The 230,229-nt window shown below is 59.7% G+C and overlaps 10 protein-coding genes, 2 non-coding genes and 1 gene segment (V, D, J or C); 8 read left to right on the top strand and 5 right to left on the bottom strand.

The window, feature by feature from the left end:
* The first annotated feature begins 7,826 nt into the window (after positions 1–7,826).
* UBE2L3 (ubiquitin conjugating enzyme E2 L3) lies at positions 7,827–34,820 on the top strand. Its single transcript, XM_018044397.1, has 4 exons — positions 7,827–7,925; positions 18,376–18,471; positions 29,585–29,771; positions 32,570–34,820. Exons 1-4 carry the CDS (start codon positions 7,899–7,901, stop codon positions 32,722–32,724), a joined length of 465 nt encoding a protein of 154 aa, XP_017899886.1. The 5' UTR covers positions 7,827–7,898; the 3' UTR covers positions 32,725–34,820.
* A 2,137-nt stretch (positions 34,821–36,957) lies between these two features.
* Positions 36,958–39,119, bottom strand: YDJC (YdjC homolog (bacterial)). The gene is made up of 5 exons (XM_018044396.1): positions 38,609–39,119; positions 38,360–38,519; positions 38,066–38,165; positions 37,808–37,985; positions 36,958–37,612 (listed from the first exon to the last, which is right to left on the bottom strand). Exons 1-5 carry the CDS (start codon positions 38,770–38,772, stop codon positions 37,243–37,245), a joined length of 972 nt encoding a protein of 323 aa, XP_017899885.1. The 5' UTR covers positions 38,773–39,119; the 3' UTR covers positions 36,958–37,242.
* A 1,992-nt stretch (positions 39,120–41,111) lies between these two features.
* Positions 41,112–45,359, top strand: CCDC116 (coiled-coil domain containing 116; the record flags this gene model as incomplete). Its single annotated transcript, XM_018044394.1, has 4 exons — positions 41,112–41,595; positions 42,243–42,800; positions 42,921–43,511; positions 44,667–45,359. Coding segments are annotated over exons 1-4 (1,914 nt in total), but the record flags the coding sequence as incomplete, so codon positions are not given.
* Positions 45,360–48,365: 3,006 nt separating this feature from the next.
* On the top strand, positions 48,366–50,317 carry SDF2L1 (stromal cell derived factor 2 like 1). Its single transcript, XM_018044393.1, has 3 exons — positions 48,366–48,628; positions 48,914–49,110; positions 49,910–50,317. Exons 1-3 carry the CDS (start codon positions 48,442–48,444, stop codon positions 50,189–50,191), a joined length of 666 nt encoding a protein of 221 aa, XP_017899882.1. The 5' UTR covers positions 48,366–48,441; the 3' UTR covers positions 50,192–50,317.
* A 3,350-nt stretch (positions 50,318–53,667) lies between these two features.
* MIR301B (microRNA 301b) lies at positions 53,668–53,764 on the top strand. The gene has a single exon (NR_129690.1). It is a non-coding gene; the product is annotated as a microRNA 301b (primary transcript).
* A 224-nt stretch (positions 53,765–53,988) lies between these two features.
* MIR130B (microRNA 130b) lies at positions 53,989–54,070 on the top strand. Its single transcript, NR_129578.1, has one exon. It is a non-coding gene; the product is annotated as a microRNA 130b (primary transcript).
* A 1,730-nt stretch (positions 54,071–55,800) lies between these two features.
* On the top strand, positions 55,801–56,850 carry LOC108634507. The gene is made up of 2 exons (XM_018044371.1): positions 55,801–56,223; positions 56,428–56,850. Exon 2 carries the CDS (start codon positions 56,455–56,457, stop codon positions 56,848–56,850), a length of 396 nt encoding a protein of 131 aa, XP_017899860.1. The 5' UTR covers positions 55,801–56,223; positions 56,428–56,454.
* Positions 56,851–62,258: 5,408 nt separating this feature from the next.
* PPIL2 (peptidylprolyl isomerase like 2) lies at positions 62,259–81,476 on the top strand. Of its 3 annotated transcripts, none has more exons than XR_001917642.1 (21): positions 62,259–62,391; positions 66,121–66,170; positions 67,390–67,435; positions 68,866–68,928; positions 69,707–69,758; positions 70,562–70,613; positions 72,949–73,040; positions 73,557–73,646; positions 74,284–74,359; positions 74,945–75,105; positions 75,950–76,025; positions 76,318–76,424; positions 76,575–76,664; positions 76,856–76,889; positions 77,396–77,513; positions 78,839–78,895; positions 79,261–79,333; positions 79,430–79,492; positions 79,599–79,713; positions 79,937–80,056; positions 80,490–81,476. XR_001917642.1 is itself a non-coding variant. In XM_018044384.1 (21 exons), exons 1-20 carry the CDS (start codon positions 62,360–62,362, stop codon positions 80,031–80,033), a joined length of 1,569 nt encoding a protein of 522 aa, XP_017899873.1. In that variant the 5' UTR covers positions 62,259–62,359; the 3' UTR covers positions 80,034–80,056; positions 80,548–81,476. The 3 variants fall into 3 exon arrangements, 2 of the variants coding, with proteins under 2 accessions (XP_017899873.1, XP_017899872.1); XM_018044384.1 differs by having other exon boundaries at positions 79,599–79,738; positions 80,548–81,476; XM_018044383.1 differs by having other exon boundaries at positions 79,599–79,738.
* On the bottom strand, positions 81,150–94,094 carry YPEL1 (yippee like 1). Of its 8 annotated transcripts, none has more exons than XM_018044385.1 (8): positions 94,001–94,094; positions 89,122–89,203; positions 86,338–88,108; positions 85,941–86,161; positions 85,091–85,340; positions 84,328–84,371; positions 83,949–84,057; positions 81,150–83,424 (listed from the first exon to the last, which is right to left on the bottom strand). In XM_018044385.1, the coding sequence occupies exons 3-8, from the start codon at positions 86,350–86,352 to the stop codon at positions 83,335–83,337; spliced, it is 729 nt and encodes a 242-aa protein (XP_017899874.1). In that variant the 5' UTR covers positions 86,353–88,108; positions 89,122–89,203; positions 94,001–94,094; the 3' UTR covers positions 81,150–83,334. The 8 variants fall into 8 exon arrangements, with proteins under 8 accessions (XP_017899874.1, XP_017899876.1, XP_017899877.1 ...); XM_018044387.1 differs by lacking the exon at positions 94,001–94,094 and having other exon boundaries at positions 86,338–86,408; positions 86,526–88,108; positions 89,122–89,848; XM_018044388.1 differs by lacking the exon at positions 94,001–94,094 and having other exon boundaries at positions 86,338–86,670; positions 86,867–88,108; positions 89,122–89,848.
* Positions 94,095–106,572: 12,478 nt separating this feature from the next.
* On the bottom strand, positions 106,573–160,146 carry MAPK1 (mitogen-activated protein kinase 1). Of its 2 annotated transcripts, XM_018044368.1 has the most exons (9): positions 159,803–160,146; positions 127,766–127,948; positions 125,968–126,157; positions 120,892–121,008; positions 116,937–117,051; positions 116,546–116,677; positions 111,997–112,106; positions 110,910–111,035; positions 106,573–109,679 (listed from the first exon to the last, which is right to left on the bottom strand). In XM_018044368.1, exons 1-8 carry the CDS (start codon positions 159,919–159,921, stop codon positions 110,919–110,921), a joined length of 1,083 nt encoding a protein of 360 aa, XP_017899857.1. In that variant the 5' UTR covers positions 159,922–160,146; the 3' UTR covers positions 106,573–109,679; positions 110,910–110,918.
* Positions 160,147–172,228: 12,082 nt separating this feature from the next.
* PPM1F (protein phosphatase, Mg2+/Mn2+ dependent 1F) lies at positions 172,229–191,332 on the bottom strand. 5 transcript variants are annotated; one of them, XM_018044379.1, is made up of 8 exons: positions 191,281–191,332; positions 186,646–186,896; positions 182,236–182,375; positions 179,538–179,740; positions 178,953–179,141; positions 177,377–177,520; positions 175,840–175,933; positions 172,229–175,291 (listed from the first exon to the last, which is right to left on the bottom strand). In XM_018044379.1, the coding sequence occupies exons 2-8, from the start codon at positions 186,840–186,842 to the stop codon at positions 175,002–175,004; spliced, it is 1,257 nt and encodes a 418-aa protein (XP_017899868.1). In that variant the 5' UTR covers positions 186,843–186,896; positions 191,281–191,332; the 3' UTR covers positions 172,229–175,001. The 5 variants fall into 5 exon arrangements, with proteins under 5 accessions (XP_017899868.1, XP_017899865.1, XP_017899866.1 ...); XM_018044376.1 differs by having other exon boundaries at positions 186,646–187,808; positions 191,281–191,331; XM_018044377.1 differs by lacking the exon at positions 191,281–191,332 and adding an exon at positions 187,892–188,635 and having other exon boundaries at positions 186,646–187,789.
* A 2,318-nt stretch (positions 191,333–193,650) lies between these two features.
* Positions 193,651–207,437, bottom strand: TOP3B (topoisomerase (DNA) III beta). Of its 2 annotated transcripts, XM_018044400.1 has the most exons (19): positions 207,379–207,421; positions 205,314–205,458; positions 204,612–204,766; positions 203,611–203,742; positions 202,763–202,869; positions 201,917–201,991; positions 200,814–201,010; positions 200,527–200,683; positions 199,848–199,961; positions 198,525–198,615; positions 198,123–198,277; positions 197,921–198,026; positions 197,408–197,554; positions 197,163–197,336; positions 196,167–196,295; positions 195,493–195,642; positions 195,123–195,223; positions 194,516–194,717; positions 193,651–194,200 (listed from the first exon to the last, which is right to left on the bottom strand). In XM_018044400.1, the coding sequence occupies exons 3-19, from the start codon at positions 204,679–204,681 to the stop codon at positions 193,722–193,724; spliced, it is 2,586 nt and encodes an 861-aa protein (XP_017899889.1). In that variant the 5' UTR covers positions 204,682–204,766; positions 205,314–205,458; positions 207,379–207,421; the 3' UTR covers positions 193,651–193,721. The 2 variants fall into 2 exon arrangements, with proteins under 2 accessions (XP_017899889.1, XP_017899891.1); XM_018044402.1 differs by lacking the exon at positions 205,314–205,458 and having other exon boundaries at positions 207,379–207,437.
* Positions 207,438–210,381: 2,944 nt separating this feature from the next.
* Positions 210,382–222,003, top strand: LOC102185492. The segment is given in 3 exon segments: positions 217,510–217,722; positions 221,418–221,533; positions 221,671–222,003. Coding segments are annotated over 3 exon segments (633 nt in total).
* The last annotated feature ends 8,226 nt before the right edge of the window (positions 222,004–230,229 follow it).

Genomic DNA, 230,229 nt, shown 5'->3' with positions numbered 1-230,229 from the left:
GGTTTAGCATGCGTGCACACACACGCGGACACGCACACACACACGCGGGCGCACACACATGGGGACTGGAAATCAAAACAAGATGAACTTGAGGGTGTGCCCTGGGCTCACCTAGGGGAGGGTGTGTCTGGGTCCTGCAGCCCCGCTGCTCCTCCCCTTCCAAGGACCCCTCCCAAGACTTGCTTGCATTATCTGTTTAAACCCCCTAAAGCCCATTTTACAGAGAAGCCTCGAGCCCGTGGCCTGGGCATGGTGGCAGCCGAGACAGGGCAGAAGGGTTCCTTTAAGGACCAGAGCCCCGAACTGTGATTTCCTGGTTCATTTTCACAACCACCCTGGAGACCGCTCTGTGAGAGGGGGACCTCCCGACAGTCACAAGGCCCAGAAGTAAGTCAAAGTGAAAGTGTTAGTCACTTACTTGTGTCTGACTCTTTGTGACCCCATGGAGTGCAGCCTGGCAGGCTTCTCTGTCCATGGGATTCTCCAGGCAAGAATACTAGAGTGGGTAGCCTTTCCCTTTTCCAGGGGATCTTCCCAACCCAGGAATCGAACTCAGGCCTCCTGCATTGCAGGTGGGTTCTTTACTGTGTGAGCCATCAGGGAAGCCCAGAGAAGTAACTGAGTGGGGATTCAAACCTGCAAAATTCTGCCTCCAGTTTCCATGGGCACTCTGATGCCATCTGACTGACCTCAAGGTTGCAGCTAGGAGGACCCCTTCCCAGGACTCCTCCCCAGGCTTCCTCTCCGGGAGCCTCACGTCTCACATCCACAGAAGGAGAGAGGCAAGTGGAACCCGGAGGCGGTGGAGGGGCAGGGGAGGAGGGGAAGAATGCAGCTACCGTGAGGGCTGGGCCTGCCCTTGGGCCTGGCTCAGGAGTGCCCAGCTTTTCCAAAAAGAAAATCCAAAGGCCCTTGTGGGCCCTGCTGCTCCCCACACCGCCGCTCTGGAGGCAGCATGGCCGGAGAACTCTCCTGGCTCTCCGTGGGGCAGTGCATCAGATGCTTAGGGCTGTGGGCCTTTGGAGTCCAATGTCCCTTCAGCTTTTTGACCTGCTCCCGTGTTCTTGCTGCCCCGCTGTGTGACCTCCCAGAGCTCCTTGACCTCTCTGAGCACTCATTCCCTCTGTAAGGTTTCAAGGAAGTGTGACTACACAGTGCCCAGAGCAAGCTCCCTGCCAGCTCACCCATTTCAGTGCTAGATCAGGAAACAGGCCTGAGAGGCAGGTAATTGGCTGAGGCTGGCAGGGTGCCAGGGTGGAGCCAGCCCAGGGGCCTTCTGAGCTTCCTGGGGCTCACCCAGATGCCTCGTGGCAGGTGGGCAGATGCCTCAGAGACCTGGATGTCCATCCAGGCTCTGCCACTTCTTGCCTGAGGGACCATGGCTGGTTCTCTTCCAGGGTGTATTGCAGCATCGGTCTCGCAGGGTTGGGACCCTGTCAGCCCAGGACCCTGGGCTGGGTGTGTAGTAGGCGCACCGAGGTCTGTGTACACTCCAGTCTCCCCATCCAGGGCTTGGCCCGGACTTTCATAGGCTTCCCGGAGTCTGAAGAGGTGGCCTGGCTCAAAGGCCTCCAGGCTGCAGCGTGTTGGGGACGACACAGAAATGACACGTGCTGCACTCAGCGCTGATGCTTGCCACACATTACTTTCTGTTTCTGCTTCTTGTCTGTCTTTTTGGCCACCCCATGCAGCTCATGGAATCTTAGTTTCCCCACCAGGGATTGAACCTGTGCCCTTGGCAGTGAGAGCTCCAAGTCCTAACCACTGGTCCACCAGGGTTATTTAAACCAGGCATTTGATATATGAGCGGTCTCAGTCCCATTGGATTCAGAGTTCTGCTCAAGGCAGTAGGCTGGTTAGTGGGCCCCACACCACCCCTGGTTTTGTCCACTCACTACTAACCTTATCTAATCCTTTGGCCTCTGCTGAGCGGTTCCTCCTCCAGGAAGCCCTCCCTGACTCTCCAGGCTGGGCTTGGGCAACCCGGGACCCTGCAGCTCTGATCATACCACCCAGCGCCTCTCCTTCTGGAGCAGGTACGTGTCTGGTACACGTGTTCCTGCCCAGAGTGGGCTAAGAGGAGGAGTAAGTGAAAGTCCCTCCACAGAAAGGAGGGACAGGGACCCGGGGCCAGGCAGGCAGGGGACAAAGGGCATGGCCTCCCCGGGCCACCTGGCCTGCCTGTATCCTCCATTCAGGTACCACCTGGCAGCAAGGGCGAGGACCCCAGGCTCCAGGCTGCCTGCTGGGGCCCTGGGCAGGGGCCTCAGGCTGGGCCAGGGGTGAGGCTCCGGCCAGTAGAGAGGCGCTGGTGGGATCCTAACCTGTGGAACCCACACGCACGCACAGGCACGCACACGCATACACATGCAGGCACAGACACACGGAGACACACGCACACACGCAGCATACACATATACACATGCGCACAGGCACACGCGTACACACACACGTGCACACATGCACACACAGGTGCACACACACACCCTGCACACACAGGCACACACATATACGCATGCACACAGGCACACGCGCACACTCGCACACGTGCACACATACAATGCAGGCACAGACACGGAGACACACGCACACACGCAGCATACACATATACACATGCGCACAGGCACACGCGTACACACACACGTGCACACATGCACACATGCACACACACCCATGCACACACGCAGGCACACACATATACGCATGCGCACAGGCACACGCGTACACACACACGTGCACACATACACATGCAGGCACAGACACACACGGAGACACACGCACACACGCAGGCACACGCGTACAATCACATGCACACGTACACATGCAGGCACACACACACCCTGCACACACATGCACACACACACAGGCACACACGCACACACATGCACACGCAGGCGCACACATGCACTTGGCTGCTTCTAGCCCGGCCACCTGTGTGGCTGTAAGCTCAGGAACTCTACTTACATCTGGCTCTTCCCTGCCCTTGCCCCGGCGCCACGTGGCTCCTGGGGGACGCAGCTGGACCTGTGGCCCCACCCGTTTGCATCCAGTCTTTAATGTCGTGACCCCATGACTGACCCCGCTGCTCCTCAGGGTGTGGCACCGGGCAGCACCTGGGGCCTTTACAGCTCAGGCCGTGCTGCTTGGAGCACAGCTGTCTAGCCACGAGCCCCCCACAGGACCCTCAAATTGAACTTCCCCTCCCCCCACCAGCCTCCCTTCCGTGATCAACCTTCCTGTGTTGCTCCTGGTGCAGGAAGACAGACAGGCGGCCCTCTCACTCACACAGGCTTTCCCCAGGTAAGTGCGCAGACAACCTTGGCCCCATCTTGCAGGTGGGCAAACTGAGGCTCAGAGAAGCCTCCACCCTTTTTGCTGCCCTCATGTTTTCCGTTCTCTTTTCTCCTGGTGTGTGCTTGTTTTTTGTTTTCTGGGCTGTGCTGTGAGGCTTATGGAATCTTAGTCCCCTGACCAGCGATCAAGCCCAGGCTGTCAGCAGTGAAAGCCTGGAATCTCAACCACCGGACCTCCAGGGAATTCCTGATACTCTAGTTTCTCATCCTGGGTTCCTGTGAACGCTAATGTACCGTGGGAGATGCCCCTGGGCAGTGGCGAGTATCAAGAACACAGGCAATTTTGGCTCCAGGGGTCCTCTGTGAGAGGAGAGGTGGATGAGGGGGATGGGGGAGGTGAGACACCAGGATGGTCCTGGTGGTCGTGGAGCCACAGGGATCATGTCTTCATGGGACCCCTAGGCACAGCTCTGCTAGACAGAGGCTGAGGCCCCCGAGGCTCAGCGGAAGCAGCTGGCTCACCTGGGTACGTGGGCAGCTGGGGCAAAGCCAGTCAGCTCAGGGCTTTGGGAGGGGCTCCGCAGCCTGGCCGATCTGTCACAGCCCCTAGGAGGGTGGTCAACAGTCAGGGGAGGAGGGCAGGCTGCTGCCAAGGAGCAGGACCCCAGCTCGAGCCCCTGGGAGCCCCACGGCACCATCCCGTCACTGCCCGTGCTGGTGCCACCCGAGGGCCATCAGAGGAACATGGTGGAGTGGCTGAGCAAGCGGGGGCCTCATCCATCTCCCGCTATTAAAGGTGTGCAGTGATTGTCCAGCGAGCTGCAGACACCCCTGCGGACTCTGAACTCAGGAGCCTGACTGCTTTCCTTGGGTCTCAGCTTTCTTGCCTAAAACACGAAAGGGACGGATCATATAGGCAATTTTCAAAGGTGGCTCCCTCGTGCCTCTGGGGTCCTGGCAAATACTGTAGGGTGGGAAGGACGTGCCGGAGCTGACCACTCACTCACGTCATTTGTCAGGCTGTAAAGGAGGACTTCCCCCTGTGGCTCAATCGGTAAAGAATCTGCCTGCAGTGAAGGAGATCAGGGTTCGATCCCTGGGTTGGGAAGATCCTCTGGAGAAGGGAATGGCAACCTACTCCAGTCTTCTTGCCTGGAGAATCCCATGGATAGAGGGGCCTGGTGGGCTGCAGTTCATGGGGTCGCAGAGCCGGACACGACTCTGCCTAACGCAGCACGAAGAGGACGTTGGTTTACAGGTGTTTTTAAGGAGGCAGACTGGGGGTTCCCTCACGGTCCAGTGGTTGGGACTCTGGTGTGCTTCCGCCGCAGGGGGCACAGGTTCAGTCCCGGGTCAGGGGAACTAACATCCCACAAGCTCGTGGTGTGGCCAAAGGAAGACAAGAAGGCGCGCTGCTGGTAAGACTGAGAACCTCGGGGTTAGAGAGCCTTCTGTCTGTCGGCGGCCCCACTGCCCCAGCGCCCCCTGGTTCCCCGATCCGGAGAGGGGTCCTGTGGCCCTTGTGTCTGGCTCCGCCCCACACCTGCAGCCCCGTGCTCCGTGTCTGTGACCACTGGGCTGGGTGGCCATGGGGCCTGGGGCTGCTTCTGCTCATCTGCCCTCTGCCCGCCATGCCCTGAGCCGCTTGGGGCACTCGACCTTCCTGAGGGTCCCGCGCTGCCTCCTGAGAGCCCATCGGGGGCTTTAGGCTTCCAGTCCCTGTGGCTGCAGTCGCCCCAGCTTCCCAGCCCGCTTCTCTTACTTGTGGGTCGTCATTCCAAAGTCTTCTCAGCATCTGAGACAGAGCCCAGGGCCGAGTCCGGGCCCGGGGAACGCGTGGCTGGAGAAGATGAGGCCCGCCAGCTGGGGAGGCGGGCGTCCTGCCGCAGTTCACGGTCTAGGGTCAGCATGTGTCGCTCAGTCATGCTAAGTCACATGCGACTCTTCTCAGCCCCCTGGACTGGGGCAGACAGAGGCGTTCAACACAGATGTGGCAAAGGAACATGGTAGCGAGCTCCCAGTGTGCCCTTGGGCCGGGAGCCAGAGGTGCGGTGCTGACCGGGAGAGGAGCCCATCCCAGCCGGGCAGGAGAGCCCAGGCTGCCCAGAGCGGGGACCCTGACTCCAGATGGAAGGACCTGCCGCGCCCTCAGCCCCTTCCCTCGGGGCTTCCTGCTGCAGGTCACGGGACTGCACGCGGCACCACCCCATCCTGAGGGTGTGTACCTTCTCCAGGTCAACTCCCGGGCCCACCGGTCCACCCCCTCAGCGGGCAGGGGCAGCGGGTGCCAGCCTCCAGCTCTCTGGCTGCAGCCCCCTGGCCACCCTGGGCTGGACTCTGTCTCGGCGGTCCTGGCCCTGCTGCCCCCGCCCCCTTGTGCCCCCCGAGGGGGACCGGCCCATCCCCACCAGCACGGGACGGGCCTCGTTCCTGAATCCTCACCACAGTCGGGAGGCTGGCGCTGTCCTCTCCGGAGGGGGAAACTGCCCGGGTCCCATGAGGCCCCAGGCGACCCGAGCCTGGCGCTGCCAGAGGCAGCCCGCGGGCTCTGACCGCCTGGGCATCACTGGGATACCCAAGCCGCTGTCTCCTGAGGACCCTGCGGCCATCAGCAGCAGCGTCTTGACTTTTAGCTCTCACTGTTGCCAGGACAGACCCACCCTCCGTCTTCGGCATCTGCATCCCTCTCTGCTCTGGGCCCCTCCCAGACACCATCTTCCTGTGCAGCCGGAAGCCCGAGGAGGCCTGGTCCAGCCCCCCCATGGACACCTGGCAGAACCTGCGGTCCAGACATTCGGCACTCGCCCTCATCAAGTGTTGGCTGAGCACCCTGCCTGGTCCAGGCAGAGGATGGGGGCAGGCGCTGAGTTAGTCTCCTTATTCACTAAGCACAGAGATCCTGCAGTGGCGTTTGCGAAGGCAGGATGGTGGATGGATGGAAGGAAGGAAGGGGGGATGGAGGGAGGGGGGAGGGAGGGAAAGGGGGGCCCTTTGGCTTGACCGTGTTTCCCAGACCTTGTCCACCCCTCGCAGTCCGGCAGCAGACTTGGACGGGACCCCTTTGGTGACTAGGGGGCTGATGACAGCGTGACTGACCGCTTGAGCCTCAGTTTCTCCCTCGGTCAGTGGGGCTGCAAGAGTTGCGACTTCAGTGGGTGTTTGCGGGTGTCAAAGGCAGGCTCGCGTGTGGACACCGGCGGGAGCCCGCCCACTGCAGGCGGTCAGGCTCGACAAGCAGGGGGGCACGGCTTGTGCTGCAGGCTGACTGGCACTTGCCCGGCGGATAAGACGGCGTTGGGCCAGGGAAGGAGCGAGGCAGCGTGGGCAGAGACCGGGCCCAGACCGCAGGCACCTCCCGGTCCCCTGTCTGAGCCTGCACGCCTCACCAAACCCCCCAACGCCCCTGTCAATTTCCTGGCTGCCTCCCCAGGGTGTGGTGAGGAAGGAGAGGAGGAAGGGGTCGCTCTTCTTAAGAAGCGTTTCTGCGTTTGACTGCCCGGGTCTTAGTCGCAGCCCACCACGGCATCTGCCGTCTTCCTTCCGGCATACGACCTCTTAGTCTCTGCACACGAGATCTCGGTTCTCCAACCAGGATCCAACCCATCCAACCTGCAGTGGAGCGCAGAGGCTTACCCACTGGACCACAGGGAAGTCCCACGCTGGCGAATGTGCAGGACCGCCCACCGTGCGCCAGCCCTGGGGGAGGCAAAGGCTCTGCTTTCTCCTTTCTCCCTTCTCCCTCCCGGTGTGAAGCCGGGGCTCTCAGGACCTGTCCACCTCCAGGGCCCTTTTCCTCTGCTCATGAGACACCCACTGCTCTTAGCGTGGAGAAGAGCGCCTTCCCAGGCCTCCGTGATCTGCGGCGCACCCTGGGCTTGGCCTGCACTGCCGCCGGGGGTCCCAACGGCCATCACCTTGGCCTGGATGACTCCCCTCCTTCCCCATCCCTACCACATCCTCCGTCCTCCAGCCAGAAAACTCTCTTTACACCCAGGCATCTGATCTGACCCTGGGGTCACCCTTCCGACCTCAGGGCCGCTCCTTTCCACCCTTCGGGGCCCTGCGTTGCTTGGAGGGGCGGGGTGGGGCTGGCACCCAGCCTGGGACAGAGTCGGGCTCGGCTCCTCGCTGGCCGCACTACCTTGGGGGTAAACGCTTGGCCTCCACTTCTGTCTGTTTCCTAAGAGTGTTACTTAACGTTGTTTGCTCAGCGAGGATCCTGCCCCACCCGCCCCCGTGGGAAGCAGGTCCTGCACACCCCCTTCCCCATCGCATAGGCGCTGATTGGTGTCTGAAAGAATCCCGGTCCTCCTGCACACCTCCCGCGGCCAGGCCCGCCGGGCACCCACTGTGTGCCACGGCCTGATTCCGCCGCGTCTCCTAGCGCCGCCGCCCCCGGCACCCGCGGAGCGGGTGAGGGGCGGGGCGGGCTGGGTCCCCGCGCGCGCCCGTGCGTCCCTGCGCGCGCCCGCGCCGTGCCCGCGCACAGCGGGCGCCGCGGCCGCGCGCGCGCCGCCGCCGCCCCTCCCCCGCTCCAGGAAGTGCGGGGGCTCCGGCGCCGGCCGCCGCGATGCATTCTGGGCCAGCAGCAGCACCAGAGCCAAGATGGCGGCCAGCAGGAGGCTGATGAAGGTAAAGGCCATTCTCCGGCGCCGGCGGCGGGCGGCCGGGCGAGCGGCGGCGGCGGCCGGGCCTCCCGCGGCCGCCCGGGCCCCCCGGGGCGCCGCCCGCCGCCCCCCGCCCCGCGTGGGGCCGCCGCCCCGGGCCGCGGGCCGAGGGGGCGAACGGGGCCGCTAGGCCTCGGCCCCGGGCAGGGAGCGCCAGGCCGCGCCGCCCCGCCCGGCTCCGCCGGCTCTCCCTCCGCGCGGCGGCCCAGGGCGGAGGCGGCGGCCCAGGGCGGAGGCGGCGGCCCCCGGGGCGCCCGGGCGGCGGGCCCGGGGGCCGCTCCGCCCTGGGCCGCGGCGCGCCGGGCGCGGGCCGGGCGGCGAAAGTTAGGCCGGGGCGGCGCGGCCGCCCGGCGGGCCTGGCTCCGCGGCCGGGTCTCCCCGCGCCCCCGGCCCGCGCCCCCCGCGCCCCCGGCCCTGCTGGAGCCGGGCGCGCCGTCTTGGGGGCGGGGATGGCGGTGGGAGACGGACCCGGGCAAAGTTTACAGAAACGACCCGCGACTCTGTCTCGCCGGCCGCCCGGGTGCGGAACCACCGGCCGTGCCCCGCCGGGCGGGCCTAGGCCTCTGTGGAGCGCGCCTGCCGGCCGTTTCCCCCCGCCCTCCCTGGAGCCCGAGCTCGCCTCGGGGAGCCCCGCCGGCGGAGGTGCTGCCTCCACCGGGCCGGAAACGAGCAGGGCCCGGGGGCCGGCTTCCTGAGCGACCGTGGAGAGCTGGGGCTCCTCCCGGGCAGAGCCGTGCTGCGGAGAGCCAGACGCGCGGAGCTTGGCTGTCCCAGCACCCCGCCCCGGGCCCTGGCTCCTCGGGAGCGTTTCCTTCCTGTTGTCCACTAAGGGCTCGAGACGACGTTGAACTTGCCAAGACTCGATTGGAAGCGGGCTTAAAAGGACGGTCAGCGGATCCAGCCTTGTTTTCCCTTCTGTTGTCCGCGACCCAGCCGTCCACACAGTCTTCCGGATGGGAGGAGCGATACTGGGTTATTTCCCTGCACTACTCCCCCCAAAGGCTAGTGCTCCCTGACGCCTTTCGGATGTTAATTTTCTGGAAAGGCGTCTTGACGTTGGTGCCTGCACCTCTGCTCTTACTGGGATGACTTTGAATCACGGCCTCACTTCTCACGATGCCCCACTGAGTTCTCACCTTCTCTGACTTGCCCTCTGGGCCACCGAAGTTCTTTTTCTTCTTAAAGCACATAGTTAATCCTTTCACTCCAACCCCTTCCAATCCTGACCCCTGTGATTTTATTGTCCTGGGAAGTTAATCCTGGCTTCCCCCTATGCCAGGCCCTGAGGCTTCTGGAAAAGCAGTCCCTTCGGCCACACCTCCTGCTTCTTGATTCCCCACCACTCTTTTTTTTTTTTAAATCGGAGTATCCTCTTGCCAATGCAAGAGGCTCAGGTTCGATCCCTGGGTTGGGAAGATCCCCTGGAGGGTGAAATGGTGACCCACTCCAGTACTCTTGCCTGGAAAGTTCCGTGGACAGAGGAGCCTGGTAGGCGCCAGTCCATGGGGTCACAGAGAGTCGGACGTGACTGACACACGCGGGTGATGAACAGTGTTGTGACAGTTTCGGGTGGGCTCCCTGATGCATACGTGTGTGTCTTTCCTTCCCCAGCCTCGCTCCCGTGCAGGCTGCCGGGCCACGTGGCGCAGAGTCCCCTGTGCGCCGCAGTAGGACCCTGGTTTCCCGCCGCTCTTGCACCTCTTCACCGTGGCTGCCTGTCTGCTTAGCTTTGGCTTTGCGCTGCTCCCTGCTTCACTTGTGGCTCAGAGGGTAAAGCGTCTGCCTCCAGCGCAGGAGACCCGGGTTCCATCCCTGGGTCGGGAAGATCCCCTGGAGAAGGAAATGGCACCCCACTCCAGTACTCTTGCCTGGAGAATCCCATGGACGGAGGAGCCTGGTAGGCTGCACAGCCCAAGGGGTCGCAAAGAGTCGGACACGACTGAGCGACTTCACCGTCTGCGTCACTTTCACGCTTGTGTGTAGCCCTCCCGTCATTCCCAGTCTTTAGGAGAGAATGGGATGCAGGGAGCCTCTGGCTTGCTCTCGTGTCCTAGCTGGGGAAGGAGTGAACTGTGATCTGCCCAGTCTGACTCCGCAGTCCCCGGCCCTTAGGCGTCCTCTCCCTGAGAAAGGCAGCCTTCCCCTTGCCTGGCCTCCCTTCCAGGGAAGTCCTGGGTTCAACCCTGAGGCCTCACCGCCGTCCCCTCTCAGAAGGAGTAGTTTCCTCCTCTGTGTGACCGCAGCACTTTCTGTGGATTTCTCTCTGAGTGCTTGTCACAGGCAGAGTTGTGTTAGACTTGCCTTTCCTGCTGAGTTCTGAGTTCCTCAAGGGCAGGGATCTTGACCTAATTCATCCTGGTATCCCTTAGTCTAGGCTAGCTGACCCAGTTTGGGGCTCCCAGGGGTCTGAGAGGGGAGTTAGACGGTTTTCCAGTAATTTTTGCATTGTAAGAGCTTAGGAAAGAGGAAATACGTAACGTTTCCACAGTCCTTACTGAACACTAGATCATTTATGGACGTTTTCCCTTATTTTTTAAGTAACTGGTAAAGTTAGCCTGTCATCGTCGTCATTTTAATAGTGAGGTAGTTGTGAAGCTTAACTGGCTGTCCAGAGAGAGAAGCTGCGTCTCCCTGGCTCCGAATCCCAGGTTCCATGCCCCTCCCCACAGTCTCCCTTCTTACTCTAAGGAGTGCAGAGAAGCACGCTGGGTTCTTGACTAGTGGCTGGAGATGCTTTCAGTTCAGTAGCAGGTGCTCCTTACGAGATGCTAATCAGTGTTTCAGCCTGGTTGAAAAAAAAAAAAAGTACCGAATCAGGTCGATCAATACACAGCTTGGATAATAAAAGGGATTTCCGGTGGTGAAAAGTAAACAGGTGTTGAATAGTCAAATGGATTATGCTTTAAGAGCCTCCCGTTTCCTCAGAGACCGTTTTCTGAGACGCTTGGAGTCAGAGGTTTCTTTGTCACAGCGGACTGTCTGCAAACAGTGTAAAACGCATCATTAAAAGTAGAGTGAAAAAATAGAAATAAAAGTAGAGCACCTTGCGTATGTCAGGCCGAGAAGTTGTTTTAGGCAAAGCGAGCATGATCAAGTCTTTAGTTTAGAAAGCAATTGCCGAAAGGATTGGCCCTTTTTTCAGGACCCTTTTTAGGAATTACACTGTCAATAAAACATTAAACACATTTTAATCTGCAAGCGGCTGATTCCGTATTGATGGCAGCTGCCAGATTGTAACCACTGCTTCAGTCAGGAGGGGAAATGGCTACAAAAGTGAAACCTGGAGGTGTGGCTGAGGGGAGCTGGTGGCAGTCTGCCTTTTCAGCCTCTCAAGCGCAGCACACGTCTCCCCCACGGGCCCTCCAGCTGGGTGTCTTCCCAGAAGGGCTTTTCCCAGTGGGGGAAATGTGTAGATTTGAAAGAGGGGCGGCCCCGCTAGTAACTGTTGTGATGAGGGGTTCCACCCGTAACCACGTGGGAGCGGGTGGCGGTCGCTGACAGTGCGGGCCCTGGAACAGTGCTGAGCAGTGAACTTGGGCGCTCTTCCCCGAGCTTGCTGCGTTCGGGGTGGGGGGAGTGTGCGAGGGGCGTTTTCTCGGAGGTGCCATGCCAGTCTTGTGTTCTGAACCCCTGGGTTGCAGGACTCGAGGGAAGAGCGGCGTTTTCTGCCCTGGATTTGTGCCTGGCAGTGAGTCGGGGCGGTTGCAGCCGGCCTTCATGATCCTTGCTGTGGACGGTCCTCCACTGAGGGGCCGGGCCGGGCCCGCCGGGAGAGAGGGTGCGCATCACCGCGGCCCTGGGGCCTTTTCCTGGGGGGCACACGAGAACAAAGACACCTGTCTCGAGGCGCGCGTACCTCTAGGGTGCTAAATTACGAGGCTTGGTTTCCGTTCCATTATGCCAGGCCGCTGGGGAGTGTGCTCACTCTTAGATCACTGAGTGGTCAAGAGGTACTCCTCTCGTCTTTGACACAACAGTAACTTGGGAATTAAGGCTTGGAGAACCCCGACGCCATCCTCCCGGGCCTGGACTCTGTCTGTCGTCCCCCATCCTGTTCCTCCCCCCGCCTTGAGCGAGTGGTCTCCATGCAGTGGCTTGTGGACCACCTCCTGCCTGCTCTGCTCTGCACCCTGCGCCCTGGTCTGCCCATCCTTAGTTAATGGGCCGCTTGTCTGCCCCGGCGCCGAGGGAGGACCTGAGGCCCCCACCTTGCCCCTTCCCCCGCGAGGAGCCCCTTGCCAGCTGCTGCTGAAGCGGGGCTTTGTGTCCCCTCCCCGCCGGGCTTCTCCGCGGCCTGCCGCTGTGCCCTGCGTGCGAGCAGCCCCGGCCGTGGCGGACGCCTGCTCGGGGTCGCTCAGTGGGTCCTTTGTGTTCCTCCCCCGCCGCCTTGGTCCCACGCCATCCGTGAGTGGTGACACACGGGGAGACGCACTCACGCCGCTCCCCGGAGCTGCACCCGGTCCTGGCTTGTTCCCTCCAGGCTGGGCTCGGCAGCCCATCGTCCCTGCTGCCCGTCTTGGACTCCCCAGGGCCCGTGAGCTCATGGCCAGCGCAGCTGGTCTCTGCGCCGGCGTGACTCCTGGTCCTCAGAGGCTGAGCTCCGCAGGGTGGGGGGGGTCCCCTCTAGGCTGTGCCCTCTGGAGCTGGAGGAGGGGGATGGCCCAGCCTAGAGCAGAGATCCCGGATGCCCGCCTGCTGAGGGTTGGGGAGCAGGGCGGGACCCCTCTGGCGGCAGGAGGCTCGAGCTTGCTCTGGCCCTGGCTCCGAGCAGGGCGCTGGCCGCTGGCCGGGTGGCCGCTGGCGGTTAGGAGCGTCTGTCCTTCAGAGCAAACGGAGAAGCCCGGGCTCATGCCGCTGGCCTTGCACGGCCTCCTCCCTAGGCGTGAGGGACGACTGCGCAGGGCACTGACCTGGGTGACCCTTGGCCGGAGCCCCCCGCCCCCTGCCTCCGCTGGCTGGGCTACCTGTGGAGCCAGCTCCTGTCACAGCCCTGCGAGGGTGGGCCTCAGGGAGGGTGGGCAGAGATGCCGCGCCTTTCAGCCGAGGGCCTGCCAGCCCCGGTGCCGCGCCCAGAAGTGGGCGCTTGTTGGCGAGCGCTTCGTCTGCTCGTGTGTCCTGCCTGGCCTGGTCCTCCTAGGGCTCTGGTGAGCCCCGCCCTCGTCCCCGAGAGGGGAGCTGTGGGGCTCGTTCAGGGCCGAGCTGCTGAGCGGAGGCCACTGCAGGGCGGTCCCGAGTTTGGTTCTGGAGCGTGTCCTGGGCCGCCGCGTCTCAGCTCGGAGAGCCCAGGCAAGTTGCTGGACCCCTCTGGGCACTGGCAACATCACCTGTGTGAAGATGCAGTGAGTTGCCGAACAGCGAGGTCTCAGAGGTGCGCCCGGCACGTTCCCACGTGGGTGTCAGCGCGGGCACGAAGACCGTGGCCTGGGGGGGCGGTGTGTGGAGGGGGGTGCTGCCCCTGGGGCCGTGGGTCGGGGCCCAGAAGACAGGCCGACCCCCTTCCCGCACACCCGCCCTCCCGTCTCTCGGAGTCACCTGTCCATTAGGGCTGGGTTAGTGAGAGGTTTCCTGAGACAGTCGTGCGATCGTCTCTGTTTGAAGATGTTTCCTGTTTGCAGCGGGCTTACGCAGCTCTCAGTTCAGAACGGGCCTCTCGGACTCACCTGCGTGTTCTCTCTTCCTGCCCTGAGTGTGAGGGTCAGTGAGGCCGCTGAGCTGGGCGGGCGGTCCTGGCAAGGACCCTGAGCTTCTGGTCTCCTCCCCAGCCCTGGCCACCATCTCCAGCCTCCAGAGCTGCAGGGCCCCAGCAGGTGGGAGGCCAAGGCCTGGCCAGCACCCACGGGCCGGTGCCCACGGGCGGAGCCAGTCGAGCCCCCCTGCCCTGCGGGTTTCCCGCTGCCCGTGCTGTGGGCTCCTGAGGACGGGTGGGACAGAGGGGAGGCTCTGTCTGAGTTGGGGGCGGTAGGGCGTGTGTTGAACCGCTCTCGGCCTGTGTCTGGTTGGAGTCTTCCGTGCTCCATCGTCTTGCCAGACCTTGTTGCTGCTTCTCACCCCTGGCAAGGGACTGAGACGCTATGGGACGGCCCTGCCCAGTGGGTGCGTGCAGCCGGAGCTGGCACTCGCGCGGGCAGCCCGGGCGCATGGGGACACCCACACTCTCTTGGGCTGGCGTCCAACGGCCCCTGAGCCCATCCTGAGACAGCTGGTAGGTGTCTGCACACCCCACCCGGCCGTGGCAGTTGTGGGGAAGCTCCGCACAGGAGAACGCCCTCCAGGTGGCCCACCGTGCGCTTCACAGCCCGTCCCGTGCTGGGGTGCCAGGCCTGCCGCCGCACAGGTGAGACAGACGTGAGTCCTGGGGCCGCCTGAGCCTCCCCAGCGCCCCCGCGCCATCCCGTCTGCTCCCTGCGCAGCGCGTGGTGGTCCAGCGCTCCGTCTGCCTCCGGCTCGTCCGTGTCCTGCCTGAGCTCCAGGGTGCTGATTTCTCCAGAAGGTTGGCGGAACCAGCTCCCAGAGTCCGGACCAGTGCTGAGTGTGATGTTTGTGGCGGTAACTGAGTGTGCCGTAGCTGGCACGGTGCCATCCGCTCACCGGGGGGTGGTCCTGCCCCCTCGGCGAGCAGTTCCTGAAATCAGAGGCTCGCGTTCTGGGGCTCTGAGGCCCTTGCGCTGGCTTCCCAGTGTGCTGGGTTACGTTAGGGTCTCGGTGGGGTGTCATTGCCTCCGGTCGCGTGTGAGCTGGGAAGGTGCCTTTCTGTCAGAGTCGGTCCCCCCGACACCATCCGGCAGAGCTGGGGAGCTCTCCCGGATAATGGCCGTCCCGCGCGTTGCTGGCTGGTGTGGACAGGCCTGCTGCGCCTTTCCCTCGAACGTCAGGCTCTGCCTGCCAGTTTCCTTCGGCCTGGACAGCAGGGGCCTCGGAATGGTGCAGGCACAGCCGTCCCTCGACGGGCGCCCTGCCGCACAGGGACGGCTCAGGCTCAGGCCCCGTGTGTCCCTGCTTTTGTTGTCTTGGAACTCGAGTCTCTTGTGAGTCCTGGAAGGTGCCTTTCCAGGGCTGCCAGCCCCCCGCGATCCTGACGGGGCAGGGGGACCCCCGTCACCCTCACCCACAGCTCTGTGATGGGCCATCCACAGGCCGGCGACTGGCGCAGACTCTCATCCCGGCCTTGTCCTGCGTGAGGTCTGTCTGTGGCTCGGCCCCCCCAGCCGCCTGCCCCCCTGCCTCCACAGGGTCGAGAGGCTCCAGACGCTGCTCTTCTCGGGGGGCAGGGGTGGGTGGATGTGAGCCCCCCCCCCGCGCAGAGGTGCGCATCCTGCCTGGCGTCCCGCCTTCTCTGCCCTCGTTGGGGTGCCCGGGAGGGGAGTGCGACGTGCTGTGGGCAGGGCCCCCTTCCTGTGTCATCTTTGGAACTGGATCGGGTCACTTGGGAAAGCTCCGCGTGACAACCGTAAACACTTGCATTTCTCATTTAAGGCCCCTGGCCTCTGGCTGAAGGCTCACCAGAACTCTCGACACCAACATGCATCGCGTCCGTGTTCTGTTACACGGAACAGCGTGTGTGTGCTGGTGTCTGGACACGCTTGGAACTTGCGAGGCATGGGGGCACGGTTGAGAGGGGAGTGGCACAGCCCCCACAGGGCCCTGCCGTCTCCAGACACGACGGGGCAGGCGCTGCTCGGACAGCGTGTGGAAGCGGCCGCCCGCCGAGTCACGGCGCTGTCCGTGTACAGCGGTATTGGGGGGTGGCTGGGGGCCGGCGTGCACCCTCCACGGCAGGCTCAGGGCCGGGCGTGCTGCGTGCTGCCCGCCGGGCGAGGCCTCTGCTCAGGGAGCTCGCTTCCAGCGCTGGAAGGGCCTGTGGTGGTCTGGGCCTTGGGCCCTTCCCTGTGGGAAGCCGGGGTGGTCCCCAGGCAGGGCGTCCCGTGTGAGGACGATCAGGGAGGCGGTGAGCCGTGTGCCTGGCCGGGCAGGTCGCACACCTCTCGGGGTGGGGGGGGCTGGGGCAGAGGCGGTCAGCACAGAGACTCCGCCGGGCAGCGGTCCCCTCGGGGCCCCGTGGGGCGCAGCGCTCTGCCCTCCTGCCGGGGAAGCCCCTGCCCCTGGGCTGGCGTCCCCAGCTCCTCCGGGGGCCTCTCAGCAGCTGGCCGTGGCCGCTCCGCTCCCAGCAGGGCCGAGGCAGAGCTTGGTGGGCGCGGCCGTCAGCCCCATGCCCCTGCGCTCTGCTCGCCCCCGGCTCCCCTTCGCGGGGCCCTGCTCCTGCGCCGTGGGCGGCCCCGGCTGGGAGCTGCGTTGGTCTCCTGCCTGTCACTCACTCCCCGTCCCCTGCCCTCAGTTACGGGGCGCGACCGCTCTGGCGGGGATGCAGGCCTTGAGGCAACCCCGTCTCTCCTCTGGCGCCTTGCGCTGGCCTTGGCCGGTCCTGGGTGGAGCTGTGACTGGCCTTCCGGGACAGACACTTCTCGTCTGCACTGCGGTTTTGTGCAACTCGGGGCTTTTTGCGAGCGCGGCAGCGCGAGCGTGTCTGTGGGTCTCAGCAGCGGGGGCCGGGCCTCTGGTGGGCAGGGCGCGGCCGCCACCCTGTTGAGAAAGCCCCGGGCTGGCTGCGTTCCCTGGGGGTGACGAGGCAGGCCGGGCCTGCTGGCTGGTCCTTCTCCTTATCTCTCACTTCTGCCTGGTGCCCACTTCTCGTTGGTTAGAATGATGCAAAGGCGCGTGCCTCCGTCTTTGCTGAGCCTGACGTGACAGCGAGGTGACTGGGGTTCACCCGGAGGCGCGCTCCGCTTTCCCGAGGCCGGCCCTGTGGGCACGGCCTGTTGTCTCCTCCTGGGCCAGGGCGGGGGGTGCCCGTCCCGCGCCCGTGTCTCTCGCTGCCAGCGCTGGGCGCCTGCGGCCTGCCTGTCCTGCTCCTCGCGCAGGGGGCTTGTTCACGGCCGTGCGGCAGTGGAGTCCCACGCTCGCCTGCTTGTGTTTATCTCCCGCACCTCACGTGATCAGCGTGTGGATTTCTGAAGCCGTGAAGCACACGTGCAGATCATTTAAAAATGTATCGAGTCCATCCTCCGTTGCCGTTTCTCTCCGTTGCCTTCTGGTTTTTTGGCCACGTGGCTAGTGGGATCTTCGCTCTCTGAGCAGGGATCAAACCTAGGCCCTTGGCGGTGAAAGTGCAGCGTCTCAACAACTCAGCAGCCAGGGAAGTCCCTCGTTTGGTTAAAAATTTTTGTTCAGCTTGCTAGGATGCAGCCTTAAGGGACGTGGCGTCTCCTGTCCCTCGGTGAGGCTCTAACTCAAGTGTCTTGAGCAGGAGCAGAAGCTGAGCGCACAGAAAGGGCTCCCCGGCCCTGCTCCCCCTCGGGTCATGAGTCTGGAGCTTCGTGTGGAGAGCGGGGTGCTGGGGAGAGTCCCTTCCCCACTGAGGCTGCCCAGGCCCTGGGCCCCAGGGAGCCTTTCCTGTGAATCGAGGACCAGCTGGCCGGTCATGTGGTCCCTCGCGGTCCCCGCTGCAGCCTCTGTGTGTTCACATGACACGCCGTCTTGCTCATCCTGACCGCACCGGGCACCCCTCCTGCCCCCCGCCACCGGCCGAGACCCTTGACACTGGCTTCTTCCCCCGTCTCGCCACGGACCCCCAGGGCACCCTGTGCCCCAGCCGTTCAGTGGGCATGTGGATGCTGAGGAGCGGTGCTGGCTCGGAGGGGCTTGCAGGGCCATGGGCCCCACGGAGGAGGCAGGCCTGGCTGCAGGCTCCCAGAGAAGGCTGCTCTGTGGTGGACGTGAGCCGGGTCGGGGCTGGCGGGATGCGGGTGGGCGGTGGCCGCCTCGGGCAGTAACGCCTGTCGGTTGCCCTAGCCATCGAGGAGTGGCGGGGGCCGTCAGGCCAGCGCCCCAGGGAGAACCAGGTGCCAGCTGGCTCTCAGCCAGAGACGGGACAGGACCCTGCGGTTGCCAGGACAGGGCGTGTCTGCAGGACCACAGCCCCTCCCTGCCTTTGCAGGCTCGGGGAGCTGCCCGCGCCGTGCCTGGGCCCTGGCGCCCCAGCTGCGTGCCCTGTGCAGAGAAGCCGCAGCCTCGCTGAGGGTGGCAGCGCCCCGGGCTCGTCGGCGCCTCGTCCCGCCCCCTCACCTGAGCACGTGGGCAGCGCAGCCTGGGTCTGTGCCTGCCCTGTCCCCCGCCGCTCGGGGGCAGTCCCCAGGGAGGGGGTGCCCCCCGGGCTGGGCTTCACCGAGGTGGGGCGTCTTGGGCTGGGGCGTGGATCGGGGCTGCCAATCCGGGGTGTCTCCCAGCCCAGGGTGGTCCAGGCGGGCTCTGCAACGCCTCAAGGTGGCGTTGGCGCTCGGTCTGGTCTGAGGAAGTCAGGAGGGGCTAACCTGCAGTGCCTTCCCCCGTTTGACACCCCTCTGTGCTTTGTCAACCAACAGGAGCTTGAAGAAATCCGCAAGTGCGGGATGAAGAACTTCCGTAACATCCAGGTCGACGAGGCTAATCTGCTGACGTGGCAAGGGCTCATTGTCCCCGTGAGTACTGGCGCCTCCCCTCCAGCAGCCCCGGGCGGCGTGGGCGCAGGGCCGGCGGGCGCCTCCCAGGCCCGGAAAGGCCGTGTGTCCAGACCACACACCCAGTCCGGCGACAGCCTCCTCTCCGGCCCGACGGGTCCATCCTGTCCTCTCTGCTCCCGCCCGGCTCTGGGCCTCTGTGCGCCCGTATCCCCGCTTGCTCCCCGGCCGCCCCCACCCTGCGCCTCCTGCTGCCTCAGCCCCTGCCTTGCATCCCTCCTGGGGTCCCTGTGCCCCGCCCCGGCTCTGCCCGGCGTCCAGCTCCTTGTCGCCTAGCCGTCTCTGCACACTCGTAGTCTCTGCACCGTGGCGTCCTGCGGCCTTCTTGCCCTCGGGGTTCTGCAACCCTTCCTAACGCCCCCTGCAGAGGCGCGTCCCGCGAGGACTCAAGCGGGGACCCTGGCTGCCCGCAGCGCCCGCCGGAGGGATCCGGCCGCAGCCCCGAGGCCCTCAGTCCCATCCAGCCTCTCCCTTCCTCTCAGGCTGTTTTGTCTCTTGGGGGCCCTGCTTCTGTTCCGCAGTAGCTCGGCAGTGAAGTACCCGCCTGGCAGTGCAGGAGACGCGGGTGCGATCCCTGGGTCGGGAAGATCCCCTGGGGAAGGGAATGCCAACCCACTCCAGTATTCTTGCCTGGGAAATTCCACGGACAGAGGAGCCTGGCGGGCTGCAGTCCATGGGGTCACGAGAGCCGGACACGGCTGAGCCACTGAGCAGGCATGTGCCGGCCCTGCCTCTTCCAGCCTCGGGTCCTGGGCTCTTGCTGGACGTGGGGGTCGAGTCTCGGCCTCTGTTCAGCCTCCATGCTGGAGACGGCCTTGCTGGGACGTGGTGTGCCTTCTGTGTCCCTAGTGGGCTCTGACCTGGGACCCTCGGACCAGTGCCCCTGGCCTTCCTGTTCTTCCTGCCCCCACCCCCACCTCCTGCGCCTGAAATCTCTCCTTGCGGGCAGAGGGGCCGCTCTGCCAGAGCTGAGCAGGGAGCTTGCTGCCCAGCGACGACGCCCCCTTGACCCTGGCTGCAGGCTGTGCCTCTCTCCAGGTGCCTGGAGCCCCCACGGCACTCGGGGTGCGCGCGTGTCTCTGCGGCCATCTGCAAGCCGAGGAGAGGGAGGCCGGGCGGCGCCAGCCTCGGCCAGCCTGCCTGCCCCCAGCCCCGCCCGCCCCGGGGCCCCGTCGGGCACCAGGTATAAGGTGGCCGCCGCCGCCCGGCTTGTGGGCTTTGTCTTCTGCTGATAGGGTCAGGCAACGGCTAAGGTGTGGGCCTTGTAAAAAGTGCCGGCGGTGGACGGGGAGGATTTGAGTGGCCAGGGTGGGCCTTCTATCCTAGGAGCTCAGCGGCAGCTCCGAGCGTCAGTGGTGGTCCGGCAGGCGTCTCCGGGGCCGTGCTGGCAGAGCCGGGGGGTGGGGATTGACCCCTCGTTGAGTGCCGGGTGGGGTGGCTGATGGGATCCCAGTGGTCTGGCCTTCCCCCCGGAGCAGCTGCACCCAGAGACCGAGGCACGGCCGGCCTCTGCCTTGCTGCTCACCCTGCCTTGCTGCTCACCCTGGGCTCCTCTGTCCATGGGTGTCCCGGGCTAGGATACTGGAGCGGGTCGCCGTTGCCTTCTCCAGGAATCTTCCCAAGCCAAGGGTGGAACCCTCGTCTGCTGCCTTGGCAGGCAAGCTCCTGACCGCCGAGCCAGCAGGGCAGCTGTGGGGCGGGAGCTTAGTCGCTCTGCGGCAGGTGGGTTTCCCTGCACCAGGGACGGAGCCCACGTCTCCTGCACTGGCGGGCAGGATCTTAACCACTAGACCACCAGGGAAGTGCTTAAAGTTTCTCTTTTAAAAAATTAGTAAATTTTGCTTCATCAGTTTTTTTATTGTGGTAAAATTTATGTAGCATGGTTTGTCAGCTTAGCCTTTTTGTAACTGTGCAATTCAGTGACCTTAGTTACAGTCAGGCTGTTGCACAGCCATCATCGCTGTGTTTCCAGAACGCACACTGAAATAAACTCTGCAGCCGTGAGCTGGTAGCGCTGTGCTCCTCACCCCCAGCCCTGGTGCTCTCCAGCGTGCTTTCTGTGTCTGTGAGTTTGATAGTTGACATGGATGAGTTGCGTAAACTTTGCTGCTTTTTTCTCTGGCTGATCTCACTTGGCAGAATGTTTTGAAGACTCACCTGCTCTGTGCAAGAACATCTCTCTCCGGATGAATGAGCTGCTGCCGCGCACGCCGAGCCTCGTGTGCATCTGTCCACCCGCTGGTGGCAGGGGGCCTGTCTGCCTCTTTGTCCTTTGTGGTGATGCTGCTCTGAGCGTCAGTGTGCAGGTGTCTGCTTGAGTCCTGGTCTTCAGTGCTTTGGGGAAATATGTGGAGTGGCTGGATCACGTGGTGGCTCTGGGTTTAACTCTTTGAGGAGCTGCCACACGATTTCCACAGTGGCTGCACGATCTCGCAGCCCCACCACCAGCAGGGTTTCCACTGCTTCCCCGTCCTCTCCTTACCCAGTTATCCCCCCGTAGACACAGCTCAGCTCAGCCGCTCAGGTGTGCCCGACTCTGCGACCCCATGAATCCCAGCACACCAGGCCTCCCTGTCCATCACCAACTCCTGGAGTTCACTCAGACTCAAGTCCGCCGAGTCAGTGATGCCATCCAGCCATCTCATCCTCGGTTGTCCCCTTCTGCCCCCAATCCCTCCCAGCATCAGAGTCTTCCAATGAGTCAGCTCTTCACATGAGGTGGCCAAAGTACTGGAGCTTCAGCTTTAGCATCATTCCTTGCAAAGAAATCCCAGGGCTGATCTCCTTTAGAATGGACTGGTTGGATCTCCTTGCAGTCCAAGGGACTCTCAAGAGTCTTCTCCAACACCACAGTTCAAAAGCATCAATTCTTCAGCGCTCAGCCTTCTTCACAGTCCAACTCTCACATCCATACATGACCACAGGAAAAACCATAGCCTTGACTAGACGGACCTTTGTTGGCAAAGTAACGTCTCTGCTTTTGAATATGTTGTCTAGGTTGGTCATAACTTGTCTTCCAAGGCGTAAGCGTCTTTTAATTTCATGGCTGCAATCACCATCTGCAGTGATTTTGGAGCCCCCCAAAATAAAGTCTGACACTGTTTCCACTGTTTCCCCATCTATTTCCCATGAAGTGATGGGACCAGATGCCATGATCTTCGTTTTCTGAATGTTGAGCTTTAAGCCAACCTTTTCACTCTCCTCTTTCACTTTCATCAAGAGGCTCTTTAGTTCCTCTTCACTTTCTGCCATAAGGGTGGTGTCATCTGCATATCTGAGGTTATTGATATTTCTCCCGGCGATCTTGATTCCAGCTTGCGTTTCTTCCAGTCCAGCGTTTCTCATGATGTACTCTGCATATAAGTTAAATAAGCAGGGTGACAATATACAGCCTTGACATACTCTTTTTCCTATTTGGACCCAGTCTGTTGTTCCATGTCCAGTTCTAACTGTTGCTTCCTGACCTGCATATAGGTTTCTCAAGAGGCAGGACAGGTGATCTGGTATTCCCATCTCTTTCAGAGTTTTCCACAGTTTATTGTGATCCACACAGTCAAAGGCTTTGGCACAGTCAATAAAGCAGAAGTAGATGTTTTTCTGGAACTCTCCTGCCTTTTCCATGATCCAGTGGATGTTGGCAATTTGATCTCTGGTTCCTCTGCCTTTTCTAAAACCAGCTTGAACACCTGGAAGTTCACGGTTCACGTATTGCTGAAGCCTGGCTAGGAGAATTTTGAGCATCACTTTGCTAGCAGGTGAGATGAGTGCAATCGTGCGGTAGTTTGAGCATTTTTTGGCATTGCCATTCTTTGGGACTGGAATGAAAACTGACCTTTTCCCCCCCTTATACGCAGTGAGCCCCCTCCCTTGTCCACAGTTATCTGCCCCCCCCCATTTTTTTTTATCTTATACCACCATTCTAGTAGAAGTCAGCTAGCATCTCAGGGATGGAGAAGGCGATGGCACCCCCCTCCAGCGCTCTTGCCTGGCGAACCCCATGGACGGGGGAGCCTGGGAGCCTGCAGACCGTGGGGTCGCTAGGAGTCAGACAGGACTGAGCGCCTTCACTTTCGCTTTTCACCTTCTTGCATTGGAGAAGGCAATGGCACCCCGCTCCAGCGCTCTTGCCTGGAGAATCCCAGGGACGGGGCGCCTGGTGGGCTGCCGTCTCAGAGTCGGACACGACTGAAGCAACTCGGAGGCAGCAGCAGTGTCTCAGGGCAGTTCTGTTGCGACCATTCTAGACATCAGCTAGCACCCCGCAGCCACACCCGAGGACCGTGCATCGGCACACCACGGTCACCTGAAGGGCACCGTATGCGTGTGTCCCGCTCAGGTTCACGTCCTGTGCACATGCACAGCGTGCCGGCCGTGGGAGCGTCGCACAGAGCAGTCTAACTGCCCCGGCCCTTCTCCTGCACCCCCGGCTCCAGACTGCCGCTGGCGCCCTGCTCTGAGCCGTCCCCCTCGTCCGCCCGCCCTGCTCTGAGCCGTCCCCCTCGTCCGCCCGCCCTGCTCTGAGCCGTCCCCCTCGTCCGCCTGCCCTGCTCTGAGCCGTTCCCCTCGTCCGCCCGCCCTGCTCTGAGCCGTCACCCTCGTCCGCCCACTGTGACCAGTTGGACTCGCACAGCAGCTCCTCAGGTTGTCGTCTCTCACTGAGTGATGTGCGATTGAGATTTCTGCGTGTATTTGGATAGTTCGTTTCTTTTTAGTACCAAATAATATTCCGTTGTCTGAATGCACACAGTTTATTTATCCATTCACCCCTGAAGGACATTCTGATTGCTTCCAGAGTTTGGCAGTTCTGAATAAAGCTGCTACACGTGTTGAGTTGGGTCCTTTGTCTCTTTGTCTTCCAGTTGTAGGAGTTCTTTATGTTAAACCCTCATCAGACTTACAGTTTGCAGACACCTCCTACCGTGCAGTTGGTCGTCTTCTCTGCCTCTCGAGCATGCCCTTCGGTGCACAAAGCGTCTGACGTTCGTGGAGGCCGCGTCTTCTGTCTTTTCTTCCGCTGCCTGTGTCATAGTCAAGGGACCGTTGCCAAGCCCAGGGTCACGCAGGGTTGACTTTCGTTCTCTTCTGAGAACTCTTACAGTCTTAACTCTCAAACTTAGGTCATTGATCGTTTTTGTTTTTAAGTGCTGTAGGGATAAAGGTCCAACTTCATCCTTTCTGTGTGTGGACATCTAGTTTCTTTTAGGACTATTTGTCAAAAAGACTGCTCTTTCCCACTGAATGATCTTGGCATCCTTGTCAAAAATTAATAGGCCTAGATCACTAACAAGGACCTACTATACAGTAGAGGGAGCCAGTCAGTCCTGTGTGATGACCTATATGGGGAAGGAATCGTGGGAAAAGCTGGTATACGTGTCCGTGCAGCTGACTCGCTTCACTGTGCAGCAGAAACTGCCGCAGCGTTGTAGAGGAGCTGAGCCCAGCAGCAGCAGGAGAGTGATGGTGCGCGCTCACGAGGCTCGCTTCTGGGCTCGGCTCTGTCGGTCGGACCGTCTGTCCCCAGGCCAGGACGACACGGTTTCGGTTACTGTAGCTTTGTAGTGAGGTTTTGAAATCCAGAGGTGTGAGTTCTCCAGTGTTATCTTTCTGAGGATGGTTCTGGTGGGTGAAGGCTCCTGAGCGCCGGAGCAGGACCCTGTGGCGCCTTGCCAACAGGGCCCCCTCCGTGGCTGCGCTCGTCTTCCCTGAAGCCCCAGCTGTGCGTGTCTGAGGCACGCGGCCTGAGTTGCTTTTCAGATCCTAAAACCCCCAGTGGAAGGAATGAGCTACTCGGTGGCCGTGAGCAGGCAGCCTGCAGGCCTGCTGGCGCCTAAGGGTCGGGCCTTCACCCTTGGGACCGCACCGTCACCTCACGTTCACCAGCAGAGGACCCTGCCCGAGCCGGTCGCATGCCTGGGCCCCCTGGGCTTGCCAGCGCGCTCCTGCGCCGTGGGCCGGTGCTGCCCCGACGGCCTGCGTGGCTCCTGTGTGACCCTGCTGTGACCCCGTCAGCAGACTGCCGGCACGCGGACCAGGTTTGGTTCAGTAACGCACCTCGAGGTCCTGTTTGAGTTTCAGGAAGGGCTCTTCCAATTGGGGACAAAAAAGGGAATTGAGGTTTCGCGAGGGATCGTATTGGATTTTCAGGTTGCTTTGCTGCCCTTATCTGTTGTCGTAGATGGCAGTGTGCCATCACCTGTAGTGAGTCTCGTGGTCTGTGAACCCAGGACGTCTTTCCGGTTAATTAGGATTTCTTTCCTTTCGGCAGGGCTCTGTCATCTCCAGTGTACAAGCTTCACACCTCTGTGTGTTTCAGCTCAGGATGTAAGAACGAAACCATAGGCTGGGCCACACAAAACCCCAGAATTCAGATGCCTCACAGCTCCAGAGGCCAGAGGTCCCGGGGAAGGGCTGCGAGGTGTGGTGTCCTCACGTTTCCTTGTCTCAGCGCTTGGCGGGAGAGCAAGGGTGTGCGCGCGCGCGCGCTCTCTTTTTTTTCCCTTTTGACCACGTCGCCTGCAGGACCAGGGATTGAACCCACGCCCTCAGCAGTGAAAGCACTGGGTCCCAACCTCTGGACCTCCAGGGAAGCCCCAGGAGCTCTCTCCGTTTAGGACATGGATGTTGTCAGCCCAGGACTCCACTCCGTGACGCGGTTGAACCTTAGTCACCTCTTCACTCTGGGCACACTGTGGGTGAGGGCGTCTGCGGGGCCGGGGGCACCAGCATTGAGTCGCAGCCTCCTTGCTCGAGCATGCCTTGGTGTCTTCGTCTTCCCAGTGGCAGCCATGAATGGGATTGTCTGCTGTTTCCTTTTAGGGTTCCCCGTCGATCGCTGTTCGTGGGCAGAAATGCGTGTTGCTTTTGTTTCTGACGGTCTGTGTGAGCCATCTCCAGCGTTTTCTGTGTGTACGGCCAGGCCGGGTCCGGACCAAGGCAGCTCCGTTTCTCCCTCTCCAGTGGGGATGCTCTGTTCCCTTTTCTCACCTGAGTGCCCTGGCCAGAGCTGCCGAATACTGGACTGTGGCGGTCTCCAACCTTTTTGGCGCCGGGGTTGGTGGAAGACAGGTTTTCGTGGGTGGGGGTGGTTCGGGGACAGTTGAAGCACGTCACGTTTATTAGGGTCTGATCTGAGGGGACGCAGGCGTTGGCAAGTGGCCGAGTCTTCTCCGTGGAGGCAGCGTACGCAGCCATCAACGGGGCAGTCTGCGTTCTTGCTTTGCACAGAGTCTGACTCCCAGCTTTGCACAGAGTCTGACTCCCAGCTGGTATTCTGTGCTCACACTGCACCTCCGTTCAGGAGAGTCCTGTTTCAAGTACACAGTGGTCACTGGGCTGGTGGCCACCGTATTGGACGGAACGTGTGTGGACCAGTCAGGACGCGGCCCTAGTTCACGGTGGGGGAGCCATGTGGACGGAAGCAAAGCGGGGCTGGTGGCGGCATGGGGACGCCGCCCGCGACTGGGCCGCCCGCCGCCCGCCGCGCAGCTCTCCTGGGCTGGCGTCCGCCCTGTGGCTGGCGGGGGGCCGGCGTCTCGGCCGGTCGTGCTTCCGCAGGGAGCCCTGCCCGCCCCTGCGCTGCCTGTACCTGGCCCGGGCGTGCTGTGTGTGGGCTGGCGGGCCTCTGGCTCTGCAGCCTGTGCGGGCGGGCTGTCTGTGCAGCGTGGTCTGGTTCTCTTGTTCACGAGATGCCAGCAGCCACGTCTGTCCGTGGGACGACCTCGGGCGCTTCCCAGGCTCTCCAGGAGCGACAGCCCTGCCCTCCGCGGGAGCCCTGCTCCTGAGTCAGCCTGCTTCGTCTCCTGCGGTTTCACTGAGAGGCAGAGGCCACGCGTCTTGCCCGTTTACCGTGTGCGGGTCAGTGGCCTGCGGTGCGCCTCCTCGGCCGCAGGGCAGATCGGGCTTCGCTGCCTCAGGAGCGTCCCGCTGGCGCCGCCCGTGCCCAGTCCTGCTGCTGTGCGCCCCTGCTTCCTCTGCCGCGCGGGCGCTCGTGCCTGGCTCCTCCCTGCTGGGGCCTGCGTCCAGGCCCACCGCGCGTGCCGCGTGGCGCTGCTGCGACGGCTGTGCCAGTGGCCGCTCGTCCGTCGCCCGCCCGAGAGGCACTTGCTTGTCGCCGCTGTCCGGCCGCCGCGGGTGAGGTCATGGTGAGCGCGCGCGGGGTTTCCTGGGGGTGCGTGCTTCGTTTCTCCAGGCTGCTGGCCTGGGGTGGGGCTGCAGGGCCCTGTGCTGGCGGTGTCTGCTGCTTTGATGGGTGCAGGCTGCTTTCACAGGGGCCGTTCCGTCGACACCCCCACAGCTGCATGTAAGCGTTGCGTTCTCTCCACCTGCTGACTACGGCTTGCTGTTGTCTGTCTCGTTCACAGCCCTCCTAGTAGGTGTGAAGTGGTGTCTCGTTGTGGGTTTTGGTTTGGTTTTGTGTATTTTCTGGCCTTGCCACACAGAACGTGGGCTCCCAGCTCCCCGAGCAGGGGTCGCGCCGCCTGCGTTGGGAGCCCAGTGGCAGCGCCGGGCCCGGGAGGCCCTTTTGCTGTGGTTTCTGTGGGCTTTTTCCTGAGGGAACGAGGAGCCTCTCTCCCTGCGGCTGTTGGCCGCCTCTGCGTCCGTTTTGGCGCGTTATCTGTGTGCCGCACCCACTTTAACCTGGGCTCCTATGCGCCTGCAGTCTCGTTCCTGAGAGCCTTGTGGTCAGCCTCTCTCCCTGGGAACGAGCAGCCGTGTCGTTCCCGTGTGCTGACGGCGCTCCGGCCTCCTCCTGCGAGCCGCCGTGGGGCCCCCGGGCGCCCGCCCGCTTCGCCCCCGCACGCTGTGGCTGGCGGCTGGCGCTCTTTTCTCTTCTGTGGAACAGACTCCAGCCTGGTTCTGGAGTCCTTGTGTTCCAGGTACGTTAAACCAGTGTTTGACGGAGGACATTCTTGGCCACGCTCAAAAGAATAGCGTGAACACTGGTGTTGAGAAATGGGTAGGTTAGCCGTCCCATTAGCAAATGCGAGGCTGGTTCTGGGGACGCCTTGGGTCCCTGCGCTCAGGTATCACCCAGACTAACAGAGAACGCGTCTCCTGCCTTGAGAACACGCTGGTGATCTTGACCCCGACCTCACGGCTTCCCAGAGCAGTGCTGCTCCCGGAGGAGCAGTGCCTGCCGGCCAGCAGTGGCAGCAGGGCGCCACGGCAGGGTGAGGGGTGATGCCAGCGGAATAGCGTGCGCGTGCAGGGAGTCTGAGCCCGCCCTCCCCACGCTCTCTCCCAAAGACATGCGTTTCCCTGCGTTAGTAGCTCTGGAGGCTGGGTCCTAGAGAGCAAGTGTGACCCTCCGTTTGAGCGTGCACAGGCTTGCCGTCCCTCGACCACGAGCGTGCTGACTGGTGTGCGTCCAGACGGTGGAGTGATTGTTGCTGTTCACTCGCTGAGTCGTGTCCGACTCTGCAACTCCACGGACTGCAGCACGCCAGGCTTCTCTCCTCTGCTGTCTCCCGGTTTGCTCAAATCCACGTCCGTTGAGCCAGTGATGCCATCCAACCATCTCATCCTCTCGTCCCCTTCTCCTCTTGCCTTCAATCTTTTCCAGCATCAGGGTCTTTTCAAATGAGTCAGCTCTTCGCATCAGATGGCCACAGCATTGGAGTTTCAGCTTAAGCATCAGTCCTTCCAATGAATATTCAGGGTTGATTTCCTTCAGGATGGACTGGTTGGATCTCCTTGCAGTCCAAGGTACTCTCAAGAGTCTCCTTCTGAGTATCTCTTGAGTTCCTATTATTGCATTCCAATCCCCTATGATGAAAAGGACATCTTCTTTTGGTGTTGGTTCTAAAAGGTCTTGTAGGTCTTGATAGAACTGTTTAATTTCCGTTTCTTCCGCCTCAGGGGTTGGGGCATAGACTTGGATTACTGTGATAACGAATGGTGTGCCTTAGAAACAAACCAAGATCATTCTGCCGTTTTTGAGATTGCACCCAAGTACTGTGTTTCGGACTGATGTTGACTAGGAGGGCTATTCCATTTTTTCTATGGGATTCTTACCCACAGTAGTAGTGGATATAATGGTCATCTGAATTAAATTCACCCATCCCATCCACTTGAGTTCACTGACTCCTGAGATGTTAACATCCAGTCTCGCCATCTCCTGCCTTGCCCCATCCGGCTCACCTTGGTTCACGGACGTGACGTCCCAAGTTCTTACGCGGTATTTGCTCTTGACGGCATCAGAGTTCACCTTCACCTCCAGACACGTCCGCAGCTGAGTGCCGGTCCGCTTTGGCCCCTGCACCTCCTTCTTTCTGGAGCCGTTAGTCACTCACTGGCCTCCGCAGGAGCATATTGGGCACCTTCCAACCTGGGGGCACGTCTCCCAGTGCCTCATCTTCTTGGCTTTTCACACTGTCCGTGGTGTCTTCCAGACGGGAACACTGGAGCAGGGTGCTATCCCCTCCTCCTTTCGTGGGCCACCTTTTGTCAGAGCTCTTCCCTGTGACCCTTCTGTCCCCCGTGGCCCTGCGCGGCATGGCTTAGCGTCACTGAGTTACTCGAGCCGTTTCGCCGCGACAGGGCTGTGATCCATGAAGGGAAGGGGAATGGAATAAAACTGAGCACCAAAAAGAAGTGCTCTGGCAAGCCGTGGAAGAACCTTAAACGCGCATTACTGAAAGGAGCCAGTCTGAAAAGGCTCCATGCCGTGTGGTTCCAGGCAGAGGGCCCAAGGCTGCCTACAGCACCCAGCGCCGCGACAGGCCGTCCGCAGGGTGTGGGCTGTGGGCGAGGATGTCAGCCACTCACTCGTAACGTGGGCTGTTGGTACTTGGGGAGGCCGTGTGTGGGGGGGGAAGAATTCTGTATCTTCCTCTCAGTTTTGTGGTAAAGCTACAGCTACTGAAAAAAATTAAGGCTATTTTTTAAAAAATGTAGAGAGGCCAGGGTGTCCATCTCAGGCACCCTGCTCTAAGAATACTAATTATCATTTCCCTGGTGGTGATGAAGCCTCAGTTGATGTAACCTCTTGAATCAAATGAAGTGTTTCCGAGGTGAAACCCTTGGAGCCGTCCTGTCTCGGCGGCTGGCTCACGCTGGTCTCCTTCCTCTGCAGGACAACCCCCCCTATGATAAGGGGGCCTTCAGGATCGAAATCAACTTCCCAGCAGAGTACCCCTTCAAACCGCCGAAGATCACGTTCAAAACGAAGATCTACCACCCCAACATCGACGAGAAGGGGCAGGTCTGCCTGCCCGTGATCAGTGCCGAGAACTGGAAGCCAGCAACCAAGACCGACCAAGGTAAGGCGTCCGCCCCTGGGCCGCCGGGCCCGCTGACGCCGGGGGCTTGGAGCCCGGAGAGGCCTGCAGCGCCGACCCCGCGCCCCGGAGGCTGCTGCTTCCCGCCACACCCCCCCACCCCCCCCCCCGGGCGTGACCTGCCTCCACTCAGCGCCAGCCTGCGGGTCAGGGTCACACGTGGGCTCAGGCTGGGAGGCGGAAGGGAGGGTGCGGGGTCGGGGGTGGGGGGGGCTCGTGGCCTGAGGAGAGGGCGTAGCCGGAGGTGCAAGGCAGGCCGCAGGACACCGGGGCTCGAGGGGCGTGGTGGGAGGGCCTGGCCTGGCTTGAGGTGTGTGCCCACGTGGAAGCGCGCGCTGGCCTCTGCAGGCCCGAGCTCTGTGCGCCTCGGGGCCAGTGGCCACACAAGCCCGAGTTTCTGGGAAGGCACTTGTTCGGGATTGTGGCCACCCCCCTTTTGTCCCTTGCGACTGACTGCTCTCTGTTTGGGTCCGTGTTTGGCTTCCTTCTGTCTCGTCGGTCGGCGCTGGGTCTGCACTGCTGCGTGCGGGCTTCCTCCAGTGCAGCGGCCTCTCCTCTGCGGAGCTCGGCCCTGGAGCGTGCGCCCCGCAGCTGAGGCGCGCGGGCTTCGTGGCCCCGTGGCCCGTGGGGTCTTCTTGGGCCAGCGATCGCGCCTGTGCCCCCTGCATGGGTGGGCCAGGCTCCCCGCCCGCTGGGGCGCGGGGGGCCGGGCTCCCGCCCGCTGGGGCGCGGGGGTCCCTGGTGTTTGTTTTTCATTCTGTACTTTTGTTTTACAGTCCTCACCTCGTAATTTTGGTGGCTCTTAAAAGTGACTGCCTGAGCCACTTACGCGGTCTCAGATTAGAGAGGGTGGATGAGTCTGGAAGTTGGCAGGCTGCAGGCGCGTGCATTTTTTCTGGTGACTGATCATTTTCCAGTGGGACCATTGGAAGATGGGCTTAGAAGGCTTTCCCAGAGCAGAACTCGCTGGACGAGGTCCCCGCGAAAGGCACCCACCAGGCGCCCACAGCTGAGCGGCAGGGCAGAGCCAAAGGAGGCGTCCCCAGGGGACTCGGCACCCGGTCTGCGCATGCTGACCTCTGTACAGACGAGGTCCGTGTCCTCGTGGGAGGACGGGCCTGGCTTTTCCTGCACAGACTCAGCTCTTTGCGGACTCCGGCAGCTGCGTTTGCTCAGGCGGCCGGACCACAGAGAGCTTGCGGTCTCCTTCCTCACCTGGCACCCAGGGCCAGTGCCCTGCTGTGCGCCCCGCCCGGGACAGGCCGCTCTGGTCGGCCGTGGCAGCCAGGGGCCTGTTTGTAGAGGAGGTCTTGCTGCTCTCGTCCAGGTTGTGGGTGCTTATTTCAGACAGTCGGGTAACTGAAGAGACGTTGCATTCTTTTCTACTTGTTGCCTTAGGGTGTGAAGGAAACGCCGCCGTCTTCCACGGGGCGCTGCTCTCCGCGCTGCGGCAGGCAGGAGCGCCGCTCTGCGGTGGGAGGCAGGGCTCCTCCCCGGACGGTCCCGGCGTGGCGTCGCCCTCGTCCTCGCCACCTCTGCAGTGTGCCCCCACGTCTCTGTGCCTGTGACCGCCCTGTCACACAGTGTCTCTGAACCTCGTGGCTCAAGGCGACTGCACTTTATCACTCCCACGCTGTGGGCTGTCTGGGCTCAGCTGGCCACTCGCAGTCACTGTACCGCAGCGGTCCCAGCAGTCCTGTAGCAGATAGCTGATGGCTGCAGGCGATGAGACACGGCGCAGGGAGGGCGCCTGGAAAGGAGGTCCATTGTGGGGGGTGCTGGGGGGCCAGGACGGGACCACTGAGAGGGCTGTGCTTGTGGGCACGACGGAGGCCTTCGCGAGGAAGACGGTGGTCTGCGTGGCTTTGTGAATATGCTGAAGGCAACTACGGTGTCCAGTTTTTAGAGAGTTCAGTTTTTGGCATGGTGAAAGTAAAGAAGCATTAGAAATAGAGCAAAAATGGGAGAAAAACCCAGAAACAAGGCAGGCCTGAGTCATACAGAAAGGTGGCAGGAGCTGGCAGCAGTGGCTCCAGATAAAGGGGTAAAAGAGCAGGCTTCCTCCGCAGAGAGTCTGGCTCTGGCACGCGCCTGCAGCAGAGTGCGGGCTGCGCTGGGTGGTGAGGGAGACTGATCCCGTCGGGCTCGAGGCCGGCGTCGCCCTGGCCTCCGGGTGAACGCGTCGCAGCACCCAGCAGGACGGCGGGGACAGGAGAGTCAGGTTTCCGCTTCAGCGTGTGGTTCCCCTGGGCCCCCGGTGAGGTCCCGTCAGGTATTGCCGAGCGTTGTGGGGGCCACCCTGAGCCATGCGGGGCCTCCGCCTCTGGAGTGGACAGCCAGTGCTGCTGGGGGCCGAAGCCTCCCGGCAGTCAGAGGGCCCTTTCTCAGCCGCTCAGGAGCTCCTAGGGCTCTTCCGGGGGGGGGGGCGTACCATTCACAAGGGCAGGCCTGCCATGCATCCTGAACCAAGCGCAGTGCCGGGCACACTGCCCTGGAGCGGCTTCCCCGTGTGAGAGCGGGTAGTAGGGGTGGCTGGGACTGGGCTCCCCAGGATGTCCGCCAGGAAGGCTTCCTGGAGGAGGAGAGGAGGAAGCGGTGTCCCGCTGGGCAGCGCGCTCAGCCCTGCCGTGGTGCTGGCCGCTCTCCTCGAGCAGTCTCTCCTCAGCGCGGGGGAGCGCTGGGTTAAGTGCTGGTAGCTGAGCGCTTCTGCTGGGCCTGGGAGGCGCTCTGGCGCCGAGTGGGAGCCTCTAACCTGCGGTGCCCTGTCCTTCTCTTGGCAGTCATCCAGTCCCTCATAGCACTGGTGAATGACCCCCAGCCGGAGCACCCGCTCCGCGCTGACCTAGCTGAAGAATACTCTAAGGACCGTAAAAAATTCTGTAAGAATGCTGAAGAATTTACAAAGAAATATGGGGAAAAGCGACCTGTGGACTAAAATCTGCCGCGATGGATTCCAGCGAGTGTGAGCAGAGGCCCCGAGCAGTGCATTGAGACACCCCGCAAAGCAGGACTCTGTGGAAAATTGACGCGTGCCACCGCCTGGTGTCTGCTTGTGGCAGTTACTAACTTTCTACAGTTTTCTTAATCAGAAGTGGTCTAGGTAACCTGTAAAGAAAGGATTAAAAATTTAAGATGTTCTAGTTCTGCTTTCTTTGTTTTAAAAATCACCGCTCCAACCCACTTTTAAAAAATGGTCTTTCTTTTCCTGTCCAAATTTATCCAAAATCAATTTACATTTAGGCCATAAGGTTTTAAAAAAAGGCGGGGGGCGGGGGGGGGAGGCTCTGGTTCCTCTCTGCCCTTGCAGCTGCCACTTCTTGCATTTCGTCTGATTCTCACTCCCCCGCTCTCCCAGGCCCGCCCGGCCCCGCCCCGCCGGGAGGGGCGGCCCCGCCCCCAGGCCCCTCTGCTCCGCCCTCGGCCGGCCTGGTGTGCGAGTTAGTGCAGACTCCTGACTGATTTATAGCCGCCTTTTGAGAACACCGAGAAACGAGCAAACCTCCACTCCAGCCCCCAACCAAAAGAAAAAAAAAAACCAACAATCCCGTGGAAAGGGGAGCTCCAGCTCTTCTGTAAAACCCTGGCTCACGTTACCCCCGTGACGCCGGCCGGCCGGGATGAACCTCCAGCCGCCGGCCTGCGGAGGGCAGCCCCCCGGCCCCGGGCCCGTTGGCCGGAGGACAGCGCGCCTGTGGGAGGAAGTGCTCGCCAGGGAGGCGCTCCTCTCCGAATCCCTTCCGGAAGACGTCGGGTCTCCCCGCGGACAAGTGCTGGCGTGTCCACGCGCAGGTCTGCGCTGGCCTGTCGCCGACGAGTCCGCCGACGTGACTTGGAGCTCCTCCTCCGCCTTGTGACTGCAGCCGCCCTTCCTCAGCTCGCCTGACCCTCCGCCGAAGCCAGTGTCCCGCACCAGCCCGGGGCCGCCGCACCCCCCACCCAGGAACAGGACGGCCCCCCTGCATCGGACTCTCCACCTTCTTGGAGTCAGGCTCCACGTGAAGCTCGCTCAGTAATCTCCTTGACGTGTTTTATATTGTTTTGACCGCCTTCTTTTGTAGAAATAAAAATTGACCTTAGAATGTGTCGTCAGATGGACTCGTAAGGATCTGAATGCTGATGTCTTTTCAAGCAGGCGGGACTGCCCCTGAAGTAGTAGAGTCCTGCTCACTGACACCCAGAGGAGGCCCGGGATCCGAGCTCGGGGGTCCCCCCTCCACTCCTGCCGCCCAGGCCTGCCTCTCCCGGCACTCCGCGGGCGAGACCCGGTGGAGACGATGACTTAACCTTGGCTTTCTGTCTTAATTCTGGCTTTGTGGGTTGAGGTCTTCGGGGCTCGCGGCCCGTGAAGCAGCTCGGCTTTACCCAGCGGAGGGGGGGCGGTGGTGGGGGCGGCCCGTGGCCTGACCGCAGCTTCGGTACCCCAGGTACGCGCAGACAGGCCTGGGGCCGGTGCGCCCCTGCGGCACGGCCACGCCCATCTCATTAGCAGAAAGGCGATGAGGGACTTGATTTCACTCACGTGCAGATTTGTTAATAAAATGCCAAATTCTGTCAGAAGCGCTCCAGGTCAGCCGCGGTTTGTTCTCCTCGCCGCTCTGAGCCCAGAATTATTGCCATTCCTGGAAACTCGCCCACCGCTTCGTGCTTCCCAGTGCAGCTCTGCCGCCTGCCTCCCCTGCCCCCGTGTCTGCTCGCCAGCCTCCGGGAGGACGCCCGCCGTGCTCCACGCGGTGGCCCCTCCCCTCGGGGGTTCACACTCTGCTTCGCCCCGCCCCTCCGAGAGTGGGTTGGCGGCCCGCCTGGCCTGGATCCACTGGCGGGCGCGCGCTGAGCCCTCAGGCAGACGTGGAGCAGCTCACCAGCAGCCTTGCTCCTCCGGACCCGACGGCTGGTCTCCCGAGCAGGGGAGAGCTGCCAGGCCCGCCTCCGAGCGAGAGCCCTGGCCTCCCGCCTTTCCCCACGGCGGGCACGAGCCGCCCGAGCCGCTGCGATCTGCTCTGCTGCCCTGAATAAAAGTGCTCTGGGACATGGTCTGCTCGTGTGGGTTTGTCTCCTCCTTCCTGGGGGTGGGGCTGCACGGGCCTCCAGGAGAGGGTTGCAGACAGGTTCTGGCCAGGCCCCGGGCAGCAGAAGGGACAGCCGGGACATCAGGGGAGGGGACACTGACCTCTGGATGTGCGTCACCTCAGCCACACCTAACAGAGAAGCAGACCCCGGCCCTGAGTAGGGTGTCTCCTGAAAGGAGGCTGGGGAGCTGGTGAGGGTGTGCACAGGGAGGGGCCAGGCCAGTTGCTTGAATTCCAGCCCCAACCTACCCCCCAGGCCGGGACTGTGGCCCTCAGGCTGGCTCAGCAGCAGGCCCGCTGGGGCCCTGACAGAGCTCTCCACTCGGGCCCCTGCTTGGGGGTCTCACACCAGCTGAGACCCAGACAGCTTGGCTTGCAGGTGGCAGTGGGAACATCCTGGGGCGTCGTTTCAGCAGGTGAGGCGGCTGGTGCCTTCCCTTATCAGTGGGGACCCCTGACTCGGGGCCGCCCCTGGGCCCCGTCGCCCTGCTTTCACAGAGGGGACTGGCCAGGGGCCCCCACCACCAGCCACAGCCCCTCCCCAAAGCCTGAGACCCCGTCCACTCCCTGCCCTCAGCGGCCCCGTCTCTGGTCTCCCTCACTTGCTATACGCTCCACCCGCGTCCGCTCGGCCTGGCGTCTGGCCCCTCTTGCTCCCTGGGCTCCTCCGCCCAGGACCCTGAACTTGGGCGCGGGGGGGGGGGGTCCCGTCCGCACGGGCCCGAGTCCTGCTCCGGCTGTCCTCCCCAGCAGCATGTCTGTGCGGCACCCCGCAGGGCACCCCTGGACGTTAGTGCTCCCGCCACCTCCCCACTCGCTTCCCTCCTCCCCCACCCCACCAGGAGCGGAGCTGAGTGAAGCCGGCGGGCCCTGTGTGCGAAACGCCACCTTCCTGGGTGCTGGTCCGCGGGCGCTGTGGGTCACGCCATATGGAGGCTTTGCCCTCACGCTCAGCTGTGTGTCCCCTCCCACAGCAGCCCGGGCCCCACACCTGTCCCCGTGGGTAGAGACCGTGGGCTTCTTGCAGACTGTGTCCCAGCTGCCCCGTGCCTGGTGGACCATGGGTAACGGCGAACCCCTCGTCTGGGCCATCCTGAGCACAGCAGGTTGGACACAAGCAATGCCCCCTGTGGGATCTGGGACCAGCCTTCCACCTCCTCATCCTTGTCGCTGAGGGCCTCTGCTCCTCCTGCTCCGGCTCCCTGGTGACGGAAGCCTCTCCCGCAGACCTTCTGGCTCCCCTGTCACCCACACTCTCCTGGGCCAAGGGCCACATGGCCAGTTCTTCTCACAGCGGCAGACCCCCCCCCCCCGCCCCCCCGCCCAGGGAGCACACACAGACACCACCCCCCCGCCCAGGGAGCAGACGCAGAACCGCCCCCCCCAGGGAGCAGACGCAGAAACCCCCTCCAGGGGAGCACACACAGACCCCCGTGGGCGGGGCAGGATGAGAGGGAGGAAAGGGCCCACAGCTGGAGCAGTCAAGGTCCAAGGAAGGGTGGGGAGGAGCCTGGAACCAGAAAGAGGGGCTGAAGCCACCAGTCGGGATGGGCCCCACCCTCACGCGGTCAGTTCGTGCAGCGGGCTCTTCTGGCCCCAGTGGCCGCCTGACCCAGACTAAGACCCAGCGCCTGCGAGTGAGTGGGCAGGCAGGCTCACAGCTGTGGCCCCGTTCTCGGGGTCTGCAGAACGGGGACACCAGTGCTGTGACATAACACTCCGTGAGATAAGGAGGACGACGCAGGGCACCGCCCTCGACCCAGGCCCCGGAGCCCCACCCACAGGGCATCCACCAGGCAGGAGGGATCCCAGGTGCACAGAAGACCGTCCCTCCTGGGCACACGTAAAACACTCCTGCAGGCTTGCGGGACCTTCTCCGGCCCACCCCCTGGGGCGGCAGAGGACTGCTGACTTAGGCTTCCCCCAGAACTGTAGCCTGCGAGAGAGCCTTCTAGCCCCCACTACCTCCCCCCAAAGAAAAGGATGAAGAGAGCCAAGGCACGGGCAGAGCCAAGGTGGGCCACACTGCTGACCGCTCCTGGCAAAGTGACCTCAGGGGCCGAGTGGCGTGCTCGTGTGTGTGGGAAGGCTCCTGGGCCTGGTTCACAGGAAACGTGCCACTTTATTAACACAGCCCCCTCTGCTCCTAGGGCCCACACAAGGATGATGGCAGTGGTGTGATGGCCCCCACGCCTGGCAGGGCCCAGGCTCAGAGGTCACGGCTGCCCCCTACAGCCAGAGCGCTTGCTTGCAGAAGCTTGGCCGCCACCCCGAGCCATGAGGACCTGGGCCCAGAGGTGACAGCGTCCAGGCCCAGAAACGCGGGCTCTGGGGCTGGGTTTCCTTCCTGCGCGCCAAGGACGTTAGCGCTCAGCTGTCTGCCAGGGTCACGGTGGGGAGGGCTCCAGAAGGGTTTCCCGAGCGGCTTTGCTGGGGGCCCCTTCTCTGGGCCTCTTTCGGTCTAGGTCTTCCAGGGTGCAGAGCTGCACGCCATCCCGGGCAAGCTGAGCCCGCAGTGCGGGCGCCGTGAGGACACGCAGCTCATGCAGGCGATCCGAAGAGCAGGAGAAGGCGTCGGGGCCCTCCCCGCAGCCCCCAAGTGGAGGCACACTCGGGTAGCCGGGGTGTGCCATCAGCTCGGCCGTCACTGCCTGGCCAGTGGGCGTGCCTTCCAGGGCCCGAGTCAGTGCCTCCAGCACTCTGTGCGTGGACATGTTCCGGCCGCAGGTGCTCAAGCCCACGAAGACGTCGGTCCACCTGTGGGCGCCAGGGCAGCAGCAGCAGGACCAGAAGGCCTCGGTGGGAGGGCTAGGCCAGGGACCCCTGGCAACTGGGGCGGGCCAACGCGGGAGGAGGCCTGACCCCCGTTGAGGTTAAGAAATGGGGAGGCGGGCACAGCCAGCCAGACGCACAGGGGTGGAGGGGGTTTCGCCAGGGGGCTGGGGGCCTTACCGAAGGCCATGGTGGACAAAGGGACCGATGGCGGCGCGGGCGTCTTGCTCCACGGCGCCGGCAAAGGCGCGCGCTGGGGCCTCCAGCCACGCGCAGCCGTCCACCCCGCGCTCCAGTGGCAGCCTAGTGAAGCGCACTCCGCAGGCCTGCAGGGCTTCCGCGAACACCCGGCACACGCCTGCGGGCGGGCCGGGCGAAGTCAGGGCGAGGCACGTGCCGCACACTCCCATCCCCGCGTGGGAGCCCAGTCCCGCGCACCTGGGAGCACGTGCACGTGCTGGTGGCCGTCCACGTGAGTAGGGTCCCTGCCCAGTAACTCCCGGAAGCGGCTCAGCTGGGCCTCCAGCTCTTCTCGCACCTGGAGGGCAAAGGTGATAGTTACCTAGTACACGTTCGGGAGCAGCTCCCCAGGGGGCCCCGTCCCGGCGCTCCGCTGCGATCATCCCTGTGTCTGAACCAGGGAGCCATCCGGCGCCCCAGTCCACCCCGTAATGGTCCAGGGCACCCTCGCGGCGCAGCCCTGAGCGTCTTCCTGCAGCCGCACCTGCGCACCTGGGCCAAGATCACTTCTCCAGCCGCCACCGCCCGCCGGAATCCCATCTTGCCGAGGAAGAAGCCCTCGGAGCCGATCAGCGAAGAGGCGCCGTGCCGGGCCGGGCCCACGGGGCGGCCCTCGGACAGGTTGGCGTGGAGGCCCGTGGGGATCTGGTGCCTGCGGGCGGAGCGCGAGCGGGGAGCATCGGCGGCGCGGACGGCGGTCCCCGAGCCCGCCCCGGACCGTGCAGGAAGGCCGCCACTCACCTGCGGGCCAGTTCAGCCGCGCTCTCGGCGGCCGAACCGTTGACCAGCAGGGACACGCTGGTCACAGCCCCGGCCAGGAAGGCTTCCACGATACCCTCGTCGCGCCGCGGGCAGTAGCCAAAGTCGTCTGCCGTGACCACCATCCGCACGCGAAGCCGGGCCATGGTGCCTCCATCCGCTGAATGCGCGGGGCCCGAGCGCGCGGGCGGACGGTCCAGGCCCCGCCCCAGACGTCGCCTGAGGCCCCGCCCCGACGCACGCGCCCGCGCTCGGCCTTTGTTCTCGCCGCCTGCCGGCGCCCGAGGTCCCTGCAAGCCGGGTGCCCCGCCCCACCCCGAGCGCGAGACTTGCAGTGACTGCAAAAATGTTTCATATGTAAAACGGAAAAATCAAACCTGGGGAGGAAAACAAACAACCCTCTTACCCTCCCCCAAGGTCACCACCGTTCACTTTCTGGGTAGTGTCTCCTGGTATTTTTTTTCCCTCTAAGAAATACACCCAAGCTTTCTGCTCTTCCACCCCAAAGTTTTTTGGTTTGTTGTTTTGAGGAGACAATGATCACATTAGTGGCATTCCATCCTCGTAGTGTTTCTTTCCTTTTTTTTTTTTTTATACTATGAACTTTTTCATGTCTTTATTAGCTAACTGTATATCTTTTACAAATTGCTTGTCTTTTGCTGACTTTTTGAAACGAGGCTTTTTCTTGATTTGTAAAAGCTCCGAACAAAGAGAAAGCCTGTATACCAATGGTTTTATTTGAGAAAGCATCCGTCCCAGCTTCCATCTCTTGAGCCTTGTGCCAGGCCACAACTTTACATTTTCATGACCTCCTTTTTTCCTCTGTGATCCAGAAACACTTTCCTTACCAATGACTTTACAGTCACCATGGCTGACAGCCAGCGTTTTCATGTGGCCAGACTGGGAGGTGCAGTACCTGAGTCCAGCCTTTGAGGTGGGGGACGTCATTCCTGCGTTAGGGTGAGGGCACTGCGGCTCAGAGAGGGCTACTGTGTTGGCCTGTGTGACTCTGCCGGCGTCAGTGGAGCTGGGACTGCCCTCCCGAGCGCCAGCCTGCCTCTGGTCGGCTCTGGTCCCTGCACCCTGCTTGCCCTCGGGGCGGAAAGGGCAGAGCTGAGCTGGAGAATAACAGTTAACAACCCACCTCCGTGGGGGCGCAGTAAGAACTGGCGGCCTTTAAGAGTCCTTCACCAGGGCCTCGGCATAAGGACGATGGTACTCAGTTTTGTTCAGTCGCTCAGTTGTGTCCGATATCTTGTGACCCCGTGGACTGCAGCATGCCAGGCTTTCCTGTCCTTTACCATCTCCCAGAGTTTGCTCAAATTCATGTCCATTGAGTCAGTGATGCTTATTTAACCATCTCATCCTCTGCGCCGCTTTCTTTTGCCCTCAACTATCAGGCTGTTTTTCAGTGAGTCAGCTTTTCCCACCAGGTGGCCAAAGGGTTTCAGCTTCAGCACCAGTTCTTCCAGCAAATATTCAAGCTTGATTTCCTTTTCGGATGAACTGGTTTGATCTCCTTGCAGTCCAAGGGACTCTCAGGAATCTTCTCCGTCACCACAATTTGAAAGCATCAGTTCTTCGGTGTTCAGCCTTCTTATGGTGCATTTCTCACATCTGTGCATGACTACTGGAAAACCATAGCTTTGACTAGACAGACCTTTGTCAACAAAGTGTTCCATAGTGATGACTAAACTGTGGGACTTCAGCCATCCTTCTCCACTGGGAAGCTGGTCCTGGAAAGTCTAGAGGCCCTGAGGGTACTCGATTTGAAGGATGAAATTCACATTTATTGAGCACCTACTGATATTAGAAAGATCATAGATTAGGGGTGAGAACCACAGTTCCTAACTCCAGGGAGCACGATCTGATAATCCATTCACCACATGGTGTCTGTCTGGACTGCATTAGGAAGCGCCTTGGGGCCGACAGGTAGGAGAGAGAGAGGCGGTCAAGCTTCACCTCAAGGTCCAGGTTTTATAAGAGTGCCAGTGTTGTAGGGAGATTAACTTCATCTGCAAACCGTGTGAAAAGTCACTCAGCTCCACTTACGGAGACGGAGCAGGCGACTAGAGGGGTTCAGTTGCCCCGGCCAGGAAACCCCGGAGCTGGGAGTTGATGCTAGTCTGTGATTTGAGAGGCGGGATTCCTTCCAGTCCGCCAGGGACAGAGGCTGGGATGTCCACACTGGGCGAATGGAAGACAGTCCGCGAGCAGGAGCCCAGGACAACTCAGGGACCAGAGAGGAGCCGAGGAAGGTGCTTGTATCATCTTGGGGGCAGGCGGTGGCTTGGTCTCAGGCTCCCCGCTCCAGGCGGGACGAAGTCCATAAGCTACCAGCCCGGCCTCCAGCGCAGACTAGGAATGTGGGCGGGCCAAGGCCGGGGCGTGAGGGAGGGGCCCGGCGGGCCCCGCCCCAACCATTGTGCCGCGGGAGCCGGCGAGCGAGCGGCGTGGCGCAGGCCAATCCGGACGCGGGATGCAAATGAGCAGGCCCCCTGGCGGCCCCGAGCTGCTCGGACGCCCTGCGGAGGGCTCGGACCGCAGCGGAGCGCGAGCCCAGGGGTCACCGGCTTGGTGAGTGGGTCGCCGGGGGCCCGGGTCGGACGCCGGGGCCAGGAGGACAGAGGGCGGGCGCAACCGGGCCCAGAGATGACTCTGGACACGGACGGAGCTGAGACGCCCAGGGGCTCCGAGCAGACGACCGGCCGGACCTGTGAAGGACGCGGGGTGCGGAAAGCCGGGGACCAGCGGTCCACGGACGGACGGGGACGCCAACCCATGGAGGGCGGGGGGCACGCTCACGCCATGTCCCCGCCCGGCGCAGAGAGGAATCTGCGGTTCCACCGCGCAACGGAAGAGAGAGGAGGAGGGCAGCGGGCCCGGCCATCCGCACCATGGCCAGCTGCCGCCACCATTCGGGCTACCTGGCGGACGATGAGGCCGGCCACCCTACCTACGTGGCCCGGGTAAGTGGGGAACCCACCTTGTCCTCCAGCAGCCCATAGCCCCCCGTTTCTCATCCCCCACGGATGTCCTCTCTGGGCCGCGTAGTGACCTGTTGTCTTCAGCACTCCGTCGCCGCCCTGCTGGGCCCTGCTCACCTGTCAGGCTCTGTCCTCCTGCCCGGCCCCAACCCCCAGGGGCCTGGGAGGACCCCAGAGAGAGAGCAGAGTCTCCTGGGGACCTCTGGCTGGAGATGCAGCCGCTGCTATGGGGCGCATAGGGCTCAGGACCACACGTGGTCTGAGGAGACCGGCAGTGGGGCAGGGCCGAGGGGTTCTGTGGTTGCCCAGTCATGCCCTGGGTGAGGGCGCAAGCGGGCTTTCAGACTGCCCAGCCACGTCTTGTGTGTGTGAAGCGTACCTGTCATGGAAGCTTCAGGGCCACCCTGAACAGATCCCCATTCTGCAAGAGAGGCACCTCAAGAGAGGGCATCGTGCCTGGAGCTGGCAGAGCCGGGGTCCAGAGCCTGGGCTGCCGGGCTCCAAAACCCCGTTCATTTTACGGCCCAGTCCCCACCCAGCTGCTGGTGCCCTAGGAGGACCCCCCAGGAACACCTTCCCCCCCACCCCATGGGGCATCCTTGCCCACCCTGACATGCGTGTCTGCTCAGGTGCAGCCACCTAAGAAGTCACTGTTCTCAGAAATGGGCCACGCCTCCAAGCCGGGCTACAGGCCACACCCGCCTTCCTCGCATGACCCCTCTGGCAGTTCAGGCCGCTGCAGAAACCCCAAGGGCCCTCGACCCTTTAAGAGCTTCCTGGATTTCCTTGTCGAGGGTCAGGTGCTGGAAAGCCTGCAGACGGTGGTGGAGGAGGCAACGGAGCGCATGGCCACCGTGAAGACCGAGGCGGGGGTGCCGCTGGTGGAAGTGCAGGACCCCGTGGAGGTGCCGCGGGGCCGGCGCCGGGCACGGGCCCGGCCCAGCCTCAGCACCCTGCGCCGGCACCGCGCCCGGCCCGGCCTCTGCGTGGGGCGCCCCAACAATTACCCCTCACGCTCCAGCTCCATGTCCGACTCCCGCAGCAGCTGCACAGCTGCCAACTGGCCAGGATGCCACAGCCGGGACAGCGACCTGGGCTCCCGGGGCCTGGGCCGACTGCCACCCGTGTCGGACCAACTCCTGTTGGAGAAGAGCCTCAGACGGCTGCTGCAGCTGGAGAGCCGCGGGGTGAGGTCGGGGGCTGCGGACCCGGTGGGGGACTGCGGGGCTGACCCCCGCCGGGAGCCCAGCACCAGGCCTGGCTTGGCTGCCCGCGGACGTCTCTGAGGGGCCCCCTTCTCTCATCAGAGAGGCCTGGGGCAGCCCTCCTCCCACGGGGACTCGCTGCTGTGGGACTCGCTGGACAGCCAGACCAGCAGCCAGTGGACCGTACAGCAGCCCCTGTCGTGGTTCTCAGGCCCGCTGGGCTCGAGCTGGGACACGCACGAATCCTCAGAGCTGGGGCCCACGGAGCGCGAGCTGGGCTTCCTCAGGCGGCAGCTGAACAAGGAGATGAGATCCCTGCTGAGCCAGCCGGCGTCGTTTGAGCTGCCTGGCTACTCTGCGCTCCGCGAGCCCCATCGGACGCTGGACTTCCTGGCCGAGCACCACCTCTTCCCCGCCCTGCAGAACGTGGTCAACCGGGCCGTGGAGAAGCTCAGCGGCGCCCGCCGCCGCGACGGCGGCCCGCTCTTCCCGTCGGAATGGGAGACAGCCCGGGAGTCCGACTCCAAGGTGGCCACGCCCGCGGACGGGGAGGAGCTCTACGCGTCACCGCCCACCACGGCCTCCAGCCCCCGGACCGAGCAAAGGAGCAGCAAGCCCAAGGGTCGCGGCGAGGCCAAGGAAGCCGGCTCTCCGGTGTCTGGCCCTCAAGTGGCCACCAGGCTCCGGCTGGAGGTGACAGCCACGGAAGAGCCCAAGGTTTCTCCATCCCTCCCCGAGCATGGGGGGCTGGACCGGGACGCCAGAGTACAGACACCTTCCGTTCCCGCCTCGGAGCCCCTGAGCTCCGGCCAGCGGGCCCAGCCCTGGCGGAGCCCGCACCTCACCCCGCCCGCGCCCTGGGAGGTGGCGGAGGCGCCCTTCCGACGGACCCGCGGCGCCCCCCGGGCCTTGGTTCCGCTGGCCTCTCCCCGCCCCTCGTCCTCAAACCCCTTCTCCTTGCTCTCACCCCACACCTGTGCGCTCAGGGGCCCCTCTCCATCTCGGGCCCTGCCGGAGGGGGAGGTGACCTCCTCAAGACTGGGGCCCGGGGTTTTAGGGCCGGGTCTGCCGTGGAAGGGGTCCTATCGCCACCGCTCCTAGCCACCACTACTGTTACTGGCAGGGGGACCAGGACCCAGGTTTCTTGCCAGGCCCTTGTGGGCACCACCTGAGCCGGGGGGTGGGGGGGCGGCTATGAGCCAACAAGTGCACCCGGAGTCCAGGCCTAGCCACTGCCACATGTTGTCAAAGATGAATAAAGGCTGTTTTTCATTCTGGGTATTTTTTTTTTAACGTTTGTACGTGAGTCTCAGAGGCCCTCCCAGAATGGGGAGGGTCCTGTCCTCTGCAGACAGTGGCCTGAGTCCAGAGTAGGGCCCTGTGTCTGAGGTCTACCCTCTGTGGTCCTGCCATCCAGGGTGGGACTCTCCAAGGGAGTCTGCCCGCTGAGAGGGCGTTCCTGGGGCTAAGTGTGGAGAGAGGATGTGGGTGGCCTCACCCTGGTGGCTCCCCTGCGTTGCCCCCACCATGCTTTCTCCCCATCAGGGTTCAGGCATGCCTCCCTCCTCTGAACCCCGGTGTGGGTAAGGGTCGTGCAGACCCCCGTTTGACTACATGGGGACTGAGGTCACTGGCCCTGGGCCTGCCTGACTGGGGTGGGCAAGCACATGGGACCCCAGCCCAGCTCTCCAGTGGGCCAGTGGAGCCAACCTGGGGAGGCCACACTCAGCCTGGAGCAGGCATTGTGCCGTGTGGGTGCCGTGGAGGACGCTCTGGGTGGGAGGGAAGCCAGAGGGCAGGGAGGGATGTGTGACCTGTCTCCCTCGCCCTCCCCCGACTCCTGCGCAGAGCCCCGGCTACAAGTTCAGCAAGAAGAAGCCGCTGCCCTCCATCCTGTCCAGGTCCAGCAGTGTGTCCCAGCTCTCAGACCCCTGGCACGAGGAGCTCGTTGACTACCTGAAGGATCAGGCTGTGTCCCTGCTCATCCACAAGTACAGCTTCGAGAGGAATCTCACCAACCAGCTGGGCTTCATCTCCTTCCCGGTCACCGAGGTGCTCATGGACCTCTTCCTGGGCTTCAAGAAAGTGAAGGGCTCACGCATCCGCCTGTCCTCCACGGTCGACTGGCACCGCCTGCTGCGCCGGCTGGAGGAGGCCGAGTCCAGCCAGCACTCGTCCCGGCTGGCGTTCCGGCCCCCCGACCGACCCACCTCCCAGCTCAGCACCCCTCGGCGAGGCATGGGGACCCCCGCCACACCCTCCGAGGTCTCCGCCAGGGGCCACAGGATCCGGGACAAGCCCATGGGGCCCTCCTGCCTCGACGTGAGGCCCCAGGGCTCCCGGCCACATCCCCCACAGGAGCACTCCAGGCCCCCGGAGGCCAAGTGGTTCCTGTCCCCCACCAAGGCCGGCGTGGCCTCCCATCCATCCGAGCAGACAGTGGACATGGAGGACCAGCAGAACACTGAGGAGGATGAAGAGGAGGAGGAGGAAGACGAGGAGAAGGAGGAGGAAGACGAGGAGGAGGAGGAAGACGAGGAGGAGGAGGAGGAAGACGAGGAGGAGGAGGAAGATGAGCAGGAGGAGGACGAGGAGGAAGACGTCTTTGGAGATGAGGACCAGCCCCAGAGCTCCCAGGAGCCTCCAGGGGAGGCCGCAATCAGCTCCCCCGTGGCAGGTTCTGGGGCAGGCCCCAGTGACCTCCCGTGAGGCCCCATGCGGCCTCACCAAGCACTCCGTGGCCCACTCCTCCTGCCCCCACTGGCCACTGCTGTTGCCCCCGCCCTGCCCGAGCAGAGGTCAGAATGGCTGGTACCCACGAGGAGCTCTGCTGAGCCTCTCGTGGGAGCCAACAGGAAAAATAAAGCTTGTGTTGACGCAGCACGGTTTTCCTGTCGGAGATCTCAGATGTCCTTCCGCACATCCGCGCCCCACCACCCAGACCCTCCCCCGGTGAGCTGAGCCCTGTGACCTCCTAGGCTCTGCTCCTGGCTCTTCTCCGCTCCAGTCTGAATCTTCCTGGCTCTTCAAGCCTCAAAAGTGAAAGTCGCTCAGTCCTGTCCAACTCTTTGTGGCCCCATGAACTATACAGTCCGTGGAGTGCTCCAGGCCAGAATACTGGAGTTGGCACCTATTGCTTTCTCCAGGGAGTCTTCCCAACCCAGGGATTGAACCCAGGTCTCCCGCATTGCGTGCAGATTCTTAACCAGCTGAGCCACCGGGGAAGCCTCTTAGGACTGATTGTCTCCACCCCTGCACAGCCCCTGGGATTATTGCTTCCCCTTCCATAGAGGGGTGGCTCTGCCGGGACACATCTGCCCTCTGCTGGTCGGTCGGGCTGTGGACTGGCTGCCCCTTCCCTAGCGGCCCTGGGCAGGACAGGACAGCTCTCTCTCTCTCGAAGGGTCTGTGGACTCGGCTGGTGCCGTGGTTGGAGGGTCTCATGTCCAAGGCCCTCCCAGAGCTCCTGGCCATCCTGTGTCCGCAGCTCAGCGCCCTCCTCCCCTCTGCCTTCCTAGGGCAGCCCTCTGCCTTCCTAGGGCAGCCCTCTGCCTTCCTAGGGCAGCCTGCTTGCTCCTGTTCGGGCGTCCTCACTCTCCCCTGCCCCTGAAGCTCCAGGGACTCAGTGAGAGGCACGCTGGCTTCCCTGACTCCATCCCTGGGGTCTCTACTGCTCTCGGATCAGCAGACAGCTCTTTATTCCAAGCAGCAGTTCTGGAGTCCATGTGCTTTTTTAGGGGGGCCGTGGGGTTTTAGCTCCCTGACCAGGGATCAAGCCCACACCACCTGCAGAAGCAGCAAGAGTCGTAACCACTGGACTGCCAGGGATGGCCTCCACTGGCCTTGGGACACTGTCTTCACCTTGAAGGGAGATTATTTGCTGTGTAATGGGAAGCCATTGGCAGCTTTCAGCAGGCACCTCGTGTGACTTGATTTATGCTTTTTAAGAAAAACCACTTTCCTGGGTGGAGAATGTCTTGGGAGAGGCCTGAGTAGCAGGGAAATCTCAGCGGTGTGATAGATGTCTGGAGGGGACATGGGGTACCTTGCTTTCGGGTGCTGACGGGGACTCAGGAGACATGCCTTCCAAGCTGTTCAGAGTCAGAGCCATCGAGATGCGCTGGGGTAGATGGGAGGGGTGTGCTGAAGAGAGGAATCGAAGATGAATCCCCGATTTGGGGCTTAAAGAGCTTGTGAATTTGCGAAAAGGGTGCCATCACTCAAAATCAGAAGCCTAGGAGCAAAGCAGTGGGAAGGAGGCTGCAAGTTCTGGTCTGGCCCGCTTGAGATGTTCCTTGCTGTGTCTGGATTGCACTCTAGCCCCTCTGCCTGGTTTGGAGGCCCCTCCAAGGCAGGATCTACTAAATCCAGGACAGACAGCATTTTAGACACTGAGTGTTGAAAAGATCAGGACACCTTGTCCTACATGGAATTCCAAATAAAGACAATGTTAAGCCTGAAAACTGGGACTTCCTGGTGGCCCAGTGGTTAGGACTCCACACTTCCACGGCAGGAGGCTCCGGTTTGATCCCTGGTCAGGGAACTAACAGCCCACAAGCTGATCAGCACCGAGTCAGTGGGAATATGAAAACCGAAAACTAATCCATTGCTGTAATTTAAATGACTCTATCCTGGATTTTCTGAATGCTAAATTCTGGATGATTTAATCAAACATGAACTTTTTTTTTTTTTTTTTCCTCCCTACTTTGCTGGTGCCCCAAGTGCCGAGCAGTCAGCCGATTCCTGGGCTGGGCTGAACTGAAGGGCCTGGAGTGAAGTCAAGTTTAGAATATTCCACGAATGAATAAATAAACAGCGGTGTAAGTTTCCCGCCTTACAGGACTGAGCAGACAGCTCTCTGAGAAGGCAGTGAGTCCCCAGCCTGGGACACACAGTCACCCGGGCTTGGTTTGCAGCCACTTCCCGAGGCAGCTCAGGGTCTTCTGATGACTGCTAGCCTCTACACCACAGCTCCCTGCTGCCCTCTGCTGCCCAGTGGCCTAGTGACCATGAGATTCTGCCCTGGAAGAGCCCAGGGAATTCAGAATCCCCAGGGTCCAGGGACACTGATGTGACGCAGTGTCAGGGGGCAGTGTTCGAGCGACTGGAGGATTAGGTCCAGGGACTGAAGGAGCATGTGACTGCGTAATCCGAGATGTGTCCACTCGTGACCACATAATCAGGTAGTCGAGCAACGTCAAGACCCTGCAGCTGTGGACCCGGGGTCTGAGGGGAACACCATCACTGAGGGCCAGGGGATCTGGGATCAAGGTGATAGGGTGAACCGGAGCCCGGCGGGCGTTAGAGCGGCGCCCTAGCCGGCAGCCGCCGGGCATCCAGCACTCCCGCGGCTTGGAGCCGCCCGGGCCTCCCCTGGATCCTCATTGGTCAGCCCTCGGAGGCGTGGACCAATCAAAACTTTCTTCGTGTCGCCAGGGCCCTCCCAGCCGCCGCTCGCCGAGGCTGGGGGCGGGTCTCTCCGGCGCGGACCCAATGGCAGCAGAGGCGGAGCGCCGTGCAGGCCGGCGATTGGCTGCTGCGGCGGGCCCTGTCGGAGTCCGGATTGGCCGGCGGCGGAGACGGAAGCGAGCGCTGGCCGAGTTGCCGGAGCCCTGCCGGGGCGATGTGGAGCTCGGGCCGCGGTCGAGCTGCGGGCCCGGCGCTGCTGGGGCTACTGCTGGCCCTCTCGCTGTCGGGGGGCCGTGCCGCCAAGACCGACGCGGGGCTCGTGACCTGCGGGTCGGTGCTGAAGCTGTTCAACACGCAGCACCGGGTGCGGCTGCACTCGCACGACATCAAATACGGATCCGGTGCGCGGGCCGGGGCCGCCCGACGGCGGGCTGGGCGCTGGGTCCCCGCGGGCCAGGGGGCTGGGGGTCCTCAGGGCCGGAGGCCGGCGGTTTCGAGGGCGCGGTCGGGACGCCGTTCAGAGCGGTGGACCTCGGAGTGCGACCAGAGGCGGGCGGGGGGCGGGGAGCGGCTTGCGGAGCCGTTGGGTCCCAGGGTCGAGGCCGTCGGGAAAGCGGAGGTTGTCCGGGGCGGCGGTCGGCGTTGCCACGTTGACGGCCACCCTGGGGATGGGGTGTCGTCCCCAGGCAGCGGCCAGCAGTCGGTGACCGGCGTGGAGGCGTCCGACGACGCCAACAGCTACTGGCGAATCCGCGGCGACACGGAGGGAGGGTGTCCGCGCGGGTCCCCGGTGCGCTGCGGGCAGGCGGTGCGGCTGACGCACGTGCTTACCGGCAAGAACCTGCACACGCACCACTTCCCGTCGCCGCTGACCAACAACCAGGTGAGCCCCCCTGGCTTGTGAGCCGCGGGGCCTGGGCACCTGCTCAGAGCCCCAGTTTTCCTCTCTGAAATGGGAGCGTCGAGTTAGAAGCGTTTGCCCGGCGCCCGCTCTGGGGACAGAGAGATGACCCCCACCGGCGCCTACCCCCTGGAGCCTTCAGCTCCGCGGGGACACAGCTGGAAGAGCCGTCTGGCTGGAGAGCTCCACTCCTGGGCGGGAGCTGGACCCAGGAGGGGTATCCACACGGCAGTTGCGGTGGAGAATGGGAAACTCCGCAGCGAGGAGGAACTCAGGCCGGCCCTGGAAGGATGAGGAGGAATCCAGGGAGGAGATGGGCGTCTTCCCAGGCCTGGACAAGAGCCTGCGTGTGTGCGAGTTCATTGGAACTGGGAGGGCGGTGGGGCTGGAACAGAGGGTGGTTGGGGGCTTATCCAAAGAAAAGGATGAGATAATAGAACCTTGACTGTTAGCCTGAGTGGCAGACATGATGCTGAGTGAAGGTCAGAGGGTTTAAGACAGAAGGAACTGGAGGAGGAGGGAGTGGGGGAGGTCTTGACTCCTTGGGGGCCAGTGGTCGCCACCCAGGCAGGTGAGATGGGGTGTGCACGTGTTTGAAGAGCCCGTGTTGGGGGGACTCAGGGCTGGGGGCGTGGTCCCAGTTGGCAGCTGCGGAAGCTGAGTCTCAGGGGGAGGTATAGGGAAGTGAGTGCCGCTGCCTGGCAGGGGCCCGCAGGGGCCCACAGGGGCCTCAGGGCTCCCTCTGTCACGACTGCTGTCCTCACCCCCTCTGCCCCCACAGGAGGTGAGCGCCTTTGGGGAGGACGGCGAGGGGGACGACCTGGACCTGTGGACCGTGCGCTGCTCAGGGCTGCACTGGGAGCGAGAGGCCGCCGTGCGCTTCCAGCACGTGGGCACCTCCGTGTTCCTGTCGGTCACTGGCGAGCAGTACGGGAGCCCAATCCGGGGACAGCATGAGGTGCATGGCATGGCCAGTGCCAGCGCCCACAATAAGTGGAAGGCCATGGAAGGCGTCTTCATCAAGCCCAGCCCGGAGGCCCCTGGGGGCCACGATGAGCTCTGAGCGCTGTGGACCGGGGGGCGGAGGGCTGCGGGGGGCGTTGTCTGCAGACGACTCTCCGGGGAGACTTTGGCTTTGTAGGGGTTCTCAAGTGCCTTTATGATTAAAGAATGTTGGTCTGTGGTCGCACTTTGCTGTGAGCCTGGGGCTGACCTGAAGCTGCCAGCTGGTCCCACTCAGCATCTCTTCCTCAGTGTGAAAGCTGTCTCCAGCACGGCTGGTGGCTGAACCCATCCAGACCTCTGGACGCTCTTCTGTGCACTCTCAACACTGCCCGGGGCCATCACAGCCCCCTCCCCCCACCCTCAGATGGCCTCCAGCTCCATGAACCTTCCTGAGAATGGCTAGGGTCTCAGCAGATTGCAGCAGCCCTGCTCCCTACCAGCTGGGATGGGCACAAGCTGGCCAGTCTCTCATCCCTTGAAGGGCATCCCTTCCCCTGGCAGTTGTGACAGTCTGGACCCTTGGCTTTGACCAAGCACTGGGCCAGGACTCTGCGCATCTGGTGGAGATTCATATCGCAAGATCCCTGTCTCCGTGCAGATGGCACCCCACACACTCAGCTGGCCCCAAACCCCGGAGGCCCTAACAGAACTTAAAAAGGCATTGCAAGGGAAGGTAACCACAGAGGACTGCCGCCTGCAGACATCTGAGAAGGCTTCCTGGAAGAAGAGTCACACTTGGAGCTGTCAAAGGGTTGAAACTTGAAGGAGCAATAAATCGGCTGGCCCTTGACAGAGGACGGTAATAGCAGTTTTGCTGGTGCGTGGTGCCCTCTAGAGGTGATGGCAGAGATTACAGGCTGAAGGACTTGAGCTGCGGGGGTTAGAGGGTGCCACTTTTCCGGCCGGAGAGTAGCCCAAGGAGAGGCCAGGGGTGGCAACCAGTGGGAAGGGCCTTGGAGGAGGGTGAGCACCTGACTTCCGAGAAGTCAGCTGCCCTTAGGGCGTGAGAGGAAAGCTCTAGCCAGTTGTGAAACCTGAGAGGAAGGGAGGGTCATGATTACGCCCATTACTCCCCTGTCCCTTCCCCCAGGAGGTCCTTCTCTGCTCAGACCTTCTGAGCATCATCTACTACCCTCCACTTCTCTCCCACCGCTCACCTGGCCTGAGACAGGCGTGCAGGCGATTTGTTGGGAAGTGATCCCAGAAAACACCGGGGAAGGAGTGGGGCTGAGAGGAACCCACAGGCAGCTGGTAGAACATGCAAGTGGGGGGGGGGCGCAGTTATCCAACCAGGGTACCTTCTCTCACTGGCTGAGGGCTGCGGGGCGGCGGGGTGTCCCTCTGCAGCCCTCTCACTTGCCCTGGATTCAGCAGCCAGGACAAAGCCCTCAGGCGCTGGCGGCGAGCATCCTTTCTGTAGAGGCGAGTGCTACCGGGGTGTGGGCGCCTGCAGTGTGAACCGCACTGAAAATCCCAGGGGCGCTCCTCTGGTCTATCCCTGGCCCCACTGAGCTGTGAGAGCCCACTTCTGCCTCTGTTACCGCCCTGCCACCACACACACACGTGAGGAGTGTTAGTTAACAGCGGACTCCAACAGTCCACGGGAGGAATCCTTGGGAAGGCTGAAGCTGTAAGAGCAGGTGAGGTGGCCGCAGGCGGAATGCAGGACCAAGACCAAAAATTAAAACCGCAGCAGCAGCCGATCTCTTGTTTATTGAAAACTAAGTGCCTGCCAGGCACTCGGCCAGCGATTTACACAGCGTCTCATTTGCTCGCGGCAACAAATCTATGAAGCACAGCACGTTCAATTATCGTCTTAATTTTTCAGAGGAGGTTTACCGAGGTTGCTAAAGATGCAAACCCAGCTCTGTGTGCCTCCCGAAACATTTGCTCTCAGGCTCTGGACTGAGCGAATAAAAGAGGAGGGGGCCCAGATGCGCAGTAGCCTAAATACTACCCTCTCCAACACACACACACTGCAGCTATGTGAGGGCCGGCGGCGCCATGTCCATCCTCCCGGGTCATCAGCCCCCCGGGAAGCACTGAACAACTGCTTATCCACGATCACGCAGGGACCCGAGTGGCGCCCCCTTCCCTGTGCCTTCCACGGATCCGCAAGGCTCGGGGGGGGGGGGGGTGGGCTCCAAGACCTTGTCCCGCACACAGCCCAGGCCCGCCCGGTGGTTTCAGAAGGATTTCATTCGGTTCAAGTCCGGCGATGCGGTGTGGTTGAGCGGGGAGGGGGTTACCCCAGTCACGAAGCCCATCTTAGCCGAGCACGCCACCGGGGAGGCACCGGGAGCAATCCCAGTACGCCAGACGGGGCGACCTGCAGCCGCGCCGGCATAGGTTTGAGCGCGCGCGCGCGCGGGTCGGGACATTTTCCTCCGGTCGTAGCCCCCTCCGTAGCGGGTCTGGCCGCGCGCCCGGCGCCCCCCACCGGGCTTCTAAGCGCCTCGCCCCGGCGGCGATGAAAACTCGCGGCGACTGGAGCTGCGAAAAGGCGGGCAAAGTTCCCTTTGATAAGTTATGAATGGGGAGGCAGTGTTCGCAGAACTCATTGTTAAAACCGCGGAGCCGTAGCCTCGGTCCGCGCGCGACCAATCAGGGCCCGCAGGCTATTTTGAAATCGCTGCGGCCCCAGCCAACGAGCGCGCGGGGGGCGGAGCCTTCGCCGGCGCCGGCCAATGGGCGCGGCGCTATGCTAAGGAGCCGGGGGCCGGGCCGCCGCCTGTCAGCGGGTTAAAGATGGAGCCGGCGGCCGGAGGGCGCCACGAGGTGCGGGGTCGTCCTGGGGGGCGGCTCCGGCGGACGGCCGCCCGGACCTCTCGCCGCCACCTCTCGAGACCTGCCGTGGCCCGGGGGGAGGAAGGGGCGTCCGCCGCGTGAGTAGCCGGGTCCGAGGTGGGGGCGCGGGACAGGGAGGCCCTCTCCCGCCGGAGGGGTTGGTGTGGAGGGGCGCAGCCCAACACCCAGGGCGCCCCCTTCCGAGCAGGGGACCACAGAGAGCCGGGAAGCCCCCTCGTCCCTCTTTTCTCTGCGCCGCCGGGCAGAGAGTCTCCCGGGACAGAATGAGGGGCCCAAGTTGGGGGCCAGGAGCCAGGGGCCGGGGCCGGGGGCCTGAGTTGGCGGGGGCGCGCCGGACCGGCGTTGGGGGGCGGTCACCCTTCTTTTCTCCGAGGCGCGGGCCGGGCAAGGGCTCAGGGTCCTCAGGCTGTATCCACCCCCGCCTCAGGCGCCAGTGGGCTTCTGACCGCACTGGAGCGCGGGCCCCTCTCCTTTGTGTGTGCGCCCTATCCACGGTCCGCTCCCGCTCAGGTGCTGGAGCCGCCCCTCTGTCTGGGGTCGCATACCCACGGCTCTCCGGAGGGTGCCGGGGAAGGTCTGGCTCCCCTGGGGGTCCTGAGAACCCCAGGGACGGCAGCCCCCGCGGTGAGATCCCCTCCGGCCCTGCTGCCTAGGAATGGGCCCCTAGCCCCACCCACTTGTGCTTGCTTTCCGCCCTGCGTGTACGGGGGAGGGGCGGTGGGAGTCCCTCCTGCTGGCCGCAGGTGCTCTGACGAGGTTGCACTACTGTGCTTTGAGGAGCAGTGCAATGATATTGTCAAAGCATCCGGGACCAGCCTTGGAGACCCCTTCCCCCACACTGCCACTTCCCTTCCCCAGCGGCCCCGGACCTGCACGCCCTCCCCTCCCCCCTGCCCAGCGCGCTCCCTTCTCCATGGAAACTTGAGATCCTGGCCAGGCCTGGGCCTCTGGGGTCAGAGGGCACCCTTCCCCCAGGCGGAGGCCCCGCCCCAGTGGGCCTGCATTCCGGGTCTCAGATCCAGGCCGCCCCCCGGAGAGGCGCTGGCAGGCCTGCCTGACACTCTTTCCCTGTTGCACTACTGTGCGCCCCTGGCAAGCAGTGCAATGATGAAAGGGCATCGGTCGGGCCCCGCCCGCCGCCCACCGCGCCTGGGCAGGGAGTCTGGCCGCCTCACCCCACTGACCAGCAAGGAGACACAGGTGCGGAGCTGGGCTGGCGGGCGCTCCATCGGAGGATCGGAACCGCAGAGCGGGGAGGTTCTTTCCCAACCTCTCCATCTAGGTTGTGGCTGGACAGGGGCTGGGGCAGACTCAGAAAACCTATGGCTTGAAAAGGATCTTTGCAACCAACTCCCAGGTAGGACGAGGGGCTCGAGGTTGGATCAGGACCCTGTGGACAAAGAGGCCCACTGCTTTGCCTGGAGGGTCGGCCTGGGCCTGGTTCAGACCGAGTTTCCCCTGCCTTGACCTCCTGGGGGCGCCCTGAGCCGGGCCCTCCTGGCACGCCTGGGAAGAACGTTCTCCTGGGTCCTCTGCAGGAGCAGTGCTAGCTGGGGTGGACGGTGGGCTCAGGAGATGGAGCCCTGTGCCCGCCACCCACGCCCACTTGTTCTCTTACAGGGATGTGTGCTGCCCTGAGCCTGCAGGAGGGATGGTGAAGTGCCCAGCATCCCACCACACAGCTGGAATCGGGGGGACTGGAGCCGACCTGCCAAGGAGATCGGCCCCAGGCGTGCCTGCAGGGGCCCCTCAGCATCAGGACTAGACACAAAGGATTTTCATGTGCCCAGTGGCAGCCATCCAAGCCTGCCTCCTTGAGAGGGGGCCCATTCGTGTCTGAAGGGGCACTTGGGAGTACCCTTCATCAATGGCTGTGCCCAGAGGGACAGTGACTTCACCCCTGCCCTGGGGCAGACGCCCTGGCACCCAGGGTAGGACGAGGGGCAATGACACATGCTGTCTACCTTCTAGGCCTGACCCCTTGCTCCTGCGCAGACTCTGTGCCCCATGGCCAAACACGCCATGCAGCTGTTTCCTGCCTTTGCTGGGAACTCAAGGCTCTGCTCAAATGTCCCCTCCTAAGGAAAGCCTTCCCTGGGCTCCAGGGCGCCCAGTGTTCCTCCACCAGGGCCTGTTAGATCACATTTTCCACCTGTGGCTGAAGCCCTCTTTAGGAGCCCCTGAAAGAAGCAAACACTTCATTTTTGGCCGTGCTTGACATGGCATGCTTTAAAAAACCCAAAGAAACATATAAAGCATTATAAGCATAAGCATGAAGGGGATGTTAATCAAGGGCCTGCCTGACCTCTCAGAGGATGCTTGTCCTGGTTTTAAAAAGCACATACTATATATTTGAGAGTCAAGTCCGTAAGTCACAGGTGGCCGGCTAGGCAACAGGATGGAGATCTGGAGGCAGATGTATCTTGAGTCTGCCTGCAGCCGTAGGCAAGATACACAGGCCAGACCTTCTCCTTCCTTGCAGGAGGGAGGCCTCAAAGTGGGAGGAAGTGAAGGCCACCTCCTGTGTTGGGGACAGCTGGGGCTGGTGGTTTGGTGATAGGAGGTGAAAAAAATCTCAAGATCTCAGGGCTGATAAAAGGGGGTATGGGGAGGGGACAGGAACCAGCAGTCCAGAGAGCCCCCCCAGACGCCAAGAGGCTGGAATGGATGGCAGTGTTGGTCCCTGGCCATTAGGAGAGGGGACGTGAGGAGCAGGTTTTGGAGAGGGTGGAGGGGGAAAGAAGCCGCCAGATTCTGCTCTGCTGAGTGTGAGACACCCAGGAAACATCCCCCCCCCCCCCGGGACACGTACATGTGGGTCTGGAACCCAGGGAACTTGGGGTTCAGGCAGTTCTGGGTTGGGACTAAGAAGCGGGTAAGATGTCCAAGAAGGAATGGTGAAGACCCTAACGTGGAGAGGACAGAGGCTGGAGAGTAAATCCAAAGAAAAGGTGGAAACTCCAGGCTATAGGATTTGTGGGCAGAGAAGTCTCCAGGGCATTGATGTCCCTCAGGTCCTACAGACCCTGAGGAGGGGAGCGGCCGGGATGTGGGGGGCCTGGAGGCAGCCTGGGGTCCGAGGGCCTAAAAGAGATTGCGAGAGTTGGCCGGCCAGGAACGAGGGTGGGCCTGGTCTGGGTGCAGCGGTGCGCGCCCCGTCGAAGCCTGAGGGCGCATGCGCGAAGCGGCGGGCATTGTCACGTGCTGCCGTCCGGCCCGCGGTCTCCCGGGAGTGGCCCGAGCGGTCTGGGCGGCGGCGGGTGCGGTGGCTGGGGTACAGCGGTGCGTCCCGGACCGAGCCCCGACGGGCACTCGAGCTCCTGCCCTCGGGGCGGGGTGGGGGGCTGGGCGCGCCCGGACCCCGGGGGTCCCGCCGGGATGGCGGCGGAGCTGCGCCCCTCGGGGGGCTTCCCTGTGTCCCGGGGCGGGTGGGGTGGGCGCGCCCAGCCCCGGGGGACTCCGCCCCGAATGCCGCTCGGTCCCTAGGCAGCCGAGCCGCCGAAGCCCTCGAGGATGGAGATTCTGGACGAGTTCGACCGCGAGTTCCCCCAGACTGTGACCTTCTGCCAGCTCATCTCCGAGGAGGACTTCGAGAGGCAGGCGGCGGCCTGCACGGAGCGCGCGCTGCGCCGCCTCTTCCGCAGTCTCGACCGCAACCCGGCGCTGGCCGAGCGCGTGGTGCGCAAGGGCAAGCAAGCCGAGTGCGAGCGGCGCGGGCTCCTCTCCTTCCTCTGGGTGCGGCCGGCCGGGCGAGGTCGGGGGCGCGGGGTGGGGGGCGGCCGGGGGCGCCGGCGTGGGGGCTTCCCGGAGGCGGCGGCTCAGGCGTCTGGCTTCCTCCGCGCCGCCTTGCCCGCGGCCCTCGCAGGCCAAGGCGTCGCGTGCGGTCCAGGGGGAGCTGAACTGCTGTAACAGCATGAGCGCCCTGGAGATGCACCAGCGCTTGGAGCAGCTGAAGAGACGCATCCACCGCGTGCACCTCTACTCCCAGGGTGAGCCCGCCGTGCGCTGCGCTGGCCCACCCGACTCAGACCTCCCCGCGGCGCCGCAGCGGCCTTTCCTCGCCGGCTCTGTCAGTCAGGACCCCCGGAGGCCCGCACACTGTTTGGGTGGGAGGCGAGTTCGTGTTCACATGGGGACAGGTGAGGGTAGAGCTGGAAGGGGGCCGCGTTCACTGCCACACCGGGAAGGCAACCGGGGAAGAGGCCACGCTGTTGGAATCCCCAGTGAGGTGGCGTGATCTCGCTTCCCCTGCTGATGCCCTGGACTGAAGAACTGTGTTGTCCTCTGGGGAACCCACTCGATCTGTGTCTCTCGTCAGGGTCCCCTGGTATGTTTGCTTGCTCCCCTCTGCCTGTGTGTCTTGGACGGTTGCTCTGAAACTGTGATGAGGTTTGGATTCGGCCCTTGGGTGTGTCCATGTTCAGGGTCCTACGATGGTGGTGCGGGCAGGGGTGGGGGCAGTCCCACGGCACCCTTTCATCCAGCAGCTGACCGCCACAGCGCGTGTAGCTCTCACCACAGCCTCCTGAGGCATTGGCCTGGCCTTATTTATTCCTGTTTACAGAAGAGGAAATGGAGGCCCAGGGAGGTTGCCCAGCACACGTGGGCCATACGTGGTGCTGAATGGGGGCTCAGGCCGGGGTTGCTCCAGGTGCAGGCCCTCAGCCTCTCATCAGCGCCCCGGCAGTGCTCTTTTTCTCCGGAGGGCCTTGTTGACCCCTACTATGCTGATGGGCTCCAGATTTGAACAGTAGAAAGACCCAAATTCATGAGGACAGGGGAGGGGGGGTGGGGAGGCCCTGGCTGTCTCCCTGAGCTCACTTCTGCAGGACTCCCTCCCTGTGGGTCTCTGGACACCCCCAGGATGACCCAGGGCTGGGTGGCGTTGGTGGGCTCACTGGCAGACTGGCAGACTCCACCATGGGTGACCCCAGGGTGAGTGGCAGGCTAACCTAGGTGGTGACACTCTGTCGGTTCCCATGGAATTCTGTCCTGACACACAGCCTGGCGGGGCTCTGGCCTGTGCCTTGGGTGGTTCGGACTTCCCTGTGGGGTGGCCGAGGGGCCAGGGAGATGGCGCGTGTGGGTGGCCATCAACGGTGGCCTTAGGTGTGGTCACCCGGTGCCCTGTGTGGGCCTGGCTCCCCTGCCCGTGGGCGGGCCTTTGTCTGCCCTCCCACACCTGTCCAGGCCTGGGGCAGATGCTCACGAGACACCTCCTGTCCCAGATGCCAAGAAGAGGGGGAGGAAGCGGAAACCGAAGAAACCAGAACGTGTCGTCTGGCAGGACCGCTCGACCTCCCCGTGCCTGCCCCCAGCCCTGCTGCCACCTGTACCACCGCTGCCGCCGACGGCCTCCACAGCGGCCCCACCACCTGCTGTCTACACTATGCCCAGGGTCTTTGGCCCCTTCCCTCCGCTGCCCAGCACATCGGTCAGTGGCCTGTGGAGGGGCAGCCTCTGTGCCCTGCTCAGAAGCACCCCAGCAATTCCCTGGCCCCACGGTAGAGGCTCCCAGAATGTTCTCTGCATGCAGCATGATAAGGGCCGCTCAGCTGGCAGTGTCGGGTGGGGAACACATGGGACCCCACCTGCCTGACCTCACGGCACTCGGCCGGACCCCGCGGCTCCCAGGGGATGCCCGCTGCCCACCTCTCCTCACGGGGGCCATTGTCCAGGCTGCCCTCGGAGTGCCTCTGCAGCGCCCTTCCTCCTTGGCCGCCCCTCCCGACTCCCGCTTACCCGTCACCTGCCCCCAGGCAGCAGTGGGACCTCCTCGGCAAGCTCCCAGGCCCCGTCCCCCTAACACCAAGCCCCGGCTGGCCCCCAGCACAACCTGACCTGTTTGCCAGTTGGCGGAAAGGCACAGCATGCCCCTAGTTCTTGGAGAAGGTGCTTCTCTTCCCGAGCAGAACCCCACGCTTGTCCTGTTTCCTTTGTTTCCCGCAGCTGGAGAAAGTGGAAGTTTCGAGGTCTGAAGTGAAATTAAACTGGACTGGCTTGTCATCAAACCCAAAGAGGTGGGAGGATTTATTCGGGGCCCCAGGTAGACGGCAGACAGAAGGGCTTAGGGGAGCATGCTCTTTGGCCTGTCCGGAATCCCAGCCTCCCTCTCAGATGTCCCTCCTACATCCTGAGTGCTCCCTTCCCCTCCACATCGGCTCGTGCCTGGCCTGTGCCCCCCCGCCCCCCGCACCGAGGCTGAGCCCCCTGCCTCCCCGTCTTGCAGCCACATGGTCGACCTGACCCCCCTGGTCCTCAATCCTGGGGGCTTCCACTTCTCGTACCTGACCGGGAACAACGTGCACGAGCTCCGCTTCCCCTGGTGAGTGTGCCCTGGAGGATGTGCAGGGTGAGGTCCCTCCCACTTCCAGGAGGGACCCTCGTGTCGTCGGGGCCCCTCATGCTGGAGAGTGGCTGCCCTTTCCTACTGCTTGCAATGGTGGGAAAGCATCAGCTGGGGCAGCTCGGGGATCTTCCATACGTGGTTCTGCAAATCAGGTGTTTACTGAATGTGTGGTTTTCTTTAAATTACCTTTTTTTGTCAAGTATTTCCCATGTCATTGAGTGTTGAGATTGCAGCTTCATTGCATTAGAGGACTTTTTTGTTTTTAAACAGCTTTATTGAGGCATTATTCACATGGCATGTAATTCACCCGTTGAAAAAAATACCAGTGCTGGGAATTCCCTGGTGGTCCAGATGGGCCCAGGGTCAATGCCTGGTTCAGGGAACTAAGACCCCACAAGCTGCACAGTGTAGCAAAAAAAACCAAACCCAAGACCCCCAAAAGCCTAGAAACTCACCAGTAGTGAATGCGGAATACCCTCGCCTTGTGTGGCTGGAGCGTCATTGGCCCGCTGCCCTCCTGCGCTGGCAGAGCCCCTCGGTGGGGCCAGCTCTTGGCGTCCTGCTGCGTGGGCTCTCTGAGCAAGCTGTGCTGCCTCTTGGTGCCGTCACCAAAAATGGGTTCTTTTTGTTTTTTAAGTTTACAGAAGCAGAACACATTCCATGGGAAAAAGTTCTCAATACAGCAATGAATGCATAAACACGAGCGTGCCGATACATTGGTTGCTTTCGTAAATCAAGGCAGGCTCACACTGCAGCTTGTTTCTCCCGCTGCCATACCGCTGGCCGTTTTGCCTCTCTGGGCTGTAAAGACCAGCTTCCTGCCTTGGACAGCTGCTGAATAGTCCGCTGCCGGGCCGTGCCCTGGTTCCTTTGGGCGTTCCCTGACGGATATTTGGATCGTCTCCAGGCTTACACAGTCACAAGCATCACTGCAGTGCACAGCTTTGAGCAGACATCCCACGCGAGGGGTTTCCGGCAGCAGGAAGGCAGCGAGGCCGTCACACAGCCTGGGTTTCGTGGTGTGTTCCTGATGGCCCTGTGTGGTGTCTGCGCCTCCTGAATCCAAACCCATGTCTTCTGTGTCTCCTGCACAGGACCTCAGTCTGTAGCAGCCCCGCCGCCCCCGAGGAGACACCGTCCTCGTCTGTGAAGGCTTCCATCTTCACCCCGCCTGTCCTGCTCAAGTTCCAGCCTGTGCCCAAACCCAAAGGTGACTCAGAGACTGACCCTGGAAGCGCAGAGTCTGCGCCCCACCAGAGGGACCAGTCGCCGCCTCTGTACAGACCACGGCCAGAGGGTGAATAAAGTCCCCTGCTGCTGTCTCCTTAGTGCTGCACTCTCCCCTGCGCCTGACCCAGGATCTCAGCCCTGGGCCCTCGCAAAGAGCAGCGCGCGAGGGGAGCTGCCTGTGCAGTACTGACTCTGTGACCCCTGTGGGCCTCACTGGATCCCACTGAGTTACAAGACTACCAGTTTTTGCCATGCCTGGCCCCCAAACACAAGCCTTAGAAACAGTGGTCTGTGCCCCCCATGGGATGACAATGAGCCAGTGAGTCGGTTTCCAACTTGGCGCCTCCCTAAAGAGTTTCAAAGACATGTGACTCTGATCGCCTTGCATGCTGACCTTAAAATCAACCTGCATGTGAGATGTGAGTCCTCACAAAGTGTCCGATGATGCTGGCCGGTAGAGTAGATGTTGCTTGAGCCCTTAGGTATGCCCTGCACCTTGCTTGGGGCTTCCCAGGTGGCAAAGAACCTGCCTGTCCATGCAGGAGATGCAAGGGACACCGGTTTCATCCCAGGATTGGGAAGATGCCCTGGAGGAGGGCATGGCAACCCACTCCAGTATTCTTGCCTGGAGAACCCCACAGACTGAGGAGCCTGGCGGGCTACAGTCCAGAAGGTCGAAAGAGAGTCAGTCGCAACTGAAGGGACAGCACGCAGCTCGCACGCACCTTGCTTGTGACTGGAGATAGCAGACGAGCAGTTGGGGTCCTGGCTCTTGGGGAAGCCATGTCTCACCCTGAAGAGAGAGAGAGAGTGAGTGTGTGTGTGTGTGTGCATGTGTGTGGCTAGACAGTACACAGATGGATTAGTACAGGATTACAAGTGGTAACAAGCCCTTGTGGGAGTTGAGATGAAGCTGTATGGGGTGACTGGCTGGATAGTGGTACTCTGAGGAGAGTGGACCCTAGAGGGGGAGGAGGAGAATTCTGCTTTAGCAGACATATTGAATTCGAGTTCACTGGGTTGCCCGAGTAGAGGGCAGGAGTCTTGAGTGCTGGCCATTTAGCGTTGGGAGTCAAGCGATACAGGCGTTTAAAGCCGCGAGCCCGGGCAAGATCACCCGGTGCTTGAGTGTAGGGGGAGGTCTGAGGCTTGGCCTGGGGCACCCCAACGTGGTGGTCCGGCCGAGGGAAGAGGCCGAAGGGATCACGAGGGCTTTGGACCTTTGGGCTTGATGGCCACCTGCCCCTGGGTCGCCCAGGAGAGGGGGCTGCAGGCAGTGCGGTCCGGGTGAGCGGTGAGAGGGCGGATAGCGAATGTGGGTGTCCATCTGGAGGTGCCGGCCTGGGGCAGAGATGGGGCCAAGGCCGGGGGGAATTTCGGGGCTCCAAGCGGAAGACCTGAGAAGCCAGGTCAGACCAGGGCGGGTTTGGGATGGGATGGCGTTGAGCTGCGACCAGGCAGGCTGGCTAGGTAGGCGGTGCACAGAAAGCTGCAGAGACGGGGAGGCTTCGACGCCGAAACTGCTCAGCCTCCGGGCGCAGGGAGCCTCCGGGCGCAGGGAGCCTCCGGGCGCAGGGAGCCTCCGGGCGCAGGGAGCCTCCGGGCGCAGGGAGCCTCCGGGCGCAGGGAGCCTCCGGGCGCAGGGAGTCTCCGCGCCCGGGGGGCGTGCACTCCGGGTGGGGGCGGGGGCAGCCAGGGACCACAGTTCCCGGCGTGCTCTGCGCTTGCTTCCGGGGCGGTTCGGCGAGACCCGGAAGCAGTTACGGAGTTCCTCCGAGACGCCGCGGTCTGAGGTGTGCGTTTCCCCCGTTTTCTGCGCTCGCTGACCCTGCCGTCGCCATGGGGAAGCGACAGCACCAGAAGGACAAGATGTGAGTTGAGCCGCCCCCGCCGGGAGCGGGCTTGTCCGCCCCGCGCCCCGCCCCCGAGCTCCCGAGACGCCGCTTCCCCGGAAGCCTCCGCCGCTCCGCGCGGGTTTCCGGGGCCCCGCGCTCTCCGCCCCTGCGACGCCGCCTCGCCGGAAGCCTCCGCGGGCTCCCCCCTCCGGCGCGGGTCTCGGGGGTCCAGTCCCCTCGGCTCCTCAGGCTCGCCAGCTCTTCCCTGGGGGCGTCTCCTCGGGCGCGGTGGTCGTCCCTCGTCCCCCAATCCGCTCCCGAGCTCCAGCATCTTCCAGTTAAACCCACTTGGGCCCCCGAGCTACCGTCGAATTTCTTTGATTTTCTTAACCGCCAGACGATATTCAGGACCGCTTTCCTTTAGGATGGACTGGTTGGATCTCCTTTCTGTCCAGGGGACTCTCAAGAGTCCTTTCCAAGAGTCTTTTCCGATGGTTTTTCCAGTGGTCATGTGTGGATGTAAAAGTTCGAGTATAAAGAAGGCTGGGCGCCGAAGAATCAATGCTTCTGAACTGTGGTGCTGGAGAAGACTCTTGAGAGTGCCCTGGACTGCAAGGAGATCAGCCCTGGGTGTTCATTGGAAGGACTGATGCTGAAGCTCCAATACTTTGGCCACCTGATGCGAAGGGCTGACTCATTGGAAAAGACCCTGAAAGATTGAAGGCGGGAGGAGAAGGGGACGACAGAGGATGAGATGGCTGGAGGGCATGGGACCTCCCTCAGTGGACAGTTCAGTTCAGTTGCTCAGTCGTGTCCGACTCTTTGCGACCCCATGAATCGCAGCACGCCAGGCCTCCCTGTCCATCACCATCTCCCGGAGTTCACTCAGACTCACGTCCATCAAGTCCGTGATGCCATCCAGCCATCTCATCCTCGGTCGTCCCCTTCTCCTCCTGCCCCCAATCCCTCCCAGCATCAGAGTCTTTTCTGATGAGTCAACTCTTCACATGAGGTGGCCAAAGTACTGGAGCTTCAGCTTTAGCATCATTCCTTCCAAAGAAATCCTAGGACTGATCTCCTTTAGGATGGACTGGTTGGAAATCCTTGCAGTCCAAGGGACCCTCAAGAGTCTTCTCCAACACCACAGTTCAAAAGCATCAATTCTTCGGTGCTCAGCCTTCTTCACAGTCCAACTCTCACATCCATACATGACCACTGGAAAAACCATAGCCTTGAATAGACGGACCTTAGTCAGCAAAGTAATGTCTCTGCTTTTGAATATACTATCTAGGTTGGTCATAACTTTTCTTCCAAGGAGTAAGCGTCTTTTAATTTCATGGCTGCAGTCACCATCTGCAGTAATTTTGGAGCCCCCAAAAATAAAGTCTGACACTGTTTCCACTGTTTTCCCATCTATTTCCCATGAAATGATGGGACCGGATGCCATGATCTTTGTTTTCTGAATGTTGAGCTTTAGGCCAACTTTTCCACTTTCCTCTTTGACTTTCATCAAGAGGCTTTTTAGTTCCTCTTCACTTTCTGCCATAAGGGTGGTGTCATCTGCATATCTGAGGTTATTGATATCTCTCCCGGCAATGTTGATTCCAGCTTGTGTTTCTTCCAGTCCAGCGTTTCTCATGATGTACTCTGCATATAAGTTAAATAAGCAGGGTGACAATATACCGCCTTGACGTACTCCTTTTCCTGTTTGGAACCAGTCTGTTGTTCCATGTCCAGTTCTAACTGTTGCTTCTTGACCTGCGTACAGATTTCTCAAGAGGCAGGTCAGGTGGTCTGGTATTCCCATCTCTTTCAGAATTTTCCACAGTTTAGTGTGATCCACACAGTCAAAGGCTTTGGCATAGTCAATAAAGCAGAAATAGATGTTTTTCTGGAACTCTTGCTTTTTCGATGATCCAGTGGATGTTGGCAATTTGATCTCTGGTTCCTCTGCCTTTTCTAAAACCAGCTTGAACATCAGGGAGTTCACGGTTCATGTATTGCTGAAGCCTGGCTTGGAGAATTTTGAGCATTACTTTACTAGCGTGTGAGATGAGTGCAATTGTGCGGTAGTTTAAGCATTCTTTGTCATTGCCTTTCTTTGGAATTGGAATAAAAACTGGCCATTTCCAGTCCTGTGGCCACTGCTGAGTTTTCCAAACTTGCTGGCATATTGAGTGCAGCACTTTCACAGCATCATCTTTCAGGATTTGAAACAGCTCCACTGGACTTCCATCACCTCCACGAGCTTTGCTCGTAGTGATGCTTTCTAAGGCCCCCTTGACTCCGCGTTCCAGGATGTCTGGGAGTCGGTGATGGACAGGGAGGCCTGGCATGCTGCGACCCATGGGGCCGCAGGGTCAGAGGCGGCTGAGCCGAGCTGTCTGAGTGGCGAGGCGAGGCCGGCCCCCTGCGGCCCTCTGCCCCCCCCTCGGCCCCGCTTCCGTCAGCGTCTGCCCGTGTTGCTCCTGTCGGGATCCCTCAGCTCCGGGGGGTGGGGTGGGGCTCCATCCGGGGGTCAGCTCTCTGTCCTCGCTTCCTGGGGCGTGCCGGACCACCGCTCTCCCTCTGAAGCCCTTCCTCGGTGTCTGGGACACCACCCTCTGTTTTCGGGTTTCTTCAGAGAGGGTGCTCTCTGGGTTCCCTCTCCTGGGTCCTCCCCTCCCCAGACATCCTAGGCCTCCTCCCGCCGTTTCCTCTATTTCACATCCTCCTCGGGTGACGGCCCCAGCCTGGCTTACAACACCGCCCCTGGAAGATCTGACGGACTTGTGGAGTTCAGTGAGGGAGCCCCGCTGTGGAAGGGACTTTTTTTTGGTACATTTTTATTGAATTTGTACCAGTATTGCTTCTGTTGGGTGTTTTGGTTTTTTGCAGCAAGGCCTGTAGGAGCTTAGCTCCTCCACCAAGCATGGAACCTGCACCCCCTGCATTGAAAAGCAAAGAGGAACTCGTTCACTGTCAGCACTTGAGCCTGCTCTTCCCCTATTTTCCCCTCTCAGTGGTCACACCCTGGCTCCTTCGCTGGGGTCAGAAGCCTGGGAGTTTCCCTCTGGCCCATGTCCCTCAGTGAGCCCTGCTGGCGCGGGCAGGAGCTGGCCGCGTCTTGCTGGTCCGCCTGTCCTCTCCACCTTGGACCTTTGTAGTCGCTCTTTGATTGGTTTCTGCTGCCTCTTGCTCGACCCTCTGCACCCCGCAGCCAGAGTGACGCTGTGAGGACTCAGGGCCCTGTCAGAATCCCCCCAGGGCCTTTCCGTCCCCCTTGAATCCAGTCCAGAGTTCTCCCATGGCCTGCGAGGACCCCCAAGTCTCTGTCCTCAGCAGCCCCCACTGCCGGGCGGGCGCGGTCCCTCTACCTGGAAAGCTCCCCCCAGGTCTTCATGTGACCAGCCACGTCTCACCATTAATCTACTGTTTGTTTGTTTTTTTTTTCATTTTTTTTTTTACTTTATTTTACTTTACAATACTGTATTGGTTTTGCCATACATTGACATGAATCCGCCACAGGTGTACATGAGTTCCCAATCGTGAACCCCACTCCCACCTCCCACCCCTCATCCACCGTTGAATTGAGTTCCTCTGCGCAGGAAGACTGTTTGGGTTTGCTCACGGGTTTTGTTCTGTTGTGTTTATCACCGTGTGTCTGACACACAGTAGGTAAACACCTACGCATTTGCCAAATGAGCCAAGTGACTCGGCCGTCAGGTTCTTTCCGAGACTCTGTCTTCATGAAAGGGGAAGTAGTAAGGCTCTCTCTCTCTCCAGGTACATCACTTGTGCTGAATACACGCACTTCTATGGCGGCAAGAAACCGGGTAAGATGGGAAATCCTCCTGCTCCCTCTGGGCATGTGGCGTAGTTAGAGGGTGGCGTCTTGGCTGTAGAGTGAGCCTGTGAACGTGAACAGTCAGCAAGAAGGTGGAAGCCGCGGTGCACAGACGGGCTGAGGACACAGCTCGCAGGAGGCGGCACCCTCGGCGTGGAGAAGGCGTTTGACCTGGGGGTGGTGCTCCCTCTTGCTGGCTGTGACGGGGCTGTGCTGCCGTGAGTGGGGGCCGCTCTTCCTGTGGAGCTGGGCTCAGTGGTTGTGGCGCGTGGGTTTAGCAGCCCCGCGACGGGTCAGACCTTCCCAGACCCGGGACTGGACCTGTGTCTCCTGCGTCGGCACGTGGGTTCTTAACCGCTGGGCCACAGGGGAAGTGCCTTTTTCCTTTTAAATGTTGGTGATTTTTTTTCTTGTAAACATAGGTCAGACTAACCTCTGGTTTATCCAGTCAGCAACGCAGAGGGTGACAGTGCCCGAAGCCGCCGCGGCCGCGGCCAGGAGAGCCCCGCCCGCCCGCCACTGGCCCGGGACTGGCGCGCCCGCGGGGAAGCGGAGCCGGGAGCCGCCCGCGGCCGGGGCAGCCAGCGCTGGGCCCTGGGAGGAGCCCCCCCGCGCCGAGCGCTTTCTCCTCCAAGCTCTTTCTTGCTGTATTTTGGTTCTGTTTTAGACCACAGCAATTTTTGCACTACGTAGCTTAGATCAACTTTTCTTTTTTTCTTTCTCTTGTTTTTTAAGCAGGCTTTACTATTCTTATTAAAGTATAATGGAGCTACAATACTGTATTTCTTCCAGGTGTACAACACAGTAATCTGATATTTCTCTGCTTTGCAAAGAAAAGCCCAAAATCGGTCCAGTAGCCGTCTGTCACCACGCGCAGCTACTAGGCTGTTCCTGACTGTGACCCCACGCCATTACGCTTCGCTCTTACGACTTACATGCACTTTCAGTTTTTGTTTCTGTATCTGTGTAAAATTTGCTCATTCATGTGGCTGTGCTGGGTCTTAGTTGTGGAACATGGGGTCTAGCTTCCTGGCCAGAGCGGGAACGCGGATCCCCCCGCATCGGGAACAAGGAGTCTTAGCAGCTGCGCCACTGTGGAAGCCCCGGCATGCGCTTTTCCTTAAAATGTACTCGACTTGTTGGAACACATTTGTGAAACTCTTTACGGAGTAATTATCCTTCCCGACCTTTGTTTTCATCTCACACAGATGTCCCACAAACAAACTTTCGCCGTCTGCCTTTCGACCACTGCAGGTGAGAGTTGGGAGAGCTTCCCCCCTCGCGCGAGTATTCTGGGGTGCTCCCCTCGAGTATTCTGGGGTGCTCCCCTGCGTCACAGTGAATCTGATCCCCAGAGATGCTGGGGTGGCTTCTGTCTGCGTCCCCTGCTCGGCTCTTCCCTGCGGCCAGAGGAAGGACCTGGCAGTGGAGAGAGCTGGGTGCCTTCTGACCAGGTCATGTCGTTAGCCGGGTGCTTACGTCCCAGGGCGGTGTGCTCTGTCCTCAGGCCACCAGCGCAGCCCAGAGAATCCGTGCTGGGCAGGCTGAGCTCCCCAGCCCAGGCGTCCCATCCAGGAAGGGCTTTGGCTCTGAGCTCTGGGCTGTCACGCTTTCCTTTTGGTCCTGTGTCTGAGCAGCAGCAGCAGCAGCAACATTCATGCTGCGCGGGCCTCCCTGCCCCTTTCCTGGGAATGTAGGTCACCGGGGGGCAGGGAGGGACACTGCTAGAGCCGATCGCAGGCCTTCTCCCTCATGAGGCTGGGGGAGCGGGCAGGCCTGCTGGTCCCCTTGGGCCCGAGTTTCCCCAAGTCTGAGCCGTGGTCAGCTCTATCTGCACAGGTGTGTCTACACAGCATGCCACGCCCGCCCCCCCCCCCCGCCCCGCTCCCGGGTTCTGAATCAGTAGGTCAGGGTGAGCCTCGAGAGCTGGCCAGCATCTCCAGATGACCCCAGCACCGCATCTCCAGATGACCCCAGCACCGCAGGGAGGCTGGTCAGCCGTGGCACGGGGCAGGGAGGGCCCCTGTGGAGAGTGAGGGCTTCGCCTGGGAGTGTGGTCTTGTGAATGGTTTTGTGGAGGTCTCTGGTTCCCAGAGGCTCGTGTCTTGCCCGTTCTGTAACTCCTGGGGTGCTGGGGGAGGACGTGCCCTCGAGGCCCCGCGGGGAGAGGATGGGTGTTCACATTCTTGCTGTTGAGCTCGCCTCGTCGTTGCCTCCTGCTCCAGTCAGTCCCAAGCGGTACCCGGGGCTGGAGGAGAGCGGTGGGCCACAGAGGGCAGCTCCCTGGGATGTTGTCCGGGGAGGCGAGCCCGGTGCTGCCAGATTCTCCAGGTTGCAGGGCCTGACTCCCACTGCCCGACACGTGGGAAAGGGAGGCATAAACAAGCCAGGTCAGAAAAGCTCTCGAGGGCTCGGGATGGGAACCTCAGGCCAGAGAAAAGGCAGCCCCCCCGGCACCAGGCACCTCCACCTGTGGGCGCCACTTCTGAGCAGACTCTCCACAAGGCGGCAGGTGCCCTGCGACCCCGCCTCCCTGCAGTGGAGCTTCCCGGTCGTCAGACCTGGCCTGCGTCATGTGCCCGTCCCTTGGGAGCATGCAGGAGCGGGGCCCCCGACCTCGGCCGCCCGCCCGCGTCCCTGGGTCGGGAGAGGCGGCGCCCAGGAGTGACTCTGCCGCCCCTCAGTCTCTCTCTGCAGCGCTTCGCCTACCCCGTGTGCACTCCTGAAGGAGTCGTCTTCGACTTGCTGTGAGTCTCCCCCTGACGTCTGAGCTGGCGGATGTGGTGAGGTTGCTGGCACCCACCTGAGGCAGGGCGGCGGGAGAGTGTGGGCTGCAGGCAGGGCCACGCTGCGGTCCCGCAGCCTCCAGAGCCCTGGCTGGGCCTCTTGGGGACGGGAGGGGCAGCACCGCTCTGACCTCTGCCTGGGGGCCCCCAGTGTTCTGATCCACACCCCCAACTGTTGGAACTCGGGAGAGTGTGTAGCTTTCACGTCACGAAGGCGGAGCCGTAGTCGAGGTGCCTGCCTTTCCGGTGCTGCCCTCGGAAGCCTTGTGCCCCGTCTGTGTTCCAAGGAAGCAGGCTTCTGTTGTTCCTCGTGACAGTCTCATTTCAGAAAACGTGGAAAGCACTTCAGAGTGAAGGGAAGACGGGCGCTGTCAGGCTGGGCCCCTTTTGCCTGGGAGGTGTTTGTGGGAACCTGGTAGAGATCACACTGCGAGGGTGGTTCCAGACCCACTCTCCACAGTCACAGCGAGAGCGTTTTGCCCCCGTCGTCCAGAACTGTGCGGAGTGTGGTTCCGAGGCTGGCCCGGTACCCGCAGCAACGCGTGTGGAGGTCTTGCCGTTAGTGGTGTTTATCCACGCTCGTGCACAACGGCAGGAGAAACCCCGAGCGGCCACTGGTGCCTGCGCAGCCAGAAACACTCCTTCCCGTGATGAGGCGGAGAGTGAGGGCAGAGCGGCCCCCAGCCCAGCCCCCAGCTCTGGCCCGTCGCCGTCTAACACGCTTGGTCTCTTTCTCCAGGAACATTGTTCCTTGGCTTAAGAAGTACGGGACCAACCCCAGCAACGGAGAGGTAGGTGGCCTTGCAGGAGCTTCGGTGAGGCCGGCGAACGCTCTAGTGTCACACGCGCGCGCCCCCTCCCTTCCCCATGCCTGTCCTCCGTGGAGCATGCCCCCCGCGGGCCCACATGTGGATCACACAGGGGCAGCCTCCTGCGGCGGCACCGCGGGCTTTGGCATCCCCTGCTGTTAGCAACGCTGGCCAGGCGCACGTGCAGTGGCCCCTAGCCTGCCGGCCCCGGGGCTGCGTTTTTGGCCTGGTCACTCCTGGAACGTTGCCCTGGAGGAGTCGAAGCATTCTAGGCCCCTGCTGGTGGGTGTGAAGGGGATTGGGGTCCTAGACCCTTGGAGGCGCTGGGTGTCCCACCCCTCTGGGCGATGCTCCTTACGGGCTGTGTGGAAGCTAGCTTCCCACTGGCGTGCTGGGTGTGCCGTGCTGGAGAGAACGCGGGATTGGTCCCTCCCGCCGCAGCCCTGCACACCTGCCACAGGCCTGGGCCCGGTTCCGCTGCGCAGGCTGCTCTCCGTTCCCTCGTGGCGTGCCTGCAGTTCACTCTCGGCGGGGTTTTAGCGCTGCGGTGCGGGGCCGGCTCTGCAGCGGAGCAGGACCAGGGGCCAGGGTGCTACCTCAGAGGAGCACGGGGGCCTGGGGGCGTCAGGGAGCAGCGCCAGGGCTGCGGAGACCCAGGGGTGGAGACCCTTGTTCTGGGCGGGAGTTAAGCCAGAGAGAGCTGCTGCCTGCCACTCCGGCCTGGTGGCTCCAGCACCTCCGCACGCTGGTTGCTTGTTTATTTTTATTAATTCTGTTTCTTGTAGAAACTGGATGGGAGGTCCCTGATCAAGTTGAACTTTGCGAAGAACAGTGAAGGTGAGCAGTCCTTTCCAGCCTGCTCGAGTTACCCGAGCCCCACCTCTCACCAGGTTCTTACCTTCTGAGCAGGCCAGACGCTCGCTTTCAATTTATCAAAAATGTGATACTGTCTTCCTAGAGGCACAGGTAGTTTAAAACTGGGAACAGATAAACTCAGACACCCGACAGTGGCCAGAGGGAAGCTGGGGCTGGAGATGGGTGGCACACAAACTCGGCTCTCTCGACCCTGCAATCATCAATTAAGACACAAGGCCAAGAGGGCGCTCTCTAGATCAAGGGTGGTAAAAAATTTAAAAAGGCACAGTTGAGGGGATGAGCCTTCACTGTGGGGCACTTGGGCCGTGTGGGCTGAGCTGGGCCCCTGAGGGCACAGGCCCTGCCCGGCTGTGGTCCAGGTATCACTGGAGACGGAGCTGCTCAGGCTGAGGCCCAGGTGGGCAGCTGGGTGTGGGGCCGGGGGCTCTTGGGCTCTTTCCGCTCAGCTCAGCATTGGCTGTGCGCCCGGCCCAGTCCAGGGGCCCCGCGCTGCACCCCTGCGTGCTCTCCACTGCTCTTGCTGGCCGGACGCCTGTGTGGAGGCAGCCTCCGCGAGCACTGGCCTTGTTCTCAGTTCCCTATGGGCCTGGGCGTGTGCAGGTGCCCTGGGGGAGGGCTGGGTCAGGGTTTGCTGGTGGGTGCGTTCCGGGAATGCTTGGAGGCCGGCCAGCCCCCAGCAGGTGCAGACAGCAGTGAGGAGCCAGCCAGCCTTGGCGGCCCGGACAGTCTGGGCACTGGGGAGCTCCTCGCTCCGAGAGTGGCTCCTTCACAAGCGTTCACTGAGTGCCTGCCTGCCACGTGCAGACAGCGAGGGCCAAGCCTCTCCTGAGATGAGAGGGGGGGCTTTGGAAATGAGGTCACTGCGGTGGGTCAGACTTGGCCTGTCCTGGGGTCAGAGGTGAAGTGGGCCAAGGGAGAGGGGCTGGGGGCCAGCTGATGGAGTTCGAGGGGGTCTCTGCAGACAGGTGGGGCATGCCCTGTGGGGAGAGCACTTCAGGCAGAGGCCCAGCCGTGACAGGCCCCGCGGTGCGGGGCCCACTCTTACTTGCCCGGTGTGAGTGGAGCAGGGGCACGGGCTGTGGTCTGGGGCAAGCTGAGGCGGGGAGCCCAGCAGTGTCTCGGGCTCAGATTCGAGCAAGGAAGATCTGACCCAACTTGGTTTCTTTTAATTACTTACTTGGCTGCGCTGTGTCTTGGTTGGAGCATGTGGCATCTAGCTCCCGGACCAGGGATTGAACTTGCATTGGGAGCATGGAGTCTTAGCCACTGGACCCCCAGGAAATCCCCCTCAACTGTGCCTTTTTACATTTTTTACCACCCTTGATCTAGAGAGCGCCCTCTTGTGTCTTAGCTGATATTTCAGGGTCGAGAGAGTCGAGTTTGCGTGCGGCCTGTCTCCAGCCCTAGCTTCCCTCCAGCCGCCGTCGGGCATCTGAGTTTATCTGTGGCCCCCTCCACTGTGTCGGTGCCTACGTGCCGGTTCACGCTTAGGCATTCAAGTGTGTCTCTAAACGCTAAGGACTTAAGAAACGAGACACTCGTGATACCTAGAAAGTTAGTATGAATTTGTTAGTGTCGAATATCCAGCCGGTGGTCCAGCTTCCAGAATGCTCTTGTAATTATTTTTTGCAGTTTTGAGGTCAGGGTTCTTAGAGTTCATACAACCCCAGGTCTCTCATCTCTACGTGTCCCCCTTGCTGCAGCGTCCTTGTGGGGACTGACTTGCACGGGCTCCCTGGCTGCCCTGGGGGTTGGGTGGGGTGCAGTGGGGCAGGGAGGGGCACAGGTGTCAGGACAGGGTGGGGTCTGAGAGAGGGGCTACGGTGTGGTGTGCGGGGCTGACTCATCAAAGGGGCAGCAGGCTGGTGGGGAGACAGGCTGGTCCCCGAGGCAGAGGGTGGCAGCGTGGGCTGGGGCTGACTCCAGGGGCGGTCCTGCAGGGGGCGGAGTTCCTGCTCTCGGAGGCGGAGCCTGGACGGGCCCCTGGGTTGGGGGCGCCCAGGCCTGGTGCCACAGGCTTCCTGCTCCCTTTCTCTGACCCCACACTCCCACCCCGCCCGCCCCTGCGCCCTCCCTGAACCCCCCCCCTCCGCCCCACCCTGCCCCTGCACCCTCCCTGACCCCCCCGCCCCGCCCCACCCCTGCACCCTTTCTGACCCTGCCCCGCCCCTGCACCCTCTCTGAACCGCCCCCCCCCCCGCCACACCCCACCCCTTCGCCCTCTCTGACCCCGCCCCGCCCCACCCCTGCAACCTCCCTGACCCCTCCCCACCCCACCCCTGCACCCTCTCACCAGGGAAGTACCACTGCCCGGTGCTCTTCACCGTGTTCACCAACAGCAGCCACATCGTGGCCATCAAGACCACTGGCAATGTCTACGCCCACGAGGTGGGTGGTCACGAATCCTGGTGGGGACACCGGCGGGGGGGTGGTGGGCCTGGGTCCCCAGAGGTCACAGGCTAAGAGCCACCGCTCTAGCCAAAGGATGGTGGCCTGCCTGTGGCCTCCAGGCCTGGACCAGGCAGCTCTACTTGCTGAGCGGGTCCTAGTTCCCGGGCCCCGCAGGCCCACAAAGACCCTTGAGGGAGCCCAGCTCCAGGCCCTGCCCGGGGAGCATAGGGCTGGGGTTCCTGCTCTGGGCCAGGTCGCCTTTGGCAGGCTGTGGGTTTTCACGCCCACCCCTGGAGCTTGGCCGCTTGGGCTCTGGGGTCATGGATTGGGATTGGGTGGAGATGGGTGGCTGGTTGGGAGCAAGATATCAGGGACCCGCCTGGGGCCTAGGATGGGTCCACCCCCTTGGGGGCGCACTCTGGTCCCCTCCTTTGCCCTTCCCCCCTCCCGGGTGGGCTCTGGACTGTGGGCTGCAAGGAGGCACCGTGACTGTGGCCCTCCTCCTGGCTGTAGGCGGTGGAGCAGCTGAACATCAAGGCCAAGAACTTCCGAGACCTGCTGACGGACGAGCCCTTCTGCCGACAGGACATCATCACCCTGCAGGTGATCACCCTCCTGGCTCCCTGCCTGCGCAGCCTGGCAGAGCCCCTCCCAGCCGTGGGTCACCCCGGGCCTCTGCATAGGTCGCCGCCGCAGTCTGGGGCTCCCGGCTCCCCGACTCGTCTCTGCCCCCAGAGCGCCTCCAAGTCGAGGCCGCCCCGTTTCAAGCCTGAGGGCCGGGGCAGGTGCCCAGGACCCGGGGCGAGCCTAGAGCACGGCTGTAGGTGTCCCGAGAGCCCTGAGCGGGCTCGTGTGAGTCACGGCCGCAGAAAGTCAGGGGCCCTGGTTCTCCTGTGGCTCGTCCCGCTACGATTTGAGGCCAGTGCACGGCCCTGCACCAGGGTGGGCTCTCTGACCCTAGGTGAACTGTGGGGTCCGCCTGGCAGCTGACTGCAGGGGGTGGCGGCGGGAGGGTTCGGTCGGCACCGTGTTCTGCGCTGACAGCTGGGGGCGCTGTTGGCTGTGAGCGGGCAGGTGTGCAGCTGGGGAGCGGCTTGCAGCCCCGTCTCTACCCGCCCCTGCCGACCCCCGGGCTCTCCCCAAGCCCGGGCCCCTGCCCGTCCCCCGTCGCCTCCCGCCCGGCAGCTGCGCGGCCCAGGACGCGCCAGGCTCACTGCCACACGTGTTCTTTGTGCCACAGGACCCCACCAACTTGGACAAATTCAACGTTTCCAATTTCTTTCATGTTAAGAATAACATGAAAATAATCGACCCAGGTACGTACAGCCCAGCTGCCCGGGGGCGAGGGGCTTGGGTAGCAGAGCCAGCGCCCCTGGGGGACGCTCCCTGCCCCTCGCCAGAGTCCGAGGGGGTCCCAGCCTGCTCTGCACAGGCCTTGCATGTCTTGAGGTGCTGTGCCGCCTTGGGATGGGTCAGCAGGACCCTGGGGCCTGGGCGTGTGGGGGCCAGCCATCAGGACGTGGCCACAGGCCCCGCAGGGCTGCTTCCTCTCCGGGGGCCCTGGGGCCTGGGTCGCCCTCTCCGCACTCCTCAGAGATGGTCCGTTTCTCACCACAGGACTGGGCCAGGCTGTGTGTGATGGCCGCTGGGGGGCAGGCGGGCCCCGGGGCGGGTGGGAGCGTGACCTGGGGCTGTGACCCTGGGGTCGGGCCGGGGCAGCGGCCTCGTCCCTGCTCTCTCCACGGGCTGCCCCGGGGCTGTCGTGACCCAGAGGCTGTAACAGACGGAGGCCCTGGTTGCCCTGGCCTCATGCCCGGCCAGGCTCTCAGTGCCTCTGGCCCTCACTGCGTCTGGGGACGGCACTGGGCCTCAGCCGCTCAGGACCACCATACCGTCTCTAGACGAGGAGAAAGCCAAGCAGGACCCGTCTTACTATTTGAAAAACACAAACACGGAGACTCGAGAGACGCTGCAGGAGCTCTACCGGGAGTTCAAAGGGGACGAGGTGCTGGCGGCCACCATGAGGGCCCCCGCGAAGGCGAAGGCGGACAAGCTGAACGCCGTGAGTGGGGCCCGCTGCCCTGCCCTGGCGGCACTCCTGGAGCGCGGTGCTGGGTGGGGCGCTGCCGGCAGCCTCCGTGGTTCCTCGCCACAGAGCAGCCTGAGGTGTGCGCAGGCACGGCCCTGCGGAGCTGGCTACCCGGAGCCGGAGTGACTCGGGTGCCGAGCTGCCGGGGGAGGAGGGCAGGTGGTTCTGGGGTGCCTCTGCCTGGCCCTCACCTGCACGTCCCACCCCCGTCCTTGTGCTTGGCCCTGGGTCCCAGTCGGCCGTGAGGGCTCTGGGACCCGTGCCCTGGCCTGTTAGGCCCTCAGCTGCCCCTGCCCCTACCAGGCAGGGCCTGGGGGCCTGGGGCTGGGAGACCCCCTTTGAACAGTTGTCCAGGAAGGTAGGTGTGCTGAAGACAAGGCTGTGGAGTTCACTGCTCTCCCTAACACAGCAGTTCTTAGCATTTTGATGCATTTTCTTCTGATAGGCAGAAATCTCTTTTTTGTGTGTTTAGAAGGAAAAAGACATTTTATCGTGGATGATTTTTTTCCTGTAGGACCTTGAAACGTTTAAAAGGGCCCTCAAGTGCCTGGTGCTCTGAACCTCAGAGGTGCCCACACTCTGCCTGGCACGCTTTTCCAGGTTTCACTTAACACGAGGCTTGGCAGCCAGGCCTTTGGCGCGGTTGAAGCCGAGGGTCGCGGCTCTCCCTGGGCCCTGCAGGAGAGGCCAGCGTGGGCTGGGCGTACTGTCTGCCCAGGAGGCCCCCCGGCGCCCAGGGGTGGTGGAGAAAGGTGAAGGGCAAGCCCAGGGCAGAGGGGCGGCCCCCGTGTTGAGCGCTGGTGCGGTTTCCCCGCAGGCCCATTACTCCACCGGGAGGGTCAGCGCCTCCTTCACGTCCACCGCCATGGTTCCCGAGACCACGCACGAAGCAGGTAGTATCTAGCCCTACTCCCTGTCTGCAGTGGCTGAGCACAGGCGTCCCCCTTGCCCGCCTCGGCTCTGTGGGCTTGCCGGCAGCTCACTAGTGGTCAGGCGGGGACGGGCTTGTGTCTGGGTGGGGGGCCGCCCCGCTCAGGCCCCAGCGACCTTCTTTGCTGGTCTTGACTGGTCAGGGCCCACCGTCCCCCAGCCCCTTCCTCCTCTCCCCGTGTTGGCCCCTGGGGCCCGCCCTCCCCCTGGGTCCCCAGCCCCGGACGGGCAGGCAGCTCAGGCGTCTGCTCGTAGCGGCCATTGACGAGGACGAGCTGCGCTACCAGTTCGTGAAGAAGAAGGGCTACGTGCGGCTGCACACCAACCTGGGCGACCTCAACCTGGAGCTGCACTGTGACCTGGTGCGTGGGTGCCCCCCGCCGGGAGCCCGTGCAGCCGCAGGGTGGCCAGGCTCACCAGGCCCGCCGGCTGAGGCCCGGCCGCGGGCCCCGGGAGCCCCTCGCACCGTCGAGGCCGCCGCGTGGCTCACGGGAGCCTTCGGCCTGTTGCAGACCCCGAAAACCTGTGAGAACTTCATCAGGCTCTGCAAGAAGCAGTACTACGACGGCACCGTCTTCCACCGGTCCATCCGCAACTTCGTGGTGAGCGCCGACGCCGGCTGCCCCCCGCCCGGGTGTGGAGTCCTCCCCGTGGGGGTGCTGAGCCCCTGGTCCCCAGGGGCCTTGGGCCCCAGCCCAGCTGTCCACATCGAGCTGGTGGGGGAGATCCCATTGTCCCTAGCAGAAGCTGGGGGCTCATGGCAGGGCTCCTCACTGGCGTGCTCTTCCCACAGATCCAGGGAGGCGACCCAACGGGCACTGGCACAGGTGGGTGCTGGCGCTGGGCCCCTGGGGTGCCAGCTGCGCCTCGGGCCCAGAGCCACAGCCTGCACCTCCAGCCCCGTTTCCTCGCTCCGCCTCTGTGGCGAGGCCTCGGGCCCCCAGGGGCCCCCGTCTGGCCGCCGACCTAGGGTCCCAGCGACGGGCGTCGAGCTCTGCCCCGGGGGCTGCTCCTCCAAAGCTCCCCAGCCTGCCGGCCGCTTGGGACAGCCCACCCTCCCTCGTGTGGAGTTTACTCTGAGGGCCTGGGGCTGGGGCTCCCGGGCAGCTGGGGGTGGGGGCCCGTGGGCAGCTGGGGCTGGGTCCCCATGAGCAGCTAGGGGTGGGGCCCCACGGGCAGCTGGGGGTGGGAGCCTGTGGGCAGCTGGGGCTGGGGCTCCGGGGCAGCTGGGGCTGGGGCCCCACAGGCAGCTGGGGGTGGGGCTCCTCGGGCAGCTGGGGGTGGGGGCCCTGAGGTGGGCGAGGTCATCCTGCTGTCCTGGCCTCTCTTCCAGGCGGGGAGTCGTGCTGGGGGAAGCCCTTCAGAGACGAGTTCCGGCCCAACCTCTCGCACACGGGCCGAGGGGTGCTCAGCATGGCCAACTCGGGGCCCAACACTAACAAGTCTCAATTGTGAGTTGATGGGGGCAGGGGGCGGACTCCGCGGGCTCTCAGCCTTGCCCTCAAGGTCGTGCCCACCTGTGTCCGTCGACCCAGGAGGCCGTCCGGCACTTAGGCGTTGCCTCCCGGGGCTGCTGCGCCGCAGCCTCACCGCTGCCTCCCCACGGCAGTCCTCGGGAAGGAGGAGTGTTCAAGACACTGAGCTGCTTAGCTATGTTTCAGATGCTTTCCCAGATGTTACAGTCCACGGGAAGGGGGGGGGTGTGTGCTTGGGCCTGCGCTGGAGTCCGTCTCTTGTGCAGGGTCCCAGCTGTGCCGTCGTGCGTGTCTGGGAGGCCGTGGGGGCACAGGGCGTGTCTCTGAGTAGTCCTGGCGCCTCTGGGAGCTGCCCCTCAATGGGTGGACAGGGCTTTGCTGCTGCCGGATGGTGAGGGTGCCTGTCGGCCTGGCGTGGCTTGTTGGCCTGGCTGTCTTAGGCACCAGTGGAGCAGGACGGGCCCCGTCCAGTGGCCTGGGGGACTTGTTCCCAGTGGTTTTCTCTGTACCTCCTTCAGTGGGGCCCCTGGGGAGCGGCCCACAGAAGAGGGACCTCCCGCCGACCACGAGGAGGGGCTTCGGGCTGCCCTCCCGCGCCAGTGTCCCTGAGGGCGGTCCCTGCGCTGCCTCCTATCTGCTTTGCTAAGTTGTTTATCCTCTGACGTGGACATGATTCCATTCGGAGCCATGTGACGTGTATTTTAGAGGATCAGGCAGCGTGAGAGCCTCCATGTGGGGGTGTGCCTCGGCTTTCCAAGAACGTCTTCTATCTTTTCAATGTGACTTCACAGTTCCTGCTCACGGGTGCCCTGCCTTCCTGCAGACAGCTGCTCCTGGAGGGTTTTGTAGTTTGTGACAGCTTGAAGTGGCGCTTCTCTTGGCTCATTCTGGGGGGGTGGTCGCTCCGTTGCTGAGGGGCGTGTATTCGGGCCCTCACCTGAGAGCCGAGGCTTTGTGGACGCTTGTGTTCTCAGCTCGAGGGGTGGTGGACTCAGGCCCCTCCAGGCCGGGCTGTGCGGGCCGGTGAGCAGCGCTGTCACCTGGCCCGGCTCACGAGCCTGCCCCTCCAGGCGAGGTTTCGGGGTTCGCGTGCTCCTGGGGCATCTGCCACAGGTCATGCGTTTTCCTCCCGTAGGCTGTGGGTGCAGCCGCGGGGGCTCAGCCTCCCGGTCGTGTCCGTGTGTCTGTCCTGGCTGAGACTGTTGACAGTGCACTGTCCCATGTGGGAGCTTGGCCTGGGGGTGCTGAGGCAGGCGGGTAGGGAGGCGTGGGCTCTCCCTGACCACCCCGTCCTTCCCCAGCTTCATCACCTTCCGTTCCTGCGCTTACCTGGACAAGAAGCACACCATCTTCGGGCGGTAAGACGCTGGGCAGGGTCTGTGTTGGGGGTGGGTGGCCGCCTCCCCCAGGCCAGGCCTGTGCCCCCGTCCAGTCTGTGCACAAGTTGGAGGGGTGACCCTTAGACCCGAGACCTGCCCCCCGCAGGCTCTCCCTTCGCAGTCCCGAAGCTCAGAGCTGGGCCATGTCCTGTCTCTCCACCTTTTGTCCAGGACTTGGTGTTCACCCTTAGCGCCAAGTTCTCTGCAGACGTCGTATGTGTGTGTGGACAGGTCCCGTCAGTCTGTGCTGGCAGCCGGCCCACTTGCTCACAGTCTGTGCCCCAGTCTGCAGGGGTGCCTGCGCTGGGCACATATATTCTCAGTGCCCCATTGCTCTGCTGCAGGGTTGTTGGGGGCTTTGACACACTGACGGCCATGGAGAATGTGGAGAGTGACCCCAAAACTGACCGTCCTAAGGTACGTGCCCCAGAGCAGAGGGCCCTCTCCTTGGGCTCGGAGCTGGGTGGGTGGCAGGCAGCTGGGGGGCCTGCTCACGCCCACCTACCCCGCCAGGAGGAGATCCGCGTCGACTCCACCATTGTGTTTGTGGACCCCTATGAAGAGGCTGATGCTCAGGTGAGGAAGGGCCTGGGGGGACGGCTGTGCCCGCGGCCGGCCCAGTTCTGTCCCCGGAGCCCTACCTGGGCCAGCGCTTGAGCCCGCCTCCGCCCACCTCCCACAGATCGCTGAGGAGCGCAAGAAGACTCAGCTGGAGGCAGCGGCCCCCGAGAGCACGGCCAAGAGCAGCCAGCCCCCGCAGGGGAGCCAGGGCCCCCAGACGTACCGCCAGGGGGTCGGCAAGTACATCAGCCCGGCAGTCACGTGAGCTTCCGCGGTGCCCAGGCCCCGTGTCCCAGGATCAGAGCCTGTCAGTGGGGGTCAGACTCCGGAGGCTCCGGGACTGTGCTGTCAACGGGGAGGGAGCTGGGGAGTCAGGGCCCATGCGGCCCTGTGACGTGTGGGGGCTCCTCGCTGGGGGCCCATGGGCACACGGCAGCTCATGTCCGCTGTGCCCCCCAGGAAGCGGGTAGCAGAGGAGGAGCCGTCTACCAGCACAGCTGTCCCCGTGGCCAAGAAGAAGCCCAGCCGCGGCTTCGAGGACTTCAGCTCGTGGTAGCAGCCGCTGCTGTGCTGGATCTGGTAGGGACTCGGGGCTGGGTGCACGGGGCCGACCGCCCGCCCTTCAATAAAGCTCTGGCTGCCGCCCGAGTCCTTTCCTGGCTCCCTCCCTGGGCGGGTGGCTTGGCCTGGCCCTGTCTTCGCATCTCGGACTTCCAGGGAGGAAGGGCTGTCTTCTGACCCCCACACCGCCCGCCGGTCACCTCAGGGTGGCCGATCCACTTGGTGTGGTCCTCCAGCCAGTGGTCACCTGGGACCTCAGACCAGACCTTCTGACTCAGGGGGCAGAGCTCAGTGTTCCATCCAAAAACCTTTTCTGCCTCTTGCTTGGGTTCACTGGCCGCTCCCTCTGCCATCAGGACGGGGGCTCCCGCTGTCCTGTCGGGGGCTGAGCAGGGCCCTGCCCTGGGGACCCGCCCGGTCTGGTGCTCACACTGACTGGTGCCCTGCGCAGGGTGTCCTCTTCCCCTGAGGAGCCACAGAGCCCGTCCTTCCCACGTCGCCCCCTGCAGCCCTCCCCCTGGACACACCCCCTCGGCTTCCAGAAGCACCACAGACGCTCAGGACAGCTGCCTCCCAGGACCACGTCCGCTCTTGCTGGGAGGCCCACAGCCTCCCTGCTGCCCTCACCCGCTCTCAGCACTGAGCTCTTGGGTCAGCACGGCTGCCCCCCCTGCCAGGCTCCGTGCCCACTTCTGTCCGGTCTCTCCTTACCCGAAGCCTCACGGCAGCAAGTGCAGCCGGCTCTTGCTTCCAGAAGGTACTGTGGCTCTTCCCGTCTCTGCTGCTGGGCCCCGGGCCCACAGGTCCACACACACGGTGGTGCCTCCCCCGCTCAAGGCCCACTGGGACGACTCTGGGGCCTGTGACTGTCTGCAGGACCTGGGCTCCACAGGGACTGTCCTGCCCCACCCTCCCCCGTGTCTTTAGGACCTGGCACCAGCTCCTCCTCGGCTGGGAACCGCTGGGCGGCTCACTTAGTCCTTGGGAGCCGGGGTCTTGGGTAGGTGGTGTGCGGGGCGCCCCGCCCGCAGCAGCTCTCGAGGAGGCCACCATGGGCCCCTCGCTGCCCTGCCAGACCACCAAACCGTCAGTGCTACTGACCAGGACGCAGTGAACATTGCAAGCTTTATTTTGGAAGCTCAGACAGCATGGAGAGGCCAGACACGGGCGGTCCTGCTTGGGGAGCACGCCTTTGGGCTGGCCTGGGCTTCTGTCCATCCGTCTGTCCATCCAGCGGCTGGGCCCACCTGCCCTGACGGAAGGCCAGCCACCCCAGGCTGAAGATCCACAGCTCCACAGAGGGGACGCCCGCCCAGAGCCTCTGACGAGGGAGGGTTTATGTCTAAGCTGAGATTGTACTTCTCTAGATGTTAAAAACGTTCAGATTGTGTGAGTCCCTGCTGAGGGCATCAGGTAAAGTAAAGGACTTATGAAACAATTCCCATTTCTGATCCCTCCTAATAGCTGACGGATGCCATCAAGAGTAAGCATTAAGGTATAAAAATACTATATATATATATACTTATATACATGTAGGTACAGAATGGCCAGAGCTAAACCTCGTTTCTAAAGTAAACGTGCAGAGAACACTGCATGGCGGGCTTAAGCACATTTATAATCCTTGCATCACCTCCCACTCTTCCGAGGAAAAAAGTATCTTAAATAATTTAAATAAAAGGCGCGGGGTAATAGCTGTGTAGGAACTTAAAGGGGACGCCCAGCATTCTGCCCACACGTCTGGCTGTGGCCTCAGGAGCATTCGTCCTTGAAGCCACTCACGGTCAGTTCGTTTGGTTTCAAAAGGAGCTCGGGTTTTGCAGAAGACCCAAAAGGAAAGCGGCTGAGAGCCGTGGCGTCAGCTTCACAGCCGTCCCGCACCGCGGGGAAGGCTGCCGCACCCCCAGAGACGGCCCAGACCTAAGTGCCCAGTACACATGGCCCACGTGTGAGTGCGGTGGACATGGGAACCACAGGAGGCTTCTTGGCGTCCAGAAGCATCTGCTGGAGAAGTGCCTGGCCGCTGGCTGAGGCTGGCTCTTGGGGGTTCGGACTCAGCCCTCAGGACAGGCCCCCACTAAACCTTCAAGGGGCTCTGCCGGGAGGCGGCCTGCTGGGCACCCTCATGGATGACCCAGCACCCGGGGGCGGTCCTGGGTGTGGGTCAGAGAGTGCCCACGGGAAGCTCACCTGATCTGGAGCACCAGCTGGGGCTCTGGCTCAGGGGAGAGCCCCCCCGTCTCCAGTTTGTGGCTGTGGGATTGTGGAGCCAGGGTCCTGGGTGTCTCAGGGCCCAGCGAGCACACTGAAGGCCTCTGGATGCGTCGAGGAGCAGGCCGGGCTCACCGGCCAGAGGGCCTTTTGGCCTCCACTCTCTGCAGACTGGCCAGAAGCCACACGCAGCCCAGCCCTGCAGAGGCCCAGTGCATGGGAACTCGAGCAGAAGCAGGGTGGACTGGGGCCCCCGAGCGACCAGAGTTTACACCTGTCTTGCAGCTGGAACCTTCTGTGGAAAACGCGAAAACAGTGGCAGATCTTAGTTTGGAAGTTTATCCTGTTCTGGCCTCTTCCAAATACAGGAAAAATAATTCTTTTTCTTCAAGTACATCAGAGTAGAAAAGGAAGTCCGCTTTCCCTCGGTCCGGTGTGATCAGCTCGAACTCTGTGGGCCAGCCGCTCGGGCTGTGCATAGGCCCGGGGCCATGTCTGCTGACCACTCGCTCACCTGCCTTCTAGACAAAGAAGCTACTGGCTTCAAACAGGGTGTTCCGTTAGACACGTTTCTCTCTCTCGCTCATCTAAGGGTTACCAGTGGCGCCGTCTGCTCTTGAACAAGGCTAGAAAGCACCCTGGTGCAGAGGTGCACAGCCTTCAGAGCTCTGCCCTCAGCGGTCTGCGTGCAGAACCACCACAGTGTGGGTCCAAGAGTCGGGCGAAGTGGTCCCCTCCCTTCACTCCAGACATGAGCAGGGCTGGCTCTCCAGAGAGGCCGCCCTGGGGTCCATGGCACTCAGTCTGGTTTTCCATCAAAACAGAACACAGCCAAACTCTGCCTTAAAAGCACTGGTTACAGAAGGCAGGGGCTAGATGGACACGTCATCAGTCAGGTCTTTCTCTGGATCTTGAGAAATTAGAAACAGGTCATCGAAACATTTCAGAAACAACCATGTGCGTGAAGAGGACATAGCTGGCGGGGGCTGCCTCACCCAGGGGCCGGCCAGGGGGGTCACCGCCCTCGGACGCGCCCCAGCTCCTTGACGGGACTGTCTCGGTCACGCCCAGGGAACGGGACGCCCACTTTACTCCCAGCCGTTGTCTTTGACCATGTGAGCGAGCTCGATGATGAACTTCCCTTCTTTATACTTCTGGCTGCTTTCGAAGGCGTGCTCCTTGGAGAGAGAGAGAGGTTTCAGAATACAACCTGTTTCGGTTTTCAACTTCTTTCTACACGTGGCAAAGGAAGGACAGGGTCACGTCTCCCTGGCAGCCTGCACGGGGCGGCCTGGGGCCGAGGAGGGGCCACTGTGCCGGGGATCAGGCACTGGGGGTGGGAGCTACGGCGTCAGCTGTGGAGCTGAGCATGGGCTCAGCAGGGCAGTTCAGAAGGGAGGGCGAGCAGGAGCCTCCTTCCTGGGGCTCGGGGTCACGAGTGGGGGAAAGGAGCTGGGGGCGGGGTGGGGCGCACTGGGGAAGGGAGCGCGTCTTCCAGGCACTTCCCCCGGCCCCCGCGACGGGCCCAGGAGGGTCCTGGGGTGCGGGCTGAGCACGCCAGATGAATCGGCTGTGCGTGTGACCGCACCCAGCCAGTGATCACCCGCACGGCGGGCACAGCCTCCCCAAGCACTCAGCCCGCGGCCCCTGCTTGACGGGCGGCACCCGGCCTGCTTCCGGCCCGCGGGCCCCAGTGACTCACGTATTTCCACCCGAGCGTGGTCTTGCAACTCTCGCAGTGGATGTCGGCCACGGCGTGCAGGCCGGTGAGCAGCACTCGCTCCTCCGCAGGGCCGCAGCCCACGTTCACCCTGCGGGGAGGAGGCGCTGGCACCCTCGCAGGGTGCTTTTCCACCTGCCAGCTGCTCCCGGAACCCAGGGGTGTCCTCCCTGACTCCCCAGCTGTCCCCTGCCCCTTGGAAGAGAAGGGACAATTTCTGGCTTCCCCCACCAAGAACCCAGGACACTGCAGAGGCACCCAGAGTTTGCTGTCTCCACAGAAACCAAGATGGACCCCAGCTGGGGGCACCCCACGCCCCTGGCCTCTGAGGAGCTGGCGCTGCCCCGGCCCTGGTACTCACACTGAGTTGAAGAGGTAGGCTCGTCCCTGACTTCCCTGAAAGGACTGCAGAGAAGGAAAAGCCGTCAGAGGGCCAGCCGTGGTCAGGGCTGAGTGATGGGAGCCCTGCCCTGGGGGAGTGGAGGTGCCCCCATAGACCCAGACGGGCGTGGAGGGGCCACCGGGCAGAGCGCCCGTGAGCCTGTGCCCAGGGTAACGCGTGCCAGTGTCCAGCAGACCTGGGGAGCACAGGGTGGTTGCCGTGCCTTTCCACGGGAACTATGAGAAAGCCACGGCCCCAGGCAGCCCCTTTCAGGGAGGAAAGCTTGTAGCTCGCTCATTCCAGGACGACCGAGGCAGAAGAGGGCATCTGTGTGTCTCCAGCCTCCAGCCAGCCCCGACTGCACGGCCACAGGGCCTGCAGGGTACACTGGATGGGGACTTGCCACCCCAGGTGCCAGGCTCAAGGGACCAAGTGGCACGGACAGGCCTCAAAAATAACCAGAAATGTGAACGGATCAGAACCTTCTTTGGGTTCTTGCCTATCACCCAGGAACAAGCTCCTGGCCCTGGAAGCCAAGTGGCCCGCAGCCCAGGCCTCAGTTTGCACAGGTGGACGGTGTGTGTGCAAACCCAGCCACCAGCCCCGAGGACCCACCACTGGGCAGTACCACAGCCAAGACCACAGCACCGCCCATGAGGCTGCAGACACTCAAAGTCAGCGCACCTGGGAGGGTCCACACTCCCCTCCTCACAGGCCCCTGATTTCGCGAGCAGACACTTGCCTTGGAGATCAGCTCGTCATGATTCGCCAGGTGGGCCCTGCAGTGGACACAGCTGTAGGTCCGGTGGCAGTTTGGCAGGTACGCTTGGAAAGTTTTGGACTTGGTCACCTTCACCATCGCGGGGCCCTCCCGGCTCCGCTCAGGGCTGGCTCGGGAGGAGCTGCGGCTCTGCTGGGCCCTCCAGCAGCAGCAGCACGGGGGCACGGGCACGCCGCAGCCGTTGCCCGGAGGGCGCGAGGGACGCCGCCACCTGCCAACACACGGCACAGAGGGTCACGGCGAGGAGGGGCCACAAAGGGCGCGCCGGGTTTAGGGCGCCTGTTGTGAAGACGCGGGAAACTGCAGGCCTAGACGTTCGAGACCTGCTTCTTCACTAGTGACTGCACGCAGAAAGAAGGTGGATACCCCACCGTGGCTCAGCCACTCTCCATTTAGTTGGGAGTGGCTGGTGAACTACTTTCACACACAAATAATCTGAGAAAACGATAGCTCAAAAACATCTTTTGTCCTCTGGCTTCAGGAAGAGACAGAACCCAACAAACTTCCCACCTGAGAGACGCCAGGAGCGCTGGGCCCGTCCTGCCCCGAGTAACGGGGCTCGGCAGTGGCCCCGAGCACCATGATGTCTATGCATGCGTGGTGGGTCCGGTACCGGTCTCTAGGAAATTACCTATCAATCCAGAAATACACCCTCACGCACAGTCACCTGATTTTCAGCAAGGGTGCCAAGACCACTCTACGTGGAAAGGGCAGAGCCCTTCCAACAAATGCCAGGAAAATAAGAGACGGGCCTGTGAAAGACCACCACCACGCAATGGCTCACTCAGGAAGCAGGGCCCAGAACACAGACCAGAGCCGCGCAACTCCCAGAAGAAAGCGCAGGGACGGTCCGCGCGACGCTGGACTTGGCAGGGACACCAGGAGCGCAGACACGTCTGAGGACGCCGGAAGGAGACGCGAGAGGAGTTGCCAGCACTCAAGGACACAGCGCAGACCGATCTCCAGCAGACCCCAGGAGGGTAGAGGGAGGGTCAGCCGCAGCGCATCACCCAGCAGCGAGGCTGCACGGCGCTGAAGAGAAGCGGGCACGTCTGAGAAGCCTCCCGAAGGGAAGGGGAGGCCACCTGTCAACAGAGCAGCTTCCCCAGCCAGTCAGCAGAAGGCGGAGGCGGTGGGGAGGCACCCCTAAGGCCCTGAAGGGGAACCCCGTTCTCCCGGGACTCTGCAGCGGGAATGTCGCCACAGACCTCGCGACCCGTCATCTGCAGACGAGCAGCTTGACTTCAGGAAAGGATCACTGGAGGAGATTCAAGGATCGCTTCAGACAGAAATGAAAGAAAAAAACAAAGCCCACTCAGGTCTCCACTTCAGACTACAAGGGGGCAGGATGCTGAGTAAAGAAGAGGCTGAGGGTGCAGGCGGGCGGGCAGCCCACCTCCGGAGCGCTGGGACTTGCTCGGGATGGGTGAGCAAGAGAGCACGGCGGAGGCGCGGTCAGAGCAGCATCCAAAAGCAGCTTCGCGTGTGGACTCAAGGGCCGCTCTGCTAAATGAAGGGTAAAGGTGCTTCTGATGAAACATCTGTCCCAACAAAAAGAGTAGCTGTGTCACTTCCAAACGTGTGAAGGGAGGTGAGGAAGGGAGGGAGCGTGCCGGGGGAAGGGCAAGAAGGGTAGTGAAGGAAGATGGAAACCCAGGCATTTCAGTGCGTAGGTGAAACGTAAGCAGACTCACGTTAGAGTTGAAGGTTTCAGACTAGACAGAAAACAGACTTTACCTCGATGCTGCTTCCAAGACACACGCCTTAAACTGAGGCACAGAAAGGGCGAAAGGAGACGCAAAGGCAGCAGCAAGACCTGTGGCCACAGTCACTCGCTGACACGCGCGGTTCCCACAGAGAAGTTAGAGTCGAGAAACCAAGTCAGAGCCGCAGCGACAGCACCTCACGCCGGCCGGAAGGGCCGTCACCCAAAGGCCACAGCTGACAAAGCCTGCAGAGGGTGCGGAGCCCGCGACGCTGCTGCTGGGAGCGCAAGCTGGTGCGGCCACTGTGGAGGAGTGTGGGGGCTTCCTAACAAAAAGCTGAAAATAGTCACCATACAACCTGCCGACCCCACTCATCCGGAGAAAACATTCAGAAGGATACATGCAGCCCAGCCTTCACATCAGCACTGTTCACAACAGCCGAGAATGGAAGCAGCCGAGTGTCCACTGACAGGGGCGGATGAAGGTGCCGCGGGGCATCTGTGTACACGTTTCACAATGATGCCACTGGCAGCAGCGTGGACTGACCTGGAGATGGTCACGTTAAGCGAAGTTAGACAGACAGCGTGAGGAGCCACTTACGGGGGGATCTAAAGAGCCAAGCGAACTGGTGCACAAAACAGAAACCAACGCAGGAGAAGGGCTGAGGGCTCCAAAGGGGAGAGGCAGGCAGGGCAGGGACAAGCTGGAGCTCGGGGCTCACACACACACACTACTACATACGAAGCCGCCAACGAGGCCCTCGGCTGTGCAGCACAGAGAGCCCCCCAAGCGCTAACAGCCTGCACGGGAAGAGGCAGGGGGAGCGCACGCACCGCAGATCCCCGCCGTGCGCCGGGCACGACACTCAGTCGGCCACACTTCAGGAAGATGAGCGGGTTAGAGCAGCAGGTGGAGAGAAGAGGGCGTTACAGTGATGAAACACCATTCATGCGTTTGCATTTCCCTTAAATAACATTTAATGGAAAAAGGTCCATTAGATAAAACAGCAGGGAGGTAAGTAGCAAGTGTAAATCTTGTCACTTCCTAACAGTCTCAAAAGTTGGAACAACCTTGAGATAAACTGATAATCAGAATAGGACTGGTGGTTGGACCATATAAATGTAGTCTGCGTGATAGCTTCTGTACTCCAGCATACTGCACGTAGTTACCTAGTACATGAGTATGCCACATGCATTCCACTGGATTTTTCACCAACTGATGGAGCAAACACAGATGAGGGCAGATACACTTCATTTTGGTGAAGAAACCGGAGCTAAAACACACGCAGAAAACCATCTGAGAACCAGAGGCCCCAGCACATCACTGCGCGCAGACATCCAGTGAGCGCGGCCGCACAGCGCGCCCAGCACGCCGAGGGCGGGACTCGCGGCGAGCGCTCAGACCGCAGCACCGACGAGACGCCAGTGATGGAACCGACTAGGGAAATGCTCATATGCTTCTTACTTAGGAAATATGCTGCTATACGGAAATCAGGAAATGTGCTGAGCAATAAAAGGGGCTCCCCTTGTGGCTCAGCTGGTAAAGAATCCGCCTGCAAGGCGAGAGACCTGAGTGTGATCCCTGGGTGGGGAAGATCCCCTGGAGAAGGGAAAGGCTACCCACTCCAGTATTCTGGCCTGGAGAATTCCACGGACTGTATAGTCCAAGAGGTCACAAAGAGTCAGGCACGGCTGAGCGACTTTCACTTCCAAACAAATAATTATCAGAACTTAAAGGGGACCGTAGGCTCTTACAGGATGGATATTAGAAGACAGGCGGGATTACTGAGCTAAACACCCATCTTTAAAAACGTTGAGAAGTCACAGGAAAACAACCCCAAGAAAATATAAGAAAAGGAAAAATAGGGGAAAATATAAGGAAAGAGAAAAGGGAGCATGGATCCTCTGGAGAGGATCAACAAGGCAGAGGTGTGCCCGTCAGCTCAGCCAGCCTCGGAAACGCAAATGGGTGGCATCTTCTGTGGGCAAGACTTGGGGAGAGATGCTGCAGTCAGCTCAAGCCAACACAGTTGCAAGGCGTAAGCCACACAGAATAATTCCTGGAAAATTAAAAATATGACTCAGGAAGAACTAGAAAAGCTGAATAATCCTGTCAACACAAATCAAGTCACTGGTAAAAATTCTCCAATACACACCCTGATAGCAAAGAACTTCCTGGAGAAGTTGACTGCACCTCCAGAGAGGACACGTCCCAACCTGGTGAGAGCGCTTCCAGAGGAGAGAGAGAGGAAGCACCTTCCCACCGTTTCACGTGGCTTAACCTCACCTCAAACCCCTGTCGGGGGGTCAGCACTTTCACTGCTGGGGCTCAGGTTCAATCCGTGGCTGGGGAACAGACCTCGCAAGTCCTGCAGCAGAGCCAGAAAAGGAAAACAAGAATGGAACTCACCAAGTTTCTTCAAAGAAACCACGATGCAAACATCTATGTACTGTGGACCAGGCGGGGCCCAGCTCTGTGTTACAGGACTGTACAGTTGAGGCAGTTTTATCACAAGAACGCAAGATGATCTAACATTAGAAAAATTTCCACCAGTTGTTCCATTTATCTGAATGGATGGAGAAAAGTTCGGAAAAATTCAACAAGCATTCACAGTTTAAAAACATTCCATGCAAACTAAGGTTGTAAAGAGACATGCACCAAAGCAGCAAAGAAGAAACCACTCCTGGGAAGCATCACACACAAGGTTGCAAGTTAGGAAGTTTCCTTTGAGATGGGCACTGAACCAGGATGCCTCGACACCCTCATTCAGCGCTCCCAGGAGCCCCAGCCAGCTCCACAAGAAAGGCCGCCTAACTGAGAACAAGCTGGCACACAGCAGTGTAGCAACAGAGCATCTGGGAGCAGATCCAAGACCCGAAACACCTTGGACACAACTCTGAGGGGTAAAAATACAGCCCTCCATCCATAAAGCAGGCTGAGCGCCGAAGAATTGATGCTTTTGAACTGTGGTGTTAGAGAAGACTCTTGAGAGTCCCTTGGACTGCAAGGAGATCAAATCAGTCCTCAATATTCATTGGAAGGACTGATGCTGAAGCTGAAACTGCAATACTTTGGCCACCTGATGCGAAGAGCTGACTCATTTGAAAAGACCCTGATGACTTCCTGGTGGCTCAGACGGCTAAGCATCTGCCTACAATGTGGGAGACAATGTGGGTTCAATCCCTGGGTCAGGAAGGTCCCCGGAGAAGGAAATGGCAACCCACTCCAGTACTCTTGCCTGGAGAATCCCATGGACAGAGGAGCCTGGTAGGCTGCAGTCCATGGGGTCGCAGAGGCGGACACGACCGAGCGACCTCACTTTCTATCTTTGATGCTGGGAAAGACTGAATGCGGGAGGAGAAGGGGACGACTGAGGATGAGACAGCTGGATGGCATCACCGACTCGATGGGCATGAGTCTGAGTGAGCTCCGGGAGTTGGTGATGGACAGAGAGGCCTGGCGTGCTGCAGCCCATGGGGTCGCAGTCAGACACGGCTGCGCGGCTGAGCTGGGCATCCATGGGGAGCCACACCGTGACCAGGACTGGAGATACCGTGAGTATGAATCTTCCCCAAAGTCACTGTGGAACACAGCTGCAGCCACAATATAGGAAGCCCTGCACACACAGCACAGCGCAAATGGGCAGGGAGCCAGCGGGACAGAGAGGCCGGGCCCGGGAGGGTCTGCGGGGGACCGAGGCTTTCCTCGACCCTCTCAGGTCCCTGGTGGGGTCTGCAAAGGAAGCAGTAACCGGAGTGGGAAGCATTTACACCTTTCAGACCAGGACTCGGTCGGTTTGAGAACTAACAGGGCGGGAAGGGTTTGGGCTGGGGTGGTCCAGGAGGAGGACGACCCCCAGCGGCCCCCCTGCCCGGGCTCGGGCTCTCCACGCCTCCTGCTGTCTCTCAGACTCCTCCAGCTCGCAGTGTGTGTCCTGGGGGCGGGGAGGCCGGCTGGTGGCGGGGCACACCAGCCTCAACCAGGAAGAAAGTCCTCCCTGCCTGCAGGCTCCGAATCCATCTCCGTGTCTTCACTTGAGTCTTCTCTCTATCTAAGAGCCTTAAATGTGGTGCCTTCGCCTTTAGCCCTGGTGGCTCAACTTCAGAGCCCTGGGCCCCTTTCGAGGCGGAAGCACTGGTGACCTGGGCAGAGACTGCCGGACAGCCTTCACCAAGGCCCGCCTTTAACAGGCGACTGCACGGCAGCCCACCAGTCTCCTTGCCTGGAGAATCCCAAGGACAGAGGCGGGCGGCAGTCCATGGGGTCGCAGAGAGTCGGACACGACTGAGCGATTTTCACTCTTCACTTAGTAACGGGGACAGCCCTCATTTCCAACTCTGAGGGACCTCTAACGGGGCAGTGGCATCCTGGGGATTTCCCGGGTGTCCCAGGGGTTAAGACTCGGCGCGTCCACTGCAGGGGCGGGGGTTCCGTCCCTGGAGGGGTAATGGAGACACTACACGCAGCACAGCCAAGCAGACAGGGCGAAGGCTCGCCCAGGCTTTTCTGCTTCTTTGAATCCCTCCGGGTGTAGATCGCCTCCCGCAAACTGCCAGCCACCCGGAGGCCCCTTCCCCTGGAGCGCCAGGCCCCGTCCATCCTCAGTGCCCACGGTCACCCTTCAAAGGCCGGCGTGCCTCCAGCCCGCGCGTTCTGCCATCTGCCCTGCCCTCCCCCCTCGCTGACCCCTGGGGGGCCCAGCAGAGCAGGGGCCCTGCCTGGATCCTGGTCACAGAGAAGCGTGTTGTGATTTAACTGGGCTTTCGGGCTGTACGTCCGTGAGGCCAACTTCTCCAGCCACCGGTACCGTGCGCTCTTCCAGGATCTGCTGACAGGCCAGGGCCCATCTTAGCACCCGAAGGGCAAGCACACCTCACTGCTGTGGGCACCGTGTCTCTGGGTTTGGGGAGCAGCCACCATCCTCCCAAGATGCTAGTGTGGGTAAGTTTTTAGAGCAAAAACAACATTCTGGATTCCAGAAGTTTTCCTCCTAAAATAAGCATGGATATTTATTTTGAGAACATGAATCAGGCCCATGTCCACATGGTGCTTCACCATTCGGAAGACAAACCTGAGAACCAAAGCCCCAAGCAAGCAGCTGACTCCCGGGAGGGCGTGGGCTCCGGCCCCTCCTGCGCGGGCCTGTGAGTCCTCCCGGGTTCCTGAGTCCTCCCGGCCCTGTCCCACCCACCTGCCTGCTGAGCAGTGCTCTGGCACTGAGCCTTTCTTTTCTAAGAGCCTCCCCCTAGTAGCTAAGAGTCCTTGGCTGCCTCCTAGCAGAAGTCGCCCGCCCACTTCCTGCTCAGAAGGGAAGAAGCAGGCAGGGCTGCCTCTCTTCAGTTCCAAGAGGAAGGAAAGACGCTGGGACCCTTGGCCATTTTAGGAACCTCATGCTCATGGAAACATCAAGCACCCCTGTTGCCGAGGAAGGGATGAGAAAAACCAGAGACGCGGAGAGGAGCCAGAAGGGGGCTGGTGCTCAGCAGAGGGTGTGCAGCTGAGGGCTGGGGGTGGGGGGACTCGGAGGGACCAAGACGGAACAAAGCCACGTGAGGGGAGGCTGGGGGCCTCAAGCCAAATTGCTACCTGACCTGTAAAATGGGCCCAGGCGCCCCGAGAATTGCTCCGGGCGTCAGGCAGGCTGCGCGGTGGCCAAGGGGTGTGTCCATGCCTAAGAGCGCCCACGGGGAGCCCTGGTCCCGAGGCCTCCTGGGTGTGGACACGGCCTGACTCCAGGGCCGGCGACAGGCGCTCCGCAGAGCCAGTGCTGCAGTCGCCGCAGGGTGTCACCCAGCGCCCAACCGGACCAGACCCTCCCCACTGTCCTCCCTGGAGCCCCAGCCTCCAGGGACCCCGCGTCCAGAGCTCGCTCCGTGCCCCCTCTCTCCACGCTGTCCCCACTCCTGCAGGTTTGGCTGATCAGCCAATCCAACCCCTTTCTAAAAAGTTAAAACCAAACCATGCTGGAGTAAAGCGTCAGAGATGAGGAGGACTTCGCTGCCTCTTCACATTTGAATCTACCTTCCACTCATCACCTTTCCAGGGAGGAAGAGACACTCCCACTCGGCAAGTCCTTGCTGGCATCCACCTCGCCTCCCCACCCGGAGGATCCTGGTGGGCCCTGACAAAGGCGGGGAGGGATCAAAGGCTCTCCACATAAAGAGCTTTATAAAGGCACGCACTTTCACCAGTCTTTAATTTTGGCAGGCACACCGCGCCACACTGGGTGATGGTGTGGGCACACTGGGCAGAGTGCAGGTGGGACGGATGGGGCTACCTTTCCAGCTCTTGTGTGAACACACAGTTGTTCCAAAGTAAGCCGATTTCAACTCAAAAAGACCCAAACCGATGGGTAATCAAGATCACTCAGTGCCCAGTGCTAGGTTGTTACAGCCCTGCTAAGACGGGGCTACCCTGGGCCTGGCCAAGGCTCCCCCCACGGAGAAGATACCTGGCCCCTAAGATACAAGGGCGAGGCGGCGGGAGGGGTCCAAGCTGGCCTACGTCAGACTAGAGGCCGGGGCAGGGTCGCAAAGCTCAGCACCAGTAATGGGCCAGCTGCTGCCCTGGGCGCGGCTCGGCCGGCGTGACCACCTCCGGGGAGCAGAGGCCTCGGGGACCGGACAGCGGAGGGGCCGCCTGCTCGGGGCCGCACCTGAGAACCATCCCCGGAGGGGGAAACAACATTCTCGGCGCAGAACCACAGGTTGAGGTGTGTGTACGCTTCCACAGAAAGAAGGCACGCAGCAGCTCAGAAAAAGCCGGGGCTGGGGCCGTGGTCCACCTACCACGGACCCGGGCCCAGTCCCACCCAAAACGGGCCAGACTTGGACTCGGCGCCGCCCGGGGGTCGGGGCTCACTGCCCGAGCCCCGACGCCCAGCGGGCGCCGCACGGGCGCGATTCGTTTCGGCCTCGCCCTGCACAAGGGCCCTTCGCTGCAAACGCGGGGCCCTCTTTTGTCCCCACTGCCCGCCGCCCCAGCCGCGACCCTGCCTCGGGGGAAGAAGCCTGTTTACCCTCGGGCGGGCGGCTGCGCCCACACCTTCTCCGCGGCGGGGCGGGGTCGGAGGCGGCGCGCCCGCCCCGAGTCCCGGGCCGCGCCGAGCCCGGCGGCCCCCGCCCCGCGGCCGAGGCCGCTGGTCCCCCGGGCCCGCCCTACTCACGGCCGCCCACCGCTCCGCGCCCCGGCCCGCAGCGCCCATCGGCCCGGCCTCGCTCAGCGCGGGCGCGGGTCTCCGGCGGCCCCGGCGCGGCCCGGGACGCGCTGCGGCCGTTGGCGCCCCGGCCGCGCGAGGCAACCCCGCCGCCGCCCTCGGGCCTCCTGCCCTTTGTTTTGGAGCCGCGGCCCCGCCGCGCCGCCGTTAACGGCCTCGGAGCGCGGCGCCCGCCAATCAGCGTGCGCCCCCGCCCCGGGCCCGCCCCGCGCCCCGCCCCGCGCGCCCCGCCCAGAGCACCGCCCGCTCGCCACCGGTCGGGCAGGGCGGGGCGCACGTGCCGCGGCGCGCGCCGCACGCCTATTGGCCGGCCCAGCCAGCTCGGTCTCGGAGCCAGCCAGTGAGGACCGAGGAGCGCGGGGCGGGGCGGGCGGGGCGGGGCGCGGCGGGGCGGGGCGCGGCGGGGCGGGGCGCGGCGGGGCGGGGCGGGGCCGGCTCCAGGAGGAGCGCGGCGCGCAGGCGCGGGTTCTTCGGGGCTGGGCGCTGGCCCCGAAGGGTCTCTGCTCCGACCGCCGGGCGCGCTGCGTCCTGCCTTTCTCCCCGGGATGCACGCGCAGGTCGGCCCAGGGCACATCGGCTCACAGGGCAGGGGGCCGGCGGACGGGGCGCGAGCCGGGCGACCTGGCCGGACCTCCTCGGAGACGTCGTCCCCCGGTGGGTCCTCAGCGTCGCCTTCCTGCCCCTCTCCAGGCATCCTGGGAACTGCTGACCTGAGCGCCTCTGATGCAGACGTGACCCGACGGGGAGCCCCGCAGCCTGCCGCCGACACGCGGCCGCACTCCGTCCTCCAAGCTTGCCCAGAGGTGACTGTGTGGATCGCAGGGCCCTTCTTCCGAGACTGGTGTTGAAATCCCATCAGCACCACCCGCATGGTTGAGCTCACAGCATAGAATCCCTTTCTATACAAAGTATTATGAAATCAACTGGGCCTTAAAAATCATCACTACGAACAAAGCTAGTGGAGATGATGGAAGTCCAGTTGAGCTATTTCAAATCCTGAAAGATGATGCTGTGAAAGTGCTGCACTCAATATGCCAGCAAATTTGGAAAACTCAGCTGTGGCCACAGGACTGGTCAATTTTCATTCCAATCCCAAAGAAAGGCAATGCCAAAGCATGCTCAAACTACCGCACAATTGCAATCATCTCACATGCTAGTAAAGTAATGCTCAAAATTCTCCAAGCCAGGCTTCAGCAGTAGATGAACCAAGAACTTCCAGATGTTTAAGCTGGATTTAGAAGAGGCAGAGGAACCAGAGATCAAATTGCCAACATCTGCTGGATCATCGAAAAAGTAAGGGAATTCCAGAAAAACATCTATTTCTGCTTTATTGACTATGCCAAACCCTTTGACTGTGTGGATCACAATAAACTGTGGACAGTTCTTCAAGAAAAAGGAATACCAGACCACCTGACCTGTCTCCTCAGAAATCTGTATGCAGGCCAGGAAGCAACAGTTAGAACTGGACATGGAACAACAGACTGGTTCCAAATCAGGAATGGGGTAAGTCAAGGCTGTATATTGTCACCCTGCTTATTTAACTTATATGCAGAGTACATCATGTGAAATGCTAGGCTGGATAAAGCACAAGCTGGAATCAAGATTGCCGGGAGAAATATCAATAACCTCAGACATCCAGATGACACCGCCCTTATGGCAGAAAGTGAAGAGGAACTAAAAAGCCTGTTGATGAAAGTGAAAGAGGAGAGTGAAAAAGCTGACTTTAAACTCAACATAAAAAAAACAAGGATCATGGCATCTGGTCCCATCACTTCATGGCAAATAGATGAGGAAACAGCGGAAACAGTGTCAGACTATTTCTTGGGCTCCCAAATTGCTGCAGATGGTAGCTGCAGCCATGAAATCTAAAGGTGCTTGCTTTTTGGAAGAAAAACTATGACAAATCTAAACAGCATATTAAAACGCACAGATATTACTTTGCTGACAAAGGTCCATATAGTCAAAGCTCTGGTCTTTCCAGTAGTCATGTACGGATGTGAGAGTTGGACCTTAAAGAAGGCTGAGTGCCGAAGAATTGATGCTTTCCAGTTGTGCTGGAGAAGGCTCTTGAGAGGCCCTTGGACAGCAAAGAGATCAAACCAGTCCATCCTAAAGGAAATCAACCGTGACTATCCATTGGAAGGACTGATGCTGAAGCTGAAGCTCCAGTACTTTGTGAAGAGGTTGATCAAAGGAATCTTGAAAATTCATAAGAAACCCCGTTGAAAATGGAAGGAGACCTAAAAAGCTTCAGTTCAGTTCAGTTCAGTTCAGTCGCTCAGTCGTGTCCAACTCTTTGCGACCCCATGAATCACAGCATGCCAGGCCTCCCTGTCCATCACCATCTCCCGGAGTTCACTCAGACTCACGTCCATCGAGTCTGTGATGCCATCCAGCCATCTCATCCTCTGTCGTCCCCTTCTCCTCCTGCCCCCAATCCCTCCCAGCATCAGAGTCTTTTCCAGTGAGTCAACTCTTCTCATGAGGTGGCCAAAGTATTGGAGCTTCAGCTTTAGCATCATTCCTTCCAAAGAAATCCCAGGGCTGATCTCCTTCAGAATGGACTGGTTGGATCTCCTTGCAGTCCAAGGGACCCTCAAGAGTCTTCTCCAACACCACAGTTCAAAAGCATCAATTCTTCGGCGCTCAGCCTTCTTCACAGTCCAACTCTCACATCCATACATGACTGCTGGAAAAACCACAGCCTTGGCTAGACAGACCTTAGTCGGCAAAGCAATGTCTCTGCTTTTGAATATGCTGTCTAGGTTGGTCATAGCTTTCCTTCCAAGGAGTAAGCGTCTTTTAATTTCATGGCTGCAGTCACCATCTGCAGTGATTTTGGAGCCCCCCAAAATAAAGTCTGACACTGTTTCCACTGTTTCCCCATCTATTTCCCACGAAGTGATGGGGCCGGATGCCATGATCTTTGTTTTCTGAATGTTGAGCTTTAGGCCAACTTTTTCACTCTCCTCTTTCACTTTCATCAACAGGCTTTTTAGTTCCTCTTCACTTTCTGCCATAAGGGTGGTGTCATCTGCATATCTGAGGTTATTGATATTTCTCCCGGCAATCTTGATTCCAGCTTGTGCTTCCTCCAGCCCAGCGTTTCTCATGATGTACTCTGCATAGAAGTTAAATAAGCAGGGTGACAATATACAGCCTTGACGTACTCCTTTTCCTATTTGGAACCAGTCTGTTGTTCCATGTCCAGTTCTAACTGTTGCTTCCTGACCTGTATATAGGTTTCACAAGAGGCAGGTTAGGTGGTCTGGTATTCCCATCTCTTTCAGAATTTTCTGAAAGTTTGTGATCCACACAGTCAAAGGGTTTGGCATAGTCAATAAAGCAGAAATAGATATTTTTCTGGAACTCTCTTGCTTTTTCGATCATCCAGCGGATGTTGGCAATTTGATCTCTGGTTCCTCTGCCTTTTCTAAAGCCAGCTTGAACATCAGTGAGTTCACGGTTCACGTATTGCTGAAGCCTGGCTTGGAGAATTTTGAGCATTACTTTACTAGCATGTGAGATGAGTGCAATTGTGCGGTAGTTTCAGCATTCTTTGGCATTGCCTTTCTTTGAGATTGGAATGACCTTTTCCAGTCTTGTGGCCACTGCTGAGTTTTCCAAATTTGCTGGCATATTGAGTGCAGTGCTTTCACAGCATCATCTTTCAGGATTGGAAACAGCTCCACTGGAATTCCATCACCTCCACTAGCTTTGTTCGTAGTGATGCTTTCTAAGGCCCACTTGACTTCACAATCCAGGATGTCTGGCTCTAGGTGAGTGATCACACCATCGTGATTATCCGGGTCGTGAAGCTCTTTTTTGTACAGTTCTTCCATGTATTCTTGCCACCTCTTCTTAATATCTTCTGCTTCTGTTAGGTCCAGACCATTTCTGTCCTTTATCGAGCCCATCTTTGCATGAAATGTTCCCTTGGTATCTCTAATTTTCTTGAAGAGATCTCTAGTCTTTCCCATTCTGTTGTTTTCCTCTATTTCTTTGCTTTGATCGCTGAGGAAGCCTTTCTTATCTCTCCTTTCTCTTCATTGGAACTCTGCTTTCATATGCTTGTATCTTTCCTTTTCTCCTTTGCTTTTTGCTTCTCTTCTTCTCACAGCTATTTGTGAGGCCTCCCCAGACAGCCATTTTGCTTTTTTGTGTTTCTTTTCCATGGGGATGGTCTTGATCCCTGTCTCCTGTACAGTATCACAAACCTCCGTCCATAGTTCATCAGGCACTCTATCTATCAATCAGATCTGGTCCCTTAAATCTATTTCTCACTTCCACTGTATAATCATAAGGGATTTAATGAAAAGCTTACTATCTCACAAAAAGATGCAAGAACTGTCTTCAGAACACTTCGCGCGCCGGGGGCAGGGCTTCCTGATGGGAAGAGCCGACTCGGTGGAAAAGACCCTGATGCGGGAAGGATTGGGGGCGGGAGGAGGAGGGGACGACAGGCAGAGGAGGAGGTGGCTGGATGCATCGCCGACTCGATGGACATGAGTGTGAGTGGACTCCGGGAGTTGGTGATGGACAGGGAGGCCTGGCGTGCTGCGATTCATGGGGTCGCAGTCCCTGGGGTTGCAGAGAGTCGGCCACTGAGCAACTGAAGCGCGCCTGGCTGTACAGCTGGGGGCGGCCTGGCTCTTCTTTCCTCGCTGAGATACGATGTGTCCACTGCGGTGCTCCGTGCTTCCACAGACCCCAGTGCAGAAGTGTCCTGAAGACAGTTCTCGCATCTTTTCGTGAGCTCTTAGATGTTTGAGGTTTCTTGTGAATTTTCGAGATTCTGTGTCTTCAGTATTAAGCTATGGGCGTTTTCACCATTGCCAGTCCTCTGTTGAAACAAAAAATCCTAATTTTGATGTGAGCCAAAGTTAATATAATTTCGTATCCTTTTTATTTTAGGTCACTGCAGTTGTTTGTTTTTGCCCACTGCAGGTTTTTTTAAATAGGTATTTTTACTGGCTTCTCAATGTTAAGCTTAACAGACATGCAGCTGTGCGTGGGGGTTGGGCCCCTCGAGCTGTTCTGCTGTTTCTTCAGCCCTTTCCACCCCTTGGAAAATTTTAGCACCAGATCCGGTGTTGGTCTCCGCACTTTACTTCCTGGCTTCCTCCGTGAGACACACCTTTTCCTTAGAATGGAAGTGAGAGCTGGGTACGCGTGAATCACGGCAGGTCCCCGGCGCCCTGGCCCTTCTCCTGCAAGGTCTTGCCCTCTGTGTAACCCGAGACACGGACCCCCTCGAGCCACGGACCCAGCGGCTTTGGCGTGCCTTTACCTAGGACCGCAGTACAGTTCGCACTTTATGGCGCAGAGTTCTTGCTCGGATGAAAGCCAAGGGGAGGGTGCACAGCCCGGAACCGCAACACCGAAGCGTCGTGAACGGCAGGTGCTGCCTCACCGTCGCCGCGACAGCGAAGCTGACGAGACAGGGTCCGCCGCGGCCCAGCACCCACACACCGGCGGCTCTCGGGGCGCAGTCTGCACTGCTGTGCAAGGCCCTGACATTTTCCATCCGCATTTTCCGTAACCACAGCGCCCACGTGACCACGTGGGTTCCTGAGCCTGCCGTCTGCCAGGGCCTGCGGACCGCACCCCTGCCTGGACAGTGGGCAGCGCCCCCCACCCCGCCCCCGGCCCCGCCTCTTGTCCCCACCACGCCCGCTGCCACCGCCCCTGTGGTCCCCGCACCTACCCGCCCTCAGGCCCCTCCTCACGCCGCACCCGTGGGTGGATGGGCCGCGGGGCTCCGGGGCAGTGGAGCCTCCTGGTGCCCTGGCCCTGCTGCCCCACCGCCTGTGCCCGTCCAGGCCCCCTTCCCGACGGCGCTCCTCCTCGCCCCCGTCCCGCCCTGCTCTCAGGCCACTCCCCGTCTGCCCCCACCTCCCGCCCACGTGTGCCTGCTGCTGTCTTCGCCTCGTCGCTGGGTGGGCCCACGGTTATCCCCCCATTACTACCGGCACGCGTCCCCCCAACCCTGCAGAGCGAGCGGCTCCTCCCATTCCGAGGTTCCCATCGCCCCGCGCCCCTCACCACACCTGGCTCGGGGCTCAGCCTTGTCTGAATGGACAGTCACCTCCCTGAACACGCTCTCACTTGGTCCCAGGCTCCAGCCTCCCCATCTCTGGCCCAGCGTCCCCGGCTCCCCTACCCGCCTGAGGCTGAGACGACTTCCGCCCCCCATAGCCTCGCAGTCCAGGCTCACGTCCAGCTGCTCCCCTTGCCACGTGTCCTGCCCCCGGGAAGTTCATGAGGCCCCCAGCTCCACAGCCCCTCCATCAAGCCTCTCCCCACCTCAACAGGAGGTGCCGTCTGTCCCAGCACCTCGGGCCCCTGAGCCCCACCCCTCCTCGCTCCCTGCCACACGGGCCCAGGGCTCCCCTCTCGCCTGCATCCCGTCCCGACCCCCGTGGCCTCGGGCTCAGGCTCTGCCTCCTCGATACTGTTCTCTGCAGACCGATGCTCTGAGAACCTCCCCCAGATCAGCCGCCTCTGGAAGCCGCCAGGAGCGTTCTGCCTCTGGCCGGCCGAAAGCCAGAGTCTCTGCAGTGGCTGACCCCTGGCTCCCCAAACTTCCTGCTTCCGCCCCCGAGAGCTCGGAACCAGCCGGGCCTGGGGTCAGGATTCCTGACGCTGACTGCAGGCTTGACGGATGACCCTCAGGTTTGCCAGTCTCCTGGGAGTGGTCGCGGTGCGACCAGGGGCTCCATCAGGCAGGTGTTTAGAGGCTGAGCTCTGTCCCAAATGTGGGTGCGTGGAGGGGGTTCTTTAGCAGAGAGTAGGTTAAAAGGGGACTTTAGTGGGTGGTTCTCACGCAGGCTGACTAGCATCCTTCACAAGGACATGAAGACACAGAGGTGATCACAGGGACACGGAGGACAGTGGCCACCCACAAGCCAAGGAGAGGCCTCAGGAGCAACCGAACCAGCTGACACCTTGACTTTGCACTCCCAGCCTCCAGGCTGTGAGGCTGGCCTCCGGGCCTCCGCACAGGAACCTACTGCTGAAGCCGCCTGGTGTGCAGGGCTTTGTTTGGCGAGCGCGGCAAGCAAACAGCCTGGGCTTTAGGGACAGGGACCAAGAGCTGTCCTCCAAAAGGCCCCCCTGGTGCCTAAGACCCCCGGCTGGCCTGACCCAGCAGCCTGCAGGGGTCTTGGAAGCTGGGTCCCTCGGCCAGGCGAGGGATGAAGGCCCGCTGTGGTGCCTTGAGGTCTATCATCTGAGCGGCTGATGGCTTCCTGGGTGACAGTCAAGCCCGTTAGAAGTAGCTGCTGTTGGCATAGCAACCAGGAGCCATCTTGCGTGCTTTCCAGATTGAAAAAGCTCCCTGCTTCAGAACTGAGGGGAGAAAGAGGGAAAAGCAGAGATGAAATTGAGTTACCGACGGGCGCGGTTGCCATGGCGCCCCGCTGGCCTTGGAGCGTGCCAGCTGCTCCGGGGGTCCCTCCCTTCTCCGGGCAGATGAGGGTTGGAGAGGTGGTGAAGACGAGCCCCCCGCCGTGCGGGAGGGGAAGAGAAGGCGTGCTTTAACTAGAGAGGGGAGTGAGTAATGGGAACTCGTATTTTGAGAATAACCATACGGCCAATATACAGAGCTGCTCAAAATCTAAACTCTCAGGCCGAGAACTTGTTTGAAATGCTTGCTGACATGCAGTGTGTCTGCGGTCCCGCTCCTGAATGTTGGACCGTGGGGAAGACGCCACCCCGTCTGCCATCTCGTCCCGGAGACTCCGCATTTGAACCGGCTCCGGGGGACGGCGGTGCGGCTGTTCCAGGGTCTGTATGCTGTGCATCAGGCCTTATCAGAGCCTTTCTTCGTGCCAGAGTCTGAGAGAGGAGGCAGCTGGGCCTGAATGAGCAAGGCATGCCGCTGCCGTGCGGGAACATCCTGGCAAGGGGCCGAGAGAAGAGGCGGCGTGGCCCCAGGGCACTGGACAGGGCCTCCCGGAGTCCCAAGTGCAGCTGGGCGTCACCTGTCCCGGGGGTGGGGGCCTGGGGGCGGGCAGGGTGCTCAGAGCGTGGGCGAGGTGGGTGAGGACATGCCACCACGTGCTGAGTTGCTGAGGTCATTCCCTACTGACCGTCTGTTCTTACAGATTGTGCCGACAGGGGACGCCCCTGGTGGTCCCGTGGTCAGCAGTCTGCGCTGCACTGGGGCGGGTTCGACCCCTGGTCAGGGGACTAAGGAAGGTCCCATGCGCCGTGCACTGCGTTCGGCCAGACGCTAAAAAGGGCAAACGAGCCGACAAACCGCAACGCTGGGCAGACGCCTCTGTCCACGCGGCTCTTCTCCCAGCGCTGCGGTTTGCAGCGAGAATCCCAGTCACGGAATTCCGGAGTTAAAACCCAGCTTCTGACTGGCCCTGTCTCCCTGCCAGGGGTGTTCACCGACAGCCCACCAGCATGGCCTCACAGCTTCGCACATTTGGCGTTTATCACTGCTTTTGCTAAAACGAACCAAACCCAAACAACAAAAGCCCTAGGAAGTAGGGCTTGTGCACAGCGGCCCTCCATCTTCGCTTTAACTCCCATCTCCCTACTTCCTAACGGCACGGGATACTTCCCCTCGTTTAGCAAAGTTCTTGGACTGCTTGTCGGTTGAGAATGAGGCAAGGTGTTTGTGTTTGTGAGGGTGTTTTGATGCGCTGGAAGTTTTCTTCTTGGGCCCTTATGGCAGCTGTGTCCCGAGCTCCTGTGAGGTCACCTGCATGGTGGTCCTTACGAGTCGGTGTTCACATCGGATGTGGAGATGTTTCTCTCTAACCCGCTAGTTTGTCCAAAGTACTGGACTGAATGGTTTTTTGCAGCCATTTTTCGAGTAGTCATGTACAGATGTGAGAGTTGGATCATAAAAATGGCTGAGCGCCGAAGAATTTTGACACTTTTGAACTCTTTAGAGTCCCTTGGACTGCAAGGAGATCCAACCAGTCCATCCTAAAGGAGATCAGTCCGGGGTGTTCAGTGGAGGGACTGATGCCGAAGCAGAAATGCCAATACTTTGGCCACCTGATGCGAAGAGCTGACTCATTGGAAAAACCCCTGATGCTGGGAGGGATTGGGGGCAGAAGGGGACGACAGAGGGTGAGATGGCTGGATGGCATCACTGACGCAATGGATGCGAGTCTGAGTGAACACCACAGCAGGGGGGCGTGTGTGTCCCCGAGGGCCTGAGCGCCTCTGCCCCAGGGACAGGGGCTCAGACCTCCTCTCTCTCCCCCACCTCACTGCCCACAGACCCTGCTCGCTGGCTCCGGCCAGGCGGGCTCCCACCCTCCAGGAAGCAGTTCTTAAACCAGGCCGGGCTGGGGGTGGGCAGAACGCCTCCTGCACGGCAAGCCGGGGAAGGTGGGAACCCATGCGCCACCACCTGCAGGCTGCCCCGAGGGATGGGGCCCGAGGTCACCCAGCAGGCGTCTCCGCCCTATGGGGGTCTGCACGACTCCCCCCAGGCCCCAGGGACGTTCCAGGACGTCACCTTCCTTTGCAGCAGCCGTGCGGCCCCCAGCAGGCGGGGAGTCCTGGAAGGGGCCCGGCCTCATCTAGAAGGGAAGACGGGGGGGCCCTCACAGCATCAGCCGCCTTGTCCTCACCTCACCCCGTGCCGTGAGCGATGCAGTCATCGGCTGCTCGTTGCAGGGAGTGAACCAGGACCCGTCCGGAGCCCTCTGTGCCTCCTGGCCAGGGCGGGCCAGCACCGATGGGTCACTCGCTCCCCTCAGACACCTGCCTGGCCCAGTGCATAACTGCAGACACACGTCCACGGATGAGGCAGCTGCCCCCGCGGGCCCTCACCAGCCAGCACCAAGGCTGGATGCTCTGTTCTCCGTCCTGACGAGCTCATCCCAGCCGCCTCCAGACCTCCGCGAGGTCTCGACGACATTCCTGGGACAGGAGGGTGACCGCAGCGAACCCACCCGGGGGCCCCCGGGGCAGCGGGTGTCCTGGGGGCCACTTCTTCGCTCTTTCTGCGGCATCTGCTCTTCCCCTGGCCCCGAGGACCATCTCGGTTCCTCTGGGGAAGGAGCGGCAGGCTCTGCAGGAGGGAGACAGGTGGCATCCCGGGCTGCCCACCCACCTTCCTCTGCGGGCGAGCCGAGCTCAGTGCACGGGAGGAAGGGCGCTGGCGAGAGACGCCTGAAAACCCCCGCAGCGTGGGCGCGTGCGTGCGTGCGTGCATGCTTGCAGCGCAGGCTTTCACAAGAACCCAGCCCCCAGCTCTTTAGCGAAGGTCAACACGGCCTCCCTGGCCTGCGACCAGGAGTCCCCGTGGCGGATGCCCCCTGTGGTTGTCACCTGAGTCCTCCTGCTCCCTGGGGACCCCCAGTGGCCCGGCCCCCAGCCAGCCAGCCCCCCATGCTCACGGTCCGGGAACACTCCAGCGGGGAGGTTAAGTGTTCTCTGCTTTGAGAAAGTAACAAACCTCGCTGAGGGTGGGCGGCCAGCTTGCGTGCCCTGAGCAGCCGGTCTGCAGACTGCCCCCACCCCCAGCTCGGTCCACACAGACCCCCACCTGCCCCCAGCACCGGGGCCTGAAAGCTGTGCCCTGGGCCACGCCCCATCCCAGCGTGTGCCCTCTGCGGGCCCCCAGCGTTCCCTCGGCTCACACCTGGCTGGCCACCCTTGGGCTCAGTGGAAAGGGGGTGCTGGCTCTTTCCAAGCCAGCGGTCACAGCAGGGAAGGGCGGGAAGCCATCCTCAGATGCAGCCCAGCCCCAGCTGAGTCGGGACAAAGCCCCCACTTCTGGCCGGTCGGTGGGAAAGCGCCTCGACGCTGGCCGTGAGCACAGTGCTGTGTTCAGAGCTCCTCAGGCCTGCGCGTTAAAAGAAATCAGGAAACGAGATGGAGAGGAGGAGAAAACAAATCACTCGCCCAGAAGTCAGTGACTGAAGATGCTTTGATGTTTAAAAACTATTTGGCTCCGCTGGGTTTTCGTTGTGGCACGCGGGATCCAGTTTCCTGACCTAGGCACCTCCACTGGGAGTGCAGTCTTAGCCACTGGACCACAGGGACGTCCCCCGACGCCTTCACTCCCGCAGCGAGGGGCTCCTGCCTATTTCCTGCATCCACAGCACAGGGTGGCTCTCCCCATCCATCGAGAGACAGAGACCTGCTCTCAAGGGAGAAAAAGACTCAATTTTCTCACCGGTCGGCTCTCACATCCACGAGTTTGTGGCCCCACACGGACTCGGAAAGCACCACGGAGCTGCCAGACACAGGTCCTCTTGGCTTTTTCCACCTGGAAGCCCCTTCCCTCTGCAGCCAGCAGGGTCTGGCTCCGACCAGGCCCTCGGCCTCTGTGAGCAGACGCGCCCATCAGCTTCAGGGCTGGAGCCGGAGGGCCGCTGGCCCAGACTCTTCCAGGGCGGTCTGTGCTCAGGGGACAGGTCTCCCCGGCTACCGCGGGTGAGCCAGCCGGGCCCCAGACCGCACGTGCCTCCCCGCACCCCACACCCTGCTGGCTCGGCCGCGGTTGCACCTGGCTGCCTTGGGGGCTGTCAGCCGGCCGGCCCTCCCGGCCCCGACCTGCCCGGGTCAGGGGCGCCCACTGATGGCCCAGCCCTGCAGGCCAGGCTCCAGCACAGGCCCCCGGGACTGCCCCTCCTCAGCAGGCGGGCGCCTCAGTGGGACAGACATTGCGGGAGCCACCACCCCATCCAGAAGACGACGGTGTCCTCAGCCGCCCCTGGGGCTGAGCTCCGCCCCCACGGCGCCGGTCTGGACACGGCCCCCCTGACTGGCCCCGACTGCCCCTCCCCCCGGGACCCTCCGTGGTCACGGTCAGCCCTGGACCTGCCAGTTTGACTCAACAGAGGGGCCCGGGCCGGCCAAGCAGCCGCGCACACTGCTGGCCAGACGGGCCGTGACACTGCTGACACAGGGGCTCGTTGGGACAACGGTGGGGAGGGGAGAGTGGTCAGGCTCCCATGTCCACTCAGAGCAGGGCCACCTGACCGCCTTCTGAAGGACGAGGACGACAGCGAAGTGCGTCCACCTCTGCAGGCACAGTGGTGCCTCACATGCCCGCCAGACACGCCCCATCGGGCGGAGTCCGCTCACTTCCCCGGAGGCCGTGGTTTCCTCCCAGACGGACGAAAGGCAGGTCTGCTCAGCAGACACCACGGTGAGGTTCACGGCACAGAGGAAGGCCTGCCTCTTGCTCGGAGGCCCCCTCGAGCGGGCAAGGCGCCGTCCTAGGCCCCCTGGCCCACCGCTGTCCACAGGCCGCTGCGCGACACCCTGCAGGGCCCAGAGCCGCACGGCCCACAGTCCTGCCCGGGCTCTGCTCTGGTCTGGAGAGAGGTGGCCGCTGACGCTGAAGCAGACGCGGGGAGAGGCGGGGCCGGGCGACATCCCCCACAGCCAGAGGTCCGCAGGACGCTAAGCCCAGGGGCCTTCGGGGCTCCAGCCAGAGCTCCGCTGCCGCCACCAGCAGCAGTCGGATGGGCAAGGGCCGGGCGGCGCCCCAGCTTCCCGTGGGGGTTCCAGGAACCAAACTTGCGCAGTGCTACTTCTGCTAACACGGACACGATTTAATGATTCTAATTTTTTTGTTTTGTTTTTAAAGTCAGGTGCCATAAACATTCAAATAATCCATCTTTTAGAAAGTACGTTTACAGCATCTAAAGAATTAAGATGAAATATAAACCTTTCTACTTACAATTTTTATACAGATTAACCAAATCACAAATACCACAAATAAAGGTTAAGTTGTAACAATATAATGAATAAACATTCAGATTCTTAATAAAATCTTCCTTTAACATTTGTTTTTAACTTACCATTATACTAAGTAATCTATGCAGAATTTTGGGGTACAACACCAAGAAGGCACCAACAGTACGAAGCAGATAGGAAGCAGGCTTGGACCTTTCTTGACGGCTCTACGCGGAGAACGCCCACAGGGAAGGCCGCGCGCTCCAGGGGGGCCGGTGCAGGCCTGGAGCAGCCCTGGTTTCCCGTCTCTGACCTGCGATGCCACGCGGCCGCCGTGCGGGAGGCCCTGGGTTCCCGCTGCTGGACACGCCTCTCGTCTGCGCTAAGAGGGTCACTTCAAACACCAGCACAATTTTAAAGCACAAATGCTTTAAAACGTATAAGCAGGAGGACTGCTCAGATTTTCAAAACCACCACTTCTACAAAAATATTTCCCTTAAAAACTTGGGATTGTCCAAAACACTGACTTACAAATATAAAAGTATCATGGAAGGGCCTAAAGCGTGTGTGCATACGTACGTGTGTTAACATACCATCACGTACTGTAGAAAAGTTACCAATTTAAAACCGTATTAACACGCAAGCAACCCAAGGTCAGTCTCTGCCGCACCATCTGCACGTCACTGGCGCACGCGCGTCGCAGGCCATGCCCTCGCCTGGCTCGGGGACAGACCAACCCCAGGGCCCCCACACGTGGTCGCAGTAGCAATCACGTGGACACGCCGCCCTCACCCTCACCCACGCGGCCGTCTCGAGCCCTGGCAGGACCCCTGCTGCCTCCTTAGGTGTTTTCTCTCGTGCTCACTGAAGGGACTGGAATGTTTCAACAGGAATTTTTTGCTTACATTTTAGACACTGAGAAAGCCATCGGCCCCAAGCTGATGTGCAGGGGGCAGTCACGGCGGCAGTCGGGGTCACCGGCGTGAATCCACGCGGCCTGACGCGCACGCTTCGAGAGACGCAGGCAGACCCACAGGGGGAGCCTCACGCACCACAGCCAGCGCTCTCCGCGGGCGCCTGGTGTAGACAGCTGCCTGGCCCGCTGAGCCAAGCCTGCGCGAGTGAAAGGCTACAGGGACTCCCGCGCAGGGTTAGTCCTGCCCACCAGACCCACAGACAGCAAGGGGCAGGGATGCCCCAAGCCCCCAGGGGTTAGTAACCAAGGCTGGGGCTTTCTGTTTGGTTAGCGAACTGCAGGTTCTCCTCCTAACACTACTTTGGAATGTTAGTAGTAAGCACAGAGAAATAAGCGCGATAACCCGCCAGCGCTCCTTTTAAAATGTACCCGGGACAGCAACGCTCCACCTCTTGCTGCCCCGTGGGCCTCCACCGGACAGCTCTGTGCACGGAGGCGAAGACACGACCCTCGGGGACGACACCCAGATGTGGTTCTGGCCTGAGGGGGGAGTCCAGCACCCGCTCTGGCCTGAGGGGGCGAGCCCTTCCTGGCGTTTGACTGGGACACAGGCCACCCTCTAGAAAGAACCAGAGAACCCAACTCACGACTTCTGGGTGTCGTCGGGTTCTGAGAGGACACCGCAGGCCTGCGGTCTGGGCAGAAGAGCATGTCGGAACTGACGCTCTGCTCTGCGTGTGAGTGTGCACGGCCTTACACAAACCCGGGTGTTCGGGCAGCGCCCAGCAGGGAGGGGGCCCGCCGGGCTTCCTGGTCTAAGCACAGCCTGAACCTGACTGTTGGTCCGGACCCCATGATCCAGAGGAAATCGACACTGAATCTTAACGTGAGCACAGAGATAGAGGACGCCCGTTTATTTTCAGGACTGTTCGTGTTAGCAGGCAGTCTTTATATAACCCACTCTCCACTGCTGTCAAAAACCAAACAAGAAGGAAAGGACCGCTGAGAAAAGGGAAGCTGAGAACTGAGGGACTTTTCCTAAGTGATCTGTGGAGAGCATTTTCCGTGGAGCACAACTCAGAGGTAACAACAGAGTTTCGTTTCGACCACAGGCGCGTGGCACTTGGACTCATCTCCGCACAGAAGCTGTAACAGTCATGCGAGGGGACAGTGACGGCTGGACAGGCAGAGTGCTGCGCACAGAGCTCGGGGGCAGCCGGCGCGAGGGCCATGGGCGCGGGCGGGCTTCTGCGGGCGCCCCACGCGTGAGCGGGCCCTGGCACAGGGCAGTGCTCGGCCAAGGCGCGCCAGGCTTTAGCACACAGCCACACCGGAGGTGGAGGGCGGACTTGAGATGCTGGCATGCTGCAGGAGGGAAGGAAGTGCGCGGCAGCTGCTCCCGGGACGCGGTGTGCCCCGACCCGGCCCTCGGGCGTCGGGCGGGCGCCCCGCGGCCTGCGCCCTTTACCCGATCCCGGGGAGCCGCCTCTGCTGGCGGGAGTCCCGCAAGCAGGCAGGGCCGCGTGTGATGCGTCCCGCAAGTGCTGTGCCCCCGACGGGGCAGGTGAGCTGCCCGACGCGGGCCTCCTCCTCCCATTTAGAGACGAGGCGGTGCCCTACACGCCAGGCACGCAGCGCACACCTGGTGCCCGCGAGGGACCAGCGTGACGTGAGGCGGCGGGAGTGCAAAGGGGGCTGTCGCTGCCGTGAAGCGCCCGGGAGACGTGATCGGCAGGGCACCGGGGCAGGACTCAGGAGGGGAGGGGCCGCTGCATCTCTCGGAGCAGAAGGCGGCTAGTGACTGAAGCAAGGTGGGCTGGAGGGGCCCTGAGGGACACAGCCGCAGGTCACCGGAGGCGGCGCACACGGGGCCAGGACAGCGCCCTGGCCGGGGGAGTTCTTTGAAAGCACAGAAGCCACAACTACCAGGAGCCACCCCTCCGACGGCTCAGAGGAGTCAGGTGGACACGCAGACGGGCTGGGGACAGGCGGGTCAGGAGCTGCAGGAGAGCCGCGGGGTCTGCGTGCCGTCCTCCGGCCCATGTCCTGTGGGGAGACAGACAGACAGATCCTCCGTGAGCCACGGACGCGCTGCGGGGAAACGGCAGTGGCGGGAGAACAGAAAAGCGGGAAAGCAGAGAAACTGCTGCAGCGAAGGCCACCTTCCCGGAACCGCCCACGGGACGGGGCTCACCTCCAGCCCCGGGGCACCCGCTCTCAGCCGCCCCAGAGACCTGCCCAGGACCCCAGCCCACGGCCGGGCCAGCACCACGCTCCCAGACGCCCTTCTTTGGCCACAGCTGACAGTATGTGGTGGGATCTGCTTCGCAACCAGTGGTCAAAGCGGCGCCCCTACCTCTGAGGTGTGGCCCACAGGGAAGCCTCCCAGAGGCCTCTCATCTCTCCCTTTGGTCTCTGTCTATTTCTGGCCGTGCTGGTCTCCGCTGTGCATGCAGGCTTCTGCAGCTGCGGTGTGCAGGCGGGGTGCCGTTTGCTAACCGGCGGTCCACCCTGGGACGCACGCGTCTTGTAAACACCCGTTCAAGTGGACGCTGTTGCCCCTCTTCTCAGCATGCCCGCCCCCACTCTGGACGGGCAGGTGGGCCAGAATCACCACCCAGAATCATCACCTCCCAACCAGCGCTGCCTTAAATGCCCCAGTTTTCTCTGCCCAAGCGTGATCAGCACAGCCACGGGCTGGCCGGAAGGTGAGGCTGGCAGGCTGGACTGGGAAGGGCAGGAAGGGACCCCTGCCACCCCGAGCCCTGAGGGCTCACCAGGCCTCTAGGAGGCCCCAGCACCCCTCTAACATCCTGTCTCACTTGAGGAAATCACATTCCAGGCCAAACCCGCGATCCCTGCCGACAGACCCGCAGTCTCACCGGGAACAGAAGGACCTGCGGCCCACCGCCCTCCCCCGGGACCACCCTGGGGGAGGGGCAGGAAGAGGCCGTGCCGAAGTCCCGGCCCGGCCCTCCGACGTCCAAGCTGGCCTGTCCCAGGCATTTCCCAGGAGAGGCCTCAACCTAGTCCTAATCCTCCGCGACACACTCACTTCTCGAGTTCTGAGAGAAGCCGCATGCTCTCCCCTTCCACAGATTCTCTAAAACTGAGATCAGTTTCCTCTTTGGAGCGCTTTAAAATACCCAACCATCACTGCTGTACGGCTCCCACACCTCGGGCTGCAAAGCTTCCATACGAAACCCCCCTTTAATGACACCTGATAACACCCTGTCTTCTTCGCCAGGACTTATTTATGGTTAAAGCTCCAGGTACCTGACAAATTTAAGATCGGTATCCCGGCTGGAATCTAGCAGTCTCTTCAAAAATGAGTTCTTTGAGCTTTTCCTTGGGCAAGTCATCCAATTCCATGTCAAACTTGAAGGGTGCTTCGGCGACGGGCTTGAAGATAAAGCGGAACTTTGAGATGAGGGTGCCCATGGCGGGGCCGCTACCCAGGCTCTGGGCTCCCGCCCGCAGCACCAGCCCCCCAGGGTGGGAGGCGTGCCCCTTGTGCCCAGGACCGACGGCAGGCCGCGCCCCGCACTGCGCTGGGTGGCGAGGGCTGCGGCTGGCTGCCCGGTGCGTCCACAGCCAAAGCCTGGAAGCTCACACACGAGCTCAGCACATCCCAGGGACGGGGGAGCCTGGTGGGCTGCCGTCTATGGGGTCGCACAGAGTCGGACACGACTGAAGTGACTTAGCTTAGCTCAGTACACGCCAGCGCTTGTCTGTGAAGAAGCCTCACAGTGAACAGAAGCCTCACGGCCGATGAAAACTGTGGCGAACGGCCATATTTACGTTAAACAGAACGAACCCTGCTTTTTCTAAATTTAGATACAAAAACGTAAGAATGAGATGGAAAATACTCCAAAATTTTAATAACAGTATCTGTGTAACCAGACTACAAAGTGATGTTTCTTGTATTTTCTGGTGTTTTTAAGTATCTCCTCTCTATATAAACAACCAGAAAGTCAGCATCAGCACTGTCTCTGTGCGTCAGAGATGCTCCTCACACGCTCAGTGCTGCTGTTACCAGGCACCCCAGACCTCATCCCTGCCATCCTCACACCAGGTCTTAAGGGGCAGGAAAACACACACCCCAAATTCAGCTCTGGCCCCCGAAAAGGGGGAGAGGAGGAAACTCGCGGTTGCTCCCCCTGCGGGAGGGCTCGCCATGTGGGGCCCCAGGCGTGCCGCCCTTCTGACACCTTGGTGCCCAGGGCAGTGAGAGCCCGGGTCTCTCCTTCTCCGCTGCAGCCCTGTCACCACAGGGAGCCGGCCGCCACTGCGCCTGGGGCAGCTGACGGATCCGTGCGCACTCCCCCTCCGCCCAGGCAGGCAGCCCCTGCCGGACTCTCACCTCGTCGCTTGGATCGTAGTACTGCTCCAGGTACGGGTGGGCCAGAGCCTGCTCCACCTCGATCCTCTTGTGAGGGTTGAACGTCAACATTTTGTCCAGTAAATCCAGAGCTACAGAGAGAAAGGTTTTGCAGAGGTGAGAAGCCAAAGGGGCAGTCACCGCACCGACCAGGCACTTCCTGTTTAAGTCACGACCCACGAGACGGGGGCGCTGAGGGGGCCGGGCGCGCAGGAGGCCTGCTCCACCTGAGCGTCTGACGGCAGAGACCACACTCAGGAAGGCGGTGCGCTCTGCAGAGGCTCCACGGGGAGCCAGGATTCAGGCCCAAGGCTGCCCACAAAAGCCGGCCTGGTCCGAAAGCACGGCCCCACCCTGCAGGGTCGCGGGCAGAGGCTGTGTGTTTTACTGCGCTCAGGTCAGCTCCAAGGTCACTTTGGCTGTGGTCACTTCCTGCCCCGTGGCTTCAGCCCCCTCTTTCCAGTTCCGGCTGACAGGCCTGTGTGAAGTGCAGGCTGCTGGAAACACGTTCCCTGCTGGACAGCGGGCACGCAGTGTGCCCACGTGCGCTGGGCTCTGCCCCCGTGAGTCGCCTCTGAGGCCTGCCACCCCTACCCACCTTCAATGAGGAGTCCATACAAGTAGTAAACCGCGTTGGATGTGATGAGAAACTCCACACAACACAGGACGGTTTTCACGTCCATAAAGCGAAGTGTGAGAAACAGCAGGATCTTTTTAAAGTCCACATAATGAATTTCTACCTACAGCACATTTTCCAACTAGCGACAGGGAAACTCGGGACGCCTGCTGGGCCCCAGCGGCCCCAGGGCCTGCCCCCCGCCCCTGCCCAGAGTGGCAGTCTGCCTCAGGACTCGCGACCCTCGTCTGCAGTGGTCAGAGCCCCCAGCACTGCCTTTAACCCCCACCTCCTGCGGTTGCTAAGAGGGACGCACCCCAGGCGACGGGCATTCCTAAATCAGACCTTGCGTTCCTTCAAGTTCAATCCTCGGCAACAACTTCAAAGGAAAAGAGCTCTTCTCTTTTCTTTGCTACTGGAGAAAGGCCTGGCCTCCAGCCTGCTCACCTGAGCCACGCGCAGGGACAGGAGGCTGGGGGAGGCGAGCCGTGGGCAGGTGCAGGCCGGGCGCCACGCCGCACCGAGTCATGCTGTCTGCGCACACGCGTCGCTGGGTGCAGAGGCCACCAGCCCTCAAAGGCCGGATGGCACCCCGCCGCGACCCTGCCTCTCCAGGATCCCACGCTGTGCCCTAACTCTGGGGAGCGCAGCTCTGTGGCTCCACCGTCTGCCCCATGGGTCACTCCCCTGCCAGGCCCCAGGGCAGCGTGCCCGGCTGGCGCTCACTCTGAGCCTCCTTACCCACCAGGCGGGACTGACTCAGAACAGGGCTGCCGCCTGTCCCGTCCACCCTCCACCCTCGGCTCCAAGTCCCGAGCGGGGCCAGAGGAGGTGGCCGCCTGTGCAGGCTGTGCCACCACAGCCGCGCTTCTCAGACTCTGGGCTCAGAGCCCTGGTGCCAAGGCCCCCAGGAGTCAGCTGCCACCAAGGGCTTCACCCCGCAGGCCCCGGGAAGGGTCGTGGGGCCTCAGGGCTGAGGAGACCCGTGGGGCCCCGGCCAGTCCTGCTCTGCCCCGAGCACGCCGCCTCCCTCTCACGAAGGCGGGTCAGGCCCTCCCCGCGGCTGGCACACATGCCTCAGCATATCCTACAGGGAAACCAGGTTCCCCAGGTGGCCTCCCTGGACATCCCTCCAGCAGGCCCACACGCATCCTTCTGGGAAAAGGGGACCCTCTTCCCTTCCAAGGCTGACCCTGCCTGCTGTGTCCTGGCCCCCACTCCCCGGGGTCCTTTCTGAATCCCTCAGCCCTCTGAGCGGCCACCGGGACCTGAACTGGAGGCCTCCTCTTCCACAGGCTCCAAGGCCCTGCCCCCCGCGCTGCCCAGGGAGGACTCCCATCCACCCCCCGAGAGTCCCCGTCTTCACCCCCCGGCCTCCTCCAGGACCTCAGCTGCCGTCTGCTGAACTCTCCTGACCCCGGAGTCAGCTCAGCACCCACCGCACAAGAGACAGGACGCTGCTTACGGCCCCACTGAGAATGTGCGTGCACACGTGTTTACAGGGCAGCGAGGAAGTCTGCGTGCTGTTCAAACAGCAGGCCATCCGACAAACGGAGATAGATTTCTCACAAGAACTGCGGTTTTTTAAAGTTCAAAAAACAGGGGACTTCGCTGCTGGTGAAGACTTCGAGCTTCCACTGCAGGAGCGTGAGTCTGACTCCCAGCTGGGGGACAAAGATCCCGTGGGCAACTCTTGCCCGGGGAAGCAGGGACAGAGGCTTGGCCGCAGCGGCCGCCAGGGGCGGGTGCTCTCAGGACACAGGCCAGTGTGAGCCTGGAGCTGCTGGAGGCCACCGTGTCACGAGGAGAAACGAGGCTGGCCAACAGGAGAGGCGGGAGGAGAAGGCACTACTCATCGCAAGGCCAGACTTGGTCACAGCAGCTGTGCCCGGAGTCCATGGCCTGCTGGTCCCCGGGCTGGTGAAGCCCTCTGGGCTGAGGCCGGTCAGGGGCTCCCGTGGAGGGCAGAGGAGGCCTCAGAGCCGGCCCTCCAGTCTGAGGACTCCCTGCACCCACAGGCCGTCCCACCGCTCGTCCCTGACACGTCTGTAGATCCTTCCTGTGCGTCTTCTCCCACGCAGCTGAAACCACGCTGTGTGTGGCTGACGCTGTTACCTCCTCAGTGAGCGCCGCTCACTCGTGTTTCCCCTTGCTACGAACACTTTGTAAAAATCACGCTTAGGGGCTGTATTCCCGACTCTCCTGTGACGTGGGTAAAACGTGCCCCGTTCTGAGTTAAGGAAAACGCGCAATGGTGAGGTCAGTGACTGCCCCAAGGCACAGGCCCGGGCGCCCAGCCTGCCCCTGGAGCCAGCCCCAGAGTGCAGGGCCGAGCCGGAGTGTGCAGCTGTCAGCCCGGAGCGCAGGGGCGCTGGAAACGCTGCTCGGCCTGGCGCAGTTGATATACCGGCCACGCCGGGCCCTCTACACTCTCCTGTGATCAAACCTACTGGCCTTTCCTTTACTTTTGTCTTCTTGATGTGTTTGTTTTGAAAGCTCAGGAAGATATTTCTCCCCCATGTAGACATCAGAAAAGTATTGGGTACTCTAAATATTGTTAATTTCTAACAGTATGACTTTTAGAAAAGTATTTGATCATCAGTTGTTTTACAATTCACTCTGATGTGTGAATAGTGATTTAATCTGATTTTCTTTCAGACAGCTATTCGACCAGCCCCGCACCAGCTGCTGAAGAATCATCTCTTCCCCTTCACCACAGCAGCTCTGGAGAGAATCCCAAGCTAGGCTCCTCTGACGGAAAATCTACACTACTACTGGCTCGAGGCACTCAGCAGCCAGAAATTGTTGACAAACGCGAAAAAAAATTCAACCTCACCCTTAATTAAAGAAAAACAAATCAAAACGCCATTTTCCTATTTGGCTGGCGAACCCACAAGTTCAATATCCAGAGCTGCTGGAACGAATGTGACAAAGCCGCCGACCTGCCCCTCAGCCTCCCGGACGTCCCCTGCGCCAGCAGTGCTGACTCCAGAGCGTCAGCCGTGTGGAGAGGATGACCCTCCCACGGCAGTGACCACACAGGCATCACCAAATTGTGACGACCTTTCAAGGTCCACACCTCATATAAAAAATCATATCAAAGTCGGTTTCCTGTATTTAAGAGGCTTCACCTTCTCTTCTCTGTGAACCACTAATAACGAGACAAACCCAGACGACGAGCTCCCTGCGAGCAGGCTCTTGCCCTGCCTTACTGCTGCTGCAGGCCCAGCGCCTTAGAACAGACGCCTGTCTGCTTCCTAAGCGGACACACTCATCTCCGCATGCCGCAATGGGAGAGCAGACGCGAGCTGCCGGCAGGTCAACCGGGCCCACCCCCTGCAGCTTCTCCGACCGCAGGGAGCAGGGCTGACCGGGAGCCGCGCTCTGACCAGCAGGCTGTGGCAGAGGCGCCCTGCTCTCAGCCCCTGCAGCCCTTGCTCTGGTGCTTTCGGGGCTCTGCTGCAGGCACGGAGCGCCCCGTCTGGCCCACTGCAGGACGAGGGCCAGCAGACCCACCCGACCCGTGGGCTCAGCAGCCCCCGGGTGGGGGGGGACTGGCCACGCACAGGCACGGTGCAGCTACAGGACTACACACGTTCGTTAAAAGTCAGAGGTTTGCACGACTGAAAAGGGGAAGTTTTATTCTATGTAAATAAGTCTATGATAAACCTGACTTTAAAAATTATCCAATGACAAGATGATTTTAAAGACGTGAACTTAATCCAAGTTAAGAAGCACCAAAAAAACCACCATGTGGAAAGCTAGACATCACCTCCAGACCCCTCAGCCCACGGCCGCGCGGCTCCGCAAGAGGGGAGAGCAGTGAAGAGCCAGCACCCACCAGGGCCGTGTTAGAGCGCAGCAGCCGCAGCCCTGGACCCAGAGCGCTCAGGACACAGGCGGAAGCACACCTACCTTTGGAGTCAGCATTCGGGAACAGCCTGTTCCACGGCACCTTATTTTTGTGTGGAAGAGAGAGCAGATAGTTTCTAGCTTTTAAATTTATTATGCAATTCAGGTCTTCCTGCGACGGGGATCCAAGAATACCTGTTGGGTAAAACGATCTGCTGTCAGTTATCAAGAGCAAGGAAACCCAACCCCGTGGCCAGCAGTCAGGGAACGGGCCCTGGCGCTCACCGTCTTCTCACCACCTCCCAGCGCTGGACTTTCTTACCGAGTTTTCAATCAAGGACGAATAGGAACAGCTCATGCCTACGGCAGGTCCCAGAGCTGCAGGAACTCGTCTCCACCCCACCTCATGAAGGCCTCTGATGGGAACACGGGCCCCAGACCCTGAGGACCTTACCCAGAATGTGGTTCAGCTGGTCGAGGTAATGCTTCCCGGGGAAGATGGGCCTGTTGGAGAGCATCTCTGCTAGGATGCAGCCCACGGACCAAATGTCGATGGACTTGGTGTAGCCCTGCAGCGGGAGAAGGACAGAGTGACCCCTGCTGCCCCAGGACGGCGAGCGCGGCCCGCTCTCTAACTCGGAGGCGAGTGGCAGCAGCGGGCAGAGGCAGACACAGCCGGCTTTCTTATAGGACACCAAAACCAAGACGGCTTGATTTCATGCCCCTCTTCAAAGCAGATTCACTTATTAAGTTAGAATTCCTACAGTAGACCTCATTTCTTTTATCAAACGATTTGTGAGAAAGAATTAGAATCCCTACAAGCTGAAGCCGGGAAAACGAGAAAGCAGTGAGCAGCCACTGACTACTCTCAGACATCTGTGGGCCAATCACTCATTTTGGAAACTTGGAAGTCACTCAAAAGGGGCGTTGCTCCATTTCCAGAATATCTTTCTTCATTCTGAAAATCATTAAAACAAAACAGTAACCACCCATGATCTCAGGAAACCACCACCAGCGTGCTGGCCCCATCCCGCTTCTCGCCTTCTCTTCCTATTCATTTTTCAGGAATAGCTTTTCTTTTAAAGGAATCTGATGAAAAGACATGGGAGAATTACCATACAACAGTGACAAAGAGCTGTTACTGTACTAGGCAGAGTTCTGTGGAGAAGGCTTAAGTGTCGTGATAAGTAGAAGAAATAGCTACAGGGAAAGAAGATTCAGTCCAATATTAAAGGCCACGGAAATACAGCAAAGTATTTTTTGAAAATCAAAGACTTAATGATCAGAGCTATACCTCTGATAAAGTGGGCTGAATTTCAAAATAAATCTTTCCAATAAGAATTGGAGGCTTAGGAGTATCTCCCTAGAATGTCCTAGTAGTTATTAACATGCTGCCTACCGATACTGCTACTCTAACTAACAGCACTATACCCACAATTAGGTGGAGACCAACTGCCCTCAGGCAGCGCCTGAACCGCTGCTAGGGACGTGCAGCCTGAAGCAGTCAGTGGCGGCTCATCCTCCAGTGACTCACAGAGAAACTCGCACACCGAGAGAGAACGAGGAAGCAGAGGCCAAGGGCGCAAGCGGCGAGGGGGCGCCCGCGGCGACGTGGGGGGCCCTGTGGGCTGCCCGCCTCTCACACAGCTGCGGCGTCCTGTCCCCTTGCCACTCACTCTCACACGCGCAGGAGGCCCTCCCGGCAGGCCACACGTGCAATGAGACGGAAGCGAGCCTGCTCTCCCGATGCTGGGCGTTACAGACCTCACACGGCTGTGGGTGTCAGCAAGAGCCCCCAGGCCGTGGCTTCACGTCGACGGGGCAGACCCCCGTCCCCCGCCGGGTTCCCAGCTCCAGGCCAAGACTCTTCTTCACTAACTCAAACCAAAACCGCAGAGTTGAGACCGAAGCCAGCGCCAGGTGAGGAGCCAGCATGCTCAAGCTGAGCCAAACGCTGGAGAGGCTGGCAAAAACGAGGCCACCACTCTCCTCACTACGATGCCTTTGTGGTGGTAGACAGCAGTTAAAAACGAGAAATACCTAATTCACGTTAACTTTTATTTTAAAATACGTTTAAAAATTCACACACTGAAAATTTCTCCGTTCTAACTTTCGTATAGTAAATACTAACGGATAAAACCCACAGAAACAAAACCCGCTTAGGCTGTTGGATAAACACTTAAAGACGCTGAAGGGGTCTGGGGCACAGGGCGTTTGAGAACCCTTGCCTCTCCCATCCCTGCCCTATTTCTGCGAGTTAGAAATGCTATCAGGCGAAATGTCACAAATACACAGAGCACTCGAGATGGCCAAAGCTGGGACGGTGAGGACTCAAAAAAAACGAGGAAGATAATGGACGGCAAACAAACAAAAACCCCACGGCCGCCACGAGTCCACAAAAATGTTTCAAAACGAAGATGGGGTCAGAGGAGGAGAAAGAGAAAAACCGACGATCGCTCCTTCACGGACGGATGCCAGCTCATCACTGTGATTTAGAGAACCGAGCTCTGCAACCCCAGCAGGAGCGCTGACAGACACAGCGGTGTTCACGGGCACCCCGGGGAGAGGCTTCCGGGAAGAGGGGCCCCACATCCCGCCTCTGAGGGGCCTGTGCAGCCGAGACTGACCCGGGGCCCTCAGGAGGAGCCCGGCCTGAGAAGCAGGGAGAGCTCGGGCGGGCGTGAGGCCACCTCTGCGCCCCACAACCGACCCGGGCCATGGAGGAGCGGGGGGCGGCCCTACACGGGCACAGCACAGGAGCTGCACACACTGCTGTGAAGACACTACTGGGCCAGCACCGGACGAGGCCGCTGTCCCGGCGCGCGGAGGGCTCAGGATGCCTGCAGGGAGAGGGCTCAGGATGCCTGCAGGGAGAGGGCTCAGGATGCCTGCAGGGAGAGGGCTCCAGGAAGGCCGGGAGAGGCGCACCTCCTCAAGTCAGTCTGATAGGGGTCCCAGAGCTCGGCGCGGGGAAGTGAGAGCAGAGCGGGGAGCCCGCAGGCAGAAGACGCCACGCCGGTGAGGCCAGGAGTGCACAGGGCTTTCCCCAACCCAACCTCCTGTGGGGGCACTGGAGAAGAGGACGCCAGACACACTGCTGGGAGGGGCCTCTCGGGCTGGAGGAGCCACGACTAAGAGGGCCCAAACCCAGTTTCTGCAACAATCACCACGAGAGCGGAGGCTGCCCTCCTGGGGGGCCCTGGAGACGGCGAGGGGCCCCGCCGCGCCTGCGGGCGCCCCGGCACGCAGCGGCTCTCACGTGGCCGTGCACAGGAGCCTGCCCTGCGGAGCTGTCTGCTGCCTGGGATTATCAGAGAATCGACACAGCGTTTTCTTCTGCGAGACATCTGTTATGCCGAATTCTTCTTTACGATGGAATTTACTCTGATGGAATTTTACTTCTACAGCTGACTAAACCCACGTATGACACCAAGAGTAACTACCTGCTTTAAACAAATTCCATTTCCTCCCCAAAGCAACCTAATGCGAGGCCCTAGTCCTTCACATGTCAAGGCTGGAGGGAGAAGCCGGCCCACGGGCCGTGCACTTCACTCACTGCCCCCGAGCCTCTCAGGACGACTTCTGGCTCCCACACCTGAACACGGCCCAGTGACCACTCTCCAGCTGTCCTCACACACGTCACGTCACGGCAGACGGGACGGAGCTCTGGACTCGAGGCCTTGCGACGCGAGACTCAGGATGAGTGAGAGGTTTCAGGCGAACCGGCCGCAGGCCAGACACTGCCTGCGCGGGCCGTGCTGAGACTCGTGAGGCCCCACGGCCGCCCCCGCTGCAGCCGCCGCGCGCCCGGCCACTCTCGGCTCTGCCCCGCTCCACAGGCTCTCTGGTGGTTTCCTGCGAGCAAAGGCCCTGCTGGCAGTGTGCTCTCCACCCGGATGCAGGACCACCATGTCATTTTGAAAGAGTTACAGCAGCTCCTATTTTTTCCTCACCAATGTTTTCTTCCAATTTTATTGCAATTTTGCTGAAGAGGCTTCTTCATTACCAGGTAGGTCTGACTTTTACAGGAGAGCCCTGGTCCGCGTTCACAGACGACAGTGTGAGCACAGAGCCCAGCGGACAGGAGGAAGCCGCCCGGGGCGAGGAGGGCGGCCCGGGTCGAGGAGGGCTGCCCGGGGCGAGGAGGGCGGCCCGGGGCGAGGAGGGCTGCCCGGGGCGAGGAGGGCTGCCCGGGGGGCGGGACGCAGGCGGCTGATGGCGGGAGCAGGCCCCGCAGCTCTGTGAGCCAGCACGAGCCCAGCCGAGGGCCGGGACATCAGTGCTGAAGGGAGACGAGACGGTACCTTGGGGCTGGCCAGGCAGGCCCAGCCTCAGCCCATGCTGACTGCCACTCACGCCCTAAGTCCTCTGGTCTCCTGGATTTCTTCTGATGCAAACCTGGCCCTTACCTTGGAGTTCAGCATGATCTCTGGAGCCCGGTACCAGCGCGTGGCCACGTACTCGGTCAGGAACCCTGTGTGGTCGTGGTCCGGATCTGCAACACGGGCCAGGCCAAAGTCACAGATCTAGGGGAAAGCAGACAGGACAGCTCCTGAGAGAGTCAGGGTCACCAGCAGCAGAGCCGCAGACACTGGCGGGACAGCAGCAATGACGGCGGCAGCAAGTGCCACCACCCTCGGGCGGCAGAGCCGCGAGGCAACGGCACACACCCACCCTTACCTACTCCTCACGACAACGGGAAGGCAGCCACCTCGTGTCAGCAAGGAACAGGCTGGAGGGTCTTGCCCAGAACACAATTTCAGCGGTACGCAGCCTCTACTTATCTGCTTACCCACAGCAAAACCTGCTTAGGCCACTTGATAAACAGTTCTGCACGGAGAATAAGGTCGCTCAAACCAGCCCCCAGTGAGCGCTGGAACGGTCACCGCTGGGACCAACTTCTCTGGCAGGGCCTCTCTCCACACGTGACCTCCCCCGCCTGTTCTGCCCACCTCCTTCCCCTCCTGTAGTCAAACCCACTCCCAAAGCTGTACAAGATGTTCCACATACTGAAGACGGATCCTTACCAAAAAAAAAAATCCAGCTTCTAATTTCTCCTGACTCATGCAAGCTGGCCTTGACCACGCAACGGTCAGGGCTACTCCAGATTACAACGTGCAAGGAGAGTAACTGGAACCTATCTGGTCCCCAACAACTGCAGGACCTTTTAATTCCTAGCTCCTGGGGAACTAATCCGAGAGACAGAGACAAAGAAAGAGGGAGAGAAATGCTAACACAGACTGGAATCCAGCAGAAGGCAGCCTGGAAGACAGAGGTCACTTTGGAGGCTGACTGCTTTAATTCGGTTGAAAAGTGACAAGGGTCTGAGCTCAGTCCATAAAAACAGAGATACGGAGGCAGAGATATTCAGAAGACTTAACGGACACCAGCCTCTGCAGAGACCCCACAGCTGGAGGTCAAGACAACTTAAAATGACTCTGAAGGCTCCGCCCCCCTCCTCAGGGCTCGTGGCTGTGGAGGCTGGCACCCGCCGCAGCACCTCTGACCCCCGGCCCTGCCGCTTCCTCGATGCAGCCCTCAGAAGTTCTGCATCCATGCTGCCCAGTTCCGTCCTCTGAGCCCGTCAGCGCGTCTTCAGGAGGAGCAAACGCCACGCCTGCTCCGCGGCTCTCCAGGGCCGTGCTCTGGGCACTCCGGACAGGGCTGCACAGTTGCTGCGGCGTCTTGAGGCCCCCTTGGCCTCCAGCACCAGCCTCACCTCCACAGCCAGACGGCTTGCTGAGGCCACCACACCTGGGACAGCCGCAGGCTGACGGACTGTCTGCATGTCTGCAACGAGCCCGCGCCACACACCACCCCTTGGGCACCCTCGGCTCACGCGGCGTGGCCGGGTCCAGACATAAGTCACAGCTCTCTGTGGTCAGCAGAACCCCAGGTGAAAAGCCTGCATACAGGCCCCCAGATCAGCGGGCTCAGTCCTGGGGCTGACGTCTCCACCTCCTCCGGGAGCAGAACGGAAGGGAGCAGAACGGAAGCAGGAGCCGCACTCGGGAGGCGGACAGGACCTCCCGCCTCTACAACGTGGTGAGAGCAAGCTACAGACAGCCGCGGCAGAGGGCTCCACAGAAGAAAGCCACGCCAACGTAACCCTGACCCCCATGCTGGCCACAGCTCTGGGGCCGAGCTTGTATCAAGAGGGCAGGATTTATCTTCCCTCCTCTGGAAGCTGGGTAAGCCTTTCTAACTGCCTGAACCAAGGGAACATACTGGAAGTGATGCCGTGTGACCTCCGAGGTGAGATCATAAAAAGCAACGTGGCTTCCACCTGGGGAACTGGGAGCCTCTGGCCGTGTCGTGGGGACACCAGGTCACGTGGGCAGCGTGTGGCCATGCCGTGGCACTAACCACTAGGCCTGTGGGCAATGGTCTGAGCCTCCAGGGCGTCTCTCAGCTGCGGTCCAGAGGCTGAGCCCAGAGCAGTCACCCCCCCCCGACCCCCCCGCTGCCTGACCAAACTTCTGACCTCAGAAACTAAGCATTCAAACATGACTACTGCTGTTTCAGGCCATGACATCTTGGGGGGCTTGAGAGAGGCTCCAGCCTGGGTGGAGGAGGGAGGTAAACAGGCACCCACGTGGGGAGGCGGCAAGAGCCCCCAAGGGAGCAGGAGTCTTGAGTAGCGGGCCCAGGAACGCACTGCACCAACCAGCTACGTTGCTGGGAGCTGCGAAGCGGTGACTTCTCTAACTTCATCATCCCTTGTGCGTTTATCAGCTGGCATTTACTTTTACCGTCATTCATCAACCGGGGCTTTGTTGCCTACCTTGAAGTCCAGACCCTACTGGGAAGACAAGGGAAGCGTTTCCTCCTCCCCTGTGAGTTACCAGTTTCCAGAAGAGGCAGCTGGCTTAAGGAGAACCATGTTTTTCTATTGGTATCCTGCGCTCGTAGTTGATAAAAAATTATTGGCTATAATTTAACGAATCAAGAGGTACGCGTAGGGAAACTGTTCACGGTATCCACAGGGACTCATGTGACGCTCACTGCAACACTGAAAGCTAATACAGCACTGACCAAAACACTGCCAAGGCTACCAAAAAAACTGACTACAGTTCTATACAGAGGAAGGTAGACAACCAGGATACGGTACGAGAAATACAAAATGACTTGGTCAAATGTCCTACCCCTCCTACCTGGCGACCTTTGGGCTGAGTAAATTCAGATTCTCCTAGAACAAAAGCCCCAAAGATCTTTCATTTCGTATCTTTTGAACCCTCCCTTCTAGGCCCGCCCAGAAGCATACACGCTGCAACCCCAGCAGCCGGGGCTCCCCTGGGGCTGCTGGATGGAGGCTCAGCAAGCAAATACCCGGGACAAACACTGCTGGAAACGACATACCCCTGAAGTTTCACTAAAAACACGCTGCCAGCACAGTCTCCAGATAGGGTCCACAACCCTCGCTTTTCTGTGGCCCTGAGAAATAAACAGGGTACCCGAAGGAAGAGGGCCCGGGAGGGCCAGGAGAGGCCAGTGTGTACTGGGTCTCAAGGCTGGGTACCAAGCACGAAGCATGTTACGGAAGCCAAAACCGAAAGCTGACTGCTGTTGGCCTTGACTGTACAGAGTCAAAAGCTAAAGGTCTAAGACACTTGAAAGAGCTGACACCCTGGCGGCTCAAGAGTGAAAAATACTAACACAGAAGTCAATGGAAACAGGGAGAAGTGACCTAATTACCTGCTTGAAAATTAAAAAAAAAAAAAAACCTAAATAACAAGACATCAGTAAGGCCACCGGTTACAAACTTTCTAGGCCTGGGGCTGTGGGACGGCATCAAGGCCATCCCAAGGTCTGAGGAGGGGACAGGCGTTCGATGAGCTCAGAGCCCGCCCCACTCCCCGGGTCCCTGCCTTGCCTGTGGGACACGCTCCCACGGCAAGCCCGTGACTGGGTGACACGCACGCCACACTGCTAACCGGAGTGAGACTCTGAGCACACGTGCCCACAGGGATGGTGCACACCCCATACGGACATTTTCCAACGGGGTCGACTGCACTGCTGTAAGCATCTGAAACATCCTACTGTGTTTCTGAGTCTGTGTTAAATTGGGCTTCGACAACAAAGCCTGGACGGTGCAGATGGCCGATAACACAGATCAGCACGGGAGCACATCCCGGTGAGCAGGGAATGAAATTGCCTGAGGCAGAGACAAACCCACCAGCAGGGACAAGACAGCAGAGCAGTATGCTTCTGTGCTTCCTCTTCTCAAGGATGGGCATTTTCAAGCAAAAGTCAACTGCTCCCAGAAACACTACATACTTAAAATATTAAGAATAGCCCTCCAAAACCAAACAAAAGCAATCTGCCGTAACAGGACTGTGGTGGTAAGAAAGAGAAAGAAAACAAAGAAAGCAGTAGGAGACGTCAGAACAATCACTGTAATTTCCAAGAAAACCACTGAGAGCTGGCCAGGTCTGCTGCTCCTGAGAGCACCCTCAGTCCAGGCCACCCTGGCTCACGTGCCCAGACCCATGGACAGTGCCCTGGTGGGAAGGGCGTGAGGCTGACTGAGAAGGACTTTCAGAGGTGACAGAGTCCACCCCAGCCGCGTCTGATGCAGGAAGCTGTCCCCACCACGTGTCACAGGCTGTCTGCTACACAGCTGTCAACACCCGAGACGGCAGATAAGCTACCCATCTGAAGGCAAGGCCACGGGCAGTTCCGGAAGATCCTCCAGGCAGGGCAGGCCTCGGGGCTGGTCACTGGCCCCTCACTCCTTCGTTTGCTGCCCTTCTGTCTGCAGCCCCCTGCGCCCAGCACGGCCACTCACCCACTGCAGGGCTGGCATGCTGGGAGAGACGGCACGAGGCCACCTCCTTCCTGGTGTGTCGCGGCCCCGGCCAGAGCTGGCGGCCTCCTCCTCTGGGCCTGGAAGAGCCCCTTTCAGAGCCTCCGCCACCGCGGACGGCGCCACAAACACCCACTCGACCTCTGTGGTGCACGAGCGACCCGCCTCTCCTGCCAGGGCCACCCCGTCCCGGCAAGCACAGCTCGGCAGCGGGTCTGGAACCCAGGAAGAGTGAGGCCTCTAGAGCAGCTCCTTCTTAACACCGTTCTGGGTCTCCTGAGTTTCTACACGCATTTCAGGATCAGCCTGTTTCTGCAAAAACAGGCACCTGGGGCTTTGACAGGGACTGCATGGAGTCTGCGGATCACACTGGGGAACACTGCCATCTTACGGACACGGAGTCTTCCGATCCGTGAACATGGGGTGTCCTCTCAGGCTCACACGCGCTTCCACTGGACTCTGCGCTCCCGTCGCCGTATCTGAGCCATCTGCAGCCCTCCCTCCTCGTTTACTTCTGCCACGGGTTAAAGACTAGCCTCTTTACATGCGTTTCTTTTTGCCGTAAAAATGTTTCCAAGTATTTCTGGTGTTAATGCGAATAACAATAGATACAAACATGCCCCAGGAAAGCGAGTTTTTTCAACCGCTACACCCTAAGTGAGAGCAGCCACGGGCTGACCTTGAGATCGCAGGTGGTGTTGAGCAGCAGGTTGGAAGGCTTGAGGTCCCGGTGCAGCACGTTGGCTGAATGGATATACTTCAGCCCTCTGAGGATCTGGTAGAGAAAGTAGCAGATGTGGTCGTTGCTGAGGTGTTGCGTCTTCAAGAGCTTGTAGAGGTCTGTTTCCATGAGGTCCTGTACTATGTATCTGTTTGGAAACGTTAAGGTAACTCCGAAATAGCTGCTTACACTCAACAAAGCACTGGAAACAAAAGTTAACACCGACAGCCTGCTATTCACCCCGAGGCCCAGGAGGGGCAGGAGAAGCTGATGGAGGGCCGGCGCCCTCAGCGGAGCAGGGCCTGGAGCTGTGGCCTCCTCCTCAGCTCCTGTGAGACGGCAGGTCACACACCCGCCTGGTGCGCACACTGATGCCCCAGTGGAGACCTGGCCTCAGGCAGGACGCGGGCACGAGTCTGCTCCGAGCGGCCCACCACCAACAGGAGCCTCTGGCGTCGCTGAGGGGCGGGCGGCATCGGGCACCTTCTCCTCTGGCCCGGCACCAACTCCTCCCTTCATTGGTCTCTGACCTGCCTTCCCATGCCTCTCCTTCCCCACAACAAGCAACCGTGAAACTTCCGGAAGCACAGGCCGAGAACACACTCGCTCCTAAATTCAGCCCTCAGCCTACCTGTCTGGCTCTGCAGCTCAGGCTGAGACTGAATAAGTCAGACAGGTGAAGCTGCGCCCTCCGGCTGTCCGGACCACCCGCCGCCCTCAGGTCCCACGGAAGATCACCCATAAAAGCTGCCCGCGTCTAACCTCGCCACTGCGTGCTTCCACTAGTGTTTGTGGTTTTTTCAAACTCATGTCTCTGCACATATTACACACCTTCTACAGACTCACACTCGCGGGGACGGTTTGGGATGTAAAGGAAACGCGACTGGAAAACGTGTCACATCTGAGAGACGCGACTTCTGAGGCAACAGGTAGAGCAGCACCGCACTGAGAGGGTCAGCAGAGCAGCCGGCGGCGGCAGGGGCGGGGCGCCCGGAGGCAGGGGCGGGCGGGCGGCGTAGGGCGGGGCGCCCGGAGGCAGGGGCGGGGCGTAGGGCGGGCGCCCGAGAGGCAGGGCGGGGCGTAGGGCGGGGCGCCCGGAGGCAGGGGCGGGGCGCCAGGAGGCGGGGCGGGACGGGGCGTAGGGCGGGGCGCCCGGAGGCAGGGGCGGGGCGTAGGGCGGAGCGCCCAGAGGCAGGGGCGGGGCGCCAGGAGGCAGGGGCGGGCCCCTCGGCACAGCCACGCCTCCAGCCCTGGGGCCTCGTCCAGAGTTCCAATCGCCGGCCACAGTCCCCACACAGCCTGAGCTCAGCTGGCCCTGAAGATCAGAAGGGCTAGCCGCTCAGTTTTAAAGATGAGATAACTGGATCCAGATGTAAAATGCTGCTCAGATCAGGACAGTCTGGACCTGAGCAGTGCCGGGCCGGGCCCCCTCTTCCACAGTCCACGGCTCTTTCCTTTTCACCATCATAACCAACCATACCTTAAGCGGGAAAAACATGTTCACCAAAATTCTCCATAACTGCACTTACTGAAAGGAAACCTTCACTGAAAGTGACAGAGAAAAACTGGATTTGCCAAAGATACTGAGAGTAGCTACCGACCACTGGAAAACTGAAGTGGAGAAATGTCGCCGGTGCACGTGATAGTGACTGGCAAGCAGAGCACAGCTTCCCCTTCCACGAGCTGCACCCCTCTCCCTCCCCATCAGCAGGGCGCGACTCCAGCAGGGGACGGAGCAGCTGCCTAGGAAGGATACACGTCTTTCATCTGCTCGATGGTCGGCGCCCGAATAATGTCGTTGATTCCAATGATGTTCTCGTGTCTGAAGCGCAGCAAGATCTTTATCTCTCTCAGCGTCCTCTGGCAGTACGTCTGGTGCTCAAAAGGGCTGATTTTCTTGATGGCGACTCGGACTTTGTTGACATTATCGTAAGCAGAGCTAAGGAAAGAAAGAGGGGGTGAGGGGAGACAGCATTAACAACAGGCCCCAGGACACTCTGGCAGAAAGAATGAGGTGGTAAAGGAGTAAAGCACCCGTCACTCTGGGCAGAGGCCTGCTCCGCACACAGGAAGACAGTGTGCTGTCCACAGAGAGGCCCTCACGGGGGCAAGGGCACGCGAGGCCTCAGGACGAGCAGAGGGCCCGGCCCGCCAACCGTGCGGATGCCCGCCCATGTGACGGCCCAGGAGCATGGGCACGCCTGACCCCACCGTCCCTGACAGCAACTGCACCTGGGGAGAGCCATCATGGCTGCCTCGAAAACAGCTTCCCACAGTCGCACCAGACTCCACCGACTCAGCAGCAACGCTCCAATGACCCTCAACCACGTCTTCATCCCAAGCAAAATGGACCCAAGAGGGCAACACGGATACACTGCAGGGCACGGGGACTGCAGTCACGCTCTTGCAGTAACTTGTAATGGAGCTTAATCTGAGCAAACGCCGAGTCACTCTCCTCTACACCCCCAAACTACAGCTGTGCTCCAATGGGGGGCGGGGGGCAGGAGGGTGCAGTGACTGGGAGCAACAGCAGCATCTTACTTGCAAAATGACACTATTTCCTTCTCCCCACCCCCCAAGAAACTTGATCAAGACGCTTGGCTGTGCTGAGCTCAGTCGTGTCTGACTCTCTGCGACCCCATGGACTGTAGCCCACCAGGCTCCGCTGTCCATGGGATTCTCCAGGCAGGAAGACTGGAGTGGGTCGCCATGCCCTCCTCCAGGGGATCTTCCTGACCCAGGGGTCAAACCCAGGTCTCCCATGTCACAGACAGATTCCATACCGTTTGGGTCATCTTATAACAAAACCTAAAAAGTATTGTTCAAAACATACTCTCACATACACAGAGAGGCAAAAAAAGAAAGAAAAAGAAAAAGACCTCCCACAGTCTTAACACAGGGCCCAGTTCTTTCCAAGGTGTCCTGAATGACTCAGCAGAATTCCAAGCAGAAGCAGCAATGACCACGCCTTCAGGCCCCTTGCTGCACGCCTTTCACACTGTTTTGACTGAAGAACCATGTGAAACTCTTAAAAATATATTTAAAAAATTATCCTTAGGTGGGAAAAAAAATCACAGGAGAAATCCTAGAAAACTGCTGGCATATCCTTTAAAGAAGAAAGCACAATTATTTTGGAATTCCTCACCAATACAAAAATATTTGAGAAATAAAGAGTACTTCTTAGAAAGAGGTGCAAAAATACCTTTAACCTCACGCCCACCTGAGAGAACAGCCCTAAAATTGGAACCAGGTATGCTACTTAAAACAGATACACACACTCCCCCGAATAACGGAGGACACCTTTCTCCAGCATTCGTTATACTAACAGGGCATGCAGAGACCACAACCACTCCTGTGGTGAGCACCCAGGAGTCTTACACGAACGTGGCCTCAGGCCCCAGATGAATTCTCTCCTGAGATCCAAAGTGGTGGGGAGGCGGAGGTCACAGCCAGAGGTGAGCACATTCAATTCTTAAAACGGTAGCTTCCTACTACTCAGCAGTAAAAAGGAAACCACTGGTAATATAATGCAGAGGAAGCGGAAAATAATTATGAGTGAAGCCAGACCAAAAGAAAAGTGCCCCCCTCACATAAAATGCACACTCATCAGAGGACAGAGAGCGGGGCTGCTGGAGGAGGAGGGCTGACACGACGGACATGGAAGCCAGGTAACTCTTGGAGGTCCTCGATATTCATGATCGAAATGTTCTGACAGCTTAAGGGGAGTACAGTATGTCAAAACTTGGAGTGTACACTTTAAAAGTACACACTGACATACTGATTACCAACGACTTCTCAAAGACACTAATTTAAAAAAAGAGCCAGGGGTCCCCGAATGCAGGACCAACCCCAGGGCCAGGGTGCAATTCCAGAGCTGTGTCTGGCGGTGAATGCGGAAGTAGAAGCCCACAGGACTCGGGAGGAGACTGTTCACCAGACGGGAGAAACGGGAACCAGCGTGAGTCAAGGACAGGCAAGGCATGCTGCAGCAACCTCATCTCCGGTTGTGACAGGGCCACAACCGCAACAGGAGGCGCCCCAGAGCGCGGTGGGGCCCAGCCACACTCGCCAAGCACTCCCCACTTCTGAGGCTCCAAGTCAGCGCCGGGGCAGAGCCAAACAGTGGTCCTCCTCTTGAGACGGTGGCAGATCCGGGAGGGAAGGGACAGGGACAGACGGCACGCACGCCTTCATCAATTCTCAAGCCCGAGAAGCCGCCGCGTAGATGACACCCAAACTGAGGGCGCCCAAGGGAGGACCCAAAGACGAGGCCTGTAGGGACCATGCTCTGAAGGGTGAGCAGGCGTTCCAAGGGGAGCAAGGCCCAGAGAAGGCGAGAGACACCACACAGAGGGGAAGCAAGCAGGCTGCCCGTGGGAAGGCCGGCCCCTCAGCTGGCGGTGCGCACAAAGTGCGGGGAACACGCCGCCAGGAGCCCCCAGAACCCCCGGGGCCCCCGAAGCAGCGAGCGGACGCCCTCTGGGGTGTTTGCCACAAGGGCGGGCCGCCGCCGCAGCAGCTCCCAGCAGGGGCTGGGCGCAGAGCTCCAGCCGGGAGAGAAGAGGGCTCCACGGGCCCGTTCTCAGGGGCTGCTGATGCCCAACCCGGAAAAGCCCGAGAGTGGGCGATTTGAATCCGGTCTAGGTCTTCATGAAGGCCTACCTGTCTCAGGAAGAAGGGACAGTGTGTTCATGTTTCGTGCGTGCCCAGTCGCTTAAGCTGCGCCCAACTCTGCGGCCCTGTGGACCAGAGCCCGCCAGGTTCCTCCAGGCACGAATACTGAGTGGGCCGCCATGCTCTGCTTTCTTGACCCAGGCCTCGGAAAGAAAACAAGAGGATGGGTGGGGGAGGCAGTGGTCCTGTACTTTCTGACGTAAGGTCTGAGGAGGCCTGCAGGGGATTCGGATGGAGGAAAGAGAGGCTCTGCTCCCAGCAGCAGTGAGGAGGTGGAGGCTGGGACTAAGATACGGGAGCGTTTAACAAGCCACGGAGGGGAGCACAGCCGGAGAGAAGCAAGGTCTGAGGACAGAGCTCAAGAGCAGACAGAGCACCAGGACCTGGCCAGAGCGTGAGGGAGCACCTGTGAGCACCAGGAGAGAGCGCCATGTCGGAAGCCCAGAGTCCCAAACAGAAGTGCGTGAGGAAGATGAGAACTGGAAGCCATCTGCTGACTCTGCGATCGGGGGACGGGTGGGCCCTGGATGGCGGCTGGTGGGTGGGAGTGGGGACAGCATGCAAACATGCAGGTGACCATCTTTAAAGAAGGCGAGGAAGAGCAGAGCGGCCGGCAAATCAAGGCAACAACCAGAAGGCTCGGGCGGTCAGGGAGCAGTGGAGGATCAGAGGCTGGGGGACCCGGCAGGGTGGAGAGGGGGCTCCCCAAACTAGGCAGGGCTGAGGAGGCAGCGTGCATTCAGGCAAAGCTGCAGGGCCCTCCCTGCAGGAACCTGGGGCTCCAGAGCAGGGCGCGTGTGCGACTTCCACCGCAGGAAGTCACAGGGATTTTAAGGGAGGCAACACTGATGTCTGCTGTGAAGCTCCCTCAGGAGGCAGACTGCTGAAAGGACAGATGCGCGGGCAGGGCAGTGGGCAGTAGCCCTCTCTGCCAACCTGAACGTGATGAGGCCACCGCTCTGCAGAAAGCAGGGCCTACGCCACCAACCCCATGTCACCTAGCTTGGTGAAGCATCAGCCGCACCTGACTCTGTGACCCCGTGGCTGCGGCCCGCCAGGCCCCTCTGTCCACGGGATTCTCCAGGGGGAACCGGGGTGGCCACTCCCTCCTCCAGCGGGTCTTCCCGACCCAGGGATCTAACCGGGGGCTCCCCCGCTCAGGTGGGCCTGTACTCCGAGTCCCTGGGAAGCCCTAGCTTGGTTCTGGTTCAAATGCTCTCCATTTAAGCAGACTCAACTCCTCAAGGGCAGAAGCACACATCCTAAATTGCTTATGCCGTCTTCCGAGGAGCTAGAACCAAATTCTCGGGGAGAAACCAACAGTGGAGGAGCAGAGACGAAGCTCCCCAACACAAGAACTTGGAGCGTATGACCATACCCTGTCCCCGCCCCCGCACCTGCGGGCGGGCAGGCTGCACCTAGAGACTCGCTCCAAAGCACAGATGGTGGCACGGGAGGGACAGTCACTCTGCAGTGGAGCAGCCTGGCAGATCCCACCGCCCCCGAGTGGTCAGTGACTCCACCAGTGACAACCCGTGGATGCCTCCGGTAGGATGAGAAAGGCGGCTCACCTCTGTGGTGCTCTTTCCCAAGCCTGTCACCCCAGTCCAACAGTGAGAAAAACGTCCGCAAACCCAATGTGAGGGCTAGTCCACAAAATGACTCGACAAGTTCTCCCAAGTCGTTAAAAAAAATAATAGTCACAGAGACAGGAGGCAGACATACAACCAAACCCATGTCGTATCCTGGATTGCATCTTGGAACAGAACAAGGAAACCAGTGGAAAAGCAAATTCCAAATAAAACCCGGAATTCCACTATACCAGCGTTGGCTTTGATAAGCACATTACAGTCACATACAATGCTGATATGAGGGGAAACTGAGCAGGGGCTTGCGGGAGCCCCCAGCACTATCTGCAACTTTTCTGTAAAGCTAAAATTATCCCCACATAAAAGTTTGTCTGAAAAAGGTCTTCCACTTAATAATACTTCCAAAATTGATGAAACAATTAGCATATAGAAAATATGGACTTAATTTAATAAGTAGAAGGAAACAGTCATTTCACAGTTAGCTACTTTAACCTCTCGTAAAAATAAAGGCCCAGTGGAACAGAAATATTCCTAAAAAGGTAACTGAGAATCTTACCTAACTGAACTGTAAGTTATATTCTAACTTCAGTCACGGGACAAACATTTACTAAATACCCCAAGTAGCCTAATTATTCATGCAGGTTGAAATAACAGAACATCATCCCTCCTGCCTTCCTCCCTTTGCGCATCCTTAAGAACAGGGATGATATCTGAAGATATTCGCTGCAAAACTGCCTAGAAGAACAAACCGTATTTGCCAAACACAAGGCTCGATACGTTGTGGAATGTTAATAGGGTCCCTGTGCAGCCACCAAACTAAGCATGAAGACTGCACTAACTGTAAGTGAGATTCAAGATGAAGCCACAGACTGCAGCTTAAAAATGTTCATCTAGAAGAGCCGAACTGCAGAACAAGCTCGGATGGTGGCCCGTGAGTGACTCAAGACGTGACTTGAACTGTCTCCTGTCTTACTGCCTCTGTCTGTTCTACGGGGAGAAGGACAATCGCTGCGGTGTAGGTAACGTCAGATGAGGCAGCCTGACGGGAAAGCCGAGTTCATTCGGATGCGTCGCAACATTCCAGACACCGTCACAGGGCTTGCTTCTAGCCACGATCAAAGAACAGAGGCTGATCTGCTCTCTTAACTAACAGGGAAAAGAGACAGGGTTTATGGAACAACGGTCTGCAGACGCCCAACAGCAGGCAGCTCAGGGCAGCGAGGCGAGTGCTGCGACGGCCCCACTTCACAGCCCGGAGCGTCCAGGCTGCAACGCAGAGAAGGGCAGTCTCCTCAAGAGGAAACGGGACTCGAGATCTGGAGCGCCCGCGCTGGCCAGAATTTGTGAACCAGAGCACAGGGGAGGAGGACGTCAGAAGGCTGAGGAGGCTTCCCCCGACCGTCCAGCTCAGGACCGATCCGAGCTCACGCGCACTCCAATTCCAAGGCCAGGGAAGGAGCCACCAGAAGGAGCAGATGGGCTAAGCCACACGGAACGAAAGTGGGAACAGCTCCCGTCCTACCGCCGCGCAACAAGCCCAGTCCTCAGAGAGGTGGTGACTCGGTCCAGGGGCTAGATCAGCCTTTGACTGAGGGCTATTCTGGACCTGCCGTTAGAACACTGAAAAGAGAGCTCTGATAGGGACAAACTGTTCCAGGAACTTGACTGCGTCCCAGGGAAAAACTCCCAAATATTCAAAGGAATAAAAAAAAATCTAGCACTCAGTGTAAAACCCACAATGCCGTGCATCCAGCCAGCACTACAAAGGACGAGAACGTGGGGCTTCCCTGGGGGTCCCGGGCTAGGATCCACCTTCCAAGGCAGGGCACATGTGTTCAAACCTGGTCCAGGAACTAAAATCCCACATGCCATGGGGCAACTGAGTCCATCCACTTCAACAAAGACCCAGTACAACCTAAAACTGCCCCCAAACCCAAACAAACCGAAAAAGAAACCAGGAAATGTATTCAATATCTTGTAATAACCTATAATAGAAAAGAATTTGAAAATACATACACTGAATCTACTGAATGACTTCACTGTCCATCTGAAATATTACAAATCAATTAAAACAACAACAAAAAGGCAAGGAATTACCATAATGAAGAGAAAAGAAAAGAAAAAAAGACCCAGAAAACAGATGATAGAATCAGCAGACAATAATGTCAGCAGCTATCATAAACATACTGCACACACTCATGAAGGTAGGACATGACATCAAGGAGAAACGTGCAAGATGCAAGAAGCACTCGAGGTGAACTTCTAGAGATGCAGAGAGCACAGTGCCTGGAACCAGCGGCAGAGCACACTCTGAAGGAAACCTGGTGGCCTGGAGGACGGACTGGACACCAGCCAGAACGCCACGCGACGGGGAAAGGTCTGGGCGCAGGGGCAGACCTTCAGGGAGCTGTGGGACAAGGCCAAGGGGCTTAGCATATACTTAACTGGAATCTAACAACTTCACAGGTACAGAATCCGAGGGAAAGTGAGTATTTCTAGAAATGAGAGACGCATACAGATGCTCTTGCTACACTGGTTTCAACTCAGCAACAGGCTCCACTTAGCTGAGACTGTCCTTAAACAGAGGGAAACTCAGCAACAGGCTCCACTTAGCTGAGACTGTCCTTAAACAGAGGGAAACCTTATTCTGATGCCCACGTACTAGCTGAGAGATGCTGCACAAGATACTTCTGGTACCAAGCTGAGATTATAGAATTATTTCTGGATTCCCACTGGACATATAAGGATAATCTGGTATATTCCAGATTCTGAGTCATTTCAGGTCTGTGTTTGCCAGCTAGGACTGACAGCAGCAGTCTTGCTTGGGGAGAAAGTATGTAAAGGAAAAAAGCGGCCTGCTTCAAACTGCTCCAAGAAAACTGTACCCTCATTCTTTAAAAAAGCATTATTTCAAAATTTCAGTATTTCTCTCTTGTGGTGGCGAAGAAGGCAATGGCACCCCACTCCAGTACTCTTGCCTAGAAAATCCCATGGACGGAGGAGCCTGGAAGGCTGCAGTCCACGGGGTCGCAAAGAGTCGGACATGACTGAGCGACTTCACTTTCACGCACTGGGGAAGGAAATGGCACCCCACTCCAGTGTTCTTGCCTGGAGAATCCCAGGGACGGGGAGCCTGGTGGGCTGCTGCCTGCGGGGTCGCAGAGGGTCGGACACGGCTGAGGCGACGCAGCAGCGGCGGCTCCTGTGGTGGAGCTCCTCTCACTGCCAGCGCTCCTTTGATCGCATCCCATGACATTGATCTTGAACTTTCCTGCTTTTTTCCAGGTACATGGGTCTGTCTGGGGCCCTGAGGGCAGAGCGCTCAGCACAGTCACTGCTCTCCACGGCTGGAAGTGCCCACACCAGTTCCACGTTCAATGTGGATACTGCCTTCTCACACACACTCTGGGGCTGCAGACGTGAGGAGCCGCCCACAGGGCTGGCTTGCCAGCTCTCCACACTCCAGAGCATCCTCCTCTCAAGGTCATGTTTACTACAGGGCAAAAGGGGCTCAGCAAACGCTCTTCCACCTTGAGGTAGTGGCCTTTAAAATAGACGCCCAAGGACAGGCTGGAAGCAGCCAGGGGAGGGGTAGCTGAGAAGGCAAGTGTGGTGCTGAGCAGGGATGGGATAGACCGGTGAGTCAGCAGACCCCAAAGAACGCCACAGGGGGCTGGACCATGCCACACCAAGAGCTGCACTATTCCAAATGGGCAGAAGGCAAGAACAGATGCTCGGCGTGACAATACACACGTGGAAAAATGACGGATAAGTCATAAGGGAAATGCAGATTAAAGCCCCACAGCGTGCCCGCTAGAATGGCTGAAATGGAAACAGCGGCCATATCCAGTGCTGACGGTGATGCGGGAAAGCTGGGACTCTCACAGCCTGCAGGTGGAGCTACAAAACGGCCCAAGCGCCACGCTAAGGCTCAGTGGCTGCTGAAAAAGCCAAACGCACGTTTAGCACACAACCCAGAAGTTCCATTCCTCGTCCTTTACTCAAGAAACATGAAATCAGATGCCTGTGACAATCGCCGAGATACAAACACAACCCAAGTGTCCACTGGGGGGGGGGGGGGGCCGGGCAAGGAAGAGGCCGTCTGCAGCTCACGATGGAGCCCCAGTCGGCCACGAGGGAAAAAGAAGCCGTGCTCTCTGGCACAGAGCAGATGGGCCGCGAGGGGCTCTGCTAAGCGAGGCAGGCCAGACAGAGAGACAGCATGAGACGCCACTTATACGTGGACTCTGAAACACAGAAACGAAACCACCCAGGCTCACAGATACAGAGAACAGGCCGGTGGCTGGCGGAGGGCAGCGGGGAGGAACCAGGGGACGGCGGCCACGAGGCACACATGTAGAGACTGACGTGAACCAGCTAATTTTCTTTCATGGTTCATATTGAAGACAATTTCAAGACAAATGTTCAAGACAGGCTCTGAGCAACGGCAGCATCCTTAGAATAAACACCCAGGCTTCCACAGTCATTCCCAAGGCTCTGACGGAGACACAACCTTTCTGGGCCATTCAGATCCTCCCCCATCCTTCCTGGCCCCCTGCCATTACAGTTACTTCACAGCAGAGGGTCAGTAATATTTGTGGATAATAAAATCTGTCTAATAAAGGAGGTAACTCATCATGCATTAGGCTCACATACTGTACACGTTAAGCAACTAAAATGCTACTTATCAGCTGTGAATGGGTTATTTTTAGAGAAAGCTATTAAGCTGTTCTCTAAGCTACCCATTTTGGTGAACTTTAATTATTTGAACACAAAACTACAGTACTTTGTTTCACAGATAAAAATTAACTTGTCTTCAGATGCTAAGTTAGACTGATCCAAATTAATGTTCCAAAAATAAGTAGGTAGCTAATACAAATGGCTGCTCTGAAAGAAAACGCACTACTTTAGCCTGATTCTCTCCTCATTTACTAACCAAGAATGCCAGTGCAAAGGTTTCTCTAGAGGGTGCGAACCATTAAGTGAGCAAATAAAAGCTAAAGGCATTTCAGGTGTAAAACCACCATAATGTTACACATGACTCAGTGCTCCGTAAACTACAGATGCGGCAGCTTAGAATCCGACGTCGTGAACACGTGTGCAGCCTCTCTAGGAAAGGTGCTCTGGACAACCCAGAGCTTGAGCACACCTGGCTATCTACATACACCTGTTTAAACCTCTCCAGCAACAGTCAGATGAGTCCCAAGCCTGCCTTTCCCCTTACTAGCCCAGATGCCACTGAACCACTCAACACCTCTGAACAACCATTTGCTTGATCTCCCTGAAGAAGGCAATGACACCCACTGAAGTGCTCTCGCCCGGAAAACCCCATGGACGGAGCAGCCGGCAGTTCATCGGATTGCAAAGAGAAAAGAAGACAGTCTAAGGGCTCCAAAGACCGCAAGAGCAGCCGATGGAAAGCCCTAAGACAGTCGACCCCTGCCCAAAGTGGAACAGGGAAGCCTGGCGTGCTGCAGTCCATGGGGTCACAGAGCGTCGGACACGACTGAGCGACTGAACTGAACTGATGCTCTGTATGTCCGCCCTGATAGTGTTGACCAAGTCACAAAAGATTTCATTAATCTGTGTTTAGGCTTCTTTCAAACATAACTACAAAATTCCTTTAAAAAAATTTTATATGTTTACAAGAGAATGGAAAAAACCCCACACCCAGTTACGTGGCTGAATGGATTAGTGCACACGCACACACAGATATAACCAGAGAGGTGCAGAGCTGCAGTGACATACACTTAGTAAAGGGTCCACGAATTTTGGTGAACTCAGCCAAGTACACAAATTACTGAAGAAAAAAGTATGAAAACCATTTCTCTCCACAGGAATAGCTAAGCTGAGAAACCCCACCAGGATTTAGCACAGCCATCGTCCTACAAGCCCACAGCCGTGAACTGGAACCTGGGGCACGCTTGCAGCCAGCACTCTCTGCACCGGATCTTCTGCGCACTCTGACCCGAGCAGTACTCTGGAGAGACGGCCTTTGGAGCTCACTGATGCTCTGAACTTGTCATGAGGCCTTAAGGAAGCAGAGGAGCTCCTCACGGGTGCAGCATCCCCTACACGCCCTTCCTCCTCAGCGCTCCCCGCCCACCTTCACTGGGCAAGGATCCCAGGACGGTCCGGGCGGGCTGGCTCGCAATGAGCTCTGAACACCTTGAAGCGGTGAACCAAGGGCATCACGTCTACCCCAGATCTCTGCACTCCGGGTAGCCACCCGGGCAGACTGAACAGAACTGGGATTCAAACCAAGGGACCTCCAAAACCCAAGTTCTCAGCCACGACACCACACGAGGGCAAGTAGTCCCCACTGACCATGCCCTCTTGCTGGTGATGAACCAAGCTTTGGTTCTTAACTGGACCAGAGTCTCACAGGTCAACTGAAAAGAAGCTGAGGACAAACATTTAAACCATCATATTGACCATGATACAGAAAGCATTCTGCTTCCCAAAGTAGCCTATGAGTTCTGAAGGTCTTGGCTATTTACATCATCTTCCTCAGGATGCGCAAAATCCTCCGAAACAAGCGGCAAACACGGAGTGTAAATGAGGAGGGCTGAAGGCCGGAGACGCAATAGCAAATCAAACACAAGAGGCGGGTCATGGAAAAGAGGGGAGAAGTCCGCAGACGGACCCAGGCCCAGGCCGGACAGGCCTGGAGACCAGAAACCCATGCAGGTGAGGGTCTTCAGCGGGGGCACAGGGGAGACAGGGCAGGAGGACCAGGAGCTACACTCCAAAGAGAGGACGGTCCACTTCAAACGGCCACCCCTGCTCGCCATCTAACATGTGCCCCAGGGAGTCAGCAGGGACAAACAGAGGCTTGGAGGACCATCCCCAGCACAGCCAGTTTAGAGGAAAAACCCAAGTTTCTCATGAACTGAACAATGTCAGAAATATTAACACCCACCCAGACACGAGAAGGACTAACAGAGAAAAATGTTGAAACTGGAAGCGCACAGCATTTTTATCTAAACTGAAAAGAGCTGCCTGCACAACGCGGCAGGTGGCGAGAGGTTACGCAACAGCTGCTAAACTAGGTGACGAAGAAACGGCGACGTGTGATTATAACTCTGAAATGCCAGGAAGGAGCTCTCCGGTCAGAGCAGCAGAACTAATTTTACTTCTTTCCATTAAAAACTTTCTGCAGCTGAAGCTGCTGTTCTTTCTTTCCCCAACCCATCACGGCAGAAGCAGCAGGCAAGGAGAGGAAGGCCCTGAACCAAGTCTGCGATCGCTCACGCTCGTGTTACACAACAGGAGCCAATCGACTCTCATACACTCCTGGAGGGGAGGTAAGTTATAGACCCTCCTGAACAGGCTGGTAGGACAGTCCCTACCAAAATCATACACCTGCACCCAAAACGGAACACCAATGGTAACAAATGGACCTAACTATCTCAAATGACTGACTTAAGCACAGTGAAGGGCATGAGGGACTAGAAATCAGCCTAAGCAACGTCAGGAAACGGCGTCGGTTTCTTTGGCCCCATGGCATGGCCCCCTGCAGTGAAAGGGTGGCCGAGCCTCAACCATGGGGCCAGGGCAGGCCCAGGAAACAGGGCCGTAACTGGGTGCTGAAACGCTAAAGCAGCGAAGGGCTGAACACAAGTCCTGTAACCTGGTCAGTGACCTTGTTTCTCACAAGGACAAGGGTGAGCAATTCTGAATCTACTTTATGTATAAATAGAATGGGACTGGACAAATAAGCAAACGGCCGGAAGATACTGAGGGCCAAGCCGGCGGAAGGATCGCAAACCAGAGGGAAGGCTAAAGCCGGCCACAGGGCGCTTGCTGCAGTAGAAGCTGAGACACCAGGCAGAGCTCACAGATGCGTGTGCGCGCAGTGGGCTGCTCCACACACCTCCGTTTTCCCAGCTCTGTTCGCGGAGAAGACCCAGAAGCCACAACACCCAGCAGCAAGGAGCACACTTTTAACAACTAAGAATGTACTCAAACAAGGGTGGGGTTGTTGAAAGGGTCAATCTGAAGGAACACACACAGGTCAAAAGCGAAACAAAAGTGAAAAGCGAACGGGCTTCCCTGGTGGCTCAAGCAGTAAAGCATCTGCCTGCAATGTGGGAGACCTGGGTTTGATCCCTGGAGGAGGAAATGGTACTCTTGCCTGGAAAATTCCATGGACGGAGGAGCCTGGTGGGCTACAGTCCATGGAGTTGCAAAGAGTCAGACATGACTGGGCGACTTCTCTTTCAATTTTAATTTTGAAATGACAATATCGGGTTATAATCCACAAAATAAGACCAATACCCATGAGTTTATACTGACACAAATAAATAACTGGATGGGGAGAAGGAGCGGCTCTTTCCCACAGAGGCAAACCTGTGTGGAGCGCCCAGAAGGGGCAGGAGAAACAGGAAGACCATCTCTAGGGAGATGCCACAATGATCTTTCAGACAGGACCCCCGGACAGGTCTTAATCCAGTGAGTAGGAACCGGAGAAGAAACAGAGCACCTGGTTAGACTCAAAGAACATCCGCTAAGACATTTATTAGTTCCAAAGGGGTAAACAGACGGACATTATCTTAACCAGGTGATTAAAGTTAACGGCTCTAGGGATGAAATATTCCGACAACAGAAGCCCGATACTCTGTAGTGAGGAAGGCACATCGTCATTCCTGTTAGAACTGCACCATCTCACTGCACCACGAAAACACAAGCAGACACACTGAGGGGCAGTCTACAAGAGCAGTCCAGTACTCGCCACAAGCGGTGTCACCCTGGAAGTCAGGAGAAAACAAGAAGTGTCACAGCTGGAAGAGACTGCGGAGACACCACAGCCTGGAGGGAAGGCAACAGTGGCGGGAAAGCAGGGAGCTGCACCACTTGTGATTTCCTGCTTGTGGAGGTATTACTACAGACACACAGTGTCAACACCGAGGGTTCAGGAGAACCCCCTGGATTCTCTGTGTAACTTTTCTCGAAAATTACCTCAAAACAAAAAGTTAAAAAGTAATATTCTTTTGTGAAACTCGTATGCATATATACAAATATTTGTGTGTGCATATGTGTAACAGATTTTTTAAAAGAGCAGAGAATGAGAAGAACCTGAAAAGAGGGAAACAGACTAAGCCTAAAAGACACGGTTACTGGTGTGATAAAAGGTGAGGAAACATGGGAGAGCAAATTAAATAAGGAACAAATTAACACTCAGCAGCGTTGCTGACATAAATGTTCCATAACTGGTTTCACTTCATACACCAAAATGCTAAAAGAATGAACACGGCCAATGGGTAAAGCCATGATGGTGCTGGGATCCTAGCTACTCCCGCCTGGCAGCTCTCCAGCGTGGCCACACGAGGAACAACCCACAGAGCTTTAAAAGCCACCGTGTCTCACAGTCAGAAATCGGCTCAACTGGTCTAGGGTGCAGTCTGGGCAATGATGGGGATTGTTTTTCAAAGAGCCCCAGGGAGTTCTAACGGATAACTGAGACTGAGCCTCGCGGCTGCAGCCCTCTCCTCCTCTGTCCACCCTGGCCTGGACGGGGACCTCGCGGGGGCAGGTCTGCTGGGGACGAGGCCTCCCTGCAGAGTCAGACGGACGGCAAGAGAACCCTTCCCTTCAGGGTCCCCTGCTTTTCCTCTTTCACCTGGGGGAGCGCCTAGGAGATCATACTGATGAGGAGAAACGGAACCACATTTAAATGAATAATACCAAACAGTGGAATTACTTTGGAGACAGAAAATCTGGTCCCCAGTATCTTCAACTGTTTAAAATGAGATTTGGGGGCTTTCTGTTTTCTCTTTAGGCTACAGCATTTCTTTCAACTTTAAGTGGGTTGAAAGTTGAAAAAGAGAGAAAGATGACATCCTGCTCCCAACACTGTCTCACTCCACCCTCACCCCATTTCATTAGTTTCTTCATTCTTCCATTATTTCCTTATGCAAACACACACCGACTTTATTTATATGTTTTGGAGTGGAATGATTTCCAAATCTAAGTAGGCATCAGAATCATCTGGGAGCCTTAAAAACTGCGGGTACGGGGCTTCCCTGGTGCCTCAGGGGCTAAGAGTCTGCCTGCCGACATAGGCCACACGGATTCCATCCCTGACCCAGGAAGGTGCCACACGCCGTGGAGGAGCGAGGGCTGCGGGCCACAGCTGCTGAGCCTGTGCTCGGCCACAAGAGAAGCACCGACATGGGGAGCCCGAGCTCCCCAACTAGAGCTGAGCCCCCGCTCACTACAGCTAGAGCAAAGCCTGGGCTGCAGTGAAGACTCAGCAGCCCCAATAAAGAAAAGAGTTTTAAAAACGTGTGGATACTGTTCATCCCTACAAACCTCCAACGAGCAGAGTCTGAAACTCTTTTTACAAAGTCCCCTCAAGTGATTCCTGTGACAGACAGCTCTGAATGCACCTCCACGGCGCTCATCCACAGATCTGCCCCTCCACCCTGCCTGGTGCCTTGGGAGCATGGCTCCTTCCTGGCCACGGCAGACCAGGCAACACACGCATCCACAGGCTGAGCTGGGACAGCTAACTTCTCTCCTCAGAGCAGCTGGGGCTGCGACACAGAGACTTTAGGACACCCCGGGGCCAGGCTGGATCAGGAATGTCCGTCTGGAGGGCCACGCACACCCAGACTCCATCCTGCAGGCCTGCTGCTCCAGGGGCGCCACTGCCCTGACCCTTGACCCTTCCCAATTCCTCCCCCCCAGGCCCTAGTTCAAGTCCCCGTGCCTCAGTACCAGAGAGTGCACACAAAGGACCCCCGAGACTCCAGAGACCCGTAGATACTGGTCAGCACAGTGAGAATTTCTGCAGAATTACTCAGATGTTTCACCGCTCCAGTTACTGTGGAAATCTTTCTGAAACCAGTTTCTTTTCTTTTCTCCCCACATTACCTCTGCACTTTCACCTTCAAACAATGAGTGCATCTGCCATCAAGCACCAAAACCCAGACAGAAAGAAGCACAGCCAGAGGCAGGCGCTGCCCCCAGACACCTCCCAACACTGACCCTCCACACATTCCGAGGAGCAGCTGATCTGCAGGACGACTGCCGGAGCTCAGGCCTTTACGCCAGAAAATCTGCCCAAGGCACAGACTGGTATGGATCTGAAGAAATGGCCTTAAACCCACTCAAGTTTTATTTTGGGTTAAGTCACAAAGCCCTGGTCTTGGAAGTCCTGAAGCTCCGGTGCCATCACAATTCTGTGCTTGGAACCGTGGGCAATTCTAACCGCGCTGAACCTCAGCATCTTCCCCGTAAAGTGGGAAGAATGCTTCCCTCTCACATGCAGGGCCATCTGGAAGAATAAGCATCGGCAGAGTCACGCCACACACTCGATACAAATGCAGACAGTACCAGTGCAACCGAAACAACAATTTTATCAGTTTCAGCCCAACAGTCAGCCCCAAATTTTTATATTATCTTTTTAAAAAATATTACTTAGTAATCACATCAATTTCCAGCTGATCACTGTATATTATTTTAATTTTCCTTATATTACCATCAGATATAAAAATTATGCTGATGTTTAAGAATACAACAGCTCTATAGAATTTCAAAAGCACCAAGTCCTACCATAGAGGCCAAGGGTCTCAGTCAAAGCCACCCAGTGGGAGGGCCAGGATTCACACTCGGAATTCTGTGTTCTTTCCATTATGCAAGAACGTGCCCAGAAAGTTTACACAACAGAACTTTGGGAAGGGAAGCATTAACTGAGAAGTGGTACAGAATTCCTCCTCCTCTAAAACCCAACAAAATAAACATATTATAAACAAAGAACAAAGATAGACTCAACTGAAGCAACACAGCAAGCAAATTTTAAAGGGCAATGCAGGAGTTGGGAGTGGCCACTGAGTACAAACCACAAAGGCCCCGGAGACAAGGCGCAGGCCTGGGGGAGTCAGGTCTCTAGCGAAAGGTGAATTAGGACAGAATGGGGCTCTTTAACAACATTTAAAGTGTCACATAGGAGAACGCTGAACGAAGAGAGGCTAGAATATATTCTGCAGAACCTGACATATTACCAAAGAATTTTAAACAAAAAAGAAGTCTCAATTAGCAGAAACAAGATCTGAGAAGAATGTTAACCAGTATGTAAATTTTAAGATAATAACTTATAAGACAGCAGCAACAGAAATCGGTTAAACAGGGAAACTGCAGGTGAAACCGTCACAGCTGGGAAAGATGAAGGAGAACCAAGGGCTCTGCTGGCAGCCAGTGGCTGGGGCTCTGCACCCCACCACAGGGGCGCAGGCTCCACTCCTGGTCAGAGAACTGAGACCTGCGAGTCGCACAGTGCAGCCAAAAAATGAAAATGAAGGAGCTAAGCTACAGTAACAGAGGCCCACAAAGACTGAAGATCAACTGTTTAAATCAAACACTACAATAAAACTTAAAAACAGAAATTAAATCAGAGAAAATAATCACGTCATGTTTTTTGAATTGAAAATAAAAAGGGTATCATTGGCAAGAAAAAACAAACACAGTGTGCCTACCAATCAGGGCTAAATCCAAGTGGAAGAGACTCAAAGAAGGAGCAGCGACAAAGCAGCACCGAGGGAAACAGGCCTAAGATGTAGAAGCAGATGGGAAAGCCACGCCGCCTGGCCGCCAGTGCACAAGACTGCGGCTGAGGCCGCTCAGAGTCCAGGGAGGAACACGGAACATCCAAGGTGCCTGTTCGTCAGACTGGGTTTACGGAATCAATGCCAAGCAGCAACCACAGCCTCCGAAAGGCAAATTCCAACAACGCAGCAGTGAGATGGTGAGGTGCCATGAAGAGGCCAGAATGCAAAGGGCACCGCGCCCTCAGCTCCACGCAGGCAGCAGGCTTCCACACAGCGGCTGGCGGCTGCCGGACGCAGGAGGGACCCGCAGGCGGCGACTTCTTTCTGGAGCGATAAAAACGTTCTGAGACTAAGTATCCGTCCCATCTCAGAAGCACGGCCTCATTTTTCTTTTTTTACATCTCTTATCAGCTGTTAACACTTACAAGAGTTCAACTGGAGGGGATTTGCTGGTGGTCCAGGGGTTCACTGCCAAGGGTGCGGGTTCATCCCTATCGCGCAAGGCTCGTGGTTAAGAGTTCAACCTGAGAGGTATTCCTCACTCTGGAGAGCTACCAGAACCAAGGCCAGGCACGAGAGCCTGGAGCAGGAAGCCAGACGGCCTCCGAGTCCTGCGAGCGGGGACAAGGGGAGAGAAGCCATCCTGATGATACGCAAACTTCAGCCTGGCCAACCCACTCCCCCAGAGCAGGAAAACAGACAAGGATTCCAGGCAGGGCCCTATAAGGAAGTTAGAAGCAAACCTCTGGGCACAGCAAGAGTAAAAAGCCTTATGATACTAAGTTACAGTTAAAAATAGTGAAGTAGATCAATGAAACAAGTAGAGTCCAGAAAGACACAAGTGAACACCTCTAAATTTAATATGAAGAGTCCTGTGAAATTAGACAAAGTGGAAAGCAATAAATACTGAGAAAACCTATACTATTAACATGGGATAAAATACATGGAACATACACACCTAGCATTCTCCTCCACAATAATTTCCACACGGTTTAAAAGACTAAATTAAAGTGCTAAAGGGCTTTGTGTATGTCACCAACTCTAAAGCAATATGAGAACACACCAAAGAATTAGTTGATGAGTGTGACTACACTTTTAAAGTTTTCAGAAAAAATTAAAAGGTTTTCAGAACATTAATACTCAGCTTCTAGTGTGTAAATGGTCTTATAATTTGAATACAGTTTCCCTGATAGCTCAGTTGGTAAAGAATCTGCCTGCAATGCAGGAGACTGGTTCGATTCCTGGGTTGGGAAGATCCCCTGGAGAAGGGAAAGGCTACCCACTCCAGTATTCTGGCCTGGAGAATTCCATGGACTGTACAGGACACAGGGTCGCAAAGAGTCGGACACGACTGAGCGACTTTCACTTTCAAACACCAGCTAAGTGAATAAAACTTAGAAAAAAGTTTGGCCTCACAAATATCCAAAAACAAGGCACCTATAAGGTTTACCTGACTTCTATTCAATTACATGTAAATTAAAGAATAAGACCACGTTGTCACAGCAAGAGGGAACTGGGGCTGGGCTGGGGCACACAGAGCAAAGGGCTTTTAAAGATTAACAAGGACAGGTTGTGGAGGGGTGTGGGTGGGGAAAAGACGGACAGAGACCGCGAGAATCAAAGGCCGTTTCTGACCCGGTCATCCGTTTTTGAGAAGTAGGCTCTAAGAAAGTCACTCTGAGAGGGTGGGGTCCTGTTTGCGATAAAAATGTTTACAGCGGCATCAGTTAAAAATAGTGAAAACCTGAAGTAATAAAATGTCCAACAAATGAGGAACAGTTCCATAAACTATCTGTTTTTAATAACTTTAAATGCTGACAATCCATGTTAGAGTCACAGGTACCTGAAAGGGCGGTGGGAACAGGACCCACACGAGTGCCGCGTAAGCGTTCGGCAGGTTAGGCGACGGCAACCTTGCTGAGGGCAGGCCCAGCAGAGCAGAGGGAAGTGAGGCCCAGCGTGGGGGGAGGGCAGAACCAGGGGCAGGCCCCGGGAAGGGGAGAGGGAAGCCTGGCAGCGCCCGGAAGGGACTGAGGGTTCCGCCCTCCTTCCTTCCGAGGAGGGAGAGTCACTGATACACAGGAATGCGGGTGAGGTCACCCAGACAGCGTGCACGCAAGAGCAGAGTCCACGGGCTAGGAACAAAGGCCAGAGGCTCGGAAAGCCGGGTGTGCTTGAGCAAAGTGGGGGTAGCTTGTGAAAGAGGAGATGCTTTATAACATCAAATTTCAGAAAGGCCAAAGTCTCTGGGGCACACTCACACGGCCGGGGCAGAACCTCAGGCTGCAGTCCCGAAGGGCTGAGACAGCAAGGCCGAGCAGCCGAGTCCCGCGTGACGGCGAGAGCAGCGAGGCGGCACAGCCCACTCAGGGGACCTCACCGGAAGGGCAGGGGCAAGCGGCTCGCCCCTTCAGGCGCTGGGGACACTGCGAGCGAGCTCTAGGCTGACCAACAGCGGAGCAGCGTTGGACACATTAGCAAAAGCTGATGTTTCCAGTTAAGAGACTGAAACCCAGCTTGTCGAGCTTTAAAAATCTTTCGCCGCAAGGACTTCTGGTGCTCCAGTGGACAAATCCGCCTTTCAGGACCGAGGAGGCAGGTCAGACCCTGGGTCCGGGCACGCCCCAGGGCAACCAAGCCTGCAGGCAGCAGCTGGAGGCCGTGGGTGGCCCAGCTGAGACCTGATGTGGCCGGAAACATTTATCTTTTCCAAAAAGTTAGGCAGTGTGTATACATAAAAAATATCTTTCACCATAGAACTGGCTAATACACCTTGAGAAAAATAAGAATGTGACTTTTAAATAATGATAATTATTTTAAATAAAAAAGAAACATTGTACAAAATCCCTATTCACTTAGCAGGCCTCTAATATCAGGAACAAAACAAGAGTCTCTGGCTCACCCCTTCTCTTCAACACTGTATTTGAGGTTCCGGCTGGGGAAGGTAGGCAAGAAAATTAAATAAAAGGCACACAGCAGCAAAGAAGTAACATTCTCTCTATCTGCAGATGACACAATCTTATATACAGAAAATCCTAAGGAATCCAATCTAAAAAACCACAATAATTAATTAACAAGGTCAGAAAGTAGAAGAATACAAGCTTAATTTATAAAATATACAATAAAACCAATTGTATGTATTTCCAATGAACATTCCATAAAAGAAATTAAGAAACCATCTCCAGGGCTTCGCTCGTGGTGCAGTGGTTAAAGACGCCACCCGCCAACGCAGGAGACAGGAGTTCGACCCCTGTTCCGGGAAGATCCCACACGCCACAGGACAACTAAGTCGCATCTATTGAGCCTGCGCTTTAGAACCCGGGATCCGCAAATACTGAAGCCCACAGGCCAGAAAGTCGGCGCCCGGCAACGAGAGGCCACCGCAGCGAGGAGCCTGCGCACCCCAGCTGGAGGGCAGCCTCCACTCGCCGCAGCTACAGGAAAGCCCTCGCAGCAAGGGAGACTCGGCACGGCCAGAAGAAAGAAAATACCAAAACCAACACGTCCACTCCCAGTGCCATCAACATAAGATACTTAGCGATAAGCTTAACAAACGAGAGGCAAACTCACACTCTAAAACACTTTGCTGAAAGTTTTTTTTTAATTCAAACAGACAGGAAAATATCACATGTTCGTGGATCAGGAGACAAGATACTGTTAAGATGGCAATACACTCAGAGTTGATGTAAAGATTCAACACCATCTCTGCCAGAAACCCAGACTTTTCTTTGTAGGAACTGACAAGCTGATCCTAAAATTCATATAGAAATGCAAGGGAATCAGAAAAACCAAGAAAATCTTGCAAAAGAAGGACAGTGTGACAGGAACCACAGTGCCCATTTGAAAAATTTACTGCAAAGCAAGTAACCAAGTCGGTGTGGGGTGTGGTGCTGGCACGAAGAGATACGGGCCAATGAAACAGAGCAGAGGGGAGTCTGGAAACACCTCCATTTCTATGGCAAACTGGTACTCCACAAGAGGGGCAAGACCACTTAGTGGGGAAAGGACAGTCTCCTCGAGGAAGGCTGCTGGGACAACCGGACAGCCACACGCAGCCGGATGGAGCTGGACCCTCACCTCACACCATAGACAGAAATCAACTCTAAATGGAGTGGAGACCTAGATGCGAGAAGTAAAACTAAGAAACCTTTAAAGAAAGCAGAGGGGCTGTCTTATACGTGGGCTGCTAGAACCAGCAAACACACTGCTTCACAGGCTGGGCAGCTCACAGCCCGCAGACACCTGCCCCTCACAGCTCCGGAGGCTGCAAGTCTGAGACGAGGGCGCCAGCACAGCCGAGTGAGGACTCTGCTCTTGATATGCAGAGGTCTCACCATACTCTCACACTGTATTAGGCTGACCAAGAAGTTCTCTGCGTTTTCAATATGATGTTAAGGAAAAACTCAAATGAGCCTTTTGGCCAACCCAACTGAAGGGGCCAGAAGCTCTGTGCAGTGTCCTTTACAAAGAGCACTGATCCCGCCCATAAGTGGGCTGTGGACCTGCGTGTGTGCAACTGAGGGACAAGTTCCAACCCTGAGAACCAGTTCCAGTGGCCACGGCCCCTCCCTTCAGGCTCTGCTGAGTAAAGAGCTCAGGGGTTGTGGGCGTGAGGAGTGCAGACTGCTATCTGGAGATGAGACAGCGAAGACAGAAGGCGCAAAGGAAACCCATGCTGCAAAGGACAAAGCAGAGCCCTCCTGCCAGCGGGGGCGCACAGGCCACCAGGCAGCCCTCTGAGCATCGCCGTACTGACTCAGCCCGCGAGGCCGCACTGCTGGTAGTTTACTTGAGTTGTGTCATTTTATAGCTTTGCTGAGCCTTGGAGATCTAGTCAGCAGGAATTAAAATATGGTACACTTCACATAAAATGTACTATAGCTTTAAAGCTTAGCCATATAAATTCACACATCGAAGAGTCAGAACCCTAAGAATCATCAGCACATTGTAAGGCAAGTGACAACGACGGAGGACGAGATGGGTGGACGGTGTCACCGACTCGATGCACACGCGGCTGGCAAGCTGTGGGCGCTGGTGATGGACAGGGAGGTCGGCACGCCACAGTCTGTGGGGTCGCAAAGAGTCGGGCACAACTGAGTGGCTGCACTGAACTGAAGGCAAGTGACATTATGTTAAACAGACACTGCCATGAAATAGTTACAGGAGACAGGAGCACTGAACGTTACAGCTCCATCAGATTAATCCACAATGTCAGTATTTATAAATAGATTTCAAATATAGTAAAAGTCGCTCAGTCCTGCTCAACTCTTTGTTCAACGATACAGTCCGTGGAATTCTCCAGGCCAGGATACTGGAGTGGGTAGCCTTTCCTTTCTCCAGGGGATCGTCCCAACCCAGGGATCGAAACCAGGTCTCCCACACTGCAGGCAGATTCTTTACCAGCTGAGCCACAAGGGAAGACCATGTGGTATCCACTCAAGGCAGCAGATATTAAGTTTCCAACATCTCACTGAAATCTCTGTTCTATTTTAGAGAGTTTAAAAAGTCAAATACAGCTGTGTCAGCTACAATTCCATCAGGTGAGTCCCTGTAACAGACGACTTCCCTAACCTCCAAGTGACTGGTTCTCCTCCCGGGGAATACAGTGACTTGCCTGCCAAGTGAAACAGGGTGGACGCGGCACCGAATGTCTTCCGAGGCGAGATCACGGAAAGGTGCTCTCTGGGGAGAGCTGACCAGCCATGATGCGGGGAGGACAGAGAGGCCTCCACAAGGGAACTGAGCCTGCGCCCCTCAGCTCTCCCCACCATACACAGCAGCACCAAGGTGTCAGCTGGGTGTGGCTGGAAGCAGATAGCCCAGCCCAACTGAAATCCTGGCTGCAACCCTGGGAGGCCCTGAGCCAGAACTGCCCACCAGGCCCACTCCTCCATTCCTAACTCACAGGAAGTGTAAGATAAATATTTACTGATTTACTGACAGAAAGCGAAGAGGAACTAAAGAGCCTCTTGATGAGGGTGAGAAAGCAGAGCGGAAAAACTGGCTTAAAATCCAGCATTCAAAAATGAAGACCATGGCATCCGGTCCCATCACTTCACGGCAAACAGATGGGGAAGCAGTGGAAACAGCGACAGATTTTATTTTTATGGGCTCCAAAATCATTATGGATGGTGACTGCAGCCACGAAATTAAAAAACACTTGCTCCCTGAAAGGAGAGCTATGATGAACCCAGAGAGTGTTAAAAAGCAGAGACATCAATTGTTGACAAAGGTCCGTGTAGCCAAAGCTTTTTTTCTAGCAGTCATGCACACATGTGGCAGTTGGGCCGTAAAGAAGGGTGAGGGCTGAAGAACTGATGCTTTCAAACTGTGGTGTTGGAGAAGACTCTTGAGGGTCCCTTGGACTGCAAGGAGATCCAACCAGTCCACCCTAAAGGATAAGGAGATCAATCCTGAGTGTTCACTGGAAGCACTGATGCTAAACATTTTGGCCACCTGATGTGAAGAGCTGACTCACTGGAAAAGACCCTGACGCTGGGAAAGATTGAGAGCAGGAGAAGAGGGCAGCAAAGGATGAGATGGATGGCACTGCCGACTGAATAAATATGAACTGAAGCAAACTCTAGGGGCTAGCGAAGGGCAGAGAAGCCTGGTGCGCTGCAGTCCATAGGGTCGCAGAGCCGGACATGACTTAGTGACTGAATATCAGTTAGTGTGTTAAGTCACGAAGCTGTAGGGCATTTACTACACAGCAATAGATTAATACCACAGCAACGGAATGAAGAAAAACACGGTAACAGAAAACTCTGTAGGGGCCATTTAGGAAAGGAATGAAGGGAATGTGAAGACCACCTAAGAAGTCTCCCTTCCAGAGCTAGAGCTTCCAGGGCCCAGCCAAGCCACAGGGCAAGCCCTTCCCCGGGCTGTCAGTGGGACACTTTAACAATCAACTGTAAACCACAGACACACACAATATGATGCTCACAACCGTCAAGTAAAACAAACCGAAGTATAAAACCAGGCAAACATGTTACAAGTCAGGGAGGTGAAAGCTTAAGTAGGGGCTGAAAGGAAGAACGCAGCAGGCTTCTGCAGGGCCATCACTTCAGTTTCTTGATCCGGGTACTAATTACCCAGTTAGTGAAGACTCACTGGACTAAAAAGTTTTTACGTGCACCTGGCTAAATGTATATTTCAGTAAAACATTTTGAAAGATAAAATACTATTTATTATTGCTATTATGAATAATAACCCATAATTAGTGCTTTTCTTCAGCTACAGGCCTCTCATTAAAAACAATCTGACCGCCAGGAAACAACTAGGCAGCTTCACTATATGCATGAAAACAAGTTTAGAAAGTCCAGGGCTTCCCAGGCGGCTCAGTGGTAAAGGACCGCCTGCCGACGCAGGAGACACAGGTCCAACCCCTGGCCCAGGGATATCCCGCATGCTGCAGAGGCGCCCAGAGCCCGTGCTCCGCAAGGAGAGACGCTGCCGCAGTGGGCAGTCAGTGCGCCGCCAACAGGGAAAGCCTGAGCAGCAGCAGGGACCCCGCGCGGCCAAAAATGGCTAAAAAGGGAAAAAGCCAGCTCACGCTCACTCCAGAAGCACGCTTTCCAGAGACAATCCCAAAACCCCTCGGGGGAGGAAGTGTCCGTGTCCCCACCCCCACGCCTCACAGAGGAGGGCTGGCCGCTCCCACCCTCTCGGCACACGCCTCCCTCTGGCGACTCACTCTGCCCCGCTGAGTGGCAGTGGGACCTGAGGGCAGTGCCCACCTCCTCCCTTCAGGAGGCTGTGAGCCTCACCTGCAAGGCCACCCCAGGTAAGCGCAACTGAGAGGCAGAGGCTGGAGGCCCCGCTGTGGAGCTGAGGGGAGGGGAAAGCCTCCCAAAGGCGCCTGTTGCGTTACGAGGGTCAGAGTGCACACGCACGCTTGTCGCTGCTGGTTCAGCCGCTCAGTGGTGTCCGACTCTTTGTGACCCCATGACTGTAGCCCACCAGGCTCCTCTGTCCATGGGATTTCCCAGGCAAGAATACTGGAGTGGGCTGCCATTCCCTTCTCCAGGAGATTGTTCCAACCAGGGATGGAACCCCCAGCTCCTGCTCTGGCAAGTGGATGCTTTACCACTGATCCACCAGGGAAGCCCAGCTTCCATACTGACCCTTAAAAACAAAGATAGATATATGGAAGACATTAAACCACATCTCCCAGGGTCACCCCACGTGGACCACAGCCTGGCAACGTATCAACCCCAGTCTAACTGACTGGGAAATGCACCGTGAAGACTTCTAGAATCCCACTAAAAACCTACAGAATGAAACCAAAACATCCCTGTGACGCTAACGCAACGCCGCGGATGAGCTGAACTTCGGCTGCGACACTGAGCAAAGCGCTCTCTGACTGTCGGTGTCTGATGCCACTAACCGGCAACGGCGACACCAGACAGCCACTGAGAAGGCACTGTTACTGCTGTCTCGGCACAAAGGGAAAGGACACATACGTGCATACACACTGACTTCCAACTGTGAGCTCCCTACGGTGTTTAGTACAGGCTCCTCTGAGGCAACGGTGTTGTTTCATTCATATTTCCATCTCAGCAACTGCTTAAGACACTCTCTATTGAATCGCATCCATTTCAGCCCCCGAATATTTAGTGCTGACGGACAACACACCAGACACAAGAGCACAAAACTCACGGATACAAGCTCCCCACTTCACGCACATTAGAAGGGCAACTGTCAAAACCCAGAAAGTCAGCACCGAGAGGACGGGGAGAAACCGGACCGCCTGGGCACTGCTGGGAGGAAGGCGCAACAGCGCAGCCGCCTTAAGAAAACCGGCAGGACGACTCCCCTGTGCCTCAGTGGGTAAGACTCCTGCTCCCAGCGCAGGGGGCCCAGGCTCAGTCCTCGGCCAGGTCACTAGATCCTGCAGGCCACAGCCAAGAGTTCACAGGCCGCGCCGCTGAAGATTCTGCACAGCCAAACACCCAAGCACTAAGGAAGAAGGAAAAAGGACCCACAGCCGGCCCCACAGCTGCGCGTCCGAGAAACACCTCAGCCAATGTCTATCCTACTGGCTTTCCGATGATGGGACCTCCAAGAAATGAACGAGAAGAGAGAGGCAAAATGGGGAGGAAGGGCATCTCAGCGTCAGGCAGGCGGGTAGGCAGAGCAGGCTGGATGCCCGGGAGGCAGCTCTAGGTGCCTGCTGCGGAGTCGGTTGCTTCGTACTTAGTAGGAGTGTCGATGTAAGAGGAGGAATACTTACAGATGGTTCCTTGGAAAATGCGACCTGGACGCTCTACATGAGAATCTTTTTATAAATACTTGAAAATTGAAAGCATACAAATTAAATTCACAGGAATGGCTTATCAGTTACAGCTAACCACCAGCAGCACATTGTCAGGGATATTCTTAATATCAAACTTTGCTGTCCTTGCACTGAAAACCATTCAGAAACTGTGGCTTTTCTGTTGCTCATCTAAGCTGGTCTCCTCACACCTTTGAGCTTCAAAAAGCATGAAAGAGACACCTTCATGAGAAGTTAAACTGCAGCTGAGGAAAGCTAGGAGTCTGAATCCAGATGTGCTTCAGGTCTCGCTCTCTACAGCTGACATACACTCCCGCCGGCCCTGCCTCTCCAGCAGGCGGCACTGATACCAGCAGGTTCCAGGGAGGGCAGGAGGGAGCGCTCCTCCAGGCGCTCTTGGAGGCAGAGGCAACCAGTGCAGGTGTGTGGAGGAGATGCGCCTGAGAGGAAGGAGGCCTCGAACAGGGCCCACGGCTTCTCGGGGAAACGCGGCCGGAGTCTCACCAGGATGCTCCTCCGGGGCAGGCCGTCCAGCACTCCAGCCTCCACCACATACACACCCAAGGTCAGGAACGCCCCCAGCCAACCCAACAGCCAGAACCAAAGCAAAGCCCACATGCAATTAAAACGCTGCTGGAGAAGGGGTGAGAACCACAGGCACCAGATACCCTGGCCAGGCAGACAGACAAGGAGATAGCACAGCGGGCAGAGAAAGCATGAGGGACAAGGGGCCCAAATGTGACGGGGACTCTGGCAGGAGGGGCATCCTCCAGTGACCTTCACCTGCAGAACCAAGGCTGAGCTCCGGAGGCAGCATCCTGCAGAGTGTGTCTCAACTCCAAGCTTTCTCCCGATGGCGCCCAACCGACATGCCACCTTCCGAGACCACTCCAGGCGTTCCTGACCTGAGGCACTGATCTCACACCTCCGGGTCTTTGCGTGTGCGTCTACCTCGACTTAGAATGCACTCCTCAAAGCAGACTCCCAGCCAGCCATGAACACCCAGCCAGGCTCGTGAAGCCACACCTGCACAGCCCCGGCACGTTCTCTGCATCATGCCCAACTCCACCCACTGCCTGAACGAAGAGCTACTACGGGGCTGGGATCACGTCAATCTTGGTATGTAACAGTGCTCAGGAGTTGTTTTCTAGTGAATGACCTTGCAGGAAAGGGTTCTTTAAAGGCTAAGACATGACACAAGCAAAAAGCGGACAGCAGGCATGCTGTTACTGTCAGAATGCTGTCTGATTCCGTTAACTCGAATCTCTGGTTGAGCATCACAGGAACAGACAGATGGGGAGGCCCTGTCACTTGCGAGCTGGGTGTCCATCGTCCTGTTCACTAGCCTCTGCCTCAAATTTCCACTTATTCACAGTAACCACCTCTGCACTGTGGTTGTGAGGATTAGTGTGTGCTAAAAAAAAGCAAAATGCAACAAAGTGTTGGCTAAACGGGAGATCTGCTAGTCTGCCTTCATCACAAAAACCACACGACAGGCCACTACACAATCAGGAGCGTGGTCACAACGGGGTTTTGGTTGGAACCGCCTGGGGGTTTCCGTTTGTTAAGGTCTCACATATTACTAAGCCAAAGGACTAGCACAGAAAGACACAAAGAAAATCATTTTCCCTATAAAACAGGTCCAGCTGTTCAGACAGCAGTGATGTTCAGAGCGACATGCTAGGAGGCAAGTGACCTTGGCACAGCATAAACAGGCGTGCCACCTGACACGCGAGGCTCCCTACAGACCCAGCTCGGCGGTTCTCCAGCGTCTTCTCTTGGCGTTGTGCCTGATTTTATCATCACTTTTCACTCGAATTCGTTGGGGAATGGGACAACTCTGCTTTTGTTTCTTGGCCTGGAATCACTTGATTCTGAGAGTCTTATGAGAAGACACAGAGGAGAGCAAACTCAGCCACACACAGGACGGCGGGGAAGACGAGTGAGCCCACCTGTCAGGGGAGCTGAACGCCAACAAATCCAGCAGCTCCTCTCCCAGCGGCACCGCGCTCCCTATCGTATCAAAGCAGTCCCTAGTGACCCCGGCCTCCGCGGGCCCCTCTGACAGGGCACACTACGGTCCTCTGGTCTCTGACCACGCTCCCTCTGTCCTTTTCTGAAACTTGCCCTCTAAAGACACCTAAAGTCAGGCATTTCTTCGGCTCAGCTCTCACTTTTTTCTCATCTTCTCCACTCTCGAGGCTTCAATTCGTATCTCTATGGAGATGATTCCATGATCTCTGTCACATTCAACAAGTGTTTCAAATTGAACTTACCCGCAACACTTATCTTACTCAGACGATTAAGCAAAGAGCTTCAATTTTCCTCTTTGATACCGTTTTTTCCAGTTTCCCGATCCTTATGCCCCTCACCTCCTCAGCCTCCTCTTCTGCTCATCTCTTAAAAGGACTTGCTTGTTCCCTTGTCGGTCTTTCTATCTCACTGCTTCGTAACCTTCCTGGGACAATGGAGCTCCTGAGAATCTAGTGACTGTTCTGCGCTGTTCACTAAAAAGATAAAGACACAGAACATATGCGTGCCCCTCACCCCTCACCGAGACCTCCGTGAGAATCCGTCCTTCGCGTGGGACTGCCGCTGGCACACAGCTGCACCTCCAGATTCCTCTTCCCTTTGTTTTCAAGACGCCTTCTGGATACAGCTTACACGGCCCGCTGCATCACAAACGCTAACAGTTCCAAACCAGGAATCGCTGCTTCTCCTTAAGAAGCCTCCTCTGCTGATGGCACTCCTCCTCTCGTAAGGGCATCCCCATCCCCCCAGGCTCCCACGCCAGAAGACTTGAAATAGCAACTATGGCCATGCTGTATTACCAAGCCTGCTCTCAGAAACCGCTCTCAACTCCAATCCCACCCCTCTCAGCCTCTCACCCTTCAAGACCTCGTAATCCTTTGCTTCATCCCACACCTGCCATGAGCAGAAGCCCACCACTCTTCTGACAAGAGTCCCATTACTGACTCTGTCTTTGTAAAGGCTCTCGTGGCCATCTGCCACAGTCCTCGCCTGCTATATTACTTCACCTCCAGAAGGTCACAATAGCCTCGCTGACTCCCCACCCATTTTTCCCCCGTAATTTCCGCCACTGTTGACCGATCCCCCTCCCCGCTCCAAAACTGGCCATGCGCCTGACTCTTTTTATTTATTTCATTTTTTTCGCCTGCCTCTTTTTAAAGACACTGATGCATCTTCAACGTGCAGATACAACCAACTCAGGTCCGCCTCTAGCTTCTTCTACGGTCTGCCGCCTGAACGCTTCGACAGGACTGATTCCACGGCTCAGACTGTCAGTCTCAGCTGTTATCTTTCTTTCTTTTAAATACGGAGCACTTCACGAATCTGCGTGTCATCCTTGAGCAGGGGCCATGCTAATCTCTGCATCGTTCCAGTTTTAGCATATGTGCTGCCAAGGCGAGCACTCAGCTATTATCTATCAAAATCACACTCTCCCCTAAAGGCCCAATTCGAAGTCCACTCTTCATCTTTGTATCTTCTACATGAGGATTAGGAAAAGGACGCACAGAAAAGGCAAATTCCTAAGGAACTGATTCAGGAAATGAAAGGAAAATTTCCCTGAAAATCCTTAAATCTTTCTGGAAGCTGGGTGGTTTTTTTTTTTAATTACTATTCAAATACTAACATTTCAAACAAGAAACCCTCCTTAAACCCAGCATTGTTAACCAACATTAAAGGCTAATAATGTACAACGTAGCTTAAATTATTCAGTAAATATTAACCTCAAAATAAAAAGGTATAATCTAGACCCAGGATTCTAATTCCAGTAGTATCTGTACTTTGATCTTAAGAAAGGAACATCACAGTAAGAAGACTTAATGCTTCACCTGATAAGAAACTGAGGTCAAATAAGTCTACAGCAGTGATAGAAAGCTACCAGACCTAAATCAGCTTCAGATTAGTAAAAATTCTTATCAGATTAAAAAAAAAACCTTTCAACTGAAATGTCATAAAACTATTTTCAGTAGTTATATTAAAGGGCAGGAAGATGTCTGAACCTCTCACAGAGGGACGTGTTCAGGAGCAAACTTCCCAACAAGTGACACAGCAATGAGATGTACCGCAGAAGCAACGCTGCGGGCAGTATATTCTGCTACCATCTAGGACCTTATTTCCTTTAAGCCTGACCTAATTCAAATTTTCTCTTCACTCCTAAGCCTTTTGAGTTCGTGTTAATTTTCAGTTGGACATAGTGAAGCATTTTGCTTCCAAAAAGAATGAACATACTCAAGATTAATTAGAAGACTTTAATTGAAAATCTTTTTTGAAAACATGTTAACACTTGGCAAAAATTGCCCTCTACGGTATTTATAAAACTATGATCATTCAAATTTGAATACATTTTTGAAATAGAAATGTTTATAACAGCAGAACAAGCTAAAATCCTAAAATCAGTCATTACATTAAGGAAAGCAAGGGCTCAGACGGTCAAGAATCCACCTGCAATGCAGGAGACCCAGGTTCGATCCCTGGGCCGGGCAGATCCCTGGAAAACGGAATGGCAACCCACTCCACTGTTCTTGCCTGGAGAATCTCAGGGACAGAGGAGCCTGGCGGGCTGCAGAGCCCATGGACTCGCAGAGTCGGACGCGACTGAGCAACGCGCGCGCGCACACACACACACACAAGCACGGTGTAACGGAAAGCGCTGCAGCAACGGCAACAGGGCCTCAGTCTAGGGTCTCAGGTCTGACTCTGGTTGCACGGCTGCAGGAATTGGCTTCACCGGGAAATGCTTTCTCATTTGACGGGTATCATCACCTTTCTCTCCCTCCAGATGGCTGTTCAAATAAAATGAGGTAATGGACCTGGCCAGTACCTACCACGAAGCGCTCAACAAATACTAGCTTCCTTCGTTCAACAGAAAAGACACGCTCCCAAGAAGATTTAGACGTGAGGGTGTCTACACTCGCACAAGTCTTCACCAGCACAAAACACGGCAGCTGGTTGGTTCTAATGAAAAGCCAGACCCCCATTTCACGAACGTTTCTGAGGACACACTGGATGGGGACCAGAGCCTGCATGTAACTCTGGAGGACGCCGTTAGAGCAGGGCTGCACACACACACGAAGACCACTAAAATGCCCGGGAATCGGGGTTCAAACGTCTGCAGCCTTTAACGCTGGTAGGAGAGCTCACGCTGCGCGAAGAAAAAGCAAGTCAGATTGGGCCCAGCTCCGGATGACTACTCTAATGAACCAGGAGAGCGACGCGGGCTCATCCTCCTGAGGCGCTAGCAGCGCGGCACTAAAACCCGTTTCGAGCCTGAAAAGCAAGCACCACGAACGCCCGCTCGCAAGCTTGCGCAGGAGAGCCCTCGGCGTCGCGGAGGGCACCTCACGAAGGCCGCAGGCGACGGGAGGAAAAGACCACGGGCTAAGGTCGGGGCTGTGCACACCCGCCGCGGCGAGCGTCCGAAGGAATTCGCGGCCGCGCTGCGCGCCCCCGGGCGGAGGGGGCGCCTCGGGGGCCTGGCCCCAGCCCCCCGCCCGCGCCCAGCGACGCCCAGGCCCCAGGCCTCCGCCCCCCGCCCGAGGCCCGCTCGGCGCGCAGACGGCAGCGCAGCCCGGGGCGCCGGGGCCGGCGTCCGGCCGCGGCGCGGGCGAGGCCGCGGCGGCTGCCCCGCCAGGCCCGGGCGGGCGCGGCGGGCTGCGGGTCGCGGGCACACTCACCACACCATGCCGTAGGCGCCCTCGCCGATGTACGAGAGATTGGTGTAGCGCGGCCCCACGTCGAACACCTGCCCGCGGACCATCTCCGGGCCCGCGCCCGCCGCCGCCGCCGCCGCCATGTTGGCTGCCGGGCCGCCGCCGCCGCCGCGCTGCGCTCGACGCTCCGCGGCCGCCGCTCGGCCCACGCCGCGCCTCCCGGGGGACCGGGCCGCCGCAGCTGCCGCCGCTGGCCGCAAAGGAGCGGGGAGGCCGCCGCTCGGGAGAGCCGGGGAGGCGCCCGCCGCTCGGACCGACTGCCTGCCTGACTGACTGACTGACGGGCGGGCCGGCGGGCGGGCGGAGGGAGGGGCGCGCGCCGAGGACGGCGTCGGGGCGGGCCCGGGCGGCGTGCGCGCGGATTGGCTCCCCGCGTGCAGGGGGCGGGGCACGCGGCCGGCGGAAGAGGCGCGCTGGGGGCGGGGCACGGCGGCCGGCGCGGCGGGGCGCGGCCACCGGCGCCCGAGGAGTTGGGGGCGGGGCGCCCCCACCCCGCCCCCCTCACCCCGCCCCCGCCCCGCTCGCCGACAGCCAGGCGCTGGGGACCCGCGCGTCAGACCCGAAGGCCGCGCCGACCCCGCCGCGTCCAGCCGTGCGCCCGGACCGGGCCTTTGCGCGTGCGCGGGCCACACGAACTTGAGGCCTCGACGCCCGGATAGATACCGGAAGAGGGACGGAGACCGAGAAAGATATCTGCATCCTGAGACAGGGTGAAAACCCAGGGGTGGAGGCCGAGGGGAGAGTCCGGGACGGGCGGGGCCCCTGCTCGGACAGAGGCTCATTCAACGGGTGTTCCTTACCGTGATCCTGCCGGTCCAGGCTCCCCGGAGTTACCTTCCAGCGGAGACAGACGTGGATGGACAGAAGCGATGAGTCGCAAGGAAGACTGGGCGGGAGACGCCAGTCGTGATGGTGTTATGGAAAAATATGAAGCAGAGTAGGAGGTTCGGGCAACCTAGACAGCATATCAAAAAGCAGAGACATCACTTTGTCAACAAAGGTCTGTCTAGTCAAAGCTACAGTTTTTCCAGTAGTCATGTATGGGTGTGAGATTTGGACTACAAAGAAAGCTGAGCGCGGAAGAATTGATGCTTTTGAACTGTGGTGTTGGAGGAGACTCTTGAGAGTCCCTGGGACTCCAAGGAGATCCAACCAGTCCATCCTAAAGCAGATCAGTCCTGGGTGTTCATTGGAAGGACTGATGCTGAAACTCCAGTACTTTGGCCACCTGCTGCGAAGAACTGACTCATTTGAAAAGACCCTGATGCTGGGAAGGATTGAGAGCAAGAGGAGAAGGGGATGAGGGAGGATGAGATGGTTAGATGGCCTCACGAACTCAATGGACATGAGTTTGAGTAGACTCTGGGAGTTGGTGATGGACAGGGAGGCCTGGTGTGCTGCAGTCCGTGGGGTCGCAAAGAGTTGGACACGACTGAGTATCTGAACTGAACTGAAAGAGGTTCGGGAGTAGGGCGTTGAAACACTGAGAAAGACATTAGATTCAGAGACTTGAGACCCAGATCGGTAGACATGAAAAGAACCTCAGACATAGGACATGCTGAAATAAAAACGCAAAGATAGAATCACTGAAAACCAGAGCAAAAAGATCTCGAGAGAAGGAGACAAACACACTGAGGCTCAGAAATAGTCACAGACACCACAAGTTCAAAAATAAGAGCTGGACTCTTGAAGCAAGTGAACGCCGAGAATAGCTAAGACGAAGAGGGAAAACCCATCTCCCCGCTGCTTCTGGACCTCCACCCACGCCCTCTTTGGAGGGGAATCAGAGTGGGAGATCCTGCTTCCTGATTGTCCAGCACTGTGGTCTTGAAAGCCTGGACTTCCAGGCATCAACGAAGATCAACTAGACAATCTCCAAGCAAAAAAAATAAATGAACCCTCTAGGAAAAGAATGTGTGCACCTTCTCATGTGTGCACATGAGAAAAGGGAGTGCTGGAGCCAAAAGCACTGCTTTGCAATAAATATATTTAGCCTGTGAAGCAGAACCCAGGTTTAGAAAGCACCTAATTCCTATTTCTCGATTGAAAAGAGGACATTGGTTTTAAAGAACAGGCTGACAAAATGGAGCGTATCCTGAAATTAAAATCACGATAGCCAAAGTAAAAGCGGTGGTCAGAGCAGTGAAAAGCATACGGAATGACGCGGAAGGGCCGATCAGCAACACAGAAGACAACCACGAGGAAAAGTGAGTGATGAAGCTCCTGGAGAAGAAAACACACAGGAGAACGCCACAGAGAGTCGAGCTATAGGCACCCCCGAAGAAGACAGCAAATCCCTTAGACGTGATAAATTATACCGAAAGAAATTTTGCCTTCGGTCTAAAAAGATCTGGGGTGGAGGGGGAGAATTGAGTGAGTTCTCTGAATCCAGAAAAATGAACAGAAACCAACTTCAAGAAATAATCTGGAGGGGCCTCCCTGGTGGCTCAGTAGTAAAAACAAAAAACAAAAAATGCCCAATGCAGAAGACACTCCCTCTGTCCCAGGTCCGGGACGATCCCACACGCTGTGGAGCAGCTGAGCCTACATGCAGCAACTGCTGAAGCCCGTAGAGCCTGCTCTGCAACGAGAGAAGCCGCTGCAATGAGAAGCCTGCTCATGGCAAGGAAGAGTAACCCCCACTCTCAGCACCTAGAGAAAACCCACACAGCAGGAAGACCCAGCACAACCAAAAGTTAATTAATGAATTAAAAAAATAATAATCTGGAAAAGTCCTGAATTTTCAGAGATAGAAAAACACAGTATTTGATCATTTAAGAGAGAGAAAAAAAAAAGGACTATTTGAAAAGCTGAAAGCTGGGCCTTCCCTAGTGGTCCAGTGGTTAAGAATCCACAGTCTAATGCAGGGGACGCAGATTTGATCCCTGGCTGGGAAACTAAGATCCTGTATGTTTCAAAGCACAGCCAAAAACTAAAAAGCTGAAAGCTGGTTTTCTGCAGATGTCTCCTCTGTACAAATAAAATGCCAAATAAAAATGGGAACAAGTTGGCAGGAGTCTGAGAGGGTAGGTTATCCATTAGACAACCTACAGGAGCTTTGGCTCCAGGTTTTCCAAACTGCCGACGGTTACCCGCAGGAGCCCTGCACTCAGACCGAAAGGTAGAGCTTGAACCTTGGCTTTTCTGCTTACTACCTGTACGACTTAGGCCTCAGTTTCCCCACTCTTAAAACAGAGATCACAACAGCACTTACCTCCCTATTGCACAGAATAAGACAACAGATGCAAAGCTCCTGGCACCTAATCAGTTCAGTTCGGTTCAGTCGCTCAGTCGTGTCCGACTCTGCGACCCCATGAATCGCAGCACGCCAGGCCTCCCTGTTCATCACCAACTGCCGGAGTTCACTCAGACTCATGTCCATCGAGTCCGTGATGCCATCCAGCCATCTCATCCTCAGTCGTCCCCTTCTCCTCCTGCCCCCAACCCCTCCCAGCATCAGAGTCTTTTCCAATGAGTCAAATCTTCGCATCAGGTGGCCAAAGTACTGGAGTTTCAGCTTTAGCATCATTCCTTCCAAAGAAATCCCAGGGCTGATCTCCTTTAGGATGGACTGGTTGGATCTCCTTGCAGTCCAAGGGACTCTCAAGAGTCTTCTCCAACACCACAGTTCAAAAGCATCAATTCTTCAGCGCTCAGCTTTCTTCACAGTCCAACTCTCGCATCCATACATGACCACAGGAAAAACCATAGCCTTGACTAGACGGACCTTAGTCGGCAAAGTAATGTCTCTGCTTTTGAATACGCTATCTAGGTTGGTCATAACTTTTCTTCCAAGGAGTAAGCATCTTTTAATTTCATGGCTGCAGTCACTATCTGCAGTGATTTTGGAGCCCCCCAAAATAAAGTCTGACACTGTTTCTACTGTTTCCCCATCTATTTCCCATGAAGTGATGGGACCTGATGCCATGATCTTCGTTTTCTGAATGTTGAGCTTTAAGCCAACTTTTTCACTCTCCTCTTTCACTTTCTTCAAGAGGCTTTTTAGCTCCTCTTCACTTTCTGCCATAAGGGTGGTGTCATCTGCATATCTGAGGTTATTGATATTTCTCCCGGCAATCTTGATTCCAGCTTGTGCTTCTTCCAGCCCAGCGTTTCTCATGATGTACTCTGCATATAAGATAAATAAGCAGGGTGACAATATACAGCCTTGACGTACTCCTTTTCCTATTTGGAACCAGTCTGTTGTTCCATGTCCAGTTCTAACTGTTGCTTCCTGACCTGCATACAGATTTCTCAAGAGGCAGGTTAGGTGGTCTGGTATTCCCATCTCTTTCAGAATTTCCCACAGTTTGTTGTGATCCACACAGTCAAAGGCTTTGGCATAGTCAATAAAGCAGAAATAGATGTTTTTCTGGAAAGCTCTTGCTTTTTCGATCATCCAGGGGATGTTGGCAATTTGATCTCTGGTTCCTCAGCCTTTTCTAAAACCAGCTTGAACATCAGAAAGTTCACGGTTCACGTATTGCTGAAGCCTGGCTTGGAGAATTTTGAGCATTCCTTTACTAGCATGTGAGATGCGTGCAACTGTGCCATACTTTGAGCATTCTTGGGCATTTCCTTTCTTTGGGATTGGAATGAAAACTGACCTTTTCCAGTCCTGTGGCCACTGCTGAGTTTTTCAGATTTGCTGGCATATTGAGTGCAGCACTTTCACAGCATCATCTTTCAGGATCTGAAACAGCTCCACTGGAATTCCATCACCTCCACTAGCTCTGTTCTAGCGATGCTTTCCAAGGCCCACTCGACCTGCTCGGTAAATGTCATCTCTGATCACTATCACTATCGACCCCACCCAGACCTGTCCGTCATCTCAGGCTTCTGGGTCCTACCACCACCCAGGTCCTCCAGCTGAGGTCTGGGGATGCTCCTCGCAATGCATCTTACCTTACTCCCAACCCCTCCCTGCATCTGACCCATTGCAAACTCCTATACATTCTATTTTTTCACTATTTTGGAAATCACTGCTACTCAAAGTGTGGCCTCCAGACCAGCATCAGGTGGGGGTCTGTTTGGAACACAATATCCTGGGCCCCACCCCAGATCTACTGACTCAGGATCTGCATTTTAACAAGGTCCCTAGTCGCTTCACATGCATCTGACACTTTGGGAAAGCACTGCTTTATTCTCTTTTTAGTTGAGATGTAGGTGATACATGACAGCGCCTGCCCTCCGCCCTGCTTTTGCCCGCTCCCCATGCTCCAGACAGACCAGACAGCTCTCAGCTCTTCTCTGCCCTCCAACCTCGCCACGTACCTGTCTCTCTGCGGGTAACGTGTCGTCTCCTCATTCTTCTAGCGTCTGTGGGCGTTTTAAAGTCACTGACTTTCTCCGGAGAACTTCTCTTGCCTGGTTCTGTGGTCGCTAAGCAACCCTGTGATGAGAGTCTGGCTTCCCTTGTGGTCTTCGACAGGGAAAGTGCACTGACCAGGAGACAGCCCTGCTCAGGTCCTTTGGCAATTGCTGTTCCCTCTGAGATGGGGTTTAGATACACATCAGCCTCTGCTGAGTCAGGCTGGTGCGAGCCAGGCCCGGCGGGGAGAATCATCTAGCTAGACTGACGACAAATTTCCAGAAGCAGGGAGCTGAGAACCCGAGAACATGGCTCTGGAGCGCCAGGAGACCACGGAAGCCGCTATCCAAGCCTAAGTGAAAGTTACTCAGTCACGTCAGACTCTTTGCGACCCCATGGACTATACATACAGTCCATGGACTTCTCCAGGCCAGAATACTTGAGTGGATAGCTGTTCCCTTCTTCCGGAGATCTTCCCAACCCAGGGATCAAACCCAGGTCTCCCACATTGCAGGCGGATTCTTTACCAGCTGAGCCAGCAGAGAAGCCCAAGACCTAAGCCCCCGCTTAGAGGGCTTGCTGGATGTCTTCCTGAGTGTCCCTCTAGAGGCGACAGTGCGCAGATCTGTGGTCTTGGAAGACGTGGGCATCTGTTGTTTTCTGCCAACATTGACCCCTTCTCCTTCTGGTAGCAACAATCCAGTTTTCTTTCTGTGGGGGTGAACTCTCCCTTCTACACACTTAGAGCATTTGGCCCCACCCCACCCCCCCAAGTCAGGAATAAGCTTGTGACCCAGGGATCCCCAGTCCGAGTCACAGATGTTGGTTCAAAAGATGAGCGTGAGACCTGATCCAGGCCAATGGCACTCAGCCCAGCCTTTCAGAAGCAACTAGAAAGGGGCACTTCCCTTCCGCCAAGGTTGCCAGAGCAGGGGGTATGGGACTGGGGCCAAACGCGCCACAGCCTGAGAACCGCCCTCTAGGGTAAAGCTGGGACGGGGAAGCAGGGTCCAGGGACGGAGCCAATTTCCTGACGACACGGTCTGACGATTCAGCCGAGGCTGGACTTCACAAGTGCGTGAGACAATATATATTCTCCTTTTTAACTGAAGTCAGTTTGAGGTAGGGTTTTGTCGCTTGCAACCACAAGAGTCTGTGACTAATACACGACCCAACTAACTCCCTTTTCTGCAAAAATTGCTCAGAATCATACAATAAATCACTGGGACATGAATCAGAAACTCATGAATGATGAAATGAGAGAAAAGAACTGGCAGTGAGCCTTGAAACCAGCTAAAGATGGAGAGATAACTGAATAAAAACACCACTCAGTAGAGACTGAGGCTGATGAGCTGAAGTAATTGTTGTTGCTATGGTAACAAACAAACGGCAAAAGGGAAAAATTGAGAAAGAGGACTTTTTTTAAACCGGGGTTTTAACCTCAGATTAATGCAATGGAAACCAGAGAGGAAGAAAGAGGGAAAAGCAAGATACTAAGCCTTCGTTTTGCATAAAACGGAGAAAAGAGTTCTTGTAAAAGATCGCGTAATTTCTTTTTTTTTCAGTGTAAAAAGTTTTATGTCTGCCTGATCGACTATTTGCCGCTTTTGTTGTGGTCCAGTCGCTGCGTCCTGACTCCTCTGTCCTCCACTCTCGCCGGGAGTTTGCTCAAGTTCGTGCTTATTGAGTCAGTGATGCTATCTGACCATCTCATCTTCTGCCCACCCCCTTCTCCTTTTGCCTTCAATCTTCCCCAGCATCAGGGTCTTTTTCAATGAGGTAGCTCTTCGTGTCAAGTTACAAGAGATAAAGGGAAGAAGGTAATTCAAACAACAAAAATCGAGACCTGTGACCAGAGGTGTAATAGACACTTTCCTCATATTGTAATCAGAAAAGAAATGGCAAGGAATCATTAAAAAAAAAAAAAAAGTCAAAATACTAGAAAATTAGATGACAGAAAGTTAAAGTAGGTCTAACAAATAAGGGAAATGTTAAAAAAAAAAAAAAACCACCTAAGTAGCTAAAATCCCTGTATAAAAATATGAAAATCTCAGCTCAAAGGACAAACTCTGAGTATTTACTGTTGTTAGCAAAGATGTGTCAAAAGAGCAGACAGACATTGTATATTAACACGTGCATTTGGAACCTAGAAAGACTGATAAACGTGTTTGCAGGGCAGCGATGGCGACCCAGGACAGACTGTGGACACGGTGGGAGAAGGGGGGGACGAACAGAGACGGCAGCCTGGAAACATGTTCATTACCGTGTGCAAACCAGGCAGCAGGTGGGGATTTGCCTTGCGACACCCTGGATGGGCGGGGTGGGGAGGGAGAAGGCGGGTGGCTCACGTGGGAGGGACATACGTCTACCTGTGGCTGACTCATGCTGAGCTATGGCAGAAACACAATATTGTAAAGTGCTTATCCCCAGATAAAAAAAAAGAAAAGACGTGCCAAAAAATACACACAGAATAAAAAGTCATTGCGAAACCAACTTCACCATATTACACAGCAGCAGAAAACAGGAGACGAATAATCTTTGGAAATACAACGAATAGAGAAGCCCAGCTAGAGTAAAGTTTATCTCAGTGAAACCCATGACCCAGACGGGGGCATATACAGCCAGGATAAAGATAAGGGGAACAGCACCATAATAAGGCTTAAAAGCACAGGCAGAGTCCTACACCTACATAGAATGCAGAAGATATCTTGCCACAAATAGGCCTTTGGTTTGATTGCTGACTTGGTTGGCCATGAGGCATGTGGGACCTCACTGGTAGCCCTGCAGCAGAAGCCCGGAGTCTCAACCGCTGAACCACGAGGGAAGTCCTGACCGGCAAAACGTTATGCTACGCATATCTCACCACCGAAAGATCAACTGGCTACATTTCTGATATCTGATTTCTGGAGTCTCTCTAGTTCCATCGAACTGCGGGTCTACCCTTGTGGCAGTATCCGAGTGTTAATTCAAAATTTGTCTTTCGGCCATGCGGCATGTAGTTCCCCAATCAGGGGATCGAACTTGCTCCCCCTGCACCAGAAGCTCGGAGTGTCAGCCGCTGGACCACTGGGGAAGCCCCCGGACTGTCTCAGTCACTGCAGCTGTAAAGGAAGTCTCAACGTCAGATGCTGGGGGGCCTCTAACTTCATTCACGTTTTTCTAAACTGTTTGAAATACTATATTTCTTTCGACTCCCAGTATCAATTTCGGTCATGGCTTTCCTTCCAAGGAGCAAGGGTCTTTTAATTTCACGGCTGCAGTCACCATCTGCAGTGATTCTGGAACTATGACCAACCTAGACAGCACATTAAAAAGCAGAGACATCACTTTGCCAACAAAGGTCCATCTTGCCAAAGCTATATGGTTTTCCCAGTGGTCATGTATGGATGTGAGAGTTGGACTGTGAAGAAAGCTGAGCGCCGAAGAATTGATGCTTTTGAACTGTGGTGTTGGAGAAGACTCTTGAGAGTCCCTTGGACTGCAAGGAGATCCAACCAGTCCATCCTAAAGGAGATCAGTCCGGGGTGTTCAGTGGAGGGACTGATGCTGAAGCTGAAACGCCAATACTTTGGCCACTGGATGCGAACAACTGACTCATTGGAAAAGACCCTAATGCTGGGAAAGACTGAAGGCGGGAGGAGAAGGGGACGACAGAGAATGAGATGGTTGGATGGCATCACCAACTCAATGAACATGAGTTTGAGTAAACTCTGGGAATTGGTGATGGACAGTGGGGCTTGGCATGTTGCAGTCCATGGGGTCGCAAAGAGTGGGACATGACTGAGTGACTGAACTGAACTGGTCAATTTTGGACTGTGGCGCTGGAGAAGACTCTTGAGGGTCCCTCGGACTGCAAGATCAAACCAGTCCATCCTAAAGGAAATCAGTCCTGAATATTCATTGGAGAGACTGGTGCCGAAGCTTCCAAACGATTTCTTTCAATTTTTATTCTTTTTAGCCTTGCCATGTAGCCTGACCCCTGAGCAGAAGGGGTTATGATCAGATGGCAGAACTTCCAAATAGGAGGGGAGTGACCGCCCACATGGTCATTTAGGGCCAAGAACAGGAGTCCAACTCTGTCCCATTTCTTCAGAAAAAGTCACTCAGTGGTCCATATACATATCATCTGCCCATTCTCTCTGTTAACCAAGGAAATGCAATGAAAACTACTCGAGTTCAACCCCTGGGCTGGGAGGAGGGCATGGCAACCCACTCCAGCACTCCTGCCTGGAGGATCCCACGGACAGAGGACCCGGGCGGGCTATACGTAGCCCACGGGGGTTGCTAAGAGTCGGACACGCCTGCAGCGCCTTAGCACGCGCGCAACCAAGGAAACACAGCAAAACCACAAGCAACGCTGTTGTGCACGCCGTGCTGGCTGCGCTCAGCCGCGTCCCACTCTCTGACCCATGGACTGGAGCCTGCCAGGGGCGCCTGTCCATGGGATTTCCCAGGCAAGAAGGCTGGGGTGGGCAGCCATCGCCCACACCAGGGGTTTATACTCCTTACATCGATGGAGTTAGAGTCCGATGGAGGTGAGGACAGGGAATGTGGACCATCCTGTGTGCCAGGGGCCGCCGCACGGCACAGGCCCTTTGCTTAGCCCTCGGCGGGGGTAAAGATGCGTCCTGCACCCAAGTGGTCGCCCAGCCCGCTCCCGGTACCAGTGTCTGCAACTGCCATGTTGAAACTCCTGACAGTTTATCCCAGGGCCCCCTGTTTTGCTCTGTATCAGGCCCTGCAAATTCTGTGGCCAGTCCCAGCCGGAGGTTCCACTCCTCAGTACGTGGGCACCCGGACCCTGACCGAGGATGTTCACAGCAGCTCTGTTTCTGCAAGAAGCCAGAGCCCCCCCCCCCGCCCCCAACACAGATGAATCCCAGGACACCATGAATAACAAGGACAGGGAGCAGAGTGCGGCCAGTAGGGGCCCCGTCAGAGTGGCAAGCAGCATGGACAGGCAGTGTCAGGAGACGCACAGGCGGGCAAGTCCACACAGAAACCCTGCAGCACGAGGCAGGGGCTGGGCAAGGTTGCTCCCAGGTTGGCTGATGCACCCATAGTTACGACCAGTTACGTCTCATCGTGACTTTGCTTCTCATGTGTTTGTGTCAAACGCTTGATGGAAGAACCGGCCCAGGCTGGATGAGGGGGCCGTGACAGGCGGCCGTCCTTGGCGGGGACACGAAGGCTGGACACAAGCGGCAGCTGCCTAGAACCAGCTTCCCCCCTGAGGCCCCGGTCACACAGAAGGCCGAACTACACAACGGACCTCAAGAGGACCAAACTGCGGCCTGTTTCCATTAGGTGTGTCCACGCGGTCCCGACTCCAAAATCTGTACCTCGTACATGGAATCTGTTTCATTTCGGCAACTTTCTGTTGCTTGCCTTTCTGGGCAAAACGGTGAATTTCATTTTCAGAGGTGGGTTTTTTTTTTTTTTTGGTTTCATTTCTAAACATCTACCTTGGTTGTTCTGTTGCACACCCGGAGTCTTGGTTTCCTTCTCCTTTCCAAGATCTGTCCTGCCTGTCATTTCACTTCCATAATTTAGCAATGGAGGGGGGAGGGGAGGGGAGGGGAGGGAGGGGAGGGGAGGGGGGGAGGGGAGGGGAGGGGGGAGGGGAGGGGAGGGGGGGAGGGGAGGGGGGAGGGGAGGGGAGGGGAGGGGGGAGGGGGGAGGGGAGGGCAGGGGGGAGGGGAGGAGGCAGGTGCCCCAGTCGAGCTGTGAGAAGCGGTGGGAAGTGGTCTCAGGAGCAGCCTCCTGGGCCCCGGCCTGGCACCAGGCAGGACCCCCGCCGGGCCTGGGTTGGCCCCCAGGAGTCTGCACGCACCCCTTGGCCCTGGGCACCCAGATATCCAGGCCCCCAGAAGCAGAGCTGGGATGAAGTGCAGCTTCATGGGTATGGCTGGCTGAGGGTCTGTCCTGACAGGGCCAGAACCAGGGTGGGCATGGGACTCCCGCACCCTCTGCAGGGACTTGGGGGAGCAGCGCTCACCGGCTCTCCCCGCTGATTCCCTGCCTGTCTCCCCGCCTCTGGGGGCTGTCAGCAGCTCTCCCGGGCTGGAACCCTGACCTGATGGGTACAAGACCCAGCGTCTGGTCCCCGCTGGCTCCCAGCTCTGTGTGTGTGTCTCTGCATGCACGTGTGCACACGTCCCCCATCTGCCCGCAGCCCAGCTTCAGACACGTGAGGCCGCTCAAGAGGGAACCATCAAGACAGCCTATGCTTAAGGAGGAGGCTGCCGGCACTTTCTGCTGGGAGCCAGGAGGCGGAGGGGGCGGGCAGGGCGAGACAGATGGCTGAGTGGGTGGGCTGCTTGGGAGCCCCAGCCTCCCTTGGTGGCGGGGGGTAGACAGATCAAGCTGCCTCCCTTGCTGGGGAGGGTTGGTTCAGAAGGTGGGAGACCACTGCCCCGGGCCATGGAGCCGGGGGCAGGCACGGGGAGCTGAGGGCTGATCCGGGAGTGCCCGGCAAGGCCCACGGTGACGGTGACGGCTGGCAAAGGCATGGCATGGGGGCGGCCGGGCTCCCTGCAAAGCACCAGCACCACCTCCCACCCCATCTTGAGACACTTGGGCGGCACTGGCTCTGAGTGCCCCACACGTGATCGACTTGCATGCTCCCCACGTTCCTGAGAGCTGAGCTCAGCCAGAGCACAGAGAACCTCCCGTCTGAGTGCGAGGGCGAGGGTCTCCAGTCTTGGCCTCCCCAGGGAACAGGCCCCCAGTGAATGGCTCTCCTGCTGCTGCGGCCCGTGGGCTCAGGGACGGGAAGCAGTCTGGCTGGTGGCTGGGGCGCTGTGGGCCGGCAGGGCTCTCCTGAATGGCCCGCTCACTGCAGGACTGCTGGATGGGCCCTCTCGCGTGTGTGCTCTTTGTGGCCCCGTGTGGTCCGCCAGGCTCCGCCATCCACGGGATTCTCCAGGCAAGAATACTGGGGTGGGTTGCCATTTTCTCCTCCAGGGGATCTTCCCGACCCAGGGATGGAACCTGCGTCCATCAGCAGCTTCCAAAACCACATCCTGATGGCTGGGGGACAAGGAGGTAAGGAAGCTGAAGAAGGCAGGACTCCGGACTTGGTGGAGGGGTTCAGAGCTTGTGGTTTATTGACATAAGCATGGGGGCCCTGGGACTTGTCCCTCAGATGGGGAAACCGCCACCCCGCCTGGGAACCCTTTACATGGAACACCACTTCCAGGAAGCCCGCCGAGATGCCCACAAATAAACCCCTGGCAAGGCTGCAGGCACATGGGGAGCCTTGGAGAAGAGTGCAGGCCTCCAGGGATGCCCCCAGGGCTGCAGCCAGAAGCAAAGCCAACAGCTCATCCCACCCAGGCCTGCCTGATCCATTTGGCTCGGGACCGGGAGCAGTGGAGCCGTCCACCTTCCCTGGGAATACTGCAGAAGTGGCCAGGACACCCGAGTCCACGGTGGACTCTCCAGCTGCGGGGCACGGGTGACGGGGAGAGAGGGCCTGAAAGCTGGCCTGGGGAGAGCAGGGGTCACCGGTAGCCGACTCAGGACCCCAGACTGACAATCTGAGCCTCTCCCTTGGGGCCTGGCCCCTGCCACTCTTCCAGGCCTGGACGCTGAGGGTGGGCTGCGTCGAGGGGCCCCGCCTGGAAGTGGCCCCACTGGCAGAGGCAGGGCTCAAGGGCTCCGGCTGCCGTCTTCCACACAAGGCAGGCGCCGGCATCCGTAGCTCCACTCTTCCCCAACCTACCTAATGTTAAGAATAGACACTAGTAATACTTAATCACCCCTCCCTGCGGGCGGGGAGGGCTGCTAGCCCTGGCACCATCGCCCCTGAAGCCCCGGGCAGCCCCATGCCCTACCGAGGGGGCACGGAGGCCCAGGGCCGCATAGTGACCAAGGAACAGAGCTGGGATTGAGGGGGGACCGTGGATCCTAGACCGGCGCCCCCGCTGGGGGCCCTCTTAAGACCGTGGCCTGAAGGGGCAGTGGGTCAGGACTCGAGGAGCCGACGGTGCCCAGTCCAGTTTGGGGCGGAGGGGGACAGCCCTGCAACCAGGCGCTGCAGGAGGCCAGTCCCTCTCGGCGGGAGAACAAGGGGCGCCCCCTCGACGCCCCCCTCCCCAACCTGAGGGCCAGCTGACCCCTGTGCCGGGAGGGCCTGACGAGGGGCTTCTGGCTCCCGGAAGGCGAGACCTTCGGGTTAGACGTTGTGACACCTGCTCACTTGGCCACCAAAGCTCTGAGCTGCAATGACCAGCTTAAGAGGCTTCTAGAGCGAGCCCGGGACCCCGCTCAGCCGCTTCATTCCTGCTGCTGGGGCTGGGGGCTGGGGGCGGCAACGCTGAGCCTGGGAACCGGCCTCACGAGGGGCTCTCAGCCCCCTTCCTGGGTGAGGAGGGCCTGGGCTCCCTTAGTGCAGCCTGTCCTGGGCCCTGCTGCTGGGGGGACTCTGACCGCCTCCTCCATGCACCCCGCAGCCTGGGGACCCCCGTCCTAAGCCCCTCCCGCGGCCCAGTCCCCAGTGACCTTCTCTGAAGCCTCGCCTAAGTCACCCACCACGCTTCCCCAACCCATCATGAAGATCCTACGTCCTCCGGCCAGAGGATCCCCCCCGCCCCACTTCCAACTCCACACCAACTCGGGGGGAGCCAACCTATCACGCACTTCCTGAAGCTTGGAGCTACAGGGGCCAGTGGGTGACAGGCAGAGGAGGGCAGCGAAGGCTGGGACCGGAGCAGACTGCCCTCTGCTCTCCCGCTGCCTCCAAACGCGGCCAGGGCCCCTCGGGGGTGCATCCTGATGAAACCAACTCAACCGCTGACACGCCAGGCCCTCCGGAACATCCCAGACAGCAGCACGGACCTGCCGTCAGGTGGAGCTCAGTCCCTTGGCCTGGGGTCCAGAGACTGGGGGACGGGACCAGGAGGGTGGGGAGGCAGGTGGGGCCACGGTCACCCCAACTCTGGAGCCCTGAGGTCTGGCCCAAGCCGGGCAAAGGCAGAAGGAACTCTGCTGGGGAGAATTCTGCTCAAAATCACGCCGCTCTGACAAAACAAATCCTGCTTTCGTTAAAAAAAAAAACAAAAACTGAAGCGTGCTCCGGGCATCCATCCCAGCCCAGCAGCCCCAGCCTTGCCCATAGCTGTTTAAGGCACTTGAATGGCTTATTTACACCACCTGGAAAAGGATGTTTCTCAATCCTGATTGAGGGGAAAAAAAATTTCAGTAATACTGCAAAAGGAGCGTCTCACAAAAAAAGAAAATCAATACTTAAAAGTGTCCTAGGGAACAAGATAACGTGTAACTGCTTAAGTTGCATGACCCACGGAACCTCTCGGCACTGACAGGACGTGGACCAAACCTGAAACACTGCTTCTGAAGGAAACGTTTCCCGGGGAGAAGACGAGCAGAGACGGGACAGGCGTCCTTGTCTGGGCGTCCCCTCCTTGGAGCGCAAGCTGCGTGTGGGCACCAGGGGGCCATGGGTGGGCGCCCCGCCTCTTTCCCACGAGGCCCACCCTTCGCACTCAGGTGCCGGGAGCCCCAGGCACCCCCCAAATCCTCGGTCACGGGCAGTCGGGGGGAACAAGAAACCTCTGCGCGGCGCCCAGGGCACTGGACAACGCCCGCGGCCCCAGTGCCTGGCCACCCCGAGCGCACGCCCGGTGTCTTTGGTGTGGCTGTGGCCGCCACCCGCAGCCTGGGCCCCGCCCCCCGGCCCCTCCAGGGCCGCTTTCCTCCAGGAGGGTGCTCTCGTCTCGAGGCGGTGGGGGGCATCGCCTGCCCGCCTCCTGCCGGGTCCTAAGGCATCTGTGGGGGAGGATCACGGGGTGGGGGGCGGGGGCCCACGCCTCCTAGCTGCTCTGCGGAGTGTCAGGCTCTGGTTCCAGCAGGTCCTTGGGGGTCCCGCAGGAAGACCACCACGACCGTGATGTTGTCGTGTGAGCCCCTCTCCCGGGCGGCGGCCACCAGCTCCTCGGCCACGCGCAGCCCGCTGCCCCGCGGCCCCGCAAGGTGGCTGCGCACGAGGCCGGCCACCTCCTGGTGGGGGACCACGTCGAAGAAGCCGTCGCAGGCCAGCAGCAGGTAGTCCTCGGAGCCCGTCAGCTCCCACGAGGCCGCGTCCGCCTCCCCAGACACGTAGGGCTTCTGGAAGACGTCCCCTGGGCCAGGGGAGGGTGGTGGGGAGGGTGGTGAGGGCCGGGCGCCCTGCTGCTGCCCTGGGCAGCCTGCGGCCACCCCACCTCCGAGGCACGGCGGCTCACGGGGCACACGGCTGCCGAAAGGTAGCTTCGTGCGGCACCAAGTGCTCTGGGCGGCAGACAGAGCAGGCCGGTGAGAGGAGGGGCTGGGCTCCTGGGGGGGCTAGAAAGCCGGGAGGCATTTCTTCAGCCCTGGGGGGAGACGGAAGCCCCATAGTCGCTGGAGGCCGAGGGGAAGGGAGGGAATGCTACTTTGTTTTTAAGCTAGAAAACATAAGGTGGCCAGCCTCCTTTACAGACCGCCCCAGGGTCACCTTCAGCCCTCCCGGGCTGAGCCAAGGGCCTCCCCTGGGCCCTCCTGAGAGATTGTCTTAAGGTGACTGAAACTGCCGTTATGTAGCTGGGAGGCAAGCTGCTAAGGCGTCTGCATGTGTGCCCCGGGTTCACCCGAGCCCCTCCACAGGTGACCCTGCCGTGCCGGGCCCCCTCCCAGCCCCTGGCCTCCTTACCAATGGCTCTGGACACAGCCAGGGTCCCGTTGACCCTCCAGCAGTCCATGTGTGACACGAAGCCGCCCAGCGCCTCGATGCGGCCCTTCTCGTCCTGTGGAGACAGCCAGGGTGTGCCCACGCCGTCCGAGGGGAGGCCAGCTGGCATCCAGGGCAGCGCTGGGAACCGTGCGGCGGGGAGGCAAGCCAGACCACCTGAACTGCCCCGCTGACGCAGGCGCGGCTGAAGGTGCCAGTGCCGAGGCGGACGCGCGCCCTGTCCCTGCGCAGCTTTTCGGGCTTGGGGAACATGCTCACGGCAGCGGAGAGAGCCAGGGCCCAGGTCGCTGAGGGGCCCTCCGCTGCCGTCTCTCGGGGACGCTGTGCCTCCCCTGGGCAGGGCTGGGTGACGCTGAACAGGCCCTGGACGAGCCCTGGGCCCCTCTACCCGCCATACCCCCATCTGGCTCCCTGGAGCTCCACCACGGGGCTCCAGGCCTGAGAGGACCGCACAGGCCCGGCCCAGCCTCGGGCCCTGAAACTGTCTCCAATCTCTGGAAACTCCCCGAGCAGAGGTGTCTCCAACGCGGCTGCAGTCACCCCCACGCCTCCCCTGCAGCTCCCGTCTCTGCCCCCGCCCGGTCCAGGCGGGGTATCCTGGGGCACAGGCCCCCCACCAGCCCGGCCACCCTCTCACCCCAGCCTCCCCAAGGCCCAATCCAGAGCTGCTGGCTGGGGGTGGGTTCCCGCGGCTCCGCTCATCCAGGGCCCTGGCCACTGCGTCCTCCCACGGACCCCACCCTCCCAGCCCGCTCACCTGTGCCCCCCACTTCTGAGGAGGCTCACCCATCGCCTGCCACCTCCCCCGTGCAGAGCCCAGAGCTCCATGACCCCAGCCCTGCTCAACTCACAGGTGGGTGTGTGTGTCCTGCAGCCCCTCCAGGCCCCACACCCCCAGGGAATATCCCACCAACAGCTCCAGGGCCTCAGGCCGAAGGCACGGCTGCCCTCCTGGGTGCCAAGGTCTCCCGGACTCTGCATCCCTGAAGCCCATACCCTTCCTTTTTGCCCCCCTCGCCTTCACGGGCAGGCCCTCCCCAGAGCCGACCCGGCCCCCAGCTCGCCCTCTGCTGGCCCCACTGTTCTGGGAGCTGCCAGGCTCCCTGCCAAGTGCGTCCTGGAGTCTCAGCCCGGCCTCCGGCAGCCTGCTGGGCCGCACCTGCCGCGGGGTCTGCGTGTGTTCGCATCCCTAGCGCCTCCTCGCGGCCCGCTGCCCCGGGCTTGGCCCCGCCCAGCTCCGACCGCGCGCCACCCCCGCCTGAGGCCTCCCCACCACCCGGTGCGCCCCGCCTGCGTGTCAACCCTGCCTCCTGGGCCACCTGCCAGCAGATACCAAGCTCCGTCCTGCAGCTCTGGGCTCCGTGTCGCTGAGACAGGAAGGGCTCTGTGAGATTCCTGGCAGCCAGCGCGCCCAGCTTTAGGGGACCCGCTGGGGCGGGGCGGGGCGCCCCCCTCTGGAGGAGCGCCTGGAGCCCCCCAGGAGGATGGGGCCCCTTACCTGCCGCTCGGGTCTGTGTGGCTCCATCAGCTTCACTGCCTGCCCCTGCTGCACCAGAAGAACCTGGGAGTCCCCGAGCCAGGCCACGTGCAGGGTGTTGCCCGCGATGAGCGCGCACACGCCCGTACTGCCACTCTGCAGCCGCTGCAGGGAGAGGGCGCACGCGGGTGAGGGGGGCGAGGAGGCCGCAGGCATGCGCCCACCCCCCAGCCGGTACTCTGGACACATGGAGCCTGTCATGTGTCAACTACACCTCAGCAAAGGTGAGTCAGGATCGTCATAGCCTGAGCTAAGCACCTGCTGCAGGGAACTCTTTCTCACTCCTGGGTGCCTGGGCGCCCACCCCGGGGTCTCGGACCTGGAAGCTTTTCTGTTCACATGCAAAGTCCAGCCTTGTTGAGGGTCTGTGCTCAGACTGTGTCCCCTTCCCCACATCCCCTCCGGAGACACCTGGCTGTTTCCAGGTCTCTAAAACCATCTTAGCATCCATCCTGCGGGGCTGGAGGACCCTGAGGTGCGAGGGGAGGGAAGGTGGGCAGTCAGGTCAGGAGCCAGATGCCCCCTTTCTTCTCTCAGAAACAAACGGTGGGTCCGCGTAGCTGCCAACACCGGCAGTCCGGGCGGGCCTGCCTGGGGGGCCGGGGGCGGTGGCTATAATGCTGGGACAGTAACACCTTGACTCTCTGTCTCAGCGATCTGCGGTCGGTCCCCTCACGTCTCCACGGCAGAAAGCGCACGCGCTGCGATGGAGGCTCCAACGACGGGGTTTTTAGCAACTAGCTGTTGTTTCAGGAGCCTGCTGCGTTCAGACATGACGCAGCTGCCTGCTTGCAGATGAGGGCAGAGAGCAAACCCAGCCTTTATCTGCCGGGAAGCTGACTGTCACGAGACTTGCCTCCTCACTACGTGCACGTTGCAGAGGTGGTCCGGAACCAAGCCCTTGGGGCCTCTGAGATCTGCCCGCCCTGATCCTGTGCTTTGTCTTCTGCATTTTACTACGTGGAGACAAACCGAGGGCCTTCTGAACCCTGAAGCGGGCCCTCGCTCCCAGAGCTAACTCCAAGAGAGCGCTAGCATCTTCCCAGATGCGCTCTGTGACCTGCTTGAGCCGGCCGCTCTGGGCCCAGGTCCTCAGCACTTCCGTGGTTCCTGGCCCAGGCCATCTTCCCTGCCCTGATGGCTGGGGACCGTCCTGTGGGCCAGAGCCCCTAGGCCTAGTCAAACCATCCGATTCTCAGCTTGCCGCGGTGCCTGCCCACGGGAGCCAAGCTGTCCTTTGTCCCCTGGCCGACCCTGCAGGCTTCCCGCATGGCCCTGGCGTGGGGTGGCGTCTCCTCTTGGGAACCACAAGGAAGAGCCCCGCGCCTGTCATCCCGCCGCCCCTGACTACGAGACAGTCTCGCTGCCCGCCCCGTGAGGCCTGCACACCCTCTGCTGGAGAGAGCCCCACGCGGGTTCCAGCCACAGGCCCGTCGAGGCAGGAGCGAGGGGACGCACTGGCCAGTGGGCTCCGGTGGGGGCCCTTCCGCCGCCTTCCTCGCTGAGGCCCGTCCCGGCACCCCCACTCCGCGCTCACCTCTCGCCGGGCCTTCCGGAGGAACATCTCGTCGGTGCAGCGGAAGGCCGCGCGGAGGGCCTCCGCGGGGTCTGTGTCCAGCTCTGGCCGGCGGGCGGCAACCGCGTGCACGTGCACGGACGCGTACCTCGCGGCGTCCGCTCCTCCGTGCCCGTCGAACACTGCGAAGTAGGCGCGCTCCACCGAGTCCTGGCGGGGAGTGCAGGGCGGGGTCACGGCCTGGCCGCCCCAGGCACTGGGGGACGCACAGCCTTGCCACCAGACAGACCGAGCTGGGGGCGGGGGGTCTTGGGGAGGACGACCCTCGGGAGCCTCAGCTTCTGCTCTGGCCTGGCTATGGGGGCGCGTGGGCTGGGGCAGAGGCCCCAGGCGGCTCTGGGGGGGTGGGTGGGGTGCAGCTCAGCAAGCAGGGGGCCGAGTGGGCGGGTCCCGGGCCTCCCCGGCCCAGCTGGGCGGGGACGATGAGCCTGGTCACCCAGTCCCCGGCAGGTGCTTATGGCAGCAGTGGGCATCCCACTTGCTTGGGGCTCCGGCCGGCGGCCCCGCTGGGCACCAGGGTCCCCTCCCACCCCGGGCCCCACTCACCTCCAGGCCGAAGAGCAGGTTGAAGGCGGGGAGGCATACATGCCGGTCCTCCATCCTGCGGCGGGCGTTGCGGATGGCGTGTGCGGAGACCAGCCACTGGCGCTGCGGGGCCCGGGCCACCGGCGGCACCTGTTGCTGCCACTGGCCGCACGCCTGCCACAGGTGGTTGAAGAGGTTCCGCGCCAGGCCCGCTGCGTCCAGCACTGAGGGGCAGGACAGGGCCTGTTAGGGAGGCACCCCTGCGGACCCCGGGGCTCCCTGATCCCACCCCCCTGCTTCCCAAGACCCCTGGAGTCCATCAGCCTGACTGCCCGGGCCCCTGGGCACAGCAGCCTAAAGACCCCCGCTCACAGCCTGTGTCACCAGCTACGACATGCCTGGTTTGGAAACACACAGGCACACAGGAGCCCCTGCCTGACTGCACGGCTGCACCCCCAAGAAAGAGCCAGAGACGCAAACATAACTTAAGAGCAAGTACAAGGCCGCTGCTGCTGCTGAGTCGCCTCAGTGGTGTCCAACTACTAGCTGTGCATTAACGAAAAACAACATACATCCAAAAACAGAGTAAATTACGGTCTGTTTTCCCAATGAACAATTAAGAATTAAGCTGTTATTCTCGCACACTGCACCCCGGAGAGCGGCCAGCGGCCAGCGGCAGGGAGGAAGGAAGGCGCTCCTGACACACAGGGGCCTGGTGACTCTCCAGGGAGCCCCGCTCAGCGGAAAAAGCCATCGTGCATGACATCACTTATCTGCGTCCTCTAATGATAAGAACATAGGGATGAGGGGCTGTCGGGGCTTAGGGCGGGGGCAGGCGGGTGTCAGGGAGGCCATAGCGGTAAGGCGCCGTCTGTGTGGGATGAAACTACGTCAAGATCCTAGTCTTGCTATTTCATCGGTTTCCAAGACGTTACCACTGGGGGACAAAGATGAGAGGGTCCTCACTGCCACTTCTCACAACGGAGGCCACAGCTACCTGAGTGTCAAGTTTAATTTTAAAAAGTTCAAGGATGGAACGGAAATCGACCTTGCAAGCATACGAAGTGCTTACGTCACAATCTTTTTGAAAAATCAACACTAAGGGAAAAAAACCATGAAAATAAGAGAGAAGGGAAATTCCACATTTGATCATGAGAATGTGAACGCCTCTGACCCATGTGGGCCCAGAAGATTTCAGCGGCAGGACTGTCACAGACCCACAGGGTCAGCAGAGGATGTCTGCAGGGCAGGGCCCCGGGCCAGGCTTTCTGTTAAGGACACTGTTTGGTGCTCTCCCCGTCTCCCACTGCAGCCAGAGGCTGGTTTTTGTTTTTGGGGCTGTGTGGGGTCTCAGTTACTGCACGTGGGATCCAGTTCCCCGACCAGGAAATCTACCCAGGTCCTCTGCATGGGGACCGTGGGGGTCTCAGCCACCACCGGGAATCCCAGGAGCTGGTTTTCAAACAGGTCCATAAACGCTGACACTTTTCCTTGCGGAGTGGGGCCCAGCTCTCTGGGACGGGGCGGGCAGAGGCTCCCCCTGCCCTGCCACACTGGGTCTCAGTCACACCTCTGCCCACAGCAGGGGTTCTTAGAACTCCCGAGCGATGCCAGTTTTGCAAGAATGGCTTCGAGGGACAGACTTGCCTGCGCTCCACTCCCATGACGGGGGAGGGGCCAGGGGCATTTGTGGGCTGGCGGGCAGGCCTGGCAGGGGACAAAGGCGGTCTATCATCGCCTGCCCTCCAGCCTTGGGGCAGGAGTGCGTGGTGGGGCTGGGCTGGAATGTGGCTGGGCGGGAGCAGGGGAAAGGTCACGTGTGTGTGTCCCTCTGACGTGCATATGGCACTGATGCTGGGGGGCAGTAATCCTGTCAGGCGGTTGAGGTGCCAGGGGGCCCCCTGTAACATATACGGAGCAAACCGATGCACTGTGCGCTCACACTACACGGCAAACATCGGTTGTGTCTCAGTTAAAAATAAGGACAAAGCAGCAGTGGGTCAGGAAGGGGCATGAATGGAGAGACCTGAGGAGGCTCTCGCCGCCTGCTCCCCGGGGCTGGACCCTGGGACCCACCCTGTCTCCCAGCAGGCATCCCACCCGACCCCCGCACCCTCGCCAGCCCGGCGAGCACGCAGGAACCCAGGCCCTGCTGATGGCGGGCCCAACGGACGCCCCCCACGGCCTGGCCCGAGGCTGCAGTCCCGGTGCAACCCGAGCTGACCTCCACCCTGGGGGAAAAGCCACCAGGAGAGCGACATGAGGGCCTGCAGAGCAGGCCCGCCCGGCGGGAGGCTCACTCCTGGCCGGGCGCCTCTGGGCGCCGACTGCAGGCTCGGAAGCAGGGCACTGCTCTCAGGGACCCCCAAGCCACCACCCGGCCGGCTTCCCAAACCTCTGCAGCTGAGACACGGCCTGGACTCTGAATTTTCCACCCCTGGACCCCACGGCCCTTGGACCCTGCGGCCCCCGAAGTTGGCTCCCAGGTCACCCCCCACGTGTCGTGCAGAGGTGGGAGGGCAGGCCCACGAGGGCTCCTCCGGACAAGGCTGTCCACCGCCCAGGCTGCGGGTCTCGTCCTGCACGCTGGGGAGGCCTCTCCTGGGGCTCAGACTCTGCCACTGTCGTGAGCCTGGCACTGCCCACCAGCGAATGGGAAGGAAAGGGCCCCCCGCAGCCGGTCTCCTGCTAAGCCCCCGGGCCCCCAGGGGGAACTCACGTGTCACAGGAGCCTTCTCCTCCACTCTGTCCCCGTCCTCCTCCTGCTCCGGCAGCTTCCTGAACTCAGAGAGGTCTGACCGCAGCAGCTGGGAAACCGCCTCGTGGGCCAGACAGGCGGCGAGTGATGGCGGTGCGCTCCTGGGGGTGGGGGCCTGGAGTGAGGGGCCCATTCCTCGCCGGAGTCGGGACCCTGGGGTCTGCCCCACACTCCAGGGACAACCCTGGCCCCCTTCCCCTCAGGGCGGTCCTCCGGGAAGGAGCGGCGGCCACTCGCACACTGCCCGAGGCCAGGATGAGCAGGTGGACCTCGGGCCCTTGGGGAGCCGGATGGCCGTCCAGGTAACACCGTTTATGGGCTGGTGCCTCGCTGGGGCTGCTGGGAGGGGGGCCCACGGATGCGTGGGCTGAGTCTACTGGACAAACGGCCCGACGCCCAGCCTCAAGACAGCTCCTGGTCCCCAGTACCAGCTGGGGATCCCTACGAATCGAGTCCTGTGTATTACAGAGTCTAAGCCCAGCGCCTTGGCACGTGACCAGGTGTGGAAGCTGGGCTGTTGCAGAAACTACCAGTTATGACGAGATCATGCTGGCGTCCTTACTGAAGGGGGAAACGGGAGCAGAGACCCCAGGGAGACACCCTGTGAAGACTGCTGAGCGGATCTCCAGCTGAGGACAGCCAGCAACGGCCAGAGGGACCAGCCCCACAGACACGCGGCTCTGTGACCCCGACCTCCAGAATCTCGGGACAACACGGCTGTCGTTGAGGCTGCCCAGCCCGTGGCGCTTTGTCGCCATCACCCCAGGAATCCGGGGAGTGCCACACCCACGGGCTGTGAGCCCCTTCACTCGGGGCCCCGAGGGAAGCAGGCCGTCCAGGCAGCTGGGGAAGGGGGCTCTGGGGAGGCGGCTGCCAGGGTGACAGGGTCATATCCTTGGTGTGGCCAGAGAAGGGATGTGACGCCACCTGACCAGGCTTTTTCAGGCCGGCCTGGCCTTGCCACGGAGGGTGGGCCTGGCAATGGACCGGAGGGGTTGGGGCTGGCGTGTTGGGCAGGGGACCGGGCGGATCCGCAGTGCGGCTCAGGCTCCCCAGAGGCCAAGCGGCCTGGGGCAGGTGGGCAAGCGGTCTGGGTGGGAGAATGGGGTGGGGCAGAGCAGCTGAAGAGGGCTGGGGAAGTAGGGTGATGCCAGGGGAGCCACCTGGGGTCGAATCTGGGAAGCGAGACCTGGCTGGCTGCTTCCCAGGGCAGACAGGCTGCACAGAGCTGAGGGTCAGCGCAGGCCAGGGTGAGGAGCAGGAGGGGCCAGGAAGCCTCCCGGCAGAAGAGGGTCGCGTGGGGGCTCTGGGAGGCTTGGGGTGGAGAGAGCGAGGCCAGCGGGAAGCAATATGGGAAACTCTCACCACGGGCTCCGGGGTGTGTGGGCACAGCCCCCAGACTCGAGGACCGGATCCCACCACGGAAGGCCCCAGCTCTCTGGGCCCCAGAGCTGGCATCCTGGCCTGTCCCCAAGGCCGGGCACGCCCAAGGGCAGCTAGGCACTGTGCCAGGCAGAACCAGGCCCTCCCGACGGCTGGGCGGGTGTGTCTGCCTAGGCAATCCTTGGTGAGTCTGCAGAGGGCCTGAGGGAGCTGCTGGGATGAGTCTGTCATCTTTTTATAAAAATGAGAAGCTGACTCAGGGGCGCAGCCTCTGGAACCCGCTTTTGAAAAACAGCCAGCCGAGACCCAAGGAGTGCGCTCCTCAGCCCTGTGGGGACCTCCTGCCTGGAGCTGGGCACCCCTGCACGGTGGGGACAACTGCTTCTGTCCCCGGGCCCCAGTGCGGGGCGAGGCTGCAGCGGCTTCCTGTGGCCGGAGCCCTGGTCGGGGGGGTCAGGGAGGTGGCTTCCAGCCTTGGGGACAGGACAATGCCTGGCTGTGGGCCCCACCCAGTACCCTGAGGCCACCAAATACTCCATCGAGCATGCCTCACGACAGGGACCAGGTACCCAGAAAACGAGAACCACTCTGGGCCACTGCCTGCTGGGTTCCCAGGGAGCCCGCAGGCCCGCGGCAGAGATGGAACTTCCTCTCAGTGACTACGGGGTCCAGCCCGCCCAGGGGCCTGGGACTGACCCCTGACGATGAGGAGGAGGAGGAGGCTCTCACGCAGGATCCATTCACAACCGGCACGCCCGGGCCTGGACGGCCAAGCGCCTGCACGCGGGCTGCTGGGTGTGCGGGTGGGCGCTGACCACCAGACGGCAGACACACAGGAAAGAAAGGCTGGGAAGGACGAGAGCAACGGAAAGCAAGTCCATTCAAACGGCTGGAGGACCTTCCCTGCTGGGGGCCTGGGTGCCATCCCTGGTCGGGGACCTGAGATTCCACAGGCCGCGTGATACAACCAAAAAGAAAAAAAAAAGCTGGAAAATAGGACTTTTAAAATGACGCATTTGAAGACCCTTCGAAGGGCGTCCCTGGCTGCTCAGTGGTAAGGATGCACCTGCCCACGCAGGAGACGCGGTTCGAGCCCTGGCGTGTGACGCTCTCGCGCGCCGGGGTGGGGGGTGGGTAGCTGGGCCCCCGTCAGCACGACTGCTGGGCCTGTGCTCCGGAGCAGCTACTGAAGCCTGTGCCCGCGGGAGCCCCTGAGCCACAGCAAGGGCAGCCCAAGGCCCGAGCCAAGAGCAGCCCCCACTCGCTGCTCCTGGAGACAAGCCTGTGCAGCTCGAAGGCCCAGCACAGCCGGAAACAACAGAAACACCGTTTAAACAATCGGTCAAGGTTGAGAATTCCCTGGCGGTCTGGCGGTTAGGACTCTGCCGTCTCACTGCAGAGGGCGAAGGTTCGATCCCTGGTCGGGAACTGAGATACCGCCGGCTCTGGGGCTGTGACCCCCGACCTGTCACCCGTCACCAGCTGCAGGCCTGCAACGTCTGCCCGCGTGGACCCCTTGGGCCGACCCCCGTCTTCAGTTCAGGCCCCTTCCTGGGCAGGAGGGTCCTCTCGCCCTGTTCAGGCTCGGCAGGGACAGTGGCCCTAGGAGCTGCTGTGGGCTCGGGGCCCTTGAACATCCCTTCCGCCCCCCGAGTGCCACTGTGGTGCCCGGCCCCTCGTCTTGCCCCCTGTCCAGCTCCCCAAGCCCCACTGTGGCCTCAGCTGGCCCCAGGCCTGCTCGACTCCCCCGGTATGCCTCTGAACTAGTTCCCCAAAGTCAGAGCAGCCAGCCTCACCCTCTGCACGCGCCACATGGACGGACAGGCCACCCACAGTTTCGGATCCATGGCCGTCACGCCCCCGCGGCCGACTGGACAGGCCTCGGGCCCCTCCCAGCAGGCGCCGGGGTGCAGGGCAGGAGCTGGCCTGCCTCCAAGGATGCTGAAACACTGGGGGTGAGCAGTGACGGGCGAGGCCCCTGGGAGGGATGAGGCTCGGAGGCCACCTTGCCCCCCAGCCCCACCCACGACCCTCTCCCTTGGGCGGCCCGTGGCTCTCCGTCTCCCCAGCTTCCGCTAAGCTGCTCACATCCCTCTGACCTCATCTTCGTGGCCTGGGCAGTGGGGACACGCCCACCACCACTGGGGGCTGGGTGGCTGGGGGACAGTGTGGCCTCGGGCCAGCCTCTGAGCCTCTGCCGCCCCGTCTGTGAGGGGACAGAAAGGGGACGTCGCGCCAGTACCCACGAGGGGCTGGACTGAGTCTCCTGGGAAGGCTCACTGAGGCCCCTGGTCAGAGGGGAGCCTGTTGGGGAGCAGGGCCTCGGCAGGTGGGGGACGGGCGCCCTCACAGGGAGGCAGACACAGACAGGCAGGGCCCCAGTGCGCTCATGGCCGGGCCAGGCCCGTGCCAACAGGCCAGGTCGCACGCAGGGCCCGCCGCACCACAGCTGAGACCAAGGTCGGGGCGGCCCTGACTGCTAGGCGCCTGGGTGCACAGACGGGGCCCTCGCGTTGATCGAAGACCCCCACCCTGCAGGCTGCAGCCCCAGGAAACCGAGGTGGCTGGTGGTGGGGGGATTCCCATGTGGAACGTGATTGGCAGGCATGGAAGGTGCGGGTGCAGCCGACAGGGTGGGGGTCACCGTCCCGGGCCCCCCCCGCCCCGGGCCCGCCCGGCCCGCCCCCTGCCCTGGGTCCCTGTTGGGGTCACGGTCCCAGGCCCCCCTCCCTGCTCCGGGTCCCTGTCGGGTCATGGTCCCAGGCCCCCGTCCCTGCACGCTGGGTTTCTGTTGGGGTCATGGTCCCATGCCCCGCCCCGCCCCGGGTCCCTGTCGGGGTCACAGTCCCGGGCCCCGCTCCCTGCACGCTGGGTCCCTGTTGGGGTCATGGTCCCGGGCCCCCCTCCCCGCCCCTGGGTCCTTGTTAGACTCCTGGTCCTGTGCCCCGCCTCACTCCTGGGTCCCCATCCCGCACCCACACCGCTCACCGGCTGCTCAGGAAGCCCAGCGCCAGCTCAGCCAGCTCACCCTCCGCCTCCTCGAGGGTCAGCACCGGCCCCGGCACCTTCCATGGCAAGGGGCTCTCCGGGCTCAGCGGAGCTGGGAAGTCGCGGAGGAGCGCGTGCAGGAAGCCGGGGGTCTCCTCTGCTGTCTGGCCGCTCGGCTGTGGGGCCCCCTCGGCCATGCCCAAGGCATTGGAGGGGCCGGGGAGCTGCTGCCGGGGTCCTCGGTCTTTTCTCTGCGGGGAGACGCGAGGGTCAGCGCCTGGGGCTGGGGGTGCCCGTGCCCACACCCTGCAGCGCTGAGTGCCCACTTTTCCCTGCTTCCTCTTGGAAGCCAGGGCCACACCAAGACCAGGGCTCCAGGCGGAAGGGCAGGGCCACCCGCCCTCGCACGCAGTTGGTTCTGAGGCCCATGTGGGAGGGACAAATCCTGATGGGGGACCTGGGGGCCCAGAGGGGTGGCTTCTGGAGACAGAGCCGGGGGGGTGGTGCAGAGGCATTCCGGCTAGAAGCAGAAGGCGTGCTCCTCGCAGAGAACAGCCCGAGCAGCAGAGGCAGGCAGGAGGGGGCTGGGGCCAGGCCTCAGAGGCAGGCGGACGCAGCCTGTGGCCTGTGCAGGGGGTCCATGCGCCCCGGGCGGCCGTCAGAGGTAGCCCCATGGTGCAGCAGAAGGCTCCCCTGGGACACTCGGGGCCTGGGGAAGGTGGTCAGGCCTTATGTCCTCCCAGGAGGAGTCACAGGCCTCCTGAGGCTTAAAGGGCTTGACCAGGGGATACGTGTCCTTAAACATCCTGACTGTTCTGGGCTTCGAATGGCTGGAGGATGGGGGTCCAGGGACCCCCGACCCTCTGAGGATCAGAACTCCTAGCTCGGCATGAGTCTCTGGGAAGGACAGGTGGGTGCGGGCTTGGGGGAAGGGAAGCAAGATGGGTGATTAGCAGAGGGTCGGGGGGGCAAAGGGCAAAGAGAGGTAAGTTAAGAAACACGTGGAGCAGGAAATGGCAACCCACTCCAGAGGCCTTGCCTGGAGAATTCTATGGACAGAGCCTACAGTCCATGGAGTCACAAAGCACTGGACGCGATGGAGCGACTGGCACACACACGCCCGTTCCGTGGCGGTGGCGCCTTCCTTGGGTAGAGACGTGTGTCTTTAGGAGAAACACGAAAGCGTGACTTACAACGCACTTTCGTATTTAAGGAGAGAAGGTTCTGGGGACAGGCTGGCACTCACGGTCAGCCCTCCCATCTGTTCACAAGTGAGGGAACACCGTGCAGCCCCCAGCCGCAGCGTGAGAACGATGCAGGGGACACCAGCCCGGCCCCCTGCAATTCCAAGCCCCGAAATTGCTCGTGAGATGTGTCATCAGGGTCAAACGGGCAGACCGCCGCTCGCAAACCTCCCAGGACTGGAGGGAGGCACACAGCGGCGATCCAGAACCTTCACCTTTCACCTCGCTGCCAGCGCGGGGTTGGGGGTGTTTGGGGGCCAGGCCTGGGGACACTGTTCCCCAGGCCTGGAGCCCGCTCCCCTCTGCAGCAGCTGAGCCTGGGCTCCGCTCTGTGCCCAGCGTCCCTTGCCCGAGCGTGACTGCCCCTGCGGGGTGCTGGCTGGCAACTCTCCTCAGAGGGGCAGGTGGGCATTACCAGCACCACGGGCTTGCTTTCACACCACCCGGCAGGACAAAGGGCTGGAAACGGCAGGACGCGGCGCGGCCTTCCCCAGGACACCCGGGGAAAGGGATGGGGCGGTCTCCTTCCAGCACGTGCTCTTCTCGACCAGCTCCGGGACCCAGGGCGCATCCCACGCCGATGGGAGCCCGGGCTGAGACGGCAGCGGGGAGGCAGCCCTGGAGGGGGGGCCGGGGCCCTGGGCTCTCCCGGGACCACCCGAGGAGCCGGTCGGTGAGGATGGAGCCTGGTCACTGGTCAGCAGGCTGGCAGGATGCAGCAGGGCTGGCCGGGTGTGAGCACCGGTGGGGGGCGGTGGGGGGGCGGCCAGGCCTCAGGACCTGCGGGGGGCGAGGGAGGGACCCTGGGCCGCCAGCCCCTGCTGCCATCTGCTCGACCCGTCTGGCCCAATATAGCCCGTGGCCAAGCCCTCCTGCTCTTGGCATGAGGGCCCCCAGGCGCTGCTTGCAGTGGAAATAACGGTGCTGCCACCAAATACCCACAGGGGCCAGCGCGGTGCAGGCCACTAAGGGGCCTCTGGCCCCTCCTCTCACCCCCAGACACGGGGCTGCAAAGAAAGGGCCAAGCCAGCCACCCAGGGTCCCCGTCACGAGCCTGGCTCCCAGCCCACTCCTCAGGGGCTGCTGACCTCGGGGGGCTGGCCGCTCCCAGACCCCTCCCTCATTTCTGTGCCCAAGACCCCGAGACCCGCACGCTCTGCCCCACCTCGGCCGAGAGCCCCACAAAGTCCTCAGGGCTCTGCAGCCCTTCCGCTCCCACCTGACCTGTCAAAGTCCCTTTCTTTTTTCCATTTGAAACACCTGCTTTCCTCTAGTTTACCCATCTGGACTTAGAAGCTCAGCTCGCATGTCCGTAAGCCTGGGTTTTTCTCCACCACATAGACAAGGCGGCTACTTGTGGAGTCCTGCCTGACTTCTCAACAGGAGGGAAGAGAGAGAGAGAGCCTCAGGGAAGGAAAACCGCACCACTGTTACAAAGCACCATCTTCACTGTTTCTGCAAGTGGAGAGTCTCATTTCCTCATTCCTAAACAGCCAGTGGGAAGAGTATGGCGGAAACCTTTGCAGATCTTTTCCTACGCATGTGTTTTCTTCTTTTCAATACATTTAAGGTGAAGGAACGCGTATGCTCCGTCAAGTCTGATTCTGTGGCCCCACGGACTGTAGCCCGCCAGGCTCTTCTGCCCATGGGACTTTCCAGGCAAGGACCCTGGAGTGGGTCGCCACTTCCTACTCCAGGGGATCCTCCCAATGCAGGAGTCGAAGCCGCGTCTCTTGCGTCTCCTGCATTGACACGCGGATTCTTTGCCATTAGTGCCACCTGGAAGCCCGACGTGAAGTATACATGATACACAGTTTATCACCTCATTCATTTTCAGTGTGAGCTTCCCTGACGGCTCAGTGGTAAAGAACCCACCTGTCAATGCCAGGGATGAGGGTTCGATCCCGGTGTTGGGAAGATCCCTTGGAAAAGGAAATAGCAACCCACTGCAGTATTCTTGCCTGGGGAATCCCCGTGGACAGGGGAGCCTGGCGGGCTACAGTCCGTGGGGTCAGCAGGAGTCAGACACGACTGAGCGACTGAAGGGCGACACGTGACGGACAGCGCGTGCTTCTACTGTCTCAAGCGTACGGTTGTGCCGCGTTGGGCACACTCACGTTGTGCAAACACCGCTCTCACAGGGTTGACTTCTCATGAGATTGTAACCTGCCCCCTGCCCCGACCCGGTCTCCGGATGTAACAGCACCCTCTATGCGAGGCCCCTTTGAACACAGCTGCTGGCAACATGAGGGCAGAGAGGCGGGTATCAGCTTCCTCCCAACACCCTCTGCAGGTGCAGCCTGAGGCCTGGCCCTGGCCCCTTAAAAGAGGAAGCCAAGACACTCAGTGGAAGGCGGTGGGCAGCAGACAGGTCCTACAGACAGTGCTGGCTCCGGGCCACATTAGAAAGGAATTCTAGGAATGAACATGCGGAGGTTGGCCTAGCTGTCTGCGTCCTGTTCACCTCTCACGGCTGTGCTGACTACAAGCCTGGACTCAGCCGCTCTGCAGTGAAGACACAGGCTCCGGGAGGGCCAGCAAACCCCCACGGAGGCTGCACAGGCAGGAAACGGCCAGGCCGGAATCAGGTGGGGTCATCCCGGCCTTTGTCATTTCCAGCTCAGCGGCAGGGGAAAAAGACTTGATTGTGACCATCCGCCGGATATGGCAGGAAAGGCTGAAATGAGCCTCCAGTTCTACAGCCGGCGCCCCGGGGGCACAGCTCGCCCTCGGAGCCTGCCCCAGGGTATGTCAAGAGGACGTGTGTCACTCAGCACGTGTCCCCGCGGGGTGCCAGGCTGCGGGGCGGGGCCCAGCACTGTCGGGAGGGCCTGGTGCTGTTAGGCCTGGTACGAAGACCCCTACTACGGCCAGCTGCCACTCCCCTGCTGCACAGAGAGGCTGAGGGGCCCGCCTGAAGCCGCGCAGCTGCAGCGCGGGGCCTGCGCCTGAGGTTCCATCCCACACGCGTCTGGCTAACGCCGCTGCACGCAGCCCGAGGGCTGGCTGGAAACGGAAACACTGGGATACACTCGGGGCCGGGCCGGGATCGGGGGCCGCCGGGGCGCAGCTGCGGCCCGGCAGAGGTGCGGGGGGCTTGCTGGCGTAGGGGTTTGGGCCAGGGTGCGGAGCGGAGCGCGGGACCCCGGGCAAGCGGGCGCGTTGCGCCTCGGCCCCTCACCGCGCGCCCCGGCTCGGCCCAGAGCTCCCCGCCGCACCCCCGGGCGCGCAGCCCCCAGGCCCGCCCCGGGGCCCCGATCTGCAGCCCCCAGCCCCTCGCGGCCCCCAGCCCCTGGCGACCCCCCAGCCTGCCCTTCTGCCCCCGCCGGCGCACCCCTGCCGTTAGCACCCTGCCCCGCGCCCCGCGCCCCACGATCCCTGCCGGCCTCACCCTGCGCCGCTCGGCCGCTCGGCGTCCGCCTGCCCGCCTGCCCGCCGCTCCGGCCGGCCCCGCCCACTTCCCGTCCGGCCGGCCCCGCCCACTCCGTCTCCGGCCGGCCCCGCCCACTTCCCGTGCGGCCGCGGCGCAGGCGCAGTCGGGCACGGGCCGGCGGGGTCAGCCTCTGCTGCCCCCTGGCGGCCGTCCTGGCGGCCGCCGTTGCAGGGCGCGCGTCTCCTCCGCCCGCGGCGGCCGGTAGGTGGACAAAGCAACCCCTTCCTCGGGGGCGCCCAGACACTCGGCAGCTTGCACAGTCGAGAGCGGGTCAGCGGCTGGTGGAGCGGGGGGTGCCACCCGACACTGCCCGGGGCTCACGACCCTTTCAGGGACCCTTAATTTCGTACTGCCACGAACTGAGACACACTTGGTATCTGCAGGCCTGGAGGTCGGAAGCCTGCAGGGTCTCAATGGCCTACGTTCAAGAGTCATCAGGGTGCCCTTCCTTTCTGGGGGCTCTAGAGGAGAGTCTGTTTTCCCTCCTTTTTCAGCTTCTAACTGCCCCGCCTCTTTTAGCTCATGGTCCCCTACCTTCAGAGCCAAGAAGACCCTTGTGATGACTTTGGGCCACCCAGATGACCCAGGGTTATCTGTTCTAAAGTCAGATGACCAGCCCTAATTCAGCCTGTAGCCCTGGCTTCTCTTCACCAGGTCATCTAAGAGCAGCAGTTTTAGGGCCCAGGACCCGGACACCTTCGGGGGGCCGCTTCTCCGCCACCCTAGAGGCCAAGGGAGAAAACTGGGGGCCGTTCTACACAGCTTGTGGGATACTACTTCCCCGACCGGGGACCCACCACGTCCCCGGCCATGGAAGTGGGGAGTCCTAAGCACTGGACCGCCATGGAATTCCCTGGAAGTATTTTAACACCGAAAGATAAAGAACGTTTAGGTCGAAGAAAATGTTTTAATATATAACATGAATATGTTCATCTTTATATCAACGCAGTTGCGAAGCATAATATAAGCTTTTTTGGAAGAGCCCTCAGAAGCCCCACTGGAGCCCTGGCCACCTGACCTCCAGGTGGGCACACGGCCTGTGCCCGGCCCAGGAACTAAGATTCACTACCAGGGGTCTGGAGAACTAAGAGTGGGCCGGTTTGGAAGGACAGAGACTGGGTAGGGGTGGATCTAGAAGGCAGTGGGCATCTGGGCAGAGAAGGCAGGCTGGGGCCCCTTCTCCTCAGGCCTTCCTAGACCCTGTAACCCGACCCCAGCTGCAAATCAGCATGGTGACCCCAGCAAGGTTGTGGTTAAGTGCTTATGACGTGTGACCTTTAACGTGTTCCTTAGCTGTCCCATGTCGTTTCCGTATCAGGAAAAAGGCGATCAACAGGTGCCAACCTACCCTCCTGGGCTGTTGTGAGACTCTGCCTCAGTGTTTCTCAAAGTGTACCCAGAACAAGTGTGAGGTTTGAGGACCACAGTGTGGGTGAGGGGCTCCCGGGCAGGCCCACACAAGACCCCGCAGAGCACTGATGCCAAGGCCAGCACCGGGAGGTGGTGGGGAAGCAAGGCGTGCTGCCTGGCCAGCAGTGTGCCTCCTCTAGCGGGCACCGGGCCAACCCCACACCCAGGAGCTGACCGGCCCTGTGGCTGGTGTCAGCTCCTCCAGCCCCGTTCCCGCCTGCCTCAGCTCCAGCCCTGGCTCTACCGCTGGGAAAGGAGCCTCCCGTGTGGCCTGGCCCACCAGGCCTGAGTTCCAGCCTCCCGGGCGAACCTACAACTCAGGCAGCAATCCATGTATGGGCACCACAACTCCAACCTGCCCCGCGTGCAGGCTTGTGGAGGCGTTTCACAGGGGCCCCTCAGGCAGAGGCCTGGCAGGGGGCAAAGTCCCAAGGTGAGCATGTGGTGGGCTGAGGGGGGGCGCCCTCAGGTGGAGTGGGCACGGGAAGTGGGCAGGCGACCTGAGTCCTGCAGGTAGTGTGGCTCCCGACCCTGCCATCTGCTGCCACCCACCTCTGCCTGAGGGGACATGTGTTTGAGAACTGGAAGGCGAACAGGTCTGGGGTGCCAGGGTCACATGCAGGCCCCCCACACGCACACCCACGCAGTGGGAAGTGGGTGGAGTGAGGGCCAACACGCAGGGAGGTGCCCCCCCAGCCTAGGACAGCTGGGCGTGGGCGGCCAGGCACCCTGACATGGGGACACTGTGCCCCATCTCACACACGCCGGAGCGTGGCGGGCACCCTGGACTGGGTCTGCTCCTGGTTCTGTGTGCAGTTGCCCCCCTGCAGGACTCGGGCAGGGCGGGCACTCGGGGGGCATGTGCGGGAACGGGGAGAGACGAGGAGATGGGCACAGCAGGCGAGGCAGGGGAGCCGCTGGCTCTGCAGAAGACACCGCCTTTAATGACCCCCGTGGCCCGGAGGCCGCGGCACGGAGCCTGCCGGCCGTCACACAAAGTAGGCTGCCAGGGCTGACATCTTGTCCTTGGGCCGCCGGGGACCCGGCTTCCCCGCTGGCCCCCGGCCCCGGCCCCGGCCCCGGCCCTGCCTCCGCCCGGGCCCGCGGTGCATAGGGTGGCAGGACGCCGCGTGCTTCAGCTCCACCAGCTCCCGGAAGATGGGGTCGCAGAAGACGCAGCCCGTGTGCCGCGTGCCGTTGCCCGGCAGCGGGGACTTGGCCTTGTTGAAGTCCACGTCCAGCAGGGCGGCCTCGCAGGCGGCGCACGTCTCGGCGGACACGCGCACGCGGTGGGCGTTCTCGAAGCAGTGGGCCACCACGCTGCACCTGTTGCAGGCCACGCGCCACTTGGGGCCGGACGTGGGGTCGAGCACCAGCACGCCGCTCTCGCACTCCACGCACTGGCCGACGCCCAGCATGCTGAGCGAGTGCGGGCAGCCGGGGTGCGTGCACTCGTTGCAGCCGGCGCCTGCGGGGAAGCCCGCGTGAGGCGCACGCGCCAGCCCCACCGCGCAGGGCCCCGCCTCTCGCCCCGCGCACGCGCCCCGGGCTCTGCTTCTCCAGGGCTTACTCGACCCCCACGTCCCCCCACCTCCGCTACCCACCCCTCCCCACCCCACCGCCGAGCTTTCCGGAAGGGCGTCCGGGCGGCCCTCAGTCGGGTCCACCCTCCTTTATCTCGCTGCCTCAGGCCCAGGTGGGACCCCTGGCCGCCCTGGAAGCTGCTGGAGGCAGGGACGGGGCGCCGCCAGAGCCCAGGGCGGCGCGGGCGGGCGGCGCTCACCCTTCTTCATGTCCCGGAAGGGCGGGTGGTTGGAGCAGTAGGGGCACAGCGGGTAGCTCTTGCCCCTGGAGCCCGACGACCACAGCACCAGCTCGAAGTCGTCCAGCGGGCACCGCAGCTCCTTGTAGAGCTTGATGGTGCCGTTCTGGGGCAGCGTGTAGGTCTCGTCGCAGTGTGAGCAGTGCAGGCGGCTCGGCTTGGCCTGGGCGGGGTTGGGGGGCAGGGGTCACAGGGTTGCCGGGGCCTCCTGCCCCACCGGCCGCCTGCCGCCCTCCACCTCCCCGGGACACTCGCGGGGGGTGGGCGGTGTGGAGTATCGCCAGGACCTCTCAGGGCCTCTGGTCACCGAGTCTCAGGGTGTTCACTGCTTCACACACACACACAAAGGCGCTGCTAAGATCCCAGTGTGCGTCAGTTCCCCCGACAGCGAAGAACGCGGGGTCAGGAGAGCGTGGACGGCACGTGGTTCAGGGGCCCCACTGCTCATGCGCAGCAGCGCTGGGTGTCTGCTGGAGAAGCTGCCCGGGCCTCGCAGTCACTCCCGTGGAGGCCGCGGGAGCGAGGCCGCGGGGGCGAGGCCGCCCGTCGTGCACACGTGCCCTCCTACCTGGATGTACTTCATGAACCGGTGGCACTTCCCGCAGCGGGAGAGGGGCTTGCCCGTGGCCGCCAGGGGCGAGAAGGACACCTCCATCAGTTCATCCATGCCTGCAAGCCAGCGGGGCGGGAGTCACGGCCCAGCCCCGGCCGCCGCCTCCCCAAAGCATGTGGCCAAGGGTGCCCCTGACGGTGGGTGGCGGCACGGCGAGGGCAGCCCCGTCTGTGAGACGAGCCGCGTGCACCGAGGGCTGCCAGCACGCTCGCCTTGGGGTCCCGACAGCCCCCTGGAGCCAGGGCCTGGGAGCGGATCTCCCTGAGGGGGATGACAGCCCTGAGCCGGGTCCCCCTGCTGAAGGGCAGGGAAGGGGCACACTCACCCGCGATGGAGTCCACGAAGTAGTGGAACTTCCTCTTGAAGACGTCCAGGGTGTGGCCCAACACCTGGCGGAAGTCGGCTCTGCCTTGCGCAATCAGGTTCAGCTGCTTCTCCACGGCGCTGCGGATGGTGGGCAGCACCAGCTCGGCGTCTGCGGGCGGGCGGGGGCGCTGTGAGCCCTCGCGCCGCGCGCAGGGGTAGGGCTCCCACCTGCGATCTCCCCAGGAGTCCTGCGCGGGCGACCAGAGCACCCCCGTCACAGGATGCTGTCAGCGGACAGGCTGCCCGGCTGAGCTCCCTGCTGTCTCCCACGGCCCCTGGGGACCTCTCAGGGCAGATACACCGTCCAGCAGCAAGGACCCCAGGGCCGGCCAGGAGCCAGTCTGCAGGAATCCAGGCCCCTGCTCTCAGACCCCAACACTTCCAGGAGACCATCAGCCCGGCCGGGGCGGGCACTGGGATGGAAGCTGGGGCCGGGGCGGGCCCCTGCAGTGGGCGGTGACTGGGGCGGGCCCTGCGGAGAGGCGTGGCCAGGGCGGGCCTTGCAGCGGGGCGTGGCCTGCAGTGGGAGGCATGATTGGGGGCGCACTGGGGATGGGAGGCGTGGCCGGGGCGTGGCCCGGGCGGGAGGCGTGGCCAGGCGGGCCCTGAGGTGGGGGCGTGGCCGGGGCTCACCGATCTTGTAGTAGCCGTGCACCAGGACGATGCCGAGGTTGGTGGGCTTGAGCCGGCGCCCGCTCTCCACGACCACGTAGTTGCGCTGGCAGATGTTGTTGATGTGCACGGGGATGCTGGCATCCGTCCCTGCGCACAGCACGGACTCGGCTCTCCCTCCGCCCACGCTGTGAAGCTAGCTTCTCAGCCCCGACCCCCAGGGCCGCTCGCAGGCCTGCCCCAGACTGTCCCGCGGACTTGACGCGGAGGCTCCGGGTGGCTCAGAGGTGAAGCAGCTCAGCCGCCCGCCCCTAGCGTCTGATGAATGTGACCTCCCAAGCCCCTCTCCGCCTCGCCCCACGGCACACGCACCATTCCAGAACCAGGGTCCAGACCCACGCACACAGAGCTCCACTGCCAAGTGGCCCCCAGCACCTGGCACACCCGCCGGCTACGTGGCCTCGAAGCCCCTCCTGATTGGCCCCAGGGACACGTGCAGCTGCGGAGCAGCCTCCGCGGCAAGTCCGCAGGACAGTCCCGGGCAGGCCTGCGAGCTGTCCCACGACCGTCCAGAGCCTATCAGCCTCTAGGGGCCTGGTTCACCAGAGCCAAACCTCAGGAAAAGGCAAGGCCCCTCCTGGGGTACGGGGCTGGCTCCAGGGGTGTGAGGACTCGAGTCACAGCCCTGGGCCTGGGGTCTCGGCAAGACCCCTCACCTGCGCAGCAGTGGCCACATAAGCTCCTAAAGACGCCGCCCCCCATGTGGAGCTTCCGGCCCCAGGGAAAGTGCTGTGGGGCTTTGGCCTTCCTGTTGTCCGTGGACTTGACCTGAGCTTTATGTCCTCCCTGTGGGTGAGTCAGTGGCCCCCTTGGCCAACGCTCAGCCCTGGAGGTGGAGGTAGTGCCAAGGACACATCTCTAGCCCCAAGGCCAGGTCCGGAGGTGGAGGCCCCAGCCAGGCTCCCCAGCTGCCCTGCCACGCTCGGCGGGCCACAGCGGGCCCCAGGCAGGACCCACCGATGCCGTGCTTCTCCATGAGGGTGATGAGTTCGGCCTCGGTCAGGTAGTCCGGCGGGCTCGTCTGCTTCTCCAGCAGCTTGACCTCGGCCACGGCCAGGGTGTCGCCCTTCTGGCAGGTGGGCAGGCTCTCCTCCAGGGGCACACTCTGCCAGGGCATGATCTCCGTGAAGCCTGCAGAGACACCGGCCCTCAGCACTCTCGCCGTGCATCCACGAGGCGGAGCCGCCCGCCGCCGCCCCTACCTGGGGAGATGACGGTCTTGCCCGAGCAGGTGAAGCGCTCGGGCCCAATCCGGAAGGAGACGCTGCTCTGCAGGTACCTGCAGTCGTGGCTCACGGTGGCGATGAAGTGCCGGGTGATGTACTCGTAGAGGCGCCAGGCCTCGCCCCCTGCCACGGCGCAGCCACTCAGCGCCAGGCTCCAGCTCCAGGCAGCCCCACGCTCCTGCTACGGCACTGGGGCCCCTGCGCCCAGCCCCCGGGACTCCCCACCGCTGAGCCTCTCACCCTGCCCCGCCTGGCCTTCTGCCCCAGGGCCTCCCGAGGCAGCACCTGCCCCCGTCACCACCTCACTCCTGTCCCGGCCCAGCGATAGAGCACAGCTTTCAGACGGCCCCACGCTGCCATGGGGCCTGACCCTCCAGAGATGGGGTTACCAGCGCGCCTCACCCTGCTCTCTTGTGAAGCTTGATGCACGCGTGCATGCGTGCTTGTGTGTGTGCCAGGGGGTGTGACAGTCTGGGGGAGCCCCCATACCTAACTCAGCCTCCGTGGCAGACTTCATGGGGGTGATGGGGGGATGGTCACCAGCATCGTGACCTTTCCGTGGGCGGTTGAGACCTTCTGCCAAGAGCCGCTTCACCTGCGGGGGCAGCCGGGACGGAGTGGGGCGTGAGCCAGGCACGGCCCCTGGCCCTCGCAGGGAGCGCGGCTGCCGCCCTGGCCTGGCGCAGCTCACCGTGTCAGCCCAGTAGGGGTGGCTGGCCTGCTGCCGCAGGGGCCCCTTGAGGTCGAAGCTCTCGGGGTAGTGGGTGGTCTCGGTGCGCGGGTAGCTGATGTAGCCCTGCGTGTACAGCCGCTCGGCGGTCTGCATGGCGTGCTGCGGGCCCATGCCTGCCAGAGACGTGGGCTCAGCGCCGACCCCGGGTGCCCCAGGCGAGGCGCTCAGGCTCCTGGGAGGCCAGTGCCCTTGTCCGCTGGCCCAAGGCCAAACTCCCCCAGCAGGGCAGGCGCAGACGACCGGCGTGGCTCTCGAGACACGGCCGGCCCCTTGCCTGGCGGCAACCATCCCTTCCTACAGCCAGGCAGCCTGTGCTTCCAAGTCACGGGGCCCTGAGAGAGGAGCAGCGCCCGCACTTACCCAAGGCAGAGCTGGCCACACGCAGCATCTCCACAGTGTTCAGGGCCAGGGGCCGCTGCTTGGCCTTCTCCTTCCTGCTTGTGGCCTCCACCTGGGGGCGGGAGGGGTCAGGGCAGGGCGGACAGGGCGGGCAGGCACGAGAGGAGCCCGGAGGGTCTGACTCTCACTCGTCCTCCGGGCTGCTCTAGCTCCCGTTACAGTGGCCTCACGACGCTAATGAACGTTTGTTCAGGCCCAAGAAAGGAAAACGAAAGGGAATTCTAGAGACTGTTCTTCGGGAGAGAAAACCTGGAGGAAGGGAGGAGTCAGGAGAAGGGGCTGCACGTTGGGAGCCCGCCGGGAGCCAGCATCTCCATCTGCAGAGAAGGCGGGGGTCCTGGGGTAAGGGCCCATCGCAGGGGCAGCTGCTTGCTCCTCATGGTGCCCGCAAGTGTAGCTACACCTTCTGATTCGTCAGGAAAAGCGGAAAGTCGGAACTTTTTCTGTAAAATCTCCTAACTTCTAACTGTGGGTCACCAGGAGGAACTTCAGTGAAAAGCTCCCACTCGCAGAAAAGCGAGGTGAGCAACCAGCTCAGCCTCTGGGCTGAACGGCTGTTGAAGAGGTGACCATCCTGCCTACGGCAGAAGCAATCCAGGCTTCTCAACTGCCACGCTCACCCCTGCCAACCCCACGTGAACCTGGCCAGGGCCACACCCCGAGCTCTGGACAGACAGACGCAGCAGTGGAGCCTGGGATCACGATGGGGAGGCCCAGATGCGGTGGCCATCACAGGCAGAAGCGTGGGGCAGCTTTAGACGCAGCTCCAGTGCCTGAATCAACTGCACTGGGCAAGAGGGACCCATGAAGGCGCAACTGCAGGGCACAAGCCGCCACGGCCATGGACCTGCCAGTCCCATGTGGCCAGCCCCCCGGCACGTGGCATCAACCTCTTCCTACCAGCCACACAGCCACGCCTCCAATTCCTGAGACCCGAGTGGGAAGCGTGGCAGGTGAGCCAGGAGAGCCAACGGCCCGGAGTGGCCGAGCTGGCTGTGGGCCCTGGGCAGGCTCTCGACGGGCACAGGGCCCTCCGGCTGGACGTGCCACCGAGGGCGGACAGTGGGGCGGGAGCCCCCGAGCAAGGGGGTGCCCGCAGGGCACATTCACCGGTCAGGGCAGGCAGCTGTGTGGCGGCCCCAGCCTGGGGGGTGGGGCAGGACCGTGGTGGGGGAGTGTGTGGGAGCAACCAGTCTTCTCTCTAAAAGGTGTCTGTGTTCCAGAGAGACAGAGGGAGCCCTGTACCCTGGTCAGCAGAGGGCCCCGCGGCCCCGAGCAGCCCACCTGGGCCTCCTTCTCGAGCCTGGTCATGTTCAGGAACATCTGTGCGACCTCCCGGTCGAACACGCGGACACGGTCCCAGTCCAGGAGGAGGGAGCGGTCCTTGTCGACGTCCACCTGCAGGAGGGCGCGGGAGCAGGGGCGGGGTGAGCCACCGCCCGCGAGGAGAGGCCAGGCAGCTGGGGCCTGGCCTGGCTGGAAGGGCTCACGGCCGAGGCTGTTCAGCGGCACAGCCCAGCCCCTCCCCGAGCACAGGCTGCTCTGGCAGAGGCCTTCTGCTGAGATGAGGGAGGCAGTCTCAGGACGGGAGCCCAGCGCCAAGGCTGAGCTGTCTGCAGGGGCGTGGCAGCGCCCCCGCGGGGACCCCAGCCCCATGTGGAGTGCAGCGGCCCTGTGTCATACTCGGAGCCTTTGGAGAACCTTCCTTTTATCTCACTTGGAAAACGTGTTCCAAGGCTTTTTAGGAGCTGGAAGGCCAGTGGCCCACGGCCCTCAGTGCAGTCCCTGGACCCGATCGCCCCGGCCGCGGACCTTGGACTGCACTGGACGGCCCTCTCCTGCACCCACGGTGGGACGGCGGCCCACACCCGTGCCCTGGGCCTGGGGACGACGACAGTGGAGGTGCTCAGACGCTACACCCAAGCCCAGCAAGCCCCAGTGCAAACGGGAAAAGGCCGCGGACCTTGGCCTGCAGCACCCAGTAGGTCTCCGGTTTGAAGGACTGGATCTTGTCATGCCTTTCCACACAGAACCCCAGCGTGGGGGTCTGGCACGGCCCGAAGGAGATGAGCGAGCTGTCCAGGTTGCCGTATTTCCCTTGGAAGTATTTAGTCTGGAACCTGTGAAGGGGGTCAGGGAGACGAGGACGCTTTGGTCAGGCACCCTCGCGCTTCGGCGAGACAGCTGTCTCAGGGACCGAGAAGGCGGACAGTCTCCCGTCTCTGGTTGGGCCTGGTGGGGCAGGGGCACCTCGTGAAGGCGCAGCCAATGCGGAGGTCCAGCTCCTGCCGCGCGTCCACCGAGAGCGCCTCGTTGTGGTCGGGCTCGCCCAGGCGGGCCATGGCAGCGCAGATGTCCGTGTCCGTGATGGAGCTGAAGCGGGCCCGGAACACCGTCTGCTCGCCGCTGTGGGTCTGCTTCATGACGGGCAGCACCGCGTCCAGCACCTGGGGGGCGCCCAGCAGTGACGCCCAGGGCTCGCCCGGGCGCCCACCCCACCCGCTTCCGCCAGCCAGCCACCACCCTGCCCTCCGCAGCCTTGGTGTCTGCGGGCCTCCGGCCACCTCGCTCCCTTCCCTGCCCTGCTCACACCCCTCTTCTTACAGCGGCTTCCACCCTCAACCAGGAGGCGCTACCACCAAGAACGCAAGCGATCCCGGCTGCTAAGCCCACCTTCTCGAGGAGAGCATGGGGAGGGGGGCGGCATCTGGGAGACCCTCCAGCAACGGGAGGAAATATAGAGACGGGAGAGAGGGCAAGGCAGCAGGCGGGTAGCAGCAGCGGCTCCAGGCCACAGCCTGGCGGGCCTGGGGTCCCGGAGCCCAGACTCGCCCAGAGTCTGCAGGCCACGTGGCTTCCTCACAGGGGACGACAGTGTCCACCCCACATGGAGGGCCCAGGGGAGGCGTAGGGGCCGGGGCGGGGCTGGGAGAGGTCCCCGAGTGACAGGGGGGTGTCACAGCCCGAGGGGCTCCTGCGGAGGCAGGCCTGGGAGCGGCACCTGCCCTGGGGTGGCAAAGGCGGGGCGGGCATCGTCGTGGAGCACAGAGCTGGTGGGGGTGGGGAGAGGGGTGAAGGGGTGCGACAAGGCACCCGGCCGCAAGGCAGAGGTCCCGGCGCGGGCCCGCGCCTGACGCTCAGAACCCACACTCCCCTCCGGGCAGCCCTCCGCCGGGGAAATCCTGCCCCAGCACTTCCTCACAAGCTGCCCGCCCGGCATAGGGACACTCCTGCCCCGGGCAGAGCCCCTGCACCGTCAGCGTCCACGGGATCTCCAGTGCCGCGGCCCTGGCCCCCAGCGTGGCAGCCCGCGGGGTTCAGGCCGGCTGGCCACGCGGGCCCCAGCCTCTCACCTCGAAGCAGATGTTCTCGCCCTCCTTGTCGCAGTCCAGCCACAGCACAATGCAGTCGCAGCCCCTGCCCTCTACCTGCGCAGAGACACGGGGTGTGCACTGCCCAGCCCGGCCACCGCTGCCTGGCGCAGAGAGCGCGGCCCCGAGCCTCCCAGACAGCCCTCGGAAGGCCTGGAGCCCAGGGCAGGAGTCACCAAGTGGAGCCACCGGCTGGCTTGGCCTCTCAGCAAAGAATGTAGTTCAGAACTGCTAGTTTTTAGACCAAAAAACATAATAAATGCCACGAGATCTTAACCCCCAAAATTGAATTAAAAAAAAGAAGACTGAACTGAAACGCCTAAAGATGAGCGGCAGCCGTCTCAGACGGCGAGATCACAGGTAAATTCCTTTCCTCCTCCTCACTTCTTTTCTAGCCTTTACCGTGGGCTTGCGTTCTTTCCGTTGTTCTTTACTTCTTAAAGTTTTGTCTTTTTATTTTTGCTCCTGGCTGCACTGGGGCCTCGCTGCTGTGCGTGGCTTTCTCTCGTCATGCGAGGGGGCCACTCTCTCGTCATGGCGCAGTATGAAGCCCCAGCTCTGGACCGCTGGCGCAGCACTCGGGGCGCTCAGGCTTAGTTATACCGCAGCACGTGGGGTCCTCCCGGACCAGGGATCGAACCCGCGTCCCCTGCACTGGCAGGGAGATTCTTAACCCCTGGACTCCCAGGGAAGTCCCCGTGTTTGCGTTTGTTTTAGAATCCGCCACCACCAAACCATTTCAAAAGCAGGAGGCTGGTCTGGGGGCTGAGTGGCCGGGGTGCCCAGGCCGTGAGGGGAGGCGTGGGCCCCAGGGAGTCCGGGACACACCTGCAGGAACTTCACCATATTCAGCTTGGGGTTGGCCTCCTTCTTCTCCGTCGGGGCCTGGCTGAACAGCTCGGCGGGGTCCACTTTGTCCCACTTGTTGTACTTTCCTGTGACACACACAGGGACGTCAGGCTCACACGTCACACCTACAGGGCCCGCGACCCCAGGATAGGGAGGCTCGGAGCAGGGCCTCCCTTGCTCAGGAGTGGGCCAGCTCTGGGCAGGCCTGCGGCGGGGGCACCGCTCCTGGCGGGCTGACTGCGCAGGCAAGAGTCACACCGCTCACCCCGTCTCCTCTCCAGCCACCGTCTGCACGCTCTCCCTGCCCAGCACTTGGCTAGCCTGGGCAAGCGCGCAGCGGATCCCAGGGGACCTCAGTGTCCTCAGGCCCCGTCCTGTGCACTGCTCCCCGCTTCTCCACTTGAGGCTCGGGGTGCAGGGGACCTGGACGATCCTGGCAGGGGACGGCGCTGTCCTCAGACCCTCCACACGAGGAGCAGACAAGCAGCGAGGCCCAGGGCCCCAGTCGGACCCACAGCGACCGCGGGCCTGGAGCCAGCCCACGGGGTCACTGGAGCTGGACTTCCGGTGCCAGCTGCCAAGTGCCCGCAGACAGTGGGCACCCCGGCAGGTGGCAGCTCTCGCCACAACAGCTGCACGGGCCAGGCCCCCGCTCAGGTGCAGGCCACCGCCTCCATGCTGCCCTCCACGAGGGCCACTGCTGGAGCGGGGACTGCAGGGCAGCCCCCTACAGCCTGCTGGCCTCGGACTCACCGGTCCTGGACAAACCTGTCTGCCCCGAGCCCGCCCCGGGCTTCCTCGGTGGAATGGGGGTGGGCGGGGCTCACCCAGGAAGTCCAGCGTCATCACGTGGCCGCAGACCGACGTCATCTTGAAGCGGGCCGGCTGGCCCTCGAAGGCCCCACTGTACTCATGCACCGAGCAGGCCCCGTTCAGCCCTTTGCGTGAGGACATGCTGCCTGCGGGGGGCACAGGCGGGCCGGGCCTGACGCAGCCTCCCGAGGCCGGCCCGCCCCGCAGTGCTCGCAGGCCGCTCGAGGGCTGTTCTCCACACTTCTGTGTTCACTCCTGAATTTGATTCCTGCCTCTTTCAGACCCTCCCCAGAAATGCCCCGGACACTCCCTCACTGTCGACCCCAGGGTGACCTCCTGACACCCACGGAGGGTCCCTCTGCTGGTCTCTCTCGGCCTCTGGGGACCAGGCACGTCTGAGTCTCCCCTCCCCTCCCGACCACAACTTCTCAGCCTGCTGCTCTGGGGCTGCCTCTTCCCTCAGCCACTGGGCCAAGGGGAGGTCAAGGCAGACGCCTGCCATCTCTGCGTCCCCAGCACCCAAGTACCCAGGGCCAAGCTAGGGCGAGGGCAGGTGCCCTGAGGCTACGGCTCAGCCTCGTGGCGCTCTCGAGCGGCATGAGGGGCGTGGGTGTGGCTGGGTGTCCGTGGGGCAGTCGCTGACGCCCGGGCATGGCCTTGGCAGACCAGGCTGGGGCCGGGGCCTTCTGGTGGACTTCCTGCACAAGTCAGCAGGGCCAGCTTCTGCCGTTCGAGAGCAGCCACGCTGCCTGCACATCGCTCCCACAGCAGCCTGCCTGCCACGGGCTCCTGGTCGTGCCTGGGGAGGCCCGGCTCACGCTGAGTGTGGAGGAAACCACACCCCATAGGGACTAAGTGACTCAGGGGCCAAGGGCTCCGTCCATGCCTGCTGTTCCTGAACAGACTCGACTCCAGGGGCCTGGGGCCGCTTCAGAACAAGGCAGGCCTGACCGGCGGGGCAGGAAGGCCCACGCTCCCAGACCAAAGCCGCCGGACGTCGGAGCTGCCCTCCTACCTCGAGAGAGGATCCTGGCGATGGACTGGGCCAAGGACGGCTTCTCAGCCACCATCAGCACGGTCTTCATCTCGCCTCAGGCTGCCAGCGCCCCGCCTCACTCCGCTCTCGCGAAACGGCTCAGACACCGCGCTGGAGCAGCGTCACGCCAACTCCTGAGATGAAGACACACAAACAACAGCGAGGCTTCTGGCACAATCTGCCACTCTGAGCGATCAAACACCCCCGAGGTGAGAAAGAGGAGCTTGGGGAGACCTGAAGGCATCTCAGACAGCCGCCCAGAGCAACTGAACCGGCCGCGGGCTAGGGTTTCCTGTCAGAGAGGTGAGGTAGCCCCACGACCCCAGGCTGATTTTGGCCCCAGATTTGCACTAGGAAGCCTGAGGGGGACAGAGAGGGGCTTTGGGCCTGACCCCCTCCAGTGGAGCTGTCTTTTGCCCCTGGGGCCAAGAGCGGCATCCCCACCTTGGCTGAACTTCACGGTGTCGAGCCAAGGGATCCAGCCCCCAGCAGAGCTCACCTGGCCCTTCCCAACAGGCTCTGACCGACCTCCCCTCCTGCCCTGCCCCACCTCTGCGGGCCGGGCGTGAGCCAGTTAACTAGAACGCTGTGGCCTAAAGCAGGAACTACACGCCCCTAGGATTTCCCACCTTGATGACTGAATCAGACATCCAGGCAGTCAGGGAAAGGAGCCTTTCTCACCTCCTGCTTTGTAGGCGGTGCTACGGCTGCAAACACCACTTTAATGAGCAGTTCTACAAGGCCTGCTTCCCTGGTGGCTCAGCTGGTAAAGAATCCGCCCGCAATGCGGGAGACCTGGGTTCGATCCCTGGGTTGGGAAGATCTCCTGGAGAAGGAAAAGGCTACCCACTGCAGTATTCTGGCCTGGAGAATCCCGCAGACTGTCTAGTCCAGGGGGTCTCGGAGAGTCGGAATGACAGAGAGACTCTCACTTTTCACTTTCACTGTGAGGCCTTTGTTGGAACTCTTTAAACTATGAGCAGACTGAGGCTGCACTCATCACACACGCTAGTAAAGTAATGCTGAAAATTCTACTAGCCAGGCTTTAGCAATATGTGAACCGTGAACTTCCAGATGTTCAAGCTGGTTTTAGAAAAGGCACAGGAACCAGAGATCAAATTGCCAACATCCGCTGGATCATGGAAAAAGCAAGAGAGTTCCAGAAAAACATCTACTTCTGCTTTATTGACTATGCCAAAGCCTCTGACTGTATGGATCACAATAAACTGTGGAAAATTCTGAAAGAGATGGGAATACCAGACTACCTGACCTGCCTCTTGAGAAACCTGTATGCAGGTCAGGAAGCAACAGTTAGAACTAGACATGGAACAACAGACTGATTCCAAATAGGAAAAGTACTTCAAGGCTGTATATTGTCTCCCTGCTTATTTAACTTCTATGCAGAGTACATGAGGAGAAACGCTTGGCTGGAAGAAGCACAAGCTGAAATCAAGATTGCCTGAGGAAATATCAATAACCTCAGATATGCAGATAACATCACCTTTATGGAAGAAAGTGAAGAAGAACTAAAGAGCCTGTTGAAGAAAGTTAAAGAGGAGAGTGAAAAAGTTGGCTTAAAGCTCAACATTCAGAAAACGAAGATCATGGCATCCAGTCCCATCACTTCATGGCAAATAGATGGGGAAACAGTGGAAACACTGGCTGACTTTATTTTGTTTGGCTCTAAAATCACTGCAGATGGTGACTGCAGCCATGAAATTAAAAGACACTTACTCCTTGGAAAGAAAGTTATGACCAACCTAGACAGCATAATAAGCAGAGACGTTACTTTGCCAACAAAGGTCCAACTCGTCAAGGCTATGGTTTTTCCAGTGGTCATGTATGGATGTGAGAGTTGGACTGTGAAGAAAGCTAACCGCCGAAGAACTGATGCTTTTGAACTGTGGTGTTGGAGAAGACTCTTGAGAGTCCCTTGGACTGCAAGGAGATCCAACCAGTACATCCTAGAGGGGATCAGTCCTGGGTGTTCATTGGGAGGACTGATGCTGAAGCTGAAGCTCCAATACTTTGGCCACCTGATGCAAAGAGCTAACTCACTGGAAAAGACTCTGATGCTGGGAAAGATTGAAGGCAGGAGGAGAAGGGGACGACAGAGGAGGAGATGGTTGGATGGCATCACTGACTCAACGGAGATGAGCTTGAGTGAACTCCGGCAGTTGGTGATGGACAGGGAGGCCTGGCGTGCTGCGGTTCATGGGGTCGCAAAGAGTCGGACACGACTAAGCGACTGAACTGAACTGATCTGAAGTGAGACAGGTTCAGAACAGCTGAGACTAGTGTCAGACCTTTGCCAAGGCTCTCAGGACCCCCGGCTCGCTGACCACCAAGCCCACGCTGAGCTGACTCCTCACGTCCCCTTCTCGAGCGACAGCGAAGCCACACGAGGCCGCCGGGAGAAAGCAGCGCTCAAGACTCCAGCGGATCTGCTCAGACAAGTGCCTTTCGCCGCCCCCGCCCTCTCGTACACCCCGGGCCCCCTCCGGACCGAACCGGGCCGGGGGCGGAGCCTGGGCCCCAACCCCGCCCGACGCCGCCTCGGTCCCCACCCGCGACGCAGACCCCGCTCGGTGCAGAGGGGCCCCGGCCGCAGCGCCCGCGCCCTCCGGACGCCCCCCGAACCCGCCCGCCCGGGAGGAGGCGCCGAGACTGCCGAGCCGGCCTGGGACCGGCGCCCAGCCGCGGGGCTGGACCCGCGCCCCAACCCGCCCAGCCCCTCGCCGCTCACCTGCTTCCCGCCTCCCGCTCCTGAAGGCTCGCCGCCATCTGCTTCCGGGTCCGTCCGCGGACAGCGTTCCCCACCCCCCTGCCCTCCGGCGCCTCACGCCCGCACTTGTGGGTTCCGAGGCTCGAGAGTTCCGGGGAGCATCCTCCAGTCGGCCCGAGCGCGTGGGGTCACAGGGGTTCCCGCGAAACCTTCCATCTCATTCTTCCCCCGCTGCGGGGAGGCAATAACGGCAATTATTAATAAACTAAAAACTACCAATGCGGGTACAGCAGGCTTCTTTGAATGCTATAAACATTGTGGAACGCGTGTTTGAGCTAATGTAAAACCTATCTGGAAAAGGGATTGGAAAATAAAAATAACCTTTTGTGTTAGAGTAATGGGTTTATAGGAGACTTAAAATAATTTCCGTGGCTTTATTTTAATATCTTTCTTTAAGGAGAATGCTTAAAGTTTATTTATTTCTGGTTGTGCTGTCTTCGCTGTGCAGGGGCCTTCTCTAGCTGCTGGGGTGTGGGGGGGTCGTGCCCCTCTTCACTGCCCTGCGCAGGCTGCTCGTTGCAGTGGCCTCCTGGGCAGAGCACGGGCTCCGGTTGCAGCGCAGCAGCTGTGGCGCACCGGCTTTAGTCGCCCTGAAGGAGGAAACAGAACAGGCTCTGTCTTGAAAGCAGGGCTCCATCTTGGGCTGAACTGTGGACCTTCCATATGCCCAGTATCTATGGAAACGACATGCCCGCTGGAAAACCAGGCCCCTGAAGGAAGGGCTCTCCATGCGTAAAAGAATACCCTAATTATCTGCGTAACCGAATAGAATCATACATTCTATTATGCTTATGGGGCATGGCCCCAGGCCTATCGATAACTGTCCACTGTTAACTACCTAGGCTTAAGGCATATGATTACAGGTTAACTTTGATTGTATCTTTCTTTTTCCTTTGTTCAGACTAGTTTCAGGGAACCTTTTACACTTAGGGTATATAAAGGTTTCACAAAGACTGGTGGGGGTCCTTGGCTAAGAGGAGACTCTGCCTTGGGCCCGCCGGCGTAATAAACTGCACTCCGCTATCTGCCTCGTCCCTCTGAGTGAGTTTGTTTCCCGTGGCTACAACAGCCCCACGGTGTGTGGAACCTTCACACACCAGGGACCGACCCATGTCCCTTGACCGGCAGGCGAGTTCTTGACCACTGGACCACCAAAGTCCCGCAATGTGATTCTGACCCCGGCCACATGGAGTTCGGGACATTCGCACAAATTAAGGACACGACCCTGTTATGCCCAGTGTCCGAGTCCCCAAAACTGAGAGAATAAGACATCCACAGCAATGCAAAAGCATAAAGGGGTTTACTGTTAGCTCGACCTAGGGCTCAAGTCTCATCCAGGGCAGTGGAGTCTTGACGAGAGCCCCGAGCTCTGAATCACATTTACTTTTATACAGACGGTTCTTTGTTCCTGTAACAGCATAGCTGATTGGTTAAACCATACGAGCAAGGGACTTTTAAACCTCGCATCCCTATCTGGATTGGCTCAGGTCTGGCACGGGCAGGAGGCTACGGGGGTTTTTTTTCTGATTGGTCGAGCTACACTGCCTGCGGGAGTTCCCAGTGCTTCAGCTTTCCTAGAGACTAAACCTCAGGCCTTAGCCTGCCCCTTAGAGCCTGTCCTGGCTTCAGTTTGGTCCTAACAGACCCCACCCCCAAAAAACCCATCCCTCGTTTCAGACACCAGCTGCAAACTCAGCTATCCGCAGGCCACCTATATTTCTGACCAAATGGCCACAAGTTTGGGGGGTGTTCCCCAAACCCCTCAGGCTGGACGACTTGGTAGAGACCCTTACAGAGCTGAAGAAAGCTCCATCCTCACGACCGCAGGTCCGCTGTAAAGCCTGCAGGCCAGGAGCAGTGAACGGAAAGCTGCACCAGGGCGCGGGGGCCCCAGAGGTGGGCTGCTGGGTCTTCAGGCTCCCTCTCCACCCTACATGTCCACAGTCCAGCAGCCTGCGAGGCTCCCCTGAACCTCGGTGTCCACTGGGGTTTCATGACTCAGGACAGTTTCGGGGACCACTGGCTCTGTGATTGGACTCGGTCTCCAGCCCCTCTCCCCGTCCTGGGAGCTCAGCTCAAAGTTCCCATCTTCCCATCGTTGGGTGGGGCTTTCCTCATGGCCAGGATCCTTCGCAAATCACCCATTAGTGTAAACTCAGGGGCCGCCCGAATAACAAGCACTGTATTTAGAGGCTGCCTCCCACGAACCAGGAACAAGGAGCAGCTGTTTCTTTACTGTACACACCGTGGTCCACGCACCACATCTCATTTATGGACCTGAGGACCCAGGGGCAGGAGTGGACCCCCAGGACCACCAAGCTCACAGACGCCTCCTCCCCCACTCCCTGGGGAGAGCCCCCTGAGGACGAGGGGCAGAGGCCTGGGGCAGGGCTGAAGGAGGTAAGGCTACCTCTGCCGCCTCCTGAAAGCCCACCCAGATGCTTCCTTTTTGGGAGCTGCTAGTCACTCCGGGTTCACTCCAGGGGGACAGGGGCTGGGTCTGGAGGGGGCAGGGCATGTTAGGGGCGTGGGAGGGGACGGAGCGGACCCTCACCCAGGGCCCCTACACCTTCTGCAGCACCCAACAGGTGTTTCCCACCGTGAGGACCTGTCCTCTCTTCCGGTTCACCACACACAGAAGTGTGCACAAGAACCTCACTCTGTGGGGCTTAGCTTCCTTTGGGGGATGCGGAGATCACCCCCTTGGGGACTCCATCCTGGCCTCCTGGGCACTGGGCTGTGAGCCCCGGGCAGGTGCTTCCTCCCTCAACGCTTCCCCTGGGTTAAGGCAGGAGCCACAAAAGCCAGCAGGCGGCCATTCCCCCCAACCGGCATTGCAAACCCAGGGAAGTTTGGGATGGCCATCGGAGCCGCAGTGCCAAGACCCCACCCCTGGGAGGTGGGGAGGAAGGCAGAGGAGGAGACTGGCCCTGCTCCGCGAGGACTCTGGCTGCAGAACTCTGCTCCGCTGCACCATGTCCTGGGCCCCGGTCCTCCTGGGGCTCCTGCTCCATGGCACAGGTGAGAAGCCCCGGAGCTGGCGGCCCCCGGCCCCTCCCCGCGCCCTGCTCTGCCCCGGTGCCCACACTCCTCTGTGTCCCCAGGCTGCAGCCCTCAGCCCGTGCTGAGTCAGCCGCCTTCCGTGACCTCGTTTCTGGGAGCCACCGTCCGCCTGGCCTGCACCCTGCGCGGTGACCACAACATCGGCCTTCACAACATCTACTGGTACCAGCAGAGGCCCGGCCACCCCCCAAGGTTCCTGCTGAGATATTTCTCCCCCTCCAACAAGAGGCAGGGCCACCAGGTGCCCCCTCGCTTCTCCGGCTCCAAAGACCTGGCCAAGAACACGGGGTATTTGAGTATTGCTGAGCTGCAGGCCGAGGACGAGGCTGTCTATTTCTGCGCTGTGGGGGCCCGGGTCGTGGGGCAGAGGCGGGAGACGCAGAGAGAGGAGGGGGAAGAAAGGGAGCTGGCCAGCCCGGGCCCCTGGGACACGCTCCCCTTGCATTAAAGGCCGGAGGGCCACATCCCCGCGGTGTGGGGGTGTGGGTGAGAAGGCCGGGGCGGTGGGCTGCCCAGGGCCAGAAGACACCCCTGTGAGCCCCCTTGGAGGCTGGATTCGGGGATTAAAGCTGCTTGAGTCTTGGGAAGTTGTTCCGCCGAGTGGTCTGAATTGGTTCAGAGGAGGCCCAGGATGCTTTTCGAACCATCAGAATGAGTGGAATGCCAGGGTGAAGGTCCCAGGAGACTGGCTGGCCGTGGTCTGCTTGGCCGGAGCCCCTGGGCTTGTGGGTCTACCGGGGCAGGGGGGGTGCTGACATGGCCCCTCGGGGGTGCCCCTGCCAAGGACAGGACCCGCTGTTGTCACCTGATTGTGGGCAAGGAGTGAGCAGCTTAGAAAGCACCTTCGCTGGCCCTCTGGGGAGGAGAGCGGCGCCCAGGGATGGTTGTGGACTCGGTCCCCCACTGGGCCAGACTGTTCTGTGCCGTGGGGGGCTGGCCTGCACTCCAGGGGATCCAGCAGCATCCCTGGCCTCCACCCCCCCCCCAAATGGCTTTCCACCCATAGTTATGACAACCACAGACATCCCCAGACATCACCAAAGTTCCCCAAGGTGGCAAAATCGTCCCAACCGAGACACCCTCAGCCAGGTGAGAGGAAGTGTTCTCTGTAAAAGGCACAGATAGTAACTAGTTTTGGCTTTCTGGGCCATACGATCTTTGTGGCAACTACTTACTTCTGTCCTGAGAGCTCAGAAGCAGCCACAGACCCTCTCTGAATGCATGGGCATGACTGCTTCCTGTTAAACTTGGTTTACAGAAGCAAGACAGGGCTGGGCTGGTGCTCTGCTGACCCTGCTCTGGAGAAACACCCTTTCCTGCCTCCAGGTTGCAGCCAGACCACACTCGGTGGGGTGAGCAAGGCCGCCCGAGGCCCCTTGTACCTGTGGACTCCAGGGTACCAACCCCTCAGGACCCTAGAAGACCCCGCAGGCAGGGATGCGGCCTCATCAGTGGGCTTGTTGGGGGAAAGTGAAACTGTGGGTTCCTGCTACTCTGGCCCATATCTGCACCCCAAGCCCCGAGGTGCGGGGTCCACGTGTGCCCTGCAGAGAGGGACCCCGTACATCCACGTCCACACCACATGTGGACACGTCTCCCATTCAGAGAGGCGCCAGGTGAACCGTCTCCCCTGTGACTCCAAACTGGTCTGAGAATGTCCATTTCTCAAGACTGAAAAGACCCTCAGGGGCAGCCCTTCCCTGTGTGCGTGTGTGTGTGTGCGCGCGCGTGTGTGTGTGTGTGTGTGTGTGTGTGTGTGTGTGTGTGTGTGTGTGTATCTCCTGTAAAACCATTTATCTCAGCTCTGGCCGCTTTCCAGCCCCTCCGGGCTTCAGCTGTCTGAAATGCACTGGGTTCTTCCCGCATCAGACCTTTGCCCCTGAGTGCTTTGCTTCCTGCATCAGACCTTTGAACTGTGGTGCTGGAGAAGACTCGTGAGAGTCCCTTAGACGGCAAGGAGATCCAACCAGTCCATCCTAAAGGAAATCAGCCCTGAATATTTATGGGAAGGACTGATGCTGAAGCTCCAGTACTTTGGCTGGGAAAGATTGGAGGTGGGAGGAGAAGGGGACGACAGAGGATGAGATGGCTGGATGGCCTCGTTGACTGGATGGATATGAGTTTGAACAAGCTTCGGGAGCTGGTGAAGGACAGGGAAGCCTGGTGTGCGGCAGCCCACGCGGTCACAAGAGTTGGACGTGACTGAGCAACTGAACTGACCAGGCTTCCGCTCTCTGAAACGCACTGAGCTCTTCCTGCCTCAGACCTTTGCCTCTGGTCACGGACCTCCAGGCCCCGGCTCCCAGAGGCCGGCTAGGTGGTCCTCAAAGAGCTCTGTCTCTTGCTTGTAACCAGCCCTCCTCTCGCTTCCATCCTCTGCGGTTCTGGGATTCAGAGTCACAGCGAGAAACCCAGAGAGCAGGGCGTCCTGTCGGCCGCTCCATCATCCCGCTCCCAAGTCTGACCCAGAAACGCAGAGCCCAGCTGGCTGGGACAGGTCACCAGTGGTACTGAAGGCCAGGGCCCAGACACTCTGGCCCGAGTTAGACACTGAGGCCCGGGGAGGGGATCTGAGGAGGACCCAGGGGTCTGGTGGGAAGGAGCCTACCTATCAGACGCAGCGAAGTGCAGGGGCTCTGCACGCACACCGAGGCCCACGTGGCTGTGACGGGGGTTTGGCAAGTCGAGCTGGGGCAGGTGACCCCACTCAAAGAGGCCAGGGTGGGGCTGACATTCAGAGGCCCTTGAGCGCAGAGGGGCCTGGCTGGCGTCTCATTCCACATCGCATATTTGTGATGTGCACACAGTTCACGACAGGATGTGAAATGAGGACGTTTTCATTCCAGCAGAACTAGGAGGGACACGTCCCCTCATCGATGATTGAGGCGCCCCAGGGACTTTCCTATAGTAAAGGCAGGATAAATGTCTGATCTTCCCCCCTGTATTCACCAGTCATCGAAAATCACAAGTCAGCGTGCCAGCATCCTCCAACTTGTTGGCACCGTCACGCGTTCATGGGTATAACATACTGGGGTGTTTAATCCACTGAGACTGGGGGAAGTTTTTCTGTCTTCAGGCAGCACAAGGCCTTTCAAGTCGGTGCCTAACCAGAGACTCGGTGGTGCGTCGTAAACAGCCCATTCAGTTTCGTCTTTAGAACATTTGGGCCAAATCACCTTCACTTCAGCTGGTTCTCTAAAAGATGGTGTTTTGTTTTTTTTTTAAAAAGTGTTGGTGTATGGATCTTCAGTACTGTTGTTTTTCCTGTAGTTTTAGCTTTGCCATTCATCTCTTTTATTATTAATTTAACATTTACTTTATTTTGGAGTGTAGTTGACTCACAATGTTGGGGCAGCTTCGGGTGTGCAGCCGAAACCTTCAGTGACACACATGTCCACTCTCCTCCGAGTTCCTGTCCCAGTTAGGTTTTTACAGAACAGCGAGCGGAGTTCTCTGTGCTACGTATACAGAAGGTCCCCATCAATCATCTGTACCACCGTGTGCGTATATCAGTACCAAACTCTCAGCCTCTCCCCCATCACACTTCCCCTTTGACAGCCTCTGCTCTGGAGTCTGCGAGTCTGCTTCTGCTACGTATACAAACCCCTCTGTATACTCTTTCCCGACTCCACATAGAAGTGATAGAGTATGATATTTGTCTTTGGCTGACTTCAGCGTGATGGCCCATCTCTGCTGCTGCAAATGGCATTAGCTGAGTCTTTTTTATGGCGGAGTAATATTCCATTATGTGTGTGTATATGTATATATACGCTGCTGCTGCTGCTAAGTCGCTTCAGTCGTGTCCGACTCTGTGCGACCCCATAGACAACAGCCCACCAGGCTCCCCCGTCCCTGGGATTCTCCATACGCATATATATATATAGTGGCTCAGATGGTAAAGAATCTTCCTACAATGCAAGAGACCTGGGTTCAATCCCTAGGTTGATAAGATCCCCTGGAGAAGGAAATGGCAACCCGCTCCAGTATTTGTGCCTGGAGAATCCCAGGGACAGAGGGGCCTGTTAGGCTACAGTCCCTGGGGTCGCAGAGTCGGACACAACTGAGCGACTAACCCAGTGCATATGAGTGTCTTCCCTGAAAGACTCATGATTTAGAACTCCCTGAATGGAGGAAGAGGACGAGAACGAGAAACACTTGAAACCATCCATGTGATCCTGGTGACGGCTAAACCAGGCTCCCAAACACTTCACTGTCCTGAGAGAAGAAAAATTAAGGAGAGATTCGGGAAAACACAACCCACCTTACACCACTCACTCAAAGTTAAAAAAGAAAGAAAGCCATTAAAAAACAAAGTTAAAGCTCTGTTTGCCGTCCTCAAGGCACAGTGGCACCCGGGCTGGAAGTCGTGACAGGTTCTCCTCCGCTGGACGCTGCCTGGACCGCAGAGAGGGAAGTGGGGCTGGGAGGGTGGTGGTCCTTACGGGCCGACCTTGACCCCTCCATTCCTAGTGACTGCCATCCAACTGGGGGCGGTCTGGACTAGCCCCTCAAATGAGACACCTCCTGTCCTTCCCAGCGTCTCATCAGCTCATCCTCGACCCAGAGGCCCAGAGACGCGGCAGCTTCAAGCTCAGCGTCAGCTCCGCGGAACTCAGAGCTGTCCTGGGGAACCACCACGAGGGCATGGTGCAGGGCACCCACGGGCTGGCAGCGCCCAGCGTCACCTGGGGGCTTGTGAAGAATGCCACCTGTCCAGGCCGCCGTAGACCTGCTGAGTCTGAACCCGCATCGTCACAGGCTCCCTGGCGGCTCCACGCAAGAGGAAGAGCCCTTCTGGCGCCCTTGTCATCTGCTTCAGCCTCCCTTGTTAGGACACTTCCACTTAAGCTCCACGTGTGTCCAGCAGCTGATGCTCTGAAGAGGCTTCTCAGCCGCCCACCCCTCCAGGGTCCCCGGGGTCCAGCCAGACGCGGACTTCCGACCACAGCCACCGCAGGCTTCGTGGTCTGCAGTAGCGGCCAGGCACAGGGCACGGGGCGGGTGGGCTGTAGCTGGGGTCCCTGGATTGAGGGACAGCCCCTTCTTGTCTCCAAGACCTAGGGCTGTCCCCGGGGGAACCACCGCTTCCCTGGGCAGTGGGGGAGTGTCACACCTGCCCGGGGGACTGGGAGGGAGCAGCTTCCGCCTGGGACTCCAAGCGAGATCCAGCCCCCAAAGTGTGAGGAGCTTAGGTCCCAGGCTGGAGTGAGCCAGGCACCATAGTGGGGAGAAGCTGGACCAGGTCGGGGACCCCAGGGGCTCCCCCATACTCAGCTGCATAGCAGCTATCAGGGTGACCGCACCCCATTGCTGTCCAGGGCCTGGCCCATCTACCCAAGAACTGTGAGGTCTCGTGATTCAGCATCAGGCCCTTGCCGATGCCCAGTCAGTGTGTGTGGAATACGGGGATCCAAGCTAAGTCACGTGGTCCCTGGAGCCTGACCTTACCTTCAGGAACTCCCGGTCACCTGGAGAAGTCAGTCTCCCTGCCACGGCATCCTGTGACTGCCCTGGGCAGGTGCCGACAGGATGTCTGGGGCGGCCTGACCACGCGGGCACGTGGCTTTCGTGAAATTCACTCTGGGGGCCTCTGGGGAGAGCGTCACAGTGATGGACAAACCACGGAGACCTGAAGCAGAGTAGTTTCAAACACAAATCTGATGCGCAAGCGCGGGTGGGACGACAAGCTCCGTCTCCTACAGACGCTGGATCAGAACCACATTCTCCAAAGGCTCTCCTATCAAAACCTCCTGTAAGAAATCCATTTCCCATCACCATCCAGAGTGTATAGATACTAGCGCATGTGTCTGTGTGTGTGTCTGTGTGTGTGTCTGTGTGTGTGTGTCTGTGTGTGTGTCTGTGTGTCTGTGTGTGTGTGTGTGTGTGTGTGTCTCTGTGTGTGTTTGTGTGTGTGTGTATGCGTGCACACATGCGCCCCGTCGTGTCCAACTCTTTGGGGCCCCCTGGATTGTAGCCCGCCAGGCTCCTCTGTCCACGAAATTTCCCAGGCAGGACTACCTGGTCCCTGCTGCTGCTGCTGCTGCTGCTGCTGCTAAGTCGCTTCAGTCGTGTCCGACTCTGTGCGACCTCACAGACGGCAGCCCACCAGGCTCCCCCGTCCCTGGGGTTCATCAGGCAAGAACACTGGAGTGGGTTGCCATTTCCTTCTCCAATGCATGAAAGTGAAAAGTGAAAGTGAAGTTGCTCAGTCGTGTCCTATTCTTAGCGACCCCATGGATGGAGCAGCCTGGTAGGCTGCAGTCCATGGGATTTTCCAGGCAAGAGTAGGAGTCAAAATCATAGACCCTGAGAGCAAAAGAACGGTGGTTCACGGAGCCTGGGGGGGGGACGGGGAGCTTGTGTTTAAGGGAGATGGAGCATCAGTGTGGGGACAGGAGGACTGCTGGAGGGGGCTGGGGATGACGGTTGCTCTTATTATGTTTACTATGAGGGTGTGTGTGAGAGATGCACGGATGTATGTGTGTGTGTGAGACACATGGATGTGTGTGCGTGTGTGTGAGACGCATGTGTGTATGTGTGACCCATGGCGGAGGGGGGTGCTGAACACGGCGCCTTACGCCCAGTTTTGTGATGAAACCTTGGTTCCCCGCCCTGCAGCTGGCCTGTAACCTGGGCCATCTCCTCACCCCCACCTCAGCCTTGGCCTCGTCCCCTCTCGACCCCCCCCCGCAAGAGACGCCCAGGGCGCCCTTGGGAACAAGGGTGGGAGCAGGTGTGTCCCCCCGGGTCCCTGGGGCAGGTTGGCAGAGACTGCGGTTTGAGGCAGTTGAGCCCTGGATCCGGACCAAGCAGGGCAGCTGGCAGAGGCCCCTGGGAGAGGCTCCCCAGTACCGGCCCTGGGCCCTGGGGGAGGGGGCGGTGCTGGGGGCAGGGACAGAAGGCCCAGGCAGAGGACGGGCCCCGTGGGACGGGGCATGCCCGGACGGCCCCTGCCAGCAAGGGGAAGCGGGGGCACTTTCGACCCCCTCCAAGGAGGAGCCCACACCAGCGCGTCTGCCCAAGGTGCCCTTGGCTGTGGGAGCACATGAGGCCCAGGCCAGACCAGGGGGCCCGTGAGGCCCCCAGGGGTCAGCGCGGTGTCCCCGGGCAGCCCTGGCCTCTCATCCTGCTGGGCCTGGCAGTGGGCGCCCACGGCCTGCTGCTCCCGACGGCGGCGCCTCAGAGCACGGCCCCCCGCATGGAGGCCCCGGCAGGAAAGAGCCCGTGGAGCCTGTGGGGCAGGTAAGGGCCGGGGGGGTCGTGGGGATGCACGGGGGTCCCTGCTCCCGACGCTGGGGGTGAGGACAGAGCCGCCGTGAGGGCAGATGGCAGGGGGGTGGGGTGGCGGCGCCTTGGCCGGAGGGTGGGGCCTGGAGATGGAGGCTTCGTCTGAAGCATCGGCATGCTGTCTGGTGTGGACTATTTTGCATTAATTGTTTTTACTGGATTAAAACATCATTTTTCTGGATTGCTGAGCTTCTTGGCCTCACTGACCGTTTGCACCCAAGACTGGGCTCTCCCCGCCCGGCGCTGGTCCTCCGAGTGGAGCAGCAAGGCAGGCGGGGGCAGGAGGTCTCGGGGTGACTGCCCTCGTCGTCCTGGGGTCCCCGGGGCGCCCCTAGGCTGCTGAACCACCTTCTTGCCCTTCCCCTCGCTGGGCAGGCACTGGTCCCTGGAGCACCAGGGCACAGGCTCTGCCGGGTGATGGGGGAACCTTTCCCGGTGCCCTGGGGCCCCCAGCCAAGGGCCACCTCCTGCAACTGGCCCCCAGGAGCCCGAGCCCACCAGGGTGCAGGCGCGTCCATGGGAAAGGCCCAGGCGAGGGCCTGGGGGTCCACGGTCTGCCCCCCTGGCCGTGTGGCTCCAGTCCTCCTCTCTGTGTGTGGTGGGGGTCCCTGGACAGAGCACTGACCACCAGGGACAGTCTGGGACCATCAGTGACCCCGCGGCACGACCGTCATGGGCACTGACCGTTTAGAGGCACAGCCTCCCTCTCAGCAGCCCCCCAAGCAGGCCCCACTGTCACTGCCAATTTGCAGATGAGGACGGGGGCCCAGAGAGGTGAGGTGGCTGCCCAAGGACGCACGCTGGTGCTGACTCCCAGTGCCCAAGCCTCCAGCGGCCCCTGTGCGCACCCCTCTCCCCGACGCTGGCTGGGCTGACAAGTCCACTCCTCTGGGCCTCAGTTTCCCCTCTGCAAAGTGAGGGGTGCGAGCTAGATGAGAGCCTCGCAGCCTGACACCTGCCCCAGAGAGGCGGGGGTGGCCGTGGCAGCAGGTGGGAGGGCTGCTGCCTGAGCTGGTCTCACGGGTCCGGGTCATGGACCTGGGACGGGGTGCTCCAGGCAAAGGGAGCGGGGGCCCCCGAGGTGGACAGCGTGGGGCGCAGGCCTGCAGGGAGCTTCCAGAGCCAGGCGGAGCAGGCTGCACACCACCCCGTCCGTCACCCTAGGACCCAGGGGGAGGGGCTGAGGGGTTCAAGGGCGGGGCTCTCAGAGTCAGGTTGTCGTTTTGGGAAAACAGTTCTGGATCAAACACCAGTGTGAGGCCAGATTAGAGGCTGGAGAAGGGGCAGCGGAAAGGCGACCGGAGGAGGGGCCGGTCCACGGGGACCTAAGGAATCGGCAGGTGGATTTACAGTGAGGTCGCCAGCGGGCTGATGGGGAGCAACAGACACTGTCAGGGACTGTCAGTGGGAGGTTGAATTTCTGCACAAACAACACCACGTGCCAAGAGTCATACAAATGGGCATTCTGCTTAATCACGCAACCCCACCTCTACACACGCATCTCGGGACTTCTCAGGGTAGTCCAGGGCTTAAGGCTGAACTTCCACTGCAGGGAGCCTGGGTGCCGCCCCTGGTCGGGGAGCTAAGATCCCACACGCCATGTGGTACGGCCAAAAAATAGAAATAAAGGTAAAAAATGAAAGAAGTTTATCTTGATGATATATCAGAACTTTGGCTGAATACTGTATGTTCTCGGGGAAGAAGTAGAGACAGCGTAGGCGTCCAGTGAGAAGGGAGGGTGAGATGTCAAAGAGAAAGTCGCTCAGGCGCGTCCGACTCTTTGCGACCCCGTGAACCGCAGCACACCAGGCCTCCCTGTCCATCGCCAACTGCCGGAGTCCACCCAAACCCATGTCCATCGAGCCGGTGATGCTATCTAACCATCTCATCCTCTGTCGTCCCCTTCTCCTCCTGCCCTCAATCCCTCCCAGCATCAGGGTCTTTTCAAATGAGTCAGCTCTTCACATCAGGTGGCCAAAGTATTGGAGTTTCAGCTTCAACATCAGTCCTTCCCATGAACACATGCTGATGAAATCATAGAGCTGTGTAACCCCCACCCCAATCAAGACACAGAACATTCCTACCACCCTCCCCAGATTTCTCTGGGTTCTTGTGTAAAGTCCTCTTTCCATCCCAGCCGTGAAAAGCCACTGGTTTCTTCCTTTGATCTGCCACGCAGAGTGGCAGGTGGTATCTATAGTTCCCCCACCGGGGACTGAACCTATGGCCCCTGCAGCAGAAGCTTGCAGACAGCCACTGGACAGCCAGGGAATCCCTATGGTTCTGACCCTACAGTTTTGCCTTTTCCAGATATCAGCATCATCACGCTGTGTGTAACCTCTTTTTCAAGCAAACATTTTATTTGGGGATATTTGTAGATTCACATGCAGCTGTAAGACGTAATACAGGGGGTCCCCCGTACCCTTCATCCAGCTTCCCGTAACAGTGATGTCTTGTAATACAAAAAAACCACAGCCAGGGTATGACCGGGATGCAGTCAATTGCAGAATATTCTGAGCCCTTCCTGGCCACGCCCACTTCCTTCCCTCCCCAGCCGGGACAGACGAGCTGCAGCTACTAACCCGGTCTTCTTTTCTAATTTTGTCCCCTTCAAGATGGTTCTATAAATGGAATTGTACCGTTAGCAACCTTTTCGGGACCAGTCTTCTTTTGAAAATGTTTTTTGTTGGAGTATAGTCGAGTTGCTTATTTCTGCTGTACAGCCTGGAGAAGGCAATGGCAACCCATTCGGGTGTTCCTGCCTGGAGAATCCCAGGGACGGAGGAGCCTGGTGGGCTGCAGTCCATGGGGTCGCACAGAGTCGGACACAACTGAGGGCCTTCACTTTCACTTTTCACTTTCATGCACTGGAGAAGGCAATGGCAACCCACTCCGGTGTTCCTGCCTGGGGAATCCCAGGGACGGGGGAGCCTGGTGGGCTGCTGTCCACGGGGTCGCACAGAGTCGGAGACGACTGAGCGACTTCACTTTCACTTTTCACTTTCACGGATTGGAGAAGGCAACAGCAACCCACTCGGGTGTTCCTGCCTGGAGAATGCCAGGGACGGGGGAGCCTGGTGGGCTGCCGTCTATGGGGTCACACAGTCGGACATGACTGAAGCGACTTAGCAGCAGCAGCAGCTGTACAGCAAAGTGAATCAGTCAGACGCAGACATCTATCTACACTTTCTTAGATTCTTTCCCCATGTGAGCCATTCCATGCCATGTTCAGTCACGTCTGACTCTTTGCGACCCCATGGACTGTAGCCCTCCAGGCTCCTCTGTTAGTGGGATTTTCCAGGCAAGAAGGCTGGAGTGGGTTGCCATTTCCTCCTCCAGGGCATCTTCCCGCGCCGGGGATCAAAGCTGTGTTCCGTAAGCCACGGCAGAGTGTCGGCTAGAGCTCCCCGCGCCGCACAGCAGGTCCGCATTAGCTGTCTGCTTCATATACAGTAGTGCGCACGTGCCAGTCCCGATTTCCCAGTTGATCTCTTCCCTCTCCCACCCTTGGTAACCGTAACCAGAGGAGAAGGCGGCGGCGGAGGGTGAGCTCGTTAGACAGCATCACCCGGGGTGCCCCGGCTGCTGGAGGGCTGGCTACCCACACCCACTCCCACAGGACACAGCCCGGTGTCCATCACGCCCAGCAGGTTCCCACTCCGGCCCGACCCCAGGGGGACAGGCCCCAGGTGCTGGCCTGGCGTCTGGTCTGAGGCTTCCTTACCGTGGTATGTCTTTGGCAGCGGGACCGAGGTCACCATCTCAGGTAAGTGGCTCTCACTCCTTCCACAGCCTGTCCCACCCTCTGCTCTCTCGGAAAAGTCACTTTTCTCTGTCTCCCGAGGTCAGGGGCTCCACCAGGAATGCTGGCCCGATGACCTTCCGTCTCCCTACCACCCGCAGGTCGGCCCAAGTCCGCACCCTCGGTCACCCTGTTCCCGCCCTCCACGGAGGAACTCAGCACCAACATGGCCACCCTGGTGTGTCTCATCAGCGACTTCTACCCGGGCAACGTGACCGTGGCCTGGAAGGCAGACGGCACCCCCGTCACCCGGGGCGTGGTGACGAGCCAGGCCTCCAAACAGAGCAACAGCAAGTACGTGGCCAGCAGCTACCTGACCCTGACGGGCAGCGAGTGGAACCCAAAAAGCAGTTACAGCTGCGAGGTCACGCACGAGGGGAGCACCGTGACGAAGACAGTGAAGCCCTCCGAGTGTTCTTAGGGCCCTGGGCCCCCACCCTCCTGGAGCCCCGGGACCCCGGGAGGGTCTCCCCTCCCACGTGGTCCCCTGCGTCCCTTCCTCCTGCACCCAGTCTGCTTGCAACAAAACGGCCTCATCGTCATTCAGAAATCCTGCCCGCTGCTCGTTTTTTCCTTGTCTCGTATTTAATCGGCAACCTCTCCAGGATTCTGGAGATTCAGGAATCCCAGGCACCAAGGAGAGGACACCCCAAGGGGAGAGGCTCACAGTGACGGGGCGGGGGGGCAGGCATTGCCTAGAGACTAGCCGGGAAGACCCCCCGACTCTCCTCCTCCAGCACAGGGCCCTGCCCAGCCCTGCCACCTGGCCAGACACAGCTGCCCGTGGCTGGTGTCGTCCAGAGGAGCGCTCCATCCCTGCCTGGTGGGGACCCCCACACCTGCCGGCCCCTGGCTCGTCCTTTCTCTGCGGTATGACAGCTGTCACCATTACTGACCTGGGGCCTTGGCCTGCATCCATCTCTCCGTGTCCTGCCGGGTCTCCGGGCTGGGCCGCTCCTGAGGGTCTCCCAGCCCCGGCTCCCCCTTCCTTTCTCCCTGGCCCCCTGGGCTCACGGGGAGGGGGCTTGGACTTTAGCTTTGGCTCTGGGGCACAGCTTCCCTCTACCCCGAGTGCTCCAAGCCCGCCTGGACCCAGGTTCCTGGCCCCCGGGACCCACGGCCTCAGGGAGGGAGTTGTGGGGCCTTGGGTCGGAGGGACGGGCTTCCTCACGCCCCGGCCCCTCCTCTGGGTCAGGAATTAGGGCCCGGGCATTCAGGGAGGGGCTGGGAGAGGGCGGCCTCTTCCTGGAGACTCTGCCCCAGTCCCGGTTCCAGGCTGGGGGCGGGGGGCAGGGGTGCTCCCTGAGCCCTGCCACGGAAAGGGCCAACCTGGCACAGGGCCTGCCTGGCCCAGCAGCAGCATCTTGAGGATAGAGTTCAAAGGCCAAGCCCCCAGGACAGGTCCCTGTCCCTTCCCCAGACCCGCTTTCTGCTGCCTCTGGCCCCCAGTGTCAGCTCCCCTAGCCCAGCGTCTTCGTCCCCCAAGGCCCCAGCTTCACGCTCCCCGCACTCCGGTCCTGCTGACCCCTCCGCTGGGCTGACAGACCTGGTCCCCACCCGCCAGGAGGACCTGCTGCCCCCCAGCGCCCTGAGGTCCACTCTCCTGACGTGACCCTCCCAGGGACCCTGAACCCCGGTGATCTGGGCTGACTGAGTGCGTGGGGGCTGAGAGGAGCTGCTCCCTGGCATGCCCCCCACTCCTGATCCCAGGTTCCCGGGGCCACTGGAGGCAGGTTCTCACACCTCCGGTCAGGATCGGGGACGAGGCCCGGGCCCCACCAGCTGCCGGCCACTGACCTGCTCAGCACAGCTGGGAACAGGTCTTTGGCAACGGGGACTCCAGGGGAGCTGGCTGCCCCCCTCCATGTCCCAGGGGCCCCGCTGGGCACTGGGTGGGCGTCACGGAGCCCCCCGATGACGGCGGCCAACTTAGTGCAGCACGGCCGCCTGCTCCGCCCGGCCGGGGGCCGGCTGTCCCGGGCTCAGCCGCGGGTGTCGTCTCTCTGCCGTGAGGATGGGGCTGGCCAGTGCTGCCGGGGTCCTGCTCTCCCTTCTGGCCCCAGGCCACCCCGGGAGGAGGGTGCTCCCTTCATGGGTGAGGACACTGAGGTCCCCAGAGCCAAGGCAGCCTCCCGGGGCCTGCTCGGGACCACACACCACCGGTGGGCACCCAGGGCCTCTCCCGGGGTCACCTCCATCCCCAGGAGCCAGGAGCTGAGCCCATGACCCCGCAGCCCCTGGACGTCAGTGGCCTCTGGAGGCTCCGTGGGGTGGGCGTCCCTGGTCCCTCAATCTATGCTGACTTGGCGCGGGGTAGGGGGGCAGGTTGGAGGGGGTCATGGACCCTCTGAGTGCACATAGCAAAGAAGGGCAGGTTCTGTGGGCCCATTTCACAGGGGAGAGAACTGAGGTTCAGACAGCAGGAGAGCGGTTGGGACCTGCCCTGGACACAGTGCGAGCTGCTGGCTGACCAGCCGCACCCTCTCACCTCACCCGCACCCCCCACTCTTTCCATGGCCCCTCAGCCGTGACGAGTCACTCACTCACTCACTCACTCAGCAAAGCCTCGCTGAGCGCCGCTGAGGGCCGGTGCTGGGGGCAGAGGCTCAGGACCACCTGCTCTGGAACTGCCTGTGCACTGGGGGGATGGCAAGGAGCCCACCCCTGACTCCACCGCGTCCCCCAGCCCTAGGCCAGCTCCCTGCCCGCCCGGGGAGAATCGCCCCACACATCTGGGGCCTCAAGGTGGCCAGGGGCCAGGATGGCCCTGATTCAGGGTCCCCTCCCTGCAGCTGGGGTTGGAGATAATGGAACCTCACTCCCTGAAGGGCTGGGAGGGCTGGTCAGGTGGAAGATAAACGTTTGTGGCCTCTGGGGTTGACAGTTGCTGCTGCCGTTGGTGACCAGCTGCTCGGGGCCCAGCAGCCTCAGGCCAGCACCCCCAGGCACCCTCACCCCCACGCAGCTGGCTACCCCTGGGAATCTCCAGGCGAAAGCTAAGTCTAACTTTGCCCTAAACAGAACTCTGGGAGACAGCAGGGAGCCAGAAGGGGAAGAGAAACCGAGCCAGCGATCGGCAGGGTGTGGGACGGGGGACAGACGGCCAGGTGTCGGCCGCACGGCGGGACAGGCCAGGAAGAGAAACTGAGCCAGCGGTCGGCGAGGTGTGGGACTGGGGACAGATGTGGCCCGCACGGCGGGACAGGCCAGGTTCAGGGCTGACGCCGGATGTTTGTGCAGCTCGCAGGTGGGGGTAGCGGAGCTGCCCCTGGTCTGGGCCTGGCCCGCCCCAGCACGTCCTCCCCATCCTGGGTCCTGGGGTCCTGGGGTCCTGGAAGGCCCGACCACAGGGATTCTCACCTCCCCCTTCAAGGACCCTCACTGACAAAGGAGAAGCTGCTGCTCCTGTAAAGGAGACCCAGCTGCACATGAGAATATGCTCAAGTCATTGTTGCCGTTCAGTCGCTCACCTGTGTCCACTCTCTACGACCCCATGGATGGCAGCACGCCAGGCCTCCCTGTTCATCAGCAACTCCCGCGCTTGCTCAAACTCATGTCCAATGAGTCAGTGATGCCAACCAACCATCTCAGCCTCTGTCGTCCCCTTCTCCTCCTGCCTTCAATCTCTCCAGCATCAGGGTCTTTTCCGATGAGTCTGCTCTTTGCATCAGGTGGCAAAGTATTGGAGCTTCAGCTTCAGCATCAGTCTTTACAATGAAATTCAGGGTTGATGTCCTTTAGGAGGGACTGGTTTAATCTCCTTGCTGTCCAAGGTGCTCTCAACATCATTAGCAATTATTGAAAATAACAATTACCACCACAATGAGATGCCACGTCACAAACCCAACAGGATGACTGTAATGTTTAAAAAAATGTAAAATCACCAGTGTTGGCAAGGATGTGAAGAAATCGGAACTTTTGTACACGGAGGGTGGGAATATGAAACCGTGCAACTGCTGTGGAAAGCAGCTTGAGAGTTTCTCCAGAGGTTACGCATAGAACCACCATATAGTCCAGCAATCCTACGGCTAGGCAGGTACCCCAAAGAATTGAAAACAGGTATTCACATAAAAACTTACTCATCCATGCTCACAGTAGCACTGTTCACAGTTGCCAAAAGGTGAAAAGAACTCGAGTCCACCCACCGCTGAATGGATAAACAAATGTTGATATACATGGAGTGGAATTTCAATTGCCCGTTAAAAGGAATGGAGGGCTGATACAGTACTGATGAGCCAGAAAACACACTTCGTGCATGACACCACACACAAAAGTCACCTGTCGTATGATTCCATTTACATGAGCTGGCCAGAATTCAGGGAAATCCAGAGAGACAGACAGCAGTGTTAACGGCTGCCCGGGTCTGGAGCCAGCAGGGATGGGGAGCGAGCACGTAATGTGTTCAGGGTCTCCCTTTGGGGCGATGACAGTACTTTGGAACTAGATGCAAATGGTGGTTGCAACAACATGATGCCTGTACCAATCCACGGAATCCACTTCAAAATGGATAATTTCATGTGATGTGAATTAAAAAAAACAAACAAACATAAACCTCTACTGACTCTCTCCCCCAGGGGATCTTCAGTTCGCTGGTTCATGACCTTGTGCCGACAAAACCCACACCAAACAGATGGAAACACAGCGTGTCAGGGCGGGTGCGACCTGGTTCAGCCAACTGACCTGCAGGAAGGAAGGATCCGGGCCCGGCCGGGGCGGAGTCTTTGTCTCCTCCGGGGCCGTCCTGTCCTGGCAGAGGTTTGGGTGGCGCTGGGGCCCCAACTCCGCTTTCCTTCCTTTTATTGAGCACAGGGGCCAGTGACGGTGTGAGGATGGACCCGGGTCCGCTCAGCAGCAGCGCTGACCAACTGTCTAGGACACGTGTGGCCCCCATCTCAGCACCCAGGCCCCCCCTTTGGCAGGGTAGGTGGGGGTGAGGGCGGCCCCTGAGATGGTGACACTGAGGGTCGTGATCAGTCAAATCCATTCCGCCTGCCCGCACTAATCAAGGGCCTTGATTAGATTTAATCAAGTCTTAAAAAAGTCTCACATGTCCTCCAATCACGAAGCCAGAACATAAAATACCCGCCCGGAGTGTTCTCTAGGAAGCCAGACTCAGCGGCGTCTAGCTGGAGCTGAGCTTAGGACTGGAGGGACCGCTGACCCTCCCACTGGGCGTGGCCGCGTGTCCCTGGAAGCTCCGCCCCCAGAGCGCAGAGGCGGAGCTTGGGTCCACCGCGCGGGCCGCGGTCCCCGCACCTTGTCCATCGCTTTCCGCAGGCTCCCCGCGCCCCGCGCCACCTGCTGCTTGGTCTTCATCCGTGAGCCCCAGCCCCGTGCCCGCAGGGAGGCAGATTCCAGAGCGGGCTCTGGTCTCTTTGCCTGGTTGCCTTGTGGATGAACCCGCTCTTTGCTGCTAACCTCAGCATCTCAGGGTTTGGGTCTGCTTCTTGAAGGGGGAAACACATCAAAACTGGTCCAGTAACAACAGGAAAACCGTTACACGTAGCACTCACCCCTCCATCCCCCACAGATTACCGACCACCTAAGTTTTTCTTCGAATCCCTTCAATAAAGAATCTTGGAGGAAGCTTCCGTCTAGCCCAGGCCTCCGTTTTCCAGATCCCTGGAGGGGCAGTGGGGGAAAGATTATAATATAAACAGAAGTCCCGGATCCAGGTAGAACCCAATCACCATTCGCTACGGGGAGGGCTCCACGCCTCCACAGCAGATCAGGCTGGTCGTCTGGGGTGGCCTCTATCGAAGGTTTCATGGGAAACTGCCTTCCGGGGACACAGGGCAGTATTTTGCCTCTGGCCCCTCGAGACTCTGGGGCTCACCTCCCCGCTCCCCTCCCGTCCTCCGGGCTCTGCTGGCGCTTCTCCGGGCCAGGACCCAGCACCTGCAGACAGCCAGCGGCCCAGGGGAGAGCAGGAGGCATGGACCCAGGCCGGCCCACCCTCACGGGGTTGGACCAGAGGGGAGGGGCCAGGCGCGAGGACGCAGGCAGCTGCTCTGGGATGGCCTTGGGGGGAGGGGTAGCAAACGTGGGTGAGTCTCCAGCCTCAGCCCCACCCGAGTCCTGGAGGCTGGGTGAGTGTGTGGCCTTGGAGTGGGGGACACAGAAGGAGGCTGAAGTTCTTCCCTCCAGCCTGTGCCGTGCAGGGCGGGGTCTCCAGGATTACTGAGCTTCACCCCCAGGACAGTGTGGCCGGAGGGGCCCGTCCGGGGGTATGTAAAGGATTTATGTGTTTTCCAGGGACCCAGAAGATGGGACAGGTGGGGACCACATGCACACGCCCTTGAAAACCCTGCAGGCACGTCAGCAAGCGGGGAGACCAGCTTTCCTTCCCCCTCACCTCTCCCAGAGGCCACGTCTGTGACAGGGAGCCCGGACACTCAGCTCTGTGCCCCCTGAACATTTCCCGCTTCCGAGTGTCAGGAGTGCAGGAGACCTGGTCCTCTTCCCATACCTCTTACCACTGCTTCGAGGGCAGACGTGCTGGCTTCAGGAGTAGCCCTGAATTTAAAAATTGTCACGGTTTTGAAAAATGACTATCCTTCCGTTTAGGGCTTTTCATAGAGGAAACCTCATGGGAGGTGAGAGGACAGTGGAGGTGCCATGGTCAAGTCCACCCTTCCAGGACAAACTGCCCCCAAGGAGGCCGCACTTGGCTTTTTCTGGATCCTTCATGTGTAAGATAAGGACGGTGGTCACAGAGCAGATAATTAAGGTCAGTGTGGCAGCGGTCCCAGCCCAGGAGGGTGGGTCACACCTTCGGAGTGGATGCAGGACAACAGGCTTCTGAACTGCTGGGTCACAGGCTCGGGTCATTTTGCCTCCAGCAGAGGGCCGGGGTGCTGGGACACCTTCGGTCAGATCAACTGCGGTGACTGTCCTCTGCTGGAAGGCAGTGGGTGAGGATCCCTGGCTCTGATGCTCAGGGGGTGGGGACAGATGGGTCTGAGATGGTGGGAGCCCCCACAAGGAGGGGCCCAGATGCTTTATGCCCTTAAGGTCTGGCTGTAAAGCAGTGGTCCCCAAAGCAGCCCCTCTTCCCAGTCACGTCACTCCTGACCAGCAAACCTGGGCGGCGACGGTGCTGAGATGCCTCAATACATCCTTTAGGGTCGCCCCTACATCTGCTGAGACCGCTGCACAAGTCCATAACCAGGAGGGCAATGCTGGACACTGACTTGGGAGGGACACGGGGCCAGAGGCCCGGGGAAGCCCATGTCTGGACAGCCCACAGCTGATCCGGCCCAGGGGGATGCGATGACTGTGGGTGCAATGCAGGCTGATAGCTCGCCCCCTGAGCCAACATGCACCAAACGCGCCTCCTAGTAAAGGACCATCAGCCTCACCTGGTCACTAATAAATACCGCCAGTGTGCAAAACAGTCATCTCACACGCTAGTAAAGTAATGCTCAAAATTCTCCAAGCCAGGCTTCAACAGTACGTGACCCGTGAACTCCCTGATGTTCAAGCTGGATTTAGAAAAGGCAGAGGAACCAGAGATCAAATCGCCAACATCCGCTGGATCATGGAAAAAGCAAGAGAGTTCCAGAAAAACATCTACTTCTGCTTTATTGACTATGCCAAGCCTTTGACTGTGTGAATCACAACTGTGGAAAATTCTGAAAGAGATGTGACTACCAGACCACCTGACCTGCCTCTTGAGTATCTGTATGCAGGTCAGGAAGCAACAGTTAGAACTGGACATGGAACAAAAGACTGGTTCCAAATAGGAAAAGGCTGTATATTGTCACCCTGTTTATTTAACTTATATGCAGAGTACATCATGCGAAATGCCAGGCTGGAAGAAGCACAAGCTGGAATCAAGATTGCCGGGAGAAATATCAATAACCTCAGATATGCAGATGATGCCACCCTTATGGCAGAAAGTGAAGAACTAAAGAGCCTCTTGATGAAAGTGAAAGAGGAGAGTGAAAGTGTTGGCTTCAAGCTCAACATTCAGAAAACGAAGATTATGGCATCTGGTCCCATCACTTCATGGCAAACGGATAGGGAAACAGTGGCTGACTTTACTTTTTTGGGCTCCAAAATCACTGCAGATGGTGACTGAAGCCATGAAATTAAAAGACGCTTGCTCCTTGGAAGAAAAGCTATGACCAACCTAGACAGCATGTTAAAAAGCAGGGATACTACTTTGTCAACAAAGGGTTTTAGAAAAGGCAGAGGAACCAGAGATCAAATTGCCAACATCCGCTGGATCATGGAAAAAGCAAGAGAGTTCCAGAAAAACATCTATTTCTGCTTTATTGACTATGCCAAAGCCTTTGACTGTGTGGATCACACTAAACTGTGGAAAATTCTGAAAGAGATGGGAATACCAGACTACCTGACCTGCCTCTTGAGAAACCTGTGTGCAGGTCAGGAAGCAACAGTTAGAACTGGACATGGAACAACAGACTGGTTCCAAATAGGAAAAGGAGTACGTCAAAGCTGTATATTGTCACCCTGCTTATTTATCTTATATGCAGAGTATATCATGAGAAACGCTGGACTGGAAGAAACACAAGCTGGAATCAAGATTGCCGGGAGAAACATCAATAACCTCAGATATGCAGCTGACATCACCCTTCTGGCAGAAAGTGAAGAGGAGCTAAAAAGCCTCTTGATGAAAGTGAAAGAGGAGAGTG

Source organism: Capra hircus, unplaced genomic scaffold, assembly GCF_001704415.2.
Source record: "Capra hircus breed San Clemente unplaced genomic scaffold, ASM170441v1, whole genome shotgun sequence".
In the NCBI taxonomy this organism is placed as follows: Eukaryota; Metazoa; Chordata; class Mammalia; order Artiodactyla; family Bovidae; genus Capra; species Capra hircus.
Note: the sequence above shows the minus strand (reverse complement) of the source record. Positions and strands in the feature narration are given on the sequence as shown.

Coding starts and splice junctions, on each gene's coding strand:
- UBE2L3 (XM_018044397.1), top strand. CDS start 7,899: ATGGCGGCCAGCAGGAGGCTGATGAAG. Junction 18,472..29,584: donor GGCAAGGGCTCATTGTCCCC/GTGAGTACTGGC, acceptor CTTCCTCTGCAG/GACAACCCCCCCTATGATAA. Junction 29,772..32,569: donor AGCAACCAAGACCGACCAAG/GTAAGGCGTCCG, acceptor TTCTCTTGGCAG/TCATCCAGTCCCTCATAGCA.
- YDJC (XM_018044396.1), bottom strand. CDS start 38,772: ATGGCCCGGCTTCGCGTGCGGATGGTGGTCACGGCAGACGACTTTGGC. Junction 38,166..38,359: donor GAGAAGTGATCTTGGCCCAG/GTGCGCAGGTGC, acceptor TTTGCCCTCCAG/GTGCGAGAAGAGCTGGAGGC. Junction 37,986..38,065: donor GCACGTGCACGTGCTCCCAG/GTGCGCGGGACT, acceptor GCCCGCCCGCAG/GCGTGTGCCGGGTGTTCGCG.
- SDF2L1 (XM_018044393.1), top strand. CDS start 48,442: ATGTGGAGCTCGGGCCGCGGTCGAGCTGCGGGCCCGGCGCTGCTGGGG. Junction 48,629..48,913: donor CGACATCAAATACGGATCCG/GTGCGCGGGCCG, acceptor TGTCGTCCCCAG/GCAGCGGCCAGCAGTCGGTG. Junction 49,111..49,909: donor CGCCGCTGACCAACAACCAG/GTGAGCCCCCCT, acceptor CTGCCCCCACAG/GAGGTGAGCGCCTTTGGGGA.
- LOC108634507 (XM_018044371.1), top strand. CDS start 56,455: ATGGAGATTCTGGACGAGTTCGACCGCGAGTTCCCCCAGACTGTGACC.
- PPIL2 (XM_018044384.1), top strand. CDS start 62,360: ATGGGGAAGCGACAGCACCAGAAGGACAAGAT. Junction 73,041..73,556: donor GCAATGTCTACGCCCACGAG/GTGGGTGGTCAC, acceptor TCCTGGCTGTAG/GCGGTGGAGCAGCTGAACAT. Junction 78,896..79,260: donor AAGCACACCATCTTCGGGCG/GTAAGACGCTGG, acceptor GCTCTGCTGCAG/GGTTGTTGGGGGCTTTGACA.
- YPEL1 (XM_018044385.1), bottom strand. Junction 84,372..85,090: donor ATGACGAGCTGATCTCCAAG/GCAAGTGTCTGC, acceptor CCTTCTCTGCAG/TCCTTTCAGGGAAGTCAGGG. Junction 84,058..84,327: donor GCCTACCTCTTCAACTCAGT/GTGAGTACCAGG, acceptor TCCTCCCCGCAG/GGTGAACGTGGGCTGCGGCC.
- MAPK1 (XM_018044368.1), bottom strand. CDS start 159,921: ATGGCGGCGGCGGCGGCGGCGGGCGCGGGCCCGGAGATGGTCCGCGGG. Junction 121,009..125,967: donor ACACCACCTGCGATCTCAAG/GTCAGCCCGTGG, acceptor GCTTTCCCCTAG/ATCTGTGACTTTGGCCTGGC. Junction 117,052..120,891: donor AGATCATGCTGAACTCCAAG/GTAAGGGCCAGG, acceptor CTCCCGCTGCAG/GGCTACACCAAGTCCATCGA.
- PPM1F (XM_018044376.1), bottom strand. CDS start 187,319: ATGGGGCTACCTCTGACGGCCGCCCGGGGCGCATGGACCCCCTGCACA. Junction 182,376..186,645: donor CTGGGCTTCCTGAGCAGCCG/GTGAGCGGTGTG, acceptor CCCCACCCCCAG/GAGCGCACCGCCATCACTCG. Junction 179,741..182,235: donor GGAGAAGGCTCCTGTGACAC/GTGAGTTCCCCC, acceptor CCTGCCCCTCAG/TGCTGGACGCAGCGGGCCTG.
- TOP3B (XM_018044402.1), bottom strand. CDS start 204,681: ATGAAGACCGTGCTGATGGTGGCTGAGAAGCCGTCCTTGGCCCAGTCC. Junction 195,643..196,166: donor GCACGGCTACTACAAGATCG/GTGAGCCCCGGC, acceptor GCCCGCCCGCAG/ACGCCGAGCTGGTGCTGCCC. Junction 195,224..195,492: donor CTTCGTGGACTCCATCGCGG/GTGAGTGTGCCC, acceptor GCTGGCTTGCAG/GCATGGATGAACTGATGGAG.